The following is a 288,358-nucleotide window of genomic DNA, read 5'->3' on the forward strand; positions in this document are numbered from 1 at the left end:
GGGGAGGGACCCCGACATTTCACCTGTTTATTTTTAACAAAAAGAGATTTAAAACTTAATATTGAAAACAACTGGATAAACATGAGATAACAAGGACAGTTTCAAAACAAAACAAGCCACCCTCCTGAGTCTTTAAATGTCCAGACAGATTCTCTGGAACATCTTAAGGCTGACAGAAGGGAGACAGGACTCTCCGAGCATGCTTTGTGGGGAAACTGAGGCAGGAGAGGGTTTCTTCCATTTGTACCTGTTGGAACTCTAAACAACAATAATTAAATTATTCCCTCCCCTTTTCATCCCCCACTTGGCATTGGAAAGGGGTTTTTGGGGAAACAATTGGCAAAGGCATGGTTTTGTGAGGGAAACCATGGGTGAAAAAAATGGATTGGGAATACACAGGGGTAATAGGATATAAGATAAAAGGGAAAGGTGGGATTAGGAAAGGGAGACTGTAGGGAGGGCTTACAATGGAGATATTGTCTAACATGACTACGATTTTTAGCATATATACTGCCTTTTACAGGAACACCATCAGGCCCAGTGACCTCTGCTGCTTATAACCCTTTTCTACCTTGCACAATTTTGAACTCCACTACCTCTCCATCTCCCAAGCTTGGGATATATTTTTCAGGGTTATTCTTTTTAATAGCAGTTCTATGAACGAATATGTCTTACTGGTTGTCACATCTTGTTATAAAACCATAATTTTGTTTAACATTATACCATTTTACTATTCCTAAAACCTTAGCTACGATGATTTTTTTCTTTTTTCCAAGTGGCTGCTGTTTTCTATCTCGCTGCATTCCAGGTTTCACTTTCGTTTTCGGTCGCTCCCATGTTGGAACTGCCAGAGCTGTCGGGGCTGCTCATGTCTGCGTGCTCTCACTGCGGGGTCTCCTGGGGCCACATTCGGGGCCGCGTGGGCTGAGCCAGGCCGGGCCATGCCGCTCAGCCCCCTGCGTACCGCCACTGCTGCCACCTCTGGTCTCAGCTGCGCTGCCACTGCCTGGGGCCACGCCCACGTCTTGGCCAGGCCTCTGAGCAGCGCCCCCCCTCATGCCCTGCTCCAGCGCGCATTTCGGCTGGGCACGGCTCTGCTCCACCGCCACCACCGCTGGCCGCCACCCGCGCACCGCCCCTCTCACGGGGCTCACTCCACCACGTGCTGCGCGGGGCCAGGCGGGCTCCCGCCGCGCCTCGCTCTGCTGCCAACACTGCAGCTCGCGTCGCTCTGCCCACACGCGGGAACTGCCTCGCTGCTGCTCGCAGAGCGCTCAGTCCACGTGGCCTGGGTCACACGGTCCCTGAGGCAGGGTTCCCTTCACCAGGACACAGCTGACATTGTTCAACAGTCTCGGTAATTAAATAATATTCACTAAAATATTCTTCCATCGGCATATATTTTGACTCAGAAATTAACTGTGTCCAAACAGTCTTCCAAAAGTCTTTGGTAAGAATCAAGTCCCAAGAAACGTAGAAAAAGTTTTTAAACAACCATGCCAGGAAGTGTTTCAGTTCCTTTTGAGCTTGAATTAAGCTAAAATTTACAAATCGTTGTTCAAGAATCTTTTCAAGTTTAAGGTAAATGTCCATATGCGGCTCTGAGAGCCAAGAGTCTTTCCACAGTTCCTCCATAGTTTAGAGATGGAACAGCAAAACAAAAACAAGAAGAGAAATCCAGAGTTTACTCACAAATCAGTCGCTGCCCTCAGGGATCGGGGATCGTTCTGCTCGCATTATCCACCATTTGTTACAGTGCAGATACTGCAACACGTGTATCAGACAACGAGGCCCATGGAAAAGAAATATATATGAACTGATTCTTGATAGCTGTTTCAGAGATGTTTATTTCTCCAGCCGCATGGCCGGAGCTCTGCCGAGGAACGGCTCAATCACAGGACCCGAGGGTCCTTGCCCGCACAGGGGAACACAAAACAACCAATGGGGAACGAGGCTGAGCAGGGGCAGGGAAACCCCGTGTCTGTCCCCCAGGGCCCCTCTCCCAGGACCACATGGCAGGGGGGAGGGACCCCGACAGGCCTCGACACATTCCCTTACAAGACCCTCTTCTCTAAAGTGGAGAGAAGTGGATTTGATGCCGGGATGAGGAATTGGTTGGATAGTTCCATCCAGAAGATATGGATGAGTCAATATGAGTCAATATGAGTCAATAGCTCCATGACTCATATTTGAGTATATTGACTCATATTTGACTCATATATATGACTCATATTTGAGTATTTGATGAGTCAATATGAGTCAATATGAGTCAATATGAGTCAATAGCTCAATGTCCAGTCAACGATCAGTGAAAGGTGGTGTCCCTCACGGGTCCACACAGGGACCAGGACTGTTTAGTGTCCTTATCAATGATATAGACAGTGGATTTGAGTGCATTTGATGGCTCTTAAATGTCCCTTCCAACCCAAACTCTTCTGTGATTCTATGACTGGTACTGTCTGCTTTAGGCACCATTGGACAATGTGCGCGACTCAGAGCAGCACACCACACACTCTGCAAACTATTATGGAAAAATTCAGGGTTTACAATTTCCTTTCCTAAGAAGAGAGAATTTACCAGCTAAAGCTGTGCTAAATTATGGAAGAGAAAATCAAGTGCTATAATTGTGGGTGTTTATCACAGTTACAGTTTTTTTCTATTCATAGAAATTTGATTTGAACAGGGTAAATCTGTGCCCACAATACAAATGAGATCATCTTCAAACAAAGTAAATGGAAGAGGCACTTTTTATGGCTTTGTTTTATAACTGTTCTGCTTGAGGAGTTGATCTTTAGTTTCATTCTTTCTCTTATACCTTCATGTTAAATCAAACGCAGTATAGTATAACTCTTCAATTAGAATAGGATTAGTTTTTTTCAGTAGGAAAACCTGATAGCGAAACTAGTTATCACAAGTCACGCTAACTGATTTGTGGAGCAGGTAGGAAAAACACTGAAGGGTGGTGTAACTCCAGCTAACATCTGTGATGGCATTCTGTCATTGATACAATGGGAAGTCCCTGCAGTTCACATTCAGCTGTAGTAGTACAACAAAAGTACTTCCCAGAAAGCCCAAACACCTTTACACCACTTGAATAACATCCTGTTTAAAGAGCTGGACCTTTCCATCAGTCTGTTCCCCAGTGAGGTAAGCTCTTAAATGGGAGAGAGCTGCTGTATGAGCCCATTATTAGCCTGCTGTGTACTGACTGGTGGATGGATAAGCAGTCTGTCAAAGCCATGCATATCAGGGAAAGGACTGTGCTAGAGTGTGATGTACATAAGCTGTATTCTACTGAAAGATGAGACAAGGATCAGTTAGCTTCCTCTGAGGATGGGAAAACTGTAACAAGAGCTATTGAACTATTAGAGCCATTGCTGTCTCCCCCAGGTCCTGGTGGCAGCTAGGCAGCACCTTGGTAGGCAATGGCAACTGGAAAAAGCTGGTGGGAGGCATATAGACACTTCCTCACTTCACCAAGCCCCTTACTCCTTCCCCTGTTCCCCTACTCAGAATGTAAGTAACTTAATCTGTAAACATTTATGCAAGCTTGGTCTTCTGGGATTGGGAAACAGTTCCCAGCTGGGTAGAAACTTGCTAAACCTTCAGGAGGAAACGCAGCTTGTGCTCAGTTTCTAAACAAAGCTAGTTCCATCATTTTAGGGTAAATAGACACAAGCAAGAGACTCTTTCAAAACTCTTTTTGTTATGTGGTAGCTTGAACCAAAAAAGTTGTTGCTGGACTGCATATGGTTTATTTGTCTGGCCCCCTAACTGGAGCTCACTGGCCGCATTTGACCTTCTACCTTGAGGAAGAATAGGGGTTTCATCATGATGCCCAAAACAGTGAGGATGCTGGGAACCAGCAGGCAACTGGGAGAGCTTCACAAGTGGGGCTGCAGTAGGGATCAACCTAGCAGCACAATTCTCATTTTAAGATGATTACCCAGAAGAGCAGGAGGTGATAATAGCTGGGCAACAGATGAAAAAGCAATAAAAGTTTCATGGGACCAGAGAATGCTGAAAAAAGAGCATGACTAATCACTGGGTGCTCCTGTTCACAATTGCAAATAGGAGATGGCAGCCCTTGATTTTCTGAACCTTTAATCTCTTCCCTGTTTGTACATTTAGGTTGGTGGAGAAATTAGGCTCCAGTATTGTCTTGGATGTGTCCCTATTTTGCCCTAGCCTGTAAAACTCACTACAGTGTACATGAGGACAGCTTTGCCTTTTTACTGGGTTTCAGTTGTCTGAGATTGCCAAATTAGAAGGTTTCAGGTTTCCTCTCAGTCCATCACAAGAAATTATGCAGCAGTAGGTGCCTTAGGTTGAGGAGAGCAGTCATGGCAAGAGTGCACATCTGCCTGCTCTCTGCCCTCTCCCACCCAAGGAGCTGCTGTCTGGACTGATTCTTGTTGCCAGGGCTTTAACCCAAGGTGACCTCTGCTCTCTGAGGGAAACTCTAGTGCTGCTTTTGTTTGTTTGTTTTTCACAGATGGTAAACACCTAAAGTGTACCATTATATGATTTTTGAGACCACTTGTGTGCTTGGTTGTGAGTTAGCCGCTCATATTTTCTTGTTCTCACTATTATCTGATACAATGCCTTGTTTAAGAATGTTAGAGGCGGAACTAATGGGAAGAAACTGTATTTTAAAATGAAGACAACTTGCTGCTTAGTCTGGTAGGATGTGAGTTAAAAACACTCTTCTCTTTCAGTTAAAAAAGTGCCTTTCATACAGATAAGGAAACTTTCACTTATTCAGTTTTCTTTTCTTCAGAATGTCCCTCCCTGGCTGACCCATGCTGCTACGCTTTTGTTATAAATCATAGCCAGAGTGGGAATATCAAACTGTGATATACAGCTCTATTCAAATCACGCTCTCTTTTCTACCTCTGAGGAGCTTGCTTGTTAGGGAGACATGTGAGTTATAAATAGGACAACATATAACAAGGTTCATTGCAAAGATATGCCAGGAAATATTTTCACTGTGGGGAGAGAATCTTTTAAAAGAGCCTTTTGATTTTTCTGCTTTCCTTCTGCAGTTTCCAGACCTGAGTATGCAAAGACTCAACCAGGGCAGTAGGAATCAACTTTTCTGGACTTGCTGCTTCTTTGCCCTGCTTTGCCACTGACCTTAATGCAGCATCTCAGTTTGCTCAACAGGACAAAGGCTATCTCCATCAGCATGAAACATCTTTGAAGCCATTTGAAGCTTCATCATTCCAGAAGCAGAGGGGAAAACTTGTTGTGATTTTAAGTTAAATTCTTCAACCAATCTTCTCTTTCTCCTGATATCCTGTGTAATAATTTTGGAGGTCAAAACTTGTCCATTTTATAATCCTCCTTTTCTCTGCTGTCACTGGTACCACAGTCTGACCCACAGAGAAGAAAGGAGGGAAGGGAAGGATGGTCTTAGTGTCCCACTAAAGGTGAGGGCTGGTTGGGGCTCGGCGACGGAGCAGGGGTACAGTAGTTACCTTGGACAGTTCAACAATCCCAGTGAACTCTGACACAAACCATCTTCTCTGCGTGTATAGTGCACCCTAAGGTTTGTGGCAATCACACTGCACAAGAACAGTAAAATTAGCTTTATAAACAGCTTTATTAGATGATGGACAGTGAGAGGACATGGTCCTGACATTGCTACTGGCTTGCTGAGTGATCCTGAACTTAATTACTTTATTTCTCTGTGGCAGTTTCCCCCTCACTCTCTACATTTTGTGAATCTTTACAGGAAGGATGACCTCTTGCTGTGTATCGGCATCGTGTTGGTCTTAACTGCTGTCTTACCTGTGGTCTCCCAGTGCTGCTATAGTCTCTTAATTCCTCATATTCACAGCAATCCTGCTACCGTGGAGTGCAAAACTGTATCATTATGTTACTGCTAATTGATCATTCACACCATTGTTTTTCTGGGTTCCTGAAAATTTTTGTGTGAAGCAGTAAATAGGAGCAGGGAGCTCCTGAAACTTCTCTAGATCATCTGGAGATGTGAAGGAAGTAAACATAAATCATGGAACAATAAAATCTTAATTTTTAATGCTTTTCCTTTTCCTGCTTTAGTGATGGATTTTATTCCTTCTCCTTAAAGTTCTAGTGGCAGTCGGCTATTACACACAGCCTCCATTAGGAGAACATACTTTGTTGCTATAGCAATTCTTCTCACAGATATTTTATTGCACTTAGATGCTGCTGGGAAAAAAAAAAAAGGCAGCAAAAAGTAAAAAGGCAAAAAGGCAAAACCAAGGCACAACAAAAAAAAGCACCGCTGACCTCACAAATGGTCAGCCTACTTGATCTCTTATTTCTGAGCAACTTTTAACTGTATCTCACAGCAATCTATATTCTGGTAAACACTTTGTGTGAGGCACTATCTGGGAAGGTTGATCGTTGCTTTATAAGTGGCATACGGCACACAGCAGGACACACTGCAGCACGGTGTCTGACACAGCAGCTGTAGATTACTGGGAAGATAAATTCATCCTTTCTGGTGTGAGCATTTCACCAGCTCCAATTTGAAGTCTTGATATCACCCTGTCAACCAAAGGGGATGTTTTTAAGGGAAGAGTTATCAAAGGTTTGCTCAAAGTTCCTTTTAGAATGGCTTCTCCAGGAGTACAGATATATATTCATTCTGGGTGAATGTAGGGCTCATCAAAATTGCTGGACTAAAATCCCTATAGACATAAGGCCTCTGTTCAGCACCAGATACTGAACAGCAGCTTCAAGTATTTTCTCTTCTGTCAAAACCAGATGCCTAACCGTTCAACTAATGAGGTAACAAAGGTCATTAATTCTGTCTTCTGCTGACTGCAGGTGGCTGCGCTCTCCACCCAGAACGCCGCCATCCTCCTCCTGGGAATAGCCATTCGTATGTAGCCAGTGCTGCCTGCAGTCCCCTGGCCATGTAATCCAGACTGGGAGCCAGGGAGAGGGAGAAACTCCATGGGAGTGAAATGGAGAGCACCTAAAGTCAGCATTCTTCTTCCATCCCCCCCAGCTCTGAAGGGAACATCATTCTGATGGATAAGGCACTGCCTAGAGATAGTTGTGGCCAGCATCTTGGGTTGTGTGGCCAGCACATCCCCTCTGCCAAAGGAAGGACAGAGTACAAGGTGAGTGGAGGTGGAAGATGCTGCTCCCCTTCCCTTAGCTGCCTGGGTGGGCAAAGGAAATAGGATGGGAGGGAGCAGGAGTAGTGACTCCACAGGTAGAGCACTGTCCTCACCAGGACCTTGAGACTTCTGCCTCCAGCTAGCAGCATTCAGAACATCAAAAAGAGGTGGCTGCACCCGGTGTGAACCATCTCCTGGTTTTCTCCTTCTTTCATGGGTCCTTGTGTTACTCTGAGGTTTGAGTGGGACTGGACATGGCCTCCTCTGCATTGCTGCTGGGAAACATTTCCCTCAGAATGGACAGGACAGCAAGCACAGCTCTCACCAACACTGGCACAGCCTCTTGTCTCCTTCTCTTCACCTGCATCTCAGCTCATCAAGGAGGCAAAAACGAAAAAAGAGCTATTTCACAGTCCAGCGGCCGTGAGACTCTGTGTTGCCAGAGGGCGAGGCGGGAGGGTGTGATGGGGGAGGGCAGCATGCAAGGTCGGCTGCTGCGAGTCTGAAAGGCAAGGAGGAAAGCCCGGAGGGGCAGTCAGTGCCGCCCGTGCCTTGCACCGTGCTCTCACTGCACGCAGCTCTGTCTCGCCAGGCACCTGCTGTGCATCCCCGAGCAGAGCCCAGGCGCGGGATAACGCGTTTGGAGGGAATCGGGGGAAAAAGTGGTGGGATTGCACAACAGCACTGTGGAGGGTATTCCAGAGGAGCTCTGCAGGCTTTCAAATGGAGCCCTTGGTGCTGGCACAGCCACCTCTGTGCTGGGCATCACTGTGCTTTTGGAAATAGACTAGGGCTTACTGTTTCATTGCATGAGGAGCAACTCGGAAGCATCCAACAGCAAACCAAAGGTAAGACAAGGTTTGCAGCTTGTCTAGATTTGAGTCATGCATCTGCATGTGGCGAGTTCTCGTCACCCAGGTCCATTAAATCAAAGTGTTCGAATTCCACCTTCTATTTTCAGCCTGAGGTTTTAGTTGTTTTCATTTTGTCAGTGTACATATATTTACAAAAGCAGAATTTGTGAATACTCCTAACTCCGTTTACTTCATGTTCATAGCGCAGGCAGGTGTAGGTTGCATCATTGCCACAACAAAGCCCTTATCATTAAGGTGATTACAATTTTGGCAAATACATGCAGGCTGAAATTTTGCATGCTTGGGCTCAGTCCACAGGCAGAGCTTCTGGAAGCTGGAAGTAAATGATCTTTGAATTGTATGTGCTTCAATGACATACATCCCCCCCAAAACACAGCATGTTGTTGTTCTTGAAGTAACATGAGAATGGGTGAGCTGAGTCACTTAAACGGTCTTGTTTCATAAATCTTATATTTACAAATAGAACTAAAAGTGGTGCAGTTTTGAAATAAACTGCTTGCCACACTAAAACAACACATCTATTCCCAGATTTTTTCCCTCACACATACATAGGAGAGTAAGGTGCTTGACTCAGTGCCTTAAAATATCTGGACTTTGGTGATGTGATGTCCTATTATTTGTTTGAAATTGCAAAAATTATTGGCGTTACCTTGCTAGCAGCCATACAGCTCCTTAGGAGACTTCTTCCCAAAGAAAACAAGCATCTGTGTTGTTGGGTTCCCTGTTTTAGGAGCTCTTCCTTCCCAGCAGGTTTGTCTGGCACTTGCCATTCAAGACGATGCTGGGTGTTAAAGCTTTGAGGGGAGGGGGTTCTAACGAAGCTGCAGCTTGTTCAATCTTTTCCAGCTGGTAAAAAGAGTTGAACTCCTGCTACTTTTTATTATTCATAAGGGTGGATCACAGTCTCCCATCGAACAAGCCCTACAGGAGCTCAGAAGGCACCAGCCAAGTTGTGCTTTTGGCTCACCAGCACATGATTGAAGGGAAGAACAAGCAACCATGGCCCCAGAGCAGAGGTCTGCTCCCATCTCCCACTCTGGTTGGCTTCCACAAACATTTTTTCTTGCCTAGGATGGTGCATCTCAAGTTTTATCCACTTCCTCATGCAAAGTAAGTAAATAGAATTACTTCTGCTTTACAGAGGGCAATTGCAGCTTGCCCAAGACCCCCTTGCCAAAAGGGAAGGGAGAGTGGGAAGGACTAGGGCTGAGCTTTCAGCCTTCATTCAGGTTATTTGATTTCACAGCATTAGTGTTGGCTTTTTGCTTCACTCTGCAAAGAATTGCAGCTATTTTTTTTTTTCAGGTAAATTCTAACTGAAATCTGTACGGAAAGTTAACTCCCCACCAAGATTTTAGATGGCTGCTATGTTAAACACCAATACTGCCTGCCAGGAAAGGATGTCTCCTATAATCTGCTGGGTAAGGATTGTGAGAGTTGTATTTCTTTGAGCAGCTCAAAAGATGGACTTTTAAATTCAATTTTTTTCGTTTACGAGTTTATTTACATACCTTCTTAGAATTGCCAGAAAACTTATTGTTGTGAATTGTCATGGGGGATTTCACTAAAAAACCCAAACAAATGAGTTTGTTTAAAACAATCTGTGATACCAAACCAAAAGCTCTGCAGTTTTAATTTCATATGTTTCTTGTCCAGCAGGGGCATACCAATTAGTGAATACTAATGACTGCCCACCTCCAGCTGTGTTACCATCTATGATGTTAAAGTTCTCTGGACGTACACATTGCTCACCTGTGGTCAGTATCTAACTGGGTTTCTTCACTGCTACACTCAGAGCAAGGCACCTCTCTAAAGCACATCACTGTCTCCAGGCCTTTCCAGTCTGATTCCGTGTCAAGTGCCAGGATTTGTTAACAGTCAGGGGTGTTATCCTACATGCAAGTCCTCTGGCTTTGTTCACACCAAAAGAACATACCATCCTTGGAACCTTTCTGCTTGCAATCTTCCATCAGGTGTGCTCTAGGAGGAAACGGAACGAGGTCCAGGGAGGTCCATTTGTACGAAAAATAAAAATAAAATAAAATAAAATCAGCCATTAGATAAATTAATTAATTAGCCATTACATTGGATAAAAGGGGGAAAAAGTTCAAGGGGGTAACATAAATTGCAACAAACACTAAGACAATGCTCCTTAATAAATGACATGCCATAACTGCAAAACAGCAAGTGCCCAGCTGCCAATGGGTTTCATGCTAGATAATGTAGAGTTGATAAACTGATCTTAATGCCTAAGTGATTAACAGTCAATTATTTTAATATGACAACTAAAGCTGAGCCATGCCTACTGCTGCAGCACGAACAGCTGAGGAGCTGCATCATTATCTGTGTCTTTGCCTTTGTAATCTTTTTAGTGGGAAATGTCTTTAGTTTGTTGAAATGGCTCTGAAGGGGCAAAGGAGTCAGAAGATATAAAATTTCCACAAGCTTACGGAATGTGGGCTTCCTTTCATCCGTGGTGGGGCAGGATGAACAATGGCCCGTTATCAATTGCTTGAGGTAAGTTATGTGCTGCAGTTTTTCACAGTCTGTTCCAGAAACAACAACTGTATCTATGTCCAAACCCTAGAATATCGCTCTGCAGGAAAAGCAGGAGGAAATAACAGGGAGTGTTTAATCTTTTGGCATAGAGCAGCCTGATATAATGGGTATATGGAGAGTGCTTTGAAATGATGCTTTCTTGATATGAGGCTGTGTTTACATCGGAGTACAGTCCCGTTAAAAAGCTGTGTCTCTGTTCAGGAAACATGATTTTAGCTGAGTATTTAGAAGATAGCTCCTTAAGACTACATTTATGTTCTTAAATCTTGTGAAGAAAAGGCAAGTGAAAGGCATAGTTTCAAGTTTTGAAAGGATATATTAATTTAATATATCCTGCACTCAAATCATTACATGTTAAACTTTCAGGGGCATCAATATGCAGAAATTCAGGGAATATCACGCAGTAACACACAATGATGTAGTTGCTCTGGACTACCATTCATGCTGCTGAGTTGTTATCTATGATGTTACGAACCATCAGTTTCCATCAGAACACAAATACCTGGTGCTGCAGCAACAAAGGAGCCAAGTGGATTATGTTCCTCTGTTGCAATGTTTTTCTTGTTTTCTGGGGATTTGGAGCACAGTTTGTCTTGGTTTAATTTTTATGAGGGCTTTGGGGCTTTTGTCTCACTTGGCACAGTGAGGTATAGCAAGATTTCATTTATGATTGTATACCCTATGTTTTTAGAGAAAATATAGCAGAAATAAAAATACTATTTTATGATGGGCTCCCTTTCTGCATGTGCAGCACATAAACTGAGGTTCCCTGAACACTGCACTCAGAGGCTTGGCTCAAACCCTGTTTACTTTCTGGGAGCTGCAAAAACTGATGGCTAGAAGATCTGTGGTTTGACCTCCTCAGGGCCATGAATTACTTACCTGTGTAGTCATAAGTTTGTATGGAGTAAATATAGGTGTTGGAGGTGTCAAATTTTCCATATGCATCAAGCAGAAGGCAGTAGGATTTGGATGAGACTCCACTTAGCTGTAGTAGCTGGGTAGCTGCATAGGTCCAACACAGGAGATTGTAGAGGTACTAATGCAGGACTGTAGGAACTTCATATGCCCATCCTCTGTTTATCTGGCACAGATGCCTGACCCCTCATTTGTTAAACAAAAATGTTCTACTTCCATTCTGGTGTTGAAAACTACTTTTCCAGTGATGCTCATATGTCCAGTCACTGCAATCTGCCCTAGCTCTTGGACTAAAGAATGTACAAAATGTGGAAGCCAAAGAGGCTCTTCTTCCCTTTACAACTTTTCATCCACGGGATTGAGATGGGCATAAAATATATTGTGAATTGACTCTCATATCTGCTGTGATCTTGTCTCCCATAGTAAACTTTGCAGAATTCCTTGTTCAAAACATGTTCCTTCATTGTATAAATACATCTTCAAATATAGATGATAAAAACTAGGAGCAATACTAAAGTTATTGAGATTCCTGAAGGCTAAAATAGCAGACAGGGAGAGAAGTGAGAAAGAAAATTGAGAGACGTTGGAGTGATGCCTGTGAACATTTAGCTGATCTGTAGCTGGGCCATGTATTGGAAAATACATGGTTTGAGCAATCAGTATTCTACTTCAGGGGATGAAATGAAGCCTTTGCTCTGAAACTAACATGTGAAATTGTTTTCTTATGTCAAATCCTGTTTAGTATGTAAATTTTAAAAAATTAGCTCTGTTTGTAGTGGTTTTCCAAGGCTCTTCCTGTGATTGCCCTTCATTGCTACCACCAAAGGAGAATCATTGTTGTGTCTCTGCTGGCCCTTTCATTGCTGGCCCTTTCATTGGAGATTACAGGCATACCTGCAGTAGTCACCTGTTTTCTCATCCAAGACAAGAGACAGAATGTGGCCTTTGAGATATCAAAAGCTTTGTTTCAGTGGGCAGCTCCCGATTGCTGTGGTCATGCTGGAGGTGATCAGTGCTTATGAATAGCAGGGCCAAGCTGTCTGAGATGTGACACCAAAGAGCTGAGGCAACAGAAATGAAAAGCAATACTGGAAATCTGTGCCTAATTAATTTTCATGAAAGCAAAGCTCATTGTAGAGGTATGATATACTCTGCATGCTCCTGATAATATTTTTGAACGTGACCTACATTTTCTGTTACATTCCTGTACCTAGCGCTTCCTCTTTGTTTTGTGTTATGAATGTGTGCCTGAGAAAATGTTCCTTACCTTTGCAATTCCTACAGCAGCATGATATGTAAAGAGACAGAAAATGGCTTGAAAAAAGCTGAATTCACAGTTAGTCAGTGAGAAACAAATCCTGTCTGGAGTTGCTGTCTCATAGGCTTTTTGTCCCATTTGCAATCCGCATGTCATTTCTGTGAAAGGAAGTCCTACAACAGAGGATGGCTCTGACAGGTCTCCTGTCCTGGTAATTTGTTGTCTTGATGCCCTGCATGACCATCTGGAGACCATATCCAATATCCAGTGCTGAGATGGGCTCTCACTGAGCTTATTGCAAACTGCGGGAGCCTGAGTGGGAGCTCACCAGGATCACTTAGCCCTTTGCTGGTTTGAAACTTGGGTGGTTTTAAGCTTAAAAGCAAACAAAAAAGGCAGGAATCCCAAGGATAAGTGTTTCCCTGGAATCAGAAAGTTTTCCAGTGCGATGAGCTTAATTAAAACTAACAGAACATTTTAGTTGTGTTGTAGTCTTTTTCTCTAATGTGTTGCCCTTGTAACCTGCCTCAAAGAAAGCCATGTGGTGCATTTTGGAGTCCAATTTGAGCTGACCTGCAGGCAGTGGTGCATGGCTATCAAATGGATGTTTGACACACTGCTGCAAGCCAGAGAAGAGAGAACAGCTATTGCCTGCTGTTGCTGCCCCTGTATGGGGTAATCCATTTCTTAGGAGCAGTATGATACACCTCTGCATGGGCTCAGCAGAAAGCTACAGGTGCTATTGGACCTCCTCACCTTGCCCAGGCCAGTGAAGGGCCCCAAACTTCCCTCGTCCATCACTGTGATCTCCAGGAAGGAACCGCTTCGGTCTTCAGGGGGCATGGGCTATTTCCCTTGCTCACAGGTGCTCTGTGTAATGCTGGCTCTGTGATGTTTACACCTCTGAGCACTTTGCTCAGCAAATGACAGAGCTCTGGGTGTTACCTGCTGGCAGCCAGGACTTGCCACCATGGATAGAGTATTTGATAAGCAGTGTGCCCAGATGCCTTTCACCCAGAGCTGCTGCACAGACTTTGAACTGAATGTGCTCACTCTAATCTTCTCAGAGAGGTACATGGTACATAACTGGATTTAGACCAACAGCATGCCATTTTTAGTAAGTCATTTACTCCACAAGCAAGCCAATTAAAACATAAAGTATTTACAGCTTCCACCATGTCAGTGCTGAACCTGATATCCTGGGATGCACTCTGCCTACCTCATCTCATGCTCTTGAGCATCCCAGCAGGCTCAGTGTTCCATCCGTTCTTTTTCTTGCCTATAGCTCAGCACATGCCTCGAAGTCGGGCTGACTCTGCTGATTGACAAAGAGCGTCAGATGTTTTTTTGACATTAGATGTCACACTGTGAGTGGAGCTATGCAAAACAGGTCCTTCTACAGTTGTCTGACAGCCACTGTGAATGCTGCTGTCAGCTTGCTGGGCCGGGTGCTGTGTCCTAGCACAGGTCTTGGCACCGAGAATTTTCCCCTTGCTCTTGATAGTCCTGTCACCAGATTTGCAGAATGCACGGGTAGAAGCCATTAGTGCTATTATTCAGCTCCTTGGTGAACTAGGGGGTTAATCTGAGTTTTATGAGGGCAGACTCTTCCTCTCAAGTGGAGGAAGAGAGAGATAGGGGACTTATCTCTGTGTCACCTGATCTTAGCACTAAATTGAGAAATAGAGGTGAAAGGGCTTGGCAGATTATCCTTCTCCTGTATTTTGCTTTCAGTATAAGTTCTGGGTTTTATTCTGTTGACAAGATAAAAAGCAAATGATTTGAAATAACTTCTTGAATCTGCCTTTCACTGTCTTCTTTGGATGCACTGAGAAGTGAACGATACCATCGCCAAGGGCTGGAAATCCTGCCTGGATAACTGCAGTCCTGTGCATAGCTCCTGGCAGAGCAGGCTGTAGCTTTTCCACAGGGAGAGGGATAGCAAACCAGTCAGAGGGAAGTGGTTGTAATGAACTTAATCCCATTAAGCAAAGTATTAGCGGGACTGGAGATGGTGTTGATTGCTAGCACCTGCCTGGTGGCCTTCCCAGGAGACACCCCTGGGCTCTTTAAATTCCTTGGGGAAGGGTAGGGGCCTTTCTGCTGCTTGTCTCCTCTGAGGTAGGTGCAAAGTCATGAGTACTCTCCTCTTACTAAAATGCAGAGTATGTTTTTGTGTCCTGGTACTTGCTCTCTGACAGGTTCTCAGCAGACCTCAAGCTTGCTTCTGTAGGAGTTGTTGTGATTTGTAAGTTCACTTCCATAGTGTGATTTCTTTTGTTGTGTTTGGTCCCCAGGTGCGGGTTTTCAGTGAAAAGATTAAATTGTGTGTCTGGAGACTGTCCTCTTGCTCTAGCAAAAATGCACAATTGTAACTTTCTCCTGGTCCAACCTTAAGTAGCTCAGATTTGTGAGATACTGCTGCTCTTGTTCCAGCATTTTTTCATGCTTTACCTGCCCTATTACACTTGGTTTGTGCCTATGGTGAGTGATTGCATCGTAGAAACCATAAACTCTGGAGGGAAGGTGTGGTCCCTGTAAAGACTCTCTGTATAGAGCCTTGGTTGTTTGCCCCAAAGCCCCCAAAGAGATTATCTCCCCTAATGATAAAAATGAGGTCAAATATGCATTTCACTTGTGAATGGACTATTGGAAAATGCTTAAATACCTGCTTGGTAGCAATCTGTGATGAATGCGTGGCAGAGAGCATGGCAGGCTAGGTATGGAAAAGGTGCAGTGTTTTGTGATGGCTTTTCCTGGCAGGAGGTGGGAGTCCTGCCTGCCTCCTTTAGTCCTTGCACCTGTCCTCCTATGCCCTGACCTGAGATAGCAGGGAGGGAGTTTGTCCTGGATTAAAAAGTGATTAAGTTTTTACTTATCCAAAGCCCTATACCCAACACACAGCTCTCCAGTGTGATTTGGGCAGTAAGGCGTTTCCATGTGCATTATTTTGGCTGGCAGGTACCTGGTTTGAATTGTTTTTTATACAGGCTTGTCAGTATAGTTTTTTTCTAGCAAGCTCTCACCCAGTGGAAAAATCTTGTAATAAAATAGTATTTATTTAGTTGAAAAAATTTGAAAATGCTGTTGCTGAAATAAATGTCCCCTGTTGCTTTTCCATATATGTATATATTCAAATGGAGACGTGACCTTGGAGTTTCAAAGCTGATGCATCTCTGTGCAGCTAATAGAGCACACTTTTCTTCCACTGGGCAGGTATCTGTAAAAGAAGAGTTTTATGACAGTGTTTGAGCTTTGGGCACTAAACCCTTTTCCCTGTGTGTTAGTGAGCAGCTGCTGGTAAGTCGGCCAGCAGATGTGAGTCAAACCTGGAAGGTTCTCTGTGGGGTACAGGGCCTTCACTGCAAAATTCCACTTCTGTTACTGTCTGGGATAAGCTGCTCCTGCTGTGTCCCCCAGGTGATACTGAAATGGGTCTGCAACAAGCAGAGATGAGGAAGAGAAGGCAGACTCTGGCACCAAAGGTGGTTTCACAGCAGTTATTTGGTCTTGGGAAATTTTTCAGGGGGCCATTGGGGTTTTATATCTTGAGTTAAGGGGCCCTGCTATAAAAAAAGGAAGCTCTCTGTAATGTGGGCAGAGGGCAGAAGTAAAATCCCCTGCTTGGGTTTACTCTGTGTGGCAAACCTAGTCTTATTTCTCTTTTATCCACTCTGATCCCTGCCAGCTAGCCAGGAAGCTACCTGCTGCTGCTTCTAGTCAGCTCATGCTGGGATGATTGTTGGCTTAGCAGGATGCACATTAAGTGGCACTAAAAATAAATAGAAAATTGGGTTTTCTGGCTCTCTTTTTTGATTTTCCTCCTTTAAATGAAAGAAATTGTTAAGCTCTCAGGATTGTTAGAACAGAAACAAAACAAAGAAGCCCCTGCATTGCGAACACCTTCTGAAAGCAGGGCTACATGAGGAGGAGATGCCATCCCTGGTGGGTGCTGCAGTACAGGCATCTCCCAGATGAGCCATTACACTCCCACAAGGAGCTTGACAAAGTGCTGCCTCTTCCCCATGCAGAGACCATGAAGCTGCTCTTACAAGCACCTTCAGAAATAACATCTTTCCACTGAGGCTTCCCAAAGCCTAGGGTGGAACACCCGAGTCAATTCTGAATGATCTATTGGAAGGAGACAAATGAGACCACCCTGAGTCCCTCTTTTCTTCCCCCAAATGTTGTAGCAGTATAGCAGTTGTGCCAGACTAAATGCTGACAGTCTTTAACATAATTTGTCTGTACTAAATGCTGCACTTCATGTACTATATTTATACCCATCTATTCCCTTTCATGTCAGATAAGTTCTAGTGTGTGGGATGCATAAAGAGATTGACTGAAAAATAATTTTTAACCCTGTGAGTCCTACAGCTTCCTGCAAGTAGGGAAGGTTGAGGTTATTTTCCTATCAGATGGTTATGGTGTGCTTTACTCTTTTTTACTTGACTCTTTATTGTGTTGTACTATTATAAAACTATGGTGTGGAAGTTGCAAAAACCTTGGTTGTGAGGTTTATATGCCACGCAGCAATGCAAAACTTAGAATATTGTGAGGGCTGCCTGGAACTTCGCTTAAGAAGTGACTTGGGAAACCCTCCCAGCTGTGAAGGAGGTTTACCCCTAGGCTGTAGCACTTAACTGCTGTGTCCCTCTTAACTAAAAGGAGGCTCCTACTAAACCTTCCCTGAGAGGAAGCCTGGAATCTTGGTGTGATTGAAGTCCAGCAGACATTCCTATCCATCCTTGGGAGGTAGGAGCTGGATGAAGTTTTTCTTCTCTGGTGGGTGAATTATAGTGTGGAGGTGCCTCTTCAAGAGTTCCCTTTCCTGCCTGTATAGAGAAGCTGGTGTGAAGACTCAGCATTGTCCTAGCTTCTCCTATGAAAGGTGTTTGTCATCGTCTCTTTTCAGAGGGTGAGACAAATGCTAAACACCTCTACAATTTTATTTATATGTGTATGTATTCATGTTGTTGTCAGGTGTTTCTTTAGCTTTATGCTATATACAGTAAAGGGCAGCAGGAGAGTCAAGATTGACAGGGTTTATATCTATAGATCTGCTCTCAAGCAGACAAGGACCAGATTTGAGTCATTGCCTGGCTTTAATTTCTCCAGACCAAGTTCTACTTTAACGTCCCCCTGAACCTAAAGCAAATCCCTTCTCATTTGCCTGCCTTGGTAAGTGCTGAGCACAGACGCTCAGCTGCTGTAAATAATGTTGGCTCTGACGTCAGGGCTGTTACAACAATTGACATCAGCTGAAGACATGTCTATGCCTAAGCATAACCTACAGGTATTACAGCATGATTTACAGAGGCTCTTAGCAGTGTAAACCATATGTTTTATAGCTGCTGAGAAGGAGAAGAAAGTATTTGACAACAAGCAAAGGCATATTTAGTAGCATTTTTATTTAGATGAAATTGCCCAGTTAGGGGTTTTTAGGAAATACATTTGCTGTGCTACACAGCACCACATAGTTCAAGCACATAGTACCCCAGGCATTCAATTTATCATAATCTATCATGTTAACTTGGCTAATTTGACACTGAGTCCTGCAGAAATGCTCTCAGACAGTTCTGCATTGTCTGCTAATCTCCATGACATGCGAGCCTGTGGGAAGGACCCTAAAGAAAAGCAGACTTTGGTGCTTTGGATTTGAGGGAAGGGAAAAGAATAGATCTCAGTCGTTCATAGAATCATAGAATATTCGGAGTTGAAAGGGACCCACAAGGATCATCAAGGTCCAGCTCCTGGCCCTTCACACGACAGCCCCAAGAGTACTGTCCAAACACTTTTTGAGTTCTGTCAGGCTTGGTGCTGTGACCACTGCTGTGGGGAGCCTGTTCCAGTGCCCATCCACCCTCTGGGTGAAGAACCTTTTCCTGATATCCAACCTAAACCTCCCCTGCCACAGCTTCATACCATTCTCTCAGGTCCTGTCACTGGCCACCAGAGAGAAGCGTATTCATTATATTCATTATCCTGTAATATGACATAAATAATAAGTACAATATAGCGTATTATTATTATATTAATTCATTAGTATTTCTTGTAATTCACTTAATCTTTGGAAACAGCTGTACTGAAATACTGTTCCTCCCATGGTGTGAGTAAATGACAGCAAATTTCAACTAAATGTGCCTTGAAGGAGGGGTGACTCTCTGAAGTCTTGCTGTGGAAGAGCTGGATAATGAACTGAAATGTGACTGAGAGGCAGCAAGGACAGAGAAGGGGGTATCTCCTGGAGAGAAAGGATTCTGCTTAAAGGTCTGAAGCCCCTCGCTGTGCAGCTCCTTGCTGAGCAGAAACAGGCAACTGAAGCAATGCTGTTGAGTCTCTTGCAGCCCCCAGCAGTGACTTCAACATTTCGCAGTACTTGAGAACTGATCTGGAGACTGTGTTAGTGCTAGGAAGCCAGGGAAAATGCTGCCTGCCCAAACTGCTAATCCTGCACATGCAACCAGGCTGACCTTGGCTTGTGTCAGCAGGGTTCCTGCATCCTCTTGAGTTGCAATTCCTCATAGTTTGTTTAAAAGAGAGTGCTAACCCAGCCTGGACTGTGCAGGGGCAGATCTGGGAAAGAGAAAATGAGAAAATAGAGAGGTGCCATCAGAATGGGTGTCTTTCCTGTGGTACAGCAGCCACGAGTCGAGGTATAGATGCTGCTCAAGAAGGAATATCATCTCCAGCACAGCGAGGGCTGTGTGTCCTGGTCTCTCCCTGAACTGGAGTTGCTTTTGTCATTAGGTAACCCCTGACAATATATTGTGACAGTGCAGAAGTGAAAGGGGATGTATAGTTAGGCTTTACCTTTGTAAGTCTCAATTGTTGATCTCTATGAGCTAAACATTCAAGGACAGAAAGGTACGTAAGGAAAAGAATCCTCTTTAATTAGACTGCTCGAGCTTGGATATCTTCATTGTTAAACATTTGCTAAGACAGCTGAGGAGCCAAAGGGGATTATTTTGTCTATTATTAACTAGCTGCTGAACATTTCCTAATTGATACTATATTTTCTCTTTCGTTAATAAACATTACCAGAGTTTATGCAAAATTAGCACTTGCAAGTATTGCCTGTTTAAATGGACTCCTAAGTACAGATTATTGCCAATTTGCTTTTGGAAGTTTAAGTAGTAAACCTGGAGTGTCTTACAGCCACTGACTTCTGGCAAACAAATTGATGTCACCTTGTTTCTCTTCGATGGTCTATCCACAACAAAATCCAATACGTAGTCATGTCCATTTGGTATATTAAAACACAAATGGTTTTACAGTGACATGGAAAACTTCTGACAAAACCCAGGGTTGTAACATCCAGATCTGTACTTAGAAGGGTGTCTTTGAGGCAGAATTTGTGGGACCTTTTATTTCTAAAATTTCAATTGTGAATATGCACAAAAATCAAAAAAACCCACTTTTTATTTGTAAAAGAGCCAGTGTTTCATGACTGGATGTGAGATCTAAGCAGAAAAGTGAATGGAGCCAGGGATAAATACTGAAGCAATGATGCTGGAGGCATGTGTCCCTGTAAGAAATCCCTCTCTGCACTGGATGTACGTGCAGAAGCTGTGCAATGCCCTGGTTTTACATTGCCTGTGATAACAGAGCAAACAAAATTTGTCATAATCAGCAGGTGACTCGTACCTGGCAATTTCACATCAGGGCTTGCTCACAATTTACCTCGTCAGAAGCACAGGTCTGCTGATGCATCCCTGCTCTCCTGCCTGGAGGTCAGGCTAAAGGATCCAGGGACCATAGCCTGCTTTTAGGGCAGTTTCTGTCCCTGTTTCAGGTGATGTTGGCAAGGAAAGCAGAACAATTACTTGGAGCACAGCAGAATTACTCCTTGGTTGACAATAGAGTGAGTTATTTGGCTGGGGGTCCATTTATAGAGCTGGATTGAGGGGCAGTGCCAAGGAAATTGGAGCGTGCCTTCTGGGGTGTGTTTTCAGCCTGTAAACTAATGGGTTTGTTTATATGGTTGAAATACAAGGTTCCCAGGTAAGCATCTTCGGGGACAGAGGTGTGCAATTTGAATCATGTAGACATAGCAGAAAGGTTGCATGACACTGTGTGTTTGAAAAACAACCAAACACCCAAATTCACCCACACAGGTTCCAGGTGTATGTCATAATTCTAGGTATTTTGTTAAAAGTGTCTAATATTTTCTCCTGCATTTAAGACAGTGTATATATAAACAGACAAAAAGAAACAAAACTAAGGTTGCACTGACGAAGCCAATTCTGGAATTTCCTTGCTTTTGAGACCTCAGCTACCTGAACACTAGGTGTGTTGCTTTGGGTTTGGTTTGGTTTTATTGTGAAGTTTTAGAGGCTTCTGGAAACACAAACACAATATATCTTGTAGAAACTGTTCTGTTTCTTGTGATGTTCCTAAGTGTGGAAGATATACTGCGGGAGGCTGTCATGTGAGCCACCTGTGGCAGGGTGCCATAGATGTCAGCCAGCCACCAGATCAGAATGAAACATTGATTTACTATTTCTCTCCTGCCAGAAAATAATAGTCCCCGTTGTGACCTCAGGCGCCTGTTGCACTGAAGTTGTAGACTTTTACAGTCTCACCTTCCTGCTTATTCTTGCTCTTTCTGCAGTCAGCTCCTGGTACCAGCTGATATTCCCACAGACACTCAGCTCCTGTTTCTAACATCCCCACATCTGCATAGGGACCTGCGTTGAGGAGAATGTGCAGAATATTCTCCCTGTTCTGAATCAAGTCCCCCTCCAGCACGCAGGAGCAGTGCTTGCAGGATAAATCGTGCTCGTCCCTGGAATCTTGTCTTGGGGAAGGTTGTTTGTGTGCAGCAGGGGTGGCACAGAGGAGTGATGTGCAAGGGGAGCAGGGTCAGCCCGGCTGGCAGATCCCTGCCACCACTGAGCTCCACCAGGCTTTCAGCTTTCTCTCAAAGTCTACTGGTTTCTCAGTGGATGACTAAAATGCCCTTTGGTTTTCTTCATGTGGGCATCAGATTCTTTCTGTAAACTCACACTGAGGAATCTCTGTGATTTCTGCTGCTGTCTTCAAAAAGAGAAATTCAGAGCAAGCCAGAATAGCTAACAATATTCTTTCATGCTGCTAGATGGTCTGGCCAGACCCGACTCGAATCCTGTATCCTGTCATCTCACCACACAATCCGCTGTCTCTCACCCTTGAAATAACTTCAAATTCGGAAGTGGCACCTGAGTTCCCACTTCAGAGAGTGGGCAGTGACTAGTTTTGAAGCAAAACAGGTGAGAGGTGCTGCATGGTCTGTCAGGGTGAAACCAGTCAAGAAGAAAAAAGAGTGGATAAAAAAAGTGGGAAGAGGTGTGCAGGCTTTCAGAAAGATCAGCAGATAATTTGAGTGTTGCTGCCTGTTCTGAGCTTCCCCTCCCCCCTCCCAAAGACATGTGCTCATAGCTCCTTTGTTCCAAGCGCGGGCAAAGCCAAATGTAACTCAGACTCTTCAGCAGTGTCTCATTGGCCGGTCACCCCGGGTCCGCCCCCAGTCCTCCGCTTTGCCCTTCTCCTAATAAAAGATGGTCGAGGGGAGGCAAATGCCCTCTCTCAGCTCAGCTACTTTCCTGTAAACATCTCTGGTCGTCTGTCTCATTTGAAGGCTTCTAACTGCAGGGAATTGAGCGAGCAGGGAGCTATATTTCTCCCTCTTTGCTTCTGCTGATGGTATTTGCTCTGCAGCTGATTCAGGTACCGATTCTAGAGCTATTAAAGTGCTAGATCGCCCATGCTACCTCTCAAGGCCGCTCGAGGCTTTCTAAGGCATTGAAATACAAGCGCTAGCCGGTATAAAGCTGAAAAGATACCTTCCGCATTTGAGTATGTTTTGCATTATTTAAGATATCATCTGGCAATTGTAGTTTGCCCTTAGAACAGCCCATTAAACAAGAGGTTTTTATTTTTGTAGTATACCACAAAGGTAAAACTTGTGTGGAAACCTTGTTGACATATATTTAGAATAAAGAACTTCTGTCTTAGTGCCAAATGAAATCATTGGGAGATTAAATTTCTTCTTTACTGTAGAGAAATACATCTTGCATACACCTGTTAGTGGCAAATTTTGGCAGCTGTTGTCTAATAAGTAAATTTATCTGCTGCTATTCTATTTTGAGACTTGTTAATTTAGAAAAATGTTGAAAAGGAAGGTGTGAGGAATGCTGCCTTCCTCTGAGACACAAATATGCATGGCTAAATTGAAGACAAGTTCATGTAAAATGCCTCTGTTATCCAAATGCCACATTTAGGTTATTATACTTTTACAAATATTGCAGTGGCAGAACAGCTGTAAGAAAGTGATACAGGGAGAATGCTAAACAAGAGAAATGATGTCTGTACCCTGCAGTTGCTGTGCATTGGGAAAACGGATGTATGTGCCAGGGGAGCACCCAGGAGCTGGAGGCAGCTCCAAGGAAAGGCTGCCCTGAGAGAAACCAAAGCTACTGCTGGGCCCCTGTGAGGACTTTGAAGATGGAATATATTTATATTGTAGGTAGAGGTGAAATCTGCATTCCACAGAGTTCAGCCGTGAAACTTATGCTAAGATCAGTGGCACCAAAAAGGGGAGGAAGTAAGTTCTTCCACAACTTGAATCTCCCAACAGTGGCCTGGCAGGATTTTAAAATAGAAATAAAGGAATTAAAGGCAGACTTGCAAGGATCAAGGAAACTCTCTGCTTTGCAAATAGTACCTGGTGGTGGAACAGGAGCAGGAACCAAGGCAGGGAAAGAGCAGAGCAACTTTGTTAACATCAGAAAGAAAATAATGGCTTCTGAATGCAAATCCTAAGGACCAAAGTTCTGTGGTCCACCCCCTTGACCAGATGATGTATTGTAATAAAATAATGGCTCTGCCGGCAGATGATGCAAGTTAAGCAACATTTCCAATGCCAGCAATCTATGTAAAGAGAAATTATTCAAATGCAGGAGAAGAGTGAAAATTAAATAGCTGGAGATGGATGCAGAACAGCTAAAGATAATTAAATTACATAGAAATAAATTAGTTACCATAATGGTCAGATTAGGAAATAAAACACAGAAGCATAATCCTGCCAAGCTTTTGAGTAGAGCAGCAGAACTGGAACTTAACTGAACTGACAAATGAGAGAGAGATTTATAGCTCTTGCCTAAATTTACAAACAGCTATGAGTATTCAAATTTTGCTGTCACATCTGAAAGCAATCAAAACTCATCCTGCCTGGACCTTGTTAAAATCCTAAATTTAGTTATTTTCTATAAGGTTTTGAGGCAATCTTAGTTGATGACTTTGACTGAAATTGTTGGACCTGATGGATTTTGGAATCCACTTTGCATCTCAGGCAAATTTACACTCAAAAGTTAGTGCTATGAATATGAGAAATAAAAACTTACTTATCACAACACCTGTGAGCCAGATTGGTGTTACTTGCATGGCTTCAGTAACAAGGTCTTATACAGCGCCATGGCTGTGACCTAATTTGGCTACTTTGTGCCTGGAAACAAACCACAAACAAAGCAGCAGCGAGATAAACAGCAGAGAGATTATCTTCTTTTAGCACTTGCTGAAATCACCTGAATGAATGAGCTGCTGCAATTCATCTTCCAGCGGTCATTTGTCCGTGCCCCTTCCCTTGGAGGCGTTTTTGCCGTGGCCAGAGGGGATGGCTGTGCCTGCTGAAGGGCAGCTAGGCTGAAGCAGCTCAGCAGGTGTCTGGTGTGCCCTGTGAATGTCGTGCAGTGCTGCTACCAGGGCGTGGACTGGCACCCAAGGGTGCCTGTTCCATCGTGGTTCCTGCAGCCACGCGGCTCACAGTGGGGAGGAGGGGCAGGGTGCTCCCTTTTTGTGGAGCTGGAGGGATCCCTGTTTCCCGGGCACAGAGGAGGGCTGGGACTGTCCTGCCTGCTTGGGGCAGAGGATAAGCTATGGTCACCCCAGGCTTTGCTCAGCCTGTAGCCCTGCTCTAGACCATCCCATGGGAGTGGGTGGCTCTGGGAGAGCTCCCATGGGGTGATCCGTAGTGGATCATTGTCATCTCCAGCTTTTCATAGGTGGCAGTGCTGAATTGCTTGCCAGATAAATGTGGGGGAGGCTGAATTAGCAGGGCGATGAGGGGATAGACAGGGTCCTCAGAGCATGCAGGACTGGGGTACCTGCACCCCTCCAGCAGCAGCACCCCCAGCTGGGATGTGCAATGTGGCACAGGAGCCTGCTGAGGTGTGTGGGTGTCGCTGCTGAGTTATAGTTCAGCTCCTCAGATGGACATGAACACCTAAGAAAGCATAGAGCAGGTTCTTTCTCTTTTACTAATTTAATTTCAGAACTGTGTTGACCTTTCAGTGTGGTTCTATTAGCATCCCTGCTCCTACAGTTTGAAGCTCCTTTCTAGGCTGCTCCATGTGCTGATCAGTCTGTCTTTCATGGTGACTTTGAGCTGACTGGAAGCAAATCATTCTTTTCTTTTTTTCTTATTTTATTTTTAATAGTAAGACTCTGTGAGCTACATTTTGACCTTGCAGGGGAGAAAGTACGAAGCAGTAGTAGCAACTGATGTATGGGAAAAATCTGGATATTAATAAATACATCAGTCCCAATGAGGCTAGAGCAACACAAAGAGATTGATGTTTTTTCTCAGGTCACAGTTTTGCCTCTGGCAGTATTAGCATGGATGCCATTTATTCATCAGTGTGATTTTGTTTACAAAGGCAGATATATTCCTACCTTCTTTATTATGTTTTGAGCTTTTTTTTTTTTTCTCTCAGCTTAGAACTTGAGGGCTGATAATTGTACAGTGAGGCTGCTGGTACTTGTTCATTTTCCAGGGGGGATCAAGAAATGAAGACCCTTTGATTTTCACAGTAATGAAGTAGGATGGCCCAAAATGGTACAAGTATAGAAAGGATTAGCTTGGCCTTTTCGGCCATTCATGCTTGGCATCATAGAAACACTGCACAACTATTCATGATTTTCTGTATGCTTTCTATTTTCCTTGTTGTCATGAATCAAGTGAGAATGAATGCCCTGCATTCATTATGAAAATCATTTTGATGGTTAGGGTAATGGGGATATGCTCAATGTTATGAGGTAACAGTCTTTTTAGAATACTTTAAATAACATATTTAAGCAAACAGTTGGGCAGTCAGCACCTCCCACAGATATGAAATTATCTCTGGCTTCCAAGAGGGGAGAAAGTTTAATAATTTTACTTCTTTCATGGTTTGTATTTATTGAAGTAGTTAACATTTGTCTTCTCATTGAAATTACTGACTTTTTTAAGACTCTGGCTTTAAAAAAAAATGACAAAAAGAACAAAACCAACCAAGGCTCAGAATATGTTCTGCTGACAGAAAAAAGAATGGTGTGAAAGAAAGTCTTTTAAATCACTTTTCAATAAATGCAAAATAAAGGCCAATTTTACCGAGCTAGGACATAAATGACAGTTGAAGCAAGCCAAGACATTGGCTGTAATGACATCTCCACTGCAGCTGGCCCATCATCACAAATGGTTTTAGTGGGCTGTGTTTCCAGCTTTGGAGCTCTCAATTCACCCGAGCTGATGCTGCCTGTGCATATGTTAAGGAAACAGTGTTGATGTTTCAGCATTCACCCTCCAGATAGGCTTCCCATGATCCATCTTCACGAGGGCTTGGTCCTTCCTAGGCAGCTTCTGGATCCTCCTCACCGTTGGTGGGTGCACACCACTTCCAGGTTAATTTTGCAGCCTTTGTGATGCATTCTCCTTTCCCAGCCATGCAATCCTCAGGTAACAAGAGGTTGGATGCACCTGCAGCCCCTCCATGTGCTGCACCGAAGCCGCTGCTGTGCCAGGAGCAGCATGCATCGTGGCAGATGGGTTGCAGCAAGTGAGTCAGAGCTGTTGCATAAGCTGCAAGGGGGTAAACTTGGCCTACCAGGAACATTCCCAAATCAGAAGTGTTTCCCCCCCGGCTCCAAAAATCCTAAGCAGAAAAGATCCAAAGATTGCACACGTCTCGGGTTGGTTTTGGTATTTTGGGATGCACATAGTTTGCAGTTCCAGGATGATCCGTAATCTCCAGGGCCAGGAATGCAATTAAAAGGAAAGATGTGTTTGTATGTGTGGGTGGGCGTGTAATATTCTCAGGCTTGTGGCCTTGAGAGGAAACAGTAAATAGCATATGAAACTCCATAAAATGGTAAGCGTTGGCAGCTTTGTTCCTCAAGGATTATGCACCAGCCTAAAGTAAAACTGTGTTACCTAATAGGATAGACAGGATCTTGGCAAAGATGAGACTGGCAGGTATTATGCATGGGCAGAGCGTGGTCAACCTCATGTTTGGTATGATTAAAGCTTTTTGCTAGAAAATGTGTGATGAGACGTTTTCAGCAGGGAATTCTCTTTGTTATTTGCAGGGATTATAAAAAAATGGAAGCTTTTTTCCAAAACCACTAAGGAGCAAATACTACTTTTCTTCAACTGCACAAGCTCTGCCCTCCCACAGGGTAGTAGATAAACTGGAGTTGAATATATAAATCTACTCTACTCCGGAACTAGCTACACCAATAAATCAGTATTTTCTTGCTACGCATGTAATATATAAATGGCACATTCACAGATGTCAAATAAGTTTCCCTAACTAAGGAAACTGTTCAACGCACTTCAGATCTTCGTAGCAACGCTTAAAGTACCACCCTAATAGCATCAGTGGAGTAGAAACTGTTTAGCAGAATAGCACAGACTTTATATAGGGTCTTCCGTAGGCTGATATTTTTAGTCTTCAGACTTCAGTTATTCTAGCTGAATTAGTAGATCCTTTCAGAATATCTGTTTTATTTGAAACCTGCAATCTTGATAGCAGCTTTTCAGCTAGTTCTTTGTCTTATTGTAAACCTTACCTGTTTCCTTCATACAGCAAATACAGAGGGAAGATAAAACATACAGGTTTTGGCCACGCTCTCATAAATTCACGAAACATGGGATTTCTTGCTGTGAGAAGAACAGCTAAATGATTGCTGCTTTATCTAGTAAAAAGAATGTGTCCTTCCCAACAGAGATGATAATTCTTACTGACCTGAATGCTTATAGATTTTACCCCTAAATATCTGACATTCAGTAAAGCTCAGATCATACTTCAGCATTTAAATGAAACTCTCATGGCTTCCAGCTGCTCTTTCCAAGGACTAGATGCCCAGATGACTATACCACACACACATACCTTGGTGTCTAAATTGGGATATTTAGGTGCTGGGCTCATTCAAAGATGAAGACCTTTGAAAGAATAGTGCTAAGTTGCACTCGGAGAGTTGCTGGAAAGCCTGATGCTAACTATAAAATGAAGTGGCAGCTTTTTAATGCTGCCATTTTAGAGAGTGAGTATCTACAATTAGCCCCTGAAATTCTTATTTGGATACTCTGCTTTAAATCACATGCATATAGCTGCAGATGGAGATACCACACTCTCACATGCCCATTTTAGATTAACATGGTATAAAAGCCAGCATTGCTAATACCAGCTATCACTAAGTAATAAGCTATTTCCTCTAAATTGCTGCAGAACTGCTGCATTGAGAGGTGGATATGAGCACTGGGAGAGCATGCACTGATTCTTTTGCGCTATTAAGTGAATGATAAAAAAATTATTTGAAAAACCAAATCCTGGTGCACCAGGTTTTTGGTGTAAAAACTCTCCTTTTGATGGAAATGACAAGATCTTGAGCGGTAAAGGCACAGCTGGTGCTCGCATCTGGGCTAGGAAAAAATGGCCAGTGATGAAGGGTTGCAACAGAAATTGAGGGTCTTCCAAGGAGAAAAGGTAGAATATTTAGTGTTGTGGAAAGCCTCTTGTATGTATAATTGGGCCTCTTCACTGTGGAGGAAGAGTAGAAAATAAGGGGACATTAGGATGGTACACAGCAGCTCTGTTGTTCTGTAAGCATCGAGGACAGGGATATAAACCTTTTAGCATGGGACCTCCTGGCTTAAATGGAGAGCTTTTTAACAGACTCTGTGCTCTTGTGTAACTGCCTGTGAGGATTTTTGCCTAGAGGGGCTGGTTTTGGTCAGTGTTGAGGACAAGGTAGCTGACTGCATGACTCCTGCTCCCAGACATGTTAGCAGCTTGTGTGGTCACTCTGTGGCCCTGACTGTCAAATAATCAAGTAGGGACTCAGTGTGAGATCTCTTCAGCTTAGCCCTTCACTTCTGCTTCTGAAAAGAGCTGAGCTCCAGGTCAGCACTGAAAAAATCTGGAGTAGATAAAAGTCAGTGAGTAAGAGTGAAAAGAAAGAGAAAATGGCTATTTATAATCGTCTAATAGCTTTGTTGATTTTTTGGGGTATGTCTAAAGACCTATTTGGATCTTTTGTGATGAGACATGTGCTTAGCTTGGAGAAGGAGGCAATTATACTGTGAGAAAACTCAGCAGAGCATATATGTTTGATGTGATCTGCATAATAACATAAATCTAGTGTCTATGTGAAGATGATTTCAGCTGTCTCATACAGAAAGGCAGCTGGATTTTGGGACGAGGCCACCCACTGCCAGGAGAAAAATGCTTGAATGTTCAATACCTTTGATTCACGGGCTTTAGGAGGTGAGAATCATACTGTCACAGCATGTGCCTGGGAAGCATGTTAAATTTCCTACGCCTTGTCCTCTCCCCCTCTCTCACAGTCTGCTTCTAAATTGAACTTTCTGCAGATGAAACTTTAACTTTGTTTCTGATACATCTACATAAATCCCCTGTTTTCCATTTTGACAGGAATTTTACTGAAGAAAGGAGGAAAAAAAAAAAAGGGGGGGTTTTTTCCCCCCTTGTCTCTGCAGCGCTGACGGTTTTGTGCTTGTCCTTTCTTGAAATATCTAAGTTAATTTTATAGCTATTGAGGAGCACAGTGTAAACGCAGCTTTATAACCCTTAACCACAACACAACACCCTCCTCCCTGGAATCTCCGCCTCCTGTACCTCTTCTTGCAAACCGCCTGGAGCAACGTTTCTGCCTCATAAATCTGAGCCTTTAAGAGGGGCAGCATTGCATGCACTGCTCTTGCTGAAGTAGTCTATCTGGCTGATTTTTCTGATAATGCCTTTTTGATGTGTTGCTGGTAAATGGCTTTATTTGTAAGAGATTACGATCACGGCAAAAAATCCTGATAGTAACAAAAATAACCAATACGGGCAATGCTGGATTTTCCGCTCATTTGTAGTTTACCTTTAGCCTCCAGTTAAGCTTGTTGCCAATTATTTTTTTGGCACCTTCTATACACAGACCACAGAGGGTTTTGTTCTTCCTCTGTCTAAAGTCCCACGCCATCAATTAGTACAGGAATACGAGTTCCTCCATGGTATTTGAATCCAAGCAAACCTAAACCAAGCAATGTTTTGCTAATCTTTACATGCACCTGCAGAGGAACAGAGGCTGCACCTGTGGGGGAAAAAAAGTTACCAGTAGCTTTTCATGTGCAAAGCTCTTAAATGTAGCAATTACACAAGGCAAATTATGAGGGGGTGTGGTTTATTGGTGACTGCTTTTATTGTACCTTATCATATGCAGAAAATGAATCATCTGATACAGAAATGGCTCTTTAGGGATCCACGTATGCACCTGAGCCTAGATCTGCATTTAAAAGACAGGAAAGAGATCTCTTGGAATGTAGCTGGAGGAATAATATTGCAAATCTATGCAGTTTTGACAGGTAATTAATTAAAAAAAAAATCCATATTTAGGTACTTAGGTGCTAGGCACCAAGAAAGAATTCTGCCTTTTCTGTATAGTAACTCTTAGAGCTGTACATTTTTAACACATCTAAAAATCAGGCTGCTGATGTTGATGCCTGTGTTTATTTCCAGAGTCTGTGTAGTTGGACGTGCTGTAGCATAATGGTGGAAGCCCTTTCCCTTCAGAGAAAGAAACAGCAGTTGTGCAGTGGCAACAGCAATGGGCAGGTCTGTGCTGGCACATGGATTCACGTTGTCACATGGGTGTGGCAAAAATGCTGTCAGAACCTTTGAGAAGTCCTGATCCAGCTGAAAACTGGAGGCCCAGCTGTGTCCCTGTGTGTTTAATGCACAATTTCAGAGTTTTCTGGCACAGAGAAGCTTGCTTTTCAAAGTAGGCTAATTAATCACAGCCACAAGAGAGCAGAAATGGCCATTTGGGGTTAATGAGAGTGTGACAGCAGTGAAGTTGTGCAAGTGTGTTGGTGCAAACTGGCCCTAGGAGGGGTGCTGTGATTGTAAAAATCCCTCACTATGCATATTGCATAATTGTATGAACAGAATATTGCCTGGTGTGTCCCTTTAATTTCACATTGGGGAAAAACAGGGTTTTTTAATCAGTACTTTTGGAATATTAGTATCATCAACAGTTTATTTTTCCCTTTCAATCATGGTACCAGTTATTCATGACTCTGTCCTTTAGCTCGTCATTCTCCTGTATAACCTGTTGCTCAGGATTATAGCATTTTTTTCGCTGCCCATGAGATGCTCTCTCGTGTCAGTGTGTGCACAGCGCCAGCGTAGCTGTGCTCATCAGTCAGCTCAGAAGTTTTGGCAGCAGAGTTTAATGACAAGCACGATGCTCACATCTAAAGGGATGGTGGTTGTCTTAGAGATAGCTGCAGTTCATTTTGAAACAGCAACAGTGGCTTCTGTCTGCCTGCATAGGAGATCCTGGAATTCCAGGCATGAGAAGACACCGTTTGGAGAACACTTTCCTCTGCTTGCCTCCACATTTTCCTGAATTATTTTCACCCAGTTCAGGGGAGGTTCTCATTTAGAAATTTTGTGGCATTGATCTGTGGCTGCTCTGTTGTCTTCTATACAGTCTGCCTTTGCCACACTGACAGTGTACTCACACATTGACTTTCATCTCCAGCCAAGCCAAACTGAAAGATTAGGACTTGAAAATGCTTTGTGCCATGTCGCTGGGCTTTATTAAGGGCATGAATGAGGTTAGGATAAGGTTCTGCTCCACTCTTGCTGACTTGTCTCCTTAAGATATCTCCAGACTTCCAACTGAGCTGTGTGTTTTCACGTCTCCTTGCTCTGTGCTGTGCTCTATCTCTGTCATTAACAGCTCCATTTCTGCTGCATTTCACAATGTTTGAACAGAGGTGACATCCAAACCTCTTACTCCCATCCTTGCTAGAAGATGACAGGAGACCAGAAAGAAAAACAGTTGAGAGGGAAAATATCCCAAATTATACTCCTGTTCATAGTGTTGGAGTGTGAGAAGGAAAGGCAGAGAATGCAGCACAGTCATCTACAAATCATTTTGTCACTCAGAGATTGAATAACTTAATGACAAAGTTATTCCTGCCAAGTTCTGATGGCTTCTTACCTTCATAACATCTGCACTAATTAGTAACTTCACTTGGAAGCTGCTTGTGCAGGGTATTGTTCTGCTGTCAGTCATCAGATGGTGATACCTTGCTGGATGAGAGAAGGAGCCTCCTGCTCTGCAGTTTGTTCAGTGATCGAGTTAAATGTGTGTCTGTGGTGCTTGGTACACAGATCAGGCACATCAGTTATGAGTCCTTTGGGTGGCCACGGGATTGTCATGCACTCATAGCACTGAGCAAGTGCCATAAAGACAAATGTGACTGGAAGATGTGTCAGGAGAAGCATTTCCAACCCGCAGTATCTGGAGTATCATGTGAAGCTTGTTAGGAGTGTTCGTTAAAAATGCATTCATGATGGAAAAGATAAGAAGAGCTTGTAGGAATGGAGAACCTTTAGTAGGAGAGTAAAAATGCTTTCCCCATTTCACACAGCAAAGCAAGACCTGAGGAGCAGCATGAGTGGGAGAAGGAACACTTATTTAAGGAAAATTCTGTCTCAAACCCTGTGGGACAGCCTGCAGCTGGATTAGTAAAGGGGGGAAAAAAGCTGAAGTCTCTGTAAGAAAACTGATGGATTCATTCAAGTGTTTGCATGACGTGGTGCCTGCAATGATATAACTTTGATCTCAGTAACCTGGGAGGTTGTTTCCAGTCCCATCTTGTTCTGACTGCCCACAAAGCAGTGCAGGGGTCACCAGTATGGTGGTATTACCCAGTTCTTTTTTCCAGCTAACATCTAGATGAAAAAGAGAGTTGTTACTTTAGTGTTTTGTTTGGCATCATTTTTCTTTTTTTTTTTTTTTCCCCTCCTTCTGTCATTCATAACTTTCCTGTTCACTGCTGGTTTTTGTCCCCACTTCCCCTTTATTATCCAGTGTAGCCATAGAACCTCGCTGGGCTACTTTGTCTGGTAATTCCAAATTTTTAACAGCAATTTTAACATATTATAGTTAGTCTTAGATTGACACTTGCTACCTGATTTGAAAATTTTGTTTAGTTAATTTCTGTTGGGTTTTTTTACTCATGACTTCTTCTACAGTTTTTTGGGATATTTAAGACTAACAAGCAATATAACACCAAGACCACCCAGGTCCAGATGCCCAAAAAGAATGCCACCAACCCTTTCCCCCTTTAAGTACAGATCTTAAAACCCCAAACAAGATAACCATTCTTCATTGTTCCCTTCTTTGCATTATTTTATTATTCTGCTTTAGAAAACATTTATGCTAAAGAAAAATGTGAGAGAACAAATAGGATTATGGACCTCTTTTAAAAGTTTTTGCATTTTTTCATAAGAAATTAAGTTTATAGCAGCCTTCCTCCCCTTGGTATTGTAGAATTTGGACAGCCCACGGGAGTGTTCCAGGGAAATCGGACACTTTCACAGAGCTGCTAAATACAAAAGGAACCAGCATCCTGTGAATGAAGTTCCCTGAATAGCATTGTCGTAGTCTTTTCCTTATGCATCTTCCTTTTCTGAATGTTACTAGTTTGTATATCCTTCTTATAGTTTCCACAAACCCCTCCTTTCTGTCAATAGTGGTGATAACAGATCTCATGACAACTTGCTTAACCTATTAAAGGTACAGAGTTTGTAGGAAATTCACCAGCAATTCACCAGAGGGGAGCAGGGATTTAGGAAGAATAAAATCTGGTGAAGGAGATAAATTGAATGGGTCTGGGAAGCAGGGGCATTCCATAGTGGTTTTATTGTGTTCCTTGTGTGTTATTTGGCCAGCTTAGGGAAACTGAGAAGTGATTTGGAGAGCACAGTGTGTCTGAGGTAAGGCACAGCTGAAGGTTATCAGTACATCACTGCAGACAGGGTTTGGGTGGAAGAAGACAAATCTCTCTAGTTTCACACTACCTGGTAAAGACTTTGTGGCTGACAATGAGCCCAGTGCTGTCTCTGTTAATATTGACAGAGTCCTGAATGATCACTTTCTCAGGATGCTTTCCTTCTTATTGAATGTATTTGTAAATTCTAGAATATTTGCTCAAGACTGAATGCTGTCATATATTTAGATAACCAAATGATCTAAAGCAAGTCATGTCACTGACTAATCCAGATGTTCCGTGTGCAGGATTTTTTGCAGCCATTAGCTCAGACTATATTCTCTTTTTCTCTTTTAATTTTATGCTCTCTGAAGCCATACTTTTTTACTGTTTTGTCATCTGAGTCACTACTACCAGCATACAATTCACAAATCCTCTTTTAAATAATTGAATACTGATGATCAACTAATACATCAAAGAATGCTGATGTAAAGTTTTTTCTGTAATTTCCGCTATGCCAGCGGCAAGTGTGGTGAATCAACTGTTTTATCCATCTTCCTCTTTACTATCAGGCATATTGAATTTTATAGACTGAAATAAAAATAAATGACAAGGAAAACCACTTTATGTTGCTGAAAATGTGTACTGAGTGGATTTCAGAACTTTGTGATAATTCATAACTTCGTGTGCAGAACAGCAAAGTATTGACATTACAAGTGAAAAAGGAATGATTTCTATTACATTCAAAAGTCATGGTGGATCCAGGTTGATAAATGTAACAGTAATTCCTGTGGACTTCACAATTATGCAACAAAACCTTCATATTCAGGGCTTGGATTCCTTTTTTTTTTAATCTCATGCACAGGGAGCTGAGTAATTCAGTGTCGCTGTTGCACCGAGAAATGGCAAGAATCACGACACAAGTCCAAGGGAAAATGGAATGATTTTATTAATTACAAGCTGGGTTATATAACTTGGTCCACAAGAGAGCATGATACAATTGGTCCCTTGACCAACCACCCTCTAGAATGATAGGTGAAGGTTCCACAACGCCCATCCAAAGTATTTTCTCCAGCGTATCAAAACAGTAGTTGGAAGACAAGTTTGCACCTGTGAGATAAAGCCTTGGTTTACAAAAACCTCAAACCCCTTCTCAGCTAGCTGCACGAGAGAGGAAAAACTTCCCAGGATGCTGCAGTAGCTGGAAAATTCCTCTGCTCCTAGCTTTTTAGTATCCACAATTCAGAGTATAATTAAGAAGAAATTCAGTTTTTGCATGAAATATGTACAATATTGTCAACATGTCTGTATAGGTTTTTCCATATGTGAAGACAAAACACAGAAAAGTTTACCATATATCAGTATTGTATCAGGCATCTCTTGTGCTCCTTGAAATAAGTTGCCTTTTGATGTTCTAATTATATACATTTTAACTAAATTGACCTCCTGAAGTATTTTCCTTAAAGAGAAGTTGCCCGATGAGGTGTTCACACATCAGTTGCCTCACACACAGGGTTTACAGTTCAATAGCTTTGAAAACAACGACAGTGAAATTGCATTAGTGGACCTTTTTCCTTCGTAAGTGCTTAAAGATCAGTCAGACAACTTAAGAAGGGCATTTCTGGAGAAGGAAGAAATGTTGCATACTCTAACAAAAGAACTACTGTCAAGGTATTTTTAATGTGTTGATAAGCCATCAAGTGCTCTGATGATCGAGCATCAGTGATGAGCAAGGCTCAGTTATTCCAGCAAAACCTACCCAGACCCTTTCAATCACAGTTGCTTCTTCTTCTTTTATACTTTATTTTTAAGTATCCCAGATTGACAGAAGAGAGGAAAATTAGTGCTCAAAAATGTCCATTGAAAATATTTGCACTGAGCAAAAAAAAAGGATCTAAAACATTAGGACTTGGAGTGCCACCAGTATTCTGATTATTCTGGAACACATTCACGAGCTCTGGCTACTAATTTTCCACTCCTCAAAGTGAGGGTGAACACAATAATAATAAATATTAAAATATTAATAATATTAAATTTTAATATTAAAATAATAGAGCTGTCCTTTCAAATGATGTTTGTTTTGTTACCCTTCATGCTGTTTATATTCCAGACATCACTATCTTCTTCCTGGTCTAAATTTCCTTCCACAGATTTTAAGCTTTTCAGTTAGGTGGGTCCTCCAGCTGCTCAGCAGAACAGCCTTGCTGGACACTGGTGAGCTAAACCCAAGTGTTAGTCCTCCTTTAAGATCAAACCCAAATAGTGGTCAGGCCTCCCCTTTTTGTTTGGTAACACTAGCAGAAGAGGTGCCTTTTTCCCCAGAAGAAGGTCAAGCCTTTCTGTGCATGCATCGTGCACGTGCAGGAAGCCCAGAGCTACACACAGAACTTGAAGAACCTCTCCAGAACCACCTCGTCCTTGAGTCCTTTTTGTCTTTCTGCCATTCCTGGTGTTTTCAAATAGTGTTTTGTGAAAACTCAGTATGCCCAAAACAAAATTCAGTGGCTGTACTTAAAGTCACTTAGGCTGCTTGTACTGTGAAAAGATGTCAGTATGAGTGAGGCAGAATGTTGTCAGAAATATTTTTTTTTTTTTTTTAAAATTATCTGTTGCTGAAGTTGGGTCTTAGATTATTAAAGACCCTTGCAGGTGGTATAGGTGAGAGGGTCAGTGCACAGCAGTGCTCACTTCTAGAGAGATATATTAATACATTGAACATTTCATTCTCTTTAAGCATAGCTGGTAAACCATACATTGCCTCTTGCTTGTCTATTTTCTAAAAAGACAGGAACAATATGGCTGTCACAATAGGATATTCCACAGCAAGGAAACTAATCTCCTGTGTATCCAAACTCTCTCAGCAACTTGAGAGATATACAAGGCCACTTTTGAGGGAAAAAAGGGACATTTTTGTCCTTGGATATGTACAGATGGTATTGAGTGAAGAGCTTGGAAACCAAGGCACTTCTCTGTAGCAGGAATAGTTGAGATTTGTGGAAGATTATGGCTAGAAAAGAAAAAGCAGTTTCTTTTTTCCCACCCCTTTATAATTGGTGCAACTATGGGGCAGTGGGGAAGCATGAGCAAATATACAACAATTAGTACTGTGCAGGAGGGTCATAAATGAAAAAAAGAGGAAGAAACGGAGGGAGGAGGAGCTAGCTGTTATTGTTCTCCTTAAACGAGCAGACAAAGTCCTTTCCTTCCCTTTAAAAGTCCTCCTTCTACCAGCACATTGCTGGGCAGCAACATAGGGAGGAGGAGGGAAAAGAGGATTTTTCCTATTATATCCCATTCTGGTTTTTTCTGCCCTGCTGAAGCAATCTATTTTTGTAAGCAAACCCCCCAAAAGATGCAGTTTCCAAGAAAGAGCAGGGCCTCTGGGTCCCCTGTGGAGCAAGCAGCTCTAAGTTAAACCCTGAATGTCTGGAACACCTGCCACCACTGACAGTGGATCTCAGTCCTTAGGAAAGCAGCTTGCACAGACCAAAAATTTGGTCATTGTGAAGTTGACCACTTCCTGTGAATTGGGTAATTACCAACAGAAATATTTAATCTTAACTCTCTAGTGGAAAATGGGATTTATGTGAGATTTAGTTTGTATCCTAAATAAGACATCTGTGTGTTTCTAGATGCTTGTCATAAACTGATGTGTAGGACTATTAACAAAAGAAAAATCTTTTCCCTCAACCAAGTAAGAAATAAAACAGCAATAGCTGAAAATGTAAGTGCTATTGGCAGGAATGTGCGTTTTTTAGGAGATGGGTTTGTGTGCGTATGTGTATGCCCTGGATAGCCCAAGCTGCAGTTTTCTGAAGAACCTTGAACTCTGATACAGCTGACAGTGATCCTGGTTACCAAGGGTAACACAAAGTGTGGGTTTAAAGACATTTCTGTTGGTATTGCAAACAATTTACATTTTCTCTCCATTGACACTAGATGACATACTGTTTGCACTATCCCCTTTTTTGAGACTCTCTCATTAAAGGAAGTAGGAATTAGTTAACTGGGCATCTTTGAACATCAGGAGCAGCTCATAAGAAATTTATACCACCACATTTCCTGGGGCGTCTCTCCAATGTTAACACAAGTTTAAAATAAACAAAGCAAGCCTGTAATATTATAGCCCATAGCTTCTGATAGCTGGTACCTGGGCTAATATGATAACTGCAGAGCTTGAACTAAGATGTCTCTAAGGTTGAGCTGAAAGATTGCCTCATCTTAATATTGCTGAAAGCAAGTGAGTAATGTTTTTAAAGCTTTCTATTGAGAAATTTCTTCACCCCAGTACAGGGCAATATCTTCATTACCGTTTTCGCACATTTGGGCTGAATTTTTGTATAGATGGTGTTTTATGGTTATTACGTATAAATTACGGTATACAGAACTGGTTATACATATTTCTGCAACACAGGCATCACTGGTGCACACTGGTTTTTGTGGCATGTTACTGTTTTGAATGAATTGAGATTACCTTCTGTGGAAGGTCAGCAATTTCAATGTCTTTCTCATGACAGGAGCTAGACAGTATTATCAGTTGTAATTTTCAGCTCATAAAGTAAACTGCTGCACAACATAACATGCTCCTGTGGGTTCCACCTTAGGTGGCTGAGTAGCTGAGTGTTATTCATTTGTTAAATGATCCTTAGGTGTAGTCTGAGCATTTTCTTCTGACAGCTTCTGATTCACAGAGCACACGTGCACTTGTTTGACTGGAGATGCTGGCAGAGAAGGCTGCTCAGCTCTCTTGGGATCAAGCACTGGAATAGGGACAAAGGTTGTCATTTGGGGTGTCTTGGAAGTGACTCATCCCTTATTCTTGGCTGAGTCATTCCTACTGGATATTTCTGTGTACTTTCCTGTGTAGTGCAAAAGGTTGTTTGGTTTTTGTTTTGTTTTTTTTAAGTCATCACCTGCCGAGACCTTCACTTTATTTGCCGTGTATGCAGTCACTCAGTATTTGTCTTGGGGTTGCACTCTTGGAACTGAGTGTCATAATAAACCACCCAGGCCAAAGATGCTTCCTTGGAAGAGAAGAAAGATTTTGAGATAAAGAAGCAAAAGTCCTTCTCTACGTACTCTATAAAACTCCAGCTTGGGCATTTGGCTCTGTCTGCCAGTATGCAATCTGGTGAAGGCTGTCATAAGTCCAAAACAGGGATTTTGCTCAGAATGAATGGAAAGATACAGTGCACACATCTTGGGGCACAAGAATAAGAACTCTGTCACTTCCTGTGTAAACCCTAGTGTGCCCAAAATGCAAGAAGCAGGGCATTTGGAGGGTGTCTGTAAGAAAATAGTCCACTGAGCAGGTAGAGTAGGTAAACTTCTACTACATTTGCTAAAGCTCCAGCTGGGTACTGTGACTGTTCATAAGCGAGCTTTAATATTCTGCCTTTCTCAGCTGTGTATGACAATCCCTGTTTTATTCCTCAGTAGTTCATAGAAAGCCAATACTCTGTAAGCTTCCAACATATGCAGAGGGTTGGCCCTGTGCATGACCCCTCTCACCTCTCGAACTATGCTGCAAAACTGCAGACCTGGATCCCCAGCCATGTGGGCTTCTGATGCTGTCATCTGTGTTTATTGTCAGGGGAAAAAAAGATAAGAGGGAAATGGATGTTCAGAGAGCAGAGTGTCAGTGTGGGATCAAATGCAAGAAATAATGCATGGGCAGGTTTGTAAAAGAGATGTTTGCCGTGGCTTCTGTAGTAAACAATGTTCTTCTCCAGCCCTAATGAGGTCCACAGACCAGCAAGTAAAGGGCACAACATCAGCGTTAATTTACTTGAATCTCGCAGCAGAGGACCAATATGAAATATTAATCCCTATGAGAGAGAAATTACTGATGTGACCTTTGACCATGTCAGAAGTGTGCCCACATGTAGGACTCCTCTGGTGGTTTGTTGACAATTTGGAGTCCAGGCAGTACAGTCCCTAAAGCTGTGAAGTCAGTCTGCATCTTCATCAGAGAAGCTCTTTTCCTTTTTTTTTTTTTCTTCCCCAATGGTATTATTGCTATGGGTTTTTTCAGCTTCTCAATGGCAGCTGGTCAGGCAGAGAGCATGGAGACCATGAGCTACATCTTGAACTAGGCAACTTCAGAAGTTTGCTGCAAATGTGATTTGTACCAATGAATACCTGGAGAGAAAGGATGAACAAAGAGAGGATGCTCATGAGCAAGTGGGATGCAGTGTTCCTGACAAAGTCCAGCAGAGGAGCAGTGGGGAAAGTGACACAAAAGGGACAAATGCAATGTTTAGCAACCATCATTTGCCTGCTCAGGGTGCCGTGTGATTTATATGACTAACCAAGTCAGCAAGCGGTGAGTGTGGATAATTAATGGTGTGCCAATGATTTATGGATCAAGGACTACTTGCTCTGAGCATAGCCTCATAATTCTAAATAATAAATAAACTAATAATTTATTCGTTTTGGGAGTAGCTCTTCAGCAGCAAAAGGGACAAGAGTACTTCTTGTTGTTATTTGACGGCTATTCTTTGCTCAGGTGTGTTTAGTTGCTTACACACTATCCTGGCAGGGGGAAGAAGAACCTTGTGTATGGGATAGTGAAAATAACGTTTTTGTTGTTCTGTCTGAATGCTTAAAGATTGATGAAGTCCTTCATCCGTTTTAATGGGGCTGTGGGTGTTCCCCTAACTACTGATTTCCTGGCAGGTTTCCAAAACATGGACTTTTAATCTGAGAAAGAAGTAGGAGAAAAATCCTGTCACGTTTTATGCAGATTTCCTGGTCAAAGCAGGTGCAATTGGATGCTGACTGCGCAGCCAATACCAGCCACACTTCAGCATGCCCCAGAAACCTGAGGGAGGAGAAAAAACCCAAAACATAACAGATGCTACCATCATTGTCCTTTTAATCACTGCCAAATTTGCTACCTGTGGGCTTCATTTGTAATGTGGGCTGTATGAATCAGTGTGACTAGAGACTAGAAGATAAAAGATTTCATAAATTGTAGATAACCAGGAAAATGGCAGTGGCTGCTTTTTGCCTCACCATCACCTGAACCCTTCTGCAAGCCTGTCAGCCCTGGGAGGGCAGAGGCTATCAAGCACTGCTTTTATTTGTACAGTTCCTGATATAATGAGACTTTAAACCTGACTGAGGTTTTAAAGGGTGACTAAATATTGTATAATAAATAATACAAAGGCTTAAATTATGCAAATTCATGCAGCTACAGCACATGCCTTCATATTACCCCAGTGAATAAGGAGAGGGCAATGTGGTGGGAGGAGAGAGGTGTAGTTCATTCAGCAGTTGCCCAAACAAGGAAGTTTTTGCTCTTGTTTTAAAATATTATTATCATTATTACTCTCTGTGGGTTTTCTTTGTTATTCCTTGTCATTCTCTCATTTGTTGCTGAATGTAGGAGGTCCGCTTGTCCAGTCTGCTGTCTACCTGCACTTCTCCAGGTAGCACAGACAGTGGTTAGGCTGCACTTTCCTTCCACCCATCACCTGTGGGTATTTTGGCTCGTTGATAAGCAGTGGTTTTACTGTGGTTCATCTGTGACAGACACTAAAAATATTTCAGGATTTATGTTGCTTTAGTGGTGACATTATGCCAGCACTGTCACCTAGGTAATGGAACTAATTGCCATAGCAACAAGGCTTTATCATTCAGCAGCCCCAACATTTTTGACATATGGGAGAAACTAAAGATTTGAAGTAGGACACAAATGAAACGTATCTGATTGGGCTAAGTCGCATTAATAGTCATGACCAGGAATCTTCTGTGCAGAGTAAATCAAATCAGAGTAAATGATATATCTTTTAGAGGCCCATTTACTTCAAACTAAATTGTTTAATGTAAAAAAACTTTCTTCCTCCGGGAAAAAATAGAGGCATTTAATTAAGACAAGCAGATAATAAACCTGATTGTTTAAGTGTTATTGTAAAGCCCCTGGGTACTGCTCCCATTCTAGGCATCGTATGAGACCCAGGAAATGACAAAGTACCTCTAAAAAATTTTCAGCTAAGCATTCTCTCACTTCAGGGTTAGTCACATACCTTGCCAAAATGCGATTGCAGTGAGAGTGTTGGAACTGGTGGCAAAGTTCCCTGAGCCGTGCCCTGGGGAGCTCCAATTTGCTTGCCTATTTTCAGCAGAGCTGGCTCTGCCCCAGCCTTTTTTTGGGAAGGGCAAAACCTCCAGATACACCTGGAACAGTCTAATGCAGCTAGAATTAGGCCCAAAATTATAAAAAGCCAGAGTGAAATTTTCCCTCACTCAAGTCAATGCAACTTTTGCTGTAGAATCAGTAGCCAGAAGACATTTTTGACTGCATGATGGAGAAAGTGGTTGGAAATACCAAGCCTTAGGCCCCATCTAGAGTACTGCACCCAAAGCGGGGACTGCCAGGCATCAGTGAACTGGAGAAAGTTTAGGGGAGGAGATCAATGTGGTTGGGGCAGGATCATTTGCCCTATAAAGGTGGACAAACTCTGCAAGGGGCTGCACAGAGAGGTCACAGTGACTCCATTCTTGGAGGCTTTGAAGCCCTGACTGGACAAAGCCCTGAGAAACCTGTTCTGAATTCAGCGTTGATCCTGCTTTGAGCAAGAGTTTAGGCTAGAGATGTTCCAGCTCTCTTCCAGCTGGAGTTATTCTGTGACTTTGTGGTTTTACCGGAAGATACAATTCCTCTTTATTCCTCCTAATCTTCCTACCTATATCTAATCTCTTAAAGCTGTGTCCCTATGGTGTCCTGTGAAGCAACAACAACAAAGATATTGGAGCATTTCTTTTCTACAAAATAGGGGAATGTATCACATTTAGATTAAAAGTATCTAATCACAGGATATAGTCTTTAATTTAGTGTGTGTTATACTTGCCTGTACTGAGGTAAGCGTTACCATTTTAATCAACACAACTATTTTGGTTCAGGCTGAAGCAGTGAACAAATTCTCAGCTAAAGAACAGTGACTCACTCACTTTCTGCCTCCAACATAAATATTAGCTGCTCTTCAGTAAATGCAACTCATCTGTGCTTAGAAATGCATTACTCTGCTGATAAAATGCTCCTTCTTCCAATTATTTACCCATATTATACGGGCTCAGCATTAACTTAAGCTTTTCCCTCTTGTGGAATTAGACACAATAATTATTTTTAACACATTGTCTGACTGCTTTCTTTATCGGGAGTTCAGGTTTGCATTCCCACCTTTAGTCTCAAACCCTGTCTAATAAAAGAAGAGAATTTGGGCAGTTAGGCTGTAGGGTCAAAATAATTCTGACAATTACTTTTCATTCTAATCAAGATTGTAAACACTAAGAATTTCTCTCTGCATCTTGTAAGTTTTTCTCATCATCACTCTTCCAGGCACACTTAGAAATAGATGATTTGTGGTTTATGTTCTATAACCTCAACGGCTTTGGGGTCTTGAAAGTCAATGTTAAAGGCTCAGAAAAATCACAGCAAAACAGCTGCTTGGTTTTATGAAATATAAATGGTATCATTGAAAATGCACAGATGGCTTCTTGGTGATGCATTTCACAAGCATGCTTAGATGTTGTTCAAAATATGAATTTGAATAAATCTGTGATTAATAATTTTCTAGTTGGTGACAGCAGATACTGGGGTGAGAGCAGGTAGTCAGATACCATAGGCTTTTTTTTTTTTTTTTTTTTTTTTTGCATTTGCTGAGATTAAAATCGCTTTCTAGCTTTTAATTAAAATTCAGTTTCAGGCATGATTTTACTTTGGCTTTGAACAGTGTGGAAACATGGGATGGAGGATTACCATTGGTAGAAACAAAAGTGTAGATTCACTGCAGCTTGAACCTCTGCATTCTGTGTATGAAGAGAGTATGTTTATGTGGGCTTTGTCTTGCTACACTGTGCTGCACTCACATGAAAAGAAAAAAAAGGAAGAGATGTTACCCCCTTCACAATATGTGCAGAATAATTTTGAGTCTGACATTTGAGTGAACAATACCCAGTATTTTATAATACACTTGGACAATAATTACCTTAAGAAGTGAAGAAAAGAACCTTCATTGAGTGCTGGTAGGGATTTCTTCTGTGATTTAAGCAGTCACTGAAAGGAGGTTGTTTATTTTGGCTACGCTACATGTCAAGAACGGTTTGAAAGAAGCAATCGAATGCTTTTCCTTGCATACTGATCATTCATTATATAGCTATCAATAACTGCCTAATAAAACTAGTCCAAAATAAATCATGCTTTCTTAACTGTTTGGTAAACGTTGGACAACACTTCAAGGCACTTCTCAGTACAGTAGCACTTTACAAAAGCAATCTATACTCTAAGCACCCATTACTGTTACCAGTTCATTAAAATGTTAAGTTAATGTATTCAGGCCCCTTCATTGGAAAGTGAAAGCCAGTAACAAAGCCAAAAAAGATGCATGTGTCTGATTACACTATGCCAGCAGTAAATAATAGAGCGTTATTCAATTCATAGCACAAGTAATGGATTTTGGATAGCAGCACGCATCCATTTGAAAAATGATGGACGTGTCAAAATGAAGTATGCCATAGGCACAAAGTACAAACTCCTAAAATAGATGATGAGTTCAAGACCTGTGCCTGAAATTTTGAGTCTCAAATAATTCTTATTTGCTTCTTTAAAAAAACCCAAACTTTAACTGACTGGCAATCACATTTTATTTAATTAAAATGTACAGCTTTAGTGAAATGTTCACAGGATTTTTCAGCATTTGCCTTGTATCTGTAAAACTTAGAACAATTGGAGGCATGTACTGGAAGTGAGGCAGTACTGACAGGAAAGCACACATGTTTAAAACACTTTGTATTAATTAGAAGTATTCAACTTGGCACTGAAGCTTCAGGTATGTTTGGGATAGATTTTATTGAAAATAACACATAATTACTAAAATTCAGTGCTTCTAAACATTCAGGCCTGGCAATCTCAGTATGGGCATCTGAAATCAATGAATGAAAACTCTGTATGGAAGTGTTGGTCCTGAAATCCAGTACAGAAGCCCATATTCACCTAACAGTGTTTTGGCTGTAGTAAAACCTGGACACAAAGGTTTCACTACATTAGCCTAGTAAATCTGCTTGATAAACAAAGTGCATGGAGTTTGTCCTGTTCCTTTGCAGAGATGAGGATGGGATAGCCTGCATTTGAGTATCATGAGTAGGTCTGAGCCTTTGCTCATTGGAGAGCTGCATTTGTCGGGCAGATCCACAGCAGCTTCAGCCAGTGCTGTGGAGTTAAGAGCTTTTGCTGCCCCTTTTATGGGTAGCAGTGGACTTTGCTTTACAAAGAATGACTGTGCATGACTTAGTCAAGGGAGCCCTCTGGGGTCTAAATCATTTGTCTGCTGCCTCACCATCACCTCTTGTGTGTGGAGGGTAAAGAAAGTGGAGCAGGATCCAGTGGAACAGAGCTTCATCTGTGTTAGAGGGCTGCATCTCTGTGTACCTGTGGCATTGAGGGACATGGTTTAGAGGGGGACTCATCAGTGTTAGGTTTGCAGCTGGACTTGATCCTAAAGTTCTTTTCCAGCCACAATGGAGTGGAAGTCAGGAAGTCAAGCAATCCATCTCCTTACCAGCCAGACCCAATCACAGCCCTGTGGCTCAAAGTCTTTAACCCAGCCTGGGGGAAAATTCTGGTGGACTGCTGATGATTTAGAGGTGCCAGGTGTTGCTTGGCATGTCCTAATTGGTCAAACATGTCCCAGGGACTGGATCATCCCTTGTCAATTAGATGGCAAACACAAACAGCTTGTATGGAGGTGAAAAAAGATGTAGAGGCCTGCTAAAGCAAGGGGGTTAACATAGCATGAGGGAAAATGTGGTGCACTTAAAATCTGCTGACAGGGTTACAATAGATGGGTAAAGGAAAGGATGCTGGTGTGAATTGCTGGAGGAAGGAGCTGTGGAAGTGTGGCAGAACTTCCATCAGGGAGAGGAGCTGCACGTGTGGGGAATCTAATGGGCACTGAGGGAAGGAGTCTGGAGTAAGAAAGTATAAGAGAGGAAAAGTAGTTTTTATCTTCTATGGGTAAATTGGAGTTTTTAATGGACAACTTATCTGAATCTGTTACTAAAGATCTTCTGAGATGGAATTTCGAAAAATTCCATAGATACTTAATTATTTTTACTGCTGAAAGCATTTCCTAATATCTACTCTTTCTGTAGTTGAAGTTCATTAGCTTTTAACTGTCTTCCTTCGTCACGGGTAAGAGCTTTTTACAGTGTTCTTTTGCATAGATGAACACTGTTATATGCAGCCTCTTAGCATTTTCCCTAAATCAAACTAGCCCAAAATTTTGCAGAAAACTGGGATCTTTTTGTCACTCTGTACTTCTCCCCAGGTGTTCCACACCTGCCTAGAAACATGCTGGCCAAACCTGAATACACTGTTGTCGCAGAGGCCTTGTGAGCCCCAAGGGAAAGGGAAGGATTATCTTATGCAATGACTTTGCTAACGTAAAACTTTGCATTTTTCTCTTATCTAATATGTTTGCAGACCTGTCAGTTTAACACACATCCTATATTTTGTCATCTGGGTCAGCAACGAATCATGAAGAGACTACATACCTCCACAGAGAGGTGTTGCATGGAAGTGTACTCTGGCAGAGTATGCTCGCTGGATATTTTTCAGGATACTTGGTTTTCCATCCTGTAGTTTCATTTATACCATGTTTCTTAGGTTTCTTACAAGGATATTATAGGAGGTAAGTCAGAAACCTTACCTATGTCAAGATATCTGGTATTTATTGCAACTTCTCTCTAAATACAGGCTGTTTACCCTGCCAAGGAAAGCAACTAAATTGGTCTTCAGCATTTGTTCCTAGTGACTGCTTATTGGCTGTTTCTGGTCTTTCTTATTTTTATTTTAATTGCTTATACGTTCTTCAACTGTTGTTGTTTTTTTTTTTTTTCACTATTTCGCCAAGAGCTAAAATTGTGTGGTCTATAATATTCTCTTTTCTGCCTTATGGTGGAAGTACACTGTTTTTATCCCTCTGCAGCCTTTTGGGTCTCCACTTATTTTCCAGAAATTCTCACAGATAACCACTAGGAAATCTGAGACTACTTCAGCCAGTTCCACAAAAGTATTTTATGAGAAATTTAATCAGACCCAGCCACTTGGAAAACATCTCCTTATCTTTATCTAAGTGTTCATGGCACTGCTCTGAAAGATCATTCATCCTTATCTATAGGTGTTTAAATAAGTAAGCACCTTAATTACAGCTGACCTTTTTAATAAAGAATGAAATGAAAAAGGCATTGATGTTGAGATTAAGTTCACCATCTTAGCTTTCTCTGTTACTTCTTGTTTTAGAGCCTACATTATGCTAACAATTGCCTTGTCCATAAAACAAAGAGGAAGAAAGGACCTCAGAAACTTTCCAGACTCCCTGAAACCATAGCAATTAAAAACCCATCCTATCACAGTTTGGATCAAATTTTACTGGAGGCATAACAAGTATGGCTGGGATGCATTCAAGGACTTTGTATTACTTTGAGTCATCCTAGACAGGAAGGGTAAAAGGGGAGTATGGGAATATTTGCAAAGTGTCAGCTGTGTCCCTAGTGGTACAGGTAACATGAGATTGGCACCAGACTCCAAAGTCTCAACTGCAAATGGCTCTAAAAAACCTGATAGTCTACCTTGAACAAAAAAAGTAATCTCTTTTTTATGCCATCTTTTTAAAGGTTTTTCATGTCATGCTCTGACATAAGCGAACATTAGCTACAATAAAGAATATCAGCAAGCCTGAGTCATGGATGGGAATATGATAGGAGTGTAAAACAAGACTCCATAAATCTTAAATGTTTTGGCAAATGAAAATCAACACTCACAAACTCTGTAGTTCACTGGATGAACAGCATAATACAAGGGCTTGTTCTGATGCACTTGCAATGCCAAACCCATTATTTTTCTCTCTCACATCCACACTACTCTCCAAACACAGATTTTGATAAAAGACTAGAGGAGTGTGAATTCTACCACTTACAGAAAGGCCAAGAAATGCAACAGTTTTGATCTGACTCATGCATGGATATGCCTTTTATTGCCAAGGGGAAGGTATGTGGTCATCAGGTCAAATGGGAAAAGTCTCAAAGGATTTGTGTAATACCAGAGGAAAACAGCACAAAGGACAAGAATTAGCTCTGACATTTCTTTAAAAAAAAAAGCTGCAAAGGCCTTTAATATGACTTTATCATCTTGAATGGCTCCTGTAGGAGTCTGGACTTCTTAGGAGGCTGCAAAAAAGCTGCAAGCACTGAAGGAATTGACAGCAATGTAACAGTTGGGACTTTACTGCATTTGTGCTGAACCAATAATTTTCAAGAGTAATATTTTTGGAATTGCTACTGTGCACAATAAGAAAGATGCTTTAAAAACACATATGTGTATGCGTGGGGAGAAATCCTGTTTCTGCTGACCTCCTTAATCTCTTGTCCTTTCTGGAAAAATTATTTTAGGGAAGAAATATTCAAGGGCATCTTCTTGTAGTGATGTCTGTTGTCATCCTGCCAGGGAGAAGGAAAAAGGACAAGATCTCCCTCTCAATCTCATGATGTAGGATGCTGAGAAGGCTGAATTTCAAACCTAGTGGGTGCCCTGAATCTCTGGTTGCCCAGAGAACAGTGATGTTTTGGTCTTCTCAGCCTCCTGCTCCCAAGCTGCTGCTTTGTCCTGGTGACATAACTCTGACACTTCCATCGGATTGAAGGCTACTCAGCCCTGGCTCACTTCTCACCATTTCTAAGGCATGGAATAGGTGAGGGGGAGGGAAGAAAAAGTTCATGTGTAAGCAGTTTTCCAGGCTCCTGTAAAATGCCTAGTGTTGTGTCAGATGGGAAAATATTAGTTAAACTTACAGTAACTTAATTAAATTAAGATGAACTTATGAAAATTATGAAGTAATAGTGAAAGGTGGCCCAGAAGAAACTGACAAAAGGCCATGCTGAAGGGGGAACTCTTAGAAAGTGTCTAGCAAAGTACAATTATCAGATTATGACATAATAATCCAATAAATAAATAATCATAATAATGATTTAATATTTTCATCAACATCTTCAATACCAAAAAGTAGGAGAGAATTAATGATTTTTTTTTTTTCAGGTGGTGCAGATGTGGGACATATTAACAGTAAAAACGTGAATTACCATGTTATATAGAAATAATTAGATGACCTTGAGATCAGGAACCATTTAAATGTGGTGGAACATTATAGTACAAAATGCAAAGATATGCACTTTGGGACCAGGAACAAGAATTTCAGGCATTAACTGGTGCTTGAGCTGGGAACAGAGAGGGGAGCTAGGTCACGTGTTTTAGTCAGCTGCAGATGTAGTTGTGGAAAAGCTCGTTGGGGTCATCAGTTACTCAATTCTTCCTTTAGTGTAGTGACTTACAAGGCTCCAGCCTGCATCTGAAATACTGTGTGCATCTCTTTGTATAATCTCACAAAAATTAATTTAAGATGGAAGGAGTGAGACATGGTCTTAGCAGGCGATCTTATGAAAGGAAATCAAAAGTGTGGTTTCTTCAGGTGAGAAAAAGCAAAAGCTGAGAGAGGACGTGGCTGATATCTACAGATTTACCAGAGGAGGAGACACTAAAGGAGGGAGGAGGAGAGGAAAAAAAGCTCATTGAGCAGAAATGACAGCATTAACACAACACCACTTTCATATGTAAAAACAGGCAGAGCATTTAGGTGTTTTCCCATAGGACAAGTGGCATGATTCCTTCAACTTATTTTTAGGATAGGAATTGATGAATTTTAATTAAGAGTTTATGACACCCTATTACCTTGGACAGTACAAGGCTGCAGGCAGATGTCCATCTCACTCCTGTGGTCGAAGCTTCATTGTGGAGATCCCCATTCTCTACACTCCTCTGCTCCCGCTCTCTTTTTGCTCCTTCCTGCCTGCTCCAGTCTGCAGAGCTACCCAGATATATCTTATTTATTTTATTTGCATCACTTATTTTGCTCATGGTTTGATGACTTTTTTCTAAGATAAATTTGCACTTCTCTCAGCCCTGTAGAGACATGTAAGAGATGCACTCACTGTGTCTCCTGCTCTTCTGATAGAAAAGAAATTCTCCTTCACACTGGATCTGGCTTTTCAGATCACAGAGAAGAGGAGGGAGATGCACTGAATGTTTGAAGAAGAATTTAGAAATCATACTATTCAATTACTAGGAACTCTGATGTTTCTGCCTAACATCAGAGAAAAGCTCCTTTTTTTAACATTCAGATAGGTCCATAAAGTAGTTATTGTTTTCCTGACCATACAGAGTATGCTGCCATATGTTCACAGTCAGAAATGGCATGAGGTACTAGTCATAATGGCTTTTATTTATGACAGTTTCTGGGATCCAGGGCTCTAGCTATAATGGCTCAGCAGGTTTCCACAGCTCAGCTGTGAGTAGACCTAATTCTGATTCATTCAGACTGTTCCCGCAGTCAAAGGCAGCAGCAAATAGAAAAGATACTGCTGATAAATTGCAGATAGAAAAAATTTAAAATCAATATTACAATTATAGTTGATCCAATCAGAAACAAGTAGAGAAATTAAGAGAAGTTCAAGAAAGAACAAGGGGATAAAATCCACCGTGATTAGTACTAAGTGTGTCATGCTTATCACAAGATTCAGATACTTTGATATTATGCATCAGGTCAAAAGAATACAGAAAAAATGTTGCCAAGGAGGAAACTACATACACTCAAGGATAAGTGTTTTGCAGAGACAGGAGCGGTTTAAAAAAATACCACCCATGGCATCCCATTCAGCTCTGCCTTGCACCACTTTTCCCTTTTCCACTGTTGCTCCTGTGGGATTTTTTTCGGTCAATTGCCAGCTCAGTAGTCAATAAATTGCCAACTCAGTAGTTAAAAAGATAGAGATTACTAAGAGGTCTTGCTCTTCCCAAAAGGAGCATCTCCTGCATGCTTGCCAGGTTACAGAATGCAAGGAAACCCATTCAGTGCTGTGCTGGAATGGCTGTCAGCCCTTGCTGCTTTCACGATCTCTGCATGGGGCAAAAGATTATTTGTTGTTCCAGCCAAGGACTTAGCAAGTCCTGTTTAAGATTTACTGTTACTTTGCAGGAAGACATGCAGCCTCTCAGGAGTTATAGGTAGGGGAAATGAGGAGCTCTGTTGCACCATGTGAAGGCATCCCCATCAGCGGGGCAAAGGCTTGAGAGATGGTGGGAGAAAATTAAGCTAAAAGGGAAGAACATGTTGCCTCTTGAATGCTTGTTCAGCTCTTTGGAAAGATTAAGAACCCAACATGTTGGTAATATGTTTAACATGACCTTACCCATGTTCAACCCTTTTTGACTGTGTAGTTGTGTTTACTTGAAAAATCTTTTACCTAGCAGAGGAGAAATCACAGCTCACCAGCAGCAATCTGCTCAGAAGCCCTGTGAACTTGCTGGGATCTGTAGGAACTAAGAAGTTAAAATGGTTCCCAGGAATATGCTGCCCACATCTCAGCCCATGTCCTGTCTCTTCTGTTCCTTGTTCCTGGTTGGTTCCTGTCTGTCAGAAGGAAGGATTAGCCCTTGCCTAGCACTAGCCTGAGGCCTCTTGGCAAAATCGCAGGGTACTTCTGGGCTGAACCCCAAGTGCCCAGGGTGGTTGGTGATGAACCAGGGTGTAGCTCCCAGGTGCACTTACCTGTGCAGGTGAAGTCATGAGGTGGGAGCAGCTGAACTCAAATGCTATCTTAGCATTCAGGTGGATGCAGACCTTTGTACTCCCACTCCAGCCTAAATGAAAACACTCAATTTAGGGTGTGTCCTCCAGGACTCTGATCCACGGGAAGCCACAGACCTGATGGAAGTTACAGTAGGTCGCTTGCTCCCTACATTGTGTAAACTGGGATCCAGTCACACACCTTCGATATGGCTTGACTCCTTTCTGGGGCAAGACCTGGGTGTGCAGCATCCCTTTCCCACAGTGACTTCCAAGGTGGGGGAAAAAAAAATCTGTACAAGTGCAGAGAGTCAGAGTGCACTCTACAGGTCCCAAACAGCTCCTCTGAGTTTAGGGGTGGCTGTTGACAGCACTTGACTGCTGGACACTGGCTGTTAATACTGTAATTTGAGCAGAAGTAGTAAGCAGGTAGATATTCATCCCTTCTTCTCTCACTGACGTGTGCTGTAGATGGTTTGACACTGACAGTTTTCCCTGCTGGTCACCCTGGAGGGTAATTAATAGCCAGGATGCCAGTTTGACTCCTGATCTGCTGCAGTGCTTGCTTAAGTAATAAATTGTCCCTTCCTTGGATTTTGCAAAAAAGCCAGAATTCAGCAATTGCTCTCGAATATGAAATACTGTATCTTTTCAATGGACACTTGAATTTAGCTGAGCTCACCCTGACGTGGCACTTTACTGTAATCCAGTCATGATAGCCCGGATTGAATTTTTTCTCTGCTGCCTACCATGTAAAAGTAAACTTTGACAAGTCACAGATGCCTCATTCTATAAATTCATCACTGAATTTGTGTGAGACCTGAAGTGATGGAAACAAAACAGAAATATTTATGGCCACCTGAAGTCTGTGTGATGGACTGGGATCTGCAGAGTCATTGCTTCCCTGCAGGAAATGTCCCATTCCCATTATCAGCAGCTAAGTGTAGTTGAATGTGATTTGTGTAAGAAAGAAAAAAAACCAATCATCTGTAGGACACATGCAGCTGTTTTGGCTGAATTCTGATGGAATATTACTGTGGCTTTTTTTTCTGCAGGCTGCTGTGGAGAGGCTTATACTCTCTAATTTCAAGAGCAGAACTAGGTCTCATGGGAGCCTGCATCTTTATTGCCATGTAACTCATGTTGTGGGCTCTTCTGCCAATCTACCAACACAAACAATAAGATTATTAAATGTAGTGTGTGTTTTGCTGCCTCTTGAAAATAGTTGAAATAAGGATTAGCTTTAGTAGCTAATATAGCAAAATGGAGAAAAAAATCGTCTCACGTCTAAAACTCTAGTAGTTCATAGTTTGTACTTAAATTCACAGAACTAAGTGACACACACCCTGGACTGGGTTGTTCCTCACAGGAAGACAGCTGGTGCCATTTCCATGTATTCTTCAGGCACTACTCCTTGAATTTTGGATGAGTGAAATGAGGGATTCCTCTTCATCCGCCTCCGGGTGTCAGCTCCTCCAAGAGGGAAGAGGTAGAAAAGCAGTGGTGGGGACTTGGCTCCCGATGCTTGCCAAGCACGGAGAAAGGAGCGGGATGCTCCCCCTTTGCTCCAGGAAAACCTGGCTGGCAGGGCTGCCTTCAGACAGCAGCTGTACCAGGACTCCCCCTGCACCAAAGAGTTTTTTGGTTTGGTTTTTTTGGTTCTTTTTTTCTTGGTCCCACACTGTGGGCTGCAATGTGAAAGCTATACCCAGGGCTCAATCTGCTTGCTTCAAATATCCAATATCCTCACTTCTTTGCCAGGGAGGATTATACATTTTTCACAAAGTGAGCAAGTATGCTTTCAGAGAAAAAATATTTCCATGGCTACAGATCCTTCTCATGCCATAGAATTGCTTATGCAACTCAGCTAGCACAGAGCTAATGAAATGAGAGGAAGTAATTAAATGAAATGATGGCTGGGTGTTTGATGTCAAATTTCTGTTTTACACCTGAGACCCTTGGGAACTGTCTCAGGTGGCCAGGGATGCTGTCCAAGTTTGTATTTTGCATGAAGATTACACTCCATTTTTGATCCTGTGGATTTTTGCTGCTGCATTGTGCACAGAAGTGGCCCTTGTGCAGTTTTGTAATTGCAGTTAGTCCATATGCTGTTGTGCACTCATCTCACATGTAAGGAAACATACCTGTTATGCAAACAGAAGTTTGACTCACACTGCTGGTATGGGTATGAAAGTGTAAAATCATAGAGGATCTGAAGAGCACTAAAATATCAAAAGATGTTTATTTCCTTCTGCAATACTTTTGCCATGTGAAGTACTGGAATTAAAATCTCCCTGGCATCAACAGAAGATGATGGTGCAGAGAATATCTGACAGATAGTTTTTGCCTGTAGGGCCCTTCCTCTTGATGCCTAGACTTTCATATTTTCTCTGAGATTTTCTGCAATATGGATCATGAGAGCAACATAAAATTTCCTTTTCTCTTCCTAAGCTAAATTGTAGTTTATTAATAGGTAAAGTATACCAATTCAATATAAAGGACTATGTAAGTAGGCTCTAAGTGTCAAATTCTTGTTGTTCTTCGTTTATCTTTAATCACTTTTTTAATCACTTTCATAGCCATGCAGACTAGGTAAGCAGGAGGAAGTACTCAGAATTTCTGTTCATCTTTAAAGCCCTGTCAAATACTTTTTAAATACCTCTGATCATTTCCCTTAATCCTGCCATTGTAATGAAGCTAAGATGGTTCTCCATTTAATTTAATGAGGTGAAGGCATTTCTTAAGGGTTAGATAGATATTAGTGTCGCATATATTTGTAACTTTAAAAATATCTGGCAAGCTAGAAAGAAATTCTGTGTTAACTGAAGGACAGCTTTGGTAAAGATAAAATGAAAGACTCCTCCTAATGGTGTACGTATGCACCAAAACAGACGGAAGAGACATTTCATCAACATCTTCTAAGTACAAGTAAGTAAATGTGACAATATTAATTTGAGGGAAAGGACACGATTAGTACCCTTTGACTTTTTTTTTGTGGCAGCTGAATATAATGTATCCTATTTATACGACTGTGAAGAGCTTCCAGTCACATTGTAAAGATTTCCAGGGGCCAATTTGAAAGAGATTGCACTATGAGTGTCAAGTTGACAGGCTCACATCCTTTCCTTGATGTGAAGTGCTAAGTTCATGAAGATGTCAATGTGTTGCCTTGCCAAGTCTCCCAGCTGGAGAGTAATACTGCATAATAGTCTTGAGATTTCAGATCCAACATTATCAGTTCAACCATTGCAGGGTTTCACAGGGAAAACCATAGCACAAGAAAGTAATTTTCAGATAAGTTACATTCAATGGCATTATCGGAATTGATTTCACATTGCTGGGCAGATGCACAAAATTCACGCTTGCTCTTTCAAGTCAAATAATGTTCCTGGTAACATTCAGTGGAAGCTCTGCCTGGGTTGGCAAAAGAATCATGAACTCAAAGCAATTTCAGGCTGTTTCAGGAGATGTGCATACATTAGCACATATGAGTAGCATACCTATCTACATCGCAGTTCTAACGTTCTCCTGGTTTTCTTGCAATGTTAGTCTGAGCTGTGATCAGCAGGGGTTATCTGAATTGGAACCTCCTTGATTAAAATGAGTGAGGAAAGATTGGCCTGGCACTGCTGTAATTCAAAGCTCTTGACACCTGGTCTGAAAGTGCCTCCTCTCTTCTTCGTCTGAGTAAAACATTGTCTGAGCCAGAGCACATTGTGAAGTCAAGGCACACGATGGGATTCAGTCTTTTCCCTCAAAAGAGCCCCTGAAATTAGTAGGACAGTATGGAATTGACAATTGAAAGGGTATGGAGCGTATGTGATTGGATTTAATTGTGATGGGATGTCTTTAATTTGGATGGTTGCTTTCAAGATGTGCTCTGAAGCTGTGTTGAGTGTGCCTATCCTTGTGGATAGAAGCCCTCAACCCTCCTAATAGCACTTCTATACATCTAATGAATCAATCAGTCAATATCAGCTAAAAGAGCTGTGCTTCTGAACGCTAACCTGTTGGGGGGGTTTTTTGCTTCACAGTGAGGGTGTTTTCTGTATGAAACTTTTGCCAGTGTTTTTGATTTGTACTTGCTACAATACATATTCTTTTGAAGTGCATACCTTACAAAAGACAGCTGGAAAGCTGTCACCAGGCTCGCCTCTCTCTGAGACGCTGTCTTGTAAGCAGAGGAAATTGTCCAGCGTGTCAATGCCAAGGTAATGAAACAAAGTAGGTAAAGTCCAGAGCGTGACTTTTGTCTCCCTTGGGTAGTGACCTTAAATTGTTTGATCTGTTTCATGTCATATTCATGTCTAGAAAGGAGGCTTTGACTGCTGCAGTGTAGCTCTGTCTTATCCTTTATCCAAAAATGAATATAGGGATGGCTTTTTCCGTGCTGATCAGGCCAACAAGAGTCATTCTCAGATCTTCTGGGGTAACCATTGCAAAGGCTGTGCTAGATGTGGTCCAAAGGCTCTCTCCTTTGCTCTTCTTCAAAGGAGAGAGCCAAGCACCCACCAACACCCTTGTGCTCTGTGAGAACTCATAAAAATCTTCTACCACTTCTCAGTCCTGTCTTTTGGGACATAAAGGGAGAAATATGGGGATTCTTTGAGTAGAGTAGTGTCCTGTTAGCCAATGAATAATCTCATTCTTCTCTTGAATTCTCACATTTCAGCTTCTTGCTTTTGCAATCAGCAGCCCTTGCAAACCATAGCACCTGGTTTCCCCTCAGTGTTGGATGTAGATGTCTTTGTAATATGTCTGGGTCGGAAAGAAGTGTTGGCTCCACACAAGGGTCGAAACAGTGACACTCAGGGCTTCAAAGCCTAAATAATTGGTGTCCACAATCTTCCATGCAGCAGTACTCCTTGTGTACTGGCATTCTATCAATGAGAGGTCCTTATGCTAGAAATTATGGGCTAACTAAGAATACTAAAACACCTTAGCAGTCAGATGAAGACTTTCCTGGTTGCCTTGTAGCTCTGAGAGGCCTGAGGCATTGAAACATGTAATGCTTTGTATTTGTACTTTAACCAAGCAACCATCCAGCCTCTCCTGGATACAGCACGGAATTTACTCTGGTCAAGGCCTTTGAGAAGTTCTGTAGCAGGAATATCCACTCTTAACTTTTCTAATGTACCAGGAGACATCCTTTCATGAGAGTTTCCCCTCACTCTAGTCCAGTTTGTCTCCTGTGTAGCTTTTGGGCTTTTGCTGGAGCATAGAAAGCGGGTAACATGATCTTTGACACAACTCCAATAACACATCAAAGATTCTTGTCTAATTTGCTGGAGACATATTAAAAAACAAGGAATAAGTGTCAGTGATTAAGTAAAATGCATGATTGTCCTCACGCAGACCTCAAATTAAAATACTGAACATTATTTCACTTGAATGTGTTTCCCTTTGTTTATTTGTAAAACATTCCATGCGAATAAATTTGATAAGCTGTACTCAGGGTTGGTGAGTTATGAGAATGAAATTTTCATTGCTGTCCTTGTCCCAAAAGACAGTATCTTTATTACCTTTTTAGTTCAGATTCTGGGCATAATATTATGTTTAAAAACATAGATCAAGCAGAAGGCAATAGTTTTTATGTAAAGCATGCTGCTTTTAAAAGATGTAGGAAACCGAGCTGTTTTTCTTCATATGGATACGAAAACCCATTAGAAAAATTGGATTGATTCACTTTCTGTGCATTAAACCCTCGCTGCACCTTGTTATGACACTTCATGCTAAAAGACTCATGTTTATGTGACCCATAAGTTTTCTAAACCACCTACATTGGAGTAGTTATTCTCACCAACACCCAGGGTCTCAATTTTTGTGTTCTCATGAGCAGCACCCAGGGTGGCAGGGAGAAGCCCATTAGCCAGCCCCTAAGCAGGCATGATGAATCCCCTCCCTCCTGAAATACCCACAACCCCACCTCAGAGCCATTTGGGAGAGCACCAGATGAATACACGCACGCTAAATCCGTCTGCACCTTACGAGGCATTGACTGCCTAATGGAAACTGTTTTCTAATGTGAGCAAAGGCTAATCCATACCTGACATACTCAGGAAAATCAATCAATAAACACGCCTGTGACAATGGGATTTTTGACAAGCACTGCAAAATCTTATTTACCTCCTCTGCACAGCCACCAAATATACACCAGGGAAACTGTTACTTTTGATGTAGACATATAACTTAAATAATGCTCAAATGACTGGCGCAGGGATTGGCTACAGAGGACAAAAAAGAAAGCTGGATTAACTAAGAATAGTTGTATTAAAAATCAGTGTATTTTCTTCCTTGAGGAGAAGAGGGAAAAAAAAATCAACCCACAACTCTAATCTTGGACTAGACGACTACAGGTAGAAAAGTTCAGGTCTTGCCCTTCTCATTTTTGAAAGACACTTTTCTAGTTCAAAGGGGCTTTGGTTTAGCTTCAGGGGAAATATCAAGGATTATAATTGGAAGACTTTTCTAGTTTTTCCTAGCTGGATCTCAGAAATACGGTATGTACTTAACAAAGCCACACACAGAAAAAAAGAACAGAGCAACTTTGAAATAAACCTTTCATTCCTCCTGCTGCCGTGCAGTCTATACTGTCACCCTGCATTTTCCCTGAGAGGAAGGAGTATGGAACGAGGGATGAAAGGTATTGGGAAAGGGAGAAGTGCAAGATTAAAAATAAATCAAAAAAGGGAAGGCATGTCAAGAAAGGTGGATTTAAGCCAGCTACTAAATTTTCCTCTTAAATGGGTACCTCTGGAAAGATTTGTCTATATTTAATGGGGTGTTTCTGCAATTAATTGCAATACAATTAATTAGGAATCTTTGTGGAGATCATGACAGGATGGACACCAGAAACAGCTAATTTTAACAGCCTTCCAGCTTTTGCTGTGCTCTGATCCTGTCCTCACTGAAAGCCCTGGGAAATGAAACGCCGGCCCTACTGCAGTCAGGGGAGAGGTGTGGCTGACTTTGGGGATAGCGGTGGCAGAGTTTCACCCTGGGAAACACAGTTTTGACCTTAGTGACTGTCTAAACATTTGTGCCTGTGCTTTCAGTTCGAGGTGGGGAGCTGCTAACTTTTGTCTTTTTCTTTTTTTTTTTTTTTTAAGCAAATAATATATTTTCTTGCTCCTGTCTTTTCTTGTTGCATACTTTGCTCATGTTTTTATTAAGTATGGTCTTCTGGGTACAGGAACATCAAATATTGAGAATTAATCATTTCATCAATTATATAATTAAGGTATATTAAAACAATAAAGAACACACCTTCTTCATATTACTCCCTAGGCCAGAATCTCTTATTTTGAAAACAGCATTTTGAATGGTGTAGGTTGCAGTAAATTAACCACTTTACATATTAAGAATCAGAAATTTTTGTGTTTAGATAATTTAAGATCTTCTAACAAAGAAGACTCTTAGTATTTTTCTAAATTGTTTCTGGATTGCAACATAGCTGAAGACACACAAATCACTGTAGTCTTAAAAATGTCTGAAAAGGTTAATAACTACTACCAATGATCACCCAGAACCACTTATTCACACTTTACTAGTTGCTAGGAAAATGTTTTCTTAAATATATTTTCATCTGTTTGCTGTTCAGAGTTAAAAAATGAGTCTTTAAAACCCATGATCCAAGACTTGACAATATTCTTGAGTTGTCAGGAAGGAGGGAAGTGATCAGCTGGTCCATCCATTCAGGTTTGCTGTTAAAGATGTATCAGCCAGAGACCACAACTATTTCACAGCTGGTCACTTCTGTCTACCCTCCAACTCCAGTGGTGTTTCTTCTGCCGAAAAATTTTAACATTTTAGTGGCACAAACCTTATTTTTGGTGCTAAACCCTGGATCACCTGACAGTTCGACTCCACCTTTATGTTCTTCTGTGAGATCACTTAGTGTCAGAGGTTTGTGAATTGTTGGGATCTTGTCATTCAAAAGGGTTTCGATGATGACATCCAAACAAAAGCAGCTTTAATGTTTGAGAATCAGTTTATCTGATGTTAAGGGTAGTGGGATTTGGGGCTTGTGGGTTTTATTCCCTGATCTACCACTGATCTTTGTTATTGCTGAAGACACAGAGTACCTTGTTGACAAGGCTCAGGATGTTTCTTGATTTGTTCTGAAAAAGCTGGTTCCCACAGTCACTTTACAGGGTATCTCAGCTTGCCATTGTTAACAAGAGGAGAAGAAAGAAAGGAGCCAATTTCTATTCAGCTTGCTGGGAAGAGTCAGGAAAAGTAACTTATGAAAGTAACTTATTCTTGCTTTAAGGGTGTTTTTAAAATATCGAAATAATTGTTTCTAACTCTAATGCTGGATCCAAGCATGACTACTGCATGCTGTCAAATTCTGGATTCTGGCTTAAGCTCAGACCTTTCTGTACTAGCTAAACTCAAAGCAGTGTTTGGTTTTATCTTCCACCACTTCAGGAAGTGTTCTCTTGTAGACTCCTGGCAATATTCTGGATATTAAAATTTATTAATGATAGAAGTCTTCACACTGACAGTGCTGACAGTGCTTAGAGGAAACTTGTGCTGCCTTCATTCTCCTTTTCCTTTCTTTTGAGATTTGAAAACTATCATTGTTTTACCCAAGAACATAGAAAAAGATCTCAAGGTCAGTCTCTGTTGCCAGTTTCCCAGCGAGAACTACAAGAAGTCAGTGTTTCTATTCTCCAGAAAACAAGATGCAATGGTCAATTCCACGGTGTGGCCAGTGTCTGTAATTATGGGGCTCTGGTTTGAAGGGAAAAACATGGTTAGAACTGATGGACACAAACTTGTAAAGGCAATAAATGAGAGGATGCTTTATAATATGATTATACTGGAAATCCCTATGGGAATGTGACCAGAGTGGCTTTTCTTCTCTTCTGCCTTTTCTGGACTAAAACCTTTTTTTCATAAGCTCATTCTAAACTGCTAGTACAGCCTATAGTGAAATTTCAGACACTGGCCACTTGCTCTTTATGCTCATTCCTATTGTATAAGGAATTCCTGACGTGTGGAGCGTGATGAGCAGGTCTTTTCTATTCATGGACGATGTATCTGTGAGCATCATGGTTATCTCACACTATCTGTAATGAAAGAAATTATACATTTGGAAATAATGTATCATAAATCTAGGTAGAAATTATATAGTTAGAGGTTATAAGATGTAAAAAAGGCAAAACAAACCAGAAAGTAACAAACAAAAGAACACCTACCCACCAGCTGTACATCTACTTTGTGCTTTTTTAACAATGACCAATTTTTAGCTGTATTTCTTTCCCAGAACAACATCCCAAATCCTGAATACATAGGTAAGAGGTGACTGTGAAAAAAAAAGGCTGCTTCCACCCCAAAACAGTGAGAAAAATGTATGTCTGAGGGAGAAAGAAAGCTTTAAATCCCTGTCAGACCAAGGAGATGACTGAGCTGAGGTAGCCACGGGGTGCAGTTCAGCCACTCTGCACAGCCTGGGATGGAGGGAATGTTATCCCCACGGTGGGCTGTATATTTTAAAAGTCCTGTTAGGTCTAGTTTTTACGAAGCCCAGAGAACAGGCACACAGCAAGCCTTGGCTGTTCCTAGGCCTTGGGGGACCAGGGCCATGACAATATTTTGTGAAGGCCTTCAAAACTGAGAGTGAAGGTGAGCTCCTCAGCTCATATCCAGTCCAAGATTTTCCTGGGTATGTGCCTGGAAATAAAAATTCAAAAGCATATAGTGACCAATGGCCTTGGATATTTACAGGTTTGTGCAGGGGCTGGTTCAGGAAATCCTCAAAATTGTCATATTGTGAGAAAAAGTTCAGAGGAATCTGACTGAATTACTTTTAGTTGTTATTATTGATTATGCTGCAGAGCCTGGCTCTCATTCACACTACACTTTTCCACCTCCCAGGAAAACACAGGCTGTCTGAAGGGCTGGAGCTGTGCAAAGAGGCCTCTGTTGGCTCTTCTAGCTCAGATCCTGATTATAGATAAGTCTGACACCAAGTCTCTGAGTTATTCCTCATCTTAGCTTGACAAAGTAGAGAAGATTGGAGGTGGGGAGTGCATTTGATAGAATTAAGGGGAACAAAAGGGCAGCTTTGATATCATAGCTTTTGACAGGGAGAAGAACTAAAGAGAATTACGGTGACCTCAAGTTGCCACAGAGTCTGCTTTAGCTTGGATTTTGTTTGGCAGGCTGGCTGGGAAAAAAATAAATCAATATTCTATTCTAGGTGGCAAATATATGGGTTTTTTCCTTATCTGTGATTTCTAAGGCATGAAATCAGCATCTAATAAGTCAACCTCTGTATTGAAAACAGAAATTTTTGAAGAAAGTTCATCTCTTGTGAAGGAAAGGGAGAAAAGGCTATTTCCCTTCTAGTTTCCTATTATTGCTCTCCCCTCCCTTCCAGGTTTTGAAAGATTCCACCAGACAGGAATGGCTTTTACTATTCACTTAATTTGCCTGGTGATTGGTAATGCTCTCTGACTTTTTCCATAACTGTTCTATTGGAGAGGATGCCTCAGCACCCTCCCAAGGCACTACTGGGGAAGGAAGGTGGGAGGAACAGCAAAGGTTGAGCTGACTTCAGGACTGATGTGATCTTGCAGTTGACGGTGGGAGGCTTTTTTGCTCCTTTGCAATAACATTTGCTGCTATAGGAACTGTCAGTAAAGTGGGAAAAAGCAATTAATATTTTTGCCTCTGTCTCTCACAAAACCCTTACTTTTCTGCAAGCAAAGCTCTTGAAAGAAATCATAGTTCACCTTGAGGAGCGACAGGAGAAAAAAGAACTATAAGAACTCTCTAAGTGTCCTTTGCTCATTAGCAACGACAGACTGTGGAGGAAAGATATCCCACAGCACAAGTTTTGTAAATACAATTCCAATAAAATCTAATTTCAGGACAAATAAAAATCAGAAAAGGAAGTTAATTGGACATTTCTTTCGAAAGCTGCTTTTTCTTCAACTTTTTGTATTAACAAGTTCAGGCAAAATTTTTTGACAGCCTAAAAGAGCAACACACAGAAAAATTATTATACATTTTGCCCATTAGGTGGAATGTTTTTAACAAAATATACCTGCCCCTTTTGTAGAATTTGCTGAGGAAGGTGGAAATCTGCCCCTGTGAGTGACTCACTGAAGTCCCACTAGCAGTGCATTTATTCTGTTGTGTGCATCATTGATAACCCGAGCCAAAAGGGAAGCAGCAGGAAACCATGACCTGTGCTCTGAGCAGTCAGACCGAATCAAGCAGTTTGATTTTCACAAGGTGATGAGCTGCTTTGGCTCCCACTGGAATCCCAAGCTGCCTTTCTCTAGGGCATTGGCGATCCAAGTAGACAGGAGACTGCTGCCCTCAGCAAAATCCCTCTCTGGATGTCCTGGGAACAAACGCTCTCCCAAGAACCTACTGATCCCAAGTCTCACTTGGAGCTGGGGTTGCTTTGCTGGTTGATCCTGAAAAGCTTTTAGAACTCACCAAGATATTTGTAGGGGTTTGCTTTTAATTTTCCTCTTCAGTGGAATTGCAAAGAGTAAAACTCACACTGATGTAACCACATTTAATGTTTCATTCCTGTTCTTGAAACCTTCAATGTCTACTGCATTAAATCTACTTTAAATCTGAAATATTTGTCAATGTAAATAATTAAAGCACATAAAGGGCAGTGCCTGAAAAGCCAAGCTGTGTTCATGATCCGATTTTCCTAAGCATTAAGTAGGTACCTAATGAAAATCCAGCTCTCCTTGGGTGGTGTAGGTGCTCAGTAAGACTCCCTGAATTCATTACAGATGATGCACAATTCTTGATTCATTTACAAGACTGCTAAAGTTTCTATGTAAACATCCTTGAAATGAGAGTGTGCCTTAAAAATTTTTAAGTCCTTGGGATGGTTCATAAGCAGCAAATGTCTTTGAGATGCAAATATTTCCTTTTTTCAGTGAAAGACCAGATGTACCCAAAAAGTCTGTGCGTGGGATGGATAATGGTGCTTAAAAGCTTCAACAGAGTGTTAATAAAAGGAAAGAATTTTCTGTGTCTTGCAGGTTTTGTACAGTATCTGCAACCAAGTCCAGCCTGTGTAAAGCCTGACCTTAGAAATGAATCTTCAGCCACATCAGGCACAAATGGGTGGAACAACCAGGTTTAGGGGAGCCAGAGGGTTTTATCCCAGAAAATATTGGTGTGTAAATGAGTAACAGATATATCTAATTTTTTCCTCAAAACCCTATTTCAAAAAAAACTTAAGGGTTAATAAATTTTTCTGACAAGAATTTTTAGGGCGTTTGATAAAGCAAAAAAAGGATAATTATTTAAAAGTAGGAGAAAATTTCTGAAAACCCAATTGCTTGTCTGTTGCTGAGAAATTCCTTGATAATTTGTAGGGAAATGAGTTATGGCAAGGAACTGAAGAAAGACAGCTTGCCTTTTTCATCTGGCTCTAATCAAAATTCTGCTCAGATGTTTTTCATGAGTTCCTCAGTCTGCCAAACTTGCAGATTTCAAAGAAGAGAGAAGGGCTGTGGGAGGTTTAATCTGGTTTCTGTTTTCCCATTGAATTATTACACTTTAACTATTCCTTGCAGCACCTGCTCTTTGTTTCCTGCTGTTTGATTACAAACCTGTGTGCAGGTGAAGCTCTTCACTCCATGCTGCCCCTCCAGCATGCCCGGGGCTGGGGGTGCCGGGCAGTGCAGCTCCTGTGGGACAGACTCTGCTCAGCAGTGGGGCTCAGTGGGGCTCCTGCCCCTCCTTCCTGAGCCACCCAGGGGCAGGAGGAAGCTTCCCTGGGCTGCTGGTGAATGCCAGAGCTGTATTGCTGTGCACAAGAGCCTGGAGGAAGCATGGAAGGAATTGTAATTTGGACAGGTTTGCTGGCAGCACAGATTAAACCTCTGCTCTGGGCTATGCCTGAGCAGTAGCTGTCTTTTCTTTCCATCAGAGAGCAAAGCTTTTGTATAATACCTGTTTTAATTGAATTATGGATCTCTTGCTTGCTGCACTCCCTGTTATAAAATCTGTGATCGTGCTGGTATCACACACAAATACTGAAGGAGGGTTGTTTTGCTCAATATTCAGCATTTATGGTTACATATGGGGGTTTTACAGGTATAGCTCAAAAGAAGCTACTGACTTCACTGACTTTTTCTTGCCTAAGTAAGGAAGTCTCTGTGTGAGTTGTGCAGACTGGATGTGAGTTTTCTTCTACTTCTACATTGTGTAAATTTGAACCTGAGACCTACAGACCTGTATTCAATGAGAACCTACCTTATTTGTCACTAGACAACTCAGTTCTGTCATTTTCACCACTAATGGGATTTTGTGACCTTGTTAATATAGCAATATGTTGCCTGTCATATCACCAGTAATGATGCTCCAAATAATAAAAGAAGGGGTAAAATGCCACCCAAAAAAATGGTGGAGAAAAAAAATTACATTAGTTTCTTTATATTCTTTTCCAGGAAAGAAAAAAAGCCTCCATTATCTTAAAAGAATTATATTGCTTTAGAATCCTACTTAATGTGATGAAATAGTCAAAGCACTGCTCTTCTCTAGTACAATTTGACAAAATAGCTCTTTAAAGATCTTCTTAGGGAAAGGAGGACATAAATATGGAGTGGATCTTAACAGCATAGCAAAGCCCATCATTAGATTGGGAGAATATTATGACACCAGATACCAAGAGAAAAATTTTTGTGAATGGACTTCATGATGTATGACAGCTTTATTTCAAATGTTTATCTTCTAACATTAAATACTTCAGTATATTTTACCATCTTAATGATAAGTATTGTTCTTACTGAAGTAATACCAAGTCTGACTATTTTATATATGTAAAGCTGATACGCATAGTACATAGTTAGGAGTGACGTGATGACTTCACGTACTGAATAAATAATGGAAGGTAGGTATAGGAAAATGAAGTGGCAATCAAGTCTCCTCAGTCCTTGTCCAGTGCTACACTTACCAGACCACACTGCCTCTTGATTTACGACTAAAATCCCTAAGGAGAGTTTATATTGCTGCCTGTCAGAAGGATATATGAAATGAGGCTGGAATCGCATTCATCACCACTCCATGCCTGACACAGCAAAGGAGGAAGTGAAGATCTGTGGGTCTGGGCACGATCATATAGGCAGAACTGAAAAGAAGGACTTGAAGATTCTTCTAATTATCACTCCCTTGTAACAAGCCAAGAGCAGCACCTTCAAAAAACCGATAGGTTAGTTCAAAGGCAGGCTTTTCAGGAGAGGAGGTGAAAAGGGTTTCTGAGATTAGTGGCCTGTGGGGAAATGTCAGGGTCAATGAGCAAGTCTCCACTGCTCAGTGAACCATCATGGTGCTCACTCAAGCTGGAGCTTTCCTCTGCTGAGCCTGCCCGGTGTCACAGTGCAGTGTCCCACTGAGGCCCATCTCTGATCAAAGAGCAGCACAGCAGCACTGCTGTCTGGCAAAGAAGTTACCAGCACAGGAGTCTGCTCTGTGCTGCTTCCTGCACCATGGGCATGTCAGCAAAAAATAAATTTTGTTACTCTCAGAGTAGTACTTTCTGTTGGATTCTAAACCCCTTGTGATGTCAGAGCCTTTTTCTGGCCTATGGAGGTGTAGTGTATCTTATCAGACCCAAAGGTGATGTCCTGAGGATTTTTACATTATTGGGCATTTTCTAAAGTGATGAAGTTTGAATCCTAGCTAAGTTCCTCCCTGATATGAGAATATCCTGCCCAGTTGGTTCACCTTGAATTTTCTGCTGGATGTAATACTTAAAGCTGTTTACACATAATTAGCAACAAGTCAAGGAAGGACTAAGTTTTGATAGCATTTATTACTGTACCACCTTTTACATGGGCTGGAAATTCTTCTGCAGGAATTCATAACACGCTATATTCTACTCATCAATATCCATGAAACTCTGGGACAAGCATTAAAAATAATAGCCAAACAAGTAGCAGTCACTGAGCTTTTGATGAATCCTTGTTGCATCACATATTAATTGTCTTGAAGAGCAAATAGTCTTTAAAGAAGCACTGGAGCACATGCCTAGGGAGTCTGTGGAGCCTCCATCCTTGGAGGTGTTCAAAACCTGACAGCTGTAGCTGGCTTTGCTATGAGCAGGAGGGGTGGAACAGATGATTTCCAGAGGTGGAAATTTCTCAGCCATTCTATGACTCTAAGTATATTCAAGATTTCATCCTCCATGGAAAAGGGCAGATGTGAAATAAGGAAACAAAAAATAGCTCAGTATATTGACTCCTTCTCTGGGCAAGCCACAGTCCAATCAAATATGCTTAAATTTAGGCAGGCATGTTGTGTAGCCCATCAAGCAGGCTTGCCACTTTGCCTTTAAGTAAATGGGGTATTCTTATGCTTGAATCTATCATCCTTAATTGCTTTGTTGAAATCTAAGAAAGAAAATAAGAAATCCTTTTTAGAAAACATACAAGTCTTAGACTAAATTTATGCAGAAGCTACTGTTACATTACTAATTTGGGGGGTTTTTACTAAAAAGAAAATTGAGGAAGGAAAATCTAGTCTGCCTTTATCTTTCACCTTTTACTAGCCTGAACTCCTGGATTTCCATAAACAAGATTTAAAAATTAGTCTTTACAGGCTAAGTCTTAATAAAATCTGGAGCCTCTAAAGGTTTTGTTGGGGATGGGGGGTATGTGGAAGGGAGGTTATTTCTTTATCTTTTTTCTTAAATCAAAATAGTTCATGATAAACAACTTCTATTGTCAGCCATCCTTTGAGCCAGGGATTGGTGTCAAACGGGGTTGTTTAATGCACAGGGCCTGCCAAGTATGCATCTTTCATAGTAGACAGCTCTAATCCTTCATGGTCCACCAACTCTACCTTTATGAGTTCTTTTGATTGGTAATTGAGAGAATAAATCTTTGAAGAACTTACATAAATGCAAAAAAGAAACCCCATTAAGATTCGAGCAGTAAAATGCTTACTGGCATATTTTATATGGTACTTTCTCAGTCTTTTGCCATTTAAATTCATTTTGCCAGACAAGCATTTGAGATTGGCATCCAGTTATGGATTTTGTTTTCTTATGCATTGTCATCTGCACCCTCTATATTTTAACTTTTAATGCAAGCACAGGGAGTGAACTGTTCTGAGAGCTGCATTGTTCTGAAGCATTTTGCAGTACTGAAGACACAGCAGAATAAAGAATTCAGTGTGTTGAGGCACTTTATCCTCCCTGTCCCTATTTAAGATATACAGATCAGACATTTTCAACTTTTCAGTCACAAGATCCTGGGCAAAAGGTGACTCAACAAAGGGGAAATTGCAACTGAAAGCCCTTGAAGTTATATTGACTGTTTTCAAAGACAAGCGTTTCTCTGAAGTCTGTAGTGCACAGCTCAGCCCCTATAGGTTTGCTTACTTGCCCTGTGGGTAGGAAGAATTATTTCAACATGGCTTGTGAGGTTAAATGTGACCTCATACAGAGCATAATAAAGGTTAAATTTAAAGACCTCTTGCCTTTGTGCTGCTTTAGTTATCAATTTATAACTCCTCCTCCTCTGTGTTTCTGTTGTAAGAGGAGCACGATCACATACCAAAGAGGAAAATTGAGAATTCTTAGTGGAGAAATGTAAGGGATTCATCAAAAAACTGGACCATTTGTATTGTTTATATATTTGGGTAGCAGTTCTAAAAGCAGTACTGTAGCAATGTGCCCGTGATATTGCATATTTAAAAGGCTGTATCACAAGAGATACCCCAAATACAGACAAAGATTATCATTTCATAGCAGATATGCTGCTCCTCCTGTGGGATCATGGCTGTAGAACTTGGACAAACTCTGTATTGGCTTTGCAAAGAGATACATTTCATTTTTATAGGCTAATTGACTCAGTCTTCTTCCAAGGTTAGCTACAACTTCTATGGAAACAGGTGTGCTTGTTTGTGATGTACAGTCCATTGTGTATTGTCTTTAATATTGAATAGGTTATAACCTGTTTGTAGGGTGAGTGAAACAGGAGTAGAAAGCCTTGTTTTTATCTGCTGGTCCTGTAGGTAGTGTTGAACAATATGCAGATGCAGCCCCTGTGACAAGACTGTCATGTTCCAAACCTAAGCTCCTTAAAAAAATAAAATAAAATTTCAAAGCTGAAACTTAGAAGGGGAAATACTTGTTCCTAATTCTCTGCGTGAAAGTCCAGGCATGGACCAGGAAGAAAAATTTGTGATAAATACTTCAGAAATTAGATAAGCAATCATTGCTAGCTTAAACTCTTTTGTCAAAAACCCATGATGAGTTCACAGAACTTGGGTGTTCAGTGCTTCATAAATCAAAATCCAAAAAAGAAAGTCTTGCTTTAAACTTTCATTCATAGAAAACCATGATGCCAAACCAAATATGTCTTTCTATTGCTACAGTTTGGGAAGAAGGGAGGACAGAGAAGTACTTTTATTTCTCTTTCTCGTGGAATTTAATACTCATGAAGTTGTCACATTGGTATTCTCAAAGACCAAAAGTTTCTGTCCGGCCAAATTCAGCTTATGCAGCACTAGTTCAAATATTGCTGTGCTGCCACATCCATGCCTGCTTCTCTGCACAGAGAGGGAGAGCATCAGGGGGTGTTTGCAGGATGTGACCTGGCCATCAGGCTGACATGGCATGTCCTCTCTCATGGACAAAAGCTGCAGCCAGGAGGGATTTGGGGAGATGGAATTGGCTTTAAGGAGAGGGCCTTCCCAAATCCTAAATATTACAAAAACAAGATGACAGCCAAAGCCTTTACTCAATCCTCTGTGTTAGTAAAAATTTCCTTCTAAATGAATGTTGTTTGACCATATTTGACTTACGTAAACTTTTCTATTATTTCTCATGCTGGAATACTGTTCTACTCCCTGCCTCGTTATTTTTCTATGTAATATCAGATGTTTAAGAACTTCCAAGTAAGGAAAAATCATGCAAGGCCTGGGGTATAACCCCTCTGTACATTGCTTCATCTGCCCATGCTGACAGTAGTCATAAGATGACTGTTCTTCTTCCAGTAGTCTTAACTCACCTCCAGTGCTTTGTAGAGCACCTCTGAATCTAAAATTGACCTGCAGACCCTACTAAAAACCTCACACATGTCATCAAAGCCTACTTCCTTCTGTCCATACCAAGATTTTGTAGACAATAAGGACACCGTGAGATGAAATTAATCAGAAAACTGTGGTGGTATTCTGAATAGGAGCTGTAGTGGGCTTTTGAATATCTTTATGTCTAGCTTCCCAGTGCTCTATAAAAATTTGCCTGAAGATGATCTTTTTGGAAAGCACCAGTGTTAGCTATATTTAACAGTACAATTAGAATTTTTTTTAATAATTAATATTGTTATTTCACTTTGCTTAATCTCCATGTCTGCCCTGATTTCACATTCCTATCCCCTTTCACTTTTTCTTCCCCTTCAGCCTGGATGTTTCCTTGCTTTTCTGTCTCAACCATGACTCCTTCTCTTCCCTGCCATTCCTGTTTCCCCTGGAAATGTGCAGCTACACTGTTTTTTCCTTCTCCATTAGCCTGCTGCTGTCTAGATGTGACGTGGGTGATTCCAATTCTTGTTTCCTTAACTTGTGGCAGCCTTCCCTAACAGAGGCAGCTGTAATGGCTCTTCCATTTTGTATTAAATTCTCTTTTAATGAGGGCAGTTTTGCTGGTAAGCTTTGTTCTGCACAGGAATGTATGCACAGTTAACACAATATATTTCAGATAAATCTTCAGATTGTCATTAGAGACATGACAGACTCACAGTAGCTGTCCCTACTGTCCCTAAACAGGGACTGAAAAGATGAGCAGCTTTTTAAGAAATTCCTTTCTACTGCAGGGCAATATTCCTCAGATTGCTATGTATTTAAAATTTATACATTTTGTATTAGAAGTTAAATTATAGATAAGTGCAGCAGCATCAGCACTGCATTTATTTCTGGATATATCTAAGATAAAGGGGGGTAGATGCTGTCAGCTTTAGGTACCTTTGCCATCTAAGCTGTAAGGGTAAAACTAGTCAGAGTAAACTTAAATTTCAACATTCCTTCAGCCCACCCTTTCTTAAACTCTTAAATCCTACAATATTGGCCAAGTTTGCACTGTAGCTTGCTTTGAATTTGGTAATTTGGATGATTCTGGGATGGAACTGAGGAAGAGGCAGATTAGGTCTTTTGGGTAGCACTCATGTCCCTACCCCACTGAAGAGATGGTGGTGGCTGGAGCAAAGCTCCTGCTGGGATTTATCTGGGCAGAGAAGCAGTTATGTATGAGGGCTGGAGATCCAGACTGGATGTGCTCTTCCCCGCCTGCTGCATGCAGTCTGTCACAGGGACCCCACCTGCCTGCCAGCCTAATTCAGCTTGGAATTAATGTCTCCCATGCTGTCCCAGGAGCACTTTGGGCACTGTGGCTTCAGGCACATGCACATTTGGACAGGCATCGCCACAGTGATTATACTTGGGCAACCTGTTGAGCTTTCTTTAATTTAATTTAATTTTTAATAGAGCTTGACATATTTCCAAAGTATAATCAATGAAGTGACATCTGCTTGAGTTCTGGCTCCACAGGTCCTGTCTAGCTCTAGGTCTTATTCCCAACTTTCATTTAGCTAACTAATATGCATATTTAATGATGTGCACACAGTTTCCTGATCTTGGAATGCGGTATCATGTCTGGCTGGAGTGATTTCAAGTCGTTATTGTCTTGTTTCTGTCTTGGGCATGGTCCAAGCCTCTCTACTGCTGCCTGTTAACTTTCCACTGGCCCTAAACTCTGAGCAAAACCATGAATATTTTTATTTACAAGTGTAAATGAAACATTTCTGGGAGAAATAAAATAACAGATTAAAGCTGTCATAATCTATAACCTTCTCCACGTCAGGTACATATTTTCCCTTTCCTTTAAGATCACCAATTATGCTGACTGGAAGGTGAGAATGGATTTTGTCTTGTTGCTAGCATTATTTTTTTTTCTCTTTCACATTAAATCAGATATTAGATCCAACAGCTATATATTAAGTGTTGTGGGGAATTTTCCAGACCTCTTTCCCCTCGTCTCCTGATAATTGCTCTAAAGATGAGTCCATGGGAACAATTTCCCTGAAGTGCATTTAACAATGCTAGCAGACACTGCCTGTTTGGTTTGCTGACAATTCCCTTTATTCTTTAATAATGATTTCATTTAACACCTTAATGAAAATAATGTAGGAGATAAAACTTTAAGTTATAGTTGAAGCGTTCCTGTACTATAATTGGCATTGACCTTACCAATTAAATGTAACAAGAATTAAAAATTTATGTATTTTAATTGTACATTTAGTGGGTGAAGAATATAGCTTGTCTGATAAACATACAAAGATTTGTTTAGTTATTGGATTAAGTCCTTAATTTTGTGGAATTCAATTACAAGCATGGGGAGAGAGACGATATTATGGTAAAAAAGGAAAATTACAAATACTATTTCATAACCATTTTCCTTTTAATAATGAAAACTGCAATCATAGAAGTATTTGCCAGCTCAAAGCTTTTATTTATCCCATTCCATTAAAAGCATATGGAGGAATTGTATATCTATGCTTAGGTAAACTATTAGAATTCTCTCTGGCATTCAGCATAAACCCATTGCAGGTAACCGGAAATAATTAATTTTGATGCTCCTGATGGAGGATGAACACAAGGTTTGAATAATGTTTTGTATCAGAAGCTCCATTTTTCTTTGGATAGATGAGTCTTTTCCCTTTTTGGTATTCCCAAATCTCACTGCCAATTCAATGCAGTCTAAAAAAGGAAGTGTTCGTGTGGAACACCAGTCAACTTTTTGACAAGAAGCATTGTACACTCAGCTTGATGGTAACCTGAACCACGATCCTTTTCCAAAGGGAGAAGGCTGTTTTTATGCATTTAGGAAAACCATTGCATTTGAGGTGTTCCCTCTCCTCCTGTTCAGGCAGCTGCAAGTGCCAGATGAGCATAGCACCCATCTTCTCTGTCTTGGAGCTTTTACATTTCTTGTGGGACTGCTGAGACACTCTGGTGCCCTTGTCACTCTGTGGTCCCAAAATACAGGAGCAAGTAGCATTGGGACTGTATGATCCAATGTTCTGTAGGAAGGAACTCAAGAAGCCAGCAAGCTAGAGCAGCTTTTTTAAAAGGGAAGAATTGTTACGTGAGGCTTGTCCCTTTTCAATTTCATGTTGCCTGCCAGTCTGCCTAGAGGGAAAAACAGACTGTGGCCTTCCTCCAAATAGCAATTCCCACAGCAATTTTTGACCTGACATAAATAATGTGGCACAATATGCAATCCATGTCAGGTAACTTCATTTACAAACAGATTCTAGGATACTGAATGATGATTCATGATCAGGACACTGGGGGAAATCTCTGTCAAATGCAATATGGCAAGTCTGAGGGATTGCAGATGGCAAGTTTGGAGCATGAAACATCTGGAAAAACACAGGGGAAACCTTGGCCATGGTGACATCAGTAGGAATTCTGCCATTGGCTTCCATGGGACCAGGGTTTTACTCTGACTTTTACAGGCAAGAGATAGAAATAATAATAATAATCAGATAATTCTTTCATGGAAACGGGAATTTGGCTTTTTCATAGACCAGAAGACACACATTGTTCCTCCTCTCTAAATCTGCACTTAGATGGGCCAGAAGAATCCTGCCAAAATGATGTTGTGAAAGCAAGCCAAGCACAGCTCCAGCAAGGGCAACACCGTGTCACTTCTGCCTAATGGCTGTCTCTACTCATGGCAGTCAGAGAGATGAACCAGAAATGTGCCTGTGTGAGTTAAGGACTCACAGGTAAGTGTTTCCATGGCACCGTGTGCTCTCCAAGCCATTCTGAGTTAGTCTCAGCAGCTGTGCCAAGTGCAGGATGCAAGTGGACTTGCCATAAAAAGCTCTGTGAATTGTGTTGGAATATTTCAGTCTTTGGAGTGGAGGCTGGGTTCTAGGGGGGTTAAAAACTGCCAAAAGGACCAGGTTAGTTGTGTCCAGAGAGCCCTGGTGGTGTAATGCCTAAGAGCAGTTTAACATCTCTAGGGACTGCATCCTTCCCAGGAAATGTTTGAGCTTAGGAATCCGCTGGAAAATTTATCCTTCTGGAAGACTCCTTAGTTCCACAGGGGTTGTCTTCCACATCTCCCTGATGCCATGAAGATTTTTGCCTTTTCTTTTATACCCCTGTTATACCTTTTACAACTTCTGTATTCCTAGTGCTTTTTGCCTACATTCTTGGACTTGTTTGTCAAGCTAAGAGACTAAACATTTCAAAAGCTTTGTAGCTAGGGATCAGTGTGCCCCAGACCCCAAGGTCCTCTCCAGAACACATTCTGTAAACCAAGATAGAACCATCCAGGGGAAGGTTCCTTGGGGAGGGGGGCTCACTCGAGCCTCTCACTGGGGAATCTTTGATAGATATGCTAATTAGTAAAACCTATAATGTTATACCCAATGTTGGGGGGAGAAGAAGAAGAAGAGAGACACAGAGACACAGGGAAAGACTCAGTGGGGTGCATCTCGATGCATATGACCTGGACGTGTACACCTAAGGATCCTCAAAAATAAATACCAAGGTAAAATCCCTTTTCCCCTTCTAACCGTGTATGCCTCTTGATTTCAAGACCAGGAAAAGGCATCATCCCCAACTTTGAACCAAAGCCAGTGCTGTCCTGATGCTCCTCCTAGGTAGCAATGCAGTTGCTTTTGTCTGATGCAGCTAAAACAATTTTAGTGTCGTACTTCCTGCCCTTTCATTATCAGTGTCTTTTATGATTGCACAATGTTCTTTATCTCAGCCTTGAGCAGAGCCACGCAAGTCCCAAGAATCACTGTTCTCTGGCTGTGGCCAACCCAAAAGGCAGGCCTGCTGCACAGCACACAGTGCAGTCTTGCCATCCCTGTTGTTCAGGGAATTTCTGGAATGCTTCATCTCCGGTGCTTGGTGCTGCTCACTTTCCCATCCAGTGTATGGAAAGGGTATGCACTATCCCCACATCTGGGCGTTGGAAAATACTTCCAAACCTGTTTAAGTGGACACAGTTCCCTGATTTCCATCATGCTCACTCTTGGCCTTGATTTCACCTGCGTTCGCAGGAAGTAAAAGCCTCATTCAATGAAAAGACTTCATGCTCCCCCTCTCTTGCCCATAGGTGCAGTGACCTTCAGGACTGTGTTTAGTGGACTTCTCATCTGAGACCCTCAGGGATCATAACGTACTTAACCCTCCTGGGGTTAAGATGTGAGGGCTGAGTATTATTCATCCTTCCTAACATCTGAGACCTCATCATCCCAGGGAAATCCATTGTTTCTATTGCCTCTTGCAGCCTCCAGCTTCAGCTGGACAATTGTGCAGTGCCACTTTGAATTTCGAGGGCCATTGAAATTCAATGGCTCCCAAAGTGTTACAGACACAGCCTGAAAAGACAAAGGGTGAGGTGAAGACTCTGGAATCAGTGTGGTTTGGTAATCCTTATAAAATTAGGTTGGATATTAAGACTCTTTTATCGCAGGGTTTCTGCACTGCTAAATCAATCCCCTCAATAACAATAGATCCTTGTCATACTCCTTGGGATATTTTTATTATTTAGGTTGGGAGCTGTGCAATGACATCTCTAAGGATTTAAAAGACAATTGGCATTTTGGCCAATAACTAGATAATATCTTGCAAGGTGGAAAAACACATGCATGGGTCTTGAAATGAGGAAAAGGGCGGCAATCTGCCCTCAGCATTTGCTTTCTGCTGACAGGTTGGCAATCTACCTCCATACCTTAGTCATTATAACATTCACCTGGTTTTGGAAAGGAGAGGCTATCCCATCTTTTATTTTTAGTCTCCTTGTGCTGACTACGTGACAGTGGAAAGATGGCAGATGAGACAAGGAGAACAGGTATATTTTTATTTTTTTCCTGTGACAAGGTTTTTCTATAAAAAATTAGGAAAACAGCTGATGATGGCTGCTGGTATATATCAGTGTGTAGTTAGAAAATGCTTCAGTTGGAGACATTGCAGTATATTATAAACTAATTTTCATCTACTTGCTTATATTCTTGAGATTGATGGCCTCATCTTTTTCCTACATCCCCTTTCCTAGAGGTTTAAAAATTAAGAAACCTCAAAAAGGCATCTTTATAATTTTTTTTCCCCCACTATTAATTCCCATCTTGAGCTACCACATGTGAAGTGCTGTTCTCCCTCGCTTCTCCAAAGCTCAGGCTGGCTGGGCAAGTGCAATTGACCCCTGCATCTTTCAGGGACAGTCCCCACCCTTGCTTTTTCCCTGGTGGGTGATTACATAAAGTAGAGCTTGGAGCGGGTCTTCTTGGTGTAATGGGAACTCTTGAGGGTCAGAAGAGTTCCCAAGAGGTCCAAGCTGCTGGAGAGTGGGCTTTGAGGGCTTGCAGGTGGGGTGAGGGCATCAGATGGGCAGTGCCAGGAGCTTGGTGGCTTCTTGCAGGGACAATAAAGAGTTTTTTCAAATATATTAATGGCAATAGGTATTGTAAAAATAACATCAGCCCATTACGGGATGAGGATGGTCACCTCACAAACAGGAGCAGGGACAATGCAGAGGTGTTTAATGCATTCTTTGCCTCTGTCTTCAACGTGGATGGGAGACCAAGGGGGTCTCAATGCCCTGAGGTGGAGGACCATGACTGCAAGAATGATCAACTCCCAGTCAATGCTGAAATTGTGCTGCATCTGTTGCTCTAGCTGGATCCTTACAAACCTATGGGGCCTGGTGGGATTCATCCAAGAACCCAAAAAAGAGCTGCTGATGTCATCGCAGTCTACAACTTCCTCTTGAGGGGAAGAGGAGGGGCAGGCACTGATCTCTTCTCTGGTGACCAGTGACAGGACCTGAAGGAATGGCCTGAATTGTGTCAGGGGAGGTTTAGGTTGGATATTATAGAAAGGTTCTTCATCCAGATGGTGGCTGGGCACTGGAACAGTAAGACCAAGGTGGCCCAGGGATGATTTCCTTCTGAGCATATGAAAAGAATGCCTGTGTGTATTTATCACAATGAGCCTTGCCTCCTCTCTGGCTGAAGATCTGTATTCACTCTGCATTTTGGCTTTTGATCAAAATCACCATTGGCACCAAATTGCTTAATAGGTGGAGTGTGCTTAACCCATGGTTTATTTGGCAGCCATTTGCCTATGCGGTTTTATTTATAGTGTTTATTTCAAAGATTGATGGCAGCTGACAGGAGGTACTGAAACAATTGATAAAGGCAACTGACATTTTGTCAGCTGTCTGGGTGACAGGAATATATTACTTGCATTTAAACTGTTTTGTGTGAATAAGTCATCATTCATGCCAAAATTCACCTTTGGCCCTTTCCAACTGGTTCTTGAAAAGTGGCTGGGAAATGTGTTTCCTTAAGCAGTGAGCAACTTGCTGCAAGGAGCAGATGCTCACCCTCAATAAAATTCTTCATAGCGATACTATTTAAATATTTAAAGCATTATTGAAGTAGCTGATTGAATTCTGTTCACGGCAAAGTTAAGGACAACATATTATTCTCCTCTTTGAATGCTCTGTGAAAAAAACCAACTATTTGGTGAAACTCAGTCAGGCAACTTAATATGGATGAGAAGGAAGCCTCTGTTCAGTGTATTTTAGCTATCATTTTCTCTTTGAAATGGTGCTAACAGTCTTTGAAAGGACTGAAATCTTGTACCTGCCTGTCCATGATTCTCCAAGTGATGCATATTCCAATCCCACAGTGTCGTGGAAGTGCTCTGTTTGATGAGCCTTGATCTCTGTTTCTTCACTGCACCTCTAAGTCATCATGAAACACCTAAATGGCAAAGTTCTCATGTATAAATATTGCACTGCAAATGGCATAAGGGGCTTGCCTTATGTGGATATGCAGCAACTGAGCTGAGGGGAGCCATTTTGAATGACGGAGGTTCTGTACTACCCATCAGAAAATGCCTTCTGCTGTTACAAACGTCCTGTCTGCAGGGGTACTAATTGCCAACATTTCCCAAAGGAGGGTAGTAGCCGAGCCAAGGACAGATGTGATGGAGTACTCCTGCCCTGTCCCTGCACAGCTGCTTGTCTCCATAAGACACTAAGGACATGATTGAAAGCGATGGGACACAGCCAAGTCCTTTATCAAACTCTTCCAATGAGGAAGGGGGGAAGTCTTTTCCAAGACTTCACAATTTAGTTGCATGTGTTGGAGTTTTTAGCATGATGAGAAGAACATCAATGTTACTCTAATTGCCTGTGCATGCACTGACAGGGCCAGTGAACCCAGATGCTTTCCAGGCTGATCTGTTCATCTGCTTTCTTCCCTTGGCATAGTTTTCATTTCTTGGTACTCTTCTTTCCACCTGAACCTGATGCTGTCACGGAGCAACAAGAAGGCAGCTCTTAGAAATGCAAATGCAGAAAGAGACTGAATCAGTTCAGGTCCTCAGGCTAGATTTTGGGTAGGCTGCACAAAGGTAGATGAAGCTGAAAAGTCATACCCAAACACAGTCTATATCACTGAAGATTGTCACTAGGAGGTACCCAAACAAATCCTTGGTGCTAATGGAGCAGCAGCAATGAGTAACAGAAACTGGGGAGGAGGAGAAGAGAAAGTTCATTTTGAGCTGTTTCCATTGTCAAATTTATTGCAGAGATGCATGGGATTGTTTTAACAGTCTTGGAAATAAATTCAGCCAAGATAATTAAGTTTTCCTAATTCATAGAGTCTCTACATCATGCTTAATAGCTCTGGACATGAATGCCAATAGATGTCTGCTTCTGCAGAATGGGCTCCATGAATTTTTTTCCCCATTTCTCTCTGAAACGCCACAACATTTCACGACTGGTATTTTTGCAGAGCTGCAGGATAAATCCCCATCTGGGTCTTGCTGTGCACCAGCACACAGAGCGTATTTATTGGAAATGGCTTGGCATTTAGACTTTTTCCATTGGCACTAATATGCACCATGTCAGGCTACATCAGGCTGTTTTACAACATAGGTCTTGATGGGACTTGACATGACCTGACATAGCACAACGTATGTGTCTCCTTACATCAGAGACTAACAGAAATACAGCCTAATAAAGAGTAATAATGCACAAAATACAAAGACTTTATTGCTGCCTTCCATCAGAGGCAGGTAACACGTTAGGTTTCTGGCACACATTTAATTGTGAGTTTTTTGCAATAAACCCCCATCCTACTATTTGTAGCCTTATGTAACTACAGATCTGCTGCTGGGTTAAAGACAATGTTTTATCATTCCCTTTTGCAAATGTATTGAGAATGCAATTATGTAATAGTCCAGGCATTTTGCTATCCTAAGTGATTCAGTTTATCATTCTGGCCCATAATGTTCTCACTTGCCCTTTCCCTGATATCTTAATTTGTAGTATTGCTAAAAGTGTTGTATTTAATATGGTTTGCAGCTTCTACTTTCAAATTTTCTCTTTGCATCTCTAATGCCATGCTCTATCTGCTCAGCCATCTTCTTGTAATCTACTCACTTCTCAATACTTCACTAGAAAAGCTACTTAGGTATGGTTGAGTGACCTCTTTTGAAACTATCAGTAACTCGTTTTGATTTCTGTATTTTTAGTGAAGGCTTGCACAAGCATTGCTTTGAAAAGTGAAATTCTGAAAGAAAGCTATGCTGATGACTCACAGGGAAACTTTCCATTGCTTTTGTGGAAGAAAATACTACCAAGATGTCATTTCCTAGAGGAATTTGGGGGACAAAGAAAGGGAAGTCCTTCAGCTCTGTAAATTATGCAGGAGTGAGTAGGTTTTTGTCTCTGGGGGTGCAGCTGCTTTTGATGCTGAAGGCCTGTTTGTCTTCTTCAACTGCAGTTGTCTGTTGGTGTTAAACATTTGCACCACCACCAGGCAGGCACACACCAGAGACACGGGTACATACAACATAAAGAAATGGACATTAAATAGACAGCCACAAATCACAGATGAGGCTGATTCAAAGTTTTTGTGCATTTGATGGTGTTTGTTTCTTTATGGGGTTTTACTGTTTTAAAACATATATGTGCAATTTCTTAAGAAAGTTTTAACTGGATCTGCTCTTCTAACCTGAAGCTTTTGAAACTCCTGCTTCGTGTTGCAACTCTTTTGGCAACGAGCTCATCACTTCAAATCTACATCCAAGGGTAAATGTGTCCTCCATTTAAATTCAGTTCAAACCACATAATTTGAAGAACAAATATATGACAGCAAATATATTTCAAGAAATGCTAATAAAAAGCACAAAACCATCATTTCCACCTAGTATTAGGGGGGAAATATAACCACAAAGTGTTGAGTGATGACTGTAGGTGTGGCAGTGGCAGATTAAGTGTAGTGTCTACTAGTACTGATGTGTGAATGAATGAATAAAAATTCTAGCTGCATCTCATGAATAAACTCTGAGGCTGTCTGAACTGCTCAAAAATGTTCTTCATGTGAGTATAAAATGCCCCAAATATTACCATTTTCAGTTTATGAATTTTAAATGAACCCTAAAATTAACACTTGTATCATGGGAAAAAAAATCCATATTTCAAAGAATCAAAGGAAGAAAACGTGAAGCTGATCTTATTGACTGCTTCATAAAGAAATTGAGAAACTCACTTTACATCACTCCTTGACATCTTTAAATGGTAATTTCATTTTTCAAATGTCTTTTCATTCTGTGTCTTCATCTCCCTTCTTTAAAACCCCCTTTCAAGCTTCTGAAGGTATGAGATTTTTCTTTATTATCAGGGAAAAAGAGTTTGGAGAATTATCAGTTAATATATGGAAGTCAGGCTTCCTCTCTTGAGCTAGAGGCATGTGAGCAGGGAAAAACATTCAAAGTCAACTACAGTAAGATGATTTTAATCTGACAGTTTGGCTGTCTAAAATTCTGTAATTTTACCCATGTGATTCTTTTATTCCTCTTGTGCCATTCCTTATAAATATGGCGTAGCATAATGGGGACTTCTGAGCTATTCTTCATTTTAAGGAAATTAACTGTTTCTGCCTGCTGACTGTTTAAGGCTGCATCTTCTAAAATTAATTTCAAAGGGGAATTGTAATCTGCCTTTTCACTCCAAATAAAGTGTGACGCTCCTGACAATAGCCCTTTCCCTCCAGAAGGACTGGTGTCCAAAATGGCAGCAACCAGTTCTGGGAAATAGCTGAGTGCTGAAGCCTACAGTAATTATGCAAAAGGATTTCCATTCTTCCAAATACATCTGTTGGATTTCAGATTATACTCGTTTGAACGGCCTGTAACCTTCTGCATTAGAATATGGTTGCTTCCTCATACTCTGCTCTTAAAACCTGAGCCCAGAAAAGCCAAGTATGGAGTGGAGCAGGTAACTCACCACCCTCCGCACTGCAAAGGTCTGCTCTGGGTATTGCCCCTCCTCACCTGCTTCCTTAAGGTTGTCCTTCTGTGTTGAATCATGTAGCATAAAATGACAGTTTTTCTCTGATGTGACAGGGCAAAGGGCACCTGTGAAAATCAGGTCTGAGCTATTTGGTGGCAATGGAGGATTTTGGGTAATTGCGGTACCAGCCACTAGAATGTACCGTGCCAGCTGTGTGGGATATGGACTTTGGAAATTTCGAGGCAGGTATTGTTGTCATCTGAAATCAGAACAGCTGAAATTATGTTGTGACAAGTGATAAGAATTTTCTATTTCAGAAAACATTTGCTTACACTTGGGATGTGTTGATCAAAAGCTCTGGGGTGAATCACAGTCTTCCTTCAGGAAAAATTTTTGTCTAGACAGCAGGGTATTATTCCTTGCTCCCCTAGAAAGTACTGCAACTTTAATATTACCAATTTTGAATTAAAATGAATGGTTCAAGTTATAATTATTGATGCACTGTTCTTCTCTATTTGAATAAACATTATGCTATTGCCTGTCTAGAGTATATCTTAATTGTAGAAACTCTTCATTCTATTAATCTTAATTATCTCTGCTTCAATACTTGAAGGCTGGGGATGGAGTCAAAATAAAAGCCGACAAGAAAACATTTGTTTCTAATTGTCAAATGGCCAGTGGCTTCAATGGAGGTACACAGCTACCCTGTGGAGTGTATAGAATTGGAGATTAAAGAGTTTATGGAGGTTTTAATGTGGTTTTTCCTTAGAATTAGCAAAAATTTTGCCCTGCCTTTTCCCACTGTTGATGAAATGGGCTGTTCAGATCCTATGTGCTTGGTCAGGATGTATGTGTGAGAAAGATAAATCATAATTATTTTCTTGGAGTAACTGTTCTTTAAAAATCCTCAATTATCATTAAGAGTAACAAGTTATTTTAAAGGGAACCTTACACTGGCTACCAGCATCCAATAAGAAATTATTCCCCCTATCCAAACAGGTATCTCTCTCTTGACTCTGACTTGACCCAGCCCAAATTGTATTTCTGTCAGTCAGCACATGTTCTCTCCATTGCCAGCATTCCTGTGACCCTGGTGCCAGCAGGCACCAGGTGTCCTAACTTATCATGGGTTGTGAACACCTGTACCATTCAGTCTGTGCAATACTCACCTGTGAAACAGAAATTATATGATGGGGTTAAGTTCACCTTTCCATTGGCTTTCATCAGTTGCAAGGAGTCATCTCCTTGTTGCTTTAAAACTTCTCCACATTAACCCTCTTCCTCCCTGCTCTGCCTGGATCTGTAAAGTGGTACAGTGATAAACATTATTAATATTCAGGATAAGTCGCACTATATCCTTGCGTGACAATTTAATTTCAAGAAAGGGCTTTACAGAGTTGTGGTGTAAAGAGTGCCATCATTTATCCCAGTCATATTAAACTGTTTTGTTCAAACTTTTCTTTTTTTTTTTTTTAAATCCTCTGCTTTTGGGGGAAAAAAAAACAAAACACCTGCTGTTGTAGTTAGAAGTTTCATCTACCAGAAGTAAAAAGCTACTGCGTTTCATAGATTATGATATCTCCTATTTCTGTTAGCATCACATTAACATAGCACTATTGTGCTAAGAAAAACGTCCTGCATATGAACAAAGCTTGAAGAGCACTGAGATATGTCATTCCAGCTAGGAATGAATGTCTATTTGCACTGGTGATAACAAACGTAGAGTCTGCTCAGTCTGCATCCCAGGATTGTAGTTGTGAAGGAACAAGCAACTTTGTAAAGCTGTGAAATGGTTTCTGATTCTTTCCAGTGACTTGCACTGGAAATAAAGGCACAGGTTTGTGACTCTGCTCTTCTGAGGACACCCCACAGGAAAGCATGAAGCAAAATTCTAGTAAATTTACCAGGAGTTTTTTTTATGGGTTTCATCAGTGGTCATTGGGCCAGCCCCTAAAACTGAGTTTTGTTTTCCTGGGGAAAACCAATTTTTGAACAACACAATGTGGCTCTGTCAGATTTTCTCTTGCATTGTTTATTTTAGTTTTAAAGTTTAAGGTAATAAAGTAGATTGGGGGTTATCTGTGTATCTGCCCAATCTATTTCATAATGAATTTTAAAATAATTTGGAGTGCTACAATGACAAATACTTTACCCCTTCAGAGAGACCTAGCCTAATGTACTTTTCAGGATTGATAAATAGAGCTTGCACTTTTTGACATCAGCCTAGTCCCTTGAGTGAAGTTGCATTGTATTCACTATGGGGCCATCTTCTGGTCAGTTTGCTGCTATAAATAAGCACACTATTTATAACTGTACGGAAGAGAAAATGTGCATTAGAAGCATTTATGGTATCTACTGAAAGTGCTAATTAAATTAGATGGTGAATACGTGCCTCACTGACTTAACTATGTTGAACACTTCACAGTATTATTTTAAATAAATGAACATATGCTCTCTTCTCCCTTGCTACCACTCTTTCTCATTATCCTGTTAAACACCTTAATTTTAATTGACTCCTCTGCAAAGGCAAACAAAAATATCAAAACTCAAAGCAATACAGAATCTGTGGCATTCTGGAAACAAATATCATCTTCTGTAGACTTTTCTTTTTTCTTGATCAGTTTCTCCTATTGCAAAAAAATCCGTGGTGTATACAAAGCAAACAGTGACAGATCATGTATACAGACATTTTATTGAGACCTTGCTATTAAATCACTGATTTTTCTCCCCTTATCTACCTAGTTTTTCTTTTAGTTTTCATGAATGGAAAGCTAGTTAACAAAATGAAGCTGTTTCTCTGATGTACTGTACAAAGAATTCACCCTTGGTCTTAAGAGCTACTTGCAAACTTTTAGAAGTCACAAACATGTCAGTCACGATCCATTACCTGTCTTTATTATCCGTGGAAAATACCTAAGTGCAAAGCTATTTTCATTCTTGTAGTATGTCCTATGTTATTTTCAGTCTGATTTCTACCCTACCACAACAGTTTTCTGTTTGTAAAACCAGCAGTGAATGATCTTGCAAACCTCTGAAGCCAGGGTCTAGACTGAGATATTGATATTTGTTGAAGGCATATTTTTTTATCCAAGCATGTGCAATAATTACAGCCTATTCTTTACTCCTATGTGTGTTCATCTGTGCAGTTTCAGCAGAATAATCATTTTTTTCTGTGTGACAACTGTCTACAGTTTAAGATGGTTATTTAACAGCATTCTCCAAAACTTGCACTGGAATCAAAGCATAAAACACTGGATGGAGTGATTCCTGCCCACTCTGCTTTGGGTTCAGCCAACAATAACTGAAAGAAGTTTAAGACTGAGGGTAGTTACATAGGCAAATGCCCTCAAACTGATGATGATGATTATTATTACCTGTAATTACAAGTGTTAAATCAGAGATATTACAGGTGACATGCCCTGCCCTTGGCCTGAGATAACACTGATAGAGCACAAATAGTGAAGTCCTATCAGTCATTGCTTGGAGAAAGGCATCAAAATAAAATGGATTCTAAACATTCAGCCCTGCTCACAGGGGAGGTGCTGCTGTTAAAGCCTAAAAGGAAATCACTATGGATTGGGGTTTGTATCTTGACTGAAGAATCTTTCAGCTACAGGCTTGCTGCTGGAGACAGAAGGTGGCAAAATCCTAAGCAGCTGGGAAAGGACCACCTAGATTTGAACTTTCTGTCCCTCTTACCATCTGTTTTCCTTGGCAGTCCTGAAGTATGTAATCCTGAAGTGTGTAATCTCTTGGTTGCTCCTTTTTTTGTTTGGTTGAGGGTTTTTTGTGTTTTTTGCAGCTTATAGCAATCATTTTGCAGGGATAAAAAAAAAATTATACCTGCTTTCATTTCCTCATGCTGTTCTGTAGGTTGTGTCTGAGAAGTACCAGTGATGACACTATCTGCTAGGATAAATTAGCACAACAGCTGTGTTACAAAGTAAACAAGAAAAAACTGCTGTACTTGATAATGCATTAGTGGAAGAAGACTTTGGAGGTGCAGATTATAATAATCAGGATGATTGGAAAATTAGAGGGATCATAGTTGATTTTCAGTGTCTGTATAATTTTGCCTGTTCACAATGTCACTTTTTTTTGTGCTCCATCCTTATTTTGGGTGAGCTTGAGATTTACCACTGAATGAAGCTCTGCATTTAGGATTTCTTTCAGACTTCAAGTCCTTTGTTCTTTCTTGTTATCTCTTGATTTTTCAATGTTGCTGCTGAATTGTTGTTTCTAGAAAGGTTTTTTTACCTGTTGCAAAGGCAGATCTTTTCAAGGAAACTGTTGCCAACACAAGCATGAAGTGAGGTTTTGGGCATTTACTGAACAAAACCTGGAGGGTTTTTTTAATCCCACAAAGCAGAGGAGAGCACAAATTTGTGTACAGGTAAAATACTTGCAGTATATCTGAGGGATAGATGAAGTTCTAAAGACATTTGTTAGAGAGTGCCTGGAGGCAAATGCAGAGATGAGGAAAGAAAAGAGAATTGAAGCTCCCAAAGCAGTGGCAGTATGTTTTTAGCTACCACACATCACCGTAAAAACTTAGTGGTATGTTTGTGTGCATGCATGGAGGTACTACAGTGGTGGTTTAAGCAAACAGTATTGTACCAAACACTAGTATAGGTTATTCATTGCTGGATAATACTAAAGAGGAGAAACATCTTTATTTATTAAGTGTCGGAAAAAAAAAAGCAAAAAGGGCCTTTACTTCGTAAAGGAAGTTGTAATTCTCTCTTTTCATGTACAGCTACATGTCCTTCCCTGAAATTTTGGGGATAGCCTGGGATGCTCTCTATGGTGGACAGTTGTTCAGGTGCAGTAAACTTTCTCCTTTGGTGTCTTGTGGCAGGTGCCAGGACTGTCACTGTTAGCACAAGAGGGGGAAAATTGTTATAAAGTGGGGTAGATGGACCCAAAATCTTGTAGACTTAGTGTCCCCTTGGTTGTAGCCACCCATCTCTGAGAAGAAAGTAATGTTGGCAGTGTGAACAATGTCTGCATTGGACATAAAAGCAGTAAGGAGGAATGATGCCAACCTATTATTCTGTGGGGTTTTTTGGTTGGTTGGTTTTGGGTTTTCTTTCTGGCTAGAATCACACAATGGTAGGAAAGGCATTTAAAAAAATTATTTTTATTAATTTCATGCTTTTACATCAAGAGTGCCCTAAACTATGATACTTGTAGGTTGCAGCAGGTCCCTCTCAAACACTGTGTTTGAATTGTTCTCTTCTGATAACCAGAGGCTGAGATCCAGGGGCCCCTTAATATCATTCTATAAATCATTGTCCATGACCCAGTGGAAAATTCCTGGTTTACACCAATTCATCCCTGATAAATGCCATTTAGGGACACTTGCTCATGAGTGCTCAGGGGCCATATCTGCTAATAGAAGTAGACAAGTGTGGATCATAAAGAAGTCAGATATTCAGCTGAACCAAAACCCTGTGGAGTTCCAAAAGTAGAAAAAAATATGAGATTACAGTGTTCAATATTTAATTTACAGTCCTTTTTAACAGGATAATGTTGTCTTTGTCCTTTATACCTGTGTGGAAGCCGCAAAAGGTTGAAAATCATAGAAAAAAATTTTTGCAGAATGATTTCCATGCCGATATCTCCATTTTCCTCCAAACCTGGCTGAAAAGATATGGGTGAGTGTTGCGGTGTTTTTAATTTCAACCACAGAAGTGAAATTCTGGGGTCCCCTCTTGTCTCTTGACTTCTGACTGACTCAGTGTCTGCCACTGCAGTGCCAGAGCCTTTTGGCAGCATATTGAGAGATGTCGCTGATGCCTCGTATGGGTATTTCATGCTCTCCTCTCTTCACTGCTTGGCTGGGTTTTATTAGATTTCTGTGTGGTATACATATGTCCAATTCATTAAGACAGGTTGAAATACAGTTTTCTCTTGGAAATCTGCAGAAAATGTTGAAGCTTGTGATAGAGTTGAAAGTGTTGATGCTGCAGGGTTGTACTTCACAGCCTTATAAAGCCCCTCAAGGAAGTCTGTCTCCTGCACAAATGAGATTTACCCTTTGCAAAGACAGTTCCTCTGTGCTTGAGGAGTAGCAATGCCTGTGATCCTCCTCTCAAGTTTTACATGCTACCACCACTCCTGGATATCTTTCTACATGAGCCCCTGTTTGCATCCATAGCCTAATGAATCTCAAACCTTCATATTGTACCTTGCTGGTGCTCAGACGGTGGAGGATGACTGCTGCAGGGTATAATTTCCTCTGCATATGTAAAACAGGTGAGCAGCCTCCAGCCAAGCTGAAAATTTACTGCAAAAAATCTTCAGCAGTGAGAACACTTTCTCCTTCCTAGTGCCAGAGACATTGAAGCCATGATCAGTTACTTCTTGTTTCCAGAAATTACACACCTTTTTTTGGTAAAAACTAGGGAAAGTGGACTTTTTAAATGTGTTGTATGTAGGAACAAAAGAAAACACAAAATTGAGCATTCTTTCTGGTTTCTTCATGAAGAGCACTGTTTTCATGTTTTATAGTCTATATAAACTCAGTATAGCCCTAGAATTCCTGCTTACCATATAAAAATTATAGCTATAACATACATGGAAACATTTATTCCCCTGCAACCCCGGGGCTATGTGCTTTCCTGCCTATGGAAAAGAGCAGTCGTTCTCTTCCAGGAGCCCATTGCCAAAACTTGGATTCCACCTCCAAAATTTAATACATTTTTTTTTCTCACAGACAAATGTGCCAGCATAGAAAAGTCTTGGTAGTTATTACATCCCCTAGGCAGCCTCTCATCTGCACCTGAAACACTGGAACTGCCTGCTAGGGTTAGAGATAGGGTTAGTGTTAGGTTTAGGGCTAGGATTAGGGGTTAGGGTTAGTGTGACATTAGAATTAGGATCAGGGTTAACATTTGTGTTAGGGTTAGGGGTTTAAGTTTGTTTCCTAAGAGAATGTATTTCAGAGCAGGCTTCATAGGTCACCTTGGTTCAGCCCTAGCTATAGTCATTTAAAAATATTTGCTGTACTGGCCATTTCAGCTTCTTACAGTCTGAGCTTGCTTGCTGTGGATATTGCTCTGGTTGCATGGATCATTGAAGAGAGAACAGATATGCCCTTTGTTGCTCTCCTCTAATAATCAGTAAGGAAGTTGTAACTTATGTTTCCCTGTAATGAAGTTCTCAAAAAATCAAACAGGTGAACGTGCAAACAAAAAAACTTCTCTGTAGCTCATGGGAAGATATGCTCTCTCAATTATCTTGTTGACCCATTCTCATTGTAAGTGCTTATGATTTGAGTCCCATGGTATTAAATCATGGAATGGATTCACATTTAAAATTTGGATCTCTGCTGTTTTCACTTGCTTATCACTGTGTGTTTACCTTCATCCACTTGAAATCTGCAGACTCCTAAGAAAAGACTCTGCCTCAGAAAACACGTGGAAAAGTAAGTTCTCGTGCACACCTAAACTTATCAATGTCAAAACCCCCTTATGCTTCTTTTTACTATCAGAATTGATTCTTTCCTTCAAGATCTTCATATAGCAATGGTGGCTCTGATGATACTATCTTAAACAGCAAATAATACTTAATAGCTCTAATGAAATCTCATCAAGGAACTTATCCCTAAAAGGTACTTTCCTTGGTGTGTGCATGTAAAAATAATCCAGTTTCAAATCAAACCAATTAGTTGCTATCAATTCCTTTGATGTTACTCTGTTACTGAGAAATATAAAATCCTCAAGAACTGGCACGTCATTCCAAGTCTATGTTTCCCACTCAAAAGAGGATCACTCCTGTCTAATTTCAAATACTGAAAAAGTTTCTGTATATGGGCATCTTTGTGGTGTTCTGCACTACTGTGTGGGAGACATAAGGCACCACGTTGCTCATTCAGATCCCTGGCCTCTCCTCTAATGTCTTGGTGACACTAAAGGTGTCTGCTGGAAAAACTAACTCAGATATGACAAATAAAACCATATTAAGAGATTGCATAAGAAATCAGTGATACAGCCATCAACAGGCAGACTGTGTTTCTACCCCTTGTGTCCCTTCCCTATCCAGCAAATAGGACAGTTCAGGTTTCCACAGAAATTTGCAGCAGACTCTGATAATATTTCTGTAGCTTCAGAGTGAGGTATTTTCAGTAGCTTTGGAAACAGGAGATCTAATATTGAGTTAGTATTGCTCTGGATGGACAAGTGCAGAATTCGCCTGCCGGCACTGAATTTAGGCTGATGGCAGCTTTCACTTTCGAGGTCACTCTCAAAGCTCTCTCTTCTTCAGGAATAGATGACTTTGTCCAGCTTGGCTTTAGCAACAGTCTCTAAAACCACATCAATCTGAGCTATACAGACCACTTCTTACAGCAGCAACCTCAGCCTTTTCCTCATGCTCTGTCACTTTGTTTCTTCTGGAATAAGTGGGAGTAATTGAGGTGGAGTGATCTTTTTTGTTACAGAATGAATCCACTACGCAGGCTTATTTCTGTAGAGGAAAAAATTTTGTGTAAGGGCCACTTTGTCTGTGCCATAGCATGTAGAGGTGTTCAAACAAACCGCAGCCTTCTGCTTAGTCCTGCTGCCTGCCCAGGCAGAGCTGCAGTGATGAGGGGCCACCTTGGGAAGTAGGGTTGCCACTCGGAGCTCCATGTGTCCTTGGATGAACTAGCTCCTTTCCCATCCTGCCCCTTGCAGCAGTGAAGCACAAATAGTAAATGTCATGCTGGCTGTCACTGCAGCTCTTCCATAGCCAGCAAGCCTTGTGACAGCAAGCTGTTAACCAGGATGGTTGGCTACTAGAGGAGAGGGAGCCAGCAAAAGCAGCTTTTCCTTGATGCTGTATCTGAGAGCAGAGTGGGAATACGCTGTTTGCAAGGCAGTCTTCTGGGTTGGAAACAAAGGGGGAAGAAAAGTGGGGAGACTGAAGGCTGACTACTGTAAGAGGGTGAACATTGCAGTCAAAGGTTCCCTACAGGGCTTTGGCTTTATGCTGGCTCACAAGCTAAGACAGAGGGGTTTTTCCCAGTTTGGAAAGCCAAGACTGTGGTAGAACCCCCAGAGCCCAGACCCACACAGGATTTCAGGAGTACCTGTTAATATCTACTCACAGTTTTCTTTCCAGGACATGGTTGGTTTTGATCTTGTGCTCCTTCCACTCCCCTTGCCAATGCAAAGTCTTGTTCTTTGCTTTAGGGCTTCAACTCATGCACAGGTGGTGCAAGGGGAAGTGCTCAGAGTGCCTCGTGTAGAGATGTGGAAAAACACATCCTCCCTCCACAGCTACTCCCTTCCTTCTCACAGCATCTGAAATCTGGCCAGGATTACACATGGATTAGTGTCATGGTTGAGCTCCAGCCAGCAATTCAGCCCCGTACACTCATTTCCCCCTGGAGGAACAGGGGAGAGAATCGGAAGAGTAAAAGTAAGCAAATGGGCAGGTTGAGATAGAAACAGTGCAATAATTGAAATAAAATTAAAATCATGAATTTTTTAAAAAAGCAAAGTCACAAAAAGAGAGTGAAATGAAGCTCAAGGAAAACAAGCGATGCGAATGAAAGACAATTTCTCCCCACCAGCTGACCAATGGCCAACCTGTTCCCAAGCAGCAGCTTCCCCCCAGTTTATAGGCTGAGTATGACATCAGATGGTATGGAATATCCTTTGGCCAGCTGGGTCAGCTGCCCCCTCCCATAATCTTGTGAATCCCCAGCCTGCTCACTGGTGGGGCAGCAGGACAAGATGAAAAGTCCTTGACTTAGTTTAGGCACTGCTCAGCAACAATTAAAACACATTATGAACACGTTATTGGCATCCAAAAGCCAAATCACAGTACTATGCAGCTACTAGGGAGAAAATTAACTCTGTTCCAGCAGAAACCAGGACAGTATCCTGTAAACAACACCAAGAGTAGGGACAGGAAAATCGTAGCACATTTCAATCATGGAAGGCTTGATAAGGAGCCTCATTTTTGGATCCATTGTGGCTTTTGCTACGCTGAATGCTCTGGGGTCAGGGACAAATTGGGCTGGTTTTGTCCTGAAAATATTATGGCTAATGACATAATGACTGAACCTTCCTGGGAGAAAGCTTGATTTTTCTTTTAAACTTTAGTTTTTTCTCCTCTCTCCGAGCCTGCTGCACATTCTTCACCAATAGTTCAACTGGAAGACAGAACAAACAAAGCAAAACCCAAAAGGGCTAAGCTTTTATGGTTCTTTTACTGTAGCAATTAAATTACTGCAGCACTGTATTGCACCAAATGATGTCAACATTGAGACTGTGGTGTGAACCTTTCTTTTGGGAGTGAAACTAGAAATATAAATCTTGATGAGGGAAGAGTTCAAGTCATCATTATCCATCCATTTTCACTGAGAAAATGGACAAATATTGTTACACGTTTCATCTCAAGGTCTTCCTAGTTTAAGGGATCCTGGCTTTCCTAACATAAAATGTTCTCTGAAAACAATAAAAAAAACCAATAATAAAAAGAAAAAAAATCTCTAAGCAAACAACAGGCTGTTATGAAAGGATTTTTTTTTTCCATTTAGACACTATTTTTCACTGCTATTACTTTTTATATTAAAATTTTTCAAAGCAAGAAAGGATTCCCCACTGCAGCTCTTCTCTTGAAAAAGCAGCAGTCAGACCCTAATGTGAGGTGGAATTTTTGGGCACTTATTCAATATAAATAAAAAACGAAGACAAGGAATGCTGGGTTTACCACCTGCCTATCAGTTTTTCCATCGATCAACAAATTCTTGTTTGTGTTCTGAATTAGAGCCCAGAGGTAGGGAACTGACTTAAGCATGACCTGTGATGCAAAATAAGAGAAATTCAGCTAAAATCACCATGTGCCAAATATACCTTCCAGGCTGAGGGCACAGCCTAAACCAATTAGTCCCTGGTTTCTGCAGCTCTGGCATCTATCACACCATTCTAACAGTTATGATTGCCCAAAGCTGCAAAATCTAAGGTCTCTTCACCCTTAAACATTCCTCTCTCAAGTCATGCCCTTCTGACATCAGGACGGCTTGAATTGGAATGCACTATATCAAAAATATGTGTCTTGTCATTTTCAGGTTTGGGAATTGTCTAAGCATTTACTAGATCTTAATGTTTTGTAAGAAAATTCTGGGTGAGAAGAGGTGTTTTCCTGCCTCTTTGCTTTTTTTCAACGTGTTTCATTTCACGATTTGCTTTTCATCTGGGAAAATTGCACTGTTTTAAGTTTATTTTCATTTCTGAGGCAGTTTACTGAGTGACAGTGAGTTTTTGTTTTGTTGTCTTTCTTCCTTCATCTTAAAATATTTATGTTACAAGCATTGTTGGACATATGCCTTAATTGTATTGTATAAATAACAAGACTTCTCCCATAGAGGAAAACTTAATGCAGAGTTAATGTACTTGCATATTTTCACCCCAGGGCTACATTTGATCCACACAGTTGTGACAACCACACTGGCCTTACCAGCTAAATGAATCTCTTCCTCCTAAAATGTAAAATCCTTGCTAGTCATTTCAAGATATAGCAAATACCAGCCGTGATTGTGCAAAAATATGTATTGCTTCCAGATTATTGGTGTGTGATGCGTGGGCACCAATCTCAGCCTTTGAGGAGAGTAATGTTGAGGAAGCATTGAGAGCAGAGAATCAGGGAAGGAGTGAGCAATAGCCAAGGGCACTCAGTTTCCACCAAGAGACTGGTCAGTGATGAGCTGTGCTTGGGGAGAGGGGGAAAGCAGCACACAAGATCATGGCTGGGGAGAGCAGATGTGTACCTGTGATTATCCTGCATCTTTTTTTTCCCCCACTCCCATAACAGATATGCTTCCTGTATAGTTCTTTTGGTAAAGTATTTGATATAAGTTTGGGGGTTCTTTTTATGAAGTCTCTGAAGGTAAAGGCTTCAGCCCTTTCCAGTTCACATTTTCAAGCTTAGTTGCAGTGATGACAGGAAAAACCTTTAGGAACAATATTTTTTTGAAGTGCTCTAGTGGTGCTGTTGGGTCAGCAGACACCTGCAGAGCTGATGCCCGTCTGCCATCACACAGAGATGTTTCTCTGCAACCAGGAGGAGCCTGGAGCACATAAAGCCCTCAGAAGATTTTCAGGCAATCTCACCAGGGTGGTTTCCTCACCACTGCACACCTGTTCCTAGTCCAGAAAATGCTCAACATCAGTAGAGACTCGCTGGTGTTCACAGGATTTCTTCAGAAAGCAGGGAAGAAAAACATTCCTATCAAATGTGCCACTCCTTTAGGTTTGAAACCATGTTCAGCTGCTGTAGCTTTCCCCATCTCCTGCTTGTTTGATGTCAGATATTTTACCTGCACTTTCTGATCTGCGGGAAATGTTGTATTAAACTGAGGTTTTGAAGAGCATCCTTTTTCAGATTCCCCTCAAGAGGTCTCATCTCAGCCTGGTTCTCTCTGCACTTTTGAAAGCACGAGTGTTCTTAAAAGCCCCACTAATGTGAGGTTCATTGGTGCACTCCATGTTTCAAGTAATTTTTTTATGGTAAATTAGACTTCCTCTGTAATCAGAGTGAAACAGGGAAGGAATGAACTGTAACATGGGGAAGGTTTTCTGTGCCAGCTTGTATGTCTGGATAGGTTTGCAGATGGCACAGAGTTTAAAAAGATCAAGAACATTGATCCTCATTCTAAGCCCCTGAAAAAAAAGGACTCTGATTTATGTCTTATGGAAATCTCCCAAGTCGAATGACACAGAAATAAAGGGACAACTGATGCATTTTCTGCAACCTTATTTTGCCGAAAGAAAGCACAGGAAGCATTTTTGGAGGGTTATTTCTTGGTTGGTTTGTTTTTCTTAGCTTTGTCTTGCATTTACAAAGCTGTTGGGATGGATTGGGACGGATTGTTGGCTCTAATGTGTTTTATCTTCTCATCTACATGGGAAATTTCATGCAAGCCAAACCCAGATAACAGAAAAGTGATAGCCAATTAGACCTGCTTCTTAGGTTCTGTTTGATTCTAGTAACTGAGATATGCTTGGGACAAATTGTGTTAAGATTTCTTGCCTTTGCATTTAAAATTAATATATTATCCATACTGGAAATGTTAGCATCCTCTAGCAATGCTGGGAAGGGCAGTGTCAGCATTACAGGTAGTTCTAAACAGAAAGGGACTCAAACACCTTTACTCCTTAACCCTGCTGCCTCATTTCTCAAGGATGGTCTTCTGTGATTTCTCATGGAAATCAGGTTTCTCCGAGGTGCAATTAAAGAAATTCTTCTGCACTCAGGCATGGCATTACAGCACATGTTTGCTTGGTTGCCAGACTTACGTTTTGCTGCTGGTAGACCATTGCTTTCTGTGCCTGTGCACCTACACTGCTGCAGGAAAAAGCCTGCTCTGTGGTTGTGCAAGGGCCCTCCTGTTTCAGTGCCACTGAACTCCAAGCACGGCATTGACAACTTTAACACAAGCAAAAAAAAAAAAAAAAATCTGTATTTCAAACTATGAAAAAGATGCAATCTATCTCAGAGCCAGGAACTGAATGCTTTCTAATTAATGTCCATCTTTCCTGGGGTTAGTTTGGGGCATTATTTTGTTATTTAAATGAAATTAAATTTTATTGTTGAGAGGAATCTGATGGGAAAAAAAAACATGTTAAAATGGGTTGAAGAAAGCAGTGCTGAACATAACAATTTATTTCTGCATAGCTAGGGGGGGAATTAATGTATTTGCCTTGAGCTCTTGCATTAGTATTCCCAGCCACTGAAAAACAAAAATCATAGGGTTTCAGTTTGGTTTGGGTTCTTTTTTTCTTTTGAGCAGTTTGCCTAGCCCTGGGTGATATGCTTACTAGTTAGAATTAAAAAAGCCATTAATTTTTACCTAATTTATTTCTACCCCTGTAGGCTCTTACTTTCTTGAAGGAAATAAGGAGGGCTCTTAGCAGCCTTTATTTGGATGTATTATTTATTTTTTTCTTTTTTTTGTTCCCCAAGCATGCTGAAGCTGTAGTGGCTGGGCACAGATCCTGACTCTGAACCCAGACTGACCCATTTATTTCTACAGACTCATGTAGGTCTCAAAAGCCTTTTCTTTGTTCTGATACATGTATCAGTAATGCAGAGATTTTGGCATTATTACAGGGTGAAACCAGGTGAAAAAAGACTTTTTTTCTTCCAAGTAAACCATGTGACCAAAAAAAAGAGATTCAGGTATCTTCTGAGCACTTTTTTTCCCCCCCTCTGCATTAAAATAGCAGCATTTCCTCCCTGAATTACTTGGGGGGATGTTTTATCACAAACTGATGCTGCTTCCCAATGGCAAAATGTGAGTAACTCAGAGAATGCTGAAGACAAAATATTTCACACACAATACACAAAATTTTGGGCTAGCCCAGTATTTGGATGCCCACTTGAGACAAAGTACAGAGGCTCTTAATTAACAGGAAAAAAAGTGATTATTATGTCTCCCTGCATGCTTGTGTTTGTCAATGATATACATAATTCCTACTAGGTTTTTCCTTTCTTTCCTGTTCTTTTGGCTAGGAAAACATGACAGTATAGTATTTGTGAAGGCCTGCACAAAGATGATGGTCTGTGGCTGGTGCAGTGATCTGGTATCTGCTGGTACCCTCTCATGATCACAGTGGGTGTGCTTGTCAGAGTCCTGCTCCCATCCAGGCATGAGAGCCTAAAGAGAAGAAGGCAAGAAAGGGCCAGACCTTGCTTAGTACTGATCTTTGCAGGTGGCAGAGAAACAGGCTGAAACACCCACTGCCTGCTCCTCTGGGGAGGATTAAAATAAGTCTGGTCACAAATAGTTCAGGTGAACAAGGATGGAGCTGGAGAACAGTTTTTCTGCTTCAGCACAGAAAGGAGGTGTGAAAACAAGGGCACTGCTTACCCCAGACAGCTCAGCAATGCCGGGATAACCCGTTGCAGGAGTTGTAAGGCCAGTGTCAGGTTGCTTGTGGGCTGGGCTTGCTGTTGGGAGTGTGCTGATGTTGCTGGTGGTGCAGCTGTACCCTTGGGGAGCACCTCGCCAGGTGATCCTGCTACAAACTGCATTTTCCACAGATTTGCATCAGCATCTGGTCTTTGGTTAGAGACACTGATCTGTGTTTTATTCCTCTCTTGGAAATTGAGAGGTAGTTTTCCTGGAGAAATTTGTAAAAATACGTGACACAAATTCATAGGGCCAGCTCCCTTCCTTCTTCTTTGCCTGACTCCAGTAGCATTCCCAAATTGGTTGCCTTTGGAGAGACCTTTTTGGGACTATGCATTACCAGAAGCTCTTGCTTGTACTGGGTAAAATTCATCCAAGGTGCTTTGAAAGCATGGATTCGATGGCTGTCCAAGTCTGGAATGCTCAGGAAGGTGGATATTGGCAAATGTGCTGGGCAGTTGATTGCTGCTTGGCAGCCACAGTGTGTCCACACTCTGCACTACATGAGGAACAGCTGTCAAAGACAAAATGGTGTCCTGCTGTAGGGTCTTACATTTGTGACATCAAGCTCTTGGCCACTGGGCATTACAGTTTCTTCTCGAGTCCTAGCAGAGAGGTATTGTGCAAGAATTGTACATCTGGAAGGATGCTGATCTGCTAAGGAAAGTATTGCCTTTAAATATAAGGTTTAAAGTGAAAGATGTGAATCCTAAATTCTCATAACATAGTTAATAAGATCATTGTGGCTGTTTATTTTTAAGAGGCAGCAGGTACCTTGGATGCATTTTATTTCAGGACATGGTGCATATAAACTGAACACATTTGCGCTATCAAATCTAGTTCTCATTATATTTATTTTGCTTTCAACAAACAACTCAACTAATAAAGATGCCAACAAGCTAAACAATTAGAAATATTTATGCATTTATTCTACCTCATTTACTCAGACCTACTCTGGTTCCTTTATGTGCTGCCCCAAGCTTCACCTACCTTCACCAAAAACCCACCAGAAGAAAACTTTAGCCAGGATCTGACCTTGAGCATTATTGTTTAATTCCATGGAGAAGAAGCCTCTGTTATCAGGAAGGGAAAGGAGCCCATCTGGAGAGTTCTGTGTGTGAGGCAGCCAGTGACAATGGCATACACCTGGTGGCTTCTCAGGTATGTCACTGCTTCACCAAACTAACTCACTGTACTAAATCCAAGCCAAAGAATTACCACTCACTTTCCTTCCTAGACAGCCATATACAAATAATGCTACAGTTCAGCACATTGCTTTCATCAAAACTCAGTTGTACTTATTTTCTAGAAGCTGAGCTTCCACTTGCTGTCAGATTGACTCTCACTAAATTGTCTCAGCTGCCTCTGAGTAGCCAGCAAGCAAAAATGTCTCTCCTACCAAATGAAGGGCTTTGCTTGAGAAACTACTCGTTGAGAACTAGGTCAAAAAGTGCTGATGTTTGACACTCTTGCAGCATATTGCCTTTTTCTTTTTTTTTTTTTTGCTTTGTTATTGTAACTGTTGTAACTGTTCCATTTTCCTGGTAAATGATTAAGCATGTACTTGTTCTAATTTTCAATGCCTGCAGGTGGTAGTGAGCAGAGCTGTCTCCAGCCCTGCTCTGTAAACAATACAGGTATTATTCTTCATGAAAATCACAGGGTAGCTTTCTATAGCACAGAAAGTAGCTCTAGGCACTAAGCTTTGAATTGTGAAATAACTTTATAATTTAAATGAGGGCTCATGTTAACAAAAAGAAATACCACAGTCAAAGTGGCTACTATGGCACAAATTGTTCATTCTGGCCAACAAGTCATCTGTAACTTGTATTGGGCTGAATAATTCAGACTACAGGTGGTTAATAGCTGAAAAATGTACTTGAACCAGCAGCTCTTTTCCTGCATGTCTACTATGAACCCCTGTTTCTGGGGTTGCAGAGGATGGCCTTTTGTTGCTGAGTGGGTTCTGCTCACCAGCTTTCATCCAAAGAAAAAGGCTTCACAGCTGTACCATGGTGTACACCTCGGGATTGCACTGCTGTACTTTGCGTTGGGGACAAAGGAGGAAAACCTATTTGAACCTGAGACTACCTTTTAAATACTTCATAGGCTTTCATTGTTGGTTGTAGTTAAATTGTCCCATCATTTCAGTAATTAAATACAGTGTTGGTAAAAATAACTTAATCCAAGAAGTGTTTGTTGTCTTCACAAATGGTTTTGAAAATGGCAGCTCCAGAGTTGGCACAACAGCCTGTCAGCAGTTAAAGAGGAGTATAAAACACACCACCTAGACTATGAATTAAATTTAACAGAGGTAGTTCACTGGGCAACAAGCAGATGAGGAGATAAGTGTAATCTTGCCTGTAACAGCCCTTCTGTATTTTCTAGCAAAGGACTGATAAGTGCTTAAAGGTGAGATTTGTTTTGATGAGATGGATGCTATTACAATTTTGTCTGTAGATAAGTAACAGTAAGGAAGGAAATTCAGCAGCTACATGCATCAGTTCTGCCCAAACTGAGACCTGTGTGGTCAGAATTCTGTTTTTGTTGACATACTTCTGATCAAGGCTTGCAACCACAGTGTCACTATCACATAGGAGTGGACGTCTGAGTGACAGGACAGTGCAGAGACTCAGTGCTGCTGCTTTGTGCTCACAAGATGGGGTATCCCATGGTTGTTCATCTGGCAATGCACATGGATAGTCATTCCTCAAGGTTAAGGCATTTCTGCTCCATGACTTGGAAACATGTGTTTCTTTATAAAAATGATGCCTATTCCATGAAAAAAACAAACAGTGCTTAAGTCAGTGATAACTGTCCCTTCTCTACAATTAAATATTAGGCATCACTAAAGAAATCCTCCTGTTGTAAAAACATTAAATATTAATCTCTTTTTTACCTTTCAAGGGACTGTGGGAGGCAGAAAAATGAAAAACAAAACTTCAAGATGCCTGTGCAAACAACTTGTTAATAGAATGGGATCTTGTCTTTGTATTCAGTGTAGTAACTTCAGACTCTCAGCCCTTGCTTTGGTTAAGGTTCATTAATCCATACACTAATTACTGAGTCTGACAGTGGAGATGTATTAATAGTGGATGCAAAGTGTGGAGAGATGAAAGAGGAGTTATCAGTGGTGTATTTTCAGATGAGTAATAATAATTGATTATGAGATTAACAGGTTTAGCTTTCCACAAGGTGTCAAAAATGGGGCAAAAGTGCTTCTTATCACGGGGCGTTAGAGACAACGTGGTGTAGAGTAAATTTCCCCTTTCAAGAGGAATTTGCTCTGACATTGAGACAACAGATCAGCAAATTATTAGAGGCAAACAATGCAAAGTCATTGACATATTTGCAATTCATTGCAAATTCAGCAGTATCTTTAGAGCACAAAGTTATCTCCACACATCTCTTCAGCATTGTTAAATATCTCTAATGACAAACATAAAGAAAACATGCTCTGTTAAGTCAATTTTTTGTGCCTTAATGCAGACCAGTGCAATGAATTTTCTACCCAGTTAATCACTTTTTTGTGCTACATATATTCATAGTATAATTGTTACAAATGGTAGAGGTTTTTCTTATGGTTGCTAGTCTGAGCATTCCACTTTGATATGCTTTGTTCCTTTATTCAACTGGAAAAAAGAGATGGAAATTAAGAAGGGTACATTTTGATCATTTGCACATGCACACTCACTCTGCCGGAGCACTGCCTCTCCCATCCAGGGCTGGCAGCAGAAAATAGCTCAGATGTCCTCTCTGTCGCTTCAGCATCTTTATGACAGAAAGCCATAACATATCTAATTTTAAAAGCCATAACATATCTAATAACTAATGCAAGTCAGGTATATTTTGTGATCAAGAAAGTAAGAAATGCCCTATATCCAAAAGGATAAGAATTGTGAGGAAGTCAAAGTTTGTAAATTGCCCTTCTCACCAAACTGCTTGCTTGGGATGGGATAAAGTGTTAAATTTCTCTAGGAGTGAATAAGACTTTTCTCTGTTAATCCCAAAATGCATAAAAAGCTTAAATCCTTTTGGTTGGGGGAAGGGTAGGAGAGGCTTGACACTATTAGAAAATGGTGAGCAACATAAAATGAGGTTAGAACAGAAGATCTGAAAGCACTCTGAAACCCAAACAAGGCATATAATTCATCTAATAAGTCTGAATAGCTCTTTTTTTCTAAAATATGATGGTGTTTTCCTTTTCAGTGCCCTCTAGTTACCTGGAATGGCAATACCTCACTCCTATCCACAGCCCAGCAGGCAGCTCCCAAAATGCAGCCTGTTCTGAGATATGTTGGAGTCAGTCTTTTGAGAAATTAAATGTTACTTAAGAAACTCTGAGTAAAGATAAGGGCTTTCAGCAGGCTTCAGGAACCTTTTGAATATCTTTATTTGACAGAACACCCAACTACACAGAAAACATGATCAAGCTTACAAGGCACAGGAATGAGGATTAAAAATGACGAGAGGGATTAGCCCACTGAGACAACAGATGAAAGTCACTACTTGTAACATGGGACTTCAAGTAATGATTTTTCAAAATCTACTGCTACTAATGGACTGTTGATGTATGGCTTCTAAAAGTCCTGGCTGTTCAGCAGAGGTATTGACAGTGTTTGGTTTGCATTGAAGTCATTACACTCAATTTCACTTTTTTTGCCCTTATCTGTTTCTTTTTTTTTTTCTTTACTTTTTGCCTTATCAAGTGGCAGTTTATTGAGCTCTTTTTTTCTTTAGACACTCACTAGACCTAGGAATACTGATAGAAGAAAGAGCCATAGTTTCACAGTGGTGAGCCATCTCCAGCTGCTGCACCTTTAGTAACTTGCCCCTACCTAGCCTTGGCAGGCAGCACGATTGGGGTTGTGCTGCGCTTTACTGGACTATATCAGAACTCAGTGCCTTTTTCTTTAAGGCTCAAGCGTGCCAAACAGATGACAATGTTAGTGTTCCTGAAGCTGACGAAGGAAAATAGTGGTAAATATCCTGTTCTGTGTAGGCTGGGTGTCATTTGTTATCAGGCATGGGCACTTATTGCTGTATTTAAATAGAGAATATGTGGTGTAGCTGTATGACCAGACTCCTTGCTTTGTTTCATTGTGAGGACAGACACCAGTTACACTCCAGTTCTTATCAGAAAGGTGTCAGCTGGGTCAAGACTGGGTTCCTGTGGAGTGACCCTTGAACCACAGTACTGACCCGCAGCAGGCGTTTCAATCACGAAAGCACAAGAGCTTGTGCCTCTCTGTAATGACAATATTTATGACTAAATATCTGTGTGAAGGCTCCGTTTGCCCTGTAAATCCCTGGGCTGGTGGCTCACACCCCTCTGTGAGTGTAACACTGCCTCACTTGTAAGAGAGGCACTGAAGATTAAAGAGAACCTTTACAGAGCTGAGTGTTGCCCATTCCCTGGGATGAGGAATCTGCAGTGAAATAAAAGCCCATCTCTGTACAAACCACTCATGCACCTACACCGCCATGGTAGCCCCCAGTGTATACTTTTTGTATTAATACAGCATTTTTAAAGGTCTGCTTTCTATGAAGCAACCTTTCTTTATCCCAGATGTGCTATTTTTTTTTTTTTTTCTTTTTGGATGTCAATCTCTCACTCCCCAGAGTGCAAGCTCTTCAATCCAGCAATGCATATGTTACAGTAGCTGAAATCTTCTGACCTCTGAAAGGCCCACGTGTGAAATATAATACCATGAACCTGCTGTGATATTTTCATTGTTTGGATAAAAATCCCACTGGCCCAGGGAGAGTTATGCTTCAATAAGAACCAGAGAAGTTCCCGTCAGCTCCCACCAGCACACAGTATATCTGAAAGAGGAGTAAAGGCACAGTCTGTGTCTGTACTATCTCTATAACTTCTTGTAAACAGCAGAACACCTCCTGGGCTGCAGCTGGGCTCACCTCTCCTTCATCTAGACCAGCATTAAAAGGGAATACATTAATAGGAAAACTGAAAAAAAAACCCCAAAACTAAGGGGTAAGGAGAGGGGATCAGATGAGAGGCAGCTTCATGGATCACATCTTTATGGCAAAACTGAGCCCTCTCAAGATTAGCAGCTGGTGCCTGGGATCAGATGTAGCCTTAGTGCTCATCACACCTACCCGCTTTTTACAAGGTGTGTATTGGAAGGTCTACATTGGTTGCTATCTTAAAAGGTAGGAGACAAAGTAGATTCCTGGGCCAGTCAGCTCCTCCATTTTCTGTGGCACAAGACATACCAAGTCTCACTTAATTGACTGAATCTAGAATTTCCAGAGTCACTGAGGTCTCATGCCACCACAACATATGTGACAAAAGAACATCAGATTTTTGGTAAGCCAGTACTTACCCTCTATTCCTAAAATATTCTCAGAAGTGGATAATTCAGGAACAGCTGCTTTGTTTGATGTAAAAGCAGAAATGTAAATGTCTTTTGAATTATGTTCTTGCAGTTTTAGTAATAGAGAAACTGGCCTAGGAGAGAGGATGGAAAAGAAGGAATGCTGCTGAGGTTTATATGCAGACCTCTAGGTTTCATTAGCAGCATCAATTTAATGCAAAGCTTGTCAACCATCCTGAAAATTCACCAACACTGTAGGAACAGTTTCACTGAAACCTAAGCTGTAGGTGCAGTTTTGAAGTTTTTTTCAGTTATGCACACTTCAGACAGATGAAAACTCACCCATGTCAAACAAACATCAACAGGCTATGACAACAAAAGCCCGCATTTTTTAGAAATAGAGACAGTTTTCTTTCAGCTATACTTTGAACCTCTCAGTATAAATGTGGAAGAGTGGTGAAAACATCCTAACAAACCTGGCTCACAAGGACAGGATTTAGCACCCTAGATGCTGTTTTTAAAAGGTGTTCATCTCAAGTTGCATGGCTTAAGGAGGAAAATGTAATGATATGTGGAAAAAACAATTTAGAAAAAGCTTGTGTTAGGGCTCTGTGTAATATGCATTTCTTTGTTATCTGTCTGCTCTCGGCTATTAAGACAAATGAGTAGTTAAATCACTCTCTGGGTCCAGTCATCTGGTGAGAGCTATTCCTCTAGGAGAAAACTGCATGTGTTGGTTTGGTCAGGTCAAAACACCAGAGAAACAATCAAAAAAAGGGGATAAAGAGCCTGTCCTGGTGTGTGATGAGTGAAGGCTAACAAGGAGAGGCAGGCTGGAATGCAGGGAGTGAGCTGAATTTGTGTCTCTGTATATCAGGATAACTAATGGATGATGGATGATGAGCTGATAAGTGCAGCATATAGGTGGATTTGTTGGGCACTTATGATACAGTTTTTCTTTTAATTCTTTGTCTGTATTACACAGAACGACACAGAGCTTTCTGGAAGCTAATGGGGGTCCAGCTTCCCATACCTATTGCCTCTTGAAAGAATACAAAGGCAAGTACTTCTGCCAAAGTCAGTTCTGTGGGGGCAATCCCAGTGAGTCACCATGGACTAGGAAGGCAAAATCACAGTCCTGGGGGAAAGGAAAGAGGTGATCCTGGAAAGAGAGGGGTGGGTTTATACATGGAGGCACTAGTAGGAGGCAGGCAAAGATTTTAACCCTAAATTATGGCACTTGGGTTTTCTTTCAAAACCATAGTGAGCTGTAGTTTTACACTGAATTCAAAGATTACGAAAAGAAGCCTATAATAATAATTTGTTTGACTCAAAGCATGGTAATTTATGTGAAGTGAGCATAAAATTTCGACAGTGAATCACACCTACAATTCAGTAGCAGAGGATGGTTCATTAAGTCAGGGCAACCCCATACATAAGTTGATAGGGCCCAAAATATTCTGTTTGAAGAGGAGATCTCGTTCTTTTCCGTGGCACGTTTGTCAAAGAGCAAACACTGGTCTCAAGATAGGGGGACATCTCCACCTGATACTTCAGCCCTTAGAGGCTACTGGTTCTCAACTTATAATTAACACTTCTCTGGTGTATAAAATACAGCAACACAAGTGTGGGGTCAAGAATTCAGCTTCTTGCAGCTCATCTTATTATCACCCATATGGAACATCTTAAGCCATGTAAAAAAAGCAAGAAGGCCACATGGCCTGTGGCAGAGTGCTTTGCTGCAGATGGACTTCACAGCCTCTGGACTTGTGCTGGCAGAAACAAAGCAGCATGAAATACCCTTAACCTCTTCTCCTCTGAAACTCAAGGGATGAATGGACTGAAACAGCTCTCACTAGTTTGGTAAGACCAATTCTTATATATATATAGGCCTCTAAGCCAAATGTTTCACATTTGGGTGTCTGATACATTGAGTGTGATTCTTCACTGAAAGCTGTGTCTGTATCAGAACAAACCCCATCAAATCACCAGACAACATTTACAATTAAAATTCAAATGTCTCACATTCAGACTCTCTTTTATGTCAAGATTTTTTTTTAAATCATGTGATCAGCTGCAACTTTAATTATTATTGGCTGAGGATTACTATAAAAATGCTCTTATTCTTTCTTCAGCATCCTTGTTTTGAATCAGCTGCAAGGACACAAAAACTGAAGAACAAAACATGAATAGAAATTTAATGTCCTCAACTAGGGAACATGCAGTACAAAACTGAAACAGAACAAAGAAGAGAATAAACATTGGAAAGCAAATTATTTTCTGCACCTTAATAATGCAAAAAATATACATAAATATATATATACATATATAAATATAGAATCTTTTTGGACTAAATACAAATATACGTCAAGACAAATTTTGCTTATCTACTAAAAAGCATGTGTTTAAGTGAAAGGTATGCTAGATTGTTTCTACACCATTTCTCCTGTGAAGTGTCTTGGGTTTTACTTGGCCAGTTTATAGCCTTCCTGACTTCCAGTGCTTTCCAGCAGATGAGGTTCTGACATGTATAATTCTCTATTAATTCCTCGAAGGAATTAGTCTCTTCTTAAAGTAAAATGCAATAAAACTAATCAAGAAAATGTGTGAAAGCAACCAAATTTATTTAGACAAAATGTGTCAGCAGAAGGACACAGTCTCATCTGTCACCAGAAACACAGCTGATGTTTTTTTGTTGTTGTGTGCTTGAAATTAGAAAAATGTTGCAGTGGAAAAGAATGTCCTAGTCTGAAATCAAAGCAATTAGGAAAATTGCAGATTTTGTCCTCACACCTGGTAAAGTACTGCATTTAAGTATGTGAAACACCAGGAGGAGTAAAAAATTAACAGTTTCAGGACTTCAGGATTAATGCTATCATTTTATCATTTCTCTTCAGATAGAACATCATGGTTGTCATCTTAGTGGGCCTCAAAGTTTCTATTTGAACCGAACTGAAATCTGATTCTCTTCTCTCCTGCTAATGGGCTCTGGCTGACAATCTCTTATAAAAATGATTGGTCTAGGTTGAGTTTTGCAAACTTGTCTGGTCTAATTAGCCCTCTCTGAACGCCTAATCAAGAAAAGGCATGTGCCTTTTAGTGTGTTGAACTGGTTGATTTAAATCCTTTTAAGAAGGGCATAGTCGTCTTCAACTCTGCTATATGGTAAATTCATACATTTTCCTTAGTGGAAGAACTTTTCAGTGGGCAGACAAGTTAACAGCTCTCTGTTCAGATGACCTGTGTTGGATGGAGTGTGTTTGTCTTGGGCCATGGGGTGTTGTGACATAGCCAATAAGTCTCATGTGACTCACTGCCAAGTCGTAGAACAAGTTGTTCTCATTTTTAGCAAGGAGACAGTGGGATAAGGAGAGCCACAAGTACTCTGCCCTTGATCACTCTGTCTCCAGGTAAGTTCCACAAGGCACTCCTTTGCCATTAGGATTTCATGGAGGTGGCTAAGATACACTAGTGTTAGCAAGAGCAAGCTGCCCTTTTGCAGTGAAGCCGAAAGCACGGCTGTGTCTCTCTGCTGAGGGAGGATCGCATGTAACTAAGACCCTTCAGATCTGGTCTCTCACATCCAAGAGCAGATGGCTGCTCCTGCTCTCCCAATAAAATGGGACTGTCTCCTTGTGATACTATGACAGGGCAGCACAAACATGCTGTTACACTTCCAAAGGGAAAGAGGAGAAGTGCAACACTCACACTGCCGCACCAGTTCTGCTAAATGCGGGGACAAAGTGTCTTTCTATCTTGCTTATTCTGGGCTAGTGACCCCAACACAGTGAGCACCACAAGTCTCTTTGCATGAAGGGACTTGCCAGACCGTGACAAGGAGAGCTGTGAGAGTCTGACCTCCCTTTGCATGTCTGAGCTCCCTCTCCCAGTGTTACCCACTGTTAGCCCCCCAGTTCACAAGTTCCCCACCTCGGGAGGATTTCTGTGTCTATCTCTGCCTACTGATATCAAGTTAAAACTCAAAGGGACAGACACCCAGGAAAGGTATGTCCGATGGCTTGGTTGCAACTTAGCAAACTGCCAAGTTTGCCTGCCCATACGAGCAGGACAGAGTCATTTAAGTGGTTAAAGACCTCAGTCTCAAGGTGTTCTTCCTCTTCAAGAGCATCTGAATTTCTCTGAGAACAGGCTGAATTTCACCAGCAGTAAAGAGTTGACACAGATGTGAGTTGGTTCTTGTTTCTTCTGTTTCTCAGCTTTTTCACTGACCTTCCTTGAAGAGCTACCACAACACTAGTGTTCCTTGTCTTTCAGTTCCCCACCCCAACTTTTCCTGATATTCCCTCAGCTCCTTCCACTGGTGGCATATTTGGAAAGATCTTCTAGTCCTGACTGTGCACTGGCTGATTCAGCTACCACATCTAGCAAGCTTCCTACCTGTAGCTGCTTCCACTTAGTGGAGCCTCCTGTGAGCCAGAGTTGTCCTGGAGATTAGTGAAGTCACAGGTTTTGTCTTCTCTTGGCCAGGAACGTTCTCTCTCTCTGTTTGCTGAATGTCAGTACTGGTGATGCCCAGCATGCATGGGTTTGTACCTTGAGTGTACTTACATGTGCTGTGGCTTTTGTGCCCCAGGGAATTTGGGAGACAACTTCTACCAGTGCTGAAATGTTTCATTCACATGAGGATAGAAGCCAGCCAGATGTTGTCCACAAAAGTTCTTCCCCAAGAGCCAGCTAGCGCTGATCCCAAATGCAAATCTGATGCTTCAAAGCAAAGACTGGGAAAGGATGGATTTTTTTTGCTTGCTTTTGTGACAAAATTGTGTATACCCACCTAGTGAACTGAATTTTGCTCTACCAACACACATCACACTCTTCTCTGGAGAGAGGTACATGCCTTTAACCAGCTCGAGTGTCAGTTCAGGGCTGTGAAAGCCAAGGTACTCTGACTGTAAGGCCAAAGATTTCTGCCCAGTAATACTACACCAAGCCATTGTTTTTCCAGTATTTTGGCTTTTTCTCCTGAGGTCTCTGTTGAGTGGTACAGGAAGGATATGCACTGTTTCTGCTGCTGATGCCAAGTAAAAGCACTGAATAAATGTCAAAATATTTGCATCCCAAATAAGCTGCCCATTCTTATTTTTCCTGTAGAGCATAATCATCTTTATTCCAGACAGGTTCTCTCACTCCATCAAGATCAACCTGGCCTACTTTATACGTAAACTTAAGTTGCCCTAGCTAGATGCTAATATATTTTTATTTTAAAACCAAATTGGAAAATCTGTGAACATCTAGGAGGAGTGAATATTGCACAATCTGATTCTCCTCTTCTCCTTTGCACAGTTCCTCAGTCCTGTACAAAGTAGGCTTGAGTTTTGCCAATCTGGTCTTCTCTGAGAGAATTTACAGCCACACAGGGAAACAATCACAGGAGTTACAGGCAAAACAAGCTGTCGTTTTTATCAAGAAATTGCCAGTGTGCTTTCATCCCCAAAGAATGTTGCCTTCCTCCCTAGATATGATCAATTCACTCTCTTGTAATTGTTAAATGCAACCATGGCTGTTATTGTGCTCTGAATGATTTCTGTATTTTCATTATTTTCCTGCTATTACTAATGCAGATTCACTTGTTCCTGTGGAATTGCTCTTGGCTTCTACGCAAATACCTGTCATCTTTATGTCTCAATCAATCTCATTAGAAAGAGAAGGTAAAAAAACAATAAAATAAAAAAATTGCTGCTTTTTTTTTTTTTTTTTTTTGAGAAGGAGATGCTACATTTCAGCTAATGTTCTTTGGTTACTAAATGTTATAAAAATGATCAAAGAGATGGTGAAATATTAAGTAGTTACTTTCATTGCCTCAAGGACAAACCCAATGAAGCTTTAGTGAGCTTCTGGAGTGAGTTATGCTACTTGATATGCAGTTTAGTGTTTACCAGTTACTATTCAATCAGATATCTTTATGAGAGGTAGTCTGCAACCCCTAAAAATATCACTGGGTCGAAATGAATTCCTGCATGACATCATGCAATAATTTTCATTGGACTCGTTGCCAGATGAGGAGAAAAATGAAATAAGACCAAGTGATGAAATAAGCTAAGAGTGGGGATTTAGATTAATGGCAAAAAAAAAAACCAGACGCAGGTGGGATATGATGAATCCTGCAATCTTTCAGCATTAAGACAAGGAATAAGAAGAATCCTTCGAGAGGATGCACATGATGTTTATTTGTGCAAAGTGACCTTGTGAGCCAAAAGCCATTAATTTGATAGCACAGAACACGATCGCCACCCTGTGGTTGCTGGGAGAATTAGGCAGATGGAATTCATTCCCTAATTAAAAAGCAATTAATCCTGCCTGCTGTCTAAACCAAAGGGATTTGCATGCGCTTTTTGGAAGCTTGGAGGGGATGGAACAATTCTTCCCGCTCGCTTGGGAATGGAGGCTGAGAGGTGAGGCTCTAACGTGGCTGGAAAGGGAGGATTTATTTCGAAGGTGGAAGAGTCTTACCTCTGTGTGTGAGCTATATATTTTACCAGGTCCTGAGTTGACAGAATTTGGCTTGATTTTCACAAGAAGATAAAAGCACGTCCCAGACAAAAGCCATATGGGAAAAGTGTATTTTTTCTGTAAGTCTACATCCAAAATTGCCCAAATATATTTTCTTAAAATTTCCCATGAACATATCAGCATGCTATAAATGCCTAGAAGGACTATTCACAGTGTTAGTCATAATTTAATAAGAAAGTAGCCTTACGCTCCTTTAGTTTTTTGCGAGAAAGCCCTGCCTCCCAAAGGCAATTTTATTCAGGAGGCTCTCTGTATTGTAAGCTGCTTTACCTGAGAAGTCTTTCTCCTTCTGTAGAGAAAGACTGAGGAGATTATGCTCCCACCCTGGAAGTGCTCCTGGCCAGATTGGATGAGTCTCTGAGCAACCTGTCTAGTGGAGGGTGTTCCTGCCCATGGCAGGGGGCTGGGACTGGATGATCTTTAAGGTGCCTTCCAAACCATCCTGTGATACACATCTAAACTTTCAATGATAAACATGTTATCTTACAGCATCAGCTCAGTTTAACAAAATTATAAGGAACATGAAAGAAAAGTCTCCAGTGGGGGAAGTGTCAGGTGATGTTTTGAATGAACCTGGCTTCCAATACTATCTGTATTTTTGTGAATGCTTGGTGTTCATGTGATATACCCACTATTATAGGCCAATAAAGCCAGGTACAAGGCAGACAGGTGGGGAATTAATTTTCCACAGAGCAGCAGTTTCAGCAGCATGGGGGACAGTTGGGCTCTCTGAAGCTGGGGGCAATCTCCATGTCTTGTGGTCCTAATGTGCAGGAAATTTCTGCAGTGTGGACTGCAGCTTCAAAGAAGGAGAAGGTTTTGTAGAGCATAAAGCAAGACCTGGCTGGTGCTGCTGGGTTGGCTTTCTCCATCTTTGTGCTGGATGATAAATGTCTCATCTCTCAGAAGAGCTGGAGCTGGTCTCTTCTCAGAGCACCTCTCTAGGGCCATACTGTTCCTAAGCTATTCAGAGAGGCAACTCAAAGGTGACCAGCACAAACTTTACTCACCTGTAATTTAATTTAATTTAGAACTGAAAGACCTTAAAAGTTAAGTGAATGCATTTAGCCCACAGCACACTTGACCTTCAGCACAAATTAGCCACTGTGGACTCCCCACCTTACGGTGTGAGCTTATGCTAACATTTTTCTTCTACCAAATGCTTTTCCATCACACTGAGATCCTGTAAAGGACAGGAATAAATATAACCACTCACCTCAAAATCAAGATTGGAGGTGAAGAAATATAACAGCAGTGCAGTGTTACCATAGTAACAAAAGCTCTAAAGTGATCTAATCTACTGTTAAATTCCAGCTCAGAGATGAACAAAAATCAACATAACAGAATAAATTTTATATTAAAAAGGGAATGAGGATATTTTGAGACCGATATTACATTTGTGTCCCAAAATATAACACGAAAAACATATTTGAAAAGAGAGGAAATTTTTAGCCGTTGAAGTTGCACATTTACGGTATTTGTTTCTAATTTGGACTCTAATTAATCTCTGGTGATGTTGGCTGCCAGATGACTTTTTGCCATAGTGCCCAAGTTTACTCACTCAGCTGTATTGCTGTTCAGAATATTCCCCTCCTGTCACTCTGGTAACGCAGATGGTGAACGGTGGCCCATACACTTTATGTCCCAGCTTTTTCCAGCCATTAAAGCCTCACACCCAACAATGCTGCAGGATCTAAGTGAGTTCAGACACTGAATCTCTTCAAAAATTGGGTTAGACCACCAGGAGCCTCTGAAGGGTCTTGCATTGCAAGGCAGAGCTGTTTTCTCTGTGTGTTTCTCTTTCTGGTGAATGTCAATATGTCAATAAGTATTTTCATTCTGTTTAAAAAAAAATTATTAAAATTTCTCTTGAGGTTGATTCCTGCTCTCCCCCAAATAAAAATCAGTTAAAAAAAAATTAGAAGTTTTGAAATATGGAAATTTCCTGCACCATTTCATGGCATACCACTCTGAGTATGGACACCATGAACAGGGCAAAAGTAACAATTTTCTTTCAAGTTTTGTTTTAATGTCATTAAGAACACTGTAGCTTTAACTGTTACGAAGATTCAGTCATTTTTGTCTGGGGAAATGGAAGGTGGGGTTTTCTATGTTAAGCTGTCTCTATTTGTGCTGTATGTTTGAGATTTTAAATACCTATTCTTTAAGCATTTCCAGAGTAAATGAGATAAGAAATTCATATTAGTAGTCTAGCTGAGTTTGATACAATTTTGACATATGCATAATAATGGAAAAGTAAAAAGAAAATGTCTGGACCAGCACCGGTACATTTGAAATAATTTCTGAAGGAATTTGATAACAGATGTTTTAAAATGTTCAAGGTAAAGAAAATATATTCTAATGACAGAGTTTGACCAAAAAACCCAGTCCCTCTGAATCTAAGCATCTGGCATATATTTCATAACTAGGTATGTCTTCATGATCAAAGACACCCCAGAATCTCTCTCTGCTTCATACTGAAGAATAAATTAACTTTGTGTATCTTTTAAAAGTAGGTCTTTGAGTGTATTTCATCAGCAAGAAACTGATGAAAATGGAGTTTGCAGAGCATCTCTTTCAGTCTACCTTAATAGCTTACAAACAGCATGTGAACAGCATGCTTTTGAGTTAAGTTTTCCTTTTCTAATGGGAGGAGATGTGCTCCTACAAAATGACAACTCATTTGCATGCAATTTGCACACTGCTTTTTTGCAGGGATACATTTGACTTTTTGCACTTTTCTCTGGTGGTTGCATTTAATTTTCTCGGTGCAGAATAGGAATGTTAAGATCAGATTTTAACTTAAGAGCATTATTTGCAAAGATGAGAGGCTGCTCTTTCCAGCTCTCTCTTGCAAGCTGTGTAAAATCCAGTAATTTTTTTTCCTGGTTTCAAATCATGTATGTGTTTCTTTCTCCTTTATACCATGCACCAGACACTATCAAATCTTCCATAAAGTTCTTGCCTCGTTATTGAGAGATAGGGAAAGTAGAGCTATTTCTGAGGCAATAATCTTTGCTTTTATGGTCTATTCTCTTTCACATTGATTGCTTGAATTTGAAACTCTCATGGCATTTTACAGGCAATAAAAACCAGAGAAAAGAACATGTTTCTTTTTGCCAGTATATTATTATTAAGCCACGCAGAGCTGCTTACAAACTTGGTGCAGTCACTGCCACCAAATTCAGGAAAATGAGGAAAAAGAGCAATTTCCATGGAGGATGGAGCTGGAGCTTCCTTCAGCTGATTCACAGGCACCCTTTGCTTTTTTTTCAGCTCAATTTGCCCTCATTCTGTTTGAGTGAACTTGAATGGATGAAATTCACTGGGAAGTAAAAATACAATCATTCTCCTCTCTCAAGCCAGCCACTAAACCAATATTCTAAAGTTCAGTGCAGTTTCCAAAGGGACTGGGAAGACTAGAGAGCCTCTGCCCCTCTATGTGCATCAGGATATGTTACAGTCTAATGCACATTTTTGAAGTCCTGCTGTATTCTTCACTCTAATGCAGTCAAGTAAAGAGTGCAAGAGGATCTATATTGATCAGAGGAGCAGAGTCAAATTTATGATCCCATTTTCAGGCATATTTCCTCAACAGGGTTAAGATCCTTATTGCATGTGGGAGCCACAAAAGGATGCAAAAAAAAAAAAAATTTATCCTGTTTCTTTATATGTGTGTGTATATATATATATATATATATCTATATATCTGAATCTACACTATATATATGTGTGTGTGTATACACTGATACAGTGTAGATTCAGGTAAATACAGCAACATGGAGAGAATATTCTGAGTGAGCACCACTTTGACATCTTCTTTTCATCAAACCTGAATCATTATTTTAGTTACATTTAGGGGTTCCATCTAGCATTTCAACCCCTATGCTCCTGTGATGTGAAATCATATTTTAAATAGACTAGTCAACTTAAAATTTATTGGGAAAGGGAAGATGTCAATGAGAGCAAAGAGATCTGGGCTTCTTACAGAAGAAGCAAGTGGGTTTATGATGCCATGACAGGCTACAGATCAAGCCTGCTCTTTTAGTCCCATCTTTCAGGCTCTCACAGGTAATTCCTTTCATTAATTTATGTATTGTTGAGGTGGTGGTGAGTAGTTTGGGGTTTTTTTCCTAGACCTGTTTAGATGCTGGTTCCCACACTTTCTTGGCAATTAATTTTGACATTTTAGTTATAGATTGTGGTCAAAAAGATAAATCTGCTTTCTTTTCCTAGTTTTAATCTGCTGCCCGATAATGCTTAAATTAAGAAGCATCAAATCAAACTGGGGCATAATGAATAACTTGTTCTCTAAACTCCTTTGCAATAACATTCCTTATTTTTACATAAATCCATCCTATCTTTCCAAGTTTAAAAAAACTTAGTCTGTGTGATCCTTCTTTGTATGGATACTGTATTTTTGGGGGGGATCATTTGATTGTCTTTATCAGTTTTCTACTGCTGCTCTATCCTTTTAGAGGTGGGGTGCCTAGAAAGACATGCAGAATTCAAGCTGTGGGAACACCATGGGTTTATGAAGTGGCATTACGATGGTTTCGCTCTTGTTTTTCGTCCTTCATTAATGATTCTTGCCATTCTGTTTTCCTTGCTCACTGCCCCTGATCCATGAACTAAAATTTTCAAAGAACTATCAGTAATGACTCCAAGATCTTTCCTGAATGCTGGGGGGTAATTTAGAGTAAATTAATATATATATTTAGACTATTTTTCCCTCAAATGCTATGCTTTAAACTTCACCTGACATTGATTGATTGTCCCATCATTCAGCATTGTGAGATCATTCTGCTGCTTCTCATAATCAGTTTTCATTTTCAGTGCCCTGAATAATTTTGAATCATGAAGAAACTCTTCCACTTCATTATTTATTCCTTTCCTGAGCTTTAAATGCATTGGGGATGATTCACATGGGCTCACAGTTTAACTTCCCTACACTATGAAAATTACTATTTATTTTTATCCTTTACATTCTGCCTTTTAATAAGTCAGTTATCCTGGAAAAGACCTTCCTTTTATTTCCATATAGTTTAATTTTTTAAAAACCCTTTCTTGGGAAAACCTGTCAAAACCTCATTGGAAATCCAAGTATAGAAGATCAATTGAAATGGCCTCATCCCCATTTATCATCTCTTTCAGAGAGCCTGAATACCCTCGTGGGACGTGGCTTTGTGTCCTGGCTTTCCTATGTTGTATTTATTTGTCTGTGTGCTGCTTCTTTCTTTATTACCATTTCTATTAATTCATTTGGTGTAAAAAGTCAGATTTCCTGGTCTAGCTTTCCAGTGATCTGTTAAAGAAATACTCTGGATTCTGTATGTATGGAGCCTGTTTAAGATAGGAGTACTTCCATGTGTGATTTCTTTCAGGACTCTTACTGAAATACTAATAACTTACTCTTTTCTGATCTAAAACCTTGCTTGTTTACATCTTGGTTTGAGGCAGTTGCTCTGACTTTTCTCCTGCAGAGAAACTATATGTCATCTCTCAATTATTTCCTAACAGCCACTGACTGCATTGATTTCACTCCTCTAATAAAGCACAATCCTTTTGACTAATTGTTACTTCTAGAAACTCTTTGGCGGACACACTATTACTGATACATCATTCTGGAAGAAAATCTTTGCTTTTTGTTAATTGATCCTTGACATCTCTTTTGCCTGTCCCTGCTGTGATTTTCCGATTTGACTCCATAACATGTCCTTTACTATTTTCTTCAGCTCAGTATAGCTTCCAGTTCTTGATTTGTTGAGTTTGCTGGAAGCTTGAAACTAGATTCCAATGTGATTTGTTATCCTCCTTCCCTTCCTTCATAAGAAAAAATGAAATGGTTAACAGTATTGACGTGTGAATTATCTCTGCAAGACACTCAAATCAATCCTGTGCTGAGGGATTTCACATCCCCCACCACTCTCTGAAGACTTGGTGAAACATGAGGATAAATGAAGACAGAGAGGCGTGGGTTTCAGTCTGTTGCTAATGCATTGCTGGCTGAAGCCAGTGCAGCTGTATCTTCAGTGCTGGCACTGCTGGAGATGTGTAGATTAAAGCTCAGCAGCTCTGCTGCCTCCTCTTCTGCCTGCAGTGCAGGCATTACTCAAGCATTGCCTACAACAGCGCTTCTTGCCACCCCAGTTGTCAGAGACATGTCAGCTTAGAGGGACACTGACTCCAAGCCCAGACAGTTCACTTTGTGTGTGTGGTTTCTGCCAAATATCTGAGTATGTTCTGGAGTCAGGGTCATGAAAGCAGCTCCATGAAGGCACTTTTTATTAATGTGTCTCATTTTTTTTTCCTATTAATATGCCCAGTGCTGCTACTGACATCAGTAAAACATCTTACAAAGAAAATGTCTCTTTAAAAGGGGGCTCTGCATGCTGGCTCAGCATCTCAGAAATACCAAGGGGGAAAGCTTTAGGTACACACTCTCTAAATGTGCAGATCTCTTGTTCCTCAGTTTTGAGAAGGGGAGACTTTATGAATATTTGGTCAGATCATGCAAGGGCAATGACAGGTGCTGGAAGTAAGGGAATGTTTCTACAAAAAAGGTTTCCCTGGCAGGAATCAAATTTGAGTTTTCACCTTCAGCCAGTTCATGAAAAAACCAACCCCAAACCAAAGAGAAGCTCAAAAACACTCTTCCCCAAACCAGGCTTCATCAAGAAAATATTGAATATTATTAATATTATTAGCAAATATCAAGCTTCTCTGACTAAGATACTCTCTTTGCATGTATTTAAGGTTTGCTTCATCTCCTGAGAACTGCCTTTTAGATAGAATATTCTGCTCAGTGTCATAACATCTTTGTGATGAGGTACCCTGCTGCCTGCCAAGTCAGCAAACCTGGACCTTAGAGCATTTAAGCTTCAGTTTTATATCCTAAATACAGGGACTATATACACATAGCTAAATTTGCCTGAGTTCAGAAGACACAAGAGTTGCTAAGTTCGTGAATAAACATCCAGCATGTTATTCATGAAAACTGAACTTTGTGAAAAAGCCTTTCCATGAAGACATCTAGTTCAAGAATCTTGCAATGTTGAATAAGGTATTTAGGCAACAGAATTGCAAAATTTTAAGACTGTAATGTCTCACTGTATTAGGAGTTTCTGCTTAAAGAAATTATATATAACTGCCAGGATGCTAATAAATGCAGTATTTTAGTTTTCAGGGTCATGTTCTGTGAAAATACTCAATATTTAGTGACTGTAATTTTGGAGTTTTCCAAAGCTTTTTAGGTGTTTTTTCTTGTACTTTCTGTTTGGCACTAATATCAGTTGCTTTTAAAATGATCAAACAATCCTCACCAAATGAGTACAATTTCTATAGTCTTGGGCTTGCACCAGCATTGGTACCTTTCCATTTTATAGTAATGACATTTGTTGGCTACATGTCATTCTTTATCAGTTCTTCCTATTCACTTCAGCTTCCCTGCATGTGGAAGACTATTAGGGTTGGAAGAAATCTCTAATAACTCATTTAATCTCCTCTTAACTCTAATAAAAGTAACTTCCCTACTGCAGACCATCTCTAATCCATGGATATCCCAGTCTAGGATATTGCCAGGATATTACTAATTTACATGATAACTTATTCCTAATGCTATGTGTTGCTGTCTTTATTTCACTTCTATCTCTTCACAGTTTGGATGACAAAGTGGGTATGAGTGCTTATACAGCTGGTCATACATTTTCTCCTGAGCAATCAGACCATAATTTAATATTTTCCATGGTGCTTTAGGCACCTTTTTTTTTTTTTTTTTTTTTTTGGGCACATCAGACAGCTCTAGTCTAGTCTACTCTTTGCACTGGAACTCTGATTTCTGTTTGCTGTTGGCCTTGAAGGTAATTTTTAATCCTTATCCTACTTGTACCCTCAAAAGCTGATCGACCTATTCAAAAAATGCATTCATTTCTCATAGTTTTAAGATTTGTAAGCCAAACCTTCAGTATGAAGTAAGAAAGAGAGGATTATTCTTACTTTAAATATTCTTTTCAAATCTATTTTCTTTAAACTCCATTTCTGCTGGTCTCTTACATATTTATACACAATAATCAAATATGTTTTTGAAATGTAAAATATTTTCCCATAACTTTGAAATTATTTCCTTTTCCATTAAGGTGTCTGGAACAGCTGCCACTTGTCTTTTACTCAGCCAGGGTCTTTCTCACGTCTGAAAGGCAGAACTTTGATACTGTACTTTTGCTACATCTAAAGTAGCTCTCTGTCCATGCACCAGTAGATAAGTAGAATATAAATGTTGAGATCTGTGAGGCAAATGTCAGAGAAAAGTTTGAACTAAAAGTAGTAGGGAAGCTACTGGAGCTCTAGAAAGTTTCCAGTAATTTGTATTAACAACCTAACTTTGTAGGTAATTGGGTAATTACCCTGTCAGCTCAATATGAAACATTTTTAGCAATCTGCATGTTGACCCTTACCCATAAAAGTCATAATACAAATAATGATCTAAAGACCTGTCTTAAGAAGATAATGTTTCGACTACTGCACCCTTTTCCACAAAGTTAGCAGGAACTTTTATGAATCTGGAGTTCCCCACAAGTAACTCAATCATAATACAAATAACTGTGTGATTCAATCCTATTCAGGGACAGAAAACAGACAGGTTATGCTTGTACTTTTTCCTCTGTTGGGAATACAGAGCAGGTTGGTTGCACTTCTCTTTTTCTAAGATAAGCCCAAATTTCTGTGTAATGCAGAATTCAATTCAGAGCATTCACATACAACAGAACAAGCGCTGTGTGTTTCAGAAAGCTGTAAATCCTGGTGCTGGGCTGAAACACAGCCCAGGGGAACGCAGCCTCATCTGGCAGTGCCTCTTCAGGCTGACAGTTCCTCTTCTCAGAGGGGAGCAAGCACCTTCCTGTGTTTCTCCTCTGGTTGTAAACTGGGGTTAGTTAGTATGCTGCAGCCGTGCAGATTTTCATTTCTGATAAAACTTAGCCTGAGAGGTATTTGTTGATGATTGTCAACAATCAGATGAATTATAGATGATGTTGGTAAACAAAGTGCTGCCTTGATGAATGATGACTTGGCTATACTATGACACGACTGCTAAGTCATTCAAAGCACTGATTAAACCCATTACAGTAAAATAATCACCATCCATTACCTTTAATGTCATGAACTGACAACCTAGTTAAGGCAGCTGATGGTGTCAGCAAAATGATTTGTTGGTCCTCATGTCCGATGACAATAAATCACTTCGATAAATCAATGAACAGTAGCAATAAAACAATATATTTTCATTTTTCTTGACATTCAATTACAGAGTGTGTATACAGACTTATTCTTAAACATTCACTGATATGGCAGGATTCAGCATCCACCAGTAACTAACACATACAGTTGCTGAGATCTTGTTTTGCCCAACCATGTTATACCCTTGATTTTGTTTTCTGCTGCATCTGCTGTTGTGATACATTACTTGTCTTACAAAGCCAGATTCATTCTCAGGTATAAAGGCAGAATTTTTATATTCCTTTTCACTTTGTCTGAAGAAGTTTCGTCTTCTAAATAGGTCTCTGTAAGTATTGCATTTTCTGCAGAACTTCAAGGATAATGATCACATTCCTCTTTTTTCACCTTTCTGGTATCACCTCTAGGCTAATAAAGTTTATAATTTGGCTTGCAGATTAAACAAAAAGTGAACTTAATCATTTGATCATCAAGACCTGAGCTGAGGCTCCCATACTGCTCATGAGTAAGCAGTGGATGACACTGCTAAAACCCAACTCAGCCAACAGCCATCATCTCCTCTCTGTTCTGCTGTCATTGGGGCTGTGCTAAACACCAGTCCTGGCACACAGACAAACAGGTTTGGGAGCACTGGATTTTATTTTAGAAGTATACATCTGTATCTACCTATTTCTCTTCCTCGTCATGGATATATTCATGTCAGGATAAGTTGTTAGCAAATTTTGGGCATGCATAGAAGTACTAATCCCTAGAAATCAATCATACTCTCCCTGGAAATTATGAAAGGCAAGACGCCTCCCAGATACTTGAAATTATAATATATTTTTATTAGGTAAGCTCACATGCTTTATATCTCAAGATTGACAACCTCAAAATCTTTTTTTTATTTTTTTTTTGGCTAAAGGAAATGAAAAAGAATTTTTTCTCTGGATTCCTTCCTCTTCCCCACCCATGTGCACACACTCCCCCAGACTCTAAAAATATCCGGAGGAATTCATAGGGCATAATTTTTTAACATAATCCAGGTAGCCTATTACCCAGGTGGGTAATAAGAAGGCAGAGATGGAAAACAAGATGGCTCTAGATTCTGTGGATTGTCTTTTCTGAGCCATCCTACTATTCATGTGCCCTGAGTCTCTGCTTGGTTGGACTTAATTTGTTTGTGTCATGCTTGCATTGTAGGAGGTTTGCTGTTCATCAGCAGCAGGTATTTTCCACATTTGTACAAAGAGAAGATTCAGTTTTGGTTTTTTCTGGTAGTGGCTTAACATGGGATCCATTTCCTCAAGCACTTGCCTGCTGCAGACAGAAAGAGCATCGAGATGAAACTTTTCCATGGGGCTACATTGCAAGGCATATGAAAGATTTTCCTCATTTCTTTCTAAAAATGGATCTGTCAGTAGAGAATGATTGGTCCCGGTGGACATATGGGCAGTTAGAACTAGGAAAGCTGAATGTCACTACGGGATGGTAAAAATGAAATGTTTGACTGTAAATTATTTTTTATGTCATATTTAGATTACAATATAAAAAATGCAGGTAGTCAATATGAGTTATGTAGCAGAGATGAGAACATGTCAAGAAATGCTCCATTTTTGATGAAAGTGAACTATAATGGAGACTTGCGGTGACTTTGCGAGAGACATAAGTTGATCCTTATTCCAAAAGTAATATGTGCAGCAAACACTTGTGAAATGATGATTTCAGAACTTTGTGGGCTCTGTGCTGTGTAAGAGTTATTAAGAGGTCATTTGAGATAACAATGATCACTTTGGCTCTTCAAAACCTCAGCAGTTGCTCAGAAGAGAGGCAGTAAAACAGACTGCTCTCCTGTATTGAATCATCTGCCTGTGAGGTCTGTACAAGCAATTAAAGTTTGTAAAAGGAGGAATGCACAGAGATTTTGTGAGAAAATTGAGTATTTTCAAAGCTTGTATTAAATGCAAGAGATTATCTGTGCTACCATCGGTGAGAACTGCATTCTTTCCTGTAACAGTGATTCATTCAGCTGATCGTGTCCCACCCTCCAAACCCTGCACATCTGTCTGTTCAACCTCACGGCCTTTTCCAGGAATTTCTTGACACTGGTGCCTGCCTTGCAAAGCAGAGCCTGTGTCTTTAATCACTGGGTGTGCTTTCACCTAGAATTTCGTGCTTTTGGGGCCTCTTTTGCTGATTCATTCTTTCACACTTCATCTTAGTTTATCGAGTCAGCTTCAAAATGGTCAGAACAGGGCTGGGAGCATGGCCTAGAGACTGAGGTTCCTCCCCTGCTGTCAGAGGACCACTTGGCCATTGTGGATCAGTCAGTGCTCCCTCTCCATGTCATGATGCTGTCACTCCTGCTGTTGAAAGGAGAGGAAGGGATCAGGCTCTCCACAGAGCCTCTCTTCTCTTGACTGAAGTTTGGATCAAAACCTGCAGGACAGCAGGCTCAGGCATTCCCTCATCCCAGCTTTACCTGAAATATGATGCCAATGGCTTCTGGCCAGGTAGTTCCTATTCAAGTCAGGGCTGAAATCAAATGATCCCACAAACACTGAGATGAGCATGGTGCTTTAGAGTCCTCACCAGAGACTGACAGCTCTGGAGGAAAGTTAAGATGGAATTTCATTTTAACCTGGGTCAGCCTAGCCATCTCTTTGACTAGGCTGGGTGGTATTTCTGCTGGTGTAGACACAGACTCTTTATTAGACAGTCTGCCCCTGGGGAACGAGAGGACCTAGAGAGCAATTTTCAGGTTGGGCTGTTCTGTACCTCACCAAAACTGCAAAGGACAACAAGAAAATGTGTGATGCACAGTAGATGAACTTTGAAAATAACATTCAGCTGATAATTCTTTATAGGGTCCTAACCTGTCTGAGGAGTTGTGTAATGGGTTTTTTTTAAAGTGAAGTCATCATTTTTTGTACTGCCAGTAGCTAAATTATGAGATTCTTGTACTAGGGTGGTACTTACCGTACCTTTGGAAAGCATTCAGCACTGTGTACTGGCTCTGTCTGAGAACATATACTCCAAAGAGTTGTTTGGATGAGGCAAAGAGGCAAGTTGTTATGAAATTCACTCTCCTACATTCATTTTAAATTTTCAAGAGATCACACTTCAATATTCCAGTTATCATCACCCTGAGATTAACTAGACTATAACAAAAAACATTGATTTAAAATGTGTATTTTTACTTAGGTATTAACATTTGATATAGTTTTAAAGTTTTCTATAAAACTACTGTCATTCAGTATATATATGACAACACTCTGTTGCATGGTAGTCTGTGGTCCCCCTTAGCTCAGAATAAGATGAATGCATTAACCTTTCTCAAATGTCACCTATAAAATCCATGCAGTGAAATAGTTAAGCACATAAGCTCCAACACAATCAATATTTCTTGGTGAAACTGGCTCTGCAGCATATCTTTGCCATCTCTATAAACATTTGTATAGCAACTTTAACATTTGTGTCTGTTTCCTTTCAAAGCTGATGTAGAATTTCTGAAGGTGTCCTAGCTTGTTAATAGCATCAAATATTGAAAGCTGACCCTGAAGTTTCCTTCCCAAAGTCCTTCTGGTCTTGCTCATGGCTGCAAGAAATGAAAAATTAAAGACTGAGAACACACAGATCCTGTTATTCAGCTTGAAATCTCTAACAAACCCTGGTGATCCCTGCAGTGTATCATTCAGTATTGCTGCATGTGGCACATGAATGACTGGGCAGATTTGGCTCATTATGGCAAGTAAAATTAAAAGACATGTCCCAAAATGGGGGGGGGGGGGGAAGGAAGAAAAATAATGCAACCACCATTAGCAGATGGAGAGGGGATTTAAAAAGAAAAAGAGCAGTGGACAGCATCTGAAATGTAGCTGGTATTAGATTTTTGGTCACATTTCATCTCTCCATGGGCCACTGTCACCATCAGAGCAGCAGTGTGTGGAGTGACTTGTGCCACAGCTGGCAGCCAGCAGTGCCTCGGGGCTCAGGCCAGCAGGGACCCTGGCCACTGAGGCATCCTCAGAGAACGAGCATCTCCACAGACTGGGACAAACACCAGGATAAGGGCAGAGAGGGGAGAGGAAGGTGGGAGAGCTGGAGTGCGAGCACACGCAACTTTTATAGCTCTCCCAGCGCTTTTCCTTTGACACCTGCCCTGGAGTATACCCAGCACACTGCTGAATCACATCTTGTCACCAAAACCAAAGCAATGATTGCACTCTGATGAAGTCAGTAAGGCAATTTTATTTCACTCTTGCTTAGTAAGTTACAGCAAGTAACTGCATGGCAAAGATGATCTTCTGGGGAGAGAATGAGAGGTTCTTTAAATTGCCATTGAATCCACCAGATTGCCATACTATTGTTCTATAATAATACATTAAAAAAAACCGGTAAAACAATAAAAAGCCCCCACCTTTTTCTTTTCCTCTTTGTCAGCTCAGGATGTTCAAAGGATTTTAGGATGTTCAAAACCAGATTTTTTTTGTTTGTTAATTCTGGTAGGGGCTGGGGTAGAAGGATGTAAACAGCTGCTAAAAGCATGCTTCCCATGACTCGCTGGGAAAAAGAAGTGAAACTTACATTTCATCATTAAGTTTGCTGTTTTGACTGAAATGTTTAAGTTGTTTATTACCTTGTAAAACTCTCCCACTTGCCAATGATCTCAATTTATTCATTTCTCCCATAAGAAGAACGTATTCAGGACTGGAAAGCTGGTATATAATGAGACTATATTTGTATTTGAATTCTGAATTGGTAAATTGCAAATATTTCCCAAAATATTGGCAAGATTCAGAGCAGTTTAATGACCAACTGGAAACACAGGGTTAAGCAAATATCTGCTTATATACAACCTACCTTGCAGAATGTCTTTTAGAATAGCTTTTCTATTAGATCTGTATTGGAATATCTCTGGTAATGGAGTTTAAAAGCACATTTACCTTTCTCACAGCTGTAGCCAATTGGTGACCCATAGTCCCTGTGAAGTAAATTATGTTCTCGTTATTTGCACTACTTCTGGCAGCAAGATATCATTTACTTTAAAGGCAGGAGGGGGTAGGAGGAGAGGAGAGTTTCTGAGTAAATGGTGAGTGAGCTCTCTGAAAAACATCCTCCAGCAGATCCTCCACCTGTACCTGGGTAAGATGCTCCTGGCTGATTCTGGGTACATGGGGCACTTGGGCAATGGGACTTGGACATCTCAAACTTGCATTTCTTGACCCTCTTCACCTTTGTTGTTGCTGGGAATTTAAACTCATCAGCAAGTTAATAAAGCAGTGTTGCTGTGGCACAGACACATGTCGCACTGAGCCATCCTTGGTTCTGGCTGGTCATCTTGGTAGGAGGGGCGCTTGTGAGAAATCTTTTTAGCAGAGTCTGGAGCCTCTCTTCACTCTGGCTCAGTCCTCAGAACATTATTTCTCTGAACAGCTATTAGGAGTGTGGCTGCACCATGAGGCTCTCCTTATAACCTGTGGGTACAGAAAACTTTTTGCTGGCATTAAAAAAATTGACGAAAGGAACAGACTGACAACAGTTTTGTTGGCTCCAGGAAGGGATCCAGTTCCCCTTGTCTGAAAAAGGTTTTTGATTGGTAGAAGGTTTTATCAATATGAGGAAGTCCGTCACTAAATTCTCTATTTTTACATTATCCAGAAAACAAAAATATTTGTTCTTTGTTTGGGTTTTTTCCTGCTATCTGATTTTCCAGTGGTGCCTAAATAATCAGCACGAGTCACAGTATTTGTGTCATCACACCATTCCCTGCACAGCCTTGTCCAGTAGAAAGATTTATAAATGTTATAAAACACAGGGGCTCTCAAGCCAAATGTTTGTTTACACAGGGAGCCACATTATCTGTCTCAATTCACACAGGTTGTTTTCCTTTTCCTGGTGCCCATTCTGTCACGCCACTGCCACAGCAGAAAGTAGCCAACAGTCAAAGCAAACAGCTCACAGATCAAGCATGGGTCCTTTAATAATATATTCTCTTCCAGGTTACCTGAAAAATATTTGCAAACACACTCAAGGACAGTCAGGCTTGATTAGGAAAACTATTTGTATCCAGACTCTGACATGCCATGATTGAGGACTGGCAAATGCAATACAGATGTGGCCCAGGTATCCAGCATGTATTTGATGATCAAAACCTTTAGGTTTTGGTTTCTTTTCTTGTTTTTCTTTAATAATTATGAACTGCATTAGCACAAAGAGAAGTTAATTGTAATCCCTTCACTCTACCCGACCTGTTTCTGTAATAATCGAAATTTCAGATAAGCAATTAAGTGCATTCCTGGCAGAAAAGAAGCATAGTGGTTGAGGAAAGTCAAAGAGTTTGATTTTGTTTGTTTGTTTGTTTTAATGGATAATGTGGATTATTCATTATATGCTTTGCTTTGGTGGTTAATGAGACACATTGAGCTCCAAGGAACAGCATGGGATTAAATGGCTTTGTCAGTGGCATCCTTAGTTCTCATGAGCCAGGAGAAGTCCAAAGGTCTCCATGCAGAACACCTCCCCAGCACTAGAATTTAATTTTTTCATATATATTTGTTTCATATTGTTGTGCCATACATATTTTAATTCCTTGTTGTGCTAGTGCTCAGTTACTGAGGGTTGCTGTGTTGAGCAAGGATGGAGAGCTCTTGGGAATTGAATTTTAAAGATGTTTCTGCTGCAACTACCAGGAACAAGTTCCTGCATGGTAATGAGAATGGCAGGTTACACCATGAGGAGGAGTTCAAAGTCAGTGCAGAGTGAAGCAGGTTTCTGCAAGGCTGCCAGCTTCACATTGTCCTCTGATGTCCCTCCTGCCACACAAAAGGGATGGTGTGACACCCAGGCAGCACTGCTGCATTGTGCTGATGCAGTCATTTAAAACAGGAGTCTGAGATTTGGTAAGCTGGTTAAAACCAATCTGTAGCATGCAAGCATAAAATGTGATGTAAAGCCAACGTAAAATGGATTTTAATTCAAAAACATACTCTCAAAGCAAGACCATGAATATTCTGATTGAAGGTACTTATCCAGCTGTCTTGAAAAACACCTGAGAGTTTATGAACTATTCCAACAGTGACACCAGAATGGGCTGAATCCTACAAATCCTACTTCAGAAATTGCAGACGCTGTAGCAAACTGGTAGCATTATTTGTGCTTGGGCTTTTGATACTATGCTTACACATCCTGTCTTTATCATTGCTTTTAAGTTTTGTAATCTCTTTAATCTGTCAGTGAAGTACTTTCACCATCCTCCTTCTATGCCTCCACACTAGGTCCCACATGGATTTGAAACTTAATGAATGGTTCCCTTAGTTAATCATTCGGTGAAAGGCCTGTGGTTTGTTTGTTTTTTAAGTATGCAGATCCTGTGGTTCTTAATCAACAAAGAGATAAATCTGAAAAAAAAAATAAATAAAATGAAAAAGAGAAAAAAATCCTGCAGTTATAAAGTATAAGTGAGGCAGTCAAAAAGCCAATGAACGCTGGAAGAAATTTTATTATGTATTGTCAATAAATATAACAATAAAACTTTTTAAATCTCTGGAATCGTACTATTACACCCTCTTCCATAATAAAAGGGATTTAGTACCAGTGTAAGATGCACTGCAAAATGATGCTGCCTTCATGCAAGATGGATGTGCAGTGTCAGCAGCGAGCACTCCTGCACTATTTAGGTGTCACATGGTCCCTAGTCTTGTAAAACTAAATGGGTTGTTTGTGAAGAAATCTGTTTGTAAAGGTGCCACAACTGTAGTAAGTCAGCCTGGGAATGGCTCTGATGCTTCTCCTGGCACCTCCAGGAAACTTCTGCAGAGAGCAGTTGTACCACCCTCCTCACTGTGGTACATCTTTTTTTCCCCATGGGAATCTTTGTAAATTTGGGGCTAGTCTTTCCCTGCCTTTTCCTAGTTGCTGATGTGAGCACAACTAATTCCTGCACTGTGGACACGGCCTATCTTGGCACACCTTCACATCCCAGTGTCTCTTAATCCTGTGATGGCAGCAGGCACTCCTGTACAGCAGGTGGGTAGGAACACTGCCTTGTCCTCTGGACTGTTCACATCCTTTCATAGTAATTCCTCTATCCAAGTTCAAGCTCTTCCGTGTTTTCTTGCCACTGATGACATTCACTTAAAATTTTAGCTAAGGAGTACTAGGGTTTTAAAGCCTCCACTGCTGCTCAAAATCCACACCTGCCTCATATAGACCACTCCCACTGTAGTTTTTCTTTTTCCTTTGTTTTGAGCAGCTATTATGACCTGAGCTCTGCCCACAGTGTCCCCAGTCACTGACACCTCTGCAGAAAGATGCTTGCTTTATACAATACTTCTGTAGACAAGTGTTTACCCTAAACATGATCAGATTTCATTTTGTGGAGCTTTTAGCCACTGCCTGCTGCTGCCAGCTGGCCTCAGAAGACTTATTTTCCATTACCTGCAGTTGGTCACGCTTGCCTAGCCTAAGATTGCTGCTTATCACTGTTGTTTTAACAATATTGCATCTGGCACCACAGCCCAGCTGGAATCAAAACATTCATTTAATAGTACAGCTGCAAATATGGCAGCTGAGTGACAGGTGCCTGGCTTTGCACACACTCTGAGTCCTTGCTTTTCCTGGAATTGCACTGCAGACATCATCCTCTGAACTAAAGCCCTCTGCATCCTTGGGCTGTGCACGCACTGCTCACTGCTTTCTTCCTGAAATAGCTGCAGCACTGGGGATTACAGATGGCTTTATTTCACATTCTCCTTGCACCTCTCCCTTTCTCACTCCTCATGGCTGTCTTTAACTTAAACCTATTTGTTTGTGATTTTGCTGTTTTTTCTAATCACTTGAGTGGTCCAAGTGGGGTGGTAATATTTGGAGGTGCCTCTCTGGAGAGAAGGCATTGCTGTCTCAGCAAACTCTCCTGTGGCTGGGATCCTAGGTTGGTAGGGAGTCACCTTGAAAATTACAGGTAAATGAGAAAGTTTTAAAATTCTTACTACTTATTTTTGGGTAAGTACATGATAGGTCCCTTCTGGCTTGCTTTTTGGGGGGCATCATAATGCTTGTGCAGCATTTCTATCAGATATCTGGTGTTTCTGTTATTGTTCTTAGCAATGTTTTTTATCTTAGTTCTCTTTTTTTTTCCCAATGTAATGGCTAATACACATGTCCCTTCTGGCTTTCAGTTCTTTATCTTTTAGCAGCTATCACTAGGTCTGTACACAGACTTCGTTTTCCCTGTATGTTTGTGCCAGATTCTTTGTTAGAAATTCAGCATGGCCAATGCTCTGAGTCACTCTATGCTAATCACCTTCCCTGCCTTCCTGTGCATCTCCCTGGACTGCCTTCACCACATTTCACACACCACACGTTGGCTCATAAAACAAGAGGGCTTCATGCTGGCAAATCTAAGTGGCTCTTTATTTAGCAGCTTATTTCAGAGGTGCTGCAAATGCAGCGTGGACTCCTCCTACAATAAATAGGTGGATACCATGGTTCTTCCCTCAGATTCTTCCCCCTTTATTGTACTTCAGGTCTGAACAGGGAGACTATCTCTAGGGCACAGACAGCAGCTCTGATTTCCATGAGTGTTTAGTACTTTTGCAAGCAGCATGCTTACTCTTTCTAGAAAAGGCAGCTTGCTATGCACCCAGACAGGAGTCTGTGCCAGACAGGCAGTCATACAGAGTTGTGTGTGCATCATTTTCCTGTTCTGGGAAAAAATTCCCCCTTTTTTCCCACCCACCGGAAAAACTCCACCTTTTTAACAGGAATAGGATTTTAAAATCTGTTTGGTTTGTTGGCTTTTTTTCAAGTAAATGGTGAATTTAGTTACACTGCATGCACATTTTTTTAATTGTAATTGTAGAGTTTATGTATATCTTAAAATGAGAAGTTTAAAAGAGGATCAAGAAAAATGGCAGAGTTGTTGACTTTCTGACTATTCTTATATATATTCTGTGTTCAGTGAAATTATTTGTGTTTACTTATTTGCATCTTTGATTTCCTGGAGAATTCTCATATCTTATTCAACCTTTTCTGCTGGGTTGTTTTTCTTCTTTTTTCTTTTTTTTGACTATTAAAAAAACTTTTGATACTACCATCACAGAAATGGATGTAATATAGCAATCTATAAAATTATAAACTGTTGTGCCAAAGAAGCACAAGCTGTCAGACCTGGGAACAGGTCTCACAAAAACGGGGGAGTTGGTTTAGCCATACATAGAGAGCTGCCTGGGATTCATCGTTTTTTCAACAATTCAAGTCATTATTCCTCATTGTGGATAATCAAGGGTGGGGGGAATTAAGTATGCAGTTTTATTTAACAGAAATGTTTTGAAGATGTATGGAATTCTTTGTGAATAATTCATGTTCTTTAAGATCAGAAGCACTGAAACAAAAAAAAAAAGGTGGGCAATTCTGCTGGGATGTGCCAGTTTAGAAACAAAGCAGCACTCTTGCCACATGTAAATGCAGCTGAAACAGGATGGCTGTAACATCAGGGAAAAAGTTCTTTACTAGAAAGTCTGTAGCAATATAGATGATCTCTTCTTCAGAAAGTAAATTATTCATTTTGTCCTTGATCAATTGCAGTTAACATGTATTTGTGGCTCACAACTCTTTCTCCATAACATAAAAGTGGCTCACAGGGGAAAAGGAAAGTCATGCTTGGGGAAAAGAGCATCAAGAAAACCCTGCCACAATGAAACCTTCTCCATCTTATGCCCCTACCAGGCATCTCTGATTAATCAACCCTTTCAATGACTTTGGCACAAACAAGTTATTTAAATTTTCTTTGCCTCTCCCAGGACATCGCTCTACTTATTTTTCTACAAGATTAGATACAGAATGCAAATCAAAAAGGAAGAGAAATATTGGAATATGCTTTTGATTTGGGACAGTTGGAGAGCAGCAGGTGTAGTGTGGGCTGTTAGGGTGAAGCCTGTGAGGGACAGGTGACAGCTCTGCCACCTCATGTAAAATTTCTTATGCTCCCTTCTGTGAGCTTTCACCAGCAGAGTAATATAGGTAATTAATTTTTTTTATATCTCCACAGCGAGTCCCTGGCTTTGCAGTCCAAACTGAAGTCAATAGGTATCTGATGGTGCCTAAAATACATTGCTTCTTGTTTGAAGAACTGTGACTTTGTGGCACAGGCAAATTATTCCCTCGTTGGTCACTGCAGGGTTTGCTGGGCACTGCTGGGGAGCCCCTGTCACAGGACAGCCTTGGAGCTTTCTTCCATTTGTGACATTCCAGCAACACGTTCTGTCCTTCCCATTACAGGGAACGCATGAAGCGAAACACTCTGCAGGACTGATATTTCTGTCTGGTTTTTCTGCTGCTTTGATGGCTTCTGGATGATCTGTAGATCCACTTTATCTAACATTTTATACCTCTTGGGATGCTGGATGCAAACTGTTCAGCATTCAAAAGCTGTAACACTTCCATAAATATTCCTATATAGAAGCAGAATCCTTCTTTGCACGTGTATGCTGGCTATCATCTCCTCTTCTTCTCAGGGATGAGCACCTTTGGATAGCAGGAGAGGACACCTTTGGCTACATGGGCATGGGTTAGGTAGAAGCCCAATGTGTCCAGTTGCACCCTAATGTCAGGACATTTTCACTGCTTAGGTAACAAAATGATACTTCTCTGGAGAAGCCAGGCAGAACAGAATGCAGCAGTCTTTTAAAATACTTCTCTTCCACCTCTTTGCTACTTTCTCCAAGCATAGATAAATAAAACTAAAGTTTGGTGGTAAGGTTCACCCAAATCAAACTGTCTGAACACCGAGCCATTTTTGGAACTGCCGCAGTGTGCCCTGCACCACTTCTTTTCCATTTTACATGCATGCAGAGAAGGTCAAGCAGTGAATTAGCAGACACCTTTGATGGTGCCAAAGACAACAACCTGCTTCAATACATTATCAAATAATAGACTATAAATTATGTAAGCACTGAAATGCCAAGCAGCAAACAGCATTTTCAGTGCTAAGCAGAATCACCAAATTCACTAGAAACTGCTAACCCCGATGATGCAATTTTTTTGAGGTATCTAAATGTTAACTCTTTGTCACCATCCTTCCTTTTCTTTCTTCCTCTCTATCAAATGTGGTCTTTTTTTGATCACATTCCCTTATTATGTGATTCTGTGACGCTGTGTTTCAACTCATGTTCAGACCAACTACATAAGCTGACAGATTTCCAAGGCAGCTCAGGAGGGGCACCCCATAGGAATAAAATGTTGAGTATGCAAAGCTAGGGAGTAAAATGCCTGAAAATGGAGCTGACAACATGGAGTTCTGATCCTTTGTGTGCTGCTCAGCTCCACACTTTCCATAAGCAGGTGATGGAGAGGTGAAAAATCCAGAGGCTGTGCATGCGTCAGTGTGGTACCTCCTGAGATAGTTCCTGCAGCCTCTGGGAGATGGGAATCCCAGCTGGCCAGGGCTTTCAGCATCCATGGTAGTGAGAAATCAGAAAAAAATTGAAGATGTAAAAGACCAATTTTAATAGAAATTAAATTATGATTTGGGGGTTGTTGGTTTTTTGGTGTTTGTTTGGTTGGTTTTTTAATACAGAAACATAAAAATAAATAGGATAGACAGAAAAGTATTGATCACCTAGATTTCAGGGAACACAACAACCTTGTTGATAAGAGCTTGATGTGTCCAAGACAAGGGAGTCCTCTAAAAGTTGAAGAATCCTTGGGAAGGGAAGTATTTTATCTGCAGGCTTGTTTTTACAGTTTCCCAGAGGCTGGGGACAGAGAGTGTTCTGCTAATGCAGTTTGTTAGAGACACAAGGGCAAGGAGTGCCACATGTGCAAAATACCATCATCATTTATTGACAAAATGTCTCATAGAGTCAAAGGACTATGTAAAAATTAGGCTAAACCAAACCAAATCCAAAACCTAAGGTAAACATTAATGAACAAAAAGTCCATAGTCTAGCGTGGTGCTTGGTCCTTATTTAAGCACAGCAAATATCATGATCACTGGGTACATAGCACCAGTGTACCCAATGCTGAGATCTGTAGAGAAATGTAGCAGTTCACAAACTCTTTCTATACAGGCTGCTATCAACAAATTATTTTGGAAATCCACTTAAATTCATGGAATCGTTATCAAAGGATGAAGAACATTAAGTTAAAATACATCAGAAATACCAAATCAAGGCATTTACCTCAGAATATTTTACTTGCTAAGGTTTTTTCTTTCAGAGAACTCTGCAATTCCTAAAAACAACTCTTTCCTTTTCGTGATCACATACAGCTTTTAGGACCAAAAAAAAGAAAAGGCATCTTTCCTTGTATTTTATCTCAATATTTCACTGAACAGTGAAATTTTTTTAAAGCCTCCAAAGCAAAGACAATTTGCAAATTAATTTCTCTACCACTCTGAAAAAAGAAACCATGAAAAGATCATGTCATGTCCTGTGTTTCTGTGAGAGAACCCAGGCTAGGGAACACATATAATTAGGTGTTTCACAGCTGAATTTTGCTCTGATGATTTCTATACCTGTGATAATTTGCTAGTAGTGCTACTTAAGACAGGGCTGCAGTTATTCTACATCTTAGTTCAGGTGGTCTTGCTTCCTTCTTCTGCAAGCAGACTTGAAGCAAATGATTGGAGAAACATTTTTTCCCTTTGTTTACTCCATGCACCAAAAGACGAGAGGTCTGTGTGCTGTAAGTGCTCGGAAGTATTTTAGTTTAACAGAGAAGGAAAAAGGAAATACTTTGATGCATCTCTTCAGAACAGGGCAAGCCGTCCCTTGCCAGTGGGAGTCCCTAACCCAGGAATATTCTCCAAAAGCATGATTGTGCTTTTGGTATACATAAAACAATTCAAATTCATAAAATTAGACATCTACTTGGCAAGCAATGATTTCAGCTCTTAATAAAGTACCACTGTCCTTACATGCATCTGGAGGCAGTAGGGATATATGACTCAAGAGCTCTCTGCTAGAAAGTGTCTCCCATTTCCAGAATTGTCAGTACCAGTATATTTCACTGTTATAGCTTCTATACAAAACAGTGAGAATGTTGAAGAGAAAACTTTGGAGATTAACATAAATGAAGTATTTCAATTAATATAGTGGAAGGTCTTCAGCTACTGTAGAAAGCTAATTTTGTTTAAGCCAGGACTGGCCATTGTGTGGTCTTAAAGCTGGGGACAACATTCACACCAAGGATTTGCTATTCTGTCTCCAGAAGTGCTCATAAATGGACACCTAAAGCAGGCAAACTTATGTAATACCTTCCCTAATATTCTCTCAGCCTCCAACTTCATGACTCTCTGGTGATTTCCTAAGTCTCTTGTGGCTTGTTCATTTAGAACCCTAAATCATCTCTTTTTTCAGGTAATCATAGAATTTTTCCTTGAATCAGTGTCCACTCTTGCACCCACAATAACAAGGAATTACACAGATCTGTTATCTGCTGGGTTCAAAACCAGCTCAGGCTTCATTTGATAACCCATAGCTCTTGCAATGAAGGGGATAGTAAAAAACCTGTTCCAATCCTTTACTTCCATGCCAACCCTTATTTTGCAGACTTGTACCAAATTCTTTCAGATCAGCTCTTCCTTTCAGCCTCTTCATTTTGACCCTAGCTATTTATTTTTATTTCTTTTTTAACCAGGTCAGAACTCCTTCTTTTGTCCTTTAGCTATTTGACTTTGGTGAAGAATTTTGTCAAAAACCTTTTGGAAATACAAATAGATCTCCCTTTTCTGCAAGGATCTGCAAGGCAGGATTTCCCTCAGCACTTTCTCTCAGCTCTGGCAGTTTTCCACGCTCTGTAGATGCATCCTTTATTACAGTTTCTGCTAATTTGCCCAGTGTTGTCATGATTACAGGCCTGTGATTCCTCAGATCTCCCTGGAACCTTATTTTAAGGATTGATATTGCACCCATTCTTTAGATTGGAGGATATTTTAAGGGGTTGGTACTCTTGCAAATTGCCATTAGTAACTCAGCTACTTGATCTGAGTTCTCTTACACCCCTTGGGTGACTGCCATTGGTTTATGCAAAGGTTATTGGTCATCTGGAGCTGAAGTTAACCCTTGTAATTGTATTATCTGCCCTCACTGGCTGTCTGATTCCTCTCAGAGCAATCACTGTCACCAGCTTCCTAAGGGACATCCTTACTACTACCTAGATGTGGTTCAGTGTGATCATGTGCCCCTCTTCCTCTTCTAATGGTTTTTCTGGAGCTAATCCTCCTCTACAAGCCTCTCTCCATCCTCTTCCTGGGAAAATGCACTTAAAAATAAATGGAAGAAAAGTTGATTACTGGACCTTTCTCTGCATGCAGCCCGCACCTGCCCCATGCTGTGCCATAGTCAGTTCCCTTTGCAGGTGGCATCTGGCTTCAGCATTAGGTTGAGCTGAGAAGTACAGCTGGGACTGTGGGATCTATTGTTTCAAGCTTTTTGCTGAAGGGGGTGGATTCAGAGTTTTGTGTCTGATAATGTTTGATTTTTCTTTAATGAATCTGGAGCTCTAATCTCACCATGGGATCTGATGACTAAGTAGGATCAAATAGTATTTACTCTTCTGCCTTGGCCTGCTGTCAGAAATATGGCACATTACACTCTGACAGACCAGTTGAAGACAAAGAAGAAAAGAGGTGAAGTAGGAGCTATTTACAGATGCTTAACTTTGGTGCTGTCACCTTCATACGTGGCAGAAATGTCACCTTCTCCTACACACATCAGAGAATGCTCCCTACAACAGCTGTGGTCTGTCAGTGACGAAAGCCAGAGTTTGTGGTAGGATGTGAAAGTGTGAATATTGGCCATGATCAGCCTTGGGAACATTTTCCTGCTGCTGGCAAGCTTTCTGCCCAGAAGCTGGATGACTTTCTGGTGTGCTATCACTGATGCAGCTTTAGATTTGGACAAATATCCTATCTGAAGGGCATATTTGGTCTGGGTTTCTGTTTCCCCAAAAGCTTTATAGACCTTTATAGTGGCTTGTGTACCTTGACTGTTACTCATTCTGTTTTTCTTTATGCATAGGTTAGGTGCATACTGTTAATGCCAGGATGGCAAGGTTGCATAACAACATGCAGAGGCTAAATATTCTGTTTTCTTAAACCTTTTTTTCTCCAAAGAGAGTCTTTGTAAGTCATTTCATTCCTCATTCAAAAGTTCAATCCTCTTCCCACAGTTCAGCGTCACTGCTAGAATTTGGTAAAATCACCCCTATAATGAATTTGAATTGAGATGTATGAGGGTGACCAGTGGCTTAATGGCAGAACTGTAACTACTCCTTGAATCAGCTCCTGGGTAATAAGTGAGGTAAGAATAGCTCCTCATCTTGTGTGCTGTACTACTGGAGGTTCCTGCAGGCAATCATTATTACCTGCTACTTCATACTCTGTTTGGCCAGATAATGTCTTGCAATTAGGGCTGAAGAGCAAGCGATGGAAAGCTCTCCATAAAAGCTGATTATATTTGGGCCCAGCAGCACATCCCTACCACCATTCTCCAAGATTTATGACCTTTGTGATGTCTCTCTGCTGCTGCTCTGGTACAGAGGCAAGCTGTTTATCCAGGCTGCTGCAGTCCAAAGCTTCAGCAGTGGTGCTCTGGCATAGCTGCACTGAAGTCAAGGACGATATGGCCTGGCTCCTTCTCTCTCACATCCCTTCATATTCTGTAATGTTAGCTGTATCCTGCTGGCACTTTTCCATTTCTTTTATTGTCACATTCATTTTCAGCATCTACAAATACCATGTCGACATTTACTCAATGGATCCACCGTTGGAATGAGACTTGTTGTGGTTTTTCCATGATGATGCTGAAATGGTTTTGGGTACTGTGGGAGAGATCACAAACATAGAAAACCTTGAAAGTTTGGTGAATGTCAATAGAGTTTGGAAATGAATCTTCACTGACATTTACGTTTACGCTGCCACATGCGGAAGGGATGGACAGCTTAAACTGGCCCTGAGAGTAGCCCCACATCCCGAGGGGATACAAACTCCTTTGCTCCTGCAGAGCAGCAAGCAAGGACAACTGGCTGCCAAGGACAGGCAGCACTGCAAGCCCAGGCTTAACAGATAATTCAGCTGGGAATCTGTAAGGAAATGTTCAGCTTTTCTGCGTTCCGAAAAGGGCATCCACATGTGGCCAAGGTGCCTTCTTTCCCCTTCCCAGAGCTGCTGTGGTTTGGGTGTACAACAAAATTATCTTGCTTTGCATTTGGACAAGCAATGGTGATGTTGCCAAGGCTGGCAACGCAGCCTCCAAGGGCACACCACATGTTACTCTGCAAGCAAAGGCCACATCACTTTACCCACAGGCCAGGCCAGTCAGGAATTGTATCAGGAGAAATACTGGTTAGCACTGAGCATGAGCTAATGAGCCCTAATGAGATTTCTGTTCAGCTTGGAGCACATGCAGAACAGACTTGTAAAATATAATCATACCGCTTTTGAAGAGACAGTACAAAAACCTCACCTGAGAGCTTTTGGGTCTCCAAAAATTTTGAATTTCATCTGGGCAAGAAAAAATTAGTCAGTGTCTGCTCTTAATTACCTAGTTTGGAGGTGTTTAACAGACTGTGTTTCCCCTTTGTGGTCCATCTTAAAAACAGCAAAGGAAGGTGGCCATGAAAGGTAAAACAGTCTTGCAGTTTGGTTTGGGTTGTCATGCCTAACCTGTGGTCAGCTTAGTCCCAAAGGTATTTGTTTTTTTCATCTCAGGTAGATGTAATACAACAGGATGTGTCATTTGTTGATAAATTATATCATGCTAAACCATGTCATGTGAGTGAAAGGGTAAGGAAAATTGTAGTAGAGGTAAGAAAAATGAAATATGTGGTGGAGTGTGACTTTTCTTTCTGCTTTTAGCTTACAGCATTCAACAGATTTAAATGTCTTTTCAATATCTAGAACTTTTCTCCTCTAACCCGTCAGTGAACCATATCCCAGCATTGTCACAAGGGCGGTAGCAGCCACAGGAGCCCTTCTAAGTGAAAGACATGCAATCTGTCAGGGTGGGCAGGCTAACACAAATCTGTTAGCACTTGCTTTTCCCACACAGGTCAGAGTCTTCTGGAACACTGGCCAGATTTCAATTTGGGTAGCTATACGTCTGTTAGGACTTCAACTGTGGCTTGCAAAGTTTGTTTGACTCCTTTGAAGAGCAAGTATGTAAAGAGCTATGTAAATGGTCAGGTTTCAGTATGTAAAAAGCTATGCAAATGGGAAATTTGAGATCTTGGCTGGGATGTGAGGAAGAACACAGTGCATCTCTGTCCTTCCCCAGCTTCCCGTGGTGGATACCAGTGAATTCGTGCAGGCAGCAGGGATGCTTCTCCATTGCCAGGTCACAGCTGGATGTGCAGAGAAGCCAAAAGTGGCTTCAGGTGGACCAGGGGAAGTTCAGAAGCCCCGTGTGTGTGAGACAGGGGCAGGGCTCCAAAGCACAGCTTCCTGGCTTGGGCACATCTCTGTGGGGTTATACTTTGTTGTGCACAAACCTGCAACTCTCTGGGGTCTCTGGCTGGACCCCAGGGGATCTACCCACCACCAGGCAGTAGATGTCGTTTCCCATTAGTTTCCTTGATATCATCTGTAAAATTATGCTGGAGGTCTTTCTGTGGTACAGAAGCGGGGACAAAAACGGGCATTAGACTGCAGAGCGCTTTGATAACATGGTAATGAGCGCTATAAAGCACCTCAGAGAGATGGACAAGCTCCTTTTTCATCATCTGCAGGATCTCATTAGCCTACCTTCCATTCCATTCTGTGCCTTAAGAGCGATGTCAGGACCTTTTTCCTCTCCTCCTGCACAGAGCTGTGCCTGACCTGCTCCCTCCGCACTGAGAGCAATTGCAGGCAGATCAAGAATCGGAGGCTCCTCTTTGTCACCTTCCATGCAATAACCTGCTTCCTGACAGAAAAAGTGTCAAAGGACAACTATTCCGAGGATGAATATATCATTGGACAGTCTTACAGCACTAATTTGAGCTTGCTGAAGCAACTTGGAGCTGTTCTTTTTCATTTTTTCCAGGGCTACAGCTGCATAAAGACTTAGACATGGCCAGCTTTCCTTTCAATGCTCATTTGCTTGCTTTTAAGTGCATATGTCATTTTTCATTATTTTGTATGCTAAGGGGCAGATCCTGAATTTTTTAGCCATGTTTGGCAGAAGCTTGTTCCATAAATAATCTTATTAACTCCAATGGATTCTTTTGTGGAAAACAGTACTGTTCAGCAGCAGCTGAGGAGTCCCAGCAGGAAGCTCAGGGAAGAGTGGAAGAGGAAAATGGCTGCCAGAGATCGGAACAATATTTAGGTTTTAATGTCTTTCCACAGCAGCCACTGAATGAAGTAAAATCATTTTTTTATTTGCTGTAAAAGCTCCAGCAAAAGTAGGAAAAACCTCAGATGCCCTTCAAGGATGCTTTAAAACAAATGTGCAGTATTCATTCTCACTGTATAGTGCTAAAAAAAGACTCAGTGATTCTTTGGCTCCTAATTGTCACCTCAGGCAGCTTATTTAGCCTACCTGCCATGAAGGTAAAAGTATACAAAACCCTGTAACTCCTGCAAAGTAATTGAGCCACTTTTTTAACCTCCTTCTATCAATATTAATAACCTACTCTAATTGCACAATGCTTCTTTTTTTCTTTTCTCCTTTTTCTTCAATCTGCTATAGGGATTAGTTAGTCATCTGCATCTTCTTTAGAGGCCTTAACAAATGTTAATTTTTCATTCTTGCCTCTTTTTTTTCTTCTATTAAGTGTCAGAATGAAATTAATTTCCCGGAAGGATATTAAGTGTCTTTCATGTATCAATCACAGCTGAGTTCTTCCTTTTCTCATGCAGAGATGGTTTCTCTTAGGCTGTACGAGGTCAAAAAAATAGAAGATAGGCATATTGTAAAGATATTTCCATTTCAGACCTCTTTAATATATTTTAATGCTGGAAATGCTCACCCAACCTGAGAAAATTTCAGGTAATTTGGTTGCTCTGGCCAAACAACAGGATGTTAGCACTGTCCATGGGCCAATTTTAAGCACCAGAGGGATTAAGCAAGTTTCCTCCTTAGAGATATCTCTGTACTTAAATCTTTGAAATTTCTCACGTATGCTTTGCCAGGCAGCTCTCGTTCTTTAATGTGAGATGATAATTATGGCATGTTGTGGAGGCATCATTAAAGTTTCTTTAATTCATTTTATGTCATAATAAATTGTACTTGAAAAAATTAATAGCCTCTTGAATTTTAATGAGTAAGAACTTCAGGTTTGTCGCTAAACCATCCCTGAATGTTCATGAACTTTGAAACACTGGACAGAAAGCATTGCCAGCCTATTTTGTTCATGCTGACAAACATTTCTCCTTTCTTTAGGGATTAAAGACAAATAGCTGAGTGGTATATCGTAACCATGCTCAAAAGCAAGCAGCAGTGTAGGTTTGAGGAAAAGCATGAACACTCAGCCTCTCTTTTAATCATCCTAGGGAGATTTTTTTCTCCCTGTGCCACAAGTAGAATCACAAAAGAGTTCAGGTGAAGGAGGGACGTGGGGAGGTCCCACGTGTTGCTCAATGTGAGGTCAAACTGGGTTGCTCAGGGACTTATTCAGTCTGGTCTTTTAAGCTTCTATGGAAGGAGAGAGCATGACCTCTCTAGCAGCCTGTGCTGCTGCTTGACTCTCCTCAATGTGAAAAATCTCCTTGTAGCCAGTCTGAATGCCACTTATTTCAACCCAAGTCTGTTGCTTTCTGCTCTCCCACCCTCCATCTCTGCAATGAGCCTGGGTCCACTTCTTGATCACCGTCCTGTATGCTCTGGGGACTGCTCTTCTGTATCCACAGGTCACCCCTTCATAGGCACTGGGGGCTACTGTTAGGTGCCCACAGATCATTCCTTGTCTCAGCTGAACAAACCCTGGTCTCACAGCTTCAGCTCACAGAGCAAGCACTCCTGCCCTGACCATCTTGGTTCTTCCCTGCACTCCCTCAGTTAAATGATGTCTGTCTTCTACTGGGCACCCCAGAATGGATGTAGTGCTGTCCACGTGGTCCTGAGGAAAGGGGAATAATCAATTCTCTCAATTTACCAGCAGATCTGCTCCCTGAACAGGCAGTGCCCAGCCTGCATCCCTGCAGAGAGTTTGTCCTCCACAGGTTTGGGGCCTTGCATTTGTCCCTGTTGGATTCCATGGGTTTCCCGTAGTGCTGACGCCAGCAGTGCATGGTTATTGATGTCTGTGGGCAGGGCTCCTTGACACCACAGTCAGGCAAGGTTTCTCTTGCCTCACATCTCTGACCTTCAGGTACCTTTTGCTGGCTGGGAAAGGCGTCAGAGGAGAATATATGATGCAAAGTGTGATTCTAGGCAGGCTTTGGTGTCTCTTGTGCATTATTTTGGTCTAGTCAAACCCACTCATGGACAGTGCAAAGAAAAAGTACTTCTATAACTGTTCTTCTACAGACATGTGATAGAAACCTAGCAGATGGGCTGCGTCTTTTATTATCGACTGGGGATGAACAGACCTGAACCCGAGGAGCAGCACTAGATGGAGTGACAAAGATTATCTCTGACTTCACTCTTGTCTCTTGCATATGTCTCCTGTGGTCTGAAAATACATGAGGTGCTTATATCCTCAGATTGCCTCAGAAAAATCACACAGATAAAGGGCTGAGTGGGAGCTTGTCAGCCATCAAAACCATAAAAGTATTGGGGCAGAGTGAAATAAAGAAAGTCAAAACTCCCCGGTTCCCCCAGTTCATAGCACAAAAACAAGATCACTGCTGAGAAGTGTCAGCAGAAACATTAGAAGTTTCTGAGAGCCTTCCATGCTGGGTAATGTCCTTCCTGAGCTAAACAGATAGGTAGGGCTGTTTACACAAGATCCTAATTCGTCTTCGAGGAGGAGGGAAGCAAGAGCCACGGCACAGCCGCTCATTGCTGCGTTGGACACAGCCCCGTGTGATGTGCAGCTCTGGTTCCTGCAGGGGTGCAGCTTAATAAGGGAGCAATTCATCACAGCCAGGCTGTGAAGTCAAGAGTCAGAGGGTCACATGAAGTCCTCATGAGCATAATTCCATGCAGTTTCTAATCCTTTCCCTTACGCGTGTGTGTTCAATTCCCGAGTCAATGCACTCCCTCTGGTGGCTGATTTACTGTCTCAGGTTCACTCCTTTGTGGAGCTGAAGTTTCCTGCGAGCAGGTGGCTAAAGGAACTGAGAGAGCAATAATACTGCTTTTATTAGGCTACTTTATCGTTTTATGTTCTCGACTCCGAGGGCACAGATAAAGTCTGTCCATTCAAATGTATTTAAAAATAATCCCCGTTCGTGGAAAAAGGTGAAGCTAAAAATACTCTGTTCAGAAAGACTATTTCTGGAAAGAGCCTAAAACATTATATTTTTATCAGGTCAATGATCTGTTTGCCTCAATGATCTGCTGTTTTGAGACCCATGTTGGTCATTCACAAAAGGTAAATCGGTGATGTGTCAAAGTCCCTTTTAGTAATTTCCTCTGATTTCCTCTTAGGATCTGCTCCCTCTCACATTGCCAGCTTTTATGGAGAGAAAATACCTTTTTCTTCTCATAGCATAGCAGTCAGGACAATAGAGGCTATTGCTGCTTCTAAAGCCACAGGGAGAAACTATGTGCTGGAAATCATCAAAAGAGAAAGAAATATCCACTCTGAAGGATAAACTCCTTTTGGATGTGTTTTTTATGTCATCTGTTCATGCAGGTGATTGATTTGCCTTACACATTTTTAGAGAATGCATGTTGTTAAGCAAAGCCACTGATAAAGAGGCAGTCAGTAATTAAACACTATTCTGAGGCTGGGAAACAACATTTTCTGTATGTAGAAACAGTATTTACTTAATTAGCTGTCATGCTGTGTTTCAGAGGAGGCAAACACAAGCAGATGCTGCTGTGAACTTGCTTGCCTGTAGGTTGATGCACTCCAGCACCTGGTGACCTTCCTGCCTTAAGGAAAAGAGCTGCTCCCACACCTTCAACAGCTGGATTTAGCTGTTGACCTGACCATATCCACACTGAGGTGAAAGGGCTCAGAGCTGTCTTAGGAGCAAGTTTATTGAGGGCAGGAGAGAGAGTTGAGGTGGCTCATTTTATTTCCAACTGTAACCTCATTGATCCAGGTGACAGCATGACCCGGGACAGGCACTGCTGCTTGGTCAGAGGATGGAGTCTGCAGATCCCCTTGGTTCCTCTGGCTCAGTGCTTGCAAAATTCAACCAGAGCTAATTTTAGAGGCCAGTCCTATCAACCAGGATCCCTTACTACTGTCTTTAAAAAGATCCCTTGATGGCTATATAGCTTTGAATTAACTGTTTGTCCTAGACACCATCTAATTTCATAATCTGTAACATCATCATTGAATATCTTTCATAATTCACTTAATTGCATGTCTGTTGCTACAGTGCTTCAATTTGGGGAAATTTCTGTTTTCCTACTCAGGAAAACAGTTTACACTCTCAAGACCAATTTGCCAGCTGGAGCATAGTTCTTCTGCAAATGGATGCAAAGATAAGGCTTTCATAAATATCTGAAAGCACCATCATCTCTGCATTTGCACATTCAACAGCTTGAATCTCAATGACAGTGCATCCTTGCTCCTAGTACATGATGCTCTGAAGGTGGTCCCCTGCAACAGGTCCTGTGGGTTTTCAGGCATGGTTGTAGCTCCAGTCTGGCGCTCAGGAAGGACTTAGGAGTGCGAACTCCACAGACAGATACCAGGAAGTGGGTTTTTTTCCCCTCTTTTACACGGATTTTCTTCCCAAGAGGAGACAACTGTGCTCCTGAGCTGGTAGTGAGAGGATCACCAGCCGATCAGTCCATGCAGGAGACTGTGCTCATTTGGCTATGTGACATTTGACAGTCATGTGCAGAAATAGGACACAGTCTCCTGGTTCAAAACATTGATAGACACCAGAATTTATTCTTTAAGGCCTTGGATCGTATGTTTAAAACAACTGAGAGACCCTTCTGAATCTTCATGTATCCTCAGGGAGTTTTATTGTGGTCCTGATTTAGTGCTTGTTCCAATATGAATGAGATGTCAGTTCTGTTTAGCACGCTAGCCTGATTTTAGTGAATGCAATGATACTTGCATATTTCCATCAAAGTCTTATCTCCATGGTATTACAAGAGAAGCCTGCAGTCTGGATAAGGGGTTTATATTATTTAATAATTGTCATCTCATTCTTAACTGATGTAAGCGAAAGTGGAGCAATGTGTACTGCACCGATAAAATGGCCTCACCAAACTAAAATGGAAGAGAGAAAACCTCCCTCAATTTTTTCTTCATTATGTTCATGATTTGCTACTGAGCCTGACCTGATGTTTTAAAACATCTCTGTTTTACTAGTTGTATTAAAATAAAACATACTTACTGTATTTTGGAAGTCACTAATAACTGGAAAAATGCCTTATAACCCTAGGGATACTTTTTGATCTCCTGACCTTTGCATAGCGAAGAATTATTGCTATCATCTGAAACAACTTTCGTGGTTTGATTTATGAAATCCAAAATTAATCAAATTGCGATGTCTTCATATCAGTGAAAATTGTTTGGACATTCAGAGAATGTTGCCACTTTTTCAACTATGTCACAAATACTACTATCCATTTCATCAGTATAACATGACCATCTATATTAATGTATTTCAGGATAAAGAGATACAGCTTAAATTCCTCTGCATCCACATATTCCTGTGCTCTTTATATTCCTCAAACTTCACATTTCCTATTTTGGAGTTTTTTCAGCCTGCTTTTAGTCTACTACTGCAGGAGCTAGAGTCTGTATTGAAATGACAAAACCCCAAAAGCCTCAAATGATTTGTCATCCTGCCCTTTGTTTAAATCCTGAAGTCTGCCATTATTCCAACTTTCAGTGGGCTATGGAAAAAATTTAAATAAATAGGAATTTCTTTGATCATAGGGTGCAATTCTGCAGTTTTCGTCCCATTGAGGATGAAGGTAACTGAAGGTTTTTACTCATTTCAGAAGATCTTGTAGGTCTAAGATCTTTCAAAGGAAAAGGAAGAGAGAAAAATGAGGAAAAAGTCACTAAGGTTTTAGAAATTCTTTTTTTCTGGCAGCCACTGTCATTCTCATGAAACTTAGAAAAATGGACTCTGTTTTACACATACAACTGAAAGAATACTCTTACAATTCATTATAAGCCTACCATTGTTAGAAAAAGATTGCCATGATTTTTTCTTACTTTTTTTTTCTATGTGAATATAAATTCTCATCTTGAGTAGGCTGAAATGACTGAGGGAAAAATAACCAATATTTGGTATAATTGGGATAACTCTTTAGTTAAGAATTATTTTAATGAGTTTAAAAATCTTAATTAGTTTTATTAAGAAACATCTATATTATGAGGCTTGTTTTAAAGGTGAGAATGATGGAATCTTGGTCAACACAGTCCAGGGGAAAGATGCTGTCTTTTGTCTCATTACATTTGTTAATGCTTTTTGATTATGGAAGAAAAAAAAATAGCAATTAAAAAACCCATGAAAAACAAGCTAACAGCAGCTTTTAACAAGATTAAGAAATCCTTCCAAGCAATGGGAAGGATTAAATGTGAGTCAAGTTTAGCAGAATCACCCATGGCTCTTCCCTTACTTACTTAAAAAGCACATGATTTTTAAGCCCTGTGTGTCTAAAACAGCCATTTACAGTTTAAAAGAAAAACAAAGAACCGCAAAGCAACAACAAAAAAAAAACCACAAACACCTTTATCCCAAAATGTTCATTTCAGGTGTCTTGTAGAGAAGCACTGGTTCCACACAATGGCCTGGTGCATCTTGACTCAATGACAGCAAAGAGTTGACAGAGACCCTTCCTCAAGGATTAATATTTGTAGCAAGATATTTTAGCTCAGTCAAAACAAAACAAATAGGGACTCAAAGACAAGATTCAACATTGACAAGATTCAACATCCAAGCCTCCTGGTGATATTCTTGAAGCTATTTTCCTCCTGTTGTGTCACAAATAGTCATTTGGCAATATTTCTGGGATTTCTGTTCCAGATGATGAAATTAATTTACCAGTCCATGGGGACAATTTGGTTTGTAGAGTTTCCTTCTGTTTGGGTTCCAATAAAGGTGCTGAAGGAAAAAGGAGAGGAATCAGCAACTGCATGAAAAATAATCACAGTTGTGAAAAAACAGGCATGTTATTTATCTCTGGCTTTAGGTGTATAGAGCTTTTACCCTATGAAGTATACTATATGCCATATAAAATAATAACACCTAACTTTTGCCTAGGAGCAATACAAAAGCAGGGGCTCTTGGATCCATGAATGGGAGCATAAATACTGCCATAAATAGGGTGCTTCTCCTTCAGGGACAAAAGTGTCTGAGCTGTAGAAAGCAAAAATGCTTTGTTGTCTCTTGGTCACACCAAGCAAGACATGAAAAATTGCATAGCTGAGAAGAAAGAACCTTTTCCCAGCACATTAAAAGAGCCCTGGTTAGTACAGCTGGGCCCCCTGATTTCAACACCACTTGAAATACAAAATACTTGTGTCATGAAAAATCAGCATTGCTCGTCTCTGTCCCCACTCCAAGGCCATACGGAATCTGGGGTCATGAAGTGAAACTTGCTGAGAAGTCATCCCCTAAGAGCCACATGGTTTGTCCCAGCTTTCGGGGCGGATCTTCCATCCAGGGTGTTGGCCTGGGAGGTCTCTGCGTTCTTCTCTTTGAGCTAAAGGAGACGGGCACAGATGTGGAGGCAGAGATGTCTCCAGCCCTTGCCTGCTTGCTGCTGTTCCTGGGGGGCTGCCTGGGATGCCAGCACCGCGCCTGCCGCTGCCTGGGCAGGGTGTTCATCTGCCAGGAGAGCCAGGTGCTCCAGGTTCCCCGGGACATCCCTGCCAACACCACCGAACTGTAAGTAGGGAAAGGGAGCGGTTGGGAGCAGCAGCCTTGGGGCTGGCTCTCCAAACAAGCTGCTGCTTGGCAAGCCACAGGTCAGGTTTGCAGGGAGTCTCTTGGGAGACTTCATGCCAGCTGTTTGCAGAGCACAGCCCTTCCTCCGACGCTCACTTAATTACACTTGAAACTCCTCTCCGTTTCTCTGATCATGGTCAATGTAAAATCTCTGTTAAGAAAGGAGTTTGCACGTTATAATGCAAAGTGCAGACTAAATTTGAAACAAGCATCCTTGGTGCTGTGACTAATTTGAAGCACAAAGTCTGAGCTTTCTTTACAGCTTTGCTTTAGCGTTGTTGGAGGGCGCAGAGCAACTTGTCTGCCCCAAACAACTTCATGATGAGCGTTTGTTTGTACTGCAGGAGCTTTCCAAAGGTTTGCACTTGTTTGCCAAGAAGGAACTTAATGTTTTCCCCTTGAAATCTCAAAGGCATTGCAGAAAGGACTCTGACAAACATTCAGGGAGGGATCCTCCTCCACTAGAGCAGCAGCGTGGCTGCGGTTGGAGACAGTGAGCAACATGAAGATACTGTACTGAGTTACAAGAGGATGGGTTTTGTCTGTCTTAAAGCTTCTCATTATTTTTCATAAAAGTAATGTGAGCAATAGTGTGTGGCAGCTGTTTTGTGTGTCAGTAGCACAGGCAAGCAAATGAGCTTGTGCAATGGCAAGTATGTAACTGCAAGTTATTGTTTTCATTTTAATAGTTTTAAAGCAAATTAGATCACCCTTTGCCAACACCCCCACAGACATCTGGCATTGTTACAACCAAGAGCAAAACCAAGAGGAGTAGCCCTGGATAAAGCTTTTGATTAATAAGTGGAGTGGCAAGTTTGAAGGGAGGATACAATGAAGAATGATGTGTCACTAGTTAGAAAAATATAGCCCTATCCCAATTTTACACACCACAGTATATCCATGGTTATTATGCCAGTGTTTTCCTAGGGCAGAAGTTTTGTTTTGTTCAGAAGGAGGAGTTGTTGTGCTCACTGACTAAGCAGATTGCAGTGAAAACTTGAGAGAAATGTCTGAATTAACCACAAAAGGTCATTAAAAGTTTAAATCATTCTCATAACTAGAGGAGAAACTAATCCATCTGTGATTTAGGCCATCTAAATCCTGAGTGAACTGTGCTCCAGGCGTATACGGCTAATTTTGTTTAATTTTGCTTTGATTGTTTCTTTAGGTTACACAGTTAAGGTCTGCCTTCTAGGGATTAAGCAAAAGCATTTTTTAATTATTTCTGCAAAGAAGTAGAGTATCGCTGAAAAGCACCTGTTAGTAAAATGGGATTTGTCCTCTCCTTGTTAACTTCTCAAGAGTTTGTTGAGGATGCTAATTTGTGGGCTCTTAGCATGAGTGTTATTCTCTGAAACAGGCAGAATACAACAATAGTGTGACTGAAAACAACAAACAAATCCTTTCTTCTGCCAATGCTGGGCAAATACTGGAGTTAGAATCTCTCAACTTGACTCTCTTCTCACTTTCTCTCAAAATAAACCAGCTTTTGGTTTCTCGGGGAGTCATCCAGGTCCCCTTCCATTAGTATAGCCCTGGGACTGATTTCAGCATGGCTTAAAATTTTGAAAAGTACCTAGAGTAGCGTTGAATGTACCAAACCTTAGGATTACTAAAGCTAGATACGTTAGGTGAAGAGCTATCAAGTGACAGATAAACTTTAGATTTTTCCTTCAGGATCAAAGGGGAACTCTGGAAAAGTCCTTTTCTCTGTGTCTCTCCACTGAGTGCCCAGTGGGGTGATTCAGGTGGCTAAAATAGGTTTTACTTCTCCAGATGACGCTGCAGGTGCACCCCTGGTAACAGAAAAAGCTTGCTTTATGTTTCCTCAGAAAGTCTCAGTGAGTGAAAAGGATTTTTAAATCAGCATACCAACTGGAGCACAGAAGGCCATGGTGTCTAAGAACCCTGTACAGGCCACAGGCAGAGACTTCTTGCTAAGTACAGCTCCTGCAAGGTATTTTTTTCTCTTAAGAGCTCATTCTGGGAGTCTGGATGCAGTCTGGTTTTGTTTGATGGAGAGGAGTTTCTTCAGTACACTTCAAGCTCTTCACCTTGCCTTATATGATCTTGATAGTTTTCCTAAATTATCCTAGAGTCCTTCCCTAGTGCCTTGAAAATGTTGAATAACATGCTGGTGAATGCTTTAGAGTGAGAACAGGAGCCTAATAAGCCTCAAGCACTTCCTTTGCTATGCGATTCTATTTCACTACAGCTGTGTCTGAAGTTGGGACACTGGCATGTGGCAGCCAGCTGGGACACTCAGTAGGAAAACTCATGATAAAGGTAAAAATAGGGCCCTCACTCACCATTATCTCTTTGCCATTGCTGACATTTTCAATTCTTATTGTTATTTTTTAGTGTTTGAGGGTTGGTCCTGAGCACGTGCTGCCGTGAGGGATTTCCTTGTGATCGGCTTCCCAACAGGGAGAGCTTAGGCTCCACAGCAAACATGAGCTCTGCAGTGTGGTGCATGAGACAGGGGTTTGGTCCTGGCTAGATTAGCACCTGCTTCAGCGAGGGTGTTGCAAAGGGAAGGCTGGTAGCCTCTTACAGTGAGCGATTTCATTTTGTACTTACCATGTGGAAACAGAGCAGGGATCAGAATCCATGGGCTTTCATCACTCTCATTTCTGCCACATTTTCAATTACAGGCCAAAATTTCATGAGAGGATGGTTACAGCTTGGTTAGTACATTGCTTTTTGCAGATTTGCAAGCAGTCTGCATCTGGCATGTTCTGAGTGTTCGCAAGGGAGGCTGTGGTTATTAGCTGTTTTTCTTTATAATCTTTGCCTGGATAGAAGAATTTTTGGTATTTTCTAATAGATACCAAAATGCCGAAGAGATGGCTCTGACTTACAACTTTGGAGTCAATCCATTAGAAACCAGAGGCCAAAAGTCCAGATGGGAAATGTAGGCTCACCTGTGTCAAAGTATTAACTCTTAATTGCCTCAGGGGAAGAGGGGAAGGAGTGACTCAGTAGCAGCTGGAGGCAGTTTGCTCCTTGAAGATCTATTCCAATCTTAAAAATCCAGTGTCGAGTTTTGTAATCCATCATCAGTATTCAGCAGGATTTCATTTATTCATTAGAGGTCTTGCTTTGAGATAGGAATGCAGACAAAAATGACATTCTCAGAAGGGATCCTTCTTAAGATTTAACAAACTACTTTAAGCAGAAACATTTGAATAGCACCAAGTAAAAGGATAACAGGAAATGGCCTCAAGTTGTGCCAGGGGCAGTTGAGATTCAATATTAGGAAAACTTTCTTCCCTGAAAGGGTCATTAGGCACTGGAATAGGCTGCCCAGGGAAGTGCTGGAATCATGGTCCCTATAAGTGTTGTGGATGTGGCACTTGGGGACGTGGTTTAGTGGCAAACAAGGTGGTGTGGGCTTAACGGCCAGACTCAATTATCTGAGAGCTCTTTTCCAGCCATAATGACTCCATGCTTCTAGGAGGCAGTTTAGCCACTGTCAGAGCAGTTTAGAGGTATGTTATATAGAGTGTTTTCTCCCAAGCATCTGCAAACTGTAAACAGCAGGGTTTTTCACTTGCTCACTGCATAGGTGTTTTTGTACGATCGCTCAAGGATATTTACTTTAGACTATCAAGTCAAGGCTGAGTAGATGTCTGAGCACTAAAACATCAGCTGCCTAGAAATAGCAAGTCCTGTGTTACGTACTGAGTGAGTCAGATGTGCTTCCCAGTGACAGAAGCTGAAAATGATGTGAATTGTAGCTGCAACTCTGTTATTGACAGCTGCAATTAGGATTTTTTTTATTCTTTCACACTTAGGGCTGAAATTACACTGAAACCTGCAAACAGCTACACTTCTTGCTTGGGTGTTTATACTGATGGACTGACCTTAACCTAAGAAAGGCAAGGTGTGAGAGGATAAAGTAAACTAACAAAATGAAGACCCACGAAGCTTTGAACTCCCTGTGTTGTGGTGGTTAATCATACAGTTAATCAATAAACCCACATTTTTTTCAGGATGAGATGAGAATATTTTCACAGCAGAGCATATTGAGAGCAAATTATATGCTGGCTAAAGCCCTTTTAATTATTTTAGTTTTTAATTCAAACCAGTTTTGCATCTGTTAGGGTTACATTCTTCTCTTCCTGAATTTATGATCAGCTCCTACTTTGAAAGAGAAGGCTACAGAGTTGCTGTAAGATTGCTGTTTGTATATCAGTGCAGTGGTCCTATGCTTAAGGCTGGATTCTGTATTTGACATTTTAATTGAGAGGATAAAAAGAACTAGGCAGATCATAAGAGAGGAAGAAAAAGAAACATAAGAAAATTACACAAAAGGATAATAAACTCAGCAGGACAGATCCTCACCTGGTATAAATGACCAAATATATATCTCTACAGAAACATTCAGTTTCTAAAGCTTCAGGAGCTTTTGAACGTGAGGAGGTATGCTGCACGCAATGGGAGCTGCTTTGCAGTGCAGTACTCTGCTGGCTTACTCCTGATGCTGTAAATAAATACATGCACATGGCTTTCACCTTACTTATATGGTCTGCAGTTTGATGTATGTGCGAGAGAGGTATGGCCAAGTCTGAAGATTTATAGTTGTCTGTACATTTTTATATATATATATATATATATATATATATATATATATATATATATAAAAAATATATCTTGGAAATGAAAGTGCATTCACTTAAAATTTGATGACTTACTAAAATAAATCACTGAGTTTTTTGCAGGGAAACAGTGAAATCCAAGACTTGATTTTGTTTGCATGCAGCGTTGGGAGGGTACCAAGCTGACTCCTTCCACTGGGGTCAGCTACAGAGATATTCTCTCAATGTATAAATTCAGTTTTTTCCAGCAGTCTCTGTCACGCACACACACACACACACACACACAAACCAGCCTGTGTCACATCCCCACACATCTGAAACCAGGCAAAATGGGCTCCTGGGCTGATGAGCTCCGTGTCCTGAAATAAAGCCTCTCTCTTAGACATTTTAGGTATGTTCTGGTTCACTTCCTACAAAGAATCCAAACGTGCCTACTGAATGAGATGATAATAAATATTTTTCTAAAGTGTTTGGAAGATTAAACCAGTCACTTGTAGGTGTTACATTTTCTTGTCTCAAATATGGTGTCTTCATCTTGTGTGTCTCCCCATTCAAGTCATGAATATAGTTAAAAACCCAGGAGAGTTTGACAGTAATGTTATTCATGAGATGCGATCTGGTAAATACCAGAGTTAGTGATGAGGCACAGCAGGAAAGAAAAGCCCTAGTAAGATCCGAAATTAGTAGTTTTAAACTAAAATGTGGTAAAGTGGAGAAACTGGTAAGCCTAGAGGACATTGCAAAGTAGGATGGAGTTCTATCTTTTACTTCTCCAAGAAGAACATGAATCACTAAGCAGATTTGAGGACTCATGAATTCACTGGTGCCACGCAGCAGTTAATTTCCTTTGCTCTGAATGGTATGCTAGGCTAAACACTTCAACAGTATGGATGATTTCCTATCTTCATTTACTCCCCTTACAACAGTTTCTCACAGCTCATCAGTTTTCACTCTGCAGAAGTAAAACACTGTATTTCAGACTTTGTTGCCTTCTTGCATCTGATACTAAAATGTATTAACTCCATCTCTCATCCCGTGCAGGGACACTTTGGCACAGGGAATCCTACTGAGTATCACTCAAAGATGACTGCTGCTAGCTGGGAAAGCAGAGCATAGTCGGAGCTCCAGGGAAATGCTTTCATGAGTTTGAGTGACATTAAAGTGCTTATGTGGTTCTGTCTCAGCTTCAATGAGCTGCCTTCCCATCCCTTACATAGGGAGCTCAGGGTGTTTATGAAGAGAAAGGGGTATGTGTGTGTGTGCCCCTCATGCTCTGACCCAGCAGGGTACCAGTTGCTGTACTGTAAGAGCTACCAAGCCAAGACAGTTCATCAGTTATCCCTGTATTTCTCCCTGCAATTGTGCTTTTAATACCTCACTCAGTTTTATAAATGGCATCTTGGGAATTTGAGTTAATCATTTTCTGGATCAGACATTTAGCAGATTCATATCAGCACTGCAGTCTTGAAGAATAATGCTTATTATCTCCCTCAATAGCCCAGGCCATGCCACTTAAGTGAAAAATAAAATTTAAAAAAGCTTCTCAAATACTTGATGATAATCCCAGCTACATTTCTGAGACGACTTCTGGAGAAGAGATCCCCAGTGGGAGGTATCTTCACAAGCTGCAAATCACATTCCTGTGGAAGAGTATCACACATAAAATGTGTCACCTGATAAGCCAGCAAGAGAAAGTCTACTGTGAGCCTCCAGGGTTTTCTTTGCAGATGCTGAGGGGGTCTCATCAGGCTGACATGTCACTAGAAATACTGCTTGTGCGAGAGTTTAATGAGGGTGACAGAAGAGAGTGGATGTGGAATGACACAAAAACAGGGAAAGAGGAGCCCAGAGAAGAGATGCTGAGTAAGAATATCCATCCGAAAGGGAGAGCTGCTCCAACTGCCAGCAGTTTGTGTGCAGGAGAGGGTCCTGCAGAGCCAAGCAGTTATCTGCCAAAGAAAAATAAACAAACCTGTGAGACACCCAACTGAGGAGCCAAAGAAACCCATGCACAGTTCAACATGCCTCACTCTCTCCTCTCTTTTTGGCATCTTAGTTAGTTCTGCTTAACTTTCCTGAGTCCTTGTGCAGGCAAGTTAAAAGATAATTGGGGTAGGCTCACAGTTAATTTAAATTGTCATAGCTTCATTAACTTCAGTGGAAAGAACTCAGTTCATTTTCACTGTCTGGCAATGGGGACCTCTCTCAGCCATGTGTTGTTCATTTTGGCAGCAGCTGATTGGGAATGAGTGTGTGTGTGTGTGTGTTCAGTAAACAAGACAGTTTGGGCACAAAAGACAGGTATTATTTTTCATAGCAGTCTTAGTTTTACACAGCGAGGGGCAAACACTCTGGTAGGAAAAGTCACTTTTCTTTGTTTAAGACCTTGACCTTTTCAGACAAAATCTGTAAATTATTTCACACACTTTGCCTATAGTTTGATTGGGCTGCTCTTATTAGCAGTGAAATTTAAGTCATTAAAATGAAGCTTATTTCAAATTATAGGTCAGACTCAAGCATGGATTTCATGTAAGAGTATAGAAAATTATTTCTTCTAATCATCTTGCATACACCATAATAAGGAGCCCAATTTCTGCCTTTTACTCAGAAGTAATTTCTTTGATCTTGAGGGTCTAGGATCACAAAAGCTTGTGATTTGTTTACTTTTGCTCAGTGTTTTCTTCCAACTATCCTTAAGTCTTTCAGGAGCTCAGCCTGGAAGGTAGGGATGGTTCTTATCTCCCATTACCTTATCAAGCCACTTAGAATCACTTGCTCCTCGGTAGCTAGAGGAGAATTTACAGACTGTTATTCTGGGCAGAGGGAGATATGTGTCTGAGTGAAACGAAAACAGCCTCCAACCCAACTCAGCTGAATGAATCCTTGTTTTTCATAAGTATATTGAGCTTGCTGAGCCTCCCTCTTTGCCTGGACTAACTAAATAGTGCTGTATCCTTAAATGTAACTTACTCAGAGCTTCCTATAGACAGGTCAGCCCCTATTTTAAGCATATACCCACTGGGTGAGCTGCAGGCTGAAGCTTTCAGCTCTGCTCCCTCTCTTTTCTACTCAAGGATGCTATTACTAGTCAGCATTTTAACATATTTGCCTGGAAATTCTGTTTTGTGAATGTCTGTGGAGCATGATTCTGAGAATGGTCCCATTGACATAAAGTTTCCCCACATCCAGATGCATGAGGATGCACCTTCTGATATGAACCTTTGTCCAAATACATCCAGTTAATTGGAATTAATTTGTAAATATTTGGTAGTCAGGAATCTGTGAATCTTCAGTGGTTTTCCAAAAACACTATGTGCATAAACATGCAGTGGGGAAAATTTCCAAGTTTTCAGTGTTTGATTCATCTTTTGTTTGAGAGTGGAGCAAGGAGGGAATATGCTTTCAAATGAAGATCAGAAGTTTGGGGTTTTTTATTTGAAACAGTAGCATGCAATGAAGAACCGGATGGACTGTGTGAACACTGGAAAAGAAAGTGGTTCTTGTTTTCTCAGGAGAGTTTCTGGTGTCCTCTATTTATGTTCTAAACATAAAACTTTGGGGTATAATGGGGGACTTATAAAGACACTTTCCCTCCCCCTTGCCCCAAAACCAGGTCCTACCCCAAGAAGTGTGTGTACACACCTATGCATGTGCCCAGGGTGTCTGTGTTTAACTTCTTCCTCTGCCGGTTTGGTCCTGGGCGGAGAGGATGAGATTGGAAAACAGTGGCATGGATATACAGCCGTAACTCCTAAAATGGCTCAGGCTGAGGTGTGAGAGAGTAATAATGGAAGGAGGTACTGTCTGCCTGCCCTTTTTCCCTAAACCAGGAGCATGGGATGGGAAGAAGTGATATGTAGTTATGTGAGGTTGGTTTTCTTCACTGAAAAGGATCGTCACATAGGCAGGCTAAGAATTATAGTGGTTTTCTTTACACACCTTTGAAAGCCTTTTAATGGTGTCATATTCTGTGCTTAGAAATAATCCCTGGTGTAACACTCCTGCCTACCCTTGGCTTTGAGAGGTTTGGATTTCAGTGCTTACCTTCAGGTTAAGCTTTGATTTCTTTTATCACTTGTACCATCACATGGTATAAGCACATTAGGCTGTTGCCTTCAGTAGCCCAATAGGCATTTTTGAGGGCCAGACCCTTTGTAAAAGGGTATCCTGTTCAGTGGGAAACATCATGCCTGTGAGAGCCACAGACATTCACCGAGGTAAGAAAGCACATCTGTCTCCAGTGGTGGAAGTGCCACCTGTGCTGCTTTCTCTGGCATCTCCAGCCTCTCCACAGCTTTAAAAAAAGGAACACAGATCAGCCAAACCCATTTTTTCCTTCTTGATAACTGGTGGAAAGCAGTCAATTCTGAAGAGTCTTTCCTTGGAGTCCAGTTTCCCAGCAAGAATTTTTATAGACACATAAATTTCTGAACAAGCAACGTGTAAGTAGAAGGGCTGTAAACCCATGGAAAGACAGCAGGTTGATGCTAAAAACCTTCTCTTGTCCCCAAAGTTTTCTTTGGCCAACAGAGCTGCTATGGAAATTTTTGCTTTTCATTTTTGGCAAGAGAAGAGTCATAAAAGAAGTACAGGCTGTGTTAGAAAATGACAGCAAACCAAGAAGTGCCTTGGCAGTACAGCTCTCTCTAGATGGAATTACTGGTTGGGGAAATACTCGCTGCATCCGAATCCCACGAGCTGTAATTTCCTATCTGCAGTATATTGTTGCCATGGCAGATGAAGCCCAGACCTCATTCTCCAGTCCTTTGAAATCAGCATTAGTGGGCCCTGTGAGGGAATACCCTACAAGAAAATCCGGGGTCTGATTCTGCAGGCATTCGTACACTTCCTAATTGCTTGCCCAAGCAGCTCCGCTGCTTCCCGGTGGGACGAATCGCAGGTGCAAAAGTACCTGTCTACATGTATTTGCAGATTCAGGACTTTGTGCTATTGCAGTAGACAGGAAACCACTGCGGGGAAAAATAAAATGGGCATTGAAAGCGCAAATCAAATAGGTAAAAAAAGTTTACACTTATTTTAAATTATTAGGGGAGATTTTAATTGTTTTAATGGGTCACAGGGAATTGACAAGGTGTCTTAGGGCTCACAAGGTTTTCTATAAATATCAACAGATTTCACAACATTGATGTTAAGTATGTAAGTGTAATTTTATCCATTACAGTAACAGGAAAGCTATGAGTTGCAAAAGGCAAGCAATTTCCCAAGAGTACAGGGTTTAACCCAGTGGCTTAGTCCCACCTTATTCACCAGACTGTTCTCCTATGGCAATGCGTTTCCTTTTTCCAAATAGCAAACAAACAAAAAAAATACCACTTGCATATTTCTATTTCTTTCTAATAACTCTTTCTTGGCAGAGAAAGTCATAACTCCACTATTTTTTAATGTCAAGCGAGGCATAAAGTTTCAGGGTTTTTTCCCTCAAATGCGTTTTTATTGACTTGGTACATCTGCATCATCACCTTTTCCACTTTCTTCATTTCTGTACTTTTCTTGTATCAGTTTCTGTCACTGTATTAGAAGAGCAGCATTTCACAGTAGTGTTTCAGTCAGTAATTCAAAGACAGCTGAGGTGGAGATTTTTGTGAGTATTTCAATTATGGCTAACTGTTGTCTCTGTTATTGTCAGTAGGGCTGCCTAAGGAGCACTAATTGGAAGGTTTTCACCCGTTTATGAATTTAATTGCTTTCTGTATATTTCTCCTTAGTCAAAGACCTTCACAAATGCATGAACATTGGATCTACAGGAATTTTTTAATATATATTTACAATATTTGTTTGACCTCTATTTCTCTACATGTTATTGCTGTGTTATGGCACTGTGGCTGAGCACACTGCCTGGGCCCACACCCCAGAAATCACATTGGGTTTTGAACACTTTACCGTAGGAATTGGAGCATGTCCATCCAGAGCTTTACAGAGCACTGTACGGGCTGGATATCGAGACATGAGTGTCCATGAAGTTCCCACTGAGGAGTGCTTGCCCTTGGATGTACTGATGCCCTGGTCTGGTGGGGACAGCTTTGTAGCCTCAGGGCCGTGGACCAGCACCAGCTCAGGCTTCACCGTTTTGTTTGTCTGTCAGAGGTGTGGACACTGTCTGGAAGAGACACTCTGGCGGCACTGGAAATCAGGGAGACTGGGTCTTTGTTCAAGGCTTTGAAAGACTGCGGTTTTTTCACCCTCTGTGTCAGGCTGCCAGGAGCCGGCCTTGGTTCTAGGTGTGGATTCATCTCTTCAGTGTCCTCCAGGCTGAGTGCACACAGGGGTGGTTATCAGCTAAAATAGGCAATGAGGCAAGGGGTGCCTCAGAAGTTCCTGCTTGCGTCTCCTTGAAGATTTCCTGCATTCCAGAGAAAGCTTGTTAACCTCTGCTTTGGTGGGGTGGCAGACTGCTGTTTTTATTAGCCTGACTAGCTAGCTAGAGTGCATCTTTACAATGTCCACTGTATAAAGGAGTTTATAGATTCCTGTAAAATACCACATGCTGCTATCCTACTTTTATGAATAGCTTTGGGCTTCAGCCTATGTTGCATAGCAACACTCAGGGTTTTGTTAATCTGAACTCAAGTGATTCAGATTGTCTCTCAATCCTAGAAGCCCAAAAGTCCCAGAACCCTTGAGGTGAAAGATTATTGAAATAAGATGCCAACTGCTTTTCTAAAAATAGCCCAGAGATGGAAAAAGATGCACCCAGACTACGTGGAGGTCGAAATTTCACCTTCAACATCAAGTATAGCAGCAGTGGAGGAGTTTCCATGGGTTTGAGTTCCTCCTACTGGAAGGTCTTTTTCCAACATCAGTATCGTATTTCAGCAGCTGCCTAATAGAAGCTACTGCCCATGCTTCCTCTGTCAGCTAGCCTAAGAGCATGCTCCCAAGCTATGTGGTCATCTGAATGGTCTTCACCCTTGTTGATCTTATTGAAGAAGTGGTGGTGGAAAATACTTCCCAGAAAGAAAACGGTGTCAAACCAATCACTAATCATTCCCTGCTATCTCAATGCTGAAATAGCAATACTCACTGAGAGGCTACTTCTGCCAGATAAAGGATAATCAGCTAAAACATCTGTGTGCCTTGGAAGATTACCCTTGAGTGAAGGAGATGGGAAAATCAAAAAGTATACACAAAGGCAGAAAATATTTTGGCTGTGGTTTTGTATCTTTTCAATGCTTCAATAGGATGAAAAAGAGGCTGAAATACTTAATTTCTTTTTTGCCTCTTTGACAATAAGACCAGTTTTCCTCAGGGTAACCAGCCCCCTGAGCTGGTAGACAGGAGTGGAAAGAAAATAGACCCTCTGTAATCCAGGAGAAAGTAATTCGTGACATACTGTGCCACCCTAGAAACTCACAAGTCTATGGCCCCAGATGTGATTCACCCAAAGGCACTGAGGGAGCTGCTGGAAGGGCTCACCAAGCCTCTCCCTATCATTTCCCATCAGTCCTGGTTAACCAGGGAAGTTCCAGACAGCTGGAGGTTGGATGATGTGACACCCATCCACAAGAAGGTCTGGAAGGAGGATCCAGGGAACTACAGGCCTGTCAGCCTGACCTCGGTGCCAGGGAAGGTCATGGAACAGATTATCCTGAGTGTGATCACAAATGCTCACAGTGTGAGCACATTCAGGGTAACTAAGGGATCAGGCCTAGTCAGCAGAGATTTAGGAAAGGCAGGTCCTGCCTGACCAGCCTGATCCTTTATGACCAGGTGACCCACCTAATGGATGAGGGAAAGCCTGTGCATATAGTCTACGTGGACTTCAGTACAGTCTTCAATGCTGTCTCCCACAGCATTCTTCTGGAAAAGCCATCAGACCACGCCTTGGACAGGTGCACTCTTGTCTGGGTTAAGAACTGGCTGAATGGCTGGACCCAGACAGTGGTGGTGAATGGTGCCACATCCAGGAGGTGTCCAGTCACTAGTGGTGTCCCCCAGGGCTCAGTATTGGGGCCAGTCCTGTTCAATATCTTTATTGATGACCTGGATGAGGGGATCAACGGCACCCTCGATCACAGATGGCACCAAGCTGGGTGGGAGTGTTGATCTGCTGGAGGGCAGAGGGATCTGGACAGGCAGGATAGATGGGCCAAGACCAACAGTATGAGGTTCAACAAGACCAAATGCTGAGTCCTGCTCTTAGACCACAACAACCCCCTGCAGTGCCACAAGCTGGGCAGAGTGGCTGGAAAACTGCCCAGCAGAAAGGACCTGGGGCTGCTGGTTGGCAGCGCTGAGCATGAGCCAGCTGTGCCCAGGTGGCCAAGAAAGCCGGTGGCATCCTGGCCTGGATCAGCAAGAGTGTGGCCAGCAGGACCAGGGCAGTGATTGTCCCCCTGTACTCAACACTGGTGACGCCACACCTTGAATGCTGTATCCAGTTCTGGGCCCCTCACTACAAGAAAGACATGGAGGGGCTGAAGAGACTCCAGAGAAGGGGAGTGGAGCTGGGGAAGGGTCTGGAGAGGGAGTCCAAAAGCAGGAGAGAATATTCTTTTAAACACTGCAGTCTTAGAAACAAAGCCCTAGGAAATAAACATCCTTTACAACTGTCAAACTCAGAGCAAATGTTCATTTTCTCATTGCCAAAAGCATTCCTTAATCTGAGAAAGTGAGAGAGAATGGCTGCTATGATACCTACTCTTTGAACAATCTATTTGCAAGAATAGATATGAATGTCACATTAAAAAAAAAAAAAAGTGGTTGGCTATTGAGGTGACATAATCAAAAGGGCTGAAATAACAAGCACTGAATCTAACCCAACAGGTTAAGGGGTATAAATTAGTGGCACGTTTTCTCGACAAAGTACTCAGCTACAAAATTCATGCATCCCCTCATTTTTTTGCCAGGCCAACTTGTCTTTGAAGCTTAAAATACTTTTTGCCATGTAAAACAGAGCAAAAAGATAGGAGATTCCACAAGGAAGCTGCAATTAGAATAAAATAATGATGCAGACCTTTGAAATAAATCTGTGGGAAGACATAATGATTCTGGAAGGACAAGTGTGAAACTTTGCAGGGATGTTTCAGGTTCAGTGGCTAATGCTGACTGTCATATTTGCTTGCCCTTAAGCTACTAAACATGGTTAACCAAGCCTCTGCAGCAAATTCTATCAGCTAGATAAGATGTGCAGCACTTAATGTACGCTACGTTAGCTGATTGTGGATGTCGCCGCAGAAGAATGTGAGGCCAACTCATTTTTTTGTTACAAACTCTGATTGGGACAATTCCATCTCAGCATGAAGAGATTATCACTGCACCACTGATTGGTTAACCTGTGTTCCCGTTATTCAGGTTTCTGTGTGCAATAAAAGATCTGTCCGATACATATTGAAAAACCAGTGGAAGAATTCCTACTGATTTCCATTAGATGGTGTGGTAATATTGGGCCCAGTCTTTTACTGAATTGCTTTAGCACCTGGTCATCAGCACTGAAGTGTCAGCTAGCAGAAGCCAAGGAGTCATGGCAACCATTTTCTCACGTGACTCATGAATGAATTTTTACAATAGAATTAGAGCATTTTATGTTTACAGTACAATGAGAGAAAAAGCCAAGTTCTTAGACAATTTATACCCCTTTAATTGCCTTCTGTCACAGCAAGTTGTCACTGTTTTTAATTTAGTAGATGTCCGCAGACTGGCAAGATGTGCTGTTTCATCCTTGCTGGAAATGTTGGTATGGTTCTTTTTGAAATTTCAATATGAAACATCAAAGAGGTGGAAGGAGAGCAGGGGTTTCAAGCACCCTGACATCCAGTACTGTATCTTATGTTTCCCTAACTCTCTCTGCAAGGTGAGCAGTTAAGACAAGCCAATGATCTGCAGCCCACCTAATTTGTTTTTCCATCATTTTCTTAAGTTGTCTTATGTGCAATAATCATTACAGTGTAAGTGACACTGCTGGGAAAATCAATTCTTCCTCACTGAATAGAAAATAAATTACACTACACTTGAATCATAATTGGTATTTTGTTTGTTTTGTTGGACTTGAAGTTAACCATTGAATACTTTGCCCAGGAAAGTTCTGTGTATTCTGGCAAAGGCACTGCTTGATATAAACATTAAGGAAACTACTTCTGATCGAAATGTAGTAAAAAATGCGTATGGATCTACACTGAATTTTCTGTCAGATGTTCAATATTATGTCCTTGAAGACTATAAAGTCTCTGAATATTTATTAGCAAGATGGAAGTCTATTCCAGATAGGCTTTGAACCATGCTCACCACTGGAGCATGTGAATGACTTTCAGTAGTACATCTGTCATATATTCTATTATTACAAGATTACTATTCCTCTTCTGCTGTTTATCTATAATTCAACCACAACAATGAAAAAGACTCTCATGTGCTCTACGTGAGCACAAAGCCCACATAACTGATGCCAGCTTTTCAACCTGAGGATGAATGGGAGTTAGCAGAGGTTATCAGCACCTTGTGTTGTTCTCACACCTCTAGGGTGTTGTCCCATAGTGTGCCAAAAACCTCTTCAGTTTTACTGTATTTGATAAAATAAAGGTGGGACTGGTAGTTTGTACTTGCCTTAAATTTAACAAAAAGTTTTATTGGAGGGAGGAAAAAAACTAGCTGAGGGGGTGTTTAAGTGCTTTAATTTTCTATGTAGCACTTGTTCTTCAGAGCTGGTGCTCGGGGTGTTTAGGATATCACCCCTGTGATGAAATGGGAGCTCCTCAGTGACCTGGCCCCCTGTTAGTAAGACACTGCAGCTTCCCTGAAGCAAAGTCCCTTGGGGAAAAAAGAATCCAACAAAACAAACACAAAGCCTAAAGGGGTAAACAAGGTGCCTGTGTGCACCTATCCCATCCCATTGCCCAAAGCCTGATTGAAGTTAATGACACCTCCCTTGTTCCCCTCCAGTGGATAGTCCTTGGCTGAGCACTGGGGTTAGAGAGAACTTCTGAGTGTTCTCCAACACCCTTTCCTAACCTCCTGTGTGGAAAGACACTTTTCCAGCGATCTGACCAAGAATCTCTCCATCTGAGCATTAAATCCCATATATAATGCAGGATGCTTGGTGCTTGTTTATCTATTTAGTTCTGTCTTTCCTGTAAATTCCTGCATTAACCTTCAGGGAAAAAAAAGGATTATTTTGGGGTTCTATTTATTATTTTGGAGTGGTTTTTTTTCCTTCTAGGGAAAAGAAAAGGGAGTATGTGTTTGTGTTTGGATAACCAGGAGTATTTTTGGTATCCAGCTCTGTGTGCAGCTGTTCTGGGAGAGATACTGAAAAGCTGCAAGTGGATTCTTTTGCCATCTTATCACATTCAGACAAGAGAAGACACCCCTTGGCTTATAACGTTAAGCTGCAGCCTTGATCGAATTGATCTGTGCTTTTGTTCTTCTTCATAATTTGAGCTATTGATTCTATTTATTAAAACTAATTTAAAAAACACAAGCCCTGAGTGCTCTGCTGTTCCAGATCAGGCTGCTCCGGGCAGTCTGATCTGAAGCTAATCCATTCACTGCTGATTTATTTTCACTCTGTTTTCAAGCAGAGTTCTGTTCTGTGTTTCATTTTTTTTTTGTCCTCTGCTTCTCTCTGAGAAAAAAGGCATTTTGTTTCACACCTCCAGTGCAAGCAGGGGGGTTTAGATTCCTTTTTCTGATATATGAAGTGAACTCAGGAAAGTTTACCTGGCTCTTTTTCATGCAGGTTTTGTTCAGAAGGTAGCCCACTGTGTATTGTTCTCTGTTGTCTTAAATCAAAGCACTACCCTTATGCTAGAAAAAAAAGTATTTGCTTAAATGCACTCATCTTGCCATCTTGGAGTTCATGGGACTCACCATGTTCCTAGACTAAGGGCCAGCAGAGGACATCTTTTCCCTGTACTTCCCGGGAAGCACAGGTTTGTCTAAGGTCTGGCTGATAGTTCCTAAAAATAAATAGCTTTATTCAGCCTTCGAGAAATTGAATGAAGCCCTTATTATTACAAATAGATTAAAAGAAGAGCCTTAAGGAGATAGACACTTTTCAGCACCAAGCTGGCTTTGAGTTTCTAGGCAAAGATCAGGATTTAGTGATTTTGTGGTATTTTATTTATTGTCGATGCATTTTGTTAGTGATACTATTGGACCTTCTTTTCCCCAGTTTACCACAATTATTTAAATATTGAACCTCCAAATTCTTCAGCTGGTTCAAAGCTCTCTGAGTGTCCTGCTTGTGCAGGGACTGCATATTTTTCCTACCGCATCTTTCAGTGTTTGCTGCTGTAAGGTATTCTTTCCACAGTAAAAAAAAAACCTCATAGTCAGTTCCTAATTTATTCTGAGGTCTACTTGGTCATTCTCACAGTCTAAAGCCTGCAATTTCTTTTGCAGTATGCCAGCACTATCAGCTGGAATCAATCAGGCAAAACATAAGCCTTGATATTGTCATGAAGCAAACAGGAACAAGGTAATATAGAGTAATATCCTCTGAAGCCTTGGTCTGGTTTTGAAAACACGGCACTTCACTTCAGAATCAATATGGGCACAGAAAGATGAAGTCAGTGTTGCTGAATATTTCTTTGTAGGTTAGAAATGCCCTATGAAGTGCATTAGGAAGGCATCTTTGTTTTGACTTGAGAGCTACAGGTAGATTATTGATGGGATAATTTAAGCAAAACCACAGTTGTTCAGGTACAGCAAGAAAGAAACTCCCCACAGCTTGTTTACCATGTGATCTTGCCCCAAACCTTCACAGAGATACTGTATAGCCCAGAAAGCGTCTTCTGCAAGGGGTCAGCAACCCAAATTTGACCCATCAGCTCCAGCTAAGACCATGCTATTCCCAGTTTCCACTTCCTTGCCCCCAGGTCTCCAGGCAGGGTTACCGCCCAGCAAAGGCAGATCGTGGTAAGTTTTTCCTTCTGTAGGAAGGGCCCCCTCCTTTGCCTGCTCTGTCCCTGCAATATCAGCTATGGCTGTGACTCAAGTACCCTGTGCACAACAGGGATTCTTAGGAGCTGCTAAGGGTAGCTTAAGAATTGGGTACGTTTTTAAGATACATTATCACAATACTTCTCCTCCAAATAATTCCAGCCCAGGGGGTTGCCTGGAATTTGCGTTGGAATCAGTCCTTGCCCACCCTCTCCAGGACTTCTGTGGACCTCTAGCATCCCTTTAAGCTTTCCATGCCAAACAGTCCCAGCCAAATTGGTCATTCCTCTTACAAAAGCCGTATCATGTCTTTGGTCAGCATTAGTGCCCTCCTCTTTACTTTTCCCAGTACTCAAATACCCTTTTTGAGATGGAAGGGGTCAGAACTGCACCCTCTGTTTTTACAGTAGAGAAGGGAGAGGAAGGTTTTGGAAAACGAGTGCAGCAAACAAGTGACACAAAACCCTTAAGCCTTTAGAATATTAAGAGGCTCAATTTGCCTTCTAGTCCGCCTCCCAAAAAGGGCCTGGGAGAAGAGTAAGGGACAACCTGAGACTTTGCAGTGGCAGTTCAACATGCCTGATTTTAGAAAGATTATCAAAATGACCTAGGAAAAAAGTTTGTGGTGAGCTGAAACATTCTTTTAATACTTTCATTATTAAAGAATGCTGAAGTGTTCTTGTCACATTTATTTTTGGTAGTGTCTTGTGGAGCCAATTCCATGCAATGAAACAGGAGTCTGAATGACGTGCTGAAAACACTAAATCGTATCAGTGCCACATCCACATGCCTTTTTTTACCCAGTCTTATGCAAGGAGATGCATATCACAGTCATTTAGAGACAGTCAACTGAAGAAAGATGATGGAAGGGTGTGTAGGAAGGGGGCAGAAGTCTCATCCACTGAGGTTGGATGTTGCAAAGAATATATTTTCCCATGCATAACTGCTAAGCTCTTTCTTAGAGGTCTTCCAGCTGTGCCATGAGCAGGTCAAGTTTCTGCCATCTGTATTTCACTCTTCTATCACCCTTTTTAGGAGGACCATGTATGTTTATTATTTTTAAGTGCTCCACAGAGGGTTCAGGTTTGAGAAGCACTCTAAAGGTGAGAGCACAAAGCACGTCTTTATTCTGAACACAACCTAGCATTTCAGTTGCCAGTGTGGTCAAGGTGGCCTCTTTCTGAAGCAATAATACTCACTTTCAAATGCAGTAAAGATCCATGCTTGACACCGGTGCAGGCTTTATCCTGTGTATTACTGAGAAGAGATCTTTCAGTCTTAAAGGAAATAGTACAGTTAGTATTTTTAAGGATAGTGCTACGCTAGTCAGGAGCATCATTTTAATATGTGAAAATAAATCCATGGCTAATGGAAGGTAGATAGATACATTCAGCTTTTTGCAGTGGCAAGGTAATTCTTCCTAAAACAATAGGAAAATGTAATTATTTATTTGGTTTTGTACAAGGAGAAGTAGGGAGAATTCCTTGCTTTTTCATTCCCTATCAAATTGGTGATGTCTGTGGGGAAGAGACCTCAATAACAGAGAAGGACTGTGAGGGAGAAGAGATACTCTCAGGAGAGTGCAGGACAATATTGGAAGAGTCCAGGCACCTGCAATTGATATCCCTGTGATTGTTTCCCTCAGCAATGTCCAAGAGATGAGCTGAGAAGAGTTCTTGACGTGGGAGCTCTGTGACTAGGAAGAGGACCAGTGATATGGGAATGTGTGGTGAGCAGGGGCAGTGAACAGGAATGTTTACAGGACTTGAATAAAATGTGCAAAGTGCCTTAAAGTGTGAGGACTCTGAGCTCTTTTACATTTACAGGAGCCTGTTGCTCACGTTAATCTCATGGGTACTCCCATTCTCAATGTGCTTTGTGGTTCACCCCCTTGCACATGCAGCAGCAATTCCAGAAGCCAGCTTTTGTTCCCCTGAAAGAGTCAGCAGAGGAAGGCATGACCAGAGATTTCCTTTTTTGCATGTTGCTGGAGTGACTGAAGTTGGGGATTTTTCCCCTTTGTCACTCTTAGTGTTACTTCAAAACGTGAGTATTTAAAATTTAAATGTGTACTTCAGTATGTAAAAAGAAGAGAATTCTCCACTTGCCACCATGGGGGAGAAGCAGGAATGTGTGGCACATTTCTGTATTTCAGGACAGCTGTGTTAGCACAAGTCTAGCCGGTGCCCTGGGACGAGCAGCATAGGTGCTGTTTGCCTCTGGGACCCCTCCTTCCAGAGAGGCTGTTTTCCAAGAATTCCAGCTGAATTAGTTGTGTTTGACACTCTCGCTGCTCTTTGGAAAATACAGCACGTATTAGATAGCAGAGAGAATATTTACTTTTGCTAAGCTTGTATTCAGATACAGAGGAAAGAGGAGTACAATCAAGTCTCTAAGTGCTGTTTCTTAAATAGTTTCTGACTGCTCTGGCATTGAGAGTATCTGATATCTCATTACAACTTCAAACAAGCCTTTGCATGTATCCAAATTAATCCAAATATTTGCTGGGGACTCTGTTACTTATTAGACTGTGTGCAAATTAGGGAATGTAACAGTGAGTGTCTTTCTTTTTATTTTGTTAATATTCTGGGATATTTCAGCTGTGTCTCATTAAGCAGGATAGGTATAGTGCCTATGATGATATGGAGGAGAAAGGAGATAAAAAGCACTCTAGCTGTTTCTAATGAATTTGTCAAGATAAAGTGACACAGGTGAGTTATTTGGTGTTTTGCTATCCAGTGATGGTTCAGCAAGAAGTTTTGCAGAAAAGCTTACTTTTTCTCTTACCTTTCCTAAGGCATCCAACACAGAACTTAAGGGATTTTGTCCCTGGAGAATTTGTCTCAGTCAATAAAAATAGCACCATGCCAACATGGAAAGTCCCAAAGTCTTAGAGTTTGAAACACTACACACAAAGGACACTTATCACCTTTCTGGTACGACCTCAGACGATGAACAAACCACTGTTCTCTCCCTGCTGATCTTTTATGACACATTCTTGGGACAGGAAAAGAGTCTAAGTGACTGGCTGTGTGTGAGCAGGATGGCTATTCCTGCACTGAATCAAAAGCGGGGGAAGAAAGTTTTGAAGACAATACCTAAAAAGCCTCCCATCTGGTTAGACTGTGGACATTTTCCAGAACCCTATTTGCCTTGACAAGTTGCCTGTGGGAAAGAACACAAAGTAAAACATTCTTTTTGCAAGAACAAAATACCCAGTACTTGTACAATGCTCCTTTTGTTAGGAAAATATGCAGAGATATTAATATAAATAGATGTAACGCCAAGAGTGTGCTCAGAGTGAATGAATTTTTAATGGCTCCTCCTCACCATAAAGATGGTTCCAGATATCAAGGTCAGATTTTAAGGAAGTTGTACATTCATCACATGCTGTACATTTCTCAAAGGCCCCTGTGAGTAAGCTGTGAGTAACGAGGACATGCTCTTCTAAAAGTAGCATAGTATCTTACAGGATGATCAATACTAATAAAAGTATAGCTATTTGTAAAAATAAAGCAATCACTATTTCCTGGCTCTCTGTAACCAAGATGGGATAACTTCTTTCACTTGTGTTATTTATCTTGCACAGAACACTTTTCACAGCATGTCTTTGACATTAATAGAAGCAATATTAACTGTGCTTTCAAGCTTACTGCTGGCCTTTTTTGTGGGTAACTCATTCCAAGCAGTTAAACTCTTCCCAGGTGCGAACATGATAACTGTGATTCTGCTCAGAGGCCTAAAGAGGACTTGTTTGTTGCCATTTGTGCTCTGCAGCAAACCCTTTGTCTCTGTGCATGCATACTGTAGAGGAATCCAGAGCTCCAGCTTTGCTTTGCTAGAGCTCTGGGTAAGCTTAAAGAAGGGAGGAGATCCTTCCTGCCAAGAGAGCATTGCTTTGCCTGCTTCACCTAATGTCATTTGTGTTTGTGACGTATCTTGTGCGCTACTGCTACTTGCACATAAATCTGCAACAAAATTGTTTGTCAGGGACTTTACAAAATGCCTTAACACACACAGGCAGCTGGTCTGAATGGTCACTACTCTAGTGCCTCTCCAGCTTTGCCTCAGTGTAAGGTCAACCCAACCTAAATACACTGAAATAACTTCAATAAGTGTAGACCATTAAATATCTCAGAACAGGTAAAAGTCTGTTTCCTGACTGGGAGCTTTGCCATCTTCTATTTTTTTCTGTTCTTCCATATCCAGATTCCTCCCACCCTATTCGAGTAGAGCTATTTAAAAGCATCTTGGAGCTTTATTTTTAACTGGCTGCACGTGTGACCTCAGAAGGAAGCTATCTGCTGCACCGTGGGGAGATGTAGCAGTGCTACTGAGGACAGCGTGTGCTTTGTCCAGGAATGAAAAGGGTATCAGTGCTGAGACTAAACATGCCATGGCTTTGGAAAACTAAGTCAGGGAGGAGGGAGAGTAAGTTTTACAAGCCCTTTGCTTGACCACTTTTACAGTCTTTTAGATGCTTGGTTGTTTTTTTATTCTCACAACAGTTTTCTGTCCTTCCTCATCTCTCCTTATCAGCTGCTAGCTGCCTAGGGGCACTGTGTGCGATTAATTAGCTGACCTAAGCAAGGTCCTCAGGGAAAAACAAATCCCACAGCAAATGTGCTGTGTGCCTGTGGGAGCAGCATCACAGCTCTGCTGGGGAAACAGGCATGTTGTTATCCATGCTATGGTGGTGTGGGCGCTCTGCAAGTGCAATGCCAACAGGACATTGGGGGTGCGATCTTGAAATGTTTCCCTGCAGCTTTTTGTGGCTGGGGGGCATTATTATATTGGGTAAGTGTTAACTAAATTTAGAATAGGAATGCAATCAGTACTGTTAATTATCCTTTTAATCTAATTCCAAAAAGAAAAGGAAATTGATTTTTATGGGAGGCCACTGATAAAGATTAAGAAGTGATTCTTCATCAGCTGCTGCGCTTACTGCGTTTTAGATTCAGACCTGCAAAGCAGACAGACCACTAATAACTTTATCATCATAGTGCTAATTGTATTTACTTTGTCTGTACAATACCTTAATAGCTCACAAACCAAAATATTTTCTTTCTCATAGGTTCCCTTTACATCACTCCCAGACCTCAAGAGATTCCCAAGTAGCAAGAAAGGGAGGACACGTTCCCTCCCAGATTAACCCTACATTTTTCAGTCAGATAAAAGAACGGTTTTCCCTTGTGTTGCTGAGCATGATGTTCTTATAGGATATGGAATATCATATAACCCTGGTTATCATATCATAACCCTGGTTAGTTTGGGTCACCTGCCCAATGCCCACACCCCAGATCCCTGGCTCTGCATTGCAGGGGGCAAAGTGAGAAACAGGCGGCCTCGATTCTGTACATGGGTCAGCAAAAGCTGCAAGATCAGTGTGTTACTAGTTTGGGCCAAAGTCTAAACCACAGCACCATATGAGCTGTCCTGAAGAAAATTAACTCTCTCCTAGTCACACCCAGTCCAGCCTGAAAGACAGGGGGGAGCTCTATTTTCTGTCTTCTTCATTCTGCATTCTTCAAATGCGCATTGCCTAGATTTTCCTTGGAATACTGACCTTTACCAGCTTTTATCGTCCTACAACAGGAATAAACCAGCTGCATGGCCTAGATAACTCCTTTCTCAAGCATTTAAAAGGGATGAGCAGCTGACTTAAGCACATTAGGTGGATGCAGCGATCAGACGCTTCAATCCAGATTGTGCATGTTAGCAAGGGATTACGGTCTTTCTCTCATAAATCCATTTACATGTGTGGGAAGTTGGGCCTCTCAGACTCTCAAACCCGTGGATCATGTTTCAGTTGAACAAATGAATTGCAAAGCTCTTCCTCCGTTATTCAAGTGTGCCTGTGCTATCAGGGTCCACTCTTTGAAATGAATCTGTAGTTAGATGAATAGTCATTATTAGAAAAAGACTCTGCTTGGCTTTGGTTTTCTCTTAAGATAATGCCATATCTCTCTGAAAAGACGAGCCAGCAGGATGGTGGGAGATGGTTTTTTTGTCGCTGCCTCTGCCATTCCTCATGATCCTGCTTTACTCAGCTTTATGAAGTCCCTGCTTCAGGATCCCACGGAATCGAGGTGACTAATACAAATCTTTCCCCATTCTTAAATTAAAGCCTCATGAGTGTTGAAAATAGCTTAGCAGCATGATATGAGTGCTCTCTAAAGACTTTAAATCCAAAAAGCAAATAAACCCAAGCTTTTTGAATTTAGATTGATGGTTTTTGAAGCCTAGTATTTTAGCATCCAATTTGTGAGTCTTGTACTCTTCTCTGCATGCTGTTAGGAAAGGGACAACACAGCTTTGTCTGAAAGCACCTACAACCTACTTAATAGATTCCAGAGATTTTCCACTTAGGCAACTGATTAGGAAAAACACTTTAGTGTTCACAAATACCTACGTATGCCCCTTCCCAGTGAGATGCTCACTAGATCCAGACCCTAGTCACAGTGAAGTCATATGACAGTGTGAACCCATTTCAGTGAGCTGGAGGCTTACAAATGTTCTTCATAAATTTAAATTAAATCGCATTTAGCTCTAAGGAATCTCGTGATTCATTCTAGTGAGAATTAGGGCAGAAGTTTCAGGCCAAAGTGACACAGATCAATTGATTTACACCATATGGGATGCTGGGATGTGGTCTGCAGTATCTGTCTCCCATTACTGCATTAAAAGAAAAATAGTCCTTCACTGTTGTATTGACTAATCAAGCAAAAACAGGGGGGGGAAAAACCCACCAGGGTGCAGGATCTTGTTGATTTGTGCATTTAATCAAGAGCACATTAAATAGGTCATAGAATCATTTTGTCTTCCCCTCATGTAAAGCAAAAATTCATTTGTTGCTTGTGCTGGAACCTCCAGCACATCTCCAAAGCAAGAAGCAAAAACAAAGGAACAACAAAGAAACAATCAAAAAGAATTACAGAGAGTAAATTAAATTTCACTGTAAATCTTTTTTTGACAAAATGCACATTGCTGCAGAGGATTAGAAGGTGATAGCATCAGTCTATTAGCTCAGAGATTAAAGTAAAAATGTTCTTCAAAATCCTATCACATTTATTTCTTTGGAACCAAAGCTGGTGATTTAGCATTATGGTCACTGAATATTTTTGGCTTTTTATTTTATTTTCCTTTGGTCTTTAAGTTGTAAAGTTTATAGTGTCTGCTTGATATAGTTCATTTTAACGTCAAGAATTTGCAATTTACATGAGGCAGGGAAGATAATTCTACAATGCACACACTTTTCTGATTAACTGTGTGTGACTTAAGTAGATCTGAGAAATGAGTTTTAAAGAGTGTTTTGAAAGACCTAAATTCAGCCAGGCTTTATGATGCAGACCTTTTTTTTTTTTTTTTTTTTAAGCAGTCTGATTTCTGATAATCAGTGCAGTTCTTTGTTGTGCAAGGTTATTAGGTTATTGCCAGTGGCAAGGGGAGGCCTTTGCCAAGGAAGGGGGCTGGGAGGAGGGGACACCAAAGCAATGTGGGAGCAAGTTCTGGCGGAAAATTTATGCCAAAGAGCACCTTAATAATCGTTCAAGAAAAACTTGTGGAACCAGGGTCTGAGAATTCATTTGATGAATATGTAAAACACACCATTCTGCACATAAATGGCTAACTTCCCAAACACAGTGTAGTTACATTGGTTTCACTTCACAGGTTTCCCTTGCACTTTTTTTCAGAGACAATTAGGAGAAATGACCTGTATAGGTCCACTTTTTTCATCTTCTAATTTAACAAGTCTTTTTAATCACCCATACCTTGAGCACCAGATATTTGAATAATGACATCCAGTCCTCCATCCTTTCATGATGAGGTCGATCTCCTTTCTGTCACTGGAATCGTGTGGGGCTGGATGAAAGAACATTAATTTTTCTGGAGATTTTTTCCTTCGTGTCTTATACTCTGCCTGTCTGAACTATTTCAGCTGAAGAAGACTCTATTTTAAGAAAAGATCAATAAATCTCTTCATAACTGGAAATGTTAGAGGGTTATTCAAGAACATTTTAGCAGTGCCTGCTAATTTCTGTTCTTTGTGTCATGTGCTCTATAGGCTTTGAGATTAATTTGGCACTGTGATATTTCTCTTATACTGGACACAGCCATACAGAAACAAGATGTATTTTTATTGTTTGTTCTTCATAGTGATATCAAGTGCAAGTCATCTGTGTCAGTGGCTTCATATCAAATGAGACCCCAATCTTTTAAATAACCAGGTTGAGATGTCTCTGTATAAATAAACAGGTCTATATGAGATAGTTCTGCCCTAGTCCTGACTGGTCTAGCTTCAAGCAGAAACATTTTTTTAGTAGCTTCATAATAGAGGAGTTTACTCACACTCATTCATGAGATAAACAAAAATGATATAATAAAGAGACATATAAAACAATTAAAAGTGAAAAATGGAAAAAAGCTGTGGGAATTTTGCATGCTCAGTCCAGAGAAATATAGAGAGTGTGGTTGTAAAACTGGAGCAGACAGCTTCAGTTCCTACCAATAAACTCCTCAGCAATCTCTTTCAACAGATATTTAAGTCAGGATTTAGAAACCTCTCCTGGATATCAGGGCATGTATTGAAGCTATGTATTGACTTGAATCTATCCTTTTACATGGTGAGTAACAATAGTTAATATTGCCATTTTTCTATTCCCAGCTGTTCACACAATGCAGGATAACCATGTGATTACCTGGGGCTTGTTCCCTTTTCCCATGCTTCCTGCTCTGTCATTTGTTAAGTTTTTGGTGGTTCCAACACTGGAGTCCTTTCTAGGACTTTCTCATGCCTTGTGTTGGGCATCTGGCTCTAGGTTTTCAATTCCACACCATTCACTGAATGTTTAGGCCTCTCAGTGCTTTCCTTGCTGTTACCTAAGTGCCAACATAAATTTTTAGGACCAAATACTGCATCTCGCTCTTAAGTACACATTACACATTTTTTAAAGGAAGCTTTTGTTTACTTGCTTCTCTTGACATGAAACATGCTTTAGCAAAGGTGGGCTGTATTCATTTATTTGGCCCTAAAATAGTGCCAGAAACAAAACCAAGGAAATGCTTTCCATTTATTTTCTCCATGTACCTCAGAAAGAATGGGTACTGCACAGCCAGTATCTCAAGTTAAGCACACATTGATTCTTGGAGACTAATTGGTGAGATTTATTGACAGTAGAGAATTTGGCTAGTTATAATAGATTCCTATTCATTATACAGTTGATAATTCAAGGAGTAGCTCATTCTAATTTTCACTGTTAGTTATGCCTTTAAGTCTGACTTTATATAGCTCACACAGAGATGTTTAAAAACAATTAACCTTAATTTTTTTAAGTGGAATATGAGATTTCAGCTATTAAACTTCAATTCTGTTTTAATTGCTCCAGGGCATTAGACACATGGATCCTGAATTCCGGCACCTTATTAACACAGGACCCAAGGTCTGATTTTTAGTTCTATGCAGATGTGGCTTTTCTCATATCGCTAACCCCATCTATGAATGAAGTTCCCTTCTTTTCATTAGTTTCTGTATCAGACTGTAATTTCTTGTTGTGGTGAAGCATGGCGTAGGCCAGCATTTAATTAAAAATTGCAAATGTCCCTGTGACCTGCGCCTGCAGAGAGAGGATTCATTTTAGCACACTGCCATAAAAAAATGATAGGTGGCTTTTCAGACAAAGCCCTTTTTCTAGGGCCCAGAAATTAGGCGTGCATTTCTACAAAGCAGAGTTTGAGAGAGATTTCAAAGCAGATGAAAGTTAAAGGGTTTCCTGATGGTTCAGCTTTGTAGCACTAAGCCTGCTGGGTGTTCTGCAAGGATCCATTGTACCCATCCACTCTGAAAGCACAGCCGCAGCTTTGCATGCATTACACCAGCCCTGTTTTCAGTCGGGTTTCACAAATTGCCTAATCCAGGTTAGGCCTTTTCTGGAAGCTCTTTTATCCTTCTAACATTTGCATAATGATCTCAATACTGTAATTCTTGTGTGACAGTGTGTTGAAGCTCTTTCTGATTTACATTAATGATAGCATAAGAATAATGAAATACCAAATTGACTTCATCGTCTTTCAGGACTGAGAATACCATAAATTTCAGTGTTTAAAAAGGTGTGGGACCAAGTTCAGTCCTGGCATAATCACAGTAACATCTCTAGAACTAGGTGAGGTGTGCATTGACTTCGTCCTGCTTAAGTAAATATTAACTCATGAGGGGGTAGATTCTACTAAAGACCTACAATTAAAAAATGGGAACATGTCACATTGGTACTCTGACAGAATAATAGGTTTTCCCCCTAAAACTTTGATTAAAGCATTACAATCTTGCATGAAAATTCTCAGCTAATCATCTGAAATAAAACATAGATGAGGATTGAATGAACACTTTATGTGAATGCTAAGAAAGTCAGTCTCTAGTTTTGAGGTGTTGTGTTAAAATTTTCAGGACTGCACAGCAGGCTCTGTTCCCATTCCTGTTCTCCTGCAGACCTTACAATGAGACAGCTTTTGAGCTGAAAGGTGATCCCAGCCATGCAAAACCAGTCCTGAGATGATGAAAATTTGGAGTGGTCTGGCAGATATGTTCATTGAAAAAAAGACTTACATGGTAATTCAGAAAAAATTCATTCCCATTTCCATGGAAATATAGACTAAGAAACTGAATCACAGGATGTGATCTTTGTATGTAATGCATTCATGTATGTAACTTGGGTGGGGTTTTTTTCTTTGAAAAAGAACAAAACATTTTTAACAACTGTCTCTCAATCCAACCAATATTATCTGATGTCTTGTGATGAGCATGTCGTGTTAATATATGCACTTGTTTGTGCTCACTTCTTATCAATGATTAAATGTGTGAAAGAAAACAATTATGCAGATAACGCCTTATTTCTCCAAGGAGTAGTAGAAACCCTATGTATCATTTGCTGAGTGCCATCAGAAGTTTTCTAGTCCTCTTTGTTTATTGTGATTAAAGGAGATGACTCCAGGTTAACAAAAAGGCTTATGTGGTATTTCAAATGGGCTTTCTTCATAAAGCATTTTCTGTGACCTTTAAAAATGATAAAAATGTTGTCCTCGTGCATGTGTGATCGAGTATTCCAAAGTCCCAATTGTGTGGCACATTATGAACTAATTAGAAGAGAGACTGTGAGAAGCCAAAAGGTTATTAAAGTTGCAATGATGGGAGACAGTAGCTGACTCCTTAAACTATCTGTGTATCCTGCATGAGCATGGATGGACCACTTTACAGCCTTGACTAAGCACCTCATCTCCGTCTGGCTCCACAGGGCTACTTCATCCTGTTCTTGAGCATCACTCAAAAGAGCTGTAGAGATGAGAAAGATGCTGTTCCCTCCCAGCAAACAGAGAAGTTGCAATTCTGGATTTCTTCCTGAAGCAAATAAGGAAATGGCAACCACTAATGGATGCTTTTTCCCCTGAGGAGCCCCAGTGCTGTGCTGTAATTTTGGATGTTACAGCTGCATTTAGATGCCAAAGCCCTCAGCCCACAGACCATCCTTGTGCCTGTGAGAAAGGCCTCTCCTGTGCTGGCAAAGTTACTGTGTAGTCCTGTGCTGTGAATAGTAACTAATCACCCCATTTTCTCTATTTTCAGGAGGTTTTTCCTCACCAAGATGAGAGTCATTCCCAAAGGAGCTTTCGCAGGACTTGTTGACCTAGAGAAAATGTATGTATTGTGTCAATATTTACTAGGAAACAACTATTTTACTCCAAGCAGCGCTTTCTGATTGCAGCTCCTCTTACAGCCTGTGAGCAAGCCCCTATCGCTGAGCTTCATATAGTTTTCTTTCTGTTTAAAGAAAAAATGGAATTTTTTTTACTGACACCATGTTCCAGAACAATGTTGTCATAAATACATTTTCATATCAGCAATCGGGCAGTCTTCAGTCAAAGGGCTGGTTGAGCATGGAGTGTCGTTGCAGTTAATAAATACACTGCCATAGCAGAAGATCATAGGAAACTGGTTATTTTGAGAGTTTTAGAATGAAGCTGTGGAAAGAGCTCCTGTTGTTAATAGGTCAGCCAATTCTCTTTTGACTAATGAATAAATAGGATTGTTTTGTGCATGTTCAGAGGCAGCTGGCAGGATGAGTGAGAGAAGTTTCTTACAGGTGATAGATCCAAAAGTCTTAGTACACAAAGAGTGTAAGCAGCTCGTTTCTGTGAATTTTAGTGATCAGCCTGGAGATAGTATTATGAGCACCTTTGATGAACAGATGTATCTTACATTCATTAGTATGTTATTGTGGAGGTATTGCAGCTCCACCACTAGAAGGGAAAACCCGTAGTAACACGTCTCCTCTTTAACAACAGAAAATCTATGGCTTAGCTGGTGCTAGCACCAGAAATTATAACACTCACTGTCCAACCTGAATTATTCTACCTCGTGTATGATTTTTCTGAAATATTTCATATATGGGCAAATCACAACATTTTGCTTAGAAACAGAACAGCACTTGCACCCTGACAGGAGACGATCACAAACAGGCTGTTCACTCAAGAGGAGTCTGAGTGGGAGTGGGGAAATGTGTTTAAAATGCAGTACCTTTTTCAGTGCTGTGTGTGTAATGGCAAAACTCCAAAGGACATTTCTCTGCATTATTTCTACCCTTCTCCCTTGTACTCTTGCATGAATAAGGGATTTAGCAACAAGGTGGTGAGTTCTGCAGGGTTCATTTTAGCCTAGTCCTTAGGGAAAATCATTGAGCACTTTGGACTGTGAAGTGGGTTGCAAAGTGCATTGTGAACTGCTTCTGTTATCTTTAATTACTCAGAAACCATATGTTAGATGTGTATGAAGACATTGCATAGGATGGCTCTAAGTGGTGATTTATTGTTAACCAAAAAAACTTATATATGGAGATGGGCTCAATTTGAAAATACATCCATCTACAAGTAGTAGTACATGGAGGAGAAATGGGGACAGTCAGTTTATAGCAAAACATCCTTGAAAATAAAAGTGTGATCAATATGTAAATGAGACCAATCAACATCAACAAAACTGTGGTATTTGCAGATGATATAGCAAACAGATAAAAATTGACATAGCTCACAAATCCTAAACCTAACCCATAAAACATTAATCAGAAATATTCTTGATAATGTAGGGACAAAAAAAGTGGGTAATCAAATAATAGATTTGCATATAAAAACACAGTCTTGGCATGAAAGCCTTTTTACTCTTGCAAGATCATGCACAGGAAGAAAGATTAAGCAAACTGTAGCCTATTTAAGGAAAACAGCTATTAATAATGTGATACCTCAATATGGTAAAATGTGGATGGCCTTATGTATACAAATGAGACACTCGGATGTAGTGTATGTGTGTGCTCCCCTAGAACTGAGTAGACTAAAAATGAAGAGTGACAATATTTCCCAAATGTGTTACTGAAGAAAAACTGTATTCTCTGCAGTCCAGCATGGCTGTACTCGTGATTTTTATCACTAGCACATCATTCCTAAGTGTGTTTCTGAGAACAGGGTAGGTGTTAAAGCCCAGAGTTTGGAGAGAAATGATGGAATCATCCAAAGGCGATGAGACAGTTGATGACAAGTTAGAAACGCGATGGTCAGAGGCCATCTTGGGCATAGCAGAATTTGGCCTGTTTAGGACACTGGTTCAGAGAGTCCTTTGGGAAAGGGTCCTTAATAACAAAGAGGTTCAGAAAGGCTGAACATACTTCAAGAACGAGATCTTAAAGGCACAGAAGTAGTGTCCTTATGTGCTGAAAGATGAGCTGTCGGGGAAGAAGACCAACCTGGCTGAACACAGAGCTTTCACAGGAACCCAGTGAAAAAACAGTTTATGACCTTTGGAAAGGTCAGGCAACTCAGGAAGAATACAAGGATGTCATTAGGTCATGTAGAGAGAAAATTAGAAAGAGAAAAGCTCCGTTAGAACTCACGCTGGCCCCCACTGTGAAAGGCAATAAAAAGTGTTTTCATAAATATATTAACTACAAAAGAAGGGCCAAGGAAAATCTCATTCCTTTAGTGTACCCAGGGGGAAACATTGTCACCAAGGATGAGGAAAACACTGAGGTACTTAATGCTTTCTTTCAGCCTTTAGCAGAAAGAGTGGTTATCCTCAGAACATCTCCTGAATGGAGGTTGTAGCCAGGTAGGGGTCGGCCTCTTCTCCCAGGCAAATAGGACAAGAGGAAATGGCCTGAGCTGTACCAGGGGAGGCCAAGGTTGAGCCAGGGAGAACTTCTTCACTGAAAGGGTTTTCAGGCATTGGAACGAGCAGCCCATGGAAGTGATGGAGTCGCCATCCCTGAAAGTGTTCAAGAAAGGACTGGATATGACACTTAGTGCTATGGTTTAGTTGACATGGTGGTGCTTGGTCAAAGGTTGGACTTGATGAATTTGGTGGTGTCAGTGACCCTTGAGGGACCCTTCTAACTCAGAATATTCTGTGAAATACCTGTCTTTTCCAACCTTAATAATTCTATGATTCTAAGTTAAATCAGAGATGAGTCCTCCATAAGAATCCTAACTCTACTTCCCTTCAAAGCAAATGAAGGCTTTTGAATACAGTGACCAAAAATCTCAGGTTTTCAAAGAAAAATAATTCCTTGATATTTTCCCGCTTTCTCTATGTATTTTAGTCTCTTCCCAAACACTCAAACTGCTGAGGCCTTTAAATAGATATATTTTGCCAGATGTACTATTTTGAAAACAAACCAGTGGGAGACACCAAGTCAGAATAACAATTTAATGGAAATTAAAGAAAAGGGGAAAAAAAAGTAAAAGAAAACACTGTCAAACTGACAGAGTCAAGGTACAACCTGACACCCTGTTAAGCGCGGTGGTGGTAGCAGTCTGGTAGAATGGTGGCTGCAGTCTTCTGAAGCAGTGATCCTGTAGTAAAAACAGTCTGCTCTTCCTCAGGAAGTCCAATGGTGGCTGTGTAGCTCCTGTCCTCTGGAAATCCAGTGGGAAGCATGCCTCTGGTGGTCAGAGTCCCAGATTATATCCAGGATGGGATGCTTGGTTCCTCCCTCTGGGTGGAGCATCTCACAATGGGGTAATGAGTCATGAGGCCAAGTGTTGATTAGGCTCATTAACAGAAGATAGTCCAGAGGGAGTTATCTCTGAGTCAGGCGGCAGGACAATGATGGGCAATTAACAGAAAGATAGTCTGGGGGGAGGAGGCAAGGAAACACTGCCCCACCTGATTTCAACAGCTCATGAGGATGGTAATAGAATACACTGCAACCCAGGACACCAGAAAATGTCAAAAACTTTTCAGTCAGAGTACCCAGGCAAGGTCTCATTTGTTTTCTATTTGGACCATCTAAGGACTTTCTCAAATGGACACTAACGACCATGATTCATAGTGGAAAAAATAGTGTGACTTGGAAATGTTGGCATGGAGCTGTTGATCTGACCTCCCTGGTGAAGCTCCAGTTTTAGTTACCAAGGCAAAATCTTTTGGGTTTCATTTGATTTTTTTTTAATTTGGCGATATTGTCATTGGAATATTTTTGCCATTTTTTAATTTTTTGGAAGAATGAGAGCCCACTTGAACCATTTTCTAGTTTTTCATTATCTTCTCACCCATCTAAATTCCTTCAGTTGCTGACAAAATATGAAACAATCGTTCTGCAGACGGTCATATGGTGCAACAACTTTCTTCAATTATGTTCTGGGAGAAGGATCTTTTCTTCTTAAATAAAATGTTTAAAGCTATGAAATAAACTGACAGGCTCTAATTATCAGAGACTTCTCTTACTAAACATGCAACTTGAATTTGCCTACAGAAAACTCTTTCAGAAACCCCCAGGTGTGAGGAACAGGCTTGTCATCTTGTTGCCAGCAGCTCTCTGACCTCAGAAGACTCTGGATTCATGTTAGTTTATCAAATAAGTGTTCAGGAAAGCAGATTGGTTATTCTTGCTACATGTTTTGTCTACTCCTAGATCTTAGTCAACTGGAACATGGCAGTTCTTCTGGACTCCTGCTTAACCAACTTGTTTACACTCCAGGAATTAATTAACCCTCCAGTTACTAAATTAAAAAGCAGTCCCATGCAGGCACATACCTGGCAAAATCAATCTGACATGCTCTGCAGCAGCTATGTCATCCTCAACCTGCACAGAAAGTGCTTAATGTGGAGTAGAGACAGTCAGAAGCAGCACTAAATCTCTCTTTTTCTGTTGCTGAGTTTCCTCCTGTTACTACAAGGTGGCAAAGTAGATTTGTGCATGTTGATCTAACAAGGCCTGACTTGGGCATCATATTTATAGGAAGTTTGGTCTGATTGCGTTACCCTGTGCAAGCCAAAGAGGCTTCATGTCTGTACCCTGAGGCACAATCCCCTTGAAAATTCATCATCAGTTATTTGTTCTTTTTGAAGGGTTTAAGCTAAAACATGCTTTGGTTCATCATTTGCTCTCAAACCCTACCTGTGTGCAGCCTCAGGAAACTCAGCTGTGAGGATGAAGTACTTCTTGAACTAGAAGATGTCACAGAGGAAAAAACCCCAGCGTTACTGGCCCTGTTTTTATTTTGGAGTAATTGGAGAGAGGCATTTCTTTAACAGATGCTGGCAAAGACACATTTTAAGAGCACGAACCATGGTATAGATAACAGAGCTTAATGAGCTGAAGCTTTAATGAGCTCTGGAGATCATGGAAAGCTAAAGCTTTTAGGGTTGAGGGAATCCACCAGAGCTGACACTCCTGGAAACGAAAGTTTTATGTCCATGGAAAATAGCAGATATCTACTGCTTCCTCATGAATTTGTAGAGAAAAATAGCCCTGTAAATCATGTATTTATTCAATTACTTAGTGCATTCAAGATTTTCAGGTTTTCTCTCTGTTGAGACTGTGGATCCAGTGAGAGTTCCTAAGGACAAAAGCTGCTGCTCTGTGACCTATATACACAAGCACTAGATTATTTCATAGACAACAACCAACCTGATGGATGATGCTAAAATCTCTCCTGTTTGCCCCTGTAGGCTAAAAGGCAAGTCATACTTTGTTTTGACTCAATTAGATCATACTGAGTTACCTTTTATGTTTTATCTAAACTCAAAGGAGTTACTTGAGAACAGTGGACACCAGAAGACAAAATTTTGAATCAAGGGGTGTCTCTCTTTCTGTGGCTGAGGAAGGACCAGAGTTCTTGGCTTGACTGTAAAAGTCTTACCTAGAAAATTTGGCAGAATGGGAAGACTTCACTTTCTTTAGCAAGTTTTAACAAGCTGGCAAATCGGTGCATTCACATCCAGACCTTCTTCAGCAGTAACCACCAAGCTGCCTGGGCTAGCAAGTGGCTAACCCATCCCATGTGCTCCTGAAAGGAGCTTCATTAAGCTCCTGCACATGACTCTGTGACACTTGTCAGCATAGAGCCCAAAGACGTGGGAGGAGGGGAGACAGGAACCACAGGATCACCTAAGGATGAGCAGTCTGTGTCTTCTGCTAGCAAGAAAGCTGTTCAGCATTTCACAGCTTCTCCAGTTCCTCTTGCACAGTGTATTGTGTGCTGCCTCATTTGATATGCAAAAGACTGGGCTTAAATAAGTTCATTAAAGCTATTTTGATAAAATGGTTATGATTCAGTGTATACAAGACATTTGGAAATTTTATCTAGGCTGGAGTTGCTTTCTACCTTTTGTTGCATTGTTTAGATAAACCTGCTATTTATTTTTTTGCAAGCGGAAAAATATGGATTTTTAGGATCTGCTGTGATATATAAGTTAAATAGTGCATACTTATAAAAGTATTTATTTACATCCCTAAGGTGAAAGTGGTACACAGACCATTCTGTGTACAAAAATACATACTGACTAAGCTAAAAGTCATCCTTTGGTAGCAAATACTCCAGGGTACATTCTCAAGGTGCAACTTGAGATGGATACTAAATTCTAATTTACATTATAGGAACTTCTGCGTAACATTCTGCATCTTAAGGGCAGGCCATGAAAATAAGAATGCTACTTAATGCATTTAAATTAGTCTATGCATTTTCTCTCAGGGAATAGAGGACTACTGTTCAAAAACATTAAGGCAAGTAACCAACACAGGCAAACAAATTCAAAATCCAGGCTGTTATCCCAAAGAATAAATGTTTGAATGGGGCCATTACTGTGATGTGGGGCTTTCTCTGCAGCCCTGGACAAGTCAGCAGGCTGGTGGTCACGCAGGGAGCAATCCCAGGAAGCTTCCTGGCTCCTGCAGCTGGACTTGCAAGTCCCAGATGCCCCCACCCCATCTGACTGACTGTGTCTGATGGTGACCAGTGGGTTGGAACAGGGCTTTTCCTCAGTGGAGGGATTGATGGCACTTCAGGCCTCTGATTCAGCAGCAAAATCACGTAAGAAAGCTTGTCCTCTGCCAGACGTGCATTTCACAGCCCGACAGCAGCCAGGGTGTGTCAGTCTTCATTTGCCCCCTCTGCCCTTTGAGATGGGTTCCCAGAAATGGGATGAGAAAGGCAAACAGCCACGGGAGCTCCTCTCAGGGGTCCTGTGTCCCATGGTGGTGGAGGAGCTGTCCTTGTGCCGCTGTGACATCTTGTGCCGCCGTCTCTCTGTACGGCCGTGAGCTGCTGAGGTGCTTCTCCTTCTCCAATGCTTCAGATGACCCTCCTGCAGGCTTTGGAAATACTATCCTCTGGATAGCAACCTTTTGTGTTTGGTGTGAATATATAGGAAGTCTGGTGTTCTCAGTTCAGATTATTTCACGCCAGTAGAAGCTGTAACTTTCGTTCTAAACATAATAAGCAATGAACGAAGACTAGGTGGCTTTATTATAATCTATAAACATTTTGCTGCATCATCACTTGGTATTCTGCTTTTCCCTGCCAAAGCTTGTCTGTGGAAGAGATCTTCCACTTGCAGTTACTGTTGTCATCCCTTGCACAATTACAAAAACTGAAGGAGAAATTTATTATCCATGTCAGTTACTCACTGCCAATGTCAAAGAGCAGAGATTTAATTACAGTTTTGCTACATCTCAGGGAAAGATAATCTGATCTCAGTTGTTTGCTAATGCTTGGGTGGAACAAAATTACAAATAAAATAAAAACCCTTAGAAGAAGCTAAGAAATGTAAAATCAATTAATAGTGTCCATATCAACATTTTCTAAATTTTCTATTCAAAAAGTCCCAGAAAAACATGTTAATATTTACATACTTTAATTGAAACACATTAGAGCACAAGAAATAAGTATTCCATAATTCTTTCTATGTGGTTTAGGATCTTGATGCTCGCTTTCTTTGATAAAATAAATTTAGAAAGGAAAAAAAAGAAAATACATTTTGTGGTAATGAACTGTTAGCAAAATCTTTATTTGTTAACTGCATTGGTGTGAAGCCAGCATTAAAGACTGAAGTATTTGATGGGAGAATCATCTTGCACATCATTTCAGGTCCCTGTTTTACAGCTGTCTAGACAGAGAGAGAGAAAGAAAAAGGGAACCAACTCGTCTAAATGTATGCTAAATGCTTTAATGCCTCTCCCCAGTGACGTACTGTTCAGATTACCTGAATTCATAAAACATGAAACATGGGCAAATGCTTGTGTGAGCTCCCACTCTTTTTTAGGAGGAAACTTTGATCCAGTGTTCTTCTGCCTTCCTCCAATGCAAACAGAACGAATAAAACTAAGTGCATGCTAAATTAAGATTTTTTGCATATATAAATGTAGGCTCTCAAGTAGCCTCATTCATCCAATATGAGATTTGAGGGTGAAATGCACAGTTCTTAAAGAAGGTCTCAGCCCGGTGGTCAAAAAAAAAAAAAAAAAACAGAAAACAAACCAAAAAAAAAACCAAAACCAAACACTTCTGCAATTGAAAATGTTGTGAATTATCAAGACTTTTTTCTCAATTTGTAAGATTATTTCTCAGTTGGCTTGCCCTGCTCTTAGACAGTTTGCTGGGCTTCCCCTGCCACCAGGAGAGTGAGAAGCTGTCCCAGATGGGCTGGAGGCTCAGTATTGCACAGAGATATTTCCTTCCTCTGCATCATTAAGTTTTGCCAGGCAGCCCCACTGCAGGTCCCGGCATTAGAGGCATGGAGCTGATTATTGTGACTGGCAAACCTAGCGAGGAGCCTCAGAATTGATGATCATCCTGTGGTGCAGAATTAATCCCATAATCTTTCTTCCTTTCTCCTGTGGGTATGTTCACTGCATGCTGAGGAGGCTGCTATGTCTGCTTTCTGGCCAGCTTTTTGACATTCATCTCAGGTGCTTTTGGGTGGGTTTTTTGCTTCAAGAGGGAAGGATGGAAGCTTTCAAGAGGGAAGGATGGAATCAAAAGTTTTTCCCCAAAATCTGTCACCTCTTCAGTTTTTATCTCTTTCCTCCAGAAGATTCACTCTATTTTGAAATAAAGGAAGTTTCAGGTTGTATTTTATGATGAGATTCGTGTGCTTTCAAGGTAGAATAAATGACTATCGAAGTGACTTCATAAATATAAAAATATATATTTACTAATTAGCATTAAATAGTTCTTAAGGTAGGTGAGTGGTACATTTATTAAATTTATGTGCATATACGACAAAACTAAGAACTCAGAATTGCTGGTTCAATATACATTTTACATTTTCAAATATAATTCATTGCTCATACATGGCAAAATATGTTTTTTCTCATGTGATGTGTCAGAATACTGTCCTGAATTAAACAATTATCTTTTTCTTGATAAAATCATTATATTCATTCTAATATCCCTAAATAATTTGCCAAAAAAGTTCCCTGTTGTAGGTTAATTATTAATTATTAACTCCCAAATTTCTTGATAAAATTCAGAATTAAAATGTCCTAACTTAAAAACAGAACTGTAAACACAAAACTAAGTTTAAAAAAATTTTAAAAAGGAAAGAAATAAATTTTTAACTATAAAAAAGGTTTTTGTAGGTTTTTTCTATTAATCACGTTGAGTGTATTGTAACTGTACCAGTGAGTGGGTGCAAAAGCTGTGACCTCCTTGAAATTGCACCCAATTTTCTCTAAATGGGATTTTCCTCAATATTTATTGTTGCCACTACTAAGTATTGTTTGTAGAAAGAAGAAGTCTGGCACCAGATCGGAAATGGCAGTTCAATTTCAGGAGGATTTCAGGAACACCTTCCCATATTAATTTTATCCAGCTTTTCCGTTTATTTTAGGAATAATGCTAGTGGAATTGGCACGTTGCAATGAAGGAGTGTTTCCCATTGCTATACAAATGCTGACATAACCCTCAGCATTTGTGGAAAACAAATGTTGAGATGAAGTCAAGACATTTATTTTCTAAGCAGGAGATGTTGATTCTCTGACAACATTATATTGCACAGCCTTTATTTTTATTGTGCCCGATGATTGATGTGGATTTAATCATTAGTTTGATGGCTGCTTTGCTCATGGAGAGGCAACTGAGCATTTTATCATTATTAGTGAGCTGCATTTTGATTTTTCTATCAAAGGCTCTGCTGGCCCTAATTCATCCCAGGTGTAAAACCAGAGATTCATTTTGCCCATTGTTTGTTTTGTGACCAAGCCAAGAACAATTTGCTCTCAAAACACTGTGAATATTTGTTTTGATTCCTAGAGCAGGAACCTGGTTTTGATGAAGACTTCCATATATGTGTGTGATTCTTTAAAAACAAGTAAGAGTGGTGTACCTTTTGTGACTAAACTACTCACCACATGGCAGAATAGATATAGACTTAAAAACATGCATATGTGTGGGTATATAGAGAGAGAGTAGTCTGGGAAAGATTTAAATTGCTAGAATTTAGAATGGTAGACAGATACTAAGCCAGAAAATATTTTGAATGCTTCGGGAGCCAACACCACAGATGGAAATTACAAATGATTGTGAGAGAAATGCAGAAAGCTGGAGAACTCTTCGTGTCTGTAAGTTTTCCAGTGTAGTCAGCAGAAGACTGGGAGCTGGGGACAGGGACTTTGACTTTCCCAGAACCTCACCTCTGAGAGCTGCTGATGCCACTTGCTGAAGGAGGAGGTCCAAGATGACATTTCTGGAACAACTGTGGGATAGTTCATCCACATGGAGAATATACTTTGTCCACCTCGTAGGGTGCTTTCTCCTCTGAGGAGAAGAAATGCACATAATAAATAGGGGGCTTCTCAGCACAAACGCCAGGAATGGTCTTCCCATGTTTTCTCACTCTTAGAAGTTTCTTCACTAAAAACAGGAATAATGCAGAATTTCATGTGGGGACAGAATTAAATCAGTGTTTGTTATTTGGAAGCATTGTTTACTTCTGTCTTGCTTTTCTGCTCAAGAGCACAAAGATTTACATCTTTATCTGGAAATGTTTATCCTTTCTAGTGTAATTATGAAATGAAGGTGCTCATTAGACATGTCTAATCCCTTTGTCAATCTTATCTTTTATTTGGAATGAGGTTTTTATGGTGATCTGTTTTTCATCTATATTCCCCACATTTTTAAGGCTTCTCGTGCTGGATTTTTAAGATTTATGCTTTTCCCATCTGTGCCGTGAGAAGGGGTGAGCACGATACAGTGAAAAGAACGTGCTTATTTATTATTTCTGTTTCCAGTTAGATGAGGCTCTTTAGGAGAGCTGGCAGCAGTAGAGCTCCCTGGAGAAAGGGGTGTTGGGTTTATCCTTTGCAGGATAAAGGGGCCATTTGGAGGGGAGGAGCTTTGAGGGGCTGCAAATGGCCGGAGCTTTACAGGTCAGAGATGGATATGTGTCACTCCAGGACTGCCTTGGAGAGCAGGGAGCAGCCTCAGGGGTGATGAAGAGGATTTACAGGAGGCCTGGACAGAGCTTACTGCCATTAGGAATAGACCACTGAGGAACTTGGCCATTCAGTGTTTAGAGATGGGCTGTACAAAACATGAGGACAAATTTTCCAGCAGGGCCTGTTGCAACAGGGCAAGGAGTAGTGGTTTTAAACTAAAAGAGGGTCGATTTAGATTACATACAAGGAAGAAGCTGTTTATTGTTTGCATGCTGAACCACTGGAATGTGTTGCCCAGAGAAGTGGTGGATGACCAACCCTGGCAACATTCAAGGTCAGGTTGGACTGGACTCTGAGCAACCTGGTCTAGCAGATGTCCCTCAGGGAAGGTGGACTGGATGACCTTGAGAAGTGCCTTCCAACCCATACCATTCTATGATTCTATGAACTCCAAACCTCCAAAGGCACTGCATGTCAGGGTAGGGAGGATATAAAATCCTCCCAGTTCCCTTCCAATATCCTATAAGGTTTTTCTGCTTTAATTATCCTAGTTGATATTCTAATAAAAGCTGCCTATTTTGAGCTTAAAATCCTTTCATCCTTCTTTGGGACATCCTGTGCAGAGGAAGGTCAAGACATATTGCCTCAAAACTCATGACTTGAAGTGCCCTCACATGGCACTGTCCAGACTGTTTTGTCATTACATTGTCACCACAGGCTATGTCCTGGCTCCTCCATTCCTTGATCCTGACCCTCTGTTTGGGGACCCAGTGCTATAAGCTGGGGCTGGAGGCACATTTGCAGCAGAGCAGTAACCTCCAGGGAGGAACAGAGGACAGAGCCAAGTGGCAATGAATTTATACAGAGGAAAGTAAATGGATTACAGTTCATCTGTGACAGCCATGTGCCCAGCCATAATTGACAACACAAACTGTTTATTTAAAAATAAGCTCGGCTTTGCCTGTATTTCTTGGTAGCAGACTTAAACACGCTAACAAGTAAAGTGGCTTTTCACAAGCCTTCATCTGTCAGTATCAAGGATCCTGTTTTGTATTCCCAGGACCCAGAGTAGCTCTGAATAGCACATTATATTTCCATCCTACTGTGCTGCCAGGCACTGTGCTTTCAGGGTAACAGATAACATGTTAACGACTGAAACAGGCTGTAAAAATGAGGGGGGGATTGTGTCAGCAGTGGGCAATCACTCAGGTCTCCAGAGGGAGGGCTTCCTAATGGGATCTCAGCTAAGCACTGCACAGGCTTAACTCCCAGGGAGCACCTTCCTGTGAACTGGACAGTCTCCAGGTTTCAGGAACCTTTCCCACACAGGGAGATTGATCTCATATTGATAAAAATCTAGGACGTATTTGTTCTTGATTTTGGTGATATGCAGTCAGCATCAGTCCTGGCAATGTGGCAGTAAGGTGTCTTTTTATCTGCAGCTATAAGGATGCTTCTGTTCCCCATACTTTGTGGATCTGTTGTCAGGCTGAAAGCTCTCTGCACTCAAGTGGCAAAGCTCTCATTTGCCAGAACTCCTTCGGTTCACAGGAGAGTGAGTAATGGCAGAACAATGACCATTCTTTGGGGAAGACCATCCAGGAGCCCTCTCTTCCTCTTCTTGCTCTTATTCACTCTCAGTAGCCTTTTTTAAAATCTGTAGAGCTTACTCCAGCTCTTACTCCAGTGCTGACCTTGTCTAATGGTATTGATTGTTCATAACTGAAGGCTAATTAGGAAGCGAGTTGCTATGGCAATTCTTGAGTCATACATATAAAGAGAAAATACTGCTAAAACCACTAGTGCATGGTGACTATTAACATAGTTAAACAAATTAAAAAGTATAATTCATTCAGATATATGCTGGAATTCAAATGAAGACCTAATATTCAGCAAGGAAGTTTTTCCCTTGCTACCATGTTTTCCTCTTTCATGGTAGTTTTTTTCTTTTATTTGCCAGTTGAATGAGTTATACATAATTTTAGGACTAAAAGACAAAGTAGGCTTTGGGTTGTTCTCCACCCCTACCCTGCAGCCCACACAAAATATGTCACAACAAGTTTCAAGTGACAGGAGAATGACTCAGGCAGAGGGTAATAGGACTTGGAACCCCCCAGATTTCTGGGTCATTTGTTCATATCCAGTCCACATGTGTATGATGAATGTTTTATTTTCACATAGGTAGGCTGATGGCTGGCATACCATGAGAGGGTGATTTCAGCCTGTGCCCTCAGGAGATGGTGATTCATTGCAAGCTAAGGCTGCTACAGCTGGTTGTCAGCAGCAGCAGCCTCTTTTGGCCAGACTTTGAAATGGCTCTGCAGCAGATCCAGGCTCTCAGTGGGTATCCACACTCCTTTGTGGGGCACTGTGGGAAGGTTTGATTGCCTTGGCTGCGCTGTGCCTCATCTGTGGATAAATGGAAGATTTTTCCAGCCACATCAATAAAGTCTTTTTACCTTATTTTTAACTAAATGTGACCTAAAAGCAAATCAAGTGCATTCTCCCCTCTTTAATGGGGGCCTTCCTTCTTCTCCTTTGGCACCTTCATAAGTAATCATGTCCCTGACAAATCTGAGCTCTCCTAACAGGTCTCCATCTGCACATCTTTAAGGAGCAGGATATAAGAGCAAGCATCCTGGTGCTACCCTTCCGGACACTTTGAATGATGAGGCAAAATGTATCTAGGAGAGTCACAGGTCTAGATGGGAGATAGGCATGCCCTGAGTTCAGGTCATAACCTGAACTCCAGGGGAGTTCCTCTGTCCCTCTCAGTCTTCAGTGGATGAATGTCCTTAAATTGACTTCAGCAGCACACAAAGAAAAAAGTGAGCAGAAATAGAGTCATTTTGTAGCATTAATATCTTTTAACTGGTCTCATAGATAAGTATTCTCTGTATGGCTTCTTGAGACTGGCATGCTCACAAAGGTTCATTAATTTAACTGAAAATAAGTTATAAAATTGATTAGAAGTCTATGTCAGTTGAAAGACAAAAACAAGAACAAAAAACCAAACAAACCTCCCCCCAAAAAAGCACACCAGAAAAAAAATCATCAAAATATAGAAGTATATTTGAATCCATTAGGATCAACTAAATCCAAAACATCTGATCTGGGGCTTTGTGTGGTCCTGAAGCTAAATAGGTGCCACTGTCCTGACCCTGCTATTTTGAAGTACCAATTATATGATTCTACTAATTCAGCCCCCATGGCAAAGACAAAAATTAAAACCCCACGTACTCAAGCTGCTGCATAATCTGTCCTCACCAAAGGCATTCACATGGGACACAAGGGATTCATTTGGGGAATCTCTTAGCCAGAGCCACACTGCAGAGCCATCTTGGAACTGATGGAAAGATTATAATGCAACCCTATTACCTTTGTGTAGAAGAATGTGCTGGTGCTGCTGGTTGCTTTCTCTTTGCTGTAACTTTCTGCATGTAAGAAAAATGCACTCCTGTCCAGGGATCTGGTCCAAATTTGAGTAATTTCAAGATAGAGCATCTTTCAGAGGGAATTCTGATCATGTTCCATAATATCATGTTATATTTGTTTCTTCATTTTCCTGTTAAAACAATTAAAAAATACTTTTTTTTTTCATCTGATGGGAAAAGAAACAGTATAGCATTTTTGTTTTAATTTTAAGTCAGTATTTAACATGCAAAAAAAAATTCCCCTAAATCTGAGCTAATTTGCTCTCACAGGACTGCCATTAAGTTTGTGTACTGCTGTGTCCTGTGTATTGAACCATGTCCTTTCTAGAGAAAACACTTACTCAAAATTCCAGGAATATATGCACTCATCTAAAATGTAGAATGTTCATGTAAATACAGATCCTCTATTAAAACCAGTGGGTTTCCATTCCTTCTGGTGCAGACTCTGAAATCTCCTTCAGTCACAACTAAATAAATGAGAGTAGTCAGAAATGATGGATTTAATTTTCTTTATTTATTTTTTAAGTGTATTCCATCAGCATGACTTTTCCAAATGGTAATTTTTGTGGTTTGGGATCTCTTCAGGAATTGTTTTTTCCCCCTTATCAGTTGTATTTTCCCAAAGGGTTCTACTGGAAATGCAAAAAAGGTTTTGCCAGGCTTGAGTGCTGTGAAAACACTGTAAGCTCAATTTTATTTACATCAATACGGGAAGTCAGACAGAAAAGCTATCACAAGTATAGGCAATACAGTTCAGCAAAGGAATAGACACAGCAACTTCTAAGGAAAACATGATTTTTTTTTTATTCAAACCACATTTCTTTTCGGCCTCCTTCTTTAGTGCTAAGGCCAGGGAGGAGGATTCCTCTTTTCTCTTGATGAAGAAGGAAGAGCTAATTCCAAAAAAGCTTTTTGCACCATCTCTAGCTCAAACTTCCTTCTATGCCCCCATCTAGAAATGACCCAGGACAGGGGGGAGGAGAAGGGTTCCCAGGTAGATCAAAGTACTCTGACATAGGAGGAACAGGTTGTTCTCACATGGCCAAGAATTGCCTCTGGGTTCTCAAGGGTTCTGCCTCATTCCTATGGAACGGTTCTTCCTGAGGGCTCCCCATCAAAAGTCTGGGTCCAGCCTGAGGATTTCCTTGAGAAAGCCCCACAAGAGCAGAAAGCCTTTGTTTTTCTGGTGCTTCTCCAGCCGGGGTTACAGCGCAGAGGTGGCAGCGGCCCTTCACGGCTGAGCAGCCTCCTTGTAAATGGGATGAGATGTGCAGAAAGGCAGCTGCTGCCTGCTTTCAGTGACTGAGAACCATCCTCTGGCCATGGGTTTATCATTTTTATTGCTTTTATTGGAATATTGTGTGTATACACACACAAACACAGAAACATATTATTATATTGAATTTTGGCCCAAGTTTTATGACATCTTCCCTTCCCCCTGTTAAGACTTTCTTATCTATGTGCAGCCTTGCAGTGTTTGCTGATAAAGGAGGGTTATTTCTGTCAGAGAAGCTCAAGTGGAAGCGTATGATTTTTCAAGGTTTCATAGTGGACAGCTGTTAGGTTATTTGTAAAATAAGACTCAAGGTATTTTGATTCAGGCTCCTCTTTGCTGCCACTTGGCAAAACGATTAGGGATTGTGTGTAATTCCCATGTTTGCATGTCTTCTCTTCATCCTCCAGTATAGAACCTATAGAACCTGCAGATTTGGGGTTAATGGTAATTTTTCTGCTCGTGATTGTAACATAACTAGATAGAAAAGTCTCATTGCACACTTGTTTTGTAAAGCTTTTGACTTAGTAACTTCTTGATGGTGCTCGTGTTTTGTCTGGCAGTCTGTTGCAAGGCAGAGGTTTGGATTTAACTTTGGAAGCGTAAAAGAATATTCTTTTTCCTGGTTAGGTTATATGTAATCATACAAACATTTATGCAGTACCATCTTAGCTGCCAAAGCTTAGGGATAAGAGTCTGCAGGGTCAAGGCTTCAGTTAGACACAAAACAAAAGAATAGTAAGTGGCTTTTATGGAAGGGAAGAATGAATGCAAATAGAAAAGAGTAGACAAGGAAATCTCTGTCCTGGAAGAGGATATTTCACAGGGAGACTCTAACACTAAATAAAAGAAACCTAAATCCTTTCAGGAGGACATTTGAAAGATGTAGTGCATGGTGCTGGCAGCTGTTGGATGATGTCTGTGTTCATAATTGGGTTTAACATTAGGCAGTGCTAATATTTTTCTCATGATGGGTCAAGTCATGGAGATTTATTTTCACTGAAGTGGGTGTATGTACTATATTTTTTGCTCTGATGAATAATACTCAGTGTTCTGGGAAGATTTTTAATGCCAGAATTGAGGAGGAAGAGGGATTTTTTTTTTTTAGAATTTCCTCTCTTAGCTAAAATGTTTAATTGTGCCAATCTGAGGCACTTGCTTATTCTGGATTTTCCTGTTTCTGCAATGTATAGGAATTAGTAATGAACTGTCCTCCAGAGGCCTCTTGTGAATGTGTGCTTCCTTAAAGCATTTCAAAACTGTCTGCTGAAGTATCTGGGAGCATCTGCTACAGGATGATCCGTGTGGAAAGGCTGTCACTAGACTTTGGTTCTGGAAGCCACATGTTCTCTCAGTCCAAGACAGTTTGCCTATTGATTTTCCCCAGAAATTTTTTGCCCCACTTCCTCGTTCAGCTGCTCTTCCAAATGATTGTCAAATGTAATTTCTTCATCTGCCCAGGCCATCTTAATAAACTATTCATCATTAGATGGCTACTAAAGCCAAGAGAGGAGTAATAAAAGATAAGGGGCAATAAATGCTGCTTGCCCATTTCCATGGAAGGAGTTACAGGTTAGGAATATCAGCATCTCTGAAAAAGAAGGCCCCTTCCTCAGCTGAACACCCATCTTTGTCTGATAGCATGGTCTCAACATCCTCTGGAGCCCATCATGCCTGAGGGGAAAAAGTGCCATTGACAAAGTAAGTGTTTTTATTTTACACACATTTTTCTGTCTTCCCTGCAAGCTTTCATGGTCAAAGATAAAATTTAGTGATACCTGAAGCTGGGGGCAGCAGATATGTCTGTCCCAGGGGCTGGAGGGCACTGAGTTCTAAGCCCCATCTCTCAGGGCTGCCTGTGTGGAGCCAGATTTCTGGGGAAAGCTGCCATTTCCTCCGAAGACCCTTTTTCTTGTTTGGCCCTACAAAGTTTCGTGCATTTTCAGCTTCGCTGGCAATAAACTGAAATAGGTGTAATACACTCCCTAGTGCTGGAGTATGAGGAGGTATCTATCCCCCCAAACTGTACTGATTATAAAATCAATTCTTCTAATGATGTAGCTTCGTCTGTTGGATCTGGTTGTTATCAGTCCCAATTCTGCAGAGTAATCATGTGCTTTTTCAGATTAGAGAGACCGATTTAAAACCATTACACGGACAATTAATTTGATGCAACCAAACTCTCCACAGACTTTCATCTGGATTGCTGGCTTTATGGTACTAAAGCACCGATAGAAATAAAATCCCCTTTGCTTCTGTCTGCCTTGAGGAAATTTGCATTTTATTTTTTCCCAAGCCTGCACGGATTTATTTGAGAACATGGTTTCATGCCCTTTGGAGAAGACAGGAAGGCACAGCACTGGCACCTCCTGATAATCTCCCTCAAAGACTGATGTAGATACACTACCTGGCTCTAAGTGTGGAGTCGCTATCAGTGTTCAGTTGGTTAAATGGGTATTCCACTTATTTAGTAAGGCCAGCACAACATGTGTGTGTATCTTCAGCAAAGTAAAGAGATGATGAGAAGAGTCAGTCCTTGATTTCATTTCTGAAACGTCAATATCTGCTAAGAGATATTACCCTGTAACTCCCCAGTGTTCAATAAATCATGGTGGGGAGACAAGTTTTTCATGTTCACAAGGAAAGGTGACAGGAGAAAGTGTCAACTATCTATTTTTAAAAGGTCAAAAGTCTCTAATATTTTTAAGAAAAATGGCTTTTCCTTTGTAACCTTTTTAAATCAATGTAGTAGCATTTTGCTGTCACTTTAGAGGGAAGTTTTCAGAAGTAGATTTCAGACCGTCTTGTTTCTGATCAAGCTGAAGAAATAAGAGCCACTCCATCCATGACAGAGAGACAGAGGAGACGGAGGTAGCCAGGTGTTTAATTTTTCAGTTCAGACACTTCTCAGGCTGGTCCTGTGGGGGCTCACCCAGTGAATGCTGGGCAGGATTGTCTGGGCGACACCACATTGCTGCTGTTTACTTCTGAAGCTTGACATAAATTGTGGCATCAGTCAAACCACTAACTGACCTGGAAAATTGCTCTAAAGGGTATTTATATTTAGAGAAAGAGGGGGAAAATAAGCATTGTTGGCCTTTTTTTCCCTTCTCTTTTCCCTTAAATGAACACAATGCTGTTGATTTGTTGCAGTACAGAGAGCACAGTGAGGCCGGCTGCTCTGGGAATCAGTACCTTAAACTTCCAGTATCACTGCTGATTGCAGGTACCTATAGAGTGAAAGAGAAGCATTCATAGCAATCCACAGGATAGCTATGCCACAAAAAAGCTGTACCAAAGGCTAAGGATAATGGGCCAAAAGACCCAATTATAATGTATCACAGGAAATATAAGGGGAACAGATCAAGTGTATTGCTGTTACAGTGGGGATACTGTAACACGATGTATCAAACAAGGAGGCTGTGGAAAAGAAATCTATATGGACTGATTCTTGATAGCTGTTTCAGAGATGTTTGTTTCTCCAGCCGCATGGCCGGGGCTCTGCCGAGGACCTGCGGCAATCACGGGACCCGAGGGTCCTTGCCCACGCAGGGAACACAAACCAATCAATGGGGAACGAGGCTGACCAGGGGCAGGGAAACCCTGTGTCTCCCACCCAGGGCCCCTCTCCCAGGGCTACATGGTGGGGGGGAGGGACCCCGACATTTCACCTGTTTATTTTTAATAAAAGGAGATGTAAAACCTAACATTGAAAACAGCAAGGACAGTTTCAAAACAAAACAAGCCACCCTCCTGAGTCTTTGAATGTCCAAACATGTTCTCCGGAACATCTTAAGGCTGACAGGAGGGAGACAGGACTCTCTGGGCATGCTTTGTGGGGAAACTGAGGCAGGAGAGGGTTTAATTTCTTCTCTCCCCCTTTTCATCCCCCACTCCGCATTGGAAAGGGATTTTTGGGGAAACAATTGGCAAAGGCATGGTTTTGTGAGGGAAACCATGGGTGAAAAAAATGGATTGGGAATACACTGGGGGTAATAGGATACAGGATAAAAGGGAAAGGTGGGATTAGGAAAGGGAGACTGTAGGGGGGCTTATAATGGAGATACTGTCTAACATGACTACAATTTTTAGCATATATACTGCCTTTTACAGGAACACCATCAGGCCCAGTGACCTCCGCTGCCTGCAACCCCTTTCTACCTTGTGCAATTTTGAATTCCACCACCTCTCCATCTCCCAAGCTTGGGACATATTTTTCAGGGTTATTCTTTTTAATAGCAGTTCTATGAATGAATATCTCTTCTTGGTTGTCACATCTCATTATAAATCCATAATTTTGTTTAACATGATACCATTTTACTATTCCTAAAACCTTAGCTACAGTGATCTTTTCCTTTTTCCAAGTGGCTGCTGTTTTCTGTCTCCCTGCGTTCTTGCTTTCTCTTTTGCTCACTCCCATGTTGGAATTGCCAGGGCTGCTAGTGCTGCCAGGGCCGCTGGAGCTGCTGGTGCCTGCGCGCTCTCTCCACGGGGTCGCGTTCGGGGCTGCACAGGCCAGGCCGGGCCGCGCCGCTCAGTTCTCTGTGCGTCGCCTCCTCTGGTCGCAGCTTCGCTGCCGCTTCCAGGCGCTGTACCCACGTCTCGGCCGGGCCCCCGAGCGACGACCCCCCCGCGCCCTGCTCCAGCGCGCGTCTCGGCTGGGTGCGGCTCCGTTCTACCGCCATCGCTGCCAGCCGCCATCCGCGCGCCGCCCCTCTCGGTCGGGCGTTCCCGGGGCTCGCTCCACCACGCGCTGCGCGGGGTGGGGCGGGCACCACCGGGCCCCACCGCTCCCGCCGCGCCTCGCTCCACCACCGACACTGCGGCTCGCGTGGCTCCGCCCGCGCGCGGGAACTGCCTCGCTGCTGCTCGCAGAGCGCTCCGTGCACGTGGCCAAGGTCGCATGGTCCCTGAGCCAGGTTTCCCTTTGCCAGGACACAGCTGACATTGCTCAACAGTCTCGGTAATTAATAATATTCATGAAAATATTCTTCCATAGTCATATATTTTGACTCAAATATCAACTGTGTCCAAACGGTGTTCCAAAAGTCTTTGGTAAGAGTTAAATCCCGAGAAGCATAGAAAAAGTTCTTAACCATGCCAGGAAGTGTTTCAGTTCCTTTTGAGCTTGAATTAAGCTAAAATTTACAAATTGTTGTTCAAGAATCTTTTTAAGTTTAAGATAAATGTCCATATGCGGCTCTGAGGCTCTGAGAGCCAAGGGTCTTCCCACAGTTCCTCCATAGTTTAGAGATGGAACAGCAAAACAAAAACAAGAAGAGGAATCCAAAGTTTCTAGGGTTTACTCACACACATCAGTCACTTAGGGATCGGGGATCGTTCTGCCCACATTCTCCACTATTGTTACAGTGGGGATACTGTAACACGATGTATCAAACAAGGAGGCTGTGGAAAAGAAATGTATATGGACTGATTCTTGGTAGATATTTTCAGAGATGTTTATTTCTCCAGACGCATGGCTGAGGATCTGCCGAGGAACTGTTACAGTCACGGGACCGAGGGTCCTTCTGCCCGCGCAGGGAACACAAAACAACCAATGGGGAATGAGGCTGACCAGGGGCAGGGAAACCCCGTGCCTCCCACCCAGGGCCCCTCTCCCAGGGCTACATGGTGGGGGGGAGGGACCCCGACATATAGCCTGTGTAGGTACCTGCTCTGGAAGGGAATTTAAGGAAGGCTGCAGGAATTTACAGGGATTAATTCACCACCAGGACCAGAGAGTAGGGCCGTGTGACCGGAGAGGGGGAAATCCCTCCTTCACACCATCTGTGGGCAAGGTGCACACACCAAGCAAGGACCAGAGAAGCCTTTACAGACAGGGCAGTCCCCTCTGCTAGTCCACCACAGGGAGAAGAAATGCAGAAATCCATAAATCCCACATTTACTGTGGCTGTCAAACAGCCAAGCTCACCAGGTGGGCAGCAGTTTCTCTATGTCATTCCCGCTGCTGGAATTACAAGATCTTCGTGCTCAAAATCACACAACCCTGGGCATTGTGTGAGGGGCTAATGCTGGTCTAAGCTGCTCTTCTGCCTTGTGCATGCTCTGCTCTTCTTTTGACACAAGTTACCACTTACTGGTCTGTGTTAACCTTCTGTGTCTGTATAAAGGCACACATACATAAACACACTTTTTTTTTAAAAAACAGACATATTTCCAAGCAAGGAAAGAAATTACCCTATACCTTATGCCTGTGTGCTCTGCTCTGATCCTGAAAGGAATTGCTATCATAAAAGATATAAATTTCCTGTATATTATTATTTTGAAATATGACACCACTTGGCTCCAAGATTATTAGTTTGTGAGTTTAATAGAGTCTTGTTTTTTCTGTAAGACTTTGGTTAGTCTAAGAGACTTTTCCTTTAGTGGACTACAAAGAAACTGCCAGGAACTCTAAGTCCCTTGCTAACAGAATTGTTTAAAAGGCCATTTCAATGTATCTTGATTTTTACGGGTCATGCTCTGAGTACAGCTGGTTTGAAGAGGAATCCTTCCCAAGCATCACACTGGGCTCTGCCACAGATGTCATGAAGATGCATCCCCGGCCGTGCCTGAGGGCAGATTTGCAGGCAGATTAAACAATTTTCCATCTCTCTCCCTTCTAACACAAGCTCTGACTGTCACATGTGGAAGTGATACACTGCAGTCAGTTGCTGGGGAATGGGTAATAATGATTCCAGTTTGCTACTTTAGTGGCAAATTAGAGGAAATCCCTTAATCATGTGATGTCGCATCTTAGCATCCTACATTCTCTTTGCAGAAAAATAAAAGCAGTTGTCCTTTGTAAAAGGTGTTTACTGAATGCTTTTTCATCTTTTAGTCTGTATTTGAGTAAACAATTTATGCTTTCAAGGATCACTGTTGATTTCAGTACAACTCTGCATGCAGTGAACACTAAGCTCAGGCAGATGCCTAAGCACTTTGCAACCACTGGGTGGTTTGGATATTTGGGGTTTTTTAAGAAATTGCCCCTGACTGTTCAGCACACCATCTATTTAAAGGCTTGCCTGTTTCAGAAGTGATGATGGGATTGCCGGCTGGGTTTCCTGCCATAGCTACCAGTAGCACTAATAGTGCCATTCATTCCAAACAAACAACATAATAAGATTCTCATCTTCTCTCTTGATGACATATAATCAGATATGCATTATGAGCAATCATCTGTTTGTGTGTATTTATACTGTAAGACAAATCACTTGCACAAACACTAGCCAGCAATGCCTTTTTCTCTTTGTAGCTTCTGCCTCAGGTATTATTTGCTCTCCTCTACAGAGGATCTGAGTCTGCTGAGTTGATTGTTTGATGTGAGCAGCAGTGGTTTGCACTTTTAATGTCATGGATACCTGTATCCAAGATAGTGTTGTTTGGGATTTCCAGGAGCAGGTGTGCACTTTTTGCCAGGTATGAATAAATAGTTCACACTAATTAGGCAGCCAAACCCCAGATTAGTACTGCCTATTGTTCACAGTGTGTGACTGATCTCCTAAACAGAATGGTTTTATTTTATTTATCCTTCTTGCTTGAATGACAGCCCTGTCAGGTTTATGTGCAGCCCAAAACTGGGATTCATCTGCAGAGAACAATGGTGGGTAAGGTGATGCCTTGAGAGGCCACCTAAAAACAGAGAGTAGACAAAGTAAGGGAATAAAAGTCGGTGTTTATTTGAAGGGCCTTCAAAGGTACACCCTGGGGAGCCAGAGGCTACTCTCAAAATGGACCCAAGATGGACGACAGGTCGTGAGTTCTTCACACTTTTATAGGTTTGGTTCATTTGCATATCAGGGTTAATTCTCCAGTTAAAGCTTCAGTTAATGATGTCGTTTCCCCAAGCTTGCCCCCACTTTAGAGGCTTTTGGTTTATACTTTTGGGCCTAGGACAGTCTGAGTGTCCCTGGAGAGCAGGCCTGGAGAGGCTTTGCTATGTCTACCTAGCACGAGAGAGCAGGAGTTAACAGGCTGCAGGAAACTTCAGAGTTACACACTAGGGAGTACAGGGTTTGAAAAATATGCAAGTTAAAACCTAAGGCATCAAGGTCATCACAGGTTTTCCTGAAGAGAGTATAGCAGAGGATGTAGTTCATTGCAGGGGACAGAGGGTCTTTTCCCTTACTGCTGCAATCCCCTGAACCCAGAGGATGAAGCCCAGCACCAGAAGGGTTACTGCCTTCTGCCACTGAGAAGTTTCCTTTTTGTTGCTTTTACTGATCTTGAGATGTTCATAACCTCAACAGCTGCAGCAGTGGTTTGCTTCAACTGGAAGACAAAAAGTCATTGTAAATGGACGTATTTTTATATGCCCATATTTTCATTACCTGTTTAAAAAAAAGACTGTGGCCTTTGTACCTGTGAATGGGAATGTTAGAATGAAAGCCAAGTCATTTCCCACGTCTGTGAAAGGCCCCTCACACAAGCGTTAATTCTGTTTAAAACATAATCTCTAAAAAACTTACTATTTTAAAAACCTAATCTTGCAAAAACAGTTTAGAGATTTCTATCTTCCTCTCTTCACTTCTTTCCTTCACCATGCATTCTCCAAGCCTTCCAGAGTGCCATGGCCTCCTTGTGCCCTACCTTAATTAGATCCGTATCTTCCATTTCTTGAATCGAAACAAAGCCAATAACCTACCACACTCTTAGGAAGCCAAAACAGTCTTCTGATGCAGAAACATTCATTTTTAAGCAATCCATTAAAAAAGCTGTGTCATCCAAGTTGTTCCAAAGTTAGATAGCAGATTGGATCATAAAAAATTATTACCCTCAGCAGCACTATCTGCTGGGTGAGGTCACTACTGTATTACGGTTTCTTAATAACCTTTTTTTCCCTGTATAAGGCCAACAAATCTATGACATTTTTTCCCTGAACTTCTTGGTGGCATGAAGTGTCTTCTGGCTAAATGTATTTGTTGGTATTAAATGTGCCACTTTTTCTGAAGATTTTCTTTCTTCTAGACTACTGATTTTTAGATTGTGGGGAGTGGCAAATATGCATCTGACCACCAAAACAAGAACAAGGAAAACTAAACCAAGCCTTAAGAGTGTGAGACGCCTCCCATGTTGTTAAATCATCGAGACTGTAGATAGAGAAGTGAATTTTATACTGTCAAATAAATACCTCATAGTAGAGAATGTTTGCTTCTATTCTATTCTATTCTATTCTTCTGGATATTTCTACTTACAATTATTTTTAAAGAAAATAGGAAGTTAATATAAAGTCTTTGAAGCACCCCTTGCAAGGGCTGTATCTCCCACGGCATGAAGGAATCCCTGCCTCAGTTGAAACATTTTGCTGCCACTGAAAACTAATAAAAAGGAACACACTCACATGTGAGCTGGTGGTTCAGCACTGCTAAACAAACCCAGTTCTCAGTGCACCCTGCCAAGCACCTATTGTCAGTCCTCATGTACTTTTATTTTCTTATTCTCCAGTCAGTTTAGAGCTCCTGGAGCAGAGCAGAGCTGGATTTCTTCCATAAAAAAAACTTGAGGAAACAGGAGGGAAAACTTCTTATTAAACTGAAAAATATTAAACCACTAAGGCATTTTTTTTAAAACTGAAAAGGTCAGCTGAAAAACATATCTTCTTTTGCAAGGTTTTTGTTTGTCTTAAATGGGCAGCTAATCTGTCAGGTATGGTTCATCTCTCACGGAAGAGAATGGAATACATTTATATTCCTCAGATTAATTTTTGTGATTATTTTTTGACTGTGCACCTGACATTATAATCTCTTGTTTTACCTCAGGCCTGTTTGAATCTATTTGCAGCCATCATCATTTCAAAAGAACGAGATATCCAGGAACAAGTGTCATCCAGTTTGCAATCTATTTCTCCAAGGTTTCATTCCAAATATGTGCACAGTTACCTGATGACTAAAATGCAATAGACCATAACACTATCACTGAATTACAGCTGTATTACAAATTTTACTTCCTACAGCTGACCTCAGCCTGGGAAAATAACATTTTGGCACCATTTCCAAAAAAAATGACAGCAGGGAACCTTTTGGCATGGCTGTCTTTACCTCGACCTTCCTGGTCAGTGCCAGCATCAGGGATGTGATTGGGACAGGTGATACTGCAGTAATGCCCGCTTGATTCACCAGGAGAACTCCAGAGCTCTAAATTACACCAGAGCCTGAGCCCTGTCTTTGCCATCCCACAGATTATGGAACCAAAGAAATATGTGCTCTGGACATATTTCCAGTGATCCTGGTGATTCTGGTGAGATGCAATCTGGTGTGGTGATAGCAGTAAACCAGGCTTTTATATTCTGTAGCTCTCTGGCTGTAAGTGGGCATTAACTGTTTACAGACCATGTCAAAATAGGGTTTAGTCCAAGGTGTGGAAGACTTCTTCATTCCTATGGTCTCCAGCTGCTGTTAACAAGGGTGCATCTTCTGGTGGCTTAATTTTAATCTCTGTACTTCCCATTAGGTCAAGACAGCAGTGTCCTGTTGCTGAAGTTGTGTCATGTTTCTTGGGAACTTTTTAGCTGTCTTTGTTTTCAGTCACCTTCACCCCCTCTTTTCTTCACTGAGTTAAAAGGTTTCATTAAATTTCTATCAGCGATTAGTAATGTCAGAGGTCCAGAAGCCCATGATGGATAGATCCTGACTTCTAATGCACAGGGAATGGTGACAGCAGGATGTGCAGGGCTGCTGCTGCAGATGCAAACTCCAGCCTCAGATGTTTGTTCCTGACTCTTGTTGTTGCTTGCCACAGCAGTACTCATCAGTGTTTCTGTTTTCTTATCTGATACCCAACTTGTTTTTAAAACTCATCAGTAATTGGAGAAGTTCCTTGTGAATTTTTCACTTGTCCATTTTCTGCTTCACCATGACTTGAAATATCTTGACTTCTAAATTATTTTTCAGAGAGATCTCACAGAATGATGCCTTGGAGGTCATAGAAGCAAATGTGTTTTCCAACCTTCCCAAACTACATGAAATGTAAGTAATGAGCAATCTAAATGCAAAGGAGACAATTATAAAGATTCATTATAGGCAAGTATCAAAGGTTTTGCAGTTTGGTTCAGGTAAGCACTGAAGAATTTGTAGCAATATAGGAGCATTTGAAATCTCCCTTTGTCTTTTCCATCTTCTTATCTAGCTTCCCATTTCTTTACTTGCTCAGCCTAAAATTTATCCTCAGATCACTGCCAGGATCAAAAGGTGGTAGGGTCTGCCAGTCTATGGCAGGCTGCTCCCTGAAATCATGCAGATCATCTGCTGTCAAAAAGAAAATCTCAGCATATTGTTCCACAATGTCATGGGACAAACACAATTTTAAGATCAATGTACTGACATTTTTTTTTCCTGATGTTTCATTTCCTCTTTGCAGAAGAATTGAGAAAGCCAACAACCTCGTGTACATTGATAAAGACGCCTTCCAACACCTTCCAAGCCTCAGATATTTGTAAGATCTTTTGTTCTTTACAAGTCCTAGAGTCATTTTGAATTACACGCTTCTGTATCTGTCCAGCTGGTGCTGAGCACTTTTGGTGATAAAACAGGATAATGGCCTCTCCTCACTACCAGTTGCACATTGTCAATCCACATTTTCATGCCTGCACAGTCCTCAGAAAAGCTGAAGATAAGAACTTCCACGGAGGACTCCCACACACGTTTCTTGAGCCTTTCTAAGCAACAGGTTGAAATGAGTGATGAGGAGCTGGACCTTTCTTATGTGTCTAGAAACAAGTTTAGGCTGAAATTCCTCCTGAGAGCTTAAGGACAAAAAAAATCTCTCCTCTGTCTTTGCTATGGTGCTGCCTTCTGTTATATGTCACATACATGGTGTTGTTAAGCATTCAAATTACTTTTTCTTTAGCAAAGGTAGTGTTATAGGCATGGTCTTCACAAATGTTTGATGTGAGATGATTAGATCCCCAAAATACAAACATATTGATGTATGGTACAGCTTTATTTCCTCAGCCAGAGGAAATGTCATATGCACCATAATGGTCATAGCTTATACAGCTCAAATGGTGCCCTTTGATGAGCAGGATGCCAATTGATTCACCCAGCAGGATCCCAACTTAACTTTTGTATGTCTGCCCACCTGAGCACATAACCCCCATCTGATTTTCCTGACTGACACAAGAAACCTTATTCATGCAAGACGTCTTTTCCTTACTCATCCAAGAAGCCTGGTCATGATTTCTACATTTCAGTACATAAAAGTAAGCATTTCATTGTCTAGTTAGATATTTCTTAAATACATGATGAAATCAGGTCAGTGGTCTGATAAGTAGCTCCCAGTAAGCCAAGGAGTGTTTAAAGTCTCTGAAAATCATTAGTATCTGACAGTTTCTGGGCTCAAAAATGCCAAGGGGCATTGCTTTGAATTTTTACTTTAAGATTTGAGATTTAAGACTTGGACTTTAGGAGATAAGGTGTAGTTAGCACTGCAGAAGACATTACAGTTTAAGCCCTCATTGAACTGGAATATGTGGCTAGATTTGGAGTAGGGTTTTTGCTCTTGCCAGTATTTTGACTGATTCCCACTTTATCAAATTCATCAGGCACCTTGGTAAACTTTAACTTTTGTGTTTGCATAACTAGAACAGGTTTTCTCTTGACAGTAGGGAAATAAAGCTTCAAGTTTGCATTGTCATGAGGAGAAATCACGTGCCTTTTTCAGCCCATTTCAAGCCTGAGTCATTCAGCAGTGGTTGAATGGGCTTTGAGTAGCTCTGGCCACCTAAGAACAAAACCACAGCATTTATTTATCCCATGTAAAATCCCCAGAACAAGCTACCATGGGGAGTACAGTTGTCAGATGTACAGATGGGTAGAAAGAATGAGAGCACATTTATCTCACATGAAATTTAAGAAGAAATGTGAACACACTAAAGAACACACTAATTTCAGTGGTTGTTTAGATATGGGACACAGAAATCATCGGTAAAGGTAAATTCACACTTTAAATATCTGAAATAGTGAAAGCTTTTCTGTTGGCACTAGTGGATGTTGCCTCTTCTGAACATTTGTCATTCCACACTCCCATACATGTTGACTCAAACATTTGGGGTTTCTGCCTGTATAAAAATTCAGCAGCAATACCATGACCTATAGAAGCCACAGATTAAAAATACAGATGATTGCTTTGTCTACCTGACCATTTCCTTCTCCTCTTCAGCTAGTTTTTCTTGCTAGCTGATATCAGAGGAAAATGCGTTTTGGAGCTTTTTTAAGGTTTTTTCTCTTGTGAGCAAGGAGGGCTAGAAGAGACTCTCCAGCTACTGCATCCTATTTCTTTCTGGATCCACTTCATATATCCCATTAATTAAGTGCTTTATTGACATTCTTGCTTCTCTTCACTGTTCCCTGCTTTCTTGTTTTTTTCCAGGAGAGGCTTTTCCAGAAACTCAATGCTTTGGTGACTAGAAGATTTCTTCTAGTTTTATTCACGGCCACTTAATCCACATTCATTCTTGTGCCAAAGCTTTTCTCTGAGTTATGTTCATAAAATCCACCTGTGGTATTTACCACTAATGGATTTATGCTGCATCCCCTCTGTGCCTTCATTTTAGGAGATAAAACCCCCCAGTCTTGCATGACTATAGACCATACAAAAGGTGCAGGTTTCGTGGCTCAGAGCTTATGAACAGATTGATGTGGGGTTTGTGCTGCTGACAAGGGTTGAGGAAGATGTGCTGGGGGTAAAAATCAGCTCCATATTGTTGGCTTCAGTGGAGCTACATCATTTCCCAACACAGGGAGCAGGAGCAGGACACAAAGTTATTGTTGGGGACTTCCTACGTCCAATGAGCCAGGCGTGATGCTGAGTTACATCATGCTCAGATCATCTCTCTACATACAGCCACACCTTCGTGTTCTGTTCTGGCACATTCCTGTAGGAAAGATGCCATTTTCTCTATCCCCTGCTTTCACTGAGTGGTGCTTGCCCTTTTGGAAGCTGAAAAGGCAGAAAGCTTTGCTATTTGAAAGGGTAGGGTAGTTAATTTAATGAGAAAGCAGAAACCTTGATGGAAAGCTGTAAAACAGCATCTGGTGAAGGTAACCCAGTTCTCATATTCACCTTCCTCTTGATGCCTGACACAAGGAGGAGGCAATATTGAAAATATAAGGCGAGATGTCGAGGAGGTTAATAGATTGATAGTTTTTCAGTTCAGTTAGGGGGGGTCTTGTGGTGGTTGTTCAGGGTTTTTTATATAATACAGAGGCAAAAAGTTGTAAACATGTGGGACTATAGTTTAAAATAATTCATAAAAGGGTAAAGCATCTGTGTGGAGCAGCTATTGCAGAAATGATAAAAATTTTAAGGCCAGGAAAGGAAACTTGTAAAACCTGGAAACTTGTAAACCTGTACATCGCTGCCTAATTTTCACATTAATTACTGTAAGTTAGGAAGGAATAGCACATGATTTCATCAATATCTTGTCACATAACAGGTTAGGTGGTTCTGTCTGACTGTGTGAGGAGGTACAGAGAGACCAAGCTGCAACCAGCATCTCAAAGCATGAGGACTTGGGTACCTGCCCCTTCCTGGAACATTGTGGTTCTTCTGAAGTTCCCAGCTCTGGGGACAGTCTGGCAGGGTACAAGACACATGCTCTGATTCCTTGCACAGTTTTGTGGCTGTAGCAGAACTGTAAAAACACAATTCAGAAAATCTTTCAGAAAAACATATATTTGCTGGTGGTTTTCATTTAGAAAACACAGAGAAAAAAAAATTAATCAGTCTCAATGTCCAAAATTGAGCCCAGCTACTACAGCCCACTACTTTAATGACTTTTGCAACACATTGTTGGCAAGGCTTTCTCTCTGTTCCTACAAAAACAGCTGTATAGCCACTCGGTCTTGTTTATGGGCAGGCAAGAAGCTCTAGCTAGACTTGTCAGTCCCCTCATCAGCTTCATGGGTTCATTACAGCCACCAGCTCTTGAATATTAATATGCTTTTTTTATTATCTCTGTCAACTTGGGTACAAACACATTTCTTGCTCAGCCCACTCCCTTTGTCTCCTGCATCATCGTTACCAGTATGGCAAAAAAACAAAGGAGAGGAAAATGCTGAGAAAATGCAGTGCTGAATAGCCTAAACCTTCTAGAAACAGGCAACCTTAACTTTCTCACCAGTCTTTTAGAAGTACTGAAGAGAATTGCTAATTGGTCTTCTTGGGTATATGCCAGAGAGACAGACTGCTTTAAAATGGTGACTTACTGACCTTTTCATGGGTACAAGATTATTTATCTGGCTCTCATTAGGAAGACCTGTGCCATAGTCTGTTTAATATTGTAGAGATGGCTTTTCAAACCCATTTTCTTTCCAAAATTAGTTCTTATATGCAATCTATGTCCTTTGGTTCATTTTTGGAGGGGTGTTGATGTCCTGCATTAAGCAATCTCAGTTTACAATACAACGATTTAAATGGAACACTCCTTCCAGGTCAACTTTTAGGGCATACAGCTGAATTGTTGGATGGGAGGGGAAATATAGGCACGAAAACCATGTGTTTTTCTTGCAAAAGGAACAGAGCCCAACTCCAAAGTCTTAGACCTGCCTGGTCCTTCCTAAACCTAAATCTGTATTTGCTGCAGGTGCAGCAAAGTCCACAGAATTACTGACCCTTTGCTTGGAGAAGACTCTTCAATAAAAAGAAGTGATGCTCCACTCTTTCCTTTGGCATGGCAGCCTCATGGTTAAAGACCTTTCCCCAGGAGTGGGGGACTGCAGATTTAAGAAGCCTGGGATATGTGAATCAGAGGAATGTCTCGCTGGAATCAGGCTCACTCTCACCATAAAGTAACCAGTGTGATTAAGGGACACAAAGATAATGCTTCCTGAGTGGTGTTGTATTTATCTCTGCCTACCTTGAGTTTGCAATTTAGCAAATACCCACAGTAAACTGATGAGGTAAACTGCGTTTCCAGATTTGCCAGAACAGCTCCTACAATTTGGCACAAAAAAAGAGCAGATGTGTTGCTATATCTGGAGATAAGCAGCCAGAATCTTCCAGGAATTAGTTTCTGAATGATCTTTTTTTTTTTTTCTCTGCTGATTGTAGTGCTCTGTTTTCTTAAGTGTTGACTCCAGTAAGCCTTTTCAGAAAGACAATTAATGTCTTGGAAAGCAGCCATCAGCCATCTGAAAAAAAACAGGTTCTCACCAAGCTGTTTAAGCATGGCAAGGGGGGACTCAGTTATAACACAGATTAAAGAGGACATTTGTTTAAAGTGAGGGTACTAAGGATGTATACATTGTATGGTAAATATATTGACAAAGCTGTCCTGCAGGAAAGATATTCAGTAAATTGGATTATCTACATTCTAAAAAGATTATCCACTTAAAGGCCTCTGGAGATTTGCTGGTTGAATAAAAAGAGAGGGAAGATCTAGGCTGCAGTCTAGCTAAATATTTTTTCAGTTCTTTTTCTGCATTTAATTAAAAGAACATCCTCTCCTGCTCCTAATCACCATTCTGTGCCTCTGTGCAATCGGTGCCTTGTGCCACCTGTAGATTTACTTCAGTATGTAATGATTTGTCAAAGATGCTTTCCTCTTCATCTCATGCTGCTCAGTTGACACCAGTGAAAATTGAGCCCTGAACACTTCGGAATTACTGGAAAGATCAGAACTAACCCAAGGCATTGGGAAAGTTTTTTCTCACATGTACAGTGAAAGCCCTGATAACCAATGTGGAATTTTGATATGCTGGGAGTAAGCTGCCCTTGGGAGCAGTGTTTGAATAACATGCATTAGAGTCCTCTCACCTCTCATTGCTGCACCATGAGGACTGAGATTTTCTCAGGAAAGGACTGGGGAAGGAAAAGCTTCTTATGTTTTCTCTGCCCTGCAGTAGCCACACACTACTTGGCAGCAGTCTCCTCCTTCATTTTCCTACTAAGGGAAATGTATGCCATAATTTGTGTTTAAAAGGGGCTTTGTAAAAAAGGATTGCGTGAATTTTTAGTTTATGACTCATTTAAAATTAAAGGCAGCTTTCAACTAAAACCCTGTACATCTCCAGTAATTTAGAGAGTGTATTTTAAAATATTGTAAGGGGGAGTTCTAGGTTCTTCTCTCATTGCTTCTAATTTTTTTTCAGCAAACTCCTTTTACAAAGTGTAAGTGCAGAAATATTTTAAGTAACAAGGGCCTTGTGGTAATCCACCTGCTTCATTAATCATGCCTTCTATTTAACTATCTATAATAGTTTTTCAAAGGCATATTTGTGGAGCTTTCATGGTGACAGCTGTTATTTTTAAGTTAATGCAAAGTCAGACCACTCTGACTCTTGAGACGAAACAGTCATGACATTTCAGCAGCTTTCTTTTCAACAAATTGGCGTCTTGAATATTCACTAATACTACTTTAATTTTTCCCTGCATATGAAGTATTGCTTTCTGTTATAAGATGAGACAGATCAAAGTTGGCCTTTCAGCATCTGAGGATACCCAGATACCATCTCAGGGAGCTCAGAGCAGTACTTATGCAAGTGAATGACTATTTTATGGACTTATGTGTCACCCTGAGTTCTCAAATATAGGATTTGGTTGTCACATGGAGGCGTTCAGTTTCAGTTCAAATTATGAAACCTGAAAGACTGCAACTCTCCTGAAATAATCTAGGTTCATAAAAAAACATCATATGAACAATGTTACCTTTTTCCAGTCTCAACCAGTCCTTTGATCACAATTCAACTCTTCAGGAATGATTCAGTTAAAAAAAAATAAATAAAGTTGCATCTAATAATAAAAGAATATTGTTCTGTCTAAGTGCCATGATAAAAAATAATGTCCATATCCTATGTTCCTTAAGAAACCAACAGTCTCAGTGAAAGGTTACTTTCTCTACCATCTCATATATTAAAAACACAAAGATATAATCAAACTTTCAAGAATCCAAATTTTCTCTTTGTTTGGTGGGGTAAACATGAGACTTTTTGGTGTCTGGGAAAAACTCCCAAATGGTCAGAGCCCAGTCCAGTCCAGCTCCTCCCTCCAGCACTCAGCCCTCCTTCCAGCCATCAGCAGCCACCAGTCATCTCCTGCTGCATGGCAACATCACATTTGTCCTGTCCTTGCTACTGCTCTGGGTAACAAATTTTGACAAAATTAGACATGGTCCATCTCTGTGGATACCTGTGACCTCACTGGCTGTGAGTACAGGGTTGTCCTTCAGAATCAGCAGGTCCAGCCATGTGTTCCATGGACAGGAACCACAGTGCAGAGGCCAGTGGTGGTCGGTGCAGTGGGAGGGTGGAGGCAATCTAAGGATAGAGGCTCAGGTCCATTTCCAGTTGCAGAGACTGCTGAAATGTTCCCGTGGTTTTGGCTCCTCACTATCAAAGGTGCTAGGGAGTAAAATGTCCTAATTCTCTGCTAATTTCATCAATGAATGTTAATTTCCCATAGAATTAATGTATCCTGTATTAGAGCAAAAGGGTAAAATTGTGGTGAGATTATACTTTTGTCTTAAAACAGCTGTTATGAAAATAATTATCCCATGTCAGTGCAGCTGATTTCTTAGAATGCTGTTGGGAAATTAATATGGACAATTTCCTGAGATCATCAGGTAGGACTGTGTAATCATCCAAGGTAGGGTTTCTCTCTGTACCTCTGTGGGGCAGAATTCAGCTTGTACTTTGGACAAAAACCTTTTTAAATTACAAGGTCAAGTTTTTTACTGGCAAGCCCCACTTCTGTGGCTAAACTGCCTTTTGTGACAACCATTTTAAGTCCAATGTTCTTTCTTCTTTGTTAATTACTGCTTTCTTTCCCAGGGCAGAGTGAATAATCTTCATCTTCTCTTCCCCCTAGGTTAATATCAAACACTGGCCTTCGGTTTTTACCCGCTGTCCGCAAGGTTCACTCTTTCCAGAAAGTTTTGCTGTAAGTTTGAACGTTTGCTTGTCACTTTTTGGAAGTTCCCTTTGAGTGTTCTGCTCCAGCAAAACCTTTCAAGACATGATTCCCCTTGTGTTCATTAATTAGCTCCACAGTGGCATGTTGATCGCAATTTTGCAGTCATTGATGCTAATGTGGCTCAGAAGGTCTCAGTTGTCTCCAGGTTTCCCTTGTACAAAACGTTGGAACTTCACTTTACAGACCACTCTTCCTTTAACTGCACTGTCAGCACATGTCTGGGTGGCACAGGGGACAGATAACAGCCTTTGACTCCTCTTTCAGAAGCTGAAATCCAAACCAGGATGGTGGCAGTGGAAATTTGTTGCCACCTGGCGACACTTTTCTGGCCTGCGTGGGAAGAGTCACTGATCTCAGAGCTGTGTTCCATCTGAAGTGGCCACATCATAGAGGAAAGAAGAAAAAAGACAAAAAAAACCCAGACTCAGGGAATTATCTACCATAACCTCTTTTGTTTTCCCCTGGCAGTAAAACTATCCAGAGAATGCAAATGTTTTCCTATGGAAAATTCCAGTGCCAACAAGGAAAAAAATATTTGTGCAAAATTTTGTGTGAAAATAGGCTGTTAATTTCCTAAAGCACTTCTTCTGTAGAAAAAATGCATATCAGAAAAACTTGATTTCTTTTTCACTTAAAAATATTTTGACATACATTTCTCAATCAGTTCTTAGAATAACTGAAAGCGTTCTTTCGGACAAGATTTATTGTTAATTAACGCACAAAATTCTGCATCTTCAGATCTTTGGAAGATTTCAACCTGCAGAAACCTTAGTCGTGCAATTATCTTAGTAATAGACATTAATATGAATAAAAATGCATATAAAGCACAGAGAGGGATGCCTGAATATGGTATACACACATGTAAGAAAAGAACTAAATTTCAGGAATACATTTGACATATGTAATTCTGAGAACTTCACTTCGCTGCTCCTCGAAACCATCATGGAAATGCAACACCTGTGTCACTACAGAGACTTTCACCTGTACACCTTTGTGTTTATCATCAGTCTTAACTAGACTGGAATTACTGTGTCCTGTACCAGCAGGAGGTTTTTAATTTTTTAGGTGCAACTCCTCACTTCCCTGTAAGAATAAATAGACCTTGATACTGACCGAGTCCCAAACTAGACCTCACTTCAAACCTTGGTTCCTCTGAGGTCAATAATAAAATTCCCTTTGGCTTCAGTTGTGCCAGTATTTGAGTGCCAAAGACAGGTCTTGATGTTTATAAAGGGCAGATCTGTAGCAGAGGGATACAGTTCACTTGCATGGGTGCCATGTTCCGACCCTATTTCTGTCTCTGCTGACCTCAGTTTGCTGAATGAAGCCTCTGTGTAAGTGTCACTCGGTGCAGAGTTGTGGCTGTACGGAGCTGTCAGCAAGAGATAATTTTGGAACCGCGCCTAATTTCAAGCTTTGCAGATAATTAATTTTGTTCCATGCTTTCCAACAGAAACAGCATGGAGACAGCCATATCCCCAGTCTAAATTATGAGTAACACTATTTAACTTCTTTGAGGCCTATTTCGAGCCAGCAACAGAACATTCGTTTTTTTTTTATATCAGTCACAACTGAGGAAAGACGGAAATTCCTATTTGTCCATTCAACAAACTGCACTGACAGGGGTTCTGCATTTAAGTTCTTAAGCACATACAGAGCTTATAGCATCAGCTGTTGACATCAGCTGGGGAATGATTCATGGGCTGGTAGGTGCCCTGCTGAATCAGGCCAAAAAGGCTAATGGCTTTCCTCCTTCTAGTTGGGAGGCTGGGAGAAAGGGTGGCCTCACAGCCACTCCAATTGCGTTTTCTGGGGAGTTTGTTTGCTGGAGGAGCTGTTTCATCCACCTCAGGGTTATAGACCTGAGCTTTTATGCATTTTAATGTCTTCAGCCTATTTGGGAGGAAAGTATGGGTGGGGGGGCAGGTGGGAAATGTTTTGCTCCAGCCTTTTTTATCAGGAAGGTTTGTGCTCTGCGGGAAAAAAATGTCTTGGAAACGTACGTTATTACCCTCTATAGTCTATAGTATTTCCTCAGATTGTATATAAGGGAAAAATACTGTGTTTGAAGCAGCATATTGTATTGAAAGGCTCACAGAAGTACAAAAAGGTGTAGTTTCTATTGTATTTTATTTTTCAGAGATATTCAAGACAATATCAATATACGTACAATTGAAAGAAATTCATTCATGGGCCTGAGTTCTGAAAGTGTGATTCTGTGAGTAGACATAGAAAATTCATTATTCTCCTTGTTAGCTCATTTCTTTTCCAGAACAGGGTCAAGGATACCAGGGGTTGGGCACTTTTTCATACACTTCCAAAATCAATTTGAGATTTTACATTTCTCCTTGCCCCTGAGATCTCTGTATTCTGTTTTCCTGCCATGAAACAAATGAATGTTTTTGGGGCTTTTTGTTGTGTTCTAGTCCTGCTCTTTATTTTAGAAGCACATCAGGGAGCAAATTTAGTAATTACCGATGCCAAGGTTAAACACCTACAGCTACACAGTTCCCTGTGAGAAAAATTGTGTTCACAGGGATGGCATGACTCATAAATATTTACAGTCAGACACATCACTCAAAGACATTTATTACTTGGGCAGAATGTATGTAGATGTTGTGGAAATGTGGTTTATTTGTACACAGTGTTAATGCATTGGTACGGGCGGGTTCACAGCGCAGTTTGGAGCTGCATGGTTAGACGGCTCCACATCTGATTTGAACAGTCGTGTATTTTAATGAACTAGCTGGCTTCTTTGATCCCTTCTCTCTGCATACCAAAACATACTGTTTGCTTGCTAACAAGCTGCCTTCCTTTCACTTAGCCAGTGGCCAGACTGAAAAAAATTCCCACTGTGTTTGTATGCTTTAGCTGGCACACTGAGAGAGAAAAGCAAGGTTTGAATTGACTGACTGGGCTCATGTCGATTCTGGGGGGAGCAAGGTCGGACCATCAGTAATGAAGAGAGGCCAGTAGCAAGTCATTTAGCTTTATCTCTCCCTTTTCCCTATCAGTTATGCACAACCTCTCTCTATTCAAGTTCTGAAGTTTTAAACACACACGCACACATAGACACAGACTTTTCTCAAATATATATTCAAGTAATTATATCACAAGTTCACTGCTTTATCTTTTCTCCTGTGATGATAATATTTGCTGCTCAGGTAGGACTTTGCATTTTCAAAGCACTGCACAACAAATACTGTGTTTGTTTTCATAATTCCACCAAAGGGTGATATTAATATCCCAGATTTTTACTGTATTTTGACCTCTCTGTGCCATTTGAGCAGCTCTAAGTTGGCTTCCCCCTCCCACCCCAGAATGTTTCATTCCTTATATCAGGAAGAAATTCTTAACTGCGAGGGGGGTGAGGCAGTGGAACAGGTTGCCCAGAGAAGCTGTGGATGCCCCATCCCTGGAAGTGCTCAAGGTCAGGTTGGATGGGGCTTTGGGCAAGCTGGTCTAGTGGAAGGTGTTGCTGTCCACAGCTGTCTGGAACCAGGTGATCTTTAAGGTCCCTTCCAGCACAAACCTTCCTATGATTATATGATGCGATTATTGCCTGGATATTGAAGGATACCTCTCTGGGGACTTCAGGCTGCTGGTTTGCTAGCAAAATTGTCCTGGTGGGGGGATCATGTCGACTTCCAGCTCCTTTGCCCTGCCTCCTGCAGCTCCCCATTGTCACGGGCTTCCTGCATCCACCAGTGTGTGCAGGAGCTGGTGAGCAGACCTGGCCTCCACCACCCCAGTCAGACAATGTCCTGGCTTTGCTCGAGTTCTCCCTAGAGCAATTCAGGACAGAGGCCCTGCATGTGCCCTATGAGAGTCCTTGTTTAGGCTTTCTTTCTGTTGTGGTGAACTTAGTTCATTTTAGACACAAATTTGCCATTTTTCTGTACAAAACAGAAGTCACAGCAACTCAACAGAAAGTTATGGTTATGGCAACGTCACTTAGTGAAAGCAGGCGTATCAAGATGATTAAAATCACCCAGGGCCCACTGAACCCCCACATTCTAGGGAGAAACTGTTTTAATGGGCTTAGCTGTGGCAGGCACCAAGCATATTTACACCAGTAATTTGGATTGCATCTGATTTATGCTGTGCATGGGATCAGCACAGGTGGGAACTGAGGAGACACTTGGTAATGAAGTGCTAGAAAATTATGGAAGAAATTCACCTTGGTTCCAGGTCTGAGTGCGACTTAGGCTCTAAAATAGATCTTTCCAGTCCTGAAATAGGGTGTAAATGGTACCTCAGGGGCAGTGACCTCTTTCACTGGGTGAATTTTAAAGTATGTTTTAAAAAAATCTGCTCCAGACATGAAATGCTAAGGAAAAGCCCCCATGTCCAAGCTCTGGATCTCCGCCTCCACTGTCACCTTGCTAATGTAAGAGTTAATGGAGTCAGTAAGGATGCTGGTTGAAGTGAGGGGAGAATTTGCCTCAACAGGAATGTATTGATGTGTACTATAATGAGGTCTTGGGATTTAGGTAATTTTTTTTGCTCTTTTTACCACTCACACGCTATTAGCCAGGTGACAGGAGTGTGCAGTCCACACTGCGTGGCTACAGCGACTCTGTTTTACAACCTTAGTATCTCATTGCATTACCATCATGTTCAGTGAGAGAATGCAGTAAGTGCTAATAGTGTGATTAAAAACATATCTATCAGCCTGGCAGCTACAAATTTATAAGATCATTGTAATATAATAAATGTTTCAAATGCTGTAAGCAAGGACCTGTCTCTCCTCCGTGCCCGCTCACTCATGTCTAATAGTGCTGGCAAGTGAAGGGGACGGTGACAGTTCTCCTGATCCAGCCTGACAGACATTACAGACACAGAGCCATGTGCATCTGCCTCAAAAGAGCAATCCTTTTAGCCAGACCCATGACTGATTTCCATGCTGACCTTAGCTCACCACCTCAGACCTCAGATAAGTGGGTCACTTGCATGCTCAGCTTTTCAAAGTGAATTAGAAAAGAGTCCAGGTTTGCTGACAGTTTAATTAAATCGGGCCATTTCTGCCATCAATCAGACCTGTCACTGCCTGTTGGAGAGGGTGTGAGCTGCAAAGTGACGTTTAAGGCGAGATGAAAGATTGCACTGTAAAGATGATAAATATAACTGACCTAAATGTAAATTTTTAGGACCGCAAAGGGACAGAGGGAAGGACGTTAAACGTTAATTAGGTAATGCACCACAGTAAAAACTTGGCAGAGAGCCCCAGGAGCTTCAATTGCAAGGTTCAGTACCTGTGTCTCCTCCTGGGGAAAGGAGCCTGGGGAGGTAGGACTGGGCAGCAGAGCAGAGAGGGAGTGTAATTTGTCAAGGCAGCAGCACAGGAGGAGTCACCTGCTTTCTGGGCAGTTTGGCTGCCCCTTCATGCCCTCCTGCCTGGCTCAGTGACCATCAGCCTCCCTCCTCCACCTGCCTGGCTGCGGCTGTGAGCCCATGGCACACAGCAGGCTTTTTTCTCTGATAACTGGCAGAGATGAAGCCATGGCCCAGCATTTCAAAAGCATCTTGCTGAGAGTAAAACTGAGTGGCACTGACAGCACCAACAGGAAAGACCCTGATCTCCCTGGCTCCTCTGCTGCCTTCCCAGTGGAGCCATGAGCAGTGCCAGCATCTTCACCAGCTCTGCCCTTCAGGAACTTACTCAGCTGCCATCTCTGATGGTAGCACTTACCCACCCTATTCATGTCTGCCCTCTCCAAAGACTTCCTCCAACTGTTGGGATCTTACAGGCTGGGATTTGTAGAAATTTCACTATTTCAATGTTCATTTAACAATTTTATTTGTTTGAGATTCCCTATTTTGAATTGCATACATTTTAGTCATGAAGCATAAATAAGAACACAACTCCTTTTTCCTTTTTCTCTATTGCAGATGGCTGAATAAAAATGGAATTCAGGACATTGAGAATCATGCATTTAATGGAACATACCTGGATGAGCTGTAACTATTTCTGTTGTTTGTAATTCTGAAAAAATGAAGATAGTAACTTCTGCAAGATTTTTTTTGGTTTTTTATCTCAGATTGTTTCAGCATAAATGTTATGTTTTTCAGAAATCTAAGTGATAATCACAACCTAGAAAAATTACCAAATGAGGTCTTCCAGGGAGCCAATGGACCCGCTGTTTTGTAAGTAATATTTGGATCACATTTTTCTCCTTCTTGACTCCTTAGAAAAGATCAGAGAAGAACATATGAATGCCAGTCTGGATTTCAACATCTTGCAAACCTTGGAGTTCAAGACCAGAGGTCTAGTTCTGAATAAAAAAAGGAATCCATAACAGAAATTTCAGTCTAGAACTTTATTTTCACTTTGTCCTCAAGTTTTTGAGAGTGTTGAGAGTGAGAGATTTAGATCCAGGTTCCTCTCCATGGTTTATTAAACTGAGCAAGAGAGGAGTTGTTCTGCTTTGTTTTTTTCCTCTAGAAAAAAATGCTTTTGGTTTTCTGTTTAAGCAAAATCGAGACTGGGTGAGTGGTTCTCACTGCTTAAATCTGAATTACTTGCCACTGAAGATCTGCCCCGGCATCTTTGTAGCTTAATTCTGACAAAAAATTCCTATCCTGCGGGGATGGGGATTGGGATAGGTATGAGATACATTCTACTCAGTTATAGCAGGATGTCCTTGGTGGGTGATGAGCTGGGAATCGAGAACTCAGTGGTAGAAAATTCAGCAGTAGGATGCTCATGGGTCTCAGCCACCATTACCTCAAGCCACTGTTTGCCATGGGGTCCGAAAAATGTATGAGTGAGTGTGCACAGCTGCTTGTGTTTCTGAGCACAAGCCACCACACATAAGAGCTGCAAGAGAGACATGGGATTCTTTTTTGTCTCACCAACTCATCGGAACCTTTCTCTCTTTGCATCTACCCTGGTTGTTCAGAGAGGACTAAAAGTCACCCAGAATGAGTGAGAGGGGTCATTGGAGCTGTTGGAAGATTTTACACAGATGCTGGAGTGGTTACAAACCTGAAAAGGAGGGAGAAAAAATGTCTGATTAACCTTGAGTTCAGTCCAGAGCTCTTCGGAAAGCTTCATTTTCCACTTCATGATGGTCAGTGCACATATGACATAAAGACCTATGGTCTGCGTTACTGCATTCTGCTCCACTTCCATTGTTTCTTCAAAGCATCTTCTTTTTTCTGGAAAAGACTGACACTGGAGCATCTTTTCATCAGTAATGTCATAGGTGTTTCTTTGGGAAATCATTGTTTCCTGTAGCAAAAAGTAAATGCATTTTCTTTGCAAGCTGTACTTGATACAATCATATTCAGGAAGTTTATCAAATCGATTTGCCTGTAGTTGAGATTCATTTGATAGTTCAATTTCTAACAGTGAGTTATTTGTGTAAAAAGTTTTCTGTTCCATTACCAATACATCCACTATTCCGTGGATGGGAAATTACCTTTTTATCCTGGATGGGATCATGAAAGAAGAGCCTTCTTACTCATCCATCACTGTAGTGTACACCGGGGATGCACTTTCACTTGTGGAAATGATTGACCCATAATCATATCTTTGCTGGGACAAATCATATTTTTGCTGTTGCTGCAATCAAATCCATGTTGCAGACTGCAGTGTTTTAATAGAATGAACATCAGGATGGTTTAACTCTTGACCTTCTTGAACCGGTGTTATAGAGTCAATTAATGCCAACTTCTATTTTGTAATTTGTCATATTAAAGTAATGTGAAAGAAACACAAACACAAATAGACAGCACCAATCATAGGCCTTGTGCAGGCTACAGAGTTTCACAAATCAATTCCTCCCTCAGACTTACAGCTCTTGGCTGAATTAGAGTCTCTCTTTGGGAAAGACATTAAATTTTGAGTTAAAGGATTTCAGCACTGACAGTAGGCCAGTAAATCAAATAGCTAATAAATCCCACAACTATACATATTCCTTCAATTCAGAAATACACCGTTTCCAGCTTGGAGTTTCATAGCTTCAATTTTCAGCTGCATTGTTTCATTTAATTGTCTGCTGCTGCTCTCAGAGCTATCATGGCTTGCACCAGCTTTTGCTGGTGTCCTTAGTTCTCTGGCTGTGTCCTGATTTGATGCAGGGCAAGGTATGGCTGTGGTTCACCCCACCCTTGCAATTTGTCGTCTTTGGGAATCCCAGACATGGAAGGTACAGGATAGCTCCGGTAGATCCCCAGCTCTACAGCTGAGTCCCTGAAGTGCAGCCAGAGATCAGTTTAGATACAAGCACGGAGGAAATTTTTCTCCCCAGTCTGCCTACCCTGCTCTGATTTCTGATCCAGGAGCTATTTTTTGCCATTTCTGTAGGTGCCTTTCAGACCTCATCAGCTGGTCAGTACTTTTGCTAGTCCAACAGAGACTCCCAGTGGGAAAGGGAAGTGATTGGAAGAGAAGGCAGATTCATTTTGCTGCTCCTGTACTGGCTGCTGTCAAGGCTGATGACTCACAGCCAAGCAATTATAAGAACACGTATTTCACTCACTGATGCTTTCTGGTTTGATTTCCTAATGCCACTTTATAATCTTGTTAATCAGGCTTATTTTATTTATCAACCCTCTAACTAGAGAACACCATCTCAAAGAACCTCTGCACTGAGGTGTGCGTGTGGTAACTCAGTGGAGTAATTTACTAAACCACCTGCACAGTGTCTGTGTTTGCTATTTGGGGGCTTGGTGGTGGTGTATCCATAGCTATCCCTCACAGACATACTAAAAAAACCCACAGGGTTTTAGGCAAAGCACTTTCCCTAACTCACTTCTGTTTATGTGGGATAATGAGCATAAAAAGTTTCTTAAATAAGAAGAAAAAGTTTTTGTGGAAAAAATATTTAATATCTATGAAACTATTTAGAGATGACAAGAGATTCAGTAAACTCTTAGATATTTTTAAGTCTAAGTGCTATTCCTATTCAGATTTGCTTATTTGCACACAGTGTAACACCAATTTGGACTCAGTAATGATTTTTAGCTAACAAGCCAAAGAAAACATTTTCTGTGCTCTTGTTCAGAATTGTGAAGTTACACATTCTCTTAATGATGCCATGAGTGATTCTGTCTGTGGATTTAAGCAGAAACCTGCTGTTTAGTTTTTGACTCATGAGCATATACTCTGGGTGACAGTTTTCATTAGGCAGAGCACTGAGGGCAGTAGTCAGCAGATGTGAAAATTGAGGCTGCTCACTGCAACCTAATTACCTCTTCAAGCGTCCAAGGCAGAAATCGATAGCCTAAAATTTCTCATTGGCTGCCGGTTTTAGCTCCTGTAGAAACACGCCAAGGACCTCGGGACCTCTTCTATGAGGGCTGTGGCTTCTCTCAGCCTGCCCTGCAGAAGTTCATAGCACTTTTTAATACCCCAGTCTGTCTTCCAGTAAAAGTCACAGGGCCCAGGTCGGGGCAGTGGAGTAGAGTTTGTGTCTGATCCTCTGCTGCCACAGTCCCTTGTCCAGTTGTTGAAGGTGGTGCATTCCTTCAGAGCCTGGATGTAAAACCTCAACTGTGGGCACAGCATGGACACAAAGATCATCTTTACCCACCACCAATTTTACAAAATGCTTCATCAGCTGCCTATGAACTTCTTAGGCCTGGCTGGCATTCAAACAGAGCCCTTTCCTGGTATTAATTTTGCTTCCTAGACCAGGCAACAGCGGTGCAAATGTGTGTGTGGTCCGCACATACATTTGCACACAACTGTCCAAACTTTATTACATGCTGCTAAAACCTGGTCTCCCCCTCACATGGCACCACTCTCCTGTATTAATATGATAATAAAAACGATTTGTGGATGTTGGGTGATAGAGATCAAATAACATGTCCTGGCATTACACTGTCACAGATGAATTGGAAACTGTACCTTCGTGGGGACATGGAGAAAAGTGCAAATATTGTCAGTCCAATTCCTTGATTAGGGAGAAATCTTTTCTTTTCTTGGAGAATAAAGAGCAGAGCAACCTCAACAAACTCTATCATCCTGGATCAGTCTCAGGCTGTGAGAGGAAGGAAGGAGGGCTTAAAGGAGGAAGGGTGCTTTTGTGCAGTTCATCTTTACCTTTGCTCTTCAGAGAAAGGAGTGGATCTCAGGCTGTCATGATCTGAGGGACATGGTTTGTGTTCTACTGAGGGAAATATGGAGATGTTTTGCCCCAAGTGTTGCAGTCTGGAGCTATGGGGATGGATTCCCAAGTATCTCTTAGCCTGGAGATGGTGCACCCTTGGTCCTTCTTCCCTTTCTTCACTCACATGGCACAAGTCAAGATTAAGTGTTTGCAGAACATGTTTCCTCTCAAAAGCCCCTCTAATGCTCTCTTTAGTACATTCATGGCTGCTGATTCCATAGCTGCCTCTGATAGCCTGTCCCACAGTAATTGCCTTCCACATAAGTACATCTCTCCTAACCTCCTGCAGTACTGCCCCTTTCTTTGCTTCTGTCTGTGCTATATTTGTTTTCTAAACCTCTGAGAAGGTTTTGTTGGGATTTTTTTTGTTCCTAACAGCCTGAACAATGCCACCCCTGTCTCTCTTTAATCTGTTTTTCTTCATAATGAGTACAAGACCTGATATCTCCAACCTGTCCTCACATCCGTACTCACGTGAGCTTCTCTCTTTGTGTTCGTTGCCTTTTCTACAGCAGCCTTCCCATGATGTGATGTTCATAAAGCAAACTTCCATTGTGATTTCATCAGCCTTTTTTTATCCTTTAACAGTATTCTGGGATGATTGTTGCATTTACTGGGTATTTACTAAACCCAGCATCATATGGCAGTAATAGTTTATATGCCTGCTAATTTTTACCCAGAACATTATTGGATTATTTTCTTTTGTTCTCACAGACTAACATCACTTGATTGTTGTTTGCAATGGATATTAGCTCAGTTTGCTGGAGGAACACCTAATTTAGCACTGGATCCTCTTTTCAGTGTGGATTTCCAGCTGATCTGTTTCCAGTCACTACTCTGAGAATGAGTAGGACTGTCTTAAGCACATATCCATTGTTGAGCAGAAGTAAATTTGCTTTTTACCAAGATTCTCATATGTTTTCTTAAAGGGATATTTCCAGCACGAAAATCAGTTTCCTGCCAAGTCATGGATTAGAACTCATTAAGAAGCTAAGAGCAAGGTCTACATACAATTTAAAAAAGCTTCCTGATTTAAGCAAATTTAGATCTTTGATTGAGGCAAACTTCACCTATCCTAGCCATTGCTGTGCATTTACAAACTGGAAAAGACAAAAGTAAGTGATTTAATTTGTTTTTTTCTTTTTGGTGCTTTTCAGCAGTTGATAGTGAATTAAATAAAATTCCTCAAAAAGTGGATAGCAAAGGTCTCTCCAGTGCAGGTAAGTAAATGGATGGAAATAAACAAATGCAAAATAGATACAGGTTTATGCATGCTACACAGTGCACTGCCCCTCCATTACAGAGAATTATTAAATTTTTGGTAGCATCAGCACTTCCCTAGGCACAGATCTGCCCCCACCTGTCATAAGTCCATCTTTCACTGGGACCAGCCTGGAGCCACACTGAAGACATTAAACAGAAAACGTTTGATAACTTTTTCAGAAAGTAACTGGAAGGAAAGCTGTGTGTGTAGAGAAGCTGGTCAACATTTATTCATCAATCCAGGAGGCCAACAGGACCACTGAGTGATCCCAAACTCTTCTCCCAGAAGGCCTCATTGATGCTGGAGCACTGTCTGGCCAAACATCACAGATACATTGTCTGTTGAGTTCATATTCACAGCATTTTGGGACATGATTTCTGAGCAGATCCATTTCACACAAATCAACAGAGCAGGGTGGGAGGCTAAGGTGTCTTTTTAGACTCCAAAGGTAATCTTCCATGCTTTTTTAAATTTTTCATTAGCAAGTTGCAGTGAGACTTCAGGTATCAGTGGTTCTCACTGAGTATTTTCACCACAGTCATGCAGTCTTGAAATGTACACATTCAGTACTTAATGAACCTCCTGAATTTGTGCCACTGGAAAACATAAGGAACTGGTACTTACAGAAACCCTTGTTATTGTTTGAAATTATTCCTTTACTGGGTGTCCTGAAAGACTTGGACTTTTCCATGGGAGAAAAAAAAATATGAGTCATTGTTAGACTTCAAGATGTCATCTTCAGAAGTGGCATAAAACTTCAAAGAAAAGTGAAACCATGCAGAGAAAGGATGAACTGTTAGTAGCTTCTATTTCAGTACCCTTAATAGCCATTTATTTTATTTTAACATTCTGTTGTCACCAGACAAGGGAAGATAACTGAGTTTGCTGATAGCTAATAAATATCACTTACACGTGTTTGCAAAACTGTGTAAAGAGTGCAAGTGTGATGGCAGAGATGGCAGTGATAACAGAAGTATCTGACAGAATCCCTCCCCAGTCACCCATTCTTCATCCAAAATGCTAACTTTTCACTGAAACAGTTTATCAGCAGATGTTTTCACACACTTGTGCAGTCTTATGCAGACACAGTGCCTGGTAGCTTCTAAGCAGAAATGGGTCCAGCCCTTCCAGAACTGGTAGCAAAGTGTTATTTCCCAATGAGTCCAGTGAAAGCATGTTTAGTCCCGGATCTGCAAAGGAACACTGACATCATTGTGATTCATATTTTTGAAGGTACTTGGCTTCTGAGCTGCTTGGGCCTAATCAGGACCCAAATCCCAGAACCCACCCCTTAAATTAGGCAACTGGACTTTTCAAAAACAAAGTAAGAGCTGCTATTGAAGGAAAGCTACAGGAGGAAGTAGTCCTGACCCTGTGGTAAGCTCTCAGCATCCAGTCCCCTCACTTGCTTTGAAAAACCTCCATGCCACACACTTGCTCCAGGGAATTGAAGTCCCCAGCACTTGGCGAGAAGCCAAGGAGAACATAGCACAGCCCTTTCCACAGCCTGGGTAAGTTTGCAAAGAAATGCCAACAAAACTGTGCAGAGCTCACATAGCCCCAGTGCAGATGTTCCAGGCTGTGGTGGTGGGGCTGCTTTTGGAACACCATGCCATGGTGGGGCTGCTTCTGGAGCAAGTCTGGTCACAACTGTACCACCCTGGTCAACAGAACAAAATTGGACATATTTATCCATGCCTTTAATGTATTTATGTATATAAACCAGATGTATTTTTTACCAAATATTAAGCATATATGCAAAATTATGAGAACCTATTATTTAGACGAACCCTTCCTGTCAGCTGCTTTTCAACATAATTAAAAATTGTCATTTCTTTCATACAGTCTTGTCTCTTGTACTGAATTGGTGGGAAACGGAGATCCTCCCTCCAGATTAAAGAGAGAAAGTGGATGCATGTGTTTGGTTTGAAGACTGAAAGTATTACCATACACTTCTGCAGAGATTAGTCACACATACAGTAGCTACACCCTCTTTCATATCAAAGCCGTTTTTGTGACAGCTGGCACAAGCTGCATGTGCACTGAAGGCTGCTCAGGCTGTTTAGAAGTTATTAATAGTTTGCATAGTGCCTGATCACACAACGTGTAATATTCCTTTGGTAAGAGCTGTGCTTGGCTCAGAGCAGCAGGCATTGCTTGTGGTGCTGGGAACCCTGGTGTGACCTGGCTTGTCATGCACCTTCACAGGAGATGGTCATTCTTTGTGGCCATCTGGCTCTCAGAATACTGCCAGGTAGTCCAGGTAGTATAAAAATGATGCCACATCACTCCCAGAAGTGCATTTCTAAGGATCACACCAGCAGCTGGTGTTCACCTGGGAACTCTGTGGGAAGGAATTAAGGCTGGGATGTGTGGCCGCTTTCTGGTTGCCCATTCATGTTTGATTCCCCCTTTTGAGGCACTTGCAGCACTCAAAGCCCTAGATAAAATAAGTTACCATAGTGGATCATGCTCAATCACCTCTCCAAAAACCATCTGCAGCAGCGAACAGGTGGTGGTGTGATAAAGGAAAGCTTAAACCTTTTAGAGCAACAGTGCTTTCTAAATTTTGGAGGATGCCACATCGAGCACAGCTCTGCCAGTCTGAGGCACAAAACAGAAAGTTTTGAATGTTTTTCGCATGCCATTAAGGATTGTATGCTAAATATTGACCTGTAGTTTGATCACACTGGACTCTTGTGGTGCTGGCCTAAGAGAAGGTAAGTTGCATTCTTAAGTCTAGTATAGTATGTTGAACTCCCCTCATATTTTTCTGTGACTGGAAAATAATATCCTTGAAGTGTGGAGAGGGCAGAGGCCTGATGTTAAAACCCTCAACTTGACATAGACCATTATGAACTTCAGCAAGATTTTGGCTTTCTTTGACATAAAGATCACCTTCTGCCCAAAAGAATGGCATTGATATGACTCTGTCCTTACACTTGATTGTTATTCTTTGGAGGAGCTGTCACTTGAAATCCTACTTTTTCAAAAAATGTGGCAGCATCAGGAATAGTGTCTGGGCCTTGTCTCACAAGAACATACTATCAGTTGCTCACAACTCACTTAATGGCACTTTTTGGTGAGAATGATTAGTTTGAGATAGGACTTATTACAGAACAGAGGTCACGACTATTTATTCTGCTGAGCATGTTTCTCAGCACACAAGAGCCTGCTGTCATCAGATCCAGACGAGGCGCATAAAATAACAACTTGTACAAAGGTAGTAATTTTTGTTTATTTTTGTCAGAGCACTCTACCAATTTCAATTTTGTTCTCTAAGTTGCCCTTTCTCCAGTTTATTTTTCTAGTTTACTTGAGCAAAATAATGTTAAACAGTAAGAAAATTTTACAAAGAGAGGGAATAATTTAACTGTATTGTGACACCCACAGGCTCAGCAGGAAGCAAGGACCCACACATCCCTTGGCCAATAATGTTTTAACTTGCTGCTCTGAGTGCACTTCAGAGCCCAAAGGGTGAGAAACACGGGGCAAAGATACGGCAAGGAGTCAGTGTCAGAGGATGGCTCTTCCTTCCCTTGGGAGTTTCATTTTACCTGCTCCCAATACAGGGAACCAGCAGGACACTCCTCGTTACCCTTCCTTGGAGCAAACAGCTTACTCCTTGGAACCCTGGTTTTATGTGGGACCACTGGCTGTAAAATAAGGCAAGAATTAATGAATTGTAACAATCAGAAATATTTAATTGTCCTTACATAGCACTCTTGCCTGGGGATATATTTAGGTTCAGGCAGTGCCTCCATAATTTTGGAAAAAGTTTATTTTTATCTCATGCTGAGAAATTATTGGCTACAAACATTTCCCTCAGTTCATTTTCAAAGAACCACCAATTGCAGTAGCTTTCAGTGCCCCCAAGTGCCTGTTGCACTAAAAAATGAGGGACTTTTTCTCCTTTTATTGCTCCTTGGAAGCCTGTATTCCCTTTCAGCCAGAGAATTGTTGATATATTGATCAATACTCTGGACCCTTCACTCATCCTTATGCGAGTAGAACACAGGAGAGCAAAATGTAATGCCTTGTTATTGCTACTGTGACCTTCATAGTGCATATTTGACCTCACAGAAAATCAGTTTTCTGACTCAGTTGACAGGCAAGATAAAAAATATTGATAATAGTAGAGGATGTTCAGAATCTCATAGGAAATGTCCCTCACCTTCTGGTGCTGGACCTTCATTAGTTTTCCTTTCTTGCAGACCCTTTAAACTCAATTTTCAGGAGATGTAGTGAGTGCAGAAAGTCAAAGGGTAAAATTAGGTTACAAAGAAGAATTCTCCCTTTTAGGCTGCTACCAGTTGGTCAAAATTTTAACTTTGCTTGCCTAGAGAGTTCTTCCCTCAACTGTACTCAGGGTGGAAGATAAGCTGGGCTCCTGTCCTAGAAATGACACACCTGAATTGCAGTCTGGGTTGTAGCTGATTGTAGGCAGAGCTGAACTTGGGTTCGTTTTACAACGCAGTGTCATCTGTTTTATTCCGTAACTCAGATTAGATCTGCATCCAAAACTGTGGATGCAAGTTTATGGGACAGCCAAACTCTAAGGCAGCCTAGGAGCTGTTGTAGAACCTGACCCTTCTTTTCATGTTTGTACTTGATATTTCTTGATATTTACAGTCTTGTTGAAGCTGATCATCTTTCTATCATGTCAGCCAAAATATTTCTTTTGTAGGTCTATGCATGGAGAAGGGCATAGAGCTGATACTCTACAAAATAAAGCCAAACACAAAATTATCAAAAATACTAGTATTTACCTGTGCTACTAAAATTTCCTAAAATCTTTAAAAAATACTTTCTGACAGAAACAAAAGCAACTACTGTTTCCATTAAAATGTTCGTTTTGGTTTGGTTTGGTTTGGTTTGGTTTGGTGTGGTGTGGTGTGTGGTTTGGTTTGGTTTGGTTTGGTCTTGCTTCACTTCACTTGACTTCTAATCCACTTCTTTTGGAAAACAGTTTTTAAGCAAAATGCTCTGTTGTGCCTTGTGTTTCTGTTAGCATCTGTCATTTAAAGATTATCTGGAATCCTGCATGAACTTATTTGTGCTATTTACTTGTGTTACTGGCTAGTCACTAATATGATATGAGGTACTAAAAATGAACAGCACAAAATGGATTTATGTGCCCTGACAGAGTTACAAGACAGTGATGGTCAAAACCTTTAGGAAGAAGGGAGTTTGAGAATAACTTTAAGGGATGGTAGCATTATTGTGGTTATACAGACTCCTTACGAGCACAGCTGACTTCAGTCATTCCTCAAAGCTCAACCTTATATTGGTGTTCATCATCATGCATTTCCCCCATGCACAAATCAGCTTGTCAGTGACAGGCTAGGTGAGAAATTGGCTTCACATCAGGGAGGCTTTTTACAGAGTTTGTTATCCAGGTGAATAACTGCATCACGAGTGTTAGGCAAACATTAGGTTTTCCTTTCCTTGCAGTTTATGATGTTTCCAAGCCGTTTACATGTCCCTGTAATATTTTATAAATCGGGACCAGCCAGACTATTAATTTCAAGCTCCAGGGTAATCCATATAATCAGCTAACCAGAAAAACTGAGCTGATAATGGAAACTGGATGATTTTGTGTTTGTTGTTTGCATCATACTGTGTCTGTCAACTTCCAACTCTACTCTTTTTACAATTTCAGGACTGAATTACATCCGATATGTAGCATATCTCAGGTGAAGCAAGACTTTGAGGAGAAGTCTGGCAAGAAACTACAGAGAAGATCTGCAGTTGAAGATTATATTTCCAACTATGGTGCCAGATTTGACCTAGCAGAGAATGAATTTGACTATGGTTTATGCAATGAAGTAATTAATGTAGCCTGCTCACCTAAGCCTGATGCTTTCAACCCATGTGAAGATATCATGGGATACAACATTCTCAGAGTCCTGATATGGTTCATCAGCATTTTGGCTATTACCGGCAACACTGTTGTCCTCATTATTTTAATAAGCAGTCAATCCAAACTCACTGTTCCTCGCTTTCTAATGTGCAACCTTGCCTTTGCAGACCTCTGCATAGGGATCTATCTGCTGTTTATTGCCTCCGTAGACATCCAGACCAAAAGCCAGTACTACAACTACGCCATAGACTGGCAGACTGGGGCAGGATGCAACGCTGCAGGATTTTTCACAGTGTTTGCAAGTGAGCTCTCAGTCTACACGCTGACGGTGATCACCCTGGAGCGCTGGCACACCATCACCTACGCCATGCAGCTGCACCGCAAGGTGCGGTTGCGCCATGCCGTGATTATCATGATTTTTGGCTGGGTGTTTGCTTTCACAGTAGCACTCCTTCCCATATTTGGGGTCAGCAGCTACATGAAGGTCAGCATCTGTCTGCCCATGGATATAGAAACACCGTTTGCCCAGGCTTACGTTATATTTCTCTTAGTGCTGAATGTCGTCACGTTTGTCATTATTTGCGTCTGCTACATCTGCATCTACTTCACTGTGCGAAACCACAGCGTCGTCTCTTCCAGCAGCGACGCCAACATCGCCAAGCGCATGGCCATACTGATCTTCACAGACTTCCTCTGCATGGCACCAATATCTTTCTTTGCCATATCAGCCTCACTCAAGGTTCCTCTCATCACAGTGTCAAATTCCAAGATCCTTCTGGTTTTGTTTTACCCCATCAACTCCTGCGCTAACCCTTTTCTCTACGCCATTTTCACGAAGACTTTCCGCAGGGATTTCTTCATTCTCTTGAGCAAGTTTGGTTGCTGTGAAATGCAAGCTCAGATTTACAGAACAGAGATCTCCTCATCTGCTCATACTTTCCACACAAGAAATGGCCATTGCCCTCCTGCATCTAAAAACAATGATGACGCTATTTATTCATCAGTGCCCCTGAATCACTTGAACTGAAATGCTTGCATAAATTTGTGTCTGAGGCAGTGGGCTAATCACTTGCAAATATGTGAATTTGAATAATGACTTCAGCATAACATGCAAACTTATGTTTTATGAGAAAAAAAAATTATTTCCACTTTTCTATTTTTGTTCAATGAACAACCATCAGAGATGACATATCATCTTCATCAGTTCTTGAAGAACAAAGTGCCAAAGTGTTCATGTAGAACTGTCTCAAGAAATAAATGAGACTATAAGCTGGTATCTCCCACCATGCAGGCAGAGATTCCCTTCATTCTAGGGAGATGTTAGATGTTTATTGAGAATTAAGTAATAGTTATATGCAGTTGAAAAAATATGTAGGATTAATTTCTTTTCCTGTGAATTGTGTTATAACAATACAGATAAATAGCTTTTTTCATTAATCATATCTCCTGGGGTTACAGGAGACAGAAGGCAAATTTAAGCCCTCCTCCAGCACAGACTTGCTGGGAATGAGAATATCTCATGTTGTTTCCATTTCTGGTGAGTACAGCAGGGAGGCAGGAGGCATCTCCACCTGTGCTGGATCTTTGCTGTTCCACACTGTGTGGACCTGCCTTACTCTGCACAAAAGTGTCACTTTGGGTGGTATTTGTGTTGGTTTAAATTGGCAGGCTCAGAGAAACCTGTTTCATCTGAGTTTGTATCGAGGAGCTGGTTTGGTTTGGGTTTTGTTTTCAAGGTAAGAAAGAGCAAGAATGAGGGCAGGAGAAATGCCTCATAGTAAAAAGGGAGCTCTCTAAAGTTGTTTTCACAAAGTTGAATTCACTTGTGTGTCTGGGAGCCTTGGATATGCCAGCATGAGCCAATGGGCTGCTCCACGAGGATATGTGAGGCAGGTTTGCCATACAACAGCATTTGTATACAATACTGTCTGGGCTGCGCAAAGGACAATGGATCTAGACATGGCTTTTGAATCCCTGAACAAAAGTTCATGTGAAATTTTTTGTATAATCCTTTTAGGATTTCTCCTCTCCTTTAAAAAAAAAACCTTCATGCACACATTATCACGTGCTGGTCCAGATTGGAAGACCTGAAATAAATAATAAGCTGCATATGTTGAAATAACAACAACAACAAGACAAAAAGAAGAAAAAAATTTTAATCAAGATTTCCTGATTTTTACAAGGGGTTTTAATAACGTCCCAATGAATGTGCAGACTTTTTGCATGATTTGAATATCTAATTTTTGCATGGTTCATCATTCCAAGTTGCAACAAAGATTCAGGGATGGGTAGGGTTTTCTCATGCTGATTATGTGTCTGTGTATGGATATGTGGGCATAAAGAAAACACCAGGAGAGCAGTCTGGGCTTCATTCCCATCTCACAAACAACTCACAGTTCTGCCCAATGAGATTATAAAAGCTTGGAGACTTCATGGTTAAATGTGATGTGCTTTGAATATTTCCTACCTACAACTCATAAAATTCAGTGGCAAATCTTGATGCTTCTATCCATAATTTCCCCTGTCACCAGCTTCACATTTCAGCATCTGAATCTTATGTGAATAACAACAGGAGGTGATTATTCATTCAGTCCTAGCCCAGGAAGGAACTATCAGCTCCCTAGTGCATAAAACAGGGGAGATCAAAGACAGTGTGTTTTGGCGGGGGAAATTTCATTACTCAACACAAGTAACACTCCCTCCAAGATCCAAGAAAAGGAAGAATGAAAGAGAAGAGTGGGAAAGACAGTTAATCTCTGGGAAGATCATCTGACTACTCAGAGGAATCTTTTTTTTTTTCACAAATGATTTATGTCATATACAGTGTGCTGGCATGCAGCCATTAAAACCCATCCCAATGGAAGTGACTGAAGGATGGTGTTCCAAAATGACAGATAATCTAGTTATATTTTAAAAATGCTCCTGAATCTATTATTTGGCTAAAAATGAGGGATGTTCATTGGTAAATACTACCCCACTTTTGATGATAAATAGGGAAAATTCTTGCAGTGCATCATGTCACGCTTTTTTGCCTGAGCTCTGTCCATTTACCAAGAATGAGACCTGGCAGCTCAGGAAAGCACAGGGATAGTAATCTAGAAGCCAGTCTAGTAAGTCCTCTCACAGGTACATCAGGCACATGAGCACGATACAGACCATATACTTCATGCAAACCCATTGCCCAGAGATTTGCAGAATCAGGACACAGTTAAATGTGTTTTTCCACCTAACATCCCTGAAAAGAGACCTTGCAGGATCATGTCTTGTAGCTGGAGTCAGACCAGGGCCCAAGGGATTGAGGCACCTAGCCCACGGCTCTTCCTCCAAAGGAGACATGAGTTGATACTTGAGGAGCAAGGATAACGTGCACAGTTGGACACCTTACCTCATCCCTAACAGGAGGACATGTCATCCTGCCCACACATGCTGCTCAGGAGCTCTGATGGCAGCTCCAAAGCTGAGAGACTGTGCAGTTACCAAGTCAAAAATCTCCTTCTTCTATTCCTCAGACGTCCTTGGCCTTAGCTATTACTTTGATTTTAATTTCAATAATCTTACAGACTCTGAGGGACATTATGGGACCTGTGTCTTTCCCTGTGTGAGATATTGGTCTTTTTGTATCATTTTTTTAAGCAGTGTTTTTATTTGAAGAAAACAGTATAACAAAGAAAGCCCTCAAGATACATTTTGTTCATGCTTGTAATGTGCAAAAAGCCTGCTGGTGTTTGGTGTGGATTTCCTCAGCTCTGAACAACATGTTTATATTGCAATCTTTAAACTATTTTACATTTCCCTTTCTCAAATCTATTTTAATAAAACCAATATCAGAATAGAGTGCCTTGAGAACAAGTGTGCAGCCAGAGATACGTTGGCAAAGTGTGCAATAAATGTTGCTGCTTATCTGGAGAGCTCCATTTATGCAGCGGAGCCCCCACAGTCGGGTCACTGTGACCTCCAGAAGAGAGACTCCACAGAGAAAACCCTCCTGTAGCCTTCTGGAGAGTTAACAAAGCACAGAAAGGTGTGCTTGAAACCTCTTCAACAAATAACACAGAAAGACTGACATACCTTTGTTTTAACAAATCTCTTGTATTAACTCACATTTATCATGAAATAAGATATTAACCATTGACAGAACTCAGACAGGCATATTTTTCCTCTTTAATTCATATGAATGGCTCTTCTTTTGTGATGTATTCTAATTTCTTTTTCCCTCATTTTTATAGCCAGGGCTTATAATTCTCTTTTCCCTTGTGCTCAGACAAATAAGTGTGTGTCTGTGTGTGAACATATGCCCATGTGAGTAGGAGAGACAGGCCACCGGTAACAAGGAAACTGAATCAAAGCCTAGCTCTGATTCACAGGAAAAATCTTGAAGTTGCTCTATCTTGGATAGACTTGCCATTCATTGTGGCCATTCATTGCATTTTAGTCTTCACCAAGCCCCCAAAAATGCTGAGTTAAAGAGTTATGACTGTCTTGGCCCTTATGGTGCAATCACCGGAGTGACACAAAGAGACTGTGCTGGCAGTGAGGACACAAAAAACAACTTCTTGATCTTTTTGATAGAAGCATCATTCCTTCAGGCATGTACCTTGTGGAGAATCCAAACCTGACCTCCCCAAGAAGCATTCATCAGGTGTTGTGATGGGAAATGAGAAATGGGGCCACTTCAGCTTGGCAGACTAAAGGCAGCATCACGAAAATTGCCACCATGGGTAAAGGTAATAGAAGCACCAGCAGCACCTGGTCAAAAGTGCCAATAAAAGCAAAAGCCTGACTCAGTAGAGAAAATGAACCATGGTTCATTTTCTTTACAACTTTGCTCTTGGGGTTGCACAGATATGCCAAGCAGAGTTTGCTCATTAGGAGGCAGGTCTGTGTCTGAGCTTGTTAAGAATGCAAGATGAGATTTGCATTCCATTTAGCAAGCCTTCAAATCATTTGACCACATTTATTTCCTTTAGATTCCCTCCTAATCATTCCACTGAGGACACAGCAGATAATCTTACATTTAATTTATGCAGTTTTGTTGTTAAGAAGAGTTAATAATGCGAAATGATTTATCCTCAAGGAATAATTTAACCATCCCTCCCCTCCCTGAATGAAAGAACAGAAAAGAAAGGTGGGTCTGGTTCAAATGGTCAAGTAAGCACTTACAAACCTCCTCACAGATTTGCATCTTTAATGTGGGCATATGCAATCTCCAATTTTGTTTGCAAATGTGAATTGCACATACACACTCTTCTTCCATGAGAGCTTTTGTCTAACTACTTGGCTACAAGCACATATTTGAAAATCTGGGCCTTGTTGCTTTAAAATATTCAAGCACGGGAGCAGGATTTTATAGCTGTCATCTGGATAATTAAACTCTTCATTAACAGTTGTTCACGAACCAGTAGGTGACCTTTAATTAGGGATGAAAGTACTCAGGAATGGATTTCAAACATTAAGAAACTGCGGAGGAGCCCTTTTCCCTCCACTTCCCCAAGTCCATTAAAAATCTTTTGTAAAGCATTGGTTTTCCAACAGAAATGGTGCTGGGTGAGATAAAAATGTGTTTCCAGGCCCAACTCATCAGATATACACTTTGTTTAACCTTGCTGTAACTAAAATATTTTATTTTCTGTTTTCTGTCTCATGCAGAGTTTGCCATGTGTTACCTGGGTCTTTGTTAACCCCAGCCTGGACACCTGCACCAGGTCAAACCCCCACCAAAAAAAGAACAGGAAAAATCAACAAGTTCACGATGAGAGCAGTGCGCAAATGGGAATGTGGCGTATTCATGAGTGGGTGGAAGATTGCAGGGCAGAACTGAGCAATATGGACATTTCTATTGAGTCATTTGAATATCCAGTGCCAAAATTCTGCATCAAAGGGGCAGTTTTGGCTGAAGTATAGTTCCCAGGAATCAATAGAAATTTGCATGGAAAAATCCTATGGAGAGATAAAATTTAAAAGAAGTTCGAGTCAGTGGGGTTTAAAAGCAAAAGATTGGTATAAAGACAGATATGTCTCAGGAAAGAGAGATAGAAGCTCCTTTAGGGGCCATCTAGGCACCACACTGCACCATCACCAGTCACCTTTGCATTGCAATTCTGTGTATTCATTGTGAGCTACAAGTTCCTGACTAGCTTGAAATGCTCACTGTTTCTATGTTTCTTGGATATGTTGTGTGGATAGGCATGTACACCTTGGATATTTGTACTCTTGCCTCCTCATTGCCTCAGTTTTACTGCATCTTGTCCCTTTCCACAATGATGGTTTGTGCTGTCTGTGCTTGGAAGTGCTCTGCTCTTACCTGCAGTCGTGTAAGGAACAGAATCCACATCCCTTAGAAACATTTCTTCAGAAATCAGCAGCTGGAAGGCCAGAACACTGCTCGTAGCTCTCTGTTCTGGGGTGCACAAGTCTTCTTATGCTGCCTTCCAGCTTCTCTCTCTCTCGTTTTTGGTTATTAATTGAGTGTCTGTTGTGAGGATAGCTGGCCCTTTGCCAAGCTTAAGACATTCTGCTTTGAAATAGTCATTGTTTGAGCCAGACGATTTCCATAAATCAGGGTGATGTGAATAGATCCCCTTCTCTGACTCTACACATTCCCTGGACTTTATTGGGGGAAAAAAACCCTTAATTTTTACATAGCTTATTCACAATTTTCCTCTCCCACATTGCCAGCTGCATATTTGCCTTGTCCCACAGATGTCATGGTGGCATGAGGCAACCCTAAGTGCCCTGGGGAGGCTGGGGAAGGAGGAGAGAAGAAACACGGACTGGATAAAGTGGGGACATCAGAAGTTAGAAAAGCACAGCCAAATTAGGGCAGTTTTTAAATGACCCCCAAATGCTCCAAGAACTACCAGAACCGACATCAAAGAAAAGCCCAAAGCCATTCTAATTTTTCATTCCTGCACCAAGGCCTGCAGTCAGACAGGATTCACTCTGCTATGAGGTCTCTGTGTATGCCATGGGATCTGTCTGGTGGGAGGCTGAGACAAATACTAACTTTAATAATGGCACCAGAAACAGTGGTTTTGCTCAGTGCTGTTTCTCAGCAGAGCTAAGAGCCTGGACTGGGCAAAAAATTGAGTTGAACCACAATTTTTTCTAGAGGTGGCATATCCATGGCACATCAATTTAACCAAGGTTTGGGGTTTTTTCCCAGCAAATACAACTTCTCCTTCTAGCCAACATTACCTTTCTCTTGGACTGCTTGTTCTTCGTTCCTTCAGTAAGCACTGCTACCCACAATCACCACTTTTAGTATCAGTTTTCCTTCCTTCTGTGGACGGTGGCGTCTTTTCGTGTGATTACGTTGGAGTCACAACCAAAACACTCATTAGTCACTGAAAAAGCTTTCAAGGCGTCAGTACTCTATTTTTTCCCATAAAGATATTGTTTTTCTTCATGGCAACACTCAAAATTTTTTCCACACACTTAATACCATAACTAGTGCTCAGCTTCGGCGTCTGCCCTACAGCACACCGTTAATGCAGGCACGAGCTTGGTGGTGCCTTTTCAGTTTCACTGTCCCTTCTGCACCTGTGTAAACCAGACAAGGGTCATCATTGTCATCAGACCCTCAGAAGAGACTTCCCAGTGCAACTGCCCTGACTGTAGGTGCTAGTCCTGTTTTGTTGTTCACCAGTGCCAGCAGAAGAGACCTGCTTTCGTCCCTGAGGAGAGCCAGCTGGGAAGTCATGAGAAATTGAGGCGACCTGTGTTCAGAACAGCCTCACCATTGCTCAAATACCTCAAAGGGCACTTTGAGTCTCAGGACTCTCAGTGCTGGAGCTGCAGTTTATAAAGCACAGTGGAACCTCTCCTGTAAAACATACATGCATGCATTTGTCACCACGAGTCAATAAAGGTCACTAAGAGTTAACTAGTTAGACAATCAGACAATTAATTATGCAACTAGTTAGGTCTGACCTAATTTCTGGAAAATAACCAACCAGGAATCTTTTGGTTTGTCTCTTCTCTTGGAATAATTAATCAGCAAATTTCCTGATTTCACATTTATTTCCTTTCTGCTGGAGAGTCCCATGTGAGTTGTAGCCCAAGTGGCTTCTGGTTACTTCTATCATAATTAAAGACCCTTTGTCACTTTTTTCAAAAGGTGAGAAACACCACCAGTGCTGTGTCTGGCGTCTCCTTGCCAACCAGGCACAGATGGCGATGCCTGAGGCTGCGAGCAAGGAGCTGAGGCTGTTTGCATAATGCAATCTCCATGCTTCCCTCACTTTTGCAGACCTCCAGTTAACACTTTCGTGTAGACAACAGTGAACAAGGTAGGCAGAGAGCTCCAGAGGGACTCGGGTGTCCAGGATTCATGGACATTCATGGGGAGAGCTCCTTTGAAGGCTGGGGGTTTTAGCATCCCTTTAGCTTCGTAAAACTCTTTGAGGGAAGGGCTTATGGTTTTACATGAGACAAGATGATGATGTGCCCTGTTTTAATTAATGCTTGCTGACACAAAGGCTGGTCCCCAGCAGTGCCCTTCTTGCCCTCATGGTTTTCTTCCCCTCCCAAAAGACAAAAATAAAAAGGTTTTTGAAGGGTAAGACTGGAGAAGCACTCACTGCTACTAGAGTGAGGAGAATTGCAGATAAGGGAGGGAGGGAGGGAGGGAGGGAGATGGATGGATGGATGGATGGATGGATGGATAGTATCCAGGAAAAAAGGTGCAGTTTGGATAGTATCCAGGAAAAAAGATGCACTTAACAGGAGCTTTTGCCATATTTCAGAAGTAGAATGATTTTCTTAAGGCTGCAACCAAAAACCAGGTGGTATTGAAGCAAAATCTTCCGTGTCCTGCACTCTTCAGGCAGCAAAGAGAACATAGCTGTCTGAGGAGAGAGTCTTAGTGGGGCTTTCAAAGGCTTTATGCTTCTTTTAATGCTGGCAAACTCTGAGGAAAAAGTGTTGGGGAAGGAGGGAAGAGGATGACGAGGAGAATGAAATTTCTCTTACTTGAAATAAAACTACAAGTAATTCGTGTGAGGGGAGTGAAAAGATTTGCACTGAGATGGCTCATAAAAAAAAAAAGTTTAAGTTTTTAAGCTGGGCCTCCTAGTAGAGTGAGCAAAGCTCTGCACAGAGACCAATATTCATCCCTGTTCAGAGAACCAGCACAAGGACTATTTCCACAATAAATGACCTTTTAAAGTGGGGCTGACATGACGTGTAAGTTTTGTGCTGGCCCTCTGCACTGCAGCAAATTGCATGTTGAGGAGGGAACGCTTGTCTTTCACCCATGAAAAATGGCCCACGCCTGCCCTGCCGCCTCCAGCCACTCCTAACGCACATTTGTTTATGTGCACTTTGGGCTTCAAGGCTCTGCATCATGGAATGGCACCAGAGCAACACGCTATTTTAAAGTAAACTGCATGGTAAAATTCTCCCCCAAAAGACAGGTGACTCCTACCTATTGCCTGGGATCAGAATAGTCTTTTTTGAACTGAAAAATCACAGAAAGGAGGCAGACAGGCTACGGGAGCACCTGAGCTCCTGTCTGTTCTAGCTGTATGAGAAGAAAACCAAACAGAGGGAAGAAAGCCTAGGCAAAGGGAAGGAACACTGGATTTGGGTGTCTCAGCTGTCAGCCTCTTCAAGCCAACACCCTTTTGTCTTCAAGAGGGTGGTTAAAGGGCTGGAAGATCATGACACCCCACCAAATCCTCTGTCTTGTGGGCTGGTCATTGCTTCTGACAGGGATTTGATTCTGTTCTTACTTCGAAACAAACCAAATGAACTCCTCTGTTGAATTACAGCTGAATTCACACACATACACAAAAAATACCCTCATGTTTCATCACCAAGCACCACTTTCACCAGTACTGAATGCAATTCTTTCACTGCCTCATCACCTGTAGGCTTTATCTCTATATTTCCTTACAGTTTTCTTGAAAAAAAAATTTTCCTAATCAAGCCCTTCCCAGTGCCAGAAAACCTGTCTGCAGTAAAGCACTCCTGCAATCCTCCCATGTCTGCTCAGTGTACTGATATCTCCACTAGTGGCAGAGTAAACTCTCTTCCTGCCTCGTGTCTGCACAGGACAAGCATTCCAGGACCTCATCCCTCCCTGCTTCCTGGGCAATAATGTCAAAAATCAGCAATCACAGCAGGGTCTGCAGACTGACTGAAGCCTCTACTTCACCCCTCAGAGGTCACCAGAGCTGTGCAGCCTGTCAAACCCAAAAATGTATATGCAAGGCATGTTCCCCCCAGACAGCGTGGTAGGTGCTGCAAAATGAGAGCAAGACCTTGGTGATTTTGCAGAATTGCTTTTGTTCACACGCTGCATCAGAGCATCTTGGAGAGAAAAGCGTGTGAAATAAGTGAGCACATATTGTCCCACCTGCTGTGTGGGCATTAAAGCCAAACAGACAGTGGGGGCTGCACGGAGGAGAGCAGGCAGCAGGCTGGAGAGTGCCTGCCCTCCCCTCTGTTTCACACAGGTCCTTTGTTTCAGTGCAGAATTTTTTTATACAGGTGCGTATGATGAAAAAGGGAGCAGGATTAGAGCTTGGGAAATGAGCATGTTGTGCTTTGCTAGTGCACTCTTCTTGCTCCTTGCTCCTTGCTAAGAGCCAGGACACCAAAATAAGGTGGTGCTTGAACACCATTAACTACTCAAGGGCGTGATGTGCAGGGTCCACGAGAGCAAGCTGAGCTTGACAGCTACTCAAGGGCCCTGGCTTTAAGTGGGGGGAGAGTTTGCCCCCAGGTCTACATATTCTCTGTGCATAGCCTTTCAAAAGCTGAAGTATCCACTTGTGCAGAGCAGGAGAAAGCACACAGTCAGTCTGGTTACAAGGAGCAGGAGGCACTTGCAGCTCTGCTACAATTACAGCTCCTTCTTGTCTCCTTCATTATTCACCAAGTTGCAGCACATTTCTCTCCTATGATCCCATTCTGTGTTTTCCTCCACTACCTCCCAAGGCATACGTGTCCTCTTTCCCTCTTTTCTGCTCAAGTGCCTTCTGTTTCTGCCCTTTCCCTCTCTGTTACGTTTCTTTGAACCAACCTGGATGTTTCACTTCTGATGGGAATAGGCTGTGCTCCTCAAGCACACAAGCAGCTGAGAGGGGAGACTAGAGAGGGTCAAGGCAGAAAGCCTGAGCTTGATCAAGAGACTGATGGGTGGGACAATTTTTTCTGAGAGCTTTAGAAGGAGAAGAGGAAGGATAAACCTTGGCCTAGCCCAAAGGATCTGTCCTGATTCGGGGTAGACTTTTGAAATCAAAGACTGAACCCCTCAGAAGGATTAGGTTTATGTACATTATGGAGAGGTAGAGATGCTAGCAGTTATGAAAACATTGTCACATTATTTACAGGACATTGGCTGGCATTTTCCAGCTAATAAGAGCAGTATCAAAGAAAGCTGCTGTGCTCTAAAAGCACTGCCAGATTAAAAAAAAAAAGCACTGCTAAGCAGCCTCCAGCCACAAAATCAGGCTGACTGGATGTATAAACCCCACACTCCACAGGTGGCCCAGCCAAGCTCCTAGGATTGAGAAGCTGCTCCAGAAAGCAGAAACGCCAATTGCTGGGAAATTGCTGTGAACATGCAATTTTCCCCTCTTCACATCCCTATCTCTCAGCACATTTTCTTTCTGCCTGGTGAGCCCTGTGGGCAGACAGCAAGGGCACAGCATCTGCAGATGGGGACCTGGTGATGGGCTGTCCCCACCAGCTGGGTGAGGTGGGGCCAGAGGACAGGGCGAGCTTGTGCAATGCACCTGAGCCCTCCCAGCACCAGGGCTTTGTGACCACCTGCTATTTTCCTGCTTGGGAAGTTTCGTCATGGTTTCTTATCCATTCCCTTAATGGGATTAACTCACAGTTGCATAGAATACCCAGTCTCAATCCATCCATATTAATAATTGAGAAGCTTCCCTTTCCTCTTAAAGTGGAAGGCAGCTGCCCTGGATTTCTACAGGATCCACTGTTTAGCTTATTAATGGGATGATATTAGCTGCCCTGCTGCTCAAGAGCTGCTTGCCCATCTAGACTCCACCCATACATCTGCCAGGACTGGACTTCAGGCTTTCCAGCAGCAGTGATTATTTCCTTCTCCTTTCTCATGCCTCAGCCCCACCAATTTTTTCTAGACAGCTGATTTAACCTTTTTTTCTTCCCATGACTGAGGGAGAAGAAGCTGCTACACTCTTCCTCCAAACTTCTCTTAGACCAAAATTATTCCTCCCAGAGCTTCTTCTCTTTTATCTAGATGAAGGATGTGATGTTTTAGTGTAGCCTAATGAAAATGTGCACATGGTACTAAAAGAAAAACCAGGCCTGGCTTGTTGCTTTGAGGTTAGAGACCAACAACCTTCACATTGCAACATACACTCTATAAATTTGGTCAAGCTTCCATTGACCTCTGAGCCATTTTGGACAAATGGTATAAATTTTTCTGCAGAGACTTAAGGTCCTGACACTGTCGAGATTGTTGCAAAGTTAAATGGAGTGAATTGTCCAGCTGCTCAGGTCAGAGGTCTGTTTTGACCTCTGATTTACTTTTCCATCTTAGGAAGTGAGGTTCCATAGAGTTGCTGAGAGGTTTTTGTTTACTAACCAGTTCAAGTGGTAAAAATATTGTGGATTAGCAAATCCCATGATTTCACACCCCAGGAAAATGTGCTCATTATATCAGAGAACTTCTGACCTTGCAGGGCTTTTAGGTGAGGCATTTAAAAAAACAAACCACCATCCCTTTTTCATAGTAATGAAAATTCATGTGCTGGCTGCCATCAGGACACTGCCAGGCACCTCTCATTCTCCTCTGCTGCAGCTCTCAGAGACTCCAGCATTCCTGGCACACGTGCAGCAGCTGGAAATGCTCACTCACCACTCTGCTTCCTGAACATCTTTGATCAGTTTCAGGCCATTGCCTCCCAGAGGAGTTTATCGTGATGGACTTTCACAGCAGTCACTTTGTGCTAGTGAAACAGTAAAAATACTAATAAATTCTGGGCTTGCTTTGTGGCAATACAATAGGCTTTTATGCCCAAGGCTCAGGCTCAGAGAAGGACATGAAAACCAAGGCTGAGCAGCAGGAGCTGACAGAACTTTCTGAGTAACAGAAAACTTTTGAACAGCATAAAAATCAGACATTTTGCCTGTGGGAATACAGAAGAGCTTGCAGCCAGGAAAGTTGGTGTACAAATGATGGGCATGGCCCATGGCAACATCAGGCTCCTGGTGCAATCCAGGCATAAACAGAGGAGGCACATAATCCCAAAGAGGTGGGTGAGCAGCACTCCAAAGGGCATGTCCAACTTGATTGGAATCATCAGGGTGCTTGGGTAGCTCACCCTTGTGCTGGTCTATGGAAAATGTGCCACTGATGCCAGTGAGAGTGTTTCAAGCTGCTGAGCATTGAGGGAAATTTTTCCCATTGCCCAGAGAGACACTGACATTTTCATTCCATGCCTCATGTACCTCAGGCTTGCAAGGTGGTGGAAAGGACCGGCTTTCATTTCTAGGAAACGTCTGAAATCTCCCAGAGAGGGCACAAACTGGAGGTACAGCAGCTCCCTCCTGCTGCAGTTTCTGGCTCAGGAGAGAGCCATGGAACCAGAGGTGAGGTGAATGAGCCATGTGGGACAGGTCCATCACAGGGAGCCAATTCCACAGCGCTCACTCTGCCTCATTCACAGTACTCCTTGTAGGGAAGATTTGCCTGGATCCACCCGTGCTCCCAGATGGCAAACAGCAGGCAAAGCAGCCTCTGGCATGCCACTGTCTCCTGGCTGCTCCCCCCATCCAGGTCAGCCCTGTGCCAGGGAGTTTCCTGCTCGGCGCTGCTGTGCCTGGAAAATGAGTTACTCTGAGACTGTCACTGTGGTGTGCTCCCACACGCAGCTGCAGTGAGCTATTTAACTGCACAGACATTTTTGAGGCACAGACTGCAACGCCTGTCTTCTTTCTGAAGTGAAAAAAGGAGCATTACATCATGCCTATACTCAGAAACACTCCTCCCTTAAGGACAACAGCACAAAGTTTATCGCAAAATGTGTGATTAAAATGCAAGAGTGCTCGCAGGTAGGGAAGGGAGAGGCTGGCTTCTTCCACCCTTGCTTGTGACCTTGCCCTCATTATTCCTCTGCTTCCCACCTGTGGGAGACAACTGTTTGGAGTTAGGATGGGGTGTGCAGGGGAATTTTTGTGGTCCCAACTATGGAAAAGCAGTGAGGCACCCAGCATCTCCTGAGGGTCTGAGGAGGGCAAAGGACTCTGAGAATCCCTGAAGTGCACACGCTGCTTTGGCATGGGAGGGTGAGAGGGAACTTCAGGGGATGCTCACATGGTTGGGCTTGACCCACAGCCAACCCTGTAAAGCTGCCCCTGGAGGGACCTCAGCACAGGCAGGTGATGAGGATTTAACCCCTCTTCAACCACTCTGCAAGTGCTCAGCACTTTGTTGCCTTCTGCAGTCAGCTGAAATGTGCACAGGAAAACAAAAATCTGCAACAGGGCTGAGACAGATCATTGACGCCACGGCTGTAGTTTCTCCTGTGCTGTGTAGAAGACCCCCACATTTTAATTCCACTGCCCCTGCTGTTGAAGCTGACAGGATGCATTTAATACCAGGTGAGGAGCTGGGGACAGTGCTGCGCACGTGAATGAACCCTTCTAGGAGTCTGACAGAAGAGATTTGCTCACAGCAAAAAGGCAGATTTCATCTTGATGTATCTTTGGTCATGTACTGCTGCAAATATGTCATTTTGTTGCTCTCTCTCCTCCCTCTCAAATAAATATTACGCCTAGAAGGAAATTCAGGAGAACAGATTATTTCCAGCCCTGTAGGAGATGCAGATTTACTTCAGGATTTCTCTCTCTGCACTGGTAAAGACTTACACTGTGCTTTCAAGGACTTTTTTTAATGCATTTCTGGGATTTTCCACTTACGGGACAAAAGATTAATTGTATCAATAAAAAGACAATGTGCTCTGTGAGTCAGTTCTGCTGTACTGAGGTTACAACTCCTGTATAAAGGTCTGCTCTCTGAGGTCCCCAGTAACTCCTACTGAGCTCCACATGCTCAGGAGGAAGAAGATCCTCTGAGTTTCCTTGGGAAGACTGTGGAAATAAGTATTTTCCATATGTCCTTGGACAAGAGTTGATGTCCAGGTTACAAATTTTGAATACAGGCAGCTTAAATGTGCTGCAGTGCTGGTTCTCCCCCTTAGTTTGTTTAATGATATCAGATACTCTTTGGTGATTACACTTAGAAACTGGTCTTAAATCTTCTTTCATCAGACAACTTATTTTGATTTTTCTGCATTGCTACCTATACCACCATAATCTATTGATAAAATTCCAAGAATATAAGTATCATATATTGGCCTAGTATGTTCACACTTTACTTATTAATTAAAACTATGTAAGAGATGCTTTCTTTGAAAAATTTGAGAAGAGTCTGAAAATTAAAACAGCAGCGGCAAAACCCCCACAAAATGAAACTTGAAACACCACCATGTTCCTGGAGCTATTCCTGGAAAGGTTGTCATGTTTGTGTGAAATCCTGGGGAGGGAATGTATGCAAGCATTCTGCTCTTCATGAATCCCAAACACCCACAACACTGCTACATTCAGTGTAATAATATGTTCTGAAAGAAGAAACACTGTAAAGCAAACTAAACAACCCTTCAGTGCATTTCGACACCCAGAAGGGAAAGGTGCCCGGGGAATGTCAGTTTTCCACCCAACACACCAGACCCACAACAATGAACCACAAGACTCCAAGAAAAAAGCACAGCCAGGTTGCCAACAGCAGTAAAACCTCACCACAGAAGGGAGAACTCAGTCTCTGAGGAAGAAGGGGTCCTCTGTGGGATGGTTGCTCCCATTAAAGCTGTAGCTGTGGTCTCCAGGACCAGAGACAGAGGCTCTGCCCTGGAAAATATTTATTTCTTCTTAGAAGCAGTGTTAGTGAGCATACACGTCTGCTGAGGAATGAACTTGGGGGTTTGTGAAACAGGATAATCAGAACATGAAATACAATTCCTACAGTTTGCTGCCTTTCTTGCTGCAGACTGGAGACTCATTCCAATGGGAGTGCCTGAACTGTATTAATTAGTAATTAGTAAAGTAATTAGTAAAGGAATATCTGCAACAGAGAGTGTGCTTTGTTCATATGCTCATAACATATGTGGTTTTGTACCCCAGAGGATGGCTGGGCACTGGAACAGGCTCCCCAGAGCGGTGGTCACAGCACCAGCCTGACAGAGTTCGAGAAGGGTTTAGACAATGCTCTCAGGCACATGGTGTGACCCTTGGGGTGTTCTGTGCAAGGCCAAGACCGGGGCTCAATGATCCAGATGGGTCCCTTCCAACTCAGCGTATTCTGTGTTTCTGGGGTTCCTTAATATTTCCTTCCTTGTCACTGATCTTGTAAGAGTGCTGAAGTCTTGAAGACAAAGGACATTCTACCCCACATCACATAAATATGATTTACCCTATGAACATACAGAGTGCCACCCTAACAACACAATCAGAGTGCGGGGTTAACCTTAAACACATGAAGGGACAAAACTGGGCAACTCATTACCTAAATCATGGTGTAAACCCAGACTGAAACATCCAGTTCTCCATCAGGTATGCACAGAGGGCTTTTCAGATTGCTGGCAGACTACATCCTTCTTAGGGCTAGCTCAAGGCTCCTCTCAGCTGTTTTGCCGCCTCAAGGATGAGGACAGGAATAACAAGTGCAGACACAAAACAGAATCACAGTGAGAGCCCTCGAGATGCACTCAGCACTGTTCCCCCTGGCTAAACCAAACCTGACTGATTTTGAAAAAAACCTCTTGCTACTTTATCATCTACTTGATTGGAGGGTCGTGGGCAAAAATAGGGGTTTTTAGAAATATTGCTACACGTTACATTATTGTTTTTCTTCTAGAATCTGAAGTGACTGGCCTGTCTTTATTGGAACAGATGCCCTATGGCATTGAAATCTTGTATTAATTAATTGTGGCCCTGTAATTAATCAGTGTGTCCATTCCTATAGGCAGGTTGGAGAATTGTGGTTTACAGACCTGGGCAGCCTTCCACATTCAGCTCACCAGGGGTATGAAAAACACAAGGAGATAAATAATCTGGTACATAACAAATATCTAACAGGGACTGGCATGGAGTCTATTCTATCAGCTCCTGCATGTGAGCTCTGAAGAATGAAGGCCCAGAATACTTGCCACGTGGATTTTATTAATGATCATGAAACAAATCAATGGAGGTTCTGACACAAGAAATTTGTGCTGCTCTGGAGGCAGCTAAATTATTCCACTTCCAATTTATGCTGAAGATTTGCAGCCTATGAGAGATCTCAAAGAAAGCCCTGCTGGAGCTAGAACCAGAAACCAGCTGAGTATCACATGACTTTGGGGTATGATGGAAAATCTTTCTCGCTGCTGGGTAGAAGAGAGTTACTGAGTTTAAATATTTCAAGCTGCAACCATAAGAAGGAAGAAATTCAGACATATTTGTCTTTGCTTCACAACACGGGGAGAGAGAGAGAAGGAAAGAAAAAAAAAAGGAAGAAAACTATTGGAACTATTGTCAAATTGTGCTAAAGGGGTTTGTTCCTGTTGTTAGCGGAGTCTGACTCAATGCAAAGAGAATGCTTTAAATGTGTGAATGTATTCAACATATCTGCATATGAGCCGCAGTTGTTTACGGTGGCTGCCCCCTGAGGACAGACACTCACTGGAGCCAGGGCTCCATGAAGCTGTAAACCCTTCTTCCCAGAGGGAACACATCTCCTTGTCTCCAGCAGAGACATTCTGCAGAGCTGCTCTGCCAGCTCAGAGGCAAAGGCAGACACATTAATGATGTATTAGTGCACCAAAGACTGTTCTAGGATTCAAAGATGCACTCCAGTGATGTAGTTTAACCACAGGAGGCTTGTGCTGAGTGTTGAGGTTACGCAAGGATTTTTCTTTCAGAAGTAATCTCACTCTCAGTTTATTTTGCTTGGTTTCAGTGTTTTGTTGGATAACTTGGGAAATTGGGAATTTGTATTTTTTTTTCTCAATTTTGTGATTGGTCTGAAAACTTACAAGAAATTTGTTTCAGGTCAGATCAGAATATTTACATTTACCTGAAAAATGTCACAGGAAAAACTCTAGAAAACATATATTTTCTGGAAGAAGAAAGAAAAAGTCATATTCGACCTAAAACTCACATGCTTTGGATACAGTTTTCTGTTGGATATAGTTTTCTGTTATATAATCAGGCTTTATATTTTAAACAAAATTTGTATTAAGTTTAAATGGAAAACATATTTTGTGGAAATTTAAAGAAGTAATGTAAGGCATTGAAACAAACCCTTTAGTTTCAAAAATAAAAAAATAAATTAAAACAAATTCTTCGAAAACCATGGGGGTTTTTCAGTAACTTAATTGTCAGTGATCTTTTTTTTTTTCCCCTTTGCTCAGTTGGTTGCTAATTAGCAGCAATGAGAAATTTCTGGTGCCACAAAGAGGAAGAGGTCATAAAAATTGCTGTGATCACTGTTGTAAGCACTCAGCACAAGTTACCAATAATTGTAACAAAAACCACAAGTTAGTCCTGCTTTACAGATGGAAAACACGGGGCACAGATCCTGAAATCACCTTGCTGTGGTCATTCAGGACATCTAAAATTGACCAAGTTGCACAGCCCAGGAGAAGTGGAGCTGTGGGCAGAAAAATCTGAAGAGGTCTACGATATTTGTGTTGGGTTCACAGCACTCACATGGATAGTCCTTGCTGTGTATTTATTTCTAGTCTGGGCCCATAAAGCTGGACCCACATCCACAGGCAGAGTGCATTGGGTGCATGCTCTGAAAATGCCATGTGGTCCAAAACTACTTCACAGTGGGAACCAAAAGCAGAGTGAGGACGGATGGTCAGGAAATTAATTTCAAAGCACACTCCAGTTCCACTTGAAGATGTTAATGCAGATATTGCATTGAGTGTCCTAAGAGAGCCCAGGTCTCTGAAATGCTAATTCTGGACTCACTTATATAATTTTCTCACTTCTAACTTGCAAGAGGTCTATTGTGAAATGGTTTGAGTGTTTCAGCCGCACTAGCCAAAAAATGTAAACTTCAGGAGTAGTCACAGTCTCAATCAGTCAACAGTTACTGCTCATTGCCAGAAGAAGTGGCCTGTCCCAATTCTGTTTTTCAAACACAGTTTTCCAGGTGACATCACCATCATCAAAATTATTTTTAAATGGGTTTGAAACAACATACCAAGAAAATAATAATTGTTTAAAAACAATACTGATACAAAATCAAATAGCCATGAGTGAATAAAGAATGAGTTCAGACTGGAAATCAAAAAAACTGGTTCTGATTAATAAAAAAAATGAAACTGAAATAGCCTACATAGAAGATAGTGAGAACTGGGACCTCCCACTGTTTTAAAATGAGGATGATATATTAATGGGATTGTACAAAGAAGGGATTAAGGCATAGGATTGCTGCATCAATCCTAAAACTTCCAAATTCTCCATATCTGCAGAGCAGGGACTGGATCAGATCTCACCTGTTAATAGTGCTTGTTCACACTCTATTTATTCTGCACCTATACATGCCTCAAATGTCTGAGACTACTGACACAGGGGCTGCGGGAGCTTCTTTTGCTTTTTAGTTCCTCTTTATACACACACAACATGGGTTCTGAAGGGCTGGTCTTTGTCCACCTTCTTCCAAAGCAAAAGAGCTTGTCCACAGGAGAGAGTGCAACGTGTGCTCAGTGATATTAAACCCCTCCAGGTGGCCATCTGTCATTTTCCCCCCATTTGTTCAGGGTTAAACTCATTATCTGGTTTGGACTCAAACCTGTTTTTCTACAGATCACTTTTCAACAATCATTGTTTCCTGGCTTACTGCTTTTAGTTCTTTGCTTTTCATCTTTTTTTATTGCTTGGTATGGACTTTTAAGGGCAATCTGGGAGTTTTCTCCAGCTAAAACCTCACTTTTGTGACTCTTGGGACTCTAGAAATGCCCTCAGGTGTCCTGTGACACACTGCATTTGGAGATTTTTGTCTTTCACAAAGTTTCTTCGGTTTATTTTGTAACAAGCTAAGCAAGCAGTAAATGTAAGAGCCAAAGGGATGCTGGGACAACTTCTTAGAGTTTTGACCATGTCTCCATGTCTGCAGTGAATGGAGATGAAACCCAAGACCCAAATAGGCCAAACGCAGGGTCTGACAGTAGGTTTGTGACACAGTGCAGGTTATTTAATTTCTAGTTACACCTATAATTTATTCTTTGAGCACCACTGTGTGACACATTTCTCCTGCAAGATACAATCTGAAGGAGAAGCCAGTGAGGAATACAGACCATGGCTGATGTTACAGGGTTATGGTACTAGGGAGAAAGAGACCATCTCTTCTTTACCTTTCTCATGGGTTTTACCAGTGATGGGTAACGTTGAAGTATCACTGAGCGCTTGGTGCACATGCATTATTCAAGACATGCACTTTTTTGTAGTAACTATCACAAGGAGGAAGCAGGGATGGGTAAAACGTGTTATGTGAACAATATGTGGAGAAATTATCTGTATGTACACAATGATAATATTAGGCAGTGAAGGTGCTACCAAAATTGATTGATATGCCTTAATAATGTCTTTCCACTTTCCTAAGGGAGCCAGAAAAAAGTGGAGCTGAGACTTTTCTGTGTTGGAGATGATATTTTGTAAGCTCATATTTCTTTTCAATCACTTTCTAGGAAAGGATTTTGTACCGAGACTACAATCTTCTCTTAAAGAGCACTCCTAGTGTGCTTCCCTTTATGAACCAACATTAGCTGTTATTAAAATACATATTTATTTACATGGAATTGAAAACACTCGTTTCATTTGGCTTCTACAAGTATATGGTAATGGTAAATGTATCAGGTCACTGCGCTTTTTGCATGAGATTATCTCTTTTTAGATTCTGCTCACAAACATAAGAATAGATTAGAGCAAAATGTACTTTAATACATAGCAAAATGCAGAGTACTTCAAAATAAAATCATTCTTTTCCAACTGTTGGGTTTTTTTTTTTTTTCATGAGTTTTGCCTAAGGGTTTGATTTCATAAAAGTTAGATGGGTATTCTGCAGTTTTTGCCATCCAGAGAGTTTTATTGCAGGGATGGAGACTGTAAAGGTGGCTTGAGATCTCCAAGCTGAGCACTTGTGTTCTTAAGAAAGAACCAGCTTCTCATAATGGCAAAGTTACATCTGTACAGGATCATTAAAATTCTAGAGGAGAAAAAATACAATGTAATTCTGTTGGTGTAAACAGCAATCCTAATGAATGCTTTGTACAAAGAGCCCAACCCTTCACTGTATTTAACTGCCCTTAAACCCAAACCTGACGGCAGATTCCCAGCTTTTTGCCAGCTGAGCTTACTCACCCCTTCAGACTGATGGCCCTGCTGATTTAAACCAGTGAGACACTCCTCATCTCTAAGATTTTAAGGCCAGGAAGGCAGTACTGACAGTGGTACCTGCTTGGCACAGACAACCTCACCCAGCACTACCTGCAGCAAACTCAGCTTGGGCTGATTCTCCTGGAAAGGTAACTAAGTATGGGGAGAAGTCTAAGTGGCACAGTGACCCCAACATAAGATGGGTGACTCTATCACTGTTTGAAGAGAAAAGAAGAAAAGCATGCTTTAATATATTTATGTCCATCCTGAGTAGTATCTCTCCCATCTCTGTTCTTACTCTTTTTTTCTGCTGCACTGCAGAGCTGGCTTTTACCAGCACCTTCTCCTCTAGCTAGGGTAGGATCTATGCAGTGAACAGCTTGCCTCTCTGCCTTGGATAAATGAGGCACACCCTCGTAATAAAAACAACTTTAACCTCTCTTTTTAAAAAAGGGCCCACCGTGGTATCTCCAGACTACTAATGTTTCCATCAAGATGGCAAGTTCCAATTGTTTTTCAGAAATCAAAATGCACCGTGTTAACATCATTAAGATGAGCACACTGATGTTTCACAAACCTAAAGCAATATTTCTGCTATTATTTTTCATTCATTGCTTATGGATCCTCTTCTATTTTTACATGATGTCTCCTCCAGAGATTTGCTAGATTAATTGGTCTGTAATTTGCTGGGTCATTCGATTTACCCTTTTAAATTGTGACATAATATTAGCTCTGGCATCCCTCAGCCCTCTTGCTCCAAGACTTGCTAGAAATCAGTACAAGCAGTTCATAAATCTCCTCAGGCAACACTTTCAATGCTTCTGGATACAAGCAGTGTAGTCCTGAGATTTCAAAATGTGTAACTTCAGTAGTTGCTGTTTAACATCCTCCCTAATTAAGAACAGAAGCGTTACCACATGTGTTCTTAACATGAAACCATCATTCTCCTTCTTTCTGGGCAAAGAAAAAACAATTATTGAACAGTCCTGAGGCAAAGCTTTTGGGGAGAGGCAATATCTTTGTTAGACTAACGAATAGTTTTGATCATACTGATAGCAGGTATAATAAAAGATTTTATCACTGCCAGAAAAATCTGCTTTACCTAAATCTTTAAGCTACCATTGTTCCAACAGCACCCTTATGATAAAGATTTCCCTTTTTTAGTATCAAGAGAATTTTATCATCCTTCTCTATGACTCTCCATGTACCAATGCTAAGGTTTCATCTGTTCCTCAGGCTGTTTGGCACTGTCTTTTGCCTCTTTAATCAATAGCCTGAATTTTATGTTAAATTTAAGAGCCTCACGTTCCAGTTTCCTATCTGGGAATGTGTATGAATGTGCATACACCAATTTGGTTTCACACACAATCACTGCCTCACACACGATCCTTCTAATCAGCAGGAGGTTGTGGCCTGTTTTTCCCCCACTGCTGAATTGCAGAGGCTTGAAATTTAATAAACCTTTCCTGAAGAGTTTTCTATTGCTGTGCTTACTCTGGTGTTTCAATTTTTCTCATTATGATTTTGTCTTTTGAGAATTATCCCTTTTAAAAGCAGAGAGGAAGCAAGAGAGGAAATTGCTGGATATGTCTGCCTTCCAGTTAGGATCAGCAAATGCAATTGGGGTTTCTTAATGATATTTAAAATATGTTTGGGGGTTTTTGTCTTTAGAAACTACCTGTCATATTCAGAAACTCTAAGGTTATGGTGTAAATGGAAGAATGTACATGTGCTTCAAAATCTTACCTCCTTTTCTTATTCCCTCTGCTTAATTCACTTAGGTTATAAGGGGATGGTGACCTCTTGGTGACTTACAAAGGTCTTCAATCTTTCTTCTCAATTCAGCTACCACCACTCTGTCCTTCTGTATCTATCCTGTGACCACCAGCATGTAAGGACTCTTAGCCTTTTGGAAATAGATCACTCTGGGGTACAAATAGCATCTTTGATACAGGGGGCTGATTCCAGCCTACCACAAGCACCCAAAGCACACACCTCTGCTGCTCAATTCAGTGTTTCTACAGAGGTTATGGCCAGTATTTGGGCACTTCAGATATTTTGGGCTTCCAACCAGCTCTTAATACTCCTGAGGGCATCCAATTTCTTTTCATGCGTAATTCCTCTTATTTATTGCCCAATCTTCTTGTGTTGGTGGAAAGGCTGCTACAGATCATCTTTTCTTTAAATGCCTCAGTGCTCCGGTCTTTACACTGCTGCAACCTTGAGTTTAAGTAACATAACCAGAGTGAATGTGCCGTGTTAGTGTTTCTTAATCCCCTCTCATTTGTATGCTGCTTTAAAATCTTTGGAGTAACTCTGGTCAGGCATCTCCCCAGAAGATGGACATCTGCCTCAGTCCCATGGCACACATCTTCCAGCCACTGCCCTGCCACCCCTCCAGGGTGCTGCCACCCACAGCTCTGCAGTGCCAACACACAGAGGGATGAAACTCTCCCTTTCTCACTTCAAAGGCAGTTAAAAGTAATAGTGTAGGGAATCATGCCCAAACCCCTTCTTGAATATGCTTCCTCCTGTATCTTCGTGCCTCCAATATACATTTCATGATGCTTAAGTCCAGCTGTCCCCTCCTCCTCTCAAGTACATTCACTGCAGAAATCTTCTGGATGCCCATATAGCACAGTGACATGTACCTATTACACTGAAATTATTAACAGTGCTGGTTTTGCTGACGACTATTTGTGCAATTCACTGCTCTAGCACATAAGAAGTGCCTCCAGCCCCATTAATCACATCATTTCCCTAGGATGTTAGGCATTATGACCACCAGGATCCGACCTGCTTCTCCTCTAATATCTGCAGGTTATGGGCAAGCCACCTTATCACGATGCAAGCTCGCAGCATCAAGAGGGGCCTGAAAGACTAAATATTCATTCTGTATTATAGGAAACCCACATGAAGAGCTCTACCCTCTCCCAAGCACTGTTCCTCCTGGTCTCACTGCTGTTATAAATAAACTGCATGCTGGCTATTCTGCCTTCACAAACTGGTGTTCCTCAGGCGGCTCTTCACAGCCTTGGGATGAGCTGCAGAGATTAGCTGCGGGTGTGCAGCCCTCAGGGATGTACTGTTGTCAGCTTTTCTCTCTCTTTGTCTTCAGGGAAGAGGAAATTTGGCAAGTCCATCTAGTCCTGATAACAAAGCCATTATGGGAAATCAAGTGAGAGTGGTGCCAGTTGCTATGTTGTGTCTCCCTCTGTTCCCTCGATGCTTATGAACATATCTAAATTCTTTCTTGTGTCCACAGACCAAGTGTGGCACACAGCACCCTTGCAAAACATCAGCCTCCTCGTGTTCACATGGTAAAACATGAACAAGGTAGTGCAGAATATTGGCTGGGCTAGGGAGCTTGGTTCACGGACTAAGGCATCTTGCATGTTTTAGCAAAGCCAGATAGAAAAAGTATTTGTGTTTTGAGGCAGCATCGGGACAAACATTCCCCTGGCTCTCTGCAGTAAACAAACATTATCTTCAGCAGGACAGATTCACAGATAATCATCTCAGTGTAAATTCTTAGTACAACACAGTGGCCCTGGACAAATGCAGTCATTAGGTGCACAATCAAAGAGTATTGATAGAAGCAGGGAGCTTAGATTTTCTCTGCATATGAGACTTACCCATCTGTGATGGAAATGCAGCATCTGTCACTCAAAAAACACTGAAAAGTTAGAAAAGAGTCCAAGAAATTTCCTGATAATTATTGAGGGATTTGAAAGGATGCTTATGAACAGCCAGTTCCAGGGCCCCAAGACATTTATCCCATCAGGTCTGGGGGTTACTTTGATAGGTCCTAAAAATTCCTGTCTAGCAGTCAAATGCATCAAATACCAAATGGCTAGAACCTGAAGCTAGAAAAAAATGGTGTTCAAAACCCAGTGCAATTTTTAAGCAATATTTGTATTTAATCACCAGATCAATTTCCCAAGGGTAAATTTGATTCGCCACCACATTTTTGCATTAAATTCGCAACCAAATTGTTGCATTAAAGGGGGAGGAGTTAGTTTGGATTCACTAATTATTCAAATAAGAATTAACTCAGGACAGTCTTGTGGCCTTGATGGTTGCTTTGGGCTTTCTGCTCTGTGGAATTTCCAGTCCTGACCTGCAGAAGAGGCAGAGAGCTGTCGTGCCTTCTGCCTCTCAGCCCTCCTGCCACAGCCAGTGCAAATCCCTCCATGGGAAACCTCAGCAGACACAGAAAGAGAACACAGACACAGCAACCCCTTCTGCTGCTGCTGCAGGCAGGCGAGCCACTCGAGATCAGGTACGAGTCTATTCATGCCCTCACTCCCTTTTATTTCCTTTCCTTCCATACACGGTGCTCTGACACTTCCAAACTTACACCCCCATGGGGCTCAGCTCCTTCTACACCTACCACACACTGGCACATTTTTTTCTTGAAGTGGGTAATACAGATATTTTGTCACTCAGCATCCCTGCCTGTAGCAACAGGCTTAGGCTTATGGCTTCAGTAAGAAAACCAGACAACATAAAAAGGCAAATAGCAAAATTGTCTTTTCATTCCCACATGACTATTTCAGGGGTGACAGGTGGCAGGAATGCTCGGATGTCCTCCCTCTGCTGTTTGCCTGGGTAGGGCAGAGCCCCCCCCTTTTTAGGGTCCTCTTTACACACACACTCAGGAAGGTCAGAGCAAACCTACTGCAGGCAGGAGACGATGCACATAATTCAAAGCACATTCAATCTGCAGGAAGATGCTAAGGTGGCTCCAGGATCCTAATACACTAGCTCTGCAAGATTTAGCTGGTGTGACAGAGGACACTGCCTTTTCCACCTGCCTGTCCTCTCCGTTTATTCCCAACACTGAAGCAAAAGTGCAGGTGATGGGGAAGTTCTAATTCCTGGTGCCACAGTTCATTGCCTCGAGAGTTAATCCAAACTGCAATTGATTGTGTAAGCAATTAATAAGACAGAGTGATAACTGCAGCACTCACTGCAGAGAGGATGGAGGCAGGCCAAGTTATGAGCCTGCTGGAAGAAGTCTCCAGCTAGAGGAGGGAGCAGCCTGATAATCAGTTAAATCTTCCCCACATGAATCACTGGAGTTTGTGCAGCAGAGTCTTTAATTCACTATAATTTAATTGTCTGAGGCATAAACCACAGAGATCTACAGCCACTTAAAACTCCTGAGTGAGAGCACCCAGGCATGCTATGAATTTTCCCGTGTCTTCACACCTCCAGTTCAATTTCTACCTCTCACACAGACAGAGACCTAGAGCCATATAACAGCTTTGCAGGCTCAGATTCATGCAAACTCCCCAAAGAGAGGTCTGACCACACAATGTGTCATCACTTTGACCAGAAATGGGGTTTTTTAAAACCTGTACGTGTGACTCCTGCCCTGCATAGCTGATTACATCTTTTACCAGTCCTGCTGGGAGAGGTGCATTTTACCCTGTTTCTCTGATTAGGTAGGAAGTTCTTACCTTTCTCGTTCAGACTTGATATTGTCTTCTGCAGAGATTTTTTTACTTGATGTAGGTATACAGCAGAGTTCCAGTTGATATAAAATTATATATTTTGAATGCATATGTTCTTAAAAATTGAGTATCCTTAAGAAGGTATGGATCATCAGCACTTCAGCTGGATCATCAGCACTTCTTCTGTTTCTCCATATCACTTAAAACTCCTGTGAGGACTAAGGCAGCAAGGTTTGGAATATTATTTTAATCATTATGGGTAGTTTATGTAAGAATTGTTATTTTAGATGAGTGTTGCTGACTACATACCTAAACCTAGCTGAGTTTTAAGGATAACATCTTTTAATTTGTCCTTTATTCAAAGCCAATTCATATTTATATTTTTATAGAATGCTAAAGCCAGGCATTAAGACGAATGAATTCTTCATATTTAAAACTATAACTTCCAAAATTATCCTTATCTTGTCACAGAAAGTGCTTCTTTTAAACTGTAAGTGTTGTGCTTCCCTTATACACATATATATTCTCTTATATTCCCTTATCCCTTATATGTATACTCCTTTATAGGGAAAATACAGAGGTGGGGAGGAAATGTTTAACTCCAGTAGAATTTCATCAGTCTTATGAAAGTTACAAGGCTTTTATGTTTACTTCAGAAATTTGGGTTAGATATTAGGCTGTTTATTTTTAGGAAAATTTTTTTTCATACATCAGCAGCATATCATTCTGAGCCTGTAGAAATTACCACAATGTAAAAGTGGCTGATCTGTACCAGTCAGGAATTTACAGTCATATATGTAAATCCTGCATTAATACAATGAGTAATTCTGTCTGTTCTTATCTGATCCTTTACAGAAGAGGAAATGTTGAAACTAAACCTGGAATATCCCGTTAGAAATGTCAGCTGCAACTCAAAGGCAATCAGCAAACCAGGTTAATCAACTATTTCCAAATTCCCTCAACTGACACCTTTCCTCTGAAAATTTAGTGTTGGCCTACAAGAAGAGGAAAAATAAAGTGGCCCATGATTCCCACAGCAGCTGACGAAGCTCAGACACTTTGCAGTAGAGCTTTGTTGGCTCATCAGCTTCCACCTCTGCCACAGTGAACCTGCAACACAGATGCCCAAGCAGTGCTGGAGAGCAGATTGCTACCACACCAGCATTCTGCAGCCTTCACCCCTGCCCCTGCTTTTGCCTCTTGCCTCTCTACAGCTGAGGACCCCCAGCCTCACATTTTCTGTAGGGTGAAAGCAGGGACGCAGCTGTTACTAAGGGCAAGCTCAGGCAGCGTAGGCTCGCCCTTCCTCTCCTTGCAGTTATCTGGTCCTGCTGTTTAATAAGCCTTCAGAGCCCAAGAACCAAACCTCTCTGGAAACAAAGACTTCGATTTTGTCCTGATTTCACTGCAGCTCCCTGCTGACAGATACTGTGAACAAGCTCTTACAGTTTGTCTCCCTTTCTGATTAAAAGCATTATCTTTATGTGAGGCTAGTATTTAAGGCATCAGATTGGAGCCCAGCCATGGCTAAGTGACAGTGCTTGTTAGATAAGTATCCTGAAAGTTTTGCAGAGGGTTTGCTCTTCTGAAACAAACTGTAATGATACCATAAATAAAGAGCATCACACGGGAGGGCTCAAATTGGATTTCAGCCTTAGCTGGGCAATAAAAGGGTATCACCTTTTAACTAGGATACGAAAAACCTTTCTGTAAGGAGTCCTCCAGAAATGAAATCCAATAAGCACACACAGCTAAAATAGAGGGAGAAAAGCAGAAGGCTGTGCAATGACTGTCAGTTTTCTTAAGGAGAGTGGAGATAACAAGAGAATATGTAAAGTACCCAGTTATAAGAAAATATATGTGAGCAAAACAAACACTTTAAACCATAACCCTCAAATAAATGCTAGTCTTTTTCTTACTCCTAAAACTAGAAGCAGGTCTTTAATCGTGTCAGAGGAGTAGATTATAACCACGAGGAACCCACAGAAACCTGACTACCAACATTAAAATTCTCCTCTCTATAAGAAACAGCACAATTTTAGCTTTCCAAACATAAATAGGGAATGGCATGGGAGAAATCATAATCTGCCTGAGGGGAGTATTTTTTTGGGGTGGGGTAGTAATAGCTTTTTCAGCCCATACCACACAATTAATTGGTTCTCTTCTTTCATTAAGGAATTTCTATCTCTGGCTTTACACTGAACTAGACCTCATGAACAAAGGTGTTCTAACAAAAAATAATATACTTTACACTCATAAAATCAAACATTTGAACTGTTGTGTGGGAGTGGAGAGGCAGATCTGTGGAAAAAAGGGCTTCTCTCCCATACATCCATATAAATGAATGATTTTACTAATGTAAATAGAGGTCTACCACTGTTAAGCCTTGTCAATGAGATCAGAGACAGGGCCCTGCTGTCTGCTCTTTAAAGTATATTATTTTTTGTTAGATCACCTTTGCTCATAACATGGCCATTGAGAATTTAATATTCTTACATATTTCACTGTCAGACTTTATTGCACATTCACGAAGGAAAGTAATTTCATCAAGTGATAGACTATGAACGATACTAAATATAGATTTATTGGAAATTCTGGTGGAAGGTAAGTGAATTCTTTCTGCCAGCTGGAATAGAGAGCTACAGCCAAGTTATTTTCTTACCTGTCTATCATTCTCAATGTAAAGAAAATGATGAGTTCTAGTTCTAAAATCAGATTATCACAGCCATGCCTAAAAGCTTATTTTTCAGTACCCAGTGTTTGCCTTACTTCTGGAAGAAAGTCAGTTTTAGTCTGTAGGCTAAATATTTGGTCAGAATTTACTAATTACAGCAAATTGCTGGTGGAAAAGAAAAAAATGCCCTTTGCAATGTAGTCTAGTTTCTACATCTTTTATACAGAATATAGTATTGTATTTGCTAAGATGATAAAGTAGTAATGTATTAAAAGGTTGGTAACATGAGGATGACCACGGCTCTGAACTATCAGTTTGTGGTTGTCTCTTTTGCAGATAGTACAGCATTCACTGAAGATTGCTTTGGGCAGCATTTAAAATGAACACAGGATTGACTTTAGTAGGTTAGAACCAAAATTTGATAAATGTAACGTTTTCCTTCCAATACACCATGGGCTTCTTTTAAAATAACCTCCAGAATATTTTATTTCCTAATTTTTCTGCTGCTGCTTTCTTTTTACATGCCCTGGTCCACCAGCTGATGCCTTACATGTTGGCATCCCTGCGTTGCAGGTTCACTCTCCATGGGCTACTCCTAAAACAAGACACAGTTCCACACACTGCACTGTATCCAGTGGCACATCTCTGATTCCCAAGGCCAGGAGAAGATGGCATGAACAAAGACACCAAGTGTTTCCCAGTGCTCTGCCTTTTCTATCGTTTCTTCATGGCCAGGCAGAAACATCTCTCTGATCTGAGAAGAGCGGCAAGACTCAGCCAACCATGTGAAACTTTGCCTGGATGAGGCTGAAAATTCTTGTGCAAACGCTCAGGAGGTCAGAAATTGACTTGAGAGCCCCTTTCTGCCTCTGAGGAAGAAATATTGTGGTTCACAAAGAGTCTGGGTCCCCTCCAGTGCCTGAGTGATCCAGACAGGGGTGCCTTGCTCACTGGCAGGCAGGCAGCCTTGGGGCTGGCCTTGCTGGGCCAACCAGGGGGCTCTTCAGCTCACTGCCTCTGACAGTGACCTAGAGCAAAGGCTTCCAGGAGAACACAGAAACTGAGGGAAGCAGACAGCACTGCTTCCCAGTCCCCAGGGATGCCTCAAGGAGAGATCTTTGAGCTGCCTCCCTCCCGGTCACTCTGCCTGCCCATCTCCATCCCACCAGAGGAGCTCGTGGACTGACCACCAAAAAGAGGAGGATCCCAGGCTCTTTGGATGCCCCTTTCTCTTCTTATACATTTCCCTGAGACACTCATGTGCAGAAGGACAGGAAGCTGATTGCTAATGTCCATTGCTGCTCTGTGGAGGAGAAGGTGGAGAATCACAAGGGAACAGATGTGCAGTGGAAAGGAGTAGGTGACCCAGAATTAAGCCCCAGGGGGACAAAGGTGATAGCCAGAGTAGAACTGTGAAATTAGGGGGGTGAACAAAAAAAAAAGTGAAAGAAAATAGTGAAGAACAAGAACACGAGGTGACATTGCTTAATCCAAAGCCGAGTGCTCCAGGCAGCTGTAGAAGGAAGAGTGACCTCACTGGCAGCAACACCCCACTCACAGATTTTGATCTGTAAAGTGACCATCAACTATTTTATTGATACTCAGATTAAGACTATGAAACTGAGGGTATAAAATGATACAGATATATAGGGAATTAATTTTGGAGCATTTTAAGGAATCGGGATATGATTCTTTGTCTCCCCTACCTTGCACCTCAGTTATGCAGAGGCCTTGCACACAAATAGTTTTGAGAAAGGAACTTACTACTTTTGACATGCAGAAAAGGAGATTTGGGGCTGCTATTTTGGGTGTTATTGATTACATTCATTATCAAGTCCACTGTCCCATCATTCTTATTTTCTACTATCATCTAGTTTGAAAAACCTGTAAAGTAGGATTTATTTCATTTAACTTCTAAGAGCTAGAATAATTAAGGTTTTTATTCCATTCCATTTTCATGAACAGTCAGGAATATACCTGAGTGCATCTACCTCAGATTTTATCACTTGAGTTAATTAACTTAATTTGAACTAAGTTACCACATTGGTAAAGGGCTGGATGTAGACTCCTAATATTATTTCCAGACTAGTAAAGCTGGTGGTTTATCCTAAGTCTCTGCCTTGGGCACCAGATGTGCCCACCCCAACACTCCATTTAAAGAAGGAGCTCTATCACCATCCTAGATGTCTCCAGAGACCCTTTGATGGGTGAATGCTACCTGCCCATTTCCCTCTACTCCACTGATTTTACCTTTATCATCAGATACGCTCTTTCCATAGGGACGGTAAATCTATCCCAAAGTCAGCATCTTCATTTGAACCACAGCCAGAACTGTAAGGAGATCTCCAGAAGTTCACAATTCCTAACAAAGGTCCCCAACTAAGCCTGACTGATACCACTAAAGGAAAACACCAGTTACAAGAGTGAGGCAAAGATGCATTAACCAAGTTAAGAGGAACAACCTCTTCTGTTTACAAGTCAGTATTCAATGTACTCAGGTGCTAATTTAGTTTTCCTGGGGTCTATACGAGAAAGGGTTTGAGCTCCACCTGGAGACATTAGAGCACAGTTGAAAGGAGTGACACGTTGACAGAGCACCACGCTGTCCTTCTCATATCGACCCAAGGATCAGGCAGTCAGATCTCACCCTTTCCATCTGTCACCGTGACAGCCCAGTCATCCTCAGAGGCTTCCTTGAACTCTCACACTTCCCACACAGTGGGGTCAAATAACAATTACTCCAGTTAATGGCACCTGCAACACACCTGATGACAGCACCATTTCCAACAGCACCTAGTGAAGAGAGAAATTCTGTGGAGAGATAAAGACAGAGGCTCTCATGAACCAAACCAATTGCATAATGAAAGGCTGTCTAGCTGCCAGATTTCACACCCACTGGGTAGCCTGGGGCAACATACAGTAGCCAACCAAATCTGACCCACACCCATATAGGAGAGCTGGCAGGAGCCTGGGAAAGAAAAATGAAGGTTGCTGCTGCCTGACTCTGTCAAAAGGGTTTCTATTACAGAATTTTGTCTGGGGGAGATGTGATCTAAGAACAGAAGATGCTTAGAAGTATTTTCAAAGAGAAAGTGACAAACAAATTCCTCCAGGGAGGGATTAGGGAAAGGGAAGCAAATAGGGGATAGGCACAAGGAGAAAATGGGATGTGTGACAGGTTCAAAAATTCAGAGCGCTCACATAAAGAACAGAGGGGCACATAAGGGTGAGAAGAGCTTAAAAATAATGTGAGGGTAGGGAGCCAAGAAAGGTAGGAAGTTTAACAGCATAGAAACTTCCAGGCTCTACTTTCCTCTAACAAACAAACAAAAGCATAGGGGCTTCTTGTAAGATTTTGGACCTAAGTGTCCTTGAATCCCAGGAGGTTTCTGTTCCCTTTTGTGAGCTGGGCTTGGGAAAGCACATCCACGTGACATTATACTCATCTTCTGCATGTGCTGTATGTGGTTTGTCCCTGCCCCTGGAAGGCCCCTGAGCCCCATTCTTGCAGCCCCATAGACTTAGATCTGGAAAATCCCTTCCCACGTGTGCCACACTGAGTTGCACACTGAAACTGTGTTTCTAATTAGAGATTTAATCACCCAGAATTCACCCCGGTCATGCCACATCCCTGCCAGGAAGGAAAAGGGAGAGCTGCTCTCAGCATCAGCTGAACCCCACTAGCCAGGGTTCAGCTCTTGGGGTCAGGGCAGGAGGTGCGGGAAGGGGCTGCAAGAGGCAGGCAGGGAGGGACCTGCATCAAGTACTCAAAGAGTTATCACCACCTCCACAGAGTAAAACAGGCAGGACTTTTCAACTGGAGAAACTTGTCTGTGGGAGGTTTTGGCACATGTTTCACTACCAGGAGAGTATAAACAGAAGAGAGTGGAGAATACTCGAAAATTACATGGACCCTCCACCCCTGCTGTAGCATGAACCTAAAATGTGGATGGTAGTTACAGCTCCTTGTATAATCCTGACTCTTACAAATAATGATTTCATTCCCACTGGAGAGAAGGAGGGATTGATTTGCAAAGTGAAGAGCTAAGGTTGGTTGATGGAACTTTTCAATTCAGGAAAAGACACGTCTTGGAAATCAGAAATTGGTAAATGAATGTAAATCCACACAAGACCAAAATTCCACTCTGTCAGAATGATGCCTCTGGATTCCCTGATCAGTTTACTGTGACTCTGCTTTTGAACTGAACCGAGCATGAGCCAACATCCCCAGACCTGTAGGCTGCCACTTTCTGCACAGACAGAGCAGCACAGCGGCTGAATGTAGAGCACTCTGTCCCTCCTACAGCCCTGCAGCCTTTTGCATGCAGGGCCACTGAGGCTATACTTTCCTTGCTCTAATCACACCAGCAGCCCCTGATCACCCCCCACCGAACAGCTGGCTCTTCCTTGGCCAAAAAAGTACTGTGCCTTTCTATTTCCACAGCTGTGGTGAAATTGGAAAAGGCACACTGGTTCTTTCCAGGGACTCACCAACATCTTTACTGCCACAGTGGTCAGGCAGTGGCTTTCCCACTCCATCTCAAATGGAGCTGCTCCAAAGTGCCTACTCACTATGCAATGCAACTGCCTGCAAATGCAGCTGGTGTGCTTGCCACTGCCAGGTTCAGGGAGGCCAGCTCACATTTGCATGTCTATGCTTTGCCACTGAGCTTGCAGAAATGTGGTATTTATAGGTACAGACCTTCTGGGAGGACCCAAGCTCGCTGAGATATAGGGCAGAGTCAGCTGAGTTTCTTATTTGATCTAATCTGAAACTCGCTGTAAAAGAATGTTGCAAAAAGTTTTATTCACATATTAAGCTGTGTGAGTTTGCAGGCTTTTTAGGGCCTAATATATGGGGGGGAAAGAAGCAGAGAGGGGAAGAGCAAGATAAGTTATAATGAAGTCTGAAATGCAGTTAGATATTTCATACACAAAGGAGACAGTTGTGCCAAACTACCCTTCTGGGCACGGTCTTTTCCTGACGCAGCACATGCAGCCCTGACCTGGAGAGAAAGTTGAGATTTATATTATTTCCTAATTAAATTAGGAAGAAGAGTTTAAATGGAATTTACATTTGTATTGCAGAAGAAGGGGCTGGAGGCATGTTTCCATTTGAGAGCCATATGAGCCCGGGTTGGGAATTGCTGCTCTTGGGGCATGCCTGGTGTGTAATGCACCAGGAGCTATCACCCAGGCCGAGGGTGTCACTGTGCTGCCACAAGCCAAGCAATTTATTTGGTCATTGAATATCCCACTGTCCCAAGCATCATCCATGGTACAGGATGGTACTGGTGGTAATTTTTGCATTAGAAGCACATCACCAGTTTCCTGAGGGTATAGAGGGGAATTAAAGCCAAGTGCCTCCATCCTGAGCATTTGTGAATAAAGACTCCGCTTTCCCTATAAAACCTTTAAAAAGCATTTCTACCCCCAGGACTGCCCCCTTCCCTCTTCAGAGGCACTGTGTGATGTTTTTTGTCGTGACACACGGCGCTGGGTACTGTCTGTCAGGTCATGTTAAGCTAAAGGAGTGGCCTGCAGCAGAGACTCAGAGCGATTCCCAACAAATTGTCAGCAGACTGGAAAGCAATAGTTGCCCATAATTTGAATTTCATGCCAACTCATCACGGAAATCCTATGTGACAGTTTGATGTGCCCAAGAGTTTGCTCAAATAGATGCCTCCATCCTCAGGAGCTCTGTATAAGCTGCATCGTGTTGCCCTCACGGCTTGCTGGACACTAGATGCACAGCTTAACATTGCTCTCCCAGCATCATGAACATTTAAAATTAAAGCCTCATCAGTAGTTTAGAGGGCCCAGCTCCTAACTGTAACAGCTGTGTAGAAGTGCAAAGCTGGAACTGAGCTCTAACTTGGCAACAGCAAAAAACAAATTGAGATGGTTTTGTCCTGGCTCAAACAAGGTGTACACGTGCCATCCCTCTGGGCTGCCACTCTGGTTTAGGCTCTGGTGCTGCCCAGGAGAGCTTCTTCTGGCTTCTCCAGAAGGCAAATACTTCTGCAGCATCTGCTCCAAGTCTGCAGAAGATTTATCCAGACGGGGTCATATCGAAATTCCACCGTTCACACAGGAGAAGGAATGAAGGCAAAACAGGACTGTGTCACCTGCTGGGAGAAAACACGGAGGTCATTGCAAGGAGACATGGTCTCTACACCCAGGGGTCTCTTATCCAGGAGTTCCTTATGGGTAACTTGGCCTAGGCGAGTTTTTAAAGGGGATTTAAAGAAAAATAAGGAGGGGGTTTATGAATTTTTACAGGAAGTGTATTCAAGAATGAAAGGCAGCATGGGAGAAGACAGGGAAGTGTTTGCAGCACCAGCAAGGCAAAAATATTGGAGGCTGCTGCCTTGGGCAGGAGAGGCAGGAGTGACATCTTAATGAGAGATAATACTTAAGGGTAAGATCTGTCATTCACTGAAGTGAGGACACATAAGAAGTATATTTACTGCTTGACAGCAAAGGGAGAGCTGTGGAGAAGGACAAAATGAAATACATAGCCTAAGGGATTGGTTAAGGAAATTCTCTCTGCCACAGCATCAGGGACTGATACCTGCAAGACGTAAATAAAGGGCAGTGCTTGCCCATTTTGCATCCTTTACATGGATGAGAATGAAACCAAGGATCTTTCACTCGGAAAAATCCCTGATGAATTCTATCCTTCTCACATCATTTCACAGGACAGCTAGAACACCTCCAGGACACTCTGGTTTGTTCTCCAGACTTTTAGGGTTGTATCTGTTCAAGCTTTTAATTCCAGCATGACCAAATTCTCCAGCTTTCTTTTGCTGCAAAAGAATGCAAAGGAATGAGCTGGAATGCTCATTCCAGCCAACTTTTGTAACATTGGGGTGTCCACTGCAGCCTGAACTCCTTTTTTGGCTACCAGTTGATCAGCTATTTGAGGGAGAAAGCAAATCTCAAAACCACCAAGAATCCCTGATTAAAGCACTCAGTGATCCTTCAAGCTTTGTACAACACCACCATAAATTCAATTCACAAGCCAAGTTAAATGATGACAAACTACTTAACCTCAGCTGGCACTTTTCCTGAAGTTTTCCTTATGGAAAAATCCAGCAGCCTCATGAACATATCTGAGACTGGGCTTCCAGGCACAAATACAGCACGGCTGTTATTGCTGGGATGATTTTTTCTACAACTAATTATTCTTTAAAAATGAGACATCGCGTGCACCTAAAGGTGAGAGCACATCTGAGATAAATGGCAATCTCTGATCTCTCCTGCTGACACAAGGCAGAAGGTCTGTGCCAGCTCTTTGCTCAGGATAACAAGCAGAGGGCAAGTGGCACCTCCTCATTTTTCCAGGGAATACAGAAGGTGTTTTTCTCTCACATTGCCAATGAACAGGTTGAACCTGTTTATGATGCCTTGTAGAAGGCAGGTTGTACCTGCTCAGGGTGACAAGGAACAGGTAAATGGCATCTGCTCATCATTCTACCCAACTGTGGGTCCATTAACATTAGGGTGGATGTTTAAAATGCTTAAAATATTGAAACTAGAAGTCAAGTATATATCAAAAAAGAAAAAAAAGAAAAAAATTTTTACCCTACTTTTATCCTGTGTTTATCCCTAATTGTTTAACTCTGACAGTTTGGAGACCATCTCACTCACATCCCTCAACTTACTGCAGGTTACTGTCAAAATCAAACTCCTTTAGGGACACCTCCTGCAAAGTTTTGTCACGCAGCTGCATTGATGAACCCAAGAAACTGAGCAATGGAGCAGTGTCTGTGGAGGCAAAATACTGCAGGACTCACAGAGGGTAAGGCAGCACTGAAGGAAGGAAAGTCAGTGTGGTCTGGTCCCTCTCTGTATCCCTTTTTTTCATAGTTCTGACATACGAAAACCCCAAATGCTAAACATAGCTCACAGTTTTCCTCCTTGGTATGAAAAGGCAGAAGGCCATAAAGAGGGAACCCAGTGCTTTCTTAGTGATGTACACTCTTATAAATGGCCTTCAGACAAACTTATATCCTTGGACAGAACCTAATTTTCCCACATACCCTCTTCCAAGAGAAGAAACAGTGTGAGAAAACTTCAGGCAAAATTATACTGAGTAACAATTTTTTTTAAAAAAAATCAAAATTGAATATTTCCCTTGGTAGCCAAAGCTACATTTCTAGGTTATTTAATTATTTTTTAGCACAACCAGTTCCTTTCACCAGCTTCCCAGACTGTTTCCAAAAGGATGGATACACTTATTCAGCTTGTCTCCTGGAAAATGATAGCTGTTCCAGCACCTTGCAGTGCCTACCAGACCTCCCCTCTGTGTGTTTCAGCACTGGCTGGGGCTCACCCAAACACCTCCCAGGGCTCATTTGGGAACGGGCAGTTTGTTCCAGCCCCAGTACCCACTGGCTTACACTGGGAGAAGGCATTTCATCAGACATGGTGTTTAAATACAGGCCAAAAAGGAGTGGAACAAATGCTACACCAGTAATTCAGGTAGTCAAACGCTGCCTCTTCATGGGCAATAGTCCCTTGGGAGGCTGCAGGAGGCTTCAGCCAAAGCAGGAGGTTACTGGTGGGGAACAAAACTCGAACCCAGTTATTAATCCCATTGATCTTATAAGATCACACAGACTCTGTGTCAAGACCCTAGAGAAGCCCACTCAATTTCTGAGCCCCTAGAACAACCACCCAGGAGAAATATTTATTACAGTGAAAATAAACTCCCACAGACTCTTCCATTTCTACTTCAAAAATGTGATTAAAAACTGGAAGCAGTCTGCCGATTTGAGGGTTGTATAAACCTTCAACCTTTTAATTAAATGCTTTTTGTGTTAGCAAAGCCACAATTATTGCAGGGGATGGCCAAGGCCCTGACTTGCATTGTTAGCTCAGCTCAGCACCTTTTCAGGACTATAATAACAGACCAAAAGGATAGACTGCTTAATTTTTTGGTAAAACATAAAAAAAGTGAAATTAGCCTAAGCCTTCAGGTTCTGAGACAGCTTCCTGCCTGACCTGTTCTTACACTTCTGCCACAAGCCAGACCGAATCTACATTTAATAAGACAAATTATACAGGTGCAGTCCACTATTAGATAGACATCCAATATAAGGCTAAATACAGCTGACAAAATCAAGCAGAAGCAGCATTAGCTCATCTTTTTCATGAACCATCAGTATGCACAAGCTCTGGTAGTCTGTGATTTACAGCACAACTGAACATTACCTGTATTTGACAAACACACATTTGAGGCCATCAGCTCAAATGAATTTCAATGCCTTCAGAGGAATAACTCCATTTATTGTTCTTTTAGTCTTTGAATACACGTCCTCATCAAGTGAACTACACCAAGCATTCTTGAATGTGATGTTTCCTCATGATTGTGCAGCAATAATTATTGCTATGGAGGGGAAGCAATTCTGAAAGATGCTTTGAAATTTTTAAGGTGCCGATTATAATTTTGTGTTCCCAGCAGTTTAGGAAGAAAACAGGTACTTCAGCCTGACATTGGCTCCCTTTGCCCCTGCTCCCAGCCTCAATGCTCTAAACACACACAGACACACTCGAATAAACAGGAAACAAATCTTATTATGCTGGCAGGAGGTCTAGGGGGCTCTGATTTTCAGATCTCTAAGATGCTATTTGGGGACTGAAGCGGTATGTGAAGAGAATAGCAAGTTGGAGTACCAGTGAAAACTCCCAAAGGTATTTAAAATCCCTTTTATGAGCTGATAGGATCTTTGAGGAAGGGCAGCATATTGCTTCCCTTTTTGAGGTTTGCCTGTCTGCTGCACTGTGAGGTGTGCCACACATGTTGGACGGGGAGAGGAGTGTAACCTGAGCTCCTGCCCAGAGCTGTTTAGAACCATGGCTGCCGCCCTTCAGCAGCATCACAGGGTACAAAAAAGTCCTTGGCCTCCCTTCCCTGTTCATAAAATACTCTTCCTGCTTTCTGCCTTTTTCAGGGGTGAGTGGAGAGAACAGGAGACCAAAAGCTGTCATGGTTCAAGCTCTCTGGAAGAAATCATGGCATGAGTCAAGCTCTCCCACCACTCTCAGAATTACATCTCTGCTTGCAAAGATAGGGCCAATATTATCCTTTCACATCTCCCAAATACCAGAAAAATAAACTCAAGCAATCCAAAGCTAAATAGAAATAAAATGCAGGCTTTGTGCACACAGTGAATTATTTATATTAAAAAAAAAAAATTAATTCTTTGAGGGTTACTGCTGCGTTCAGCTTGGATTTCAGATAACCCAAAAAAAAATTAAGCACCCTCATTTATATTCTTAACAGCTATTCATTGCAGCCATGTTGATTTCCCATGATGTTTGATATTGGCTACAACAAAGTTTTGTCTGGACAGATTAGTGCAAAAGGATTGTTCTTCATGTAAGCATATGTTTATCCCCACAAGAAAAAAATTCAGCCTGCAAAGAAGATCATATGTGATTAATTATTTAGCAAATGCTATCTCCCAGTCTTCCCATTTGAGAATTTTAAATTACCCAGCCAGAAGCCAGAAACAACTCCATTTAAGGTAGCTGTTCTGTTACATAAAGGTAACAGGAGACAGTGAGACTGAACTGTCTGAAATCAACACAAAACCTACAGACACTCAGCTCAGACTGGGAAAAAAACATTTAAGAATACATTGACAGAAAAACCCTCTCATTTCAGCAATGCCATGGCTGCAAAAATCCAGGAATGCTGATGCCATATAAGTCATTACAGCAATACAGGCACAAGACACTTTCCTGCAGTCCTGATGGCACAACAGTATTGTCACCCAGATATTTCTCCACCTATCATTGCCAAAGGTACCATGTTCTGTGTTTCCACATGCATATTCCCTGACATGGTGACTTGAAGAGTACATGGAAGCACTTGACAAGCCCAGCTGGAGGGAAGCCACTTCTTTACTCGCCATACAAGTGGGCTGAAACAACACAAGAACCACCACACATCAGCTCCCATCTCCATGAGCTGCCAGATGGGTACATTTCCAGGCACTGCCTGCACTCCTCACCCTGGGAGTTGGGTTGTTCTCACAGCCTGTATTACATCTGTACTAACATCTCTACTGCAGGATGAACCCACTTTACCACATCTTGCAGAAGATCTTGCTGCCCCAAGGCTGAAACTCAAGGGATTCTTCATGGTGATGGGCTGACCCACAAATTCATCTCAGACTGAACCACCCAGCCGAGCTATCTGCATTAGTACTTCTGCCTTTTCCTTAATCTGATCAATTTTTGTGGTTTGTAACTCACCATATAAATCATTAAAGATGAAAGTCCTCCACAGTGAAAACATATCATCACTGTGTAACTCTGTGATAGCAACCTTTGTGATAGTAACCACCTTTGTGGTAGAAACTACCTCTCACCCTGAAAAATGAAATCAAGGAATTATTTGTAGAATGGTTTTATAGTCAGGCAAAAGGCTGACAGTCTCAGGACCTCAAATTTAAGTGTTGATGTTTATTATTTCTGTCTTAGCAATAACTGCCTTTTGTTAGAAGTACTGGTTGGTTGTCATCCCAGTGTCTGTTTCCCCTATCCTTTTAACTTATCAGATAATTATGTGCGTTTTCAAAGCTGTGTCTGTTCACAAGTTCAGTCCAAATTCTCATTGATAACTATGAAAATTAAATGTTTCTTGAGTGACCACTGATGCTTTACAGGGGCTTCTCCAGAAGGCAACTAGCCAAACATTTGACAAATTTCTCTGTCACCAGTATAAACAGTTGTTGCTTTGACTGGTTTGGACGAAAGGTTAGAAAAAGCCCATTCTTGGGGGGAAAAAAGTGCTTACCTTTTGAATAGATGGCATCAGAGACAGAGGTTTTCATAATATCTTCAGAACCACCAGTCAATTTCCTAAAGTACCTTAATCCTGCTTCCATCTTATTTCTTTGGGGGAGTGATGGTCACAGAATTTTGTGGAGGGTTTTAATCCCTTTAGCAAGTCTTCTTGCTGCCCTGTGCAAATGTTGCCACTATTGAGGTAGTTTCCCCCCATCCAAGCCAAGAAAATGATTTTCCTGTGTAGGAGCAAGAAGGAAAGTTCAGCTGATGTCTGAGACCCATCGGCCTTGATAAAACTGATCCCCTCCTCTGGTTCAATTCAGGACACCAGCGCACTCCTTAGACATTTGAATATTACTTCTGCAGGTCTCAGAATAATTCAGTCTTTTGCCTTTCTTCCCCTAAGGCATATTTAATATATCCTCTGTGTAAGTTATTCAAAGGCTCCCAAAAATTACTTCAGAGCCTGTGTGAGGCTCACTGGGCTGCAGAAACTGGCCCGAGGCCATTCCACCTGGCGCTGCAATTCCGCCTGACTTTGCAGTTCAAAATCCACATTGGGTTGGGAACTGATGGGAATATGTGTCAGTGTGGATGCACAACAGCTGTTGAGGAAACTCCTGTGAGCAGAAGGGATCTTATGCATTACAAATTTTGTTTGCTAAGTTTTAATCCACAGCTCTGATGGAGAGGTTTCTTCCAGAGGGATATCAACTCTGAACAGTCCTGTCTCTGGCTTTTCTGCAGCCCATAGTCATGTAAAAGCCATGTCAGTCTGCAGATTTCTTTATGGTTTCAGCAGCATCTCCAGGCTGTTTATTTGGACATGGATTTCACAGTGGTTTTGAGGGAGCCAGCCATCTGGACACCCTCACTGAGCACTGGACACTGTATTACAAGAAGAGACATAGCAAGAGGCATTCCTGAACTTCCAACATGCTGCTTGACAAGAGCTGATCTGCAAGATGTGCCTATAGAAATTATTTTCACCATCTCCAAGGTCACATACAAGTGCCTTGATCCATGCCAAATGAAGGCACTCCATTAGCTGCATATATTAATTGTAATTCCTCTCAAATGTTCCTAGATTTTCCGAGTTTTTTCTGGAGCTGCACCACTAAACAGATGAAAACTGAGCAGCCACTACTGCAGTGTCAAGGAAAAGCAACGAGGGTCCCCACAGACTGTTAAACCCTCATTCTCCTGCAGAAAGGAGCAGGGATTCATGAAGCTGTGAGATGATCTCCACCTACATGAGGAAGATCAGATCGTGGCTGGAGGATACCACCTCAAGGCATCTCAACACCCAACTTTCAGACCCCAGAAGGGCTAAAGCCTCCCTGTCCCCTTGAAAAGCTGTACCCCCTCCCCACCTTTGCCAAGAAGAATTCCAGTAGCACTGGCAATGAGGGCACCATGAGGTGCCTAGAAAGGCACAGGAGCTGTGTTGACAGAAGGCTGGGGCTTGTGCAGCTCCAGCTGAGAGCAGTAGTCTGGACGTGCTGAAAACCAAACTCCCATGCCTCCATCTGGGTATGCAGATGGCAATATTTTTAACCTCTTTCCCTGCATTGTATTTTATGATCAGTAAAGTGGAGTTATTGCATGTCCAGGTGAATGGCATAAAAATAAGTACCTTAATATTTGTGAAGCATTTAGGTACTGTAGCAATGAACATTAAAGGAGAGCCCAGGAGGAAAATAACAATTGTTTGCTGAGTAGGGTTTGAATGGTGTGTGCAAAAGTAATTCATGGGGCTGCTCAGGGAACAATGAGAAAAACACGACTAGCAAACATCCACTCCTTCTTTGAGCACCCTTCTGTGTCCTGAAGATATGGAGAACCTCTGGAAAAATAGTGTGCAGGCATGTACATATTGCACAGAAACTCAATATTTGGATTTGAACAGGGACTCTAATTCTCTAACTTCTCCTTTCACAGGAAGGGGACTTAAAATAGTAGGGTAAGCAGGTGAAATGAAAGAAATTATACGAGATGCATGTTTCCATCACGCCTAAAACTGTTTGTGCACATCCATCCCACAAATATGGCTTTGCAGCACTTCAGTCCACAATAGTATAGAACTACATTTGATTCAGGTTCAGTTTTCTGGTGCAACTTAATTTTATTTAGTCCTCAAGACAGCAAAAACAAGGAAGGAAAGAGACTTGATTCTAAAAAGACATGTGCCAGGTCCTTAGCTGCTGAAGGAGATTAGACAGTGTTCAAGGACTTTTGGTAGAGTAATTCTGTACAGAGAATGCTCCAACATACATCAAGATTTTTTCTTTGCCTTCCTAACTGAGTACAGCATGTATTTGTACAAAACATTTCATGCTTTGAAGTGCCAACTTTTTGTATTTGCTGATGAAATAATATCATTCTGTTGATCTATGCATCATTAATTTACGCAATTCCATTGAAAAAATGTTGGATTTGTTCAAATATTTTATCATCAAGCATTTAACATATGCTGCAGAAGGAAATCCAAACTAGATATTAATGCAGGAGACAGACCTGAAAGAGCAGGTGCTCATGGTCTGTTCTGAGTCATTAAAATCAGTGGAATTGCTGGGATTTATTTCAACAGGACCAGGCCAGCACATTCATAGAGGAAGGATGGCTCTATGCAAAAGGGACCCATAGGCCTGTTCCCTATTTTTAGTCCTGACACAGAGCCTCATTGCAATCCTGATTTAAGTCACCTAATCTGTGGTGCAGCAATATTAATCTTGTGCTTTATATGTTCACCTGGCTCCTCCACAAAACGCTGTAAGCGCTTTTAGAAGGCTTAACATGTTTCTGGCTTTCAGTGATCACACTCAAATCCACAGGCCAGGAACAAAACACATCACAAAAGTTCAAAATCCAAGGAAACAAGGATAGTGCAGGAAGAAACACCAGCTGCAAATGTTTGCCAAGAGATGCCCACAATTTTCCTTCTTTGGGACCTCTCTGCTGCCCAATTTTGCCATCTTCCCCACAGGACACATCATTTCCCTTGAAGTTCCTGTTGGCCCCAGTCAGACACAGCATTCACCAAGCTTCTCAAAAGTCATCATTAAAAGCCACAACATCTGCCCATTTTGACTTTCTAATTTTTCTTAATTTTTTTTAATACTGCTTGATTTTACTGCATTTGTTTGCTGTTCCTCTTGCATACAAGGTCCTGATCATGTAAGTCATACGTGACTCAATCCACCTCGAGTCATAGTATTTCCACAAAAGTCAGTGCTGAAAAATGAGCCTTCTCTTAGTTCGCCCTGGCATCAGAAGCTGTGGAGTTGTTCTGGCATGACCCTTGGTCTGTATTTTCTTTACAGATGTAAAGGAAACTGCTCCTTCCAGGACACTCCAGATTCTCCCATATGCCAGTACTCTCCTAACTTCCAGATCTGAATTACTGCAATACAACTTTATGAGGAATTTAAACCAGTTTGCTGGTTGTTATTCATTGCACAGCACACTCTTGGAGTTTACTGGCAGGTTCACAGAGGACTCTCCATCCTGCATGCTCTCAGACACACTGCTGGATTTGATGAGGCTCATCCAATTTCCTTCAAAAGAGGTGGTTCCTAAACAGTGTTTATTTGTTTTTCTGCTTATGAGCAGTTTGAATTCAAATATTTTCCTAGTGAGGCAGTAGATATAGACTCTATTGGGCTTTGTGTAGTAAAATTAAAAAGAGCTTATTTTAAACTTATAATGGTGGTGGTTGTGCTAAAGAGAAGTAAATTATTAAATGAAGGTAACCATAAATCTGTCAGAGTAAACTGTAGAAACCATTGCCAGAGGGTGGTAAAATGGCTTTGCACTGACTATTGTTTTATTATAACAGCTACCATTAAACTGCAGTTTTATCACCACCATTATTGATTTATTTTCCTGAACTTCCAGAATACAGCCCTGTTAAAATCTTAATTCAGAGTGTATTTCTTTTTTGTTGGCACTGAAGGAAGAGTATCAGGATTTTCCCCTTAGGTCAGAGGTAACTGTGTCACTCACACTGGGCTGCAAAGAGCCCAACAAAATATTTGATCTTTCACCTGGAGCTGGAGCTCTGAATTACCCCCTCAGTGGACACAGAAAATGAGAGGAATGTGTTGGGTGTTTTTGCCATGAAGCAGGGACTGGGCTGTGACTCCAAAGAAGCTCAGTCATCACAGATGACCAGCTGAGAAGCTCAACCTGGACACCTGCTGGCCAGGCTGACGGGAAACCTGATAATACCAGCCATAATTATCCCTATTCACAACACCTGAACTTAACCAAAAAGTGTGGTGAGAATACCCAGTCACCCTGCCAGCAAAGCCTTGTAACAGACTTGCCACCTTGAGGGACATTCTTGGATGTTTTCTAGATTTAACTAGCCATGCTGGAAACAAATGCTGAGTTCCCAAGGTCAGCTTCTGGAGAAACTCAGAGCATCAAGAAAATGCTTAATTTTGGCCTATCACACTTAAGCTTTGCAGAGCTGTAGACTAAGCAATTAAATCAATGCAGAAAAACCAGATAATTACCCAACTCTGTCATAAGTCCTTCTTTTATATAAGCACTGATGGGTATGGGAGGAGTCTTCCTCTATTCGTCCATGAGCATATTACAAAAAACTGCCATTTAAACCACCCTAAATTTTCTATTAACAATGGCAAGGCCAGCAGTGTACCTACACAAACAGAAAAACTAATGAGAAAAAGCCGAGTGCAGGGTCATCAGATGATAGATCTCTGCTACTGCAGTAAAAGCAAAAAAAGGGTAGCTGGCTAGGTAGGAGAGAAAACTGCTTTGCCTTTGCTACTCTTTCTATTGCAGCGCCCTTTATATATGCAGGCTGAGAGGAATGCATCATAAAAGTTGACATTTTATAACAGCAGTTTGTAAATTTTACAGAAGCTTACTGCCTGTAAATCACACAGCTTATACCCTCACTGACTTTATTACTGCAAACCCAACCATGGATAAACTCCATGCCAGTTTACTTTAAATTTATCTTTTTTATTCAGCCCTAACTGAGGTCTTTTAATATTCCTTTTCTTCTAATGATAAAGCCATCCTGATAATCTTATTTTCTTGACAGACATTTTGAAGGACTCTATTGTGTCTTGAAAAAGCAATTCCTGGTTCTGGTAGTTCCTATCTTAGCATGTGCTCCTGCTGTGCTTTTCCCCTTTATTTCAATTACGTGTATTTATTTGTATTCCAAATCCTCTCATCACCTAACCCTTTGATTTGCTTCTCAGCCAGACATCACAGACTGGTTTTTACAGGATCTGTGCACAAACCTGTCCTTTATTTGGTAACATCCACGTTTATTTCATAACAGAGCTACACAATTTACTCTCCCATCTGTGCAGTGGATATTTTCATGGGTAATCTTCACAGGCATTAATGGAAACCAATGGCACAAATTCCTTGTGCATCAGTGAGAGTTTTGTGAATTATCTTGTTTTTCCAAAGAGCTTCATGCAGCAGAGTGCCCCAGCCGATGAGTTTCCCTCCCTTTGCAGCAGTTCTTATTCTCTGCTTACGGTCCTGCTCATACTTCCCTTTCACCCCTAATAGAAGGCAAGACTAGATTCTGCTCAAACCCCTCTTTCATGGGTAGAGAAGACCACACTGTTTGGAAACCAGTGGAGAAAGGTATTTCCTCAGAGTGGTTCACAATGCAGTTGCTGGTGACTTCAGACTTCTTTTCCTTGGCAAGTCGAGCAGGATTTGTAGTCAGGTTAGATGTAGTGCTCTCATCTGGAGCTCAGGAAGGTGTTGGCTGTGCCAAGGTGTTGATTGCAGTGGAAATCTGTCAACATGGAGCAGCAAATGACATGGCCTCTCTTCAGGCTCAGCTGCTGGCTTCTTGCCCACTTGGAATCACATCATGTTTTAACAAGGATGCAGTGAAGTTTCCCCAATATACCCTGGATTACACTGAGAGCTAGGCACCAGAAGCTGCCCGGTGTCCAAAGTCCCTCAAGACTGTGAACAGCACCTCATAGCCCCTTTTGGGCTCATGAAACCCTTTGCTCCTTCCCTACAGGACCTCTGCAGTGTTGGGGAAGATGTTTCATTGCATGGATGAAACCATGTCCCCTTGTGCCTGTTCTAGCCAGCAACATCAGACTTAAAATTAAATTCTGTAGTGCCTGATTGTCTTTTCAATTATTTACCATGAATAGGGGGGGAGCTTGACCAAAATAAACACTGAGTCACATTTTCTCCAAGAGAACAAGCAACCTCAGCATGATGAACTTTGTAGTTTCATGGCTCCATAGAAATGGGGCTCTGACACTGCCCAAGCAATACTGATTTTTTAAGATGATTGAGATTTCTGCTACAACTTTGGAGTATAATGGCTTAAAGATGCCTTAATGTGAGATTGAGATGTTTTTAAAGGGCCTTTTGGCCCTACAGATGGAGGGAAATGCCTGCTGGGATATTGCCAAATCCCAGGAGTTGGGTTTTTCACATGCTGAGGTTGAGACATGCAGATAGTTTGCTAGGTTAGGGTGAGAGTGACTTTCCTTTCTATCATCACATCCATTGACCAATAACCTCAATATCTTGAAAAGATGTGTGTCAAACACAACAGGAATTCCTTTAGTCCTCATCCACAGGGATGAACAGTCTCTCTGAACACACCACAGAGGACTATGAAGGTGCTCAGTTAATATTTACTGCTGATGCTGAGATGGAGATTTCATTTCCCAGAAGACATCCTCAAAGTATCCACATGCAGAATCCATTTACTTCATCTTTAGTCCTCAGAGATGCATCAACATATAAAGGCATTTAATTGCTGCATTTTAAATGCCCTGCTTGGAGATTAAATATTACATAGAAAAATGGATTCAATAAAATGGAGCACAAATCATTACAATTCCAAAACATAAATCTCTTTGTTACTGCTCTTTTGCTGCTGCTGCAAATTGTTGGCATGTTTTATTAGAGCTCTTTTTATCTGTTTTCTTTTAAAGTCTGTACGTAGAAAAGAGGGTGGAAAATGTAGGTGGAGGGTGAGGGCATTTTCTTCAGCTGGCTACAGTGAGATGAGAAAATATGTTTGCTTTATAAAATCAGATTTTTGCAGGGTTCTTGTTCCATATGGGAAATAGAAGGGGCTGGATAATTTGGAAAGGACTTCCTAAAGATATTCCAAAAGAATGAACTTTTGAGATTATCCATTCCATGTGCCAGGACATCTTTTTTTTTAATATGAAATTTAATCAGCATCATGTTATGACATTACATTTTATATCACAAATTACATATTGTAATTACCTAATTACACATTGTAAATATATGATTACACTAATTTCTACCAAAATTCATAATTACATTTAATTACACTAATTGCATCAATCTAAACTAATCAACTACAAAATACGAGGAAAACTCATGCAAACAAAGCTAAAAAAAGGAACATTTTGAGAGTGAGCCCACACTCCCAGAATACCCAGAGACACAACACTATCTTATGTCTGGAAATAAATTCATAAATAGAGCTATGTGGGAAACAATTTCTCTGACCTAAAGGTGTTTTTATGCTCTCAAAGAAAGAACTCCTGTTCTGAATTAGGGCAAACACACCTCCATATCTTACAAAAATTTGGGAAGGTTGGACTATTGGGGGCTTTTTTCCCTTTCTGCGTAAAATTACAGGAGACTTCTCATCTACTCCAGATGGAAGGGATTTGGCTTCAGCAAACTGCCAGTTTCCACCAGAAAAGCAGATAAATTTGGATGCCAGCTTCACCGGGAGCAGCAAGCTCTTCACATTCCTTAAAACCTAGTCCTAACTCTCCTACTACAGCAACAGGGCAGGATTTACCTTCTTTGTGCTGAGAACAATGGTCAGCAGGGAGGTTTTAGTTCTGGAACACAGCCTTGTTCATTTGAGGTTCATGTGGCAGCCCAAGTCCTAAAATGCCCTTTCTCACAAAATTAACACCAGCACGTTCCAACTCCATTAGCGTGGATATTGCCGTGCATGATTATCATTTACTTTCTTTACTAATTAGTGGCCCATTTTTCTGTGGGATGCTTATTGTGACTCCAGGAAAGGTTTTAGTCATGGAAACATATACTGCTTTTGATGAATTTTCAGTAATTAAAACTCTTCTTACATATTTATGTACGTTTCATTCCTTTGGGGAACAATTTTGAGGAAGCTGATGGAATTCCTGCTGATCAGAGACAAAAATAGGCAATTACGGATCATCCCTTTCTTTCCTTCCCTTTTATCTCTGCTGTATCGGTAATCAAAACTGTTGTACTGCAAATATAGCACTACGCATCTCAAATGAAGAGGAGGTGTTGCCAATAAAGCCCACAGTGTGCCCAGGCAGTGTCATGGTGAAGGAAACAAACAGAGAGATGCAGTGCATTTCCCCGTGGATGTACTCTTGAAAGCCCCATTAATACTCATAATTAAATGATGGGGTGGGTGAGAGAATGCTATTTCAAGGCGTTTAGAAGTGACATAACTCAGCTCAGGTGCAGTAGATGTGCTTTAAAACATTGCATCCCTTCTCCAGCACTCTGTTTCCCAGAAAAATTATCTCTCTGGGCAGTTTGTCTTATTTGGCTAATAGATTTAAAAAAGGAAAGAGCCTTTTCTCTGCAAGCAGCAAGAGGTGAATATTTACTCTTTGTCGTAAGTGCCCTCTTTCAGAACCCAGATGGCATTCTGCAGTAGATGTGTTGTGACCCTGCTGGCAAGTGGGGGACTGGGAAGTGTTGGAAAGCAGCCTCTCAGTCCAAAGCAAAGAAAACCTCACGTTCCCACACCTGCTGTGCACTGCTATCTTTAAAGCCTTTTGTAAGACTCTTAACTTGGTGAGTTGTGCAGTGTTATCCTTATTCTCAGTGATATAATCATGCTCTCACATCTAATGAAAACATGAGGGAACATGATGTTTGCTGTTTAACCAGAAGATCCTATCCTGAAATCACCTGACTCATAGAAAGCCACTACAATAAATATTGCTTATGTTCAAAACCAGCAACACTTCTTTATCTACTGCCTCTAAACCAGCATCAATCACACAAAATATTTTCAATAGAGCTAAATTTATGATGTTTCTATTCAAAGATAGGCAGACCTGAACTTAAATTTATCCATGTAATCCCAGACCTTGCTGTGTGACATAGTCTTTAAGCACCCAGTTACACATCATATTTTCTAAGGGATTTAAACTCCTTGGAGGTCTTCTGCAGGGCATCCCTGCTTGCATGTTAGGCCTGATCTGCAAAGGGACTTAGGCTCACAGAGCACAAAACCAGGATGTCTTCAAAATCCCCTCACTTGTTCCACCTCGCCTGGGAGACGTCCCAGGTTCCCAGAACTTAATTATTCCACATCTGTCAGTAAATATCTTTAGGCCTCAAGGCATCCCCTGAGGGATGTATGTCCTGACAACTTTGAGAATCTTTGCATTTCCATTCCCAAACCTCGCTAGGATCCCACTGGGATCTGGGAGCAAACTCATAATTACCCTCCCTGCTTTCCCCGAAGATAGCCAAAGCACATTTATGGGGTCAATCTCCTAACAAAAGAGAAGCAGAAGAGAAGAGCATTTCCCCATTTATGCAAGAGCTCAGGACTCAGAGGTCTCACACAAGGAACACAAGATTCACATGCAGCTTTTCTCTCAGTCCAAAAACGTTTGACCTTCTCTCTCCCCTCACACTAATGCTCGAAGCCGGTAACAAAGGGAACCTGCTGCTTCTGTGTTTGCCTGGTTTGTTCCATTGAAGCAATTTCACTGTAGTGGAGTCTAAATCAACACATATTGAGGCAGAAAATAAGCAACACCAAGTTTCAGCCTGTCTTGCTGTGATATCTCCAACAGGAGTGGCAGTGCCAGGCACTGAAACCTGCAAGCCCTTCCCTGGATCTAGATCTGACACTTCTCTCCAGCTGAATTTTCTCACTGACTGAGTGGGGTGAAAGAACATTATTTCGCTTGGCAAAGATGGGCAGCGAGTCGTGGATGTGAAATTATCCAAAGTATCAATCAAATTCAGGTGCCTGTTTGCTCCTCGAAGTGTTGCCTTGTTAAGTTCAACCTGGGTTAGTTATTTTAGGTTGCTCAAACCAGTCCAAGCTGGAATTATCCACAAGTTACCAGGGGAAAAGAAGGAAACACTTCTAAAGGCGATTTCCCACACTTACCCTGGATGTATTCTGCCTGTTCCACACACAACATACCAGAGCAGACTTACAGATATTGCTGGCTGTGGATTTGCACAGAAGTGAAAACGTGGTCTTTGCCTTTCCTTCACCTGACACTTTGTACAATGTCAGTTTAAAGGCCTCCTTAGTTCTGCCCCACAGATCAAGCTACTTTGTGAGTAGCAGGAGTGAAGCTGATGACTACAGTGCTGGAGAAATGGTTTCTGCAGTATTCTGCTCTCTCAGCATCACATTTAAAGCTGGGTGAATACAAATTGATTTTCATTTTAATGTCTGTTCCAGAAGGAAACGTACTTAAATAGTCAAATGAAACCTCTCATTGTGATTTTAAACTAGCATAAACACTTAAACACAAAATTAAAGGATTTTTTTCTAAACAGATAGCTATTTTTTGTAGAGAAATAGATCTACTTCCACTGTTTTCTCAGGTTGCTTTAAAAAAATGAACAAAAGGTAAACTTATTTCTCAAAAAATTTAAAAATCCATATAAAAATATCTTTAACCATTCTGCTAATTGTGGTGAGCTTTCAGACAGGTTTACAGTGCCTGTCACCCTCAGGTCTGGGAGTGATGGTATCAGATGCCTTTGCTTGTTCACTTCCTCCTCTGTCCAGTCTGTGTGCTTCAGACTTCCTGACAAAATCCCTGAGAGAAAACTGCTCACAAAACCTCAGCCATTTCTGAGTCCAATGCTGTACCAGGCGGATAATATTGTCATGAGATGTATGAAGCTACAGACATTGAGAAAACAACTCCAGGGATGAATGTAAAACAACAGGATATTGGCTAATTCTACATAAGGCTGTTCTGCATTGTTCTCCGAAAACATCAACTCACTTATCATCAGGAATCTAAAAGGCAGGTGTAATATTTGGAAAGGCAATGAGAGGACTAATATCCCAGCATTTTTCCAAACCATATTCCTTCATACCAGGTCATATCTTGGATATCATGCAGTCCTGCTACCCTCTTTTCTCCCCAAAAGAGGAAGCACTGGGAACACTAAAGCTCATGTGCCCAAGTAGGGAATGGCCCCACAAAGGAGCTGTGAAACAGGTCAGACTTCTGCCTGGATGAAGGATGGCAGAGGGGGCATGTATGGCAGGTTAAGCTTGGCAATCATGTTCGACCACTGTAAAGCCAATCTGGAAAGATTAACGACTACTGCTCATAACCCAGAGACTAGAGAGCACCTAATAAAATTATTAGGCAGAGGGTTTAAAACACAAAGAAATAAGAATTGTCTTCACATAGTATAGAATTAAAGCACAGACCTCATCACCATAGCATGTTGAAAGAGCTGAAGGTACAAATACCCATGGTAGAAAGTTTAGCTGAGGGTATTAAACTGGAGGTTTGAGAGGCATATCTCTGCCTCACTGATGGCTGAAATTTGGGTAGGCGATTGATTTATATATTTTACCTCAGAATGCTTTCTTAAGTATCTGCCATAGTCGCTGGCAGAGGAAGAGCACTGGACTGAAAGGGTCAGAACACGTCCTAAAGGGCAGATGTGGAGTGAAAGGAGGTGATGGAGACAGGGTGCACCCTGCAGAAGAGGGTCATGTTAGTGGAGATGGTATTTGTTTATTGATGGAAGAGCATTCCACAGCAGTGCTGAGCTATGGCATGCTTAAAGGGGATCTGAGAGCCCAGTGGTCTATGAGAAAGCAGCCTGCTTGCACACACTCACACCCCCAGCCCCCTGCACATATATCCAGAGCCAGTCCTTCCAACCTCAGGGAGCTTTTGTTCCTACAGTGAAGCTCACTCTCGTTTTCTTCGTCTCAACAAAGGCAGACGGCTTCATTTGCATCCAGGTGTAATAACCAATCTGCCTTTCGGGAGAGCCAGAAAAGGAAGCACCTTAATTCTTCCTACTGAGGGCTGAAAACCCTGGCACCAAGGATGAAAGCCACAGGAACCAAAAAGCACTTTCAGAATTTCATCCGATTAAGCAGAGCCATCCGTGTGCGTTTCTCTCCGTAACAAGCAGCAAAGAATGATTAGCCTGCTAGTTAATGGGAGCGCTCATGGCTCACTCCTCTGGCTCAGCCACGAACGAGGCGACAGCGACTGCGGCGTTTGAGTCGTTTCCTTACAATCACAGCTGGGCAATTAGACTCCTGCCTTCCTTTGATGGCTAAGCTGGGAAACCGGGGAAGGAGGCAGAAGGATCATTCGGGGGAAGGGGATCATTTGCTACAGTGTGTTTGGGTCAAGCCAATGTTGCTTTACTATTTTTAAATTGCATCCCGCAACATTTCTAAATGAAACGCTATTTTTCTAACAAATTTCTGTGGATAAACGCCCCCCCCACACTACTCCTTTGCCCAGCCCTTTTTTCAAATTCGCCACACACTCATAAATAGTTTCAGTCACCCTAAAACTGTGGATTTTGATGAGTAAATTATTTTACCACGTCTTCATCTGAATTTTCCCTAAACTTCTCCGCTCTCATTATTTCAGCATAGCTGGGTTAGAAATAGCATGTCTATGCTCTAATTCTTTGTATTTAAAATAAAAAGAAAAAAAAGAAAAAAGTATTTTCTTTTTAACCTACAGAAAAATTGTGCCTTTGCATAGTGGCTTTGATCCAAAGCTGTGTGAAACAACAGGAATCCTTCCCTTGACTTCAATGGTTTGGGGACTTGGCCCTTATGCTTTCGCTGAGGAATAAGCAAAAGCCATTATTTTGGCAGTGTGAGATAATTGTTTCTTTCTTCTGTCGCCGTGCCCCAGCACACCAAGCCAACAAAGCCGAGCTCACATCTCGCTCAGCATAGCCTGAGATGCATTTCAGAGAGGCCTTTGCCAGGGCTTTATCCAATCAAAGCGACAAACATGAGACAAATGTCACTGCTATATTCAGCAGCACCAAACTCGGCTTTATTAATACGTATTTGTAGCTGACAAAAAAAACCCATGGGCTTGCAAGTCAGTGCCTGTTTGAATATACAAGGCAGTGCAGAAATCATGGAGCTGCTGTCAGCCATACAATAGAAGCAGAGCTGGGGTTTGGGGCTGCTGTGCAGAGGAGCACAGGAGGTTCATCGTGGCTCAGGGCTGGGAGGATGATTCCACAGAAGCCAAACGGCTGCAATGTGTGGGAACGCAATAAAAACTTGCATTGGAGCAGACAGCAGGTGCTGATACAGTGACTGGCACTTGCCAGCCAGACATGGACTCCATTTTATGACTTCAATTTGTTTTACTTGCTCATGCAGCTCATGGTTTTAAAAAGCCTATCTGAGCAAGGCAGGGAGACCAAGGTGAGTATTTGTAGCAAAGCATTCCCATAGCAAGGGTGAAGGAAAAAATAACATCTCAGTGAAAACAGTTGCTTCCCAGGGGAAAAAAACCCAGCAGTAATTGAATCCTCATTTTAGAAAGAGTAAAAACCACAAACAAATGTTTTCTGCAACAAACCCCTCATTATGAATATGAAGGTTTTTGTGTGAGGCGACGTGCTGCTGTGTGATTGCATGTTTGTGCTGCTCGCTGCTCACATTGGGGTCTGGGGAGGTTTGGTCTCTGCTGTTGGGAAATGCTGGTTGTAGGTACCATACAGAAACCAGGAGTATAATGTCAGTGAGTCATACCCCTCCCTCAGTCTCCCACTAGACCCAGGCATGGTATGAATTGCCAACAGAAATCGAAATCTCTAATGTTGTTTTTAGGAAAATGAATTGAAAGGAAACTTGGAAATATGTTGATAAGGACCTGTGAAAGGTCTGATCTGGCTCCAGTGATGATTTCACTTCTCCCCAGGAAAATAACAGGAATTTTTACTGCACATCTGGGGAAAGGTAGGGAAGCTGGGCATCCAGGATATGGTTTTTAATAAAGGAATCAAACAGAAATGAAACCATGTTTAGGCTTTTCAGTTGAGCTTTCTATGAGTTCTTTGACTCAGAAATTCCCCACAGATAGGTTTCTCAGTGTTGGCCATAGCACAGCAGGTTAGTTGGGAAACTCTGGACAAAGCAGCTCTCTAAGAAATCAGTGCTTTGGTACATTAGAGGCACTTTCATGTAATTTCTTACACAAAAGAATAGATAAAAACCTCAAGTATGAGCACAAAAATTATATATAAGCACATTTTCTTGAACAAAAACATTTCCATGTGCTTGATACAAAAATTGAAATATTCCAATATTTTCCACCAGACATCGTGACCTGGTGGACTTTTCAAGGTTGCAAGCACTGCTTTTCTGTATTTCCCTATCTCTTGGGATCAAGCTTCAACAGGGTGTTTTTCAGTTTCAGAATGTCCTGTCCCCCTTTCCACTTCCTCCTTCAGACAGATCCTGCCTTGATGTAAAATAATTGCAGCATCTTGGGTTCGTGTACCAGGAAGAGGTCGTTAGCATGCAGAATTTATGCACACAGACAGGTTTCATGCATCACCTTCTGAAACATCAGTGACTGATCAGCATCTGAGACACTATTTTGGAGCACAACCCGGTGATGACCTCATCATCAAGCTTCCATACTACCAAGTCTCAAGCTCCCACTGGAAGTCTTTGAAAGGGAGAACAAGTACATGGACAAGAGTGATATGATCTACCTTCTTAATGACTGTTAAGAAAGTCCCACTCCACAGGCATTTATGGAAACTAAGTTGTGGTTGCACAAGAAAAAACGCCCCTGTTTGACTTATTAATTGATTAAGGGACAGGAAACAGGCAGCAGTAAAAGGGCAGCTCATGCATGGGGGAGAAGTCACTAGGAGATCTCTCCAGGGAGCTGGGCTGTGCTGGGTCTGTGCTGTCCAACACATTCGTAAGTGCTCTGGGAAAGGGGTGAGGGAAGGAGAAATGGAGTGGAGGTAGAAGGCAAAGGAAGGCAATGGATTGGCAAAGTTTTCTGATGAAATTCAGTAATAAGTTATGAAAGAAAATTACTCAGTGTAGTAAGGGTCAATTGTCTATGAAGAGCATCTCCTGAAGGCCTTGCCAGACTGAGTGACCAAGCAATAACAGACGAAATGCAGTGCAGATACATGTGGAGCAAAATATACGGCTAAAAGAGCCCCCCTAACCTCACTTATCAAATGATGGCTTCTGAGCTGAACTTACCCCCCACTACTACAGAGAGTAAGATCTTCGGTTCATGGCAGATTGTAGAATGGTTTGGGTTGGAAGGGACCTGTCAGAGACTGAAATATTGTCATTTATGACTTAAACTTCTTGAAGGACGTTTAAAACTGTATTACAAAAGCTGCAGAGAAGACTACTGCACCCTGAATGGGGCCCTGACTGCGGCCTGACACCGCTCACTGATGAAGATGAGATAAAGTAACAACTCAGGGCTGGGGACATTCACAAACCACAGGCTTAACACCTCCACGATGGAGACCACAGCCCCAGGGCTATCAGCTGCCAGGCTCACACAGACCCCCTGCACCAAAGGGTGGGGGGAGGAGAGGCTCTGGGTATCTTGGAAAAGCCTCTGGTCAGAAGCTTATCCACATCAGAAGGGGGTGACATGGCCCATCCCAAGGGCCCCCCTCAAAGGGGTCCCCAGACTCTGCACCAGAGCACCAGAGATGATGCAACAGACCCTCAGTGTTGCAAGGGACAGTGTCAAGCTGGCCCCTGCAAGAGAGGCACGTGGGCATTCCCACTTGGCCCAAAGTGTGCATTAATCCATGGAATTCTTCTGCACTTTTTGGCGCGTGGCGGCGTGACATGGCGTGTGGCAGCGTGTAGCGGTGTGGCCACGGCGGTGACGGGGGACCCTCACCCCAGCAGAGCAGATGGAGGGGAGCAACGAGATGTCATTGGGACCCTCAGATGGGTGATCTGCTTCCACTTAACCCCTGTCACCTTTCCCTGTCCCCCACCCCCCACGCACACTTCTTTTTTCCATTTCTTTCTCTCTTTCTTTTCTCTTCCCTTCTCTTTGCCTCTTTTGCTATTAAATAAAATACATCAAATTTTTGGCATCAACATTTAACTCATTTGGTTTTAATCTCGTTTCTGGGAATATTTTGAACCTTCTAAGTTCTTTCTGGTTTATGCACAGAGACTTAGGTTGCTTTGCTTTTCTGAGTTTAAACCAGATCATAACAGGACCTTTAAAGTCCAACCCTCCTGTAACAAGCAGAGACATCTTCAACTAGATCAGGTTGCTCAGAGCCTTGTCCAACCTTGAGTGCCAGACATGGGGCATCTGCCACCCCTGTTCCAGTGGTTCATCAAAACTTTCTTCCTTATATCTAGTCTGAATATACCCTCTTTTGGTTTAAAACCATTTCCTTGTCCTATCACAGCAGACCCTACCAAAATGTTTGCCCCCATCTTTCTTATAAGCCCCTTTTAAGTACTAACAGGCTGCAATAAAGTCTCCCTGGAGCCTTCTCTCCTCCAGGCTAAACAATCCCAATTTTCTCAGCCTTTCCTTACACTAGAGGTGCTCCATCCCTCTGACCCTGTTCATGACCCTCCTCTGGATTAACCCCAACTGGCCCATGCCCTGTGTATGTTGGGATCCTAGAGCTGGATGCAGCACAGCAGGTGAGGGCTCAGCAGGACGGAGCAGAGGGGCCAAATCCCCTCCCTTCCCCTGCTGGCCATGCTGCTGTTGATGCAGCACAGGATGCAGTGGTTTTTCTGGGCTGTGAGCACAGCACACATTGCCAGATCATGACCAGCTTTTAATCCACCAGTACCCCCTAGTCCTTCTTGGCAGGGCTGCTCTCAATCCCCTTGTCCCGCAGCCTGTGTTGGTACCAGGGTTTGCCCCAGCCCAGGTGCAGCACCTTGCACTTTGCCTTGTTGAACCTCATGATATTCCCACTGATCCACTTCTCAACCTTGTCCAGGTGCCTCTGGATGGCATCCCACCCTTCACATGTGCCAACCACACCACTCAGCTTGGTGTCATCAGCAAATTCTGGAGGATGCACTCACAGATGACTGATAAAAATGTAGTTCAATGTTCGTTAGAAGCAGATAAGTAATTCAGAATATATAAATTATTAGGAAAGAATACAATCAAAACCATATCTTGAACACTACTAACATTTCTAGGCCATCTTGTAGGAAAACTCCATAGCCAGAGGGAAGAAGGACAGAAAAAAGGAAGACTTCTGGTGAGTCTACTGAAAAAGAATATCACGTTAACACCAAGATATATTCCATCCACGTCTAAATCTGCTCAGCCCCAGGTACCTTCGTGACAGGTTTTGTAGTCACCACTTTACAGAAGGAAAAACTGATACACAGATATTCAGTTATTGGCCCAAGGTTACATGGGAAGTCTGAGGCAGAAACAGGTCTGTGCTCAGATCTTCAACTTTTGTCTACAAAACCCAATGTGAAGTGTTGAGACAAGGGAAATGTTCCCCGAGTGGTACAAATTAGGGGATGGCACATACAGTGTGTCTCGCTGTAAGCCTGTAAATGAATGTTAAACACGGATTTTGTATGCAATTATTCTGCCCTAGTCACAGAATATATTTTAAAAGGCTAACTGGCCCGTGTCAGCTCTCATCATTGAGGACCTCTTAACCAGCTCACAAATCCAGGGCTAGACTTAGGTGATTAAAACTGATCAGAAAGCAGGAAGGAAGGGAGGAAGGGAGAGAGAAAGAGAGAAAGGGAGAGAGAAAGAGAGAAAGAAAGAGAGAAAGAGAGAAAGAGAGAAAGAGAGAAAGAACAAACTTACAAATTCTATTCTTGGTCTTTTGTAGGGCTCACCACTAAACAAAGCACTTTCTAGTTTGAGGAATGTGGGACAGAAAGAATAAGCAAAAAAAGATTGCAGATTGCAGGACGAATCCTGCACTGTCACATGCAAGAGGGACTGCATTGAAATTGATGGGACTGTACTGATGAAGTCACAGGGAAAAAAACCAACCTGACATCTGCTAAAAATACTCCTTTTGTTGCAAAATATCAAGATATCCATGTAGCTAAGGGATGAGGAATAAACAAACAAAATAATGCAGTCAGCTTTTACTTTTAAACCATAAACATTTAATCTATCTATCCCTGGTATTCAATGTCCTCTTGTGCAGCAATTTCAAAGTGGGAAGTGGGTACTCAAGTTGAAAAAAAATAGTGCAGTTATCATTATTGTTCATTTCAATTAGGCTGAAAGATCAGCTGTAACGTCTGCAAAAAGGCTGCTGTGGAATATCCTGATCCTTACTCCACCCAACAAATGCCCTGCAGAGATTGCTCTGAAGTGCTTCCTGTGGAGATGGTGAGGTTTTGCAGAGGATAAACACAGTTTGGCAAATAGATTTGAAATGACTGATTTACTCAGATTTCCATGTTTACTGGTCTGCCACTGTTATAATTTGTACTTGTTGTCATATCTCATCTGGCCACATTCTGCACATTTTGTCAGAGTGTGTCTGCGAGGATTCTTCTTTTGTAACTTTAGCACCACCACATGGTTGGCAATGTTTAAAACTCCTGTCAAGAAATGGTGGATTTTTGTTTCCTTTCCTTTTCTCTCTCTCTTTTTTTGTTGTTGTTGTTGTTGTTGTTGTTGTTGTTGTTGTTGTTGTTGTGGTGGTGGTGGTGGGAGGATTTTTCACAGACATTAAATAAATATTTGAAACCATTTCCTTTGTGGAGCATGTGCAAGATGAAATACCTCACTCCTGAGCAATCAAAATCTGAATTCTCTCTTAGGGTTGTATGGTTTCCACTATTTCCTTCAAAGCTCCTGAAACAAATGCCACTCTGTGCTTAAATGGACTGGCCAAAAACGTTTGTAATCCGACATCAAGAACACTCAGTTCCCTTCTGCTTTCCATATTTCTCACAGAACATTTTCCAAAAAAAAATTGGCGAACACTGCAGTAAATAACATGTCTTGTCTTACAAAGAAAAGGAGAAAGGAGGTGCCCATGCTGATGGCAGCAGTGGATGCCAAAAGGAAGAGATACAGAAATCGTGTCTCTAAACACGCTGAGGAATGACCTTCCCTCCCGTCCCCCTTGCCAGGTAGGTGTGTGCAGGCTGAGACACTGAGCACCCACTTCTTCCCAACATGAATAAACATGATGGAGTTTTTCCAGTGTTCATGTTGACAAAGCTATTTCACTGCTACATTGTTTTTCTAGATTTGTGCCTGTCTCACTGGAAAGTGTTTATGTTCCTCTCCTTGTTCACTACATGAATAGACTTGGTCAATCTGCTCTGAGTTAGGTGATAAGAAAAAACTCAGTGTAGCTGAATTCTGTTGCATCTCAAACATCTAACAAAAAAATTCAAAGGAAAGGAAAAAAAACGAGGTGAAAGTCAGAGGAGCTGTAGCAGGGAAATATTGGTATAGTGGTCACAGGAAAATTTGCAGAGTGGGTTTGCTTTAGGGGAGGAACAAAGATAGAAGTGACTAACATTCTGCCTCTTTTGAATAATTAAAAGTCATCTCAGGCTGCACAATAAATGCAAATGGCAAAGTCAATGTACCATTTATCTCCAGAGTTTGCTCCTCTCTGGAGTTATCATTCCCAAGGACTTTCTGTCACTCTTTGAAGGCAAAACGTGTGATTGTGCTACAGAACCAACCCTCCATTGCACCTTGGGTTTTTCCAGGTGCTAAGTGCCATGGGACACGCTATACCTGGCCAAGCTGTCATCCTCTACAGACACAAAATAAGATGCCCTCATGGGTCAAGTGGAGCTATGCCCTCAAAAGAAAAGGTGCTGACTGGAGTCTCCAGTCTGAAATTACCTGTGAAGTTTAATTCACCACCCTGCTGTATTTATCTCTGTTACATGATCCAAAAATAAAATGTCAGTGGTTGCAATCACCTGAGAAAGACAAGAAAGACCGGGACCAAGGACTACACAAAGGAGTGGACTATGGACAAAAAAACCAAAACAAAACCAAGAACCCATACCATTTGAGGTTAAGAGTTTCAGGGGTTTTAATCAAAATGTATGAAAAGCTACTGTACCAGTGTGTAGTAGGAATCTAAACCCCCAGCTGGACTGGTGTGTCCAGGACCACAAAGGGCTATTGAAAACAAAGGGGTTCAGGCTGACAGAAAGGTCTGCCCAGAGGGATTTGAAATAAAGATTAAGACCTTATATTTTAAGCTCACATCTCTCAGGAGAAAGCTCCTTTTACTGAGGACCATAACAGTGGTGTTTAGACCATGTTTCAGCATCGGAGGTCATGTTCACTGTTTCACCTATACTTCTTCCACTGGAGTATTTTTCCCTCAGTTCCTGGCAGAGCAGAGATGAGAGGCAACTTACATTTTATTCTACACTGTAACATTACAAGACTTAGCAAAATCCTCTTATCTCTACTCTTTCTGCCAGCACAATTTGGACAACTAAGACAGCTTTGACTGACCCCCTACTACACATTCCTTCCCTACACAGCCCCCTACACAACATTCCTTCAGGTTTCACGTTCTTTCTTTCTCCTCCACATTTAATTTCGCACAGATCCCTCTGGCTCTGCTAAGGCAGCCAGGGAGAGGCACTGTGGTCCAGCAGATGCAGGACCAGCTCCCACAAGAAGCTGTGCCCTTGGCTGAGACAGAGGTCTGCAAAAAAGCCAGTGCCCCCAGGACAACCAGCTGCTGGTAGCTTGAAGCCCATTTTTAGTCTTTCTGATTTCAGACTCTTTGAAACACTACAGGCCCAGCTGTCTTACTTATGGTAAGCCACTTTTATGTTTCTACATCCAGTTCTCAACACAGTGTTGCATTGATTTATGAAAAGACAGTAACAAAGACATCATCTCAAGCATTTATTTAAATGGCATAATGGGCATACCCATTATCTGTCCTCCAGCTCATCCTGAATCAGTACCATGCTGGAGTAAACACACCTTTCCTTCTCGTTTTTCGACTTGAACAAAAAAAATATTGCCCGTTTTAAATGTGTCATCATTTTCTGCTGAAAACAGAAATTAGAGCATCTGGACAATTACTTCCAGTATTTATCCCAAAGATTTCACCAATATCTAATGAAGAGTGCACCAATATCTAATGACGACTGAGTGCATGT

At 41.5% G+C, this 288,358-nt stretch overlaps 1 protein-coding gene across 7 annotated transcripts; it reads left to right on the forward strand.

Moving 5' to 3' along the window:
- The first annotated feature begins 14,728 nt into the window (after positions 1-14,728).
- Positions 14,729-229,719, forward strand: LOC116441366 (follicle-stimulating hormone receptor). Of its 7 annotated transcripts, none has more exons than XM_032103184.1 (10): positions 14,729-14,849; positions 173,882-173,953; positions 200,558-200,632; positions 201,024-201,098; positions 208,470-208,541; positions 210,715-210,792; positions 214,467-214,535; positions 214,647-214,721; positions 219,622-219,807; positions 225,619-229,719. In XM_032103184.1, the coding sequence occupies exons 2-10, from the start codon at positions 173,901-173,903 to the stop codon at positions 226,844-226,846; spliced, it is 1,911 nt and encodes a 636-aa protein (XP_031959075.1). In that variant the 5' UTR covers positions 14,729-14,849; positions 173,882-173,900; the 3' UTR covers positions 226,847-229,719. The 7 variants fall into 7 exon arrangements, with proteins under 7 accessions (XP_031959075.1, XP_031959068.1, XP_031959073.1 ...); XM_032103177.1 differs by lacking the exon at positions 14,729-14,849 and adding an exon at positions 144,435-144,712; XM_032103182.1 differs by lacking the exons at positions 14,729-14,849; positions 219,622-219,807 and adding an exon at positions 144,435-144,712.
- The last annotated feature ends 58,639 nt before the right edge of the window (positions 229,720-288,358 follow it).

Source organism: Corvus moneduloides, chromosome 3 (genome assembly GCF_009650955.1).
Source record: "Corvus moneduloides isolate bCorMon1 chromosome 3, bCorMon1.pri, whole genome shotgun sequence".
NCBI lineage: Eukaryota > Metazoa > Chordata > Aves > Passeriformes > Corvidae > Corvus > Corvus moneduloides.

Coding starts and splice junctions, on each gene's coding strand:
- LOC116441366 (XM_032103177.1), top strand. CDS start 144,450: ATGGTTTGTCCCAGCTTTCGGGGCGGATCTTCCATCCAGGGTGTTGGC. Junction 208,542..210,714: donor TCTTTCCAGAAAGTTTTGCT/GTAAGTTTGAAC, acceptor TTTATTTTTCAG/AGATATTCAAGACAATATCA. Junction 214,722..219,621: donor GCCAATGGACCCGCTGTTTT/GTAAGTAATATT, acceptor GTTTTCTTAAAG/GGATATTTCCAGCACGAAAA.